This window comes from Pleurodeles waltl, chromosome 8 (genome assembly GCF_031143425.1).
Source record: "Pleurodeles waltl isolate 20211129_DDA chromosome 8, aPleWal1.hap1.20221129, whole genome shotgun sequence".
In the NCBI taxonomy this organism is placed as follows: domain Eukaryota; kingdom Metazoa; phylum Chordata; class Amphibia; order Caudata; family Salamandridae; genus Pleurodeles; species Pleurodeles waltl.
Window position 1 is genome coordinate 57,266,888 of NC_090447.1, and position 288,358 is coordinate 57,555,245.

At 45.3% G+C, this 288,358-nt stretch overlaps 3 protein-coding genes and 2 long non-coding RNA genes across 5 annotated transcripts; 4 read left to right on the forward strand and 1 right to left on the reverse strand.

Annotated features, from left to right (window-relative positions):
- The first annotated feature begins 9,604 nt into the window (after positions 1-9,604).
- Positions 9,605-10,549, forward strand: LOC138249407 (olfactory receptor 52N4-like). The gene has a single exon (XM_069203368.1). It carries the CDS (start codon positions 9,605-9,607, stop codon positions 10,547-10,549), a length of 945 nt encoding a protein of 314 aa, XP_069059469.1.
- Positions 10,550-25,860: 15,311 nt separating this feature from the next.
- LOC138249038 (uncharacterized) lies at positions 25,861-69,257 on the reverse strand. Its single transcript, XR_011194687.1, has 3 exons — positions 69,062-69,257; positions 34,161-34,543; positions 25,861-26,026 (listed from the first exon to the last, which is right to left on the reverse strand). It is a non-coding gene; the product is annotated as an uncharacterized lncRNA (long non-coding RNA).
- An 81-nt stretch (positions 69,258-69,338) lies between these two features.
- LOC138249039 (uncharacterized) lies at positions 69,339-149,103 on the forward strand. Its single transcript, XR_011194688.1, has 4 exons — positions 69,339-69,446; positions 73,837-73,893; positions 84,507-84,574; positions 147,345-149,103. It is a non-coding gene; the product is annotated as an uncharacterized lncRNA (long non-coding RNA).
- Positions 149,104-150,326: 1,223 nt separating this feature from the next.
- Positions 150,327-152,895, forward strand: LOC138249408 (olfactory receptor 52E4-like). Its single transcript, XM_069203369.1, has 2 exons — positions 150,327-151,285; positions 152,724-152,895. The coding sequence occupies exons 1-2, from the start codon at positions 150,327-150,329 to the stop codon at positions 152,893-152,895; spliced, it is 1,131 nt and encodes a 376-aa protein (XP_069059470.1).
- A 123,569-nt stretch (positions 152,896-276,464) lies between these two features.
- On the forward strand, positions 276,465-277,448 carry LOC138249409 (olfactory receptor 52E4-like). The gene has a single exon (XM_069203371.1). It carries the CDS (start codon positions 276,465-276,467, stop codon positions 277,446-277,448), a length of 984 nt encoding a protein of 327 aa, XP_069059472.1.
- The last annotated feature ends 10,910 nt before the right edge of the window (positions 277,449-288,358 follow it).

Below are 288,358 nucleotides of genomic sequence, written 5' to 3' on the forward strand. Positions count from 1 at the left end.
CAAGAAGCCGTCCACTCACCACATCCTTGCCAGGATGAAGCACACTGGGCACAAGCCTCCCTCCAGAACCAGTGGAGGAAGGCATCCACTCAGCCCCTCCTTGCCAGGATGAAGCACACTGGGGACAAGGCCTCTTCCAGAACCAGTGGAAGAAGGCATCCACTCAGCCTCTCCTTGGCAGGATGAAGCACACTGGGCACAAGGCCCCCTCCAGAACCATTGTAAGAACGCATCCACTTGAGGGACTGTGGCCAGGCACTCCCCAGGACCAAGCAGTGGGCAAACCCCCCGCTAAAGAGACTGCGGCCTTGCACTCCCCAGGACCAAGCAGTGGGCAAACCACTTGGTGAGAGACTGTGGCCTTGCACTCCCCAGGACCAAGCAATGGGCAAACCACCACTTGAGAGACTGAGGCCTTGTACACCCCAGGACCAAGTAGTGGGCCACCCACCCACTTGAGAGGCTGTGGCTTTGCACTCCCCAGAACCAAGCTGTGGGCAAACCACCCACTTGAGAGTCTGTGGCCTTGTACTCACCAGGACCAAGCGGTGGGAAAACCACCCACTTGAGAGACTGTGGCTTTGCACGCCCCAGGACCATGCAGTGGAGCAAACCACCCACTAAAGAGACTGTGGCCTTGCTCTCCCCAGGACCAAGCAGTGGGCAAACCACCCACTTGAGAGACTTTGGCCTTGCACTCCCCAGGACCAAGCAGTGTGCATGGAGCCCCCTCCAGGAGCAGTGGCGTTGTACCATCTTCTGGCTGTGGTGCCCCCCCCCCCATACCCCTTCCCCCTGAGGTGCCTGTGTGTTTTCGACCTGATGCAACTGCAGTGTACTCTCCGTATTGAGGCAGGAGTCAAGTGTGGGCTTGGCCTATGTGTTTTGGCCCAGTGTGCCACGGACAATTTTTGAGTGGGCATTGCCCCGCCTTTTGTATATATTGTATGTATTGTACATATAGTTTTTTCTTTATGAACCTGTTTCTAAGTATTACTAATATTACACTCATTTGACTCCATTCCTTTTGTCCATACGTTATTCCTGAGGGTTACGGGTGTATATGTAATGTTGTTGCATGTGTTTTTGTGTATAGTGTTGTGGGTGAGCGTGGGGGTGTTGCGTTTTGTGTGTGTGTGTGTGTCACTCTGTTTTTCCTCCCCCCTCCCTTGTGTGCTAGGTGCAGTACTCACCGTGGTCATCGTCGCCGGCGTTCATGCACCTGGTGTATGAGAATATACACCAGCATGGGGAACTCCTGCAGCTCAGGCTCCATGGCGTCCTGGTTCTTCCTTGAGTGTCAAGAGGTGAGTCGTTTCCGTTCAGAGTACTGTTTCCGCCGTGCTTTTGATGGCATTGGTACCGCCCCGGAAAAGCTGGCGGATGGGCATGTTGTAATGGAGTGGGTGGTACATTGTCTTCCGTCTGGCTGTTGGCGGTTACCGCCACAGTGTTTGTTGCAACCACCGTGGCGGTCGGAGTGTTAAAGTGGCTGTATGTGTTGGCAATTTCCGCCATGGTCATGGTTTAATTTTTTTTTACCACCGGCCTGTTGGCGGTGTTACCGCCGCTATAACACCATCCGTCAGGGTTGTGATGAGGGCCATAAAGTGTGAAATATTGTAATGTTTTTGTAGACGTAGGTTTTTGTACTAGAAGAGTACGCTTTCAGTACAAAGCCTATGCTATACAACACACAAACCCATTTAAACAAAGGGTGCAAATATATGTTCAGGGAGGACCTGGCTTGGCAGTTCGGGCTGGACTGTTCCCATGGGGAACAGGGTCAAGACTGTGAGTGGGGGATGAATGTTTGATTTGTTCTCATTCCATCCATCATCTGTTGTTTTTGCACAGGTAAAATATATGATGGGCCTGGTTGAGAATAGGTGCATTGACATGAATTGCTCCTTTGTGAATCACTAACTCAGCCTTGGAATTGGCTTCTGGGTGCAAACTACCATTTGTGGTTCCTGCTCTCACCCACTTAATGAATAGTCCCTTTGTCATAGTTACCAAGTTTTAAGATTGCTTATGTATAAGATTTCCATGGTTTCATGGCACTTATGAGTGACATTAAGGCCCTCATTACAACCCTGGCGGTCAGTGTTAAAGCGGCGGTAAAACCGCCAACAGGCCGGCGGTAAAAAAATGGAATCACGACCATGGTGGAAACTGCCAACATGGACAGCCAATTTAACACTCCGACCGCCACAGCGGTACAAACAAACAGCATGGCGGTCACCGCCAACAGACAGGCGGAAGACAATGTACCGCCTACACTATTATGAGAGGCCAATCCGCCACCTTTTCCGGGGCGGATTCAATGCAACAAAAACACAGCGGAAACAAGACATGGAAGAGGAAACACTCACCTCTACACAACCCACAAGGAACAAGGACGCCTTGGAGCCAGAACTCCAAATCCTCCCTGCAATAGTTTTCCTGCTCCTCTACCAGGAGCACGAACGACGGCGGCGACGACCACGGTGAGTACTGCACCTACAACACACGGGAGGGGGAGAGAAAAGAGAGTGACACACACATGCAACACGCAATACCCCCACCCTCACCCACAACAACACACACACCAATACATGCTGCAACAATAGATTTACACCCCGCAAACCCTCTTGAGGGACGCAATGACAAAAGGGAACGATTGTAATCAATAAAAATCAATTGGTCAAAGCTTTAAATACTCTATAAACAATTATGTACACCAACTATACGAGTCTGGATAGTGCACCATTCAAAGTCCATGGACCACTGGGCCCAAAATGCATGGGCGAGGCCCACACTCAATACCAGACTGCAAACAGAGAGAACACTGCTGGGATATCAGATCAAAATGAAACAGGCACCTCAGGGGGAAGGGAAGGGGGGGCTCCTCAGCCGGATGAGTGCACGACGCCAGCTCCACGAGGGGGCTCCATGCCCATTGATGCATCCTGGGGAGTACAAAGCCACAGTCTCTCAAGTCCTTTCAGTGGGTGGGTTGCCCACTGCTCTATCTTGGGGAGTGCAAAGCCACAGTCTCTCAAGTCTCTCCAGTGGGTGGTTTGCCCACTGCTGCATCTTAGAGGGTGCAAAGCCAAAGTCTCTCAAGTCTATTCAGTGGGTGGGTTACCCACTGCTTTATCCTGGGGAGAGCAAAGCCAAAGTCTCTCAAGTCTGTTCAGTGGGTGGTTTGCCCAGTGCTTTATCCTGGGGAGTGCAAAGCCACAGTCTCTCAAGTCTTTTCAGTGGGTGGGTTTCCCATTGCTTTATCCTGGGGAGTGCAAAGCCACAGTCTCTCAAGTCTATTCAGTGGGTGGCTTGCCCACTGCTTTACCCTGGGGAGTGCAAAGCCACAGTCTCTCAAGTCTATTCAGTGGGTGGTTTGCCCACTGCTGTATCCTGGGGAGTGCAAAGCCACAGTCTCTCAAGTCTTTTCAGTGGGTGGGTTTCCCACTGCTTTATCCTGGGGAGTGCAATGCCACAGTCTCTCAAGTGGATGCCTTTCTCCACTGGTTCTGGAGGGGGCTTTGTGCCCAGAGTGCCTCATCCTGCCAAGGACTGAGGTAGTGGATGTGATATTCCACTGGTTCGGGAGAGGGCTTTGTGCCCAGAGTGCTTCATCCTGCCCAGGACTGAGGTAGTCGATGCGACTCTCCACTAAAGGTGGCGCAACATGCAAGCTGGCCAGGCTCCAGGAACTGACCATCAGCCTCGTATGACTGACCACTAGGGATGGCAGCCAGGTTTGCTGTGATGCCACTGGCTCAGGATGTCGCGGGGCTGGTGGTGGTGCTGGTGGTGGTGTCAGTAGCGGTGGTGCTGGCGACAGTGACAGTAGCGGCGGTGCTTGCGGCAGACTCTGTGGCATCAGTGCTGGCGATGGGCTCTGTGGCATCAGTGCTGGGGGCGGGCTCTGTGGAAACGGTGCTGGCGATGAGCTCTATGGTATCAGTGCTGGTGGCGGGCTCGGTGGAAACGGTGCTGGCAGCGGTCGTTGTGGCGGCGGTGCTGGTGGCGGGCTCACTCACTGCGGTGCTGGTGGCGGGATCACTGACTGCGGTGCTGGTGGCGGGCTCACTGACTGTGGTGCTGGTGAAGGGCTCAGTGTCTGTGGTGCTGGCGGCGGTGCTGGTGGCAGGCTCACTGACTGCGGTGCTGGTGGCGGGCTCACTGACTGCAGTGCTGGCGGCGGTGCGGGTGGCGGCGGTGCAGGTGTCGGTGCCCGTGGTGGTCTTGTCAGCCATGCAGGTTGGCATTGACATGGACCTGCCTGTTTTTTTGGCCCTTCCCCACCTTGGATGGTGGCGCAGCTGTCTTCAATCTTTCCACTTTTGATTTGCCTGAGGCCTTGGTGGCAGGTGTTTTCGCCTTCTCCCTCTGGGATGTGGGCAACTTTTTCTGTTTTGGAGGTGGGGGAAATGTCTTTGCCCTCGCTCCTTGGGGCACTAGCAGCCCTGTTGCTTGGCGCACTCTAGAATCCCACTATTGCTGGCACCACTGTGCCCGGTGATGTGGTGGCTGAGGTGCTGGGTTTGGACCTGGAAAGGCGGGCCCTACGGGACGGACGGTCGAGGAGGTGTAGGGAAGAGGTCAACATTTGATAGGAAAAGCTTTTTAGAAACACTGGGATGGGTAGATGGAGGGGGTTTGGGAGTGGAGTAAGAGGTAGTGGATGTAGGAGGTGTACGTTTGCTGACTTTGGGTGAAGGTGCATGCGCTGGAGGCTGTTGTGAAGTGGATGGCTGTTGGATGGGTGTGTGACTGCGTTTGTGTACTTTGGGAGGAGGGCTCACTGACACACTCGGGCAGGACACAGGGGATGTGTAAATGGTAGTGGGGGTGCTGAGTACACGTGAGCGGTGTGTGGTGATGGGCGTGCTGGTGATGGAGGTAGTTGCTGAAGATGTAGTGCATGCAGGTGTGAGTGGAGACGAGACAGGGAGGGAGGAGGGAGACGTGGAGGAGGTGGACACAGTGGAGGCAATGGTTGTTGGTATGTCTGCATGGGTATCGTGCTTGTGTGAGTGCCTGTGGGATGTGTGGTGCTTATGTTTGCCTGAGCCACCCTTGTGTGTTGAGGTGTGTGCATGCTGGTCTGATGGTGTGCTTGGGATAGGCTGAGGTACAGGGGATTGGATCTGGGTGGAGGAGGTTGGAGGGGGGAGGCTGGACACAGGGAAAATGGTTGCCATTAGTGCTGAGGCCAGAGACTGAAATGCTCGCTGTTGGTCTGCCTGCCCAGAATGAATGCCCTCCAGGTATGCATTTGTTTGTTGCAAATGCCTCTCCACACCCTGGATAGCATTCAGAATGGTAGACTGCCCAACAGTGAGGAATCTCAGGAGGTCAATAGCCTCCTCACTGAGGGCAGCAGGGCTGACTGGGGCAGGGGCTGAGGTGCCTGGGGCGAAGGTGCCCACCCTCCTGGGTGAGCGGCCATGGGACACATACTGAGGGGCTGCTTGGAGGCCGGTGCTGGTAGGGGGGTGGTGGCTGTACCTGTAGATGAGGTGGGCACAGAGGGGCCCACCACCGCAAGGGAGCTCCCATCAGAGGAGGAGTTGGTGTCGCTGGTCTCTGCTCCTGTCCCCGCCGTGGAGCTCCTCTCACCCTCCGTCCCACTGGTGACTTTAGACTCTGTTGTCTCGCCCTCCAGGGCCATGTGGGATGCAGCTCCCTCCTGCTCCGGTGGCACTGCTCCTCCGCCTGATGATGCTAATGCACATAAGAACAGTGAGACCACAAAAAGGGGGTGGGGGAGAAGAAAGAAATGTTCAGTGCATGCAGTACCGCTACCGTTGGCAGACACTACAGACACAGCAGCCCTCTGCACTACGCCATGCACTTAGAGTTCCCTAATTAATCACAGGGACATGGGGTACAAGGCCCATGCCCGATTGCTTCACACATGGAAGTCACAGCAGCGTGACTAGGTGTAGATGGCTCTTCCACTGGTGGGGTTGGGGTGCCACCTAGCCTGCCTCACAAAGGCCCTCAAGCGCCCATCCAACTCCGTATACGCCACTGCCAGGATCGGGAACATCAGAGGGGTCATGGTGCAACGGGCACCCCTCCCACGTTGGGAGGCCATCCCCAGTTGGGCCTCCGCCGTCTTCTTGCTCCAGCGGCGAATGTCCTCCCATCTTTTACGGCAGTGGGTGCTCCGTCTGTGATAGACCCCCAGGGTCCGGACGTCCTTGGCAATGGCATGCCAAATATCCTTCTTCTGGTGGGCGCTGACCTACATGAATTGTACAGGGGAAAAAGAGAAGTTTTTACCAACTGCACCGTCACAGTCATTGGCCTGCATCCCTATTCTTGCCATGTGCCACATGCACCCACCGTCGTTTCATGCACGCATCATTCTCCCCCCCCCCCTATCTTTCATCCACCAAACTCCACACAGGCATTGCCCATACAGCATGCTCCCAGTGTGCTTACCTGTTTGTCTGGAGGACCGTAGAGTAGCGTGTACTGGGGGAGGACCCCATCCACGAGTTTCTCCAACTCCTCCGTGGTGAAGGCAGGGGGTCTTTCCCCAGACGCACAAGCCATTGTCTCTTCCAGACTGAGGTCACAGCAGCACTTGCAGTGTAGGTCCTCTCCTGGCGAAGATCAGGAATCGAGTGATTGAACAGATAGAAATTGGCGGTCATGTCCGCAGCGGTGAGTACCGCCACCGCCGGCGTACATCGTCATTGGCTCCTGGGACCCATAGGGTCCAATGTTAACCAATGCAGGATTGTGCTGCGGTCTTCGACCGCCTACCGCGATGGTGTACAACGCCAGCGCAGTTACCTCACATCCCATTGTCCCACTTTACAGGTCAGGCAGCCGCCATTTCAGGGGCCCACATGGCGTCATTTTTAACTGCGTCACACATACCTAGGCCTTGGCTCAACACTCGGGCAAAATTCGGGTTATGAATGGTTTTCTGAGTAAGCTGTGTTTACGTACCACTGAGTTGGTTGACTCTGTGCTCGCTGTTGTCCTTCATAGGCACCGTCCGCTGGGACATGTGAGGAGATGGCGGCATCCTCCGGTGTACAGACCGCTGGTGGACCTGTCGACAATGTAGGAAAGACATGTAATCATCACCTACAGGCTTGATCGTGCCACAATCCTGGAACTGTGTGCCCAGTTGGATTTCTTGGGTGCTGTCCCACTGCGTTGACCCTGTCCACTATTCTTCGTCATAGCTCCATCTTCCTTGCAATTGAGGTGTGCTGCACCTGTGATCTGAATAGCTGTGGCTCTACCCCGACGATTTCCTCCATCATGACCCTGAGCTCCTCCTCCGAGAACCTGGGGTGTCTTTGCCGTGCCATGGGGTGGTGTAAGTGATGTGTGGGGTGGTGTGTGGGGTGATAAGTGTGCTGATATGTAGTGGTGTGTAGTGTGAGGTGCGTGGAAGTTATGTGAGTGATGGTGTTGTGTGCCTGTGGATGCTTGTATTGTTGATGGTGGTATCTCTCTCTGGCCTTAGTTCGTGATTTGTGGTTGTAGGGGTTTGTGGGTGATGTGGGTGTGTGTTTTATATTGTATTGGGTGTGTAGGAGTGGTGTGTGTATGTGTATCAGGTGTGTGTATTTCGAATTTTCCAATGTGGTAGTGTTTTGTAAGAGTGTGTGTATTTTGAGCGCGGCGGTGTGTACCGCCACTGAAATACCGCAGTTGAAAGACCGCCGCGTGGATTCGTGTGTCGTGATAGTGTGGGCGTATTTCTGTTGGCGTGGCAGTGGAGGTTTTATTATTGCCAGTTTATCACTGACCTTTGGTGTGGCGGACTTGTCTGGGTGTCTGGATTTTGCCGGATTCCGTGCTGTGGGTCATAATAGCTGTGGTGGGTTTCCGCGGCGGTGTGTTGGCGGTCTTCTGCACGGCGGTAAGTGGCTTTTACCGCCAATGTTGTAATGAGGGCCTATATGTTTTAGTTAATATTTTAAGCTTTTTTTATTAAAGTGATTAAGATCCTCGCAGTGTTAGAAATGTGTGAATAAAGCATTTTAGTGCGCAGATGCGCACACAGGCACTAAAATGCTATAGTCTAACATCTATTGCCTGGTACTTAGCAGGGGTGCCTTGGCACGCCAACATTTTTGTAGTTTAAAAATAAGTCACATACATTCAGCTCACAATTAGCTAGGTACAATGCTCCTCTACTTTTTTCTGGATTAGGAGCATATTACTTAGGTGAAAATCACTGGTTTATAATAAAGTAGTTGGTTTTGGGACCATGGGCCTAAGGTACAATGGGTTTCATCATTATAAAACCCTCTGACTCAGTAACTCGGTTTGCCAGTATAGAAAAGCTTTTTTTAAATGTATTGAATCCACATAACTATTTGGACAATTATTTCTGAATCATTAATTAGGTTTACAAAATCATTAGAAATCACAGTTTGAAAGTGGCTTGTTTAGGGTGCCCTTCCAAGTACCATATCTTTATGGTATATATTAATGTAATGTGATTGAAACCCAGTCACAAAACATCAATATTTTACCACCAAGTCAAAGTGGGGGTTAAGCCATTGGCAAACTAGAATGGGCCCCCATGGGACTCACTTCCCTTTGTTAATGTTGACTAAAGCATTTTGGAGCAGGCGGTGAGCCATAGGATGACTGCCTACTCATTATGAATAGTTTGTGTGACTACATTTTTATGGGGGAGCGCAACGCACTCCGTTCATAAAGTAATCTCTCTTTGGTCTTTAAACCACTCCCAGGTCACGTCAGACTCTTTCATTGGTTCCTGGGCTTGCTCTTTAAAATCTGCTTGCTTTCATTTGTGAAAGGCATGCATACGTCATGTCTTTTCCGGTGTTTAGCCCACCTACACAGCACCGGTAAACTACTAGAAACATAAGAGACTCGATGTTTTGAGCCTGGTTTCTGGACTACGGTATCTGTAAATTTTACCCGCAGCGCGATCGCGCTGGGGTTTACATATCGCGCTTCATTTTTTCGTTTTCATTTTCAGCGCGATTGTGCCTCATTTTACATAGCGCGATCGCGCTGTGTTGTTTTTCTTTTCATTTGTGTGGCAAGAAAAGTTAGGTTAGGAGTTCACAACACAAATAGCTCCAACTTAAGCAAATGCGAGCCCTGTTGCATTGAAAATTCTTGTTTTTAATGCATTCTGTTTCCTTTAAGAAAAAGGGGCTGCATTAAAAAAAACATTTTTTTAAAGCAGTCTCAGACATTGTGGTCTGCTGACCCTAGCAAGCCACCATCTCTGTGATTGTGTTTACTTTTACTAAATCTATTTTTTAGAACATTCCAAATAAGACATTGCAAATTGTGAATCATTATTAATCACACTTGTTGTATTTGAAACCCCAGGTTCTGATTTTTGATCCTACCCATCTCATCATCTTCATAGGTATTTAATGAGATTAACTTTATTGGGCTTGAATTTGCAAAGAAAATGTTAATTCTATGTGGAATACCTTGATTGTGTACATTTGTGTATGAACCCCGATTTCCTGAATATGTGGACAATGTAATATGAACTGGATGTTAAATCTTGGCTAATTATATATATTTTTTCCTAACAGGGAAGGAAATTCTTTGTGCAACTAGAGTGACCTTCTGAGACCCAGTAATGACAACCAATGACAGCAAGGCACAGTATTCAACATTCATCCTGACAGGAATTCCGGGACTAGAAACACAACAGATATGGATATCTATCCCTTTTTTCAGTATATATATTCTAGCACTCCTGGGGAATTCAATCCTTCTGTATATCCTACAAGCATACACAGAATTTCACGAACCCATGTATTATTTTCTTTCTATGCTGACAGTCACTGACATAGTTTTAACAACTTCTATTGTACCTAAAACGCTCTGGATCTTCTGGTTCAATGCTGGTGAAATTCACCTGGACTCCTGTCTGACCCAGATGTTTTTCTTGCATTCTTTCTCAGTGGTAGAGTCGGGAATCTTGGTAGCCATGGCTTTTGATCGCTATGTTGCAATCTGTAACCCCTTAAGATATTTCATGATCCTAACAGGCCCCGTCATCGCCAAAGCAGGACTCTTTATTCTTTTCAAAGCCACACTGGCCTTTCTTCCTCATTTGGTGATCATGAAGCAATTGCCATACTGTCAGGCAAACTTAATTCATCACACATACTGCGAGTTCATGGCTGTAGTAAAGCAGGCCTGCAGGGACACCTCAGTACTTAGAGCATACAGTTTGAGTGTTGCATTGTTAACTGGTGGATTAGATTTTATATGTGTTATTTTTTCTTATGCACTGATCCTGAAGGCTGTTTCCAGCCACTCAAACACAAAAGGTGGTCTTAAAGCATTAGGTACATGTGCTTCTCATTTTTTTATTATGCTGATATTTTACACAACATCCATCTTCTCCTTCTTGACACACAGGTTTGGGCATGCAGTTGCTCCAGAGATTCATATTATTATGGCAAATATGTATCCTCTTGTTCCTCCTTTTATAAACCCAATTGTTTATGGGCTTCGAACCAAACAGATCAGGGATAAGCTACTTCAGATGCTCTCCTGCAAGGCAGTGAGGTAAAATGAAAATATTTCAGGATTCTGAGTGCCACTGAAACCAAATTCACTTGTCATCAACAAGGCAAATAAACCCCATACTAGAAGAAGCTCTTGCCCCAAAGTTGTTGAATATCATGCCAATCAGAAAATGACTGAATGCCAAACTTTTCAAAGTGTTTTTGCAGCGGATGACTCCAGCTGTGCTGCATATTCCCCATCTTTTTACCCATGGTACCTCTCAGTCTACCTAGTTACATCTGCCCACCCATTTATCATCCTCTGAAGCAAATAGCATTGGTTGAATATGGGCACCCTGCTAAACTCCCCTACACACTGACAGAATATGTGTTGTATTGTCTAACATAAAAAAGTATATTTTCTGCTGTCATTTTTAACCACTTAGCTGCTGAGGCTGCTAAATTCAAATGGTGTGCTCTTTTTTTCTATTTGGGGTACTTTATGCTTACACCTTCATACATTTATTTCAACATAAGGTATTCACGCCAAGTTTGTGTCCTTTTTTCCCAACATCCTACCTTAGGTTATTTACGTTCCCATAGAAGGAATAGAGAAAATAGGCACAATATTGTTGAATTTGTTATTTAAAAAAATAAAACATAAAAAAGGGGCTATGCAGTAAGGGGTATGTGTTTTTTTTTATTTAAAAAAATTGCATCAGCAGAAGATACAATCACCAGTAGCAATCAGAGCTGCATCAAAAACATTTATTTACCACAGTTTAGCAGTTTTCAAAGAGGTTTACCATTTTTGCTAATTGTTGTTGCTTCAACCTACTTCCAGTTTGTGGAAGCTATTCATTTGAGAAAGGTAGGCAAAATTCTGAATTTAGCAAGGGGTAATTTGTGTAGATCCCTCTGGGATTTCCCCCAAAAACTAATGCTGTAAATAAACAATAATGAAAATGATTACAAAAAAACAGCTATTTGAGACAACATTTCCATTTGTTCATTCTTGTGAAAAAGTCCGATTTACAAAAGCATTATTCTGTTTTGTATGATAGACCCTTATAGTTGTCAATATATACTAGATTTTCAGGTTCTCCTAAACATGTTATACCCAGAGCCCACAATGTAGGTGTGCCTTACAATTATTTTTCATTGTAAAACATACATGGTGAAATAAATAGTATAAAAAATGAGTATGAGCGACACCATGTACTTCTGAAATGTACATAGGATACTGAGTGTAGGAACAGAGGTTATTAGTACACCCCCGAATTTGTAGGTGATCATACTAACCAGGATGTGATTCAGTGAGCATTTTGCAAAACGTTTCTTCTCTTGCATACTGGCTTACATTTGGAAGCCACAAGTGCAGAAAAATGCAATTGGCAATAATGAATATTCTCTTATCCTTTGCTCCATTAAAATGAGTGCCCACTTGTTTGGGTGATCCTAGAGCCTAGGACAGAAAAGGGCCTAAACTGCAACTCTAGCTTTTTGCAGTGGGTAGCTGTGGACGTTGGGTCTGGGCTCAGCTGCTGTCAAGAGAAGTCTATCAAACTCAGACATTTCTAAAAACTGCACACTCAGGAGAGTCCAGGATGACATGACTTGGCATGGCCCTCAAAAGGTCTTTTAGACCATAGCTCCTTGCAAACCTCAAAGTTTGGCTAAAACACACAAATTTTCCTCACATTTCTGTGATGGGTGATTTCAGAATCTGCATGGATCCACACACTTCCCACCATTCTGCATTCCCACGTCTCCTAATAAAAATGCTACCACACCTATGTAGGTGAGCCAAGAGCTTCTTACAGGAAAGGGTTGCAAAATGTAACATGGTTAAATCAGATTTTTTCCATGCAAATATAACCCTTTTTATGGTCTGGGTTGTCAGCGCAGCTTTTGCCAGACAATTATGTGAGAATCACCAGGAATGAGGATTTTGCTCTGCTACTTTACAAGTCATGTTTCCACTATTTGATTGGGTAGATGTTGGCTTTCTTGTAAAGAGTACTTCTATTGCACTCATATTGGCTTTTGAAGGGTTTCCTCTCATCTAGCATGGCCTTTACATCAAAACGTGATGACTTGCAGCACGCAAGCATAGGCCTATCATATAACAACAGAGCATTGCAAGCTGAGATTTGCAGACCCAACTCCAGGGTTCAGACCCCAGGACATGGCTAAGCAGACTACAATCTTGGTGATGATCCTGTATATCGTCATCGTGCACCAGGAAGGGCAACAATTGTTTGTGCAGTGAAATGACACCTTGTTCAAAGGTTTTTGTGAACATTCCCCCAGTTTATCTGTGTGCCCTTGGTCTTTTATGTACTTTTCATCGCTCCTCTTTCTTCCATCTATTTCATTTGTCACATTTGAAAGAGCCTTTCTCCCTTCCTGTACCTTTTCCTCCATTTGGCCTCTACTTCTTCTCCTCTTGCCTTTTTTCGTTTTCACTTTCTTCATTCAGGTTCCCATCTCTTCCTGTCTTCTGCATGTCTGCCTCTCTGTCTTTTAGCACCTATCCCCTCTGTATTTTTTTCCCTCATTACCATGGTGCACCCCTCCTCTCCCCAAGGAGCTGGCATCTCTGTCATCTACTTACCTTTCCTGGGATGAACTAAAGTGCTTAGCCTCAGGTCATGGAAAATGTTGGAGCCACAATGCCAAGATAGCGGTTGCACCCTGCTAAATTATATTAGATTACACAAAGCTAGAGTAAGAACATGAGCCGCTTTGAGTCAAAGGCCAGAATTTAAGAAAAGTGGTGCTGCATCCAACACCACTTTTCTTTCGCCCTCCTGCACCCCCTTAACGCCACCATGTGTGCACCATATTTATTTTACAGCACACAATATCTGTATTAGGAAAAATAGATTCAATATTTTGTATGTTAATGTGGTGCTTTGCTCCACTAGCGTAAAAAATGTTGACGCTAGTGGTGCAAATTGCAAGGAGGCCCATTGATTACAATGTGTGTATCCTTTTCACACCTGCTTTTAGCAGGCCTTAAAAATGACATAAAAATGGAGAAGTGAAATCTTGTAGATTTCAAAGCGTCATTTTTGTAGGCCTCCATGCGCCGGAATGCCCCTTTTGCATACATAATACATGGCACATGCATAATGTGGCACAAAGGGTTAGAAAGTGGTGTGATGCATGCATTGCACCACTTTGTAAATATGGTGTAGGAGTAAGGCCACCTTAGCACCGCCTTAGCGTAAAAAGAAATAATGCAAAGGCAACACAAAAGTGGTGCAAAGGGCTCCTAAATCTGCCACAAAGTGTTTGTTCTCACACGCAGAACCATCAGTGAACCTGATTGATAAGCCCAATGAACAACTCCACAGGTAATTCAGCTTTATACATGCAAGATAGCTCAGTGAGCTAAACACTAACATAAGTGTGACCTATGCATTTAGGCCCAAGTTTATCAGAGTTTGGCGCAGGCCCTGCATCAAATGGAGAGGGCAGGAATGTGCTGTATCTATAGCAGACTGCTCATTCAAGTCCTTTCTCCCTGCACTGGTGCCATTTTGGCAGCCTAGCACCAATGTAGGTACCCTTGCACCATGCTGTAAGGGTTTCTGCATTGAATCCAGGCTTATTTTTGTGTAGGAAGGTATCCCTTCCTGCACAAAAACAATCCTGGATGCAGGATGCAGCACACATGGAAAGATGGAAAACAAAGAGAAATAGTGGTTTTGGTGCATCCCCATGTTTACAAGGTCTTGTAAATCTGAGGATGTGTCAAAATCCATTGGTGTTGCTTGGGAACACCCACTGTGGCGCCCATGTAACGCCTAACTAGTAAGAGTAAGGCAAAGCTGCGCAAATTGCCTTACTCCATATTTATGAAGCTATTCAAAGCCACAAAAAGCAGTTTTACATAGCCTCATAAATATGAGTTAGTGGTTTGTACTGCCATTCTGGCATGAAGAGTGATGCAATGACAGTGCAAAGACCTCATAAATATGCGCCTAAGAGTATCAATCATTCCAAGTTTGATAAATTGAGTAGCATTAAAATGGGGTATTATATACAATGCTCAGCAAACACCTTAGTGTGCCTGCCAAACTAAATGTACCCCTGTGCCATTTTAGTTGGGAATGGCTTGAATTCTGTTGGTAGAGCGTCAACTGACTCAGTTCATAAAAAACCATGACGGGGCACCCATCTGGCATTACGCTGCCAGGCAGAGGCAGATTTTATTCAGATAGTGCCTGGAATGAAAGAAGATTAGCACCCTTATATTCGGTAATGAATAAAATGTTAAGGGCAGGGAGCAAAAGAGTCTACTAGGTTCCTTTTAACAGGAAGTGTCTTACGGGTGCAAGGCATTTGCTCCCCGTTTATACACCCAAGTGCACTTTGGTGTTACACAAGGGTCCATAGATGCTTGTGCAGGGCCTTCTTTAATATTGCTAGCACTGGCATGTATGTAGCACCAGAGGTATTTTCAGAGAGTTGCTCCATTGTTTCCATAAAGTGTCCGCCCATGCAGCTGAGAGAATCACTGTGACTCAATGCCCACAAGTATTACTGCAAAAAGAACAAGGTGATAGATGCAATGCCTGAATTAATCACAGTCACTGGCAATCACTCAGGCCACATCCAAACCCGTTGTTTTTTTTGCCCACCATGCCAACCCAGTTTGGAGCTAGCCATATGCAAATCAGTCTTGACCCTGCTCCCTGGGACCAGTCCATCACTCACTGCCAGGCCAGGTCCTCCCTGGACCTCAAACAAGCACACTCGGGCAAGTTTCAGGGGATCAGCCCTCATCAGCCAGGCTGAATCCAGTTGCACAGTGAGCCTGGGACCCACTTCTGGGCATACCCGACACAGTTAGAGAGGCAAATGCAAAAACAACAAAGTGATGGATGGAATGCTTGAATTAATCTTAGCCATTGACAATTACTTGGGCCACATCCCAATCCATTGTTTTTTGCCAACTATGCCACCCTAGTTTGGACCCAGCCATATGTAAATCTGTCTTGACCCCGCTCCCCATTGGATCAGTCCACCCTGAGCTGCAAGGTCAAGTCCTCCCTCGACTGGAAACCAGCATGCTGAAACCAGTTTTGAGGTATCACCCCTCATCAGTCTAGCTAGCTAAATTCAGTGGCACAGTGAGCATGGGACCCACATCTAGGCATACTCTTCCCACTTAGGTTAACAAAAGCAAAAAGAACAGATGATGGATGGAATGATGAACAAATCAAACATTCACCCTCAGTCACAAATCTATGTTTAATCCATTATTTTTGTGTTCACCATACCATCCCAGTTCAGGTCTCACCTAAAGGGTCTCCTACACCATGAACAACCTAGTATGCTGGTCCAGCCTGACCCCTCCTATACACCAAATGCAGTTCACAAAGTCTAATGAGCATTTCCTCTCTCATATAAAGGCCTCATTAAATTTCTTTCTCCTTTTCACTCACTTCAATGTCTAGTCTCTTTAGTTCAGCTTCAGGAAGGTCAACAATATGTCCACTGTCTCAGAAAACAATCTTATCTCTGTCTGTTAGAAGGGGTGCAAAACTCCAGGCCCTTGGGGTCCATAATAAATTCCCCAGACTTTCATTACCCTGGCTCACCCAACTATACCATGCTTATACCAAATAGGCAGCATACATACAGATATTCAGCATACACCTGGATCTAGGGAAGTGGAAAAAAGCAGACATTTACCCAAGTGGACCAGCAAGCCTCAACATCAATGGCACAGAAAAAAGGTTGGAACTATGGATTCACAAAACACAGTCTTCTGCCACCTTTACTGTATGTGCTAAACCCAAGATAGGGACAGTAGTCCACTATCCTTCAATGAGGACACACTTGGGGCATTCCTCTTGGTACTGCACAGGTATGGAACCTCTCTCATGTCCAATGTGAGGCCAGGCCTCTGTTCACAAGCTAGATTAGTGTTAGACTAAGGCCAAAATATAAACTAGGACAACACATGCTTGCAGCTTGTCTCTTGGGGCAGTGGAACATGATTCTATACCATGCATAGGATATTCCTGTTCCAGCATCTAAAAATGTCTTGCACAAAAATTACTAAACCCCCACACTCCCCCACCCTAATGACAATTTTCAGGAGAAACTAGTCAGCAGCTCCTTTCGAACAAATACCCCCATAGAATCTCTAATGATAGCTCTTTCTCCATCCTCCTTATTTCAGTGGCTGTATCTCTGCCCTCTAGCCACAGTAATGCAGGCAATACACTTCAATTGTCTCTGAAAACTTTCCTCCTGTATTTTGTGGCATGCCAAGCCACTCACATACAGAGCCCTACAATACACATGCATATGATGCACACACAGGATGACAGTACAGGGTTCTGGGCATAAGCGTAACACAGAAATCTGTAAGGCACACTTTGTGACAGAGATAAAAAGGTCTGATCATACTATCATTCTCCACAAACATAGCATCCTGCCACCACCGATTTATGTGCACAGCATAAGGGCAGTATTGCTTTGTCCATTATGTGGGCACACTTGGTGAGCCCCTCCAAATCACAGGACAGCAAAAAGCTTAATTGATTTTCACATAGTTAGGAACAGGCATGGGCCTTTGGGCACATGCTTAGAATACAGGGCATATTTATACTCTGTTTGTGCCGTTTGTGCGTAATTTTTGTGACGCAAAAACAGTGCAACCTTAAGTCCATATTTATATTTTGACTCTCTACCCGTCTAGCATCAGGATATAGGAATTAACATAATTCTTTAGATACGTGAACCCACCTTGTGTCAATGAGATGCAAGATAGGTGTTCCCATCCGCAAAATGACTCTGAGCCCATAGCGCCATATTTATCCCCCCAGGTGGGAGGCGGGTCTAAATAATGGTGCTAAATAATGGCGGTCAGCCCAGGCGTTAGGGGACCTATGGACACATTTCCATAGACAAACACAAGGGCCCGCCCCAAGCCCCTGTAACACCTACCCACACCAGAGGGACCCCATCCCAGGTAAGTAGGGTAAGTAGTAGTAAGTATTTTTAGAAATGTTTTTCTAAATGCCATTGGTGGCCCTCAGATGAGGCCCCCTGCATGGCACTCGGTGCTAAAGCCACACCCAGGGGACACTGGTCCCCTGTGCTGGCCACTGGGATGGTGGGCATGACTCCTGTCTTGAGTCATGTGTTATGGATGGTTGTGCGTCAGGAAATGACACTAGGATGGTTTATGTCAGTTTTTGCCTCTAACCAGCCTAGCATGATTTTTTGAGGCGAAACCCCATTCACCCCTACTGCCACGCCCACCAGGCTAACCTCACTTATTCTAACGGTAGCCCAGGATTAGCACCCGCTTGTGGTATTCCATAAATTTGCCGCCCGCTGGCACTTTGGAATATAACACAAGCTGAGGTAGACCTTTTGATGCCAAACTGTGTCAGTGCAGTGTTTCACCAAAGACTATAAATATGGGCCCAAATTTGATGCACCACATATACATGCAGACAGGCACTCACGGCAGGGGAGCCCTCCTGTGTATGATATGGGGGACATTCACATCTCAACAAAGGCTTTCCCTCATAGAGAATAACAATGTGCTAAGCAGGATCTCTTGAAACATAGGAAATGCACAATATAAATAGCAGCAGTGCAATTTTAATTCCTTAAATTACATTTTCAAGTAACTGTTTCTTACTTTTTCCAACATGAATCTGGTCATACTCATAGGATGTGGTTACTGGATAAACAGTGGGTTAGTTTTCACTCATTCTTCCTATAAGCAATTGCCATCTTAGAGGCATGTGCAACATGTGAGAATATTCATTTTCTTTTGAACACCAGACATGAACTTTTGATGAAGCATGCAGAGAGTGCATTTCAAGTCAACTAACTAAAAACTCTTCAGGACAAGCTTAAAAATAGGTAAATGTGAATTTAGCAAACTTAAGTTAATTTAAAATATACATCTACACATTTCAAATAGGAGTAGAAAAACAGACTTGTTACAAGCTATGACTTCTTATATGTTAAGTCTGGCTTATAAATTCAGTTTTCTTCAAATCTTATTCTCACTAGTGATTTAAATTTTAAATAGAATGGGCTTTTGCTCCACCCAAATGAGTATTTCTCCTTCACCCCTGTGTTGTTAGCTGTTCAGTGTATCCTTCTTCCTATGCATCAGGGACGTTTTTCCATCTCCACCATACCTTCAATCTTCACACATTAAATTATTTACTTCATAGCTGCAATTTATATAGAAAACATTCAATGTATTGTTTTTATTCACTGTAGCAGATTATTTATTCAACATTTCAGTTAGGACTGCTAGCCAAACCTTTTGGATTTGCCAGCATTTGTTTTGCAATGTGTGAAGCTGTGAATTTTAGGGCCTAGTCCAGGTGGCACCCACAGAGGCCTACTAAACCCGGACATTTTGAACTACTAGACGTCCTGGGTAGTCCAGGGTGGTTGACGTGTGTGGATCTCACAAGGGTTGAGACATTGCCTAACCACTGACAGTTTCTTCTAATTTCCGTAAGATAACATTCTAGAGTTTCTGAGAATCCACAGATTTTCTGTCACCTAATGTTCCCACATGTCTTCTGATTAAAACAAAACCCCACTTGAGTGGGAGGGCCAGGAACCCACAATAGGAAAGGATTCAAAATCCGAGCATGGCCAGATCGAATGTTTCCATTGAAAAACAACAGTTTTTAGGCAATGTATACATTTGTGGATTTTGGAGCTTAGCTCAGATGGCACACAAGAAAACCTATCAAACCAAGTTATTTTTGAAACGTAGACACTCTGTGAAGTCTAGGGTGATGTGACATGTGGATTTCCTAAGATTTCTTTATCCAGAATACCTTGAAAACCTCAAACCCTGGCTAAAGCATACATTTTACTCACATTCTGTGAGGGAACTTTCCAGACCCTATGGGGATTTTCTGACCTAGCTCAGGTAGTACCCAATGACATCTACCAAACCTCGACATTTATAACAAGTATACACCCAGGCTAGTCCAGGGTGGATGATGTGTGTGGCTCTCACAAGGATTTTTTTTTTTTACTCAGAAGCCCTTGCAAACCTCACACTTTGCCTAACCACTTTCCTCAGTTTTCTGCAAAGGGAAGTTTGTGAGGATCCATAAACATCCTACTACACTGTGTTCCCACATGTTTTGTGATAAAAACGTTATCCCCTTGTATGGTTGGGCCAATTGCTCTTGGCACGAAAGGGCCCAAAATGTAGTATGGATAGTTTTGTCCAGTCAAAACCAACCTTTTTTGTAATGTGGACAATTTGAGATATTGACACACAATGAAACCTACCAAACTTATACATTTCCGACATTTCTGAAAGCTAGACACCCAAAGTGTCTGGGGTGCCAGGTGGACTTCTCCAATCTAAACAACAGTAGGGGAAGTATTTGACTTGTGGAAGGGTTAGATATGCTAATCCTACTTCCACACATGCAAAATCTAGGAAAGTGTTGTACCTTGAAGGAGCTTACATTTATTATTCCCACTGCAATCTTAACAACAGTTGGTAATGTGTTTAACTTTGGAGGCACTTTGACTACTCCGGTCTTAACCACAGTATGGAAAGTGTTGAACTTTGGAGAGGTCACATTTGCTATTTGAAATCCAATGTAACAAAAACACGAAAGGTTTTAGACTTAAGGAGGATTACATATACCATTGAAAATCCAAATCATTTTTTTTTTTATAAAGATTTTTATTTTATTTTGAAGAACAAAAAGGAAATACACAACAAACATACATTACAGCAATACCTGTGAAACACCGATTTCAATACCATGGCGCTTTCACCACGATGTAACATCTGCCACCTTTGTCTCAATCGTCCTATGGGGCCCGGAGACCTGTTAAGTTTTATGTTTTTAAGGTTTGAAGGATTCTGGGAATTGTGGTCCTGTCTTATAACAGTAGAGTAGCTGACCGATCCCCTCTAACACCACTCCGAGGGAGGTCAGTATGTTTTCCCCTTTTGTGGCCAGTAATCCAAATCATTTTTAAACAAGGATTTAAAATACCTAACAACACAGGACTATTTAGAAATACTCAAAATTAATACTATACGACTTACATAAATGAAATTGTGTAAATAAGAAAAATAAATATTTTAACAAATAAAAATACATTTAAAATAAATGCTCTTCCTTCCCTGCTCTCCCTGAAACTGATAATAAATTATTAATAATACAATAAAAAAACGTAAAATATGAATTAAATGGAACAAAGAAAATTAAAATGAATAATGAAAATACAACACATTTTACAAAAAACATTAAATACAGTTATTATGCAATTTACTCACAATTAGTTAAAAAACAAGTATTATGCATAGCAAATAATCAGTTAAAAATTACATAATCAATTACCAATTAACCTAGTGGCGGCCACCGCCAGTTGAGATCTAGTTTTTATATAAAACATTTTTTATACTTGCCTATATCTTTGGTACCACTTGATGAATTTTTACGAAACTTTTCAAAAATATTGCCAGGCTTCTTCTTAGGACTCAGCTGAAGCAGAGTCCCAGAACAAAAGTAAAAAATAAAGAAAAGGGCACAGGGTAAGAACACCCTGACCCCTTAGCTCTGGTGCTGGGTTCCCAAATGGATTCCCCCAGGGCTAAAAAGCATACTTTTTTATTTTACCACTGGAGTCACAGTGGATCCATCGATCTGCCATAAAAAAAATTAAAAAACACAAAGCGCAGGATTCAGTGCTTCATTTTTTCAAGCCCCCCGGTAGGCCAAGTCCTGAGCCATTTCTTTTTTGCAGTGTGGTGGGGGTGTCCTGGCCTCTTAAGCCCCAGGGATCACCACCTCCCTGGGGCTAAATACACTGGCATGAGGAAGGCCCGTTGGCCTCCCTCACAGCCCTAGGGACCACCATCTCCCTGGGGAAAATAATCTACTATGAGCAAGGGGGCTATGTGGTCCCGTGCATCCTAGGGATCACCACCTCTGGGGCAAAAATGGATTGTAATGTGGGGAAGGCCTGATGGCCTCCCCAACAGCCCCGGGCACCACCAGCTCTCTGGCGCCTCATTTTATTGATTTGCGGAGATGTGCGGAATCCTCGCAGACCTGTGGATTAATATCTCCTGGGGTCTTAATTAGTATTTAGTGCGCGGGCCACATGGCCCCCCTGCTACTATGGGAATCACCACCTCCCCGGGACATATGTAAAACAATAGTGAAGGGGCTGCGGTTCAGACACCCAGGCCCCAGGGATCACCACCTTCCCGGGGCTATGATTGATTATTGATTGTTATGATCAGAGGCTCCTCTTGAGGAGCCTCTGATGGCCGTGGGGACCACTACCCCCAGGCCCGGCTCCTGCTATGTCTCGGGTGGCCACCCCAAGGACATAACTGTTTGCTGTGGCTTGGATGCAGGTTTGCAGCTGCAGCCAAGCCACAGCAAACATACTCACTGCCAAAAACTGAAGCTTTCATTGCAGGGGACAGAGATCAAATGGATCAGTAAGAATGGTGCTGCTGTTAAAGCAACTCTGTGCTTGCTGAAGCAATGGTACTGCAGAGGGAACCCTTAAGGCTTCCCTCGCTGTGTCAGATAGCCCATAAAAGGATTTTAAACAATAAAATATGAGCTAAGTAAATAAATATGGAGGAACTGCAAGGAGCCTCTGAGGGCTCCCTCACAGTACCAGATAAACCATAAAGGGCTGAAAACAAATGTAAAAAAATAAATCTATAGCTCAGTGTGAAGGTTGCAGACCTTCACACTGAGCCCTCAGGGTTCGAGTCCAACTGGACTAGCTTCCCACTTTTTTAATTTATTTTTTTAAAGTACAATTTATTTTAATTTTTAAAAATGACAAATACATTTTTATTTTTAAACTGTACAGAAATATCTCAGTCTAAGTATATCATTCATCAGAGCCTAAAAAACTCTCTTATCTCTCTCTCTCTCACTTTCTTTCCCCTTTTCTTACTGTGTCTCTCACAATCAATTTCTCCCACTTACAAACGCACAGAGATCCTTTTGCACCCACTCACAGACCCACTCAGACACTGACGCACCCCCTCACAGACCCACTCTGAAACTTGTGCATACACACACAGCCCAATGTCAGACCCTCATTCACCCACTCACAGACCCACTCAGACAGTTGCGCACCCACTCACAGACCCATTCAGACTCTCACACACCCACTCACAGATCCACTGGCAGCCTCATACACCCTGTCACAGACCCACTGACAGCCTCATACACCTTCTCACAGACCCACACAGACACTGACACTCCCACTAAACAATGTTGTACCCACTCTCATACCCAGACAGACACTCTCACACCTATTCTAATACAGAGAGAGGCTACAGCCAACTTCTGCAATGCACAGCCAAAGGGCTGTGGACAGCATGGAGTTGGGTGGTTAGGGGGGTTGGCCGCAGGAGCTGGCTGCAGGCCAGGTCTTGCGGGCAACCTCTGCTGCACATGGGCAAGGACCATGCACAGTGGACGGTTGGGTGCCTATAGGGGGTTGGCCCTGTGTCCAACTGCTGCTGAGCCCAGCCGAAGGCTGTGCGCGGCTGTAGTTGGATTAATATATAGTAATATCATTTACAATACGTTAAAAAAATAGAAATTAATTGAAAAAAATAAAGGTTACCAGGACGTTATTGTTAGGAAATAGAATGAAAAAAACAGAAATTCAGTAAAAAAAATAAATTTTACAGGGACGTTGTAGTTAGTCTCAAATTTTAAACCTACTAAACCATAGAAATTCACCAGTTATAATTAGAGTTATCTCAAGTAACTATAACACAGCCCTGAGGTAACTATAACTCCCACCCTTGCCATGCACTGCTAATTACCCCACCCATGACATATTTGATAACATCCTTGATAATATCAATGCATTATTTGCAGTACAATTGTCTAGGAAAAGACTGTGCATGTTGGGGGCGCAAGTTATAGTTACCCTAGAGCATGAGTTATAGTTACTTGAGATAGCTCTAACTATAACTGGTGAATTTCCATGGTTTGGTATGTTTAAAATGTGAGCCTAACTATAATGTTCCTATAACCCTTGTTTTTAAGTGAATATATATATATATAAATATATATATATATATATATATATATATATATATATAAATATATATATATATTTATTTGGGATTTAACTAAAAAAAGTATTAAAAATGACAAACCACACCAAAATAATTAAAGTAACAATTCATCAAGTAATCCACTTTGCTGATATAATCCCAAATTAAATTATAAATTGTTTATTGAATATAAAAACTGTTAATTACTCATTAACAACTATAAAATCTACTTAAAAAATGAAAAACAGTTATATCAATAGTAATGACTCCTAATATTAATATAACTAGCAAATATTTAATGGATTATAACAAGATATTCAATATCTAATGAATGTGGTGATTTCAAAAATCTGATTAATATTTTGCTTCTTCTGGTTGTCATAAAAGATTGCATCCATTATTACCACAGGGGTTATGGAAAATTAGATCTATGTGTACCTTGTTAAATTGTTTTAGGTATGAAAAGCTTTTAGCAAATGATATATTTATTGGATGATGTCATCAGTGATGTTGTCAGTTATCGTAATTCAACAAGTCATGAGTGATGCAGGGCATTGCAGGGGTATAAGTTTTTATAAGCTCAGTAAACTACAATGGATAACTTTCTGTGTTTCTTGGTTTATTACGACATCTAGCTATAACTTTAACTTTTGTTTTATAGTTAAGACCATGTTTTCATAGGAAAAACATTTATGAGTTTCATTTTAAATTTGTGCCATATAATGAATCTTCATGAAATTTTCCAAACAAAGAACCTCATTACGAGTTTAATGGTCAGACCATCAGACTACCATATTGGTGGCCCCCAAAAGACTGCTATTTCACACAAACAAGTCACACAGCCAAAAGCCAGCCAAAAAACAGACTCCACAAGGACTCATTAGGGTGGGAAATAGGTGGTCCAACCACCAGCACCGCCAGCCCGGTAAATAACCACCAAACCTACTACAAGTCAAAAGTAGCAATGGCAGTTCAGCCATGGCGGTCTTCCAATGGTAGACCGAGCCACAGCGGTTCACAGTCACCACAGTAATACACAACACCACATTGGATGGATTTGAAAACAACATAACTGACACACCTATAAAGCACACTATAAAACACACCCCTTCACACACCACAATGCTTTGCATTTTCACAGCAAAACCATTCGAAATTCCCAAAACTTAAAATTCACTGGAATAAGAACCCCTCCAATTTACACCAACCACACACCCCATCCCCTCAACAAACCCCATCACATCCATCTGCACCTCCCTACTCCATTCAATCCCCATCACCTGTTCATTTTCCCAGCATCCACCCAACTATATTTAAAATCATCATGTCACAAAAGAAAAAAAACCATTTCACGGAAGATGCATTAAGAGTCATGGTGGATTCAATGATTAGAGTTGAGCCACATTTATTTGGAGTCCAGCAAACTACTATTGCGCGAAAAATGGAAATGTGGCAAAGGATCGTTGACAAAGTGAAGTATGTAGGCACCACCCCACACACAATGAACAACATCAGGAAGAGATGGAGCAACCTCAGGGGGTAGGTCTGTTTCATGGCATCCAGGTACCAGCTCTGGAAGGCTGGTGGTGGTTCCACCCCTCCTCCCTTACAACTCACATCATGGGAGGAGAAGGTCTTGGCTATCATGCATCCTGAGGGCTTGACAGGAATACCTGGGGGAGTGGAGTCAAGTAAGTTACAACACAAAAATATTACAGCTGAATGTATTGGCATGCATGCTCACTGCTCACCTTTGGACACCTTCACTGGCACTTCAATCACCAGCCCACTCTCCACCTGTCCAAAAAACAATGTCTGCCATCTGAAATGTCAACTAGACTCACCAGGGGGGCCTCATCTGTGTATACTGGGTATAGGCCAGGTGTTGACAGCACTACAATTCCTTGCAGGCACTGTCCTACAGTTCACAAAACCAGAACTGTGTATCATATACAAAGTTACTGTGTATGGCAAAGCCCCAAACTAGTGTACTCACCTAGAAAGGAGCTTAATTGTACAGTGTGCATGTGCAGCACAAGGACGGACAGAACTGGTAAGGCCAAGAGGTCCTAGTAGTGTTACCCCATTCAACCAACAGAGTGCCCTCTGCTATAATGAGCCTACTACCTCTACTCAGCTATTGAACTGTCTTCCCCTAGAAAGGATCACAACTGTAAGGTTTGTGGGTGTAGGGCAGTATTTTATTGCACATATGCTGTTAAAACGTCTGGACTGCCATAGCCAAGAAGATCTAAACCACAGTGCACTTCAGATCTCCCCCCCACTCACTGTCCAGGTTCCTTTGACCGAGGACCCATACACCCCAAATCTATGACCAATATTGCCTGGATCAATCCATTTCTACTTCATATGTCAGGTCAGCTACAGCTACCTGCCAGTGTCACATATCTGAAATTCCAACATCAGGATGGCATGATGAAGAGACCTGGGTGAAAAATGACAAAACAGGAAGTAAAGGCATGGAAATCTATCCATTTGACTCACACTACATCACAAAGTGCTGTAGTTCAAGTTTATTTAAATGCATACTTAATTAAAACCAATACATCATGAATGCTCACACCATTTTTTTTAATTATAACATATAGAGTCAATATAACTGAACGAGAGTTCTTCAATTTGCATTTCATACTACATATTATTATTATTTGTCATTACTAACAAAAAACCTCTTTGATATGAGTGAAAACAATGTTGTAATCCTATCCACATAGGTATTTCAGTTTGGTGCATCACGTTCCCACTCCTCTCATCTTGTATTACAACTCCTAGGCCCGTATTTATACTTTTATAGTGCTGCATTTGCATAATTTTTTTATGCAAAAGCGGCGTATTTTGTAAGTTTGCGCTGCTTTTGGTTAAAAAAAATGCCGAGATGTGGCGCTAAAAAAAGTATAAATACGGGCCTAAGTGTGTTATAAGGTACCTTAAAAAATACTAAAAGTTTTTAATATCATTCTACCTTAAAAAATGTAAATATTACATTATAAAATATTTATAGTTACGTTGGTACTCATAAAGCAAAAATACTTCCATGGATTCTGAACAGGAGAAACTTAAAGACTGCATGATCTTCATCTTATAGGCCAGCAAGCATACATTATTTTTATAATGATTGATGGATATATGATAATTTTTTAACTATCAAACCCATAAACTTTATAAATCTGGCGTTCAGGGTATAGTCAGAAGGTTTAAAACAAGCTATCATCACTTCTCTACAGTACCGTATTCCCCTCTGATTAAAAGCTGTTTAAAGTAGAGTTTTACGCTCATTCAGCAGACCATTACAGAAACAGATCAGATGGGTAATGTCTTCCACTCCACACCCGCAGACCCTACACTAACTAGAAGTTTGCTGCAGTATGTTCCCATGGGGGTAGGTGAGCCCCTCAAGGAATAAGTCCAAAACTGTGTTTGATAAAAAGATCCTTATTAGCTTTTGACCACCCAGCCATCAGATATGGCTGGCATTTCAAAATGTTGTACTCATTAATAACCATCCATGAGTGCGACATAGTTGCTAACAGGCTCTTATCCATAAGTACTGATCTTTTCCTCGCTATTTGGATTAGGATTTTTTTAAAGGAGCAATTGGAAAGATTTGAACCCCATTGTTCATGTACCTCCAAGCCTTCTAGAGCCTGATCTACATACTGTCTAGATTTGGTTGCTGGATTCGAGCAGCCCTCCTTCCAGAGTGCCTGGCAGAGATGATTTTCCTTTGTTAATTGCAGGTGTTTAGCTGCATTCCCTAGCTATATTTTGGTTTAAGTACCCAAACTCTAGCCTAATTTAAGCTTGCAAAGCATATCCTAGTAGTTGGAATAGAGATCTAAATAATTTTCCAACTATTCCATTTAGAGTAGCGGCATCTTATCCTCGCAGAGCTTCACTACCGTACCCTATAGTCGAATTTGGTTTTGCCACAATAATTTGTAAGAGGGGGTGATAGCTAGGGCCATTTAGCGACTTTTTCAGAGTGCCAAAAGCAAGCAGTAGAACATTTCCTTTCCTCTGTAAATCCTGTAAATCCTGCTTCTGAGGGAGAAAGGAACCCCGTTTATTAAAGAGTACACTCAGGTATCTATAATGGTTTACTTGCTTTAATATTCCCCCTTGTGTGTACCATTTATCAACTCTAAAGGTTTTCATACTGACTTCCATTACTTTGTCTTTTTTCCAATTGATTTCCATTCTGTTCTGCTCAGCACATTCAATTAAATTTGCAATAAGCCAACGTAGACCTACTTTCGTTTGGCTAAAGACTACTCCATCATCAGTGTATAGCAGATTGGAAATTGACATGTCCCCAACCTTAGGGGAATGGGCGTTTACCTTATTGAGATTAAGGGTTAAATCTGACACGAAGAGATTAAAAAGATACAGGGCCAGTAAGCATCCTTGACGTTCAAGAATAGTTACCGATACGGAGGACGCCGCGGGGGGATTTCGACCGCGGTCGTTGCTTTTTTCTGGATTATTGATGCTTACGTATACGATAGGAAACGGCTCTAGAATACTTCATATACGTCCTAATTTTGGATATTATATATACTTTACTCAGCCCTGATGAAGTCCGTGAGATTACTGTTCTCATAGGACGAAACACGTGTTGGCTGTATGTGCTACATGGATACTGACTTCAATGCTGTGTTTGCTATATGAACACTGACGTCAAAGGACAACTTTGTGGTTGCTATGATGAACTTTTCTGTTTCAAGAATAAATTGAGCTTGAAACTCTCCATGGTGTTAATGCCAATTTACATTGCATATTGATACATTACTCACTTCTAATTATATATTAATGGGTGCCCTGACAGCTGTTTTATTGTCCCAGTAAGCATCCTTGTTTCAGTCCTCGTTTTGTTTCAATTTTCCTTGAAAGGAAGGACCCACCCCGTATCCTAACTCTAACCCATGTACTGTATATAACTGCTGAATAGCCTTTAATAATTTCTCTGGTATACCCTAGGCAGCTAGCTTTTTCCATCGAAGACTTGGCTGTACCAAATCAAACACAGATTTGAAGTCTACAAAACACAGATACAAAGGTTGATTTTTTTGTTTGCATTTTTCAATGACAATGGAAAGAGTTAAGATGTTTGTAGCCATCCTGGGACCCTTTGCAAAACCATTTGGATTTGGGGGAATGATATTGTTCTCAGTTGCCCAGGTGCAAAGATGCTCCAATAATAGACCAGCATAGTATTTTGCCTCTTTGCCCGTTAGCGTAGTCAGTTGATAATTTTCAGGATGAAATTCGCTGCCTCCTTTAAATATGAATTATGGCACCACACCAAGAGTTTGGATTTCTTCCTACATTGATACAACGGTTATATGTCAAAACTAATTTTTCTCCCTAAAAGTCCGGGTTCATTGTAAATCGTGCATTTGGGCCAGGGGCCCCCGCACTTCAACTGATCTTTATTAAGTTGACAACCTCCAACATCGAGAAGGCTAAATATGCGGATTCATTTTTGGCAATTGGGGGAATTGGTGTTCCTTCTGAGCATTGTTTGCTTGTCCTCACGTCTTCATTTTTCCATCATATTCACCGAAGTGGTAAGCTAAGTATTCAGTCCATAAAGACTCCAAAATATTTGATCTGGTTAAGGTCATTGGAGCATTATTCAATTCATTGGCCACTTTCCAGAAATCCTGTGCATTTGATTTTTTACTCAGGAATAGTGCCTTAGCCCAAAAGTCATGAGTATTCTGCATTTTATGGTTCCATATTTGTTTTCAATAGGAATTGTTGATGTTTTTTAGATCATCCTTAATATTAAAGTCCGTTGAGTTTTTCTTATATGGCCTTAAGAGTCTGTTCCGTTGCCTTCTTAATTTGGTCATATGTGCTGAAATTTGAACTCGCTTTTTTATTTTTACCCCCCCCCTGGTTTTGGTGGGTTTTTTGTCATGTGTCTGTAAGAAGACCAACTGCAAATTTGTGCAGTAAAGTTGACCATATGATTATTGGGTCACAAAATATATCATTTTGTCATTGTTCAAATATCGTAGTTGAAAGGTTACCAATCAACTCCATTGATTTTTCATTCCATCGAAGTTTCTTATAGTTTGAGGTAGTAACATCCCTTGGTGCAGTAGGAGCAGGATTAAATATTGGAAATCCACAGCCCATCTCAAGACATTGTTGACCATGGTCACTCTTATCTGTCTTCATAATGTGATACTTAGTGATTAGAGGAAGTAGGGACAAGGAGACCACGGTGTAGTCAAGTGTTGCTTGAGTTCCAGTGACATAACACATGACCGCCGGCAGAGTGTCTTGTGGAAACCTCCCTTTAGGAGTCTGAGTCCTAGGTCCTCAAGGTCTTTTACTAAGCAGAGTTCCTTGGTGTCAGGTTTAGCTACCTCTAAAGACCCCAAGGACTGTTGCGCCACTGCCCACAGCTGGTCTTGCAGCATAATGTGGGCATCCCTTTCAAAGGTAGTTAAAAGTTTCATATTGAAGTCCCCCACTGCTAAAAACTCCGGGGATCTTAGCTCCTGATAGTCGGTTAAAATGATATCTATCAATTTAGAGGATGTGTGTTTTCTGGAGCATAAATCAGGATGGATATAAACAGCTCGTAAGCTCCATGTTCTATCCATCTGATTTTACTATCAAAAAGTCTTAATTTTCCTCATATACCCTTGTGCATGCTATAATTAATTCAGCTGAAATAAAGATTGCTAAGCCCCCCTCAGGTCACCAAAACATTTTTCCCTAATGGCTGGGGAAAAATAGTCCATAAATCTGTCAATTGTAAATGGATTGGTAGCCCAGGTCTCCTGTAAGAAAATAATTTGAAATTTATTTGATAGACTAGCAAGATCTTTTTGTTGGATGTTTGTTCTAACCCTGTTTAAATTCTAGGAGCATACTTGGAGAGGTTTGTTGAACGGAGTTACCAAACCAGACTGTGTCGGGCTAATCGGAAGTCACTGAAAATTATCTTTGTGGAGTGCTGCCGACAGCCACCCTAGATCTTGATCCTGTAAAGGGTGAGAGTAGGATACTTTGTGCCCTGTATATTGGTCAGCGGCATTGATTCCCAATTGCAGATCGAATGACTGAAAAAGGTTGATTTAAGCCCTTCGATTTGTTTAATTTGGGCTTATTATTGTGGGCCTCTAATGGGTCAGGATACACTATTTGTTGGGGTATACTAAATCTAATTCCACATCTTGAGAAATAGCGTTTTTTTTTTATGACTCTTAACCACTTGTGGTGACTTCCAGGTAACCAGAGTTGATTTGTTAGTTTTTCCTTTGTTGTTCTTTACCCCTGGCTGGAATTCTGTGGAGATAATATAAGTAGATTCTATATCTTTTAGGGCGGAATAACTTGTTGGAGTTTTAATATATGTCCTCGATTTAAGATATCAAAAGGGCCACTAGACTGGTATTGTGGTTCCAGAATCAATTGCTGACAATCTGAGGGAGGACTGTTTTTTTAACTTGCCCTGTTCTCCCACAAGAGCTATTCCTTTGTGTTCTATTTTCTGGAACCCTGGCAAAGGTTTTCTATCTGGCCGTCCTGGATTTGATACATATAGTCTTGCATTTGGTCTACTTAAGGGCTCTTTCTCAGTGAGTGATCTGGAAATTTCCTTTGCCCCTGGTCTCACCATTTTCAATTGTCTAATGGCAGACCCATTTCCTTTTCTTGGAGCTGAGTCATTTGAGCCCCTTGTTGTTTGGCACATTTGAAATGTATTGCTGTAATACATATGCCTTCTTCTTCAAATGGCCTCCTACGAGTCTCTTGAGTAATACTCACTTCGGTTTTGGGTTCCCTTTGGTATAATCTCATATTTTGAGGTACCTGCTATGCTGGATCTGTTCCCTTTAGGCTTATCAGATCCTGCCTATCCTTATTTATTTTATGCTCTACTATAAAATTAGAGGCCCCCTCTTTTGTGTATTGAATAATGGGAACAATTTGTTGACCGTTGGACTGTTCTTTTTGTTGATACTCAAGTCATGAGACAATTGCATCCCGTTACTTATATCTTGAGGGAGGGAGGAGCTCATCTTTATAGGCATAGGGCCCATTATAACATCCATTTTTTTATTCCTTGATTTCCGTTGCTTTTTCTTTTGTCTTTTGGTGGCCAGCTTTTCAGAGTGTAACGGATGCATCGCAGATTTGGGAGGGAGGAAGTTTTCAGGTATTTGGGTTTCAGATTGACAGCTTTCCTCCTCCTCCTCAGAGGATTTCACTTGACATGTCTTTTCCCTGGGTATTCCCCCCTGACCGCATCTCAGTTCTTCAAAGAAATCTATGTTTTTATTGGTTATTACCTCAGGACAGCGAGTCGCTGCACTGCCCATATTTACGTTTTGACCCGCCACCTCCCGCCGCTTGTGAAATTTTTGATCTACAGATTTTATCTTATTTAGATTCACTTTAAGATCTGCTATTATTAAATTTGAGGCCTGTGGGAGTGTGGCCAGCTTGTTAATTATTGGCTCACAGGTACAGTCTGTTTTTGTCAGCTCTGCAGAATTCTGTGCTTGCTTAATCAAGATGTTTAGATTTGCCAACTTCTGATCCATCCCTGAGACTCATTTTGGCATGACCTTTAGCAGGTCCACCTGGACATCCATGTTTGACGACTGATATGACAGGGCATCAAGAGTTAGTTTTGAGGTCTTAAAGAAGATATCCCATACTGCATTTTGATACAATTTATTTGGAGTAATTTGTGTAGTTGGTGAATTCTCCTTCATAGACTCCATACCTTCAAGTTAATTTCTTTGTGTTTTTGATATAACAGAGGCATTTGGGGATCTAACATCAAGGGCAGAGACAACTAATTGAGTATCTGAGGTAGAAGCCTGCTTTTCATGTGGAATTTCTCCCATATCTTTAGTGGGAGGACCTTTAAAGATGTGTAAAGTGGAGCTCAATTCTAATTGTGTACGAAATGGAGAACTAGGGTTACGGTTTAATGAGCCTATTTTTTTATTGTTGTTCGAAGTATGAACAATTTCTGAAGTGTGGTTCTCCTTCCGCATTTGACAGGCCTCCTGTGGCCCCTAAGTGGATAGTCTTGGCATGGAATCCATACCTCTTTTGATAATTACATTTACCTGAAGAGGAGGTTTAAAACCTAATTGTGGATTGTTGGTTGGAGTTTTCAAGGCTGGACAAGTGGAGGCGACTGGGTACGGCGATGATGACCTGAGGGTCAGTAGTTCTAAGTCACTGATCGAACTCCAGATATTTTCTTTATAGTTAGCCTCCATTGACTTTGTAGTATTATCAAAAGCAGATTTTTCAGCCACCCCCTACTCCTTGAGCCCACTTATATCACTTGGTTTGGATAGAAGATTACTTTCGCTTTTTGGGGAGATAGGACGGGGTAGATCCACAGAGCCATTAGGTATTGCATCCAGAGGGTCCTTAAGAAAGTCAACTTTATGGGGGATGTTCACCAATTTCTCAAATCTTTGTAAGAAGGGAGATATTGGGGAGATTAAGGACTGATACCCTGACTTTGTTTTAGCTTTCTATTTTACTGTTGAAAGCAGAGAGAAGGGTTGATAGATCTTATTATTCCTCTTTGTTTGCAGCTGAAAGGCCCTTTCTTTCCCAGATCGCATCTTCAACGGCCTTATGGTTTTTCTTCACACTTGTTTTATAGATGCGCCGCCACACCTCAGGGATTGAGGGGCACGAGCATGCCAATTCTCCTCAATCTGCTACTGGATCATCCTCAATCTGCTCCTGGTTCCTCCTCAGACCACTAGAGAGTTTGGTCGGCACCAAGGGGTTCCCAGTGAGGATGGCTTTTGAGCCCCAGGTTTAGTCAATTTTATCGCACTGCCACACCTCAGATAATGAGGGGCACAAGCATGCAAAGTCCTCCTCTCCACCTACAGTCCAGCAGAGCCCGCGGGCTTAGTACTCAGTATAGCGAGCAGGTCACAGTAGCTCTCCCACAAGCCGCACCCAGACCCGGCCGCTTCTGTGGTGGCCTGGACTCTCCCTTGGCAGCAGTCACCCGCGACTGCCTCACTCACCAATACTGTACCAATACTGCTGATACTGCCAAGACTGCCCTGTTTTGCTGTATTTCACTGTGCTGTGCCTTATTTCCTAATTATGCCTCTTGGCCACTGGCCTTCTTCTGGACCCCTGGACTAATGGCCTGCCTCTTGCCTTCTGTGTCCCACCCCCCCTCTACACCCCACAGACCACCTGCCTACCTCCTTCCTCCTATCCTTATCAACCTCAGGGTCAGGCGTCATTCGTTAGCACTTCCTGATCGTATTCACCAATCTCCAGACAAGGTTTGTAAGGATGTGCTAACTGGGTACCATCTAGAGGTACTGTAGATCCCCTCACATTGCAATAATACTGACACAAGCAAGGCAGATTGTAAAGGTAGATACATGTCCTAGTCTGGCTTAGGCAGCAAAGTTTGGCTGTATAGTGCATAGCATGAGATGTCCTGTCGTTAGTGGGAAATTAAACTACTCAACACACCTGACCCCTACATTTCCCCATACAGTCATAGAAATCACATCACATGACATACTTACACTCAAGTGAAGTAGTGATTGATGAGATCTGCTTGTAAGTCTTCACCTTCCCCTTCATCACTGTCATCCTCACTTGGCATTTCAGGGGCACACCCAGTGGCACTGCTAGCTCCCCCTCATCTGGTATATACGGGATGTTCCTCCTCGGGGCAATGCTGTGGAGCATACAGCAGGCCACAATGATCTTACAAACATTTTCGGGTGAGTAGAGGAGGGTTCCACGTGTTTTGTTCAGGCACCCAAATCTGGCTTTCATGAGCCAAAATGCCCACTCTACGACACACCATGTTCTTCCATGGGCATGGTTGAAGCAGACTTCCCTTGGCGTAGTTGGGTTATCACTGGTGTCAGCAACCATGGACAGTTTGAGTATGCAGAGTCCCCTGTAAGAAAATGCAACATATGTGCAACTATGAGTCCCTCTCATCATTTTCATTGCAACAGACATTGTTTTATCAAAATTACATGACATATGTGGCTCACCAACCAGCCTGGCCCTCTCTGGCTACAGTTTTGATATCAACTGTGGAACTGCGCTATTTCCCATGATGAAGGCATCATGAACTGAACCCAGATAATGGCCACAAACCTCTGAAATGTAGAGGTCCACCAAACAAACAGTCTGAACATTGATGGAATGGAAATTCTTCCTGATCTGACAGACTTGTTCATTGCTATGTGGTGGAATTAAGGATACATCTGTACCATCAATGGCTCCCTCCACATGTGGGATGTGTGTCAAACCATAGAAGTCAGCCTTCACATGAACAAAATCCTCACTATGAGAAAATCAGATGCAGCTGTCCAGGTGTTTCAACATTGCTGAGAGTACGTCCTTCAATACTAGGCTGAACATGGGTTGGGTCATTCCAGCAGATAGTTCCACTGTGGGACCCTGCAGCCAGGAAGTGCAACATTGCCATGACTTGTGTGATGGGTTGTATGCTATTTGGATGACTAATGGCAGGCACAGGATCTGGCCCCAACTGATGACAGAGATCCATAATTGTTTGCCTATTCAGGTGGTAGATCTGGATGATGTGTCTTTCTTCCATGGACTGAAGGTCTGCCAGTGGACGGTACACAGGAGGATGCCTGATCCTTACCCTTCCTGGGTACCTTTGAGGGTAAAAAAATGAGTATAGGCATCATTCATTGTGTCCCTTGCAACATACATATATGCATGTCATTCATAAACTGAGACAAGGCATGTCAGAGGTTGAGGACACGATCCACAGTACACATCACCACTGTCAATCATACAGAAGTAACATGTTTCCTGTTAGAAGTGGGGTCTTTGGTTGGCAGTCAGGTTACTTCCTGTCCAAGAAAAGACCCTCACTCTATTCAGGGAAAAGGAGAATCACACTAGCTGGTAGCTTGGAATGAGCAGGCAGGCTTAACTCAAAGATGACTTGTTAAGTATTTGTACAACCACACACAGTAATACAGTGAACCACTACAAAATGACACAACACAGGTTTAGAAAAATAGTTAATATGTTATCTAAATAAACAAGACCAAATACAATAAAAATCCACAATATACAGTGAAAAATATGAATTTAGCATTTAAAAGGAAAAAAATAGTTCCTTTAGGCACAAATGCTGCCAGTTGGTAATATGAGGCATCATGACGGAGTCATTTCCTGCCAATGGCACTGTTTACGGAGTCGTTCGACCCCCAGGTACAGTACCTCATGAAACTAGTAGAAAACAGGCCGGTGCACAGAGTCGGGGAAAGCGGCTTCTCTGGGTCAGCTGTGGCATCGTTACAGTGCCACAGGGCAGAAGGACAGTGGCGTTGCTCAGCTGAGTCGAGTGCTCACTACAAGGCGGTGGAGGTCAAGCGGCATCAAATGCAAAGTCGTCCCTCGGTTCCTGCAGATTCAAAGTCCAGCAGAGTCACAATGCTGTGGTGTGACCTCACGGGGTCGTAATGACGACGCTCGGCTGCAGGAGCTGCAATGTCTTTGGATTGTCACCGACGTTAGACTTATGACACTCTGGGGTCAGCGAAGTCGGGCGGGTTCAACGGCTGCAGTGACATGAGGCCTACAGGGTCGTCGGACTTCTACAAGGTCTACGGCCTTGGGGCAGGCAGCGCCGTGACCCCAGTGTAGCGGCGTCAGCTCACAGGGCCATCGGATTCGCACTCAGTGAGGTCCAGGACCTCTGGGAAAGCAGCATCGCAGCTCCAGTAGTTTGGGGTGCTCTTCTTATACCCCTTTGTGCCTTTGAAGTAAGCCTACTTCAAAGTAAGGTTTCAGGTGTCTGTGAGATCCTTTCTTGTCGAGCCCAGGCCCCAGCCACACACCAGGAGGTTGGAGACTGCATTGTGAGAGGGCAGGCACAGCCCAGTTGGTGGGACTGACCACTCCTCCCTTGCCTTCCCGCATTGATGGTTCATCAGAATATGTGGGCTACACCCCAACCCCCTTTGTGTCACCGTCTTAAGAGAGGTGCAAGCAGCGCAACTGTCAAACTGACCAAGACAGGGAATCCACAAAACACACAGGTGCATAATTATACTCTGTTTGTGCCAGATGTGCGTCAAAAATGTTGACGCACATTCGGTGCAAACCGTGCACCATATTTAAACTTTGACGCCTGAGCCAGCGGACGTCAAAATTCCTCCGTGTGAGTCATTTTTGGGATGCGGGAAACTGCGTTAATGACATGCAAGGTAGGCGTTCCTGCCCAAAAAAATGACTTTAAGGCCTGTGCGCCTTATTTACACTCCTGCATCATTTTGACGCACAGGAGAGGGCAGCCCTTAAAAAATGGCGCAGGATCTGATGTGCCCCTTTTTTTAACGCCTGGGTCAGGGCAGGCGTTAAGGGACCTGTGGGCTTACGTCCATGGTCTCTGACCATGGAAGGAGTTGAGAGGTGCCCTTCCCTGCCCCCAGGAACACCCCAAGCCACCCTCGCACACCCCTGGAGGACACCCATGGATGGGGGGACCCATCCCAGGTAAGTACAGGTAATTTGAGGTAAGTATTTTTTAAAAATGTTTTAAAGTGGCATGGGGGGGTAATTTGGGCCCCCCTACATGCCACTGTGCCCAATGACCATGCCCAGGGGACAGAAGTCCCTTGGACATGGCCATTGGGCAAGGCATCATGACTCCTGTCTTTGCTAAGACAGGAGTCATTTCAATGGGGGTTGTGCATCAAAAAATGGCGCAAGTCCGGTTTGAGGCATGATTTTTGCCTCAAACCTGACTTGCACCATTTTTTGACACACAACCCCCATTTTCCCCTACGCCGGCGCTGCCTGGTTTGAGTCATTTGTTTTTACTCTGACCAGTCCGCAGCACCGGCTAACGTCATTCCTTAAATAAGGCGCCCGCATGGTGCGTAGGAATGGCGTTAGCCGGCAGTAAAATTTTTGACACAAACCAGCATTGGTGCTGGTTTGCGTCAAAAAGTATAAATATGGGCCACAGAGTCAAAGAATGGTTCAAGCAACAAAATGCCTACCTTCTAAAAGTGGCATTTTCAAACACACAATTTTAAAAACAACTTCACTAAAAGATGTATTTTTAAATTGTGAGCTCAGAGACCCTAAAGTCCATGTCTATCTGCTCCCAAAGGGAATCTGCGCTTAAATCATATTTAAAGGCAGCCCCATTTTAACCTACGAGAGAGATAGGCCTTGCAACAGTGAAAACCACATTTGGCAGTATTTCACTGTCAGGACATGTAAAACAGCCCCACCTTTAACATTCATTGCATCCTGCCCATGGGGCTACCTAGGGCCTACCTTAGGGGTGCCTTACATGGATTAAAAGGGAAGGTTTAGCAGTAGTAAAGTGCCCAGAGTAACACACATAGCAAAAACTGAGTCCAGCGCACATCAACAACCTGGGAATCAGAGGCAAAAAGTTAGAGGAGACCACACCAAGGATGCCAAGTCTAACATTTCCCCTTTGTATTCCCACAACTGTGTACTCATTGTCTACCTGGACAGCAACTATTAGTGCATGAGGCTTGCCACTTGGACTGTGAGTTGATGTTACATGACATAATTTGTGCGAGGGGGGCTGTGTCCCAGAGCAAGTAGCCATATGTGCATAGCATATGCCCAAAATTGTGTAAACGTCTAAGGACCTACATACCAGGACAAGACCAGCACTCACCACTAGCATTAACAACATTTTTGTACTGACACATTTTGTTTGGCTGTTAACTACGTGTTGTGCCCCTAAAATAGCTGCTGCCTGACCTACTCCACTGGATATTATGAACCGCCCTCGACCGCAGGCAGATGTTGTCATGGCGGTAAGCGGATACTACCACGGAGAACAATACCGCTGCCATCGGCTAACATTGCTGCCAGTGGCGGTCTTATGTTAATGGCTGTGTCCACCAGTGGTGACAGCCATGGATGTGGTGGGCGTGACCGCCATTTTTGGCAACATCCCTCACTTGACTCCTGACACTGCTGCCAGCAAGACCTCCATGACCTGAGTTGTTGTGCACCACTTCTGGGAGCAATCATGCCACGTCCAGCAGGTAATAGGGCCCTAGCTTTCTCTCCGGAGGAGTGTGAGAAGCTAGTGGAGGAGGACCCACCCCTGTTTGATAAGCTATATGGTGCACCAGAGGAGCAGGTACAGTCATGTACACTATTTTTCCCTGTACTTCACCATATTTCTACTCCTCACTGGCTAGATTGAGGCCAGGGTGACCAGTATGTAAGGCCAGAGCTATGGGGGTGCCTTTGGTGTGGCGTCAATGGGAAATTAATTGTGCATGTTACTTGAATCAATGTCAGATGTTGAGGCATTTGACTTGTGTGTGTGTGTGTGTGTTTGTATTTTGAGGGTACCAAGTTATTCCTTATGTGGGATGCACTAAACTCGGTAACGAGACTCCTCAGCCATGCCCATACAACACATGACACATGGATCTCGACTATGTGATAGCATATGTACATCCATGACAGCATGGGCAGCATGAATGTGTAAGGTGTTTACAAACTGAGCCATGTGTATGTTGACACCGAGCTCCAGACCACATTTCGCAGTGCCAATCTGCCGTTTTGGAGGCATATGCGGACTTACTCTGCCCTTCCGGTTGCCACATAAACATCACATGGTAAATGGCTGTTGGCTCTGATATTCTATCAAGCATGGAATTGAAGGGAATCAATCTTCATTCAAGTTCTCTCTGCTCAGCCTAGGCTTGAGTTGAGTCATTTTGATTATGCAACTGTGACACTGTGTCCACTACCTCTCACAGGACATCTTGTCATGTGGACCACTCTAGTGTCTATGCTAAGATGCAGCTTCCTGAGGTTCTTTTACTGAGGAGTATGTAGGTGGTATTTGATAGAGAGTCAATGCTCTGTGATCAATGTGCACTAGGCATCACTGTCAATGTGTGTCTCTCACCCCTGACAGGTTAATTTCTCCCAGCGCCCTGTTGTCATTATCATACAGGTCAAATTTGTCCTGTACAGGCTTATAGCACACATATCAGTCTCCTAGTGCAGACAGTGTGATGAATCCTGTGAACCCATGATGTCTGGCCCAATTGTTGTTTTCAATGGCTGACAATGGACAAAACATGCCTTTGTTTGTTGGATGCCATCACGGTAGGATGGACACATATTTCCAAAAACATGTTTGGTGTCAGAGGTAGATGATACATTACCCCACTCCCTGAGGTAGAATTAGTATGCATCTGTGAGTCAACATGTCTACACATGGACAGGTTAGAAACCTCCTGTACCCACCATGTCAGTCCTTCATTGTTACCCATGTGTGGTGTTGGGTCTTGTGTCCAGGCACTACGCTGGAGTAAATGTCGGTGGATAACCATCCTCACAGAGTGTGAGTGAATTGAAACCTTTGTGCCTATAGAATCCACCTCTCAGAAGCCACAGAGTTGTCATGTGCCCATTGTGGTTCTGAGCTCACTCCAATTGCTTGGGCATGTCCCACAAGATGTCAGTTGCCCTTCTTGGTCAGTCTGAGGCCCGAGCAGGGTGGTGGGTTGGTCTACTGATTAGGAAGTGTTTGTTGTCATGTCCTCCTACTGAGTGACTGGTATCTGCCACACCTGGCCAGTCTGGGCAATACATGATATGCTTAGCTTAGTGGACAGACATATACATGACTGCCTTTTTGGATGGGACATTTTTGACATGATTTCCTGTCTTGTCTTTTGCATCTCTGCAGGTGAGCATCCATCAGACGAAGGGTATTAGGAGAATCATTGCCAAGAAGGTACAGATCCTGGGAGTCCACAGCTGGAGGTTCACCCACTGTCACAAGAGATGGGAGGACCTAAGATGCTGGGCTCAGGAAAACTGCAGAGACCCAACTGGGGATGTCTTCCTAATGTGGGCGGGGACCCCATCGGACCATGCTGACCCCTTAATGGCCTGCATTCTGACAGTGGCCTAACCGGAGCTGGATGGGCTTCCAATGACAGCACAGCATTCACAAGGGGGTACACAGCAAATTCCTACCTGTTCCATTGCCAGATGAATATGTGGGGCACTGACTGCTCCTCCTGACAATGAGGGCTGAGGCATGTGTCACACAGTTGATGGGAGATTGTTTGTGTTGCAATGTGATGTTATTAAACTGGACACCTTCCCTTCTGAACATAAAACCTAGTAGAAACCTGTTGACAATCCCCAAGCCTCTTCTTCTGCAGAGACCACAAATGGCTGCGTGCAGTGAACAATCATTTAGTATTTGTAGTTGGGATGGGTGTGATTTCTGACCCACAGATCACTTCCCCTGAATATCACAGACAATAGATGAGTGGGTGAGTGATCACTATCCTTTTCTATGTGTCTGGGCATATGTGTATGCAGACATCTGCCACCCAGAAGCAGGTGATCTTTAGTGTAACTTTGATGCTGGTGCTTCACTGCAGTCTGTGATAAGTTTGTCCCCAGCATAGATGTGACATGGCTTACATGGTTAAAGACCTGCAGATGTAGAAAACTACTTTCTCTTGGTAACTGGGAATGTCTATTGTGAAGAATTTGTTCCCTTGACTGTAGCCAAAATACCATTGTGCCTACATATTAGCATGTGTCCTTTTCACTTTGGGATGTATTCCTTTCTGCAATGTCATGCATGTTCCACCCTTGCTGATGGGATAATGTATGTAGTCGCATTTATATGTGCATGGAATAGTGTTATTGGATAGGTATATTACAAAGGTGGTCCATTTCATGTTGTGCCATAGACAGGAATGTGCCACCTTTGGTTATCGTCAAACTGATACCTTCTTGCATCACAGTATGTCATTTGGCAAGTAGGACTGCAGTGACACTGAGGGAAATGGCAGGTTGTCCAAGATTGTGGAACAACTTGATGTGATGTGGAATCATAGTGATTAGTGCACTTCACCTGTGTAGTTATTGGGGATTGTGCCCTGACTGTAGGCATATATCATGGAGTGACGCGCAGTGATGTTGGCATGAGCTGATGATGTGCTGGAACGTGGTCTGTGTCTGACTGGGACGCGCGGGTTCTGTCTTCCTCTGCTGGAGACACAGAGTGGAGGGTTTCTCCCTTTGTGGAGCACCTGTGGGCTCCGCCCGCTGGGCCACGCCCCGTCCACCCTCGAGGTAGGTGGGGGAGTTCCCGCCTTTTACCAGGATGATGGATGGACGACTAAGTATTTTTTACCCATGATTCTAATTATGTATTGTATGTGCAGATGTGTGTGTATAGTCATGTGTGTGTGTGTATAAATATATATATATATATGTGTATGTATGTGTATATGTTGTATCTGTGCCTGGCATGTTTCTATGAATTTCTGCTCTCTTTTTATCACACTTATCTACTCATCACTCTTATGTCATGTCTCTATCAAACTATCCTCCATTCTCACTCGGACTCATCCCAAATCCCTTCGACCACTTTCATCTCCTAAATATCTCTGCCTAAGCTCATCCCTCCACCCCCACATCTAACTCACCAAACCTCACTCTACCTCTGTGACCTCCCACACAACCCTACTAAATTCTCCTGCATTCATCTCACCCTGCTAATATGCTCTCCCTAACCCTTCCACATCCTCTTTCCCCTCCGCCCCCCTTTTATTCATCTCAAGCCTTTGGATTGAGTAAATGAAGGATAAACTCCCAATTAACACTTCTGGATTTCTTTCCTCCTCCACCCCTCCATTACTCCAGTCAATCTAACTAACAAACTCTCATATCCGCAACTCAAATTAACTCATAATAATACTAAAACTGTACTCCTTATTAAATTATACTTATCCATCACTAATTCTTGTTTGGGTACCGGAGTAGCGTGCTACTCATCGAAAAGCGCTTCAACGCCTCGTCAGGGGTAGTAAGCGCTATATAAATACGATTACAATTACAATTACAATTACATGTGTTTGGGTTCAGGCATTCATTGACAGACAGATGGCAGGCTTGCATTTCTGAGATGTGGGTTGTGATATGTCTTCACATTGGACAACAGCTTGGGGTCATTCTATTATTCATTGCAGGTTCTGTGACTCTCCAACATGCAAGGAACAAATGTTTACTACAGATACACTCAGATGATGTCATTGTGATTGGTGTCAGACAGTAGTGGTGGCTATCTTGTGGCTTGCTGATTCACTGTTGTGTGTTTTCTAGAGACATATTTGACCTGGCATCAATGTTGGTCCTTTTAATGCCACATCTGAGGCCTGGGGTGACCTTGCTACTATATACTTTACTCAGTTGGGACAGGTGTAACTTATTGAGCTGTACATTGTTAAAATGTGTCTATGGTGTCACCTACTCCAGGATAATGCAGATACAAATTTGATTTAGCTATTTCATTGCATCATCTATAATTGTTGGTACATCATGTAAGTGCAAGATAGATGTGTGCATTTGCTTGTGTCTGAAATATGGCAGATAAGTTTACAGTCGGATAACATTGTTGGCTACAATTTGACTGGGGTCTGCTGTATGTGGCACATCTTGGGGGATGGGGAGGTCACCTAGTTGTAGTTATGTTTTTGTGGTTGCTAGACTTTATCCATTCAGTTGTAGTTGTCTGAGATCCTTATTTTCTGGTTGGTAGCTTTGGTAAGTTCATATGGCATGCATGCATATGTAATGGTATATGAATGTGACACTTAGTTGAAGGTTTTGCTGGGGGCTAGTTGACATGATGGTATTGTCTGTCACTCAGAGTTGTGGTTGAAGGGTAGTCATGTACTTATTATGACCTTATTTCTCTTTGAACAACTGACATAGCGGGACCCAGTGGCCTGGAGGGTGAGGGGTGTGCTACGGGGAGACCGGGACCAGGTTATCATTTTCAGATTTCTCCTCTAGAGGTAACAGACTCATCGTGGAGTCCCCCTGTACCATACTTGTCTGCCACTTTCCCGTTCTATCACCACCCTTCCTGTTGCTCCACAGCCAGTTGGCCATACCCGCTCACCCAAGAGAGTGGGCATCTCCTTTGCTGCAGGCACCTACCTCTGCCCCAGCCCCTGCTACCCCTGCTGACCTAAGTGAGGAGGCTGTTGACCTCCTGAGGATGATCTCTGTGGGTCCATCAGCCATTGTGAATGTCATCCAGGGACTGGTGACACAATTCCAACAGACAAACACTTTCCTGGAGGGCATTCACAGTGCAATGGCTGGCCTACAGAGATATTTTCCAGCCCTGGCCTCCACACTTTGAGCAGCTAGTCACCCCCACCTTCTGTCCCCCACCACCTCCCTTTTCCCAGTCCAAACCCCACTTCCTAGACCAAACCAAACCACACAAACAGACCCTCAAGCATCAACCTAAACAGACAAAGGTAGTGCACACAAACACAAACACCACAAGACACACTGGCACGCACACAGACAACATCCACCCATAGACATACCAACAGTCACAACTTCCCTGACACCCCCACTACTCCTAGCATCACACACACCACACGATATCAAGCATATCTACAGGCACCACATCAACAGTCACTGTTACAGCCACCAGACCCATCCTACCCGCAGATACCTGCCAGCAGACCCTCAGATATCCACCCTAATCACCACACCCACAGACAGCACAACTACAGACACACCTACAACCAGCTCATCCACCATACCTGCACTCACCATCCCAACAGTCAGCCACCAACCCACCACGGCATCACCCAGTACCATAACCCCCCTAACCCAAGACACATAAACACCCTCACTCACCGACTCAACAGTCACCCACCACACACAAGCATTCTTCCCACAAGCATGCACCCAAGGCATCAACACCTACATATCATACAACTACTTCCTCAGCCTCCAAATCCCGTTCCTCTTCTGATGACCACCCATGTGTGTCCAAAAAGCTTTTGTCCAAGACCATCCCTTCTATTTCTAAGGCCTCCCCTACCCCCTGTAAGCACCCATATCCCTGCTCCTGTCCCTGCCAAGAAGAAGCCCATCCCTCCCAAGAAGAAGCCCCACTAAGTCGAAACCCAAACCCCCCTTCAAATTCTGATCACCCCCACCCATCCCAACCCCCGGAAAATCTTTGTGGCATCTGCCTGCCTCCAAGATGCCCCTTTCAGTGGAGATTAAATGGCATTCAGGAGTCTATTAGGGGCACAACACTGTGACATTTAAGCAAATCTTATGGACCCGCCTATGGCCTTGGACTTTCTTAAGTTTTACACTTAATAAACCCAAACAGTTGTTTTTTGGGGTACACCTTTGTCCTGCACTTCCTTTTCTAGCTTTATGCAGTTTCTGAGTGACTTTAGTAGCGTGCCTGCAGTTGCGTGTGTTTGAGTCTGCTTGCTGCTCCATGTGGTATTATTTGCAGTATGTGAGTTTGTTTGCTGGTGTACCCCAAGAGGAGGTTATGTGTTGTGTGTGTAGGTATGTGTATATGTATAATTGCAATGTTGGTATTGTGACTTTCTGTAGTGTTTGTTGTGGTATGTATTTCTTATTGTGTTGAGCAATGTGGGCACGTATGGTGTTGTACTTGTCCACATTATATGGCTTCTGTACTGATGTCATGTATATAATTTTGTGCGTCCCTTGCAGCTGGTTCCTTTAGAGGTCTGTCCTATGTAGTAGGGGTTGTGGCACTTTGTTTACTTGCTTTTCCCCATTGTTTAGATGTGCATGACAAATGTTTTTACTATTGTTTGTCCATGTTGCCCATGTAGGGCCATTTCCCATTTTCCAGACATGTTGATTGAGGGCCCTGTTGGGAGTGTGCTATGTCCCAGTGTATTCTCCTTTCCTGAGTGTCCCAGTTGGCCCCATTCAAAATATGTAGGTATAGTTGTGAAGTTGTTCAAGGTGTATTCGTCTCTCTGTATTTTGTGTATGACATTATGCTTCCATTGTGGTGTGATGTGTGTGCTGTGTGTGTCCAGGGTTGTTTACTGGTGGTGTTGCTTGTGTTCTGTGCCACAGAGATTGAGATATGTGAGTGTGTGAGTTGTATTTGTGAGTTGTGCTGTTGGTGTATTGTTCTTGCTGTGTGTGACAATGCTGTGTAGCCTTCAGTGTCCCTCTGCCTGAGCTGTCTGGCTGCATTTATTTGTGTGGTGTTGTCATGCAGTTGTGTGTACTAACCAAAGTGTGCATATTGTGACTGTGTATGTATCCATGTTTGTGTGTGTCACTGAGTGTGTACTGCATAAAACGTAGCTGCTGCCCATGCCCCCTCATGATGTGTTTGCAGGCACTACTAGCTGTTTTTAAGGGTTAATGATACAGATAGGTGTGTGTGTACTTATGGTTGGTGTCATCCACGTTGACGTTGATTTTGTTGTCGCTGGATGAGCAGGAGATGTGACATGATATTTGGGAAGGGCTCCATGGAGGCACCGGGCGTGTGAGGCTGCCTGAAGTTGAGTGTCTCCTTTTATACTGTCAATTTCCACCAGCTTGTCCCTGGTGGTTGGACTGCTACGGTCACATTGGCGGTGTGCAACCTCGTAATGGGTCTCGTAGAAACACAGGCTCTACCAGCCTGTTTGTGCTTGCTTGTGATGGTGGCGGTCTGTGCTGCCTGGCAGTGGTGATGGACCACTGATGGTCTTCTGTGGGCAGGACCACCAAACTCATAATACGGCGGTCTGCTCTTCCATACCGTTGGTGGTTGGACCCCCACCATAAACATGGCAGTCACAGGAACACCAAACTCGTAATCAGCCCAAATGTCTCATTCATCTCAACTTCTTCCTGGAAAGTTTTAGGGTATTCCATCAAGAAGGATCCGAGGACAAATGTGACCCCAAAAATAGTTTCTCAATTGATTATTCCATAGGAAAATTGAACAGAAACTCCGCAAATACTGCTGATCGGATTTCCCCCTAATTTGGCAGAAAGCTAGATCTTGGTTCAGAAACTGCATCTTTTTGTATTCTGGTGTAAATCCATTCGGTAGTTTATACTTAAGATCATGTTTCCATAGGAAATACAGTTTTTGGTTGGTCTATATATTTTTGCAGTTTGACAGATCTTCATGAAACTTCCCTAAAAACACTGCTTCACCTCAGGTTCTCCTTGGAAAGTTTCAGAGTGATCGGAAAAACAGAGGCGAGACCCATTGTCCCCATTCTTGATTCTATAGGAACTTTAAACACAGCTACAGCCCAAACCACTGAAGAGATTTGTACCAAATTCTGCAAAAAGGTAGATACTCATTGATAAAGAGAGCTTTTTGTGATTTGGTGTCAAACTGTTATGTTGGTTTTGAGCAATAATGCTACAAAATTGTATCTCTCACACTGAAGATGCTCCCTGTATCTGACAGCTTCTATGCTGAGGTCTGATTAGCTGCCACCACATCAACAATGATGTGTTAACACCCATTTTAGAACTGGGGACTCAGAACTGAGTCCTAAAACATGTGGCTGAAAAGACATAAAAGAACAATGTAGGGATACACTGACCCCATAGGCCTGGTGGTGGGGTTAAAAATGTATTTTAAATCCCTTGGTTGTGCCAGGGCCTGGGGGTTGATTTGTGTTTATAGGGAACAGCTACTCCTCAAACCTCTGCGAGGCAAGCAGCCTCCAACACATGCCTGGTGACCCAATGCCTTGGGTCTGAAATCATATTAAGGGTGGGGGTATGTGGTTCACTCCCCTTTCCTCAAATAGGCCCAGGGGACCTCATCCCCAGGGCCAAATATTCAATGAAGGGGAGGTGGTGTGCAGACTCTCTCTCCGAGCCTCCTTAGGCCCTGGGACCTAATCCCCTGAGGCTGCATTTTCTTTTAGAGGAGATGGGGCCACTTGCTTCCCTCTGCATGACTATATCGGCCATGGGGTACACTATTTCACAGTGTCCAAGGGAGCCCACCCCCTGGACAGTGTGATTTCCAGCCTGAGAGTGAGGCATACCCTATTTGCACTGTTCCTAGTAGGTAGCTCCAGCTTGCTCTGTCTTAGTGGGAGCAGTTTAAACAGCTTCTCTAATCAGGCAGGAGCAAAGAAAAGGTGGAAGCTTCTGCCAGCACCTTCTAAGTTTCTGGCAGGGGAGTATACTGGGGCTGCTGGGGCTCTAGTGCTCCCCCTGCAGCCCCCATCAAAGGCACTGATTGAAAATTTTAGAGAATTCCTGGCTCCTGTCACAATAGTCGCTCGGGAGCAGACAGGGCTGTGGGGGAGCGTGGGCTCCCCTTATGGCCCCCAGTAACCTAGTCAGTATAGGTGCTCCATTTGGTCACCTCCTAAAAATTGATTGGGGCGCCAGGCCTGCTCCCTCTGCTGCCAAACAAAAACATGGGTGGGCAAATAATACCCAGAAAAAAAGAAAAAGAAAAACGTGAGCAATGAATGAGTGCCAGAGTCACTCATTCTATTTTTCACAGCTCCAGCAAAGTGTCCCATAATGCCCTAGGGCACTTTTTCAATATATATTATGGTTCCCCTAAAAGAGGTAAAGGCATCAACAAACGTTTTTTAATGTTTAGGGGGGCTATAGGAAAAGTAGCAGCCCACCAGGATTATTGAAACCAAAAAGTCAATAAATATATTTATATATTACACACACTCACAGCAGTGTGATATTGGGAAACAGCCTTAACAACGCATCTCGAACCATGCTGTGCATTTACAATGCGGCCCTAACCACAAATGCGGCTTTACAATGTACTCCTTAACCACACAAGTCATTACAGTGACTTTTCTTAGGAAAGGGTTACTGGACTGATGTTGAACTTTAAATCCAACACTTTCCCTACTGTGGCGCAGACTGGAGTTGGAATAGTAAATTATACTATTCCAAAGTGCAGCTCTTTCCCCAAGGCAAGTCGTTGTACTGGCTTGCATGGTAAAGGAATGTAATTGTAGAAACACATTTGTGGTTCAGGACGCGTTGTTAAGGCTGGATTGGTAAATGCCTACATTATACCGACATATCCGTATTTAGCTTGGAGTTTCCATTCAAAGAGCAGTTTTTATCTTGCTAATAATTTTGGCACCGTTTGATAAATCTTCACAAAACTTTCCTAGGCTGGGGATCTGTGGCGTGAGAGCCAAAGAAAGTGACTGATTAGAAGGTTAATTTCCTGTATTACTTTTCACAAAGAAATTTTGTTGCAGCTGCAGAAAAAAAGCTGAATGGAATTACACTACATTTGGCAGGACTCTACCCAGGTCATGTGCTTTTGGTAAATGCCTGCGTAATACCAATATATCCGTATTTAGCTTAGAGTTTCAATACAAAGAGCAGTTTTTTTCTTGCTAATAACTTTGGCACTATTTGATGAATCTTCTCCAAACGTTCCTAGGCTGGGGATCTGTGGCGTGAGAGCCAAAGAAAGGAAGGGCCTAGAAGGTTAATTTCCTGTATTACTTTCCATAAAAAGATTCTGTAGCAGCTGCAGAAAAAAAAGCTGAATGGAATTACATTGGGGCCCTCATAATGAAGTTAGCGTATTAGTATTCACCGCCACCGCCGGCATGGTGGCCCAGAACGCCACATAATGAAGACAAGGAGGGCTGCCTATGGTGGCCCTCCTCCACCGCCAGACTGCTTCTGACAGGCAGCCTGACGTTGGACGGCATCATTATCCGACAGGGCAGCGCTGCTGCCCCTCGGATAATGATCCCATTTCCTCCAGCCTTTCCCTGGCGGGTTCCCCCCCAGGAAAAGGCTGGCGGAAGGGCTGCTCCGGGGCCCACCTGGGGGCCCCTGCACTGCCCATGCACTTGGCAGGGGCAGAGCAGAGGCCCCTGTGCAGTTCCCTATCGTGCAGGTCACTGCCCAATTTACGGGCAGTGATTTGCGCTACGGGTGCAGCTGCACCCGCCACACAGAGGCATTGACGGCGGCTTCATGTGGAGCCACCGGCTCAGCAGAATGTTTATTATATGGCCGGCGGGGCTCCAGGGGGGCTGGCAGTATATGGAAAGAACATGAACATAATGAGGTCCTAAATTTGGCAGGACTTTACCCAGGTCGTGTGCTTTTCATTATTTGTATAAATGTGGTCAGTCATTTTGGAAATTAAGCAGGGTGCAGTGGGTGAATTCAGGGCCTTCTGCTAAACATCCACTGTGTATGACTGAAGACTGTACACCAATAGGGCACAGAATAGACCTCTAACCTTGCACTGCGGCAAACCCTCACTGTACCTGCTCAAAAGGCCAAAGGCTGTTCGTCACAGGAAGCTGGCTGCCCATGGATGGTTGGGTGCTAGCCCAGTTCTCAGGCCAAGCTTTTCACCCAACCTTTCACCACTGTGAATGGTTAAAATAGTTGAGGCTACACCCTGTAGCCATTCTCCATCACAGTTGAAGGTTATCATCAGTGTGGGTGGTTGGCCACTCAAGGGAAATAGGTGTAGGATTTGCCCAAAGACCAGACCCTATGGTCTTCACCACCACTATGTGTGATCAAAGACTGTGCACAGCAGAGAGGAGGGGGTTGGCTGCCCAAGAGGATGTACACAGGGCCCGGTGAGAGGACAGGCTCAGTGTCTCATCCCCACTGCACAAGTGTTAATATTGAAAACATTAATGTTGATGTATGCCATCATACATTCATACATAGCAAACAAATCACATCACTGTTGTTGAGTTCCCCGTCAAGAACTCTCTGTCAACCCTGCTCCCGAAATATGTGGTCAGACAGGCCGTGTGACCCAGGACTGAGGCTGAGTGATTGACAAGTCACAATTGGGGCAGCATGTAGCTGGTAGGCACATGCGCGAACAGGAAACACATTCAGTCCACAAATAGGTGCAGCAAATACCACAATAGTTTTAAAAGATTGGGCCCTATAAAACTCATATTGCCGGGGGAGGGGGATACGCACATTACCAAAAACATTAAAAGTCAGATGCCACGTATAGTTAGGAACACTTAGCTAATCAGAATCCAGCACGCTCTATAGCATGCAGTGATCATGCGTGCCTCATGCTGGACATCTGCACACGTGACCACGCCTACATTGTGTCCAGGTCCACCTGTATTTGTTTTACGATTCCAAAGACAACCACTTGCATTACCAAACAAGAGAAGAATGTCTTAATTTCTTTATGGTGTGCAGAGTGTCGCGTGGGCTCTCATTATCCTAAATGAGACTACTGGATTTCTAGGCAGCAGGATCGATAACGGTGTGGGAGTCTGACCCACGTGTAAGGAACTCTGTCACCCTAAATCTGGTTTTTGCTCCGGCTAACTAGCAGTGCCTCATTTCTCCCACGGGGAAGAGATGATTGGGCAGCCGAGCGCATGACATCTTTGGAACTTCTCAGGGAAGTCGTGGTCACTCAGATCCAAACCAACTCTCTCATTTACAATATGATCTCATATACAAATGACAAAGACAGTATAAGTTTTATATAATGATTTAATAAAACAACTGTATTTTAGATAATAAGGCATGAGCCGCAATAACCAGAACCATACAACACAGTAGGATTGAAATAGTTACCAGGAGAGTAAAACATAAGAACAAAGCGATCATCGTGTATAATAGTTTATACTCTCCCTCTGCTTGTTCTATTTCGAGCACAGCATGTTAAGCTTCTAGCTTGCCTGTCTGTATCACTGGGGAGACATCAGCCATCATACCTGAGCAAAGGCCTGTGATCTTGGTTCAGCATCTGCAACAAGGCAGTCAGGACTAGTTGTGGTTCCCTGGTCGGAATCTCCCTCTTGCGTGTATTGGGACAAGGAAGTGATTTTATAACTAACATGTCACAGTGATCACAAAAAGTCCCTACGCAGGAATGCCAAGTCTAAACTCCTACCAAGTCTATCAGCAATGTACCAGACTGTATCCTTGACTGAAGCACAGAGTGAATGTGTTATGGAGAACTCCAGTGCTGAAGTAGGCAAAACAGTGTGATATGAATAAAAAACAAAACCGTAGAACTGGCTATTTGAAAAATAACAGTACGAAGCCTAATAAAAAGCATTTAGAGCAAAGTGCACAGAGGCTCTAAGCTGCCAGCAAATGAATAAAATACATCCAGGGCAAAGTGCACAAAGGCCTAAAGCTAACGCGCAAAGGATACGTAAAACCAACCACACTACACCCTCCCCTTGTCGGTAGCAAGTGGTTCCAAAAATATAAAAACATGCCCCAGATATAAACAATACCTAAAATTATATACATATTTCGACAAGGTCAGAAGACAACAAAGTCATAAATTTGGAAAACATGTGACAATAAAGCCAAATTCAATATAATTTCAATTTTGCAGGAGAGGAAAAATATCCAATTGTTAAACAGAAGCAATAGAGAGTAGGAGCTCCTCCACTTCGATATATGTCAATATCGGAAGATTCACGCCACAAAGTACCATGGAGCAGGTGTGTTCCAATGCCCCAAAAACATTAAGGGCGGCACCCCGTGCAGGGCCTATGAATGAGACAAAACCATCTTCCCCCAGGAAGGGAATCTCATAAACTGCCTCACGAAGCAAACGCAACCGTAGTGCACAAGTCTGGGAATGAGCCCTAATCAGGAACATCAACAGATCAGGATCGACCACTGGAGGGCGCCGCAGTGTGAGACAGAGAGCCAGTGCATGTTCAAACGAGCACCAAAGGCACCGAAACACGGGTTGCACACAATCCAAAACCGGTCTGAATGACAGAGACCAGTCACACTCCAAATGGCCCAGGAGTGTTGCTCCAAAATGCTGCATCATGCGTTCACGACACAGCTGCGCTGACGGGAGCAGCAATATAGGATCTCGTTGTGGCGGGACAGCCATTGCGAAAAAATAGCAACAACAGCAAGACTCTAGCCAATAAAGCCAAAGTAATCGGGAAACCCCCAAAAATGCTTCCGAAAATAGAGTGTATAGCCGAAGGTATCAAACCGAATATGGAAGAGAAGGTGTGAGCAAAACCAACACCAACGGCTTTGAAAAAATGTGCAATACCAGCAGTGCTGGATGCATTAAATATACGTCCCACAAGTTCACCGAAGTGACTTGGAAAGTTAGTATTCAAAAGGGACTGTATCTCCGCTGATGACCTTGCCACCTGAAGTGCGTAGGTCTCGTTAGCAGATGTAAGGGCCACATGCTTTTGAAACAATAAAGCTTTTAGCCGACTCAACTTGTCGAAATTAACCTTGGAAGTAGCAATATGAGGCCAGATGTCCGCTACCTCCCTAATTTGAGTGGGGGGAAACAACACATTCCCGCAGCACGTAACGGCCTTGTTGACAACGACAACGTAAACTATTCCGGCACGCATGCCACAGCAGCGTTCGCTGTTAAGAACAATGTAACTACCGTTAGAAAGCACCTGGAAAGTGTTTTTAATAACCGGGACTGGAACACCCTTCAGATAACAAGCTAAGTTAGCAATCGAAGTGTTACACGCTCCGTGCAAGGACAGCTGTTTACAAACCATAGAATGGCTGACAGAAGTTTCGCATTCACTACCGCTAAGAAAAACTTCCCTCAAACCAATTAACACATATGTATTGAAAGGGAAGCTCCCACACCTCGTGTATGTAACTGTCTCCCAATAGTTCATATCTACCCACCGGAATGTGCTTCAAACAAGAAGTAAATTGCAGAGTGGAGATAGGCAGATTAATAACCCCATGAATCAACCACTCAGCTGACGGAATCTCAGCCACTGTGAAAGGCAGTTTCTCCAATTTCTCAATATTCAACATAACATACGTCGCTTCCTTTTTAGCCATCAGCTGTTGTTGACGAGTCAAATTAAAGGAGACAAAGATCTCTCTGGCACGAACGTGCTGCCATGGAACGCGACCTGCCTTCAAGGTCTGAAGAGTCCAACCCAGCTGCATGACGGACCGCGTCTGACTCTGCCCATGATATAAAGAAGACATGTCTGATTTAATAATGTCAATAGCAGAGGAAACAATGCTGTCAATCGTGTAAACACGGTCAGAAAGGGTATGCATGCCATTATCAACAACAGACAAAGTCTGCATCAGGTTGTCCTGATCAATCTGCCTCAACCGGGCGGCAGCCTCCTGTTGTGAAAGTTTCCAAATCTCATTATAAACTTTGTATAAAAACCTTTTCTTCCATGGTACCTTGGGACCTGACAAAAAATCTTGTAAATCAGTATCATTAGACAGTAACGTGAGATGTGACTTAACTGCATCCAGCGTGGATGACTTCAACCATTGCTGACAAAGCTTCCCCACGCTGTATGTAGTGATAATATCAGCATGTTCTGGTGAAATGTAACAAGGGTCTGCCCTACTAGTCCTGAACCCCCCTGAAGAGGTGACAAAACGTTGATGACACTTATTAGTGTCTACAGGCCATAATAACCACCCGCCCGGATGTAACGATGAAGTGTTAAGCGTACCATTCTGGACCCAATGTGTAAATTCACTAAAAGTAGCATTCACATAGTGCTGCCAGTTGTTTAATTTGGAAGGGACAGGTATACTAGGCAAATTCAACTCTCTAATTGTCGCCAAGCCCAAACAGCTAGTCTGTTGTACTGTGTCATTGAGGAAAATCATCTGCACAGGGATAATACATGCTCTAAATAATGTGTCCCTGCCTTGCATCTGCCAATTTTTCGTACCCCAAACACTTTTCAAGTCAACAGTCTTAAACCAGTATTCATATCCCTCGACCGAAAGTTTAGATACAAACAAATTTGAATACAGTAATTTAGTATCGGTCAATAACATTTGCTTATTAGAATACAGAGTAACTTTAAAATAGTAAGACCTAGCATTTCGTTGATTATGCCCAGAAAAATATGCAAATTTATCATAATACGTTTTCGAACTCCCTTGTAGGGGAGTCGAGCAATGTTCCCATTGCACATAATTAAATATGGACCTAGGGCTATTAGCTTTATGAATAAAGTGGTGTCCATAATAGTTGTAGCAAAACATGTCACCATGATTATCTCTAAATTGGTAAGCATCTTTATCGTCATAGACAGTATAATATTGCAAATCTGTCAGCATAGCATCTACTGTCTTCACATCCCAATCATCAGAAACAATGCCTGGTATAACAATATCATTCATTGATAACTTGAGGACATACGGTATTTGAATCAATTCAGTGGGACCATATATATCAAACAGTACTTTATCCCACACAATCCCATCCGGAATCGGTATTGCAGAAATGTTTACATTGGACAAGTCTCTTCGAACCATATGAGACGAAAAATGTGGTTTTAACACAGTCTCCACGTGCTCAATGTCAGATCGATCAGGAAGAAAATGACCATGTATTACCAGAAAAAAAGTAACCACAAATCCCAACCATAAAAAAAGAGTCATTACAGCCATAAAAAGCCACAAATAGTTCCAAGGAAAAACAAAATATGTGCGTTTAAGCCAACACAGCAGCTTACGTGGACTTCGGACAGAAGACATCGAGGACGAGGAGTTGGACACTGCATCATCAGTGTCGTTGAAGCAGCCAGAGGCAGTTCTTGCAAAAGGTGCAACTGTGAACAAAGAAGCAGATGGAGGCTCTCGCCTAGGCACGCTATAAACCACATGTTCAGAAACATCAGTAGAACGTACAGCAACTTGATCAAAAGATTCCATATTAATCGTCATCTGTGGAACAATCGCAAGATCATCATCCACCCTCCCCAAGCTCGGAGAGGAAACAGCGTCGGTGTAAATCACCTGCAGCGGGACTTCTTCCCCAGTAGTGAGAGGGATTCCAGAACTACTGGGTGTCCCTCTTGGTCTGCTGTGCAGAATCGGCCACATGTTGTAACTTGAAATTATCAATGGAAACAAAGCGATTTCCTTTGGCCCCTTGCAGCGGCGGTAAAATCACTGTTCTCGTGCCGCTTACCCCTAACACAGGGACAGGTGCTCGATAAGAAGGACCAAATTCTTTCTTTACTGCGACCTTTTCACGCACAATCCTGGGTATCCAACCAGTAGGTGTTACTGGCTCATCCTTAATTCCTGAGGAGGCAGCACTTGCAGAAGAGTTATCTTCATGGAATTGTTGTAAATCCTGCAAAACAGTGACACAATCATTTATGTCAAAGGGCGTATCTGCCGCCTCCACACCAGGACCATCTAGATCAGGAACATACATTTGTGTTCCAAACAGGCACTCATATGAAGTACGACCCCCCAGTGACCGTCTAGGCAAGTTATTAAGTGCTCTCTGTACTCCATATAGGTGGGCTAGCCAACTACGACCCGTACCTATAACCCTGGCCGTTAAGGATTGCTTTAAATCACGATTTAAACGCTCCATGACAGAATTTCCCTCGGGATGAAATGGAGACAAGAATTGGAGTTGGACCCCCAACGAAGCCATGGTGTCCCTGAATGCCTTAGAGGCAAAAGCAGGGCCCTGGTCCGAATGAAAAGCCGCAACTGCAAATGTATCGACAAAGATGCGCAAATCTTTAATAACAGTCCGAGCATCAGCCGAGCGTTGTGGCCAGACCCACACAAATCTGGTGCACGAATCTACAGCAACCAAAATATATTTGTATGCACTATCTGGTGTCAGCGGACCACAATGATCCAAGTACACACAAAGTAAAGGTTTATTTGAAATCAGAAGGGGCGTCTGCTGCGGGTGTCTAGCCGACGAAGCTTTAATCTGCTGACAAACGTCACAACAAAGGACATATTGCTTTGTCTCATTATAGAGACTAGGCCACCAGTAACGAGCCTGTAAAAGTGAAATCGTGGCAGCCATACCAGCATGTGCAGACGCCTCCCCCTCATGTGCTGCAGAAATTAATCGAGGTCTCTTAATTTTATAGGGTAGTTGACGTACACCAGTGCCTGGAATATTAACAACAGCATTCAGCGCACTACTCAAGCAGTAACTATATTTAGAAGGAAATCCTTTAGGAAATGGCGTGCCATCAGCCGTAACTTTTATAGCAGCCGAAATCTCTGTGTCTGGTTTGGAACTCGAACGAGTCACTGCGGCCACAGTGGCGACAGCCACTGCTGATTTCGCGGCTTCATCAGCCATAGTATTCCCAGGAACGTGTATTCCAACGCGCTGGTGTCCAAGTGTATGTACAACATGGACCTTAGGAAGCGTCTCCTTCAGATCCGCAACCTTACCCCACAACAATTTGTGTTTAATGGTGTTGCCTTTAGAATCTCTGAACCCATTCATCTTCCAATAGTGTAGATATTCATTGAAAGACTGTACACAGTAGTAGGTGTCACAGACCAGCAAGGTTAAAATTGCCGGATCCGCGTGCTCCAACGCTAACAATAGAGCTTTGAGCTCAGCCAGCTGTGCCGTGCAATCTCCCAAGGTTTTAGTATAAGTATGTCGGGGGCAGAACACTTCTCCCTCCATCGTGCCGCTCACCACCGCACATGCAGCAGAATACTGCTGTTTAGTCCCAACTGCTGGTTGCGCAGAGCCATTGGTATACATGACCACCTGATATTGGTCAATAGGCAATGTGCCAGCAGGGACTGGGTACTCTATTTCATATTGAAGAAATTCTTGAGTCTGCAGTTTAGGGTCAAATATGTAATCTACATCAGCGGCTGTCAAAGACGCAGCCCATTGAATCCATCGCTGGCGTAAAGCTTTCGAATTAGGAACACTCGCTTTTGTAACAGCCTCTAAGGCCGGAATCGGGAAAAACAACAACGATGTGTTGTCCCTGGGCAAGCGGTCTTTCTTTAATCACAGCCATCTGTACTGCAGTGAGTATTTTTTCAGTCTGTGCAAATCGTTGTTCTGCAGCAGAATACAAGTGGGACTCGTACGCAATCGGGACTGTCTCACCCTCATTAAAGGTGACATATGTAAACCCAACAGCCCCAGGTATCACCCTGATGACCAAATGTGTCTTATTGTCCTGTGTGTGTAAGTGTTTAACTGCTAAGAGATCAGTCTGTAAATCTCGTAGGATATGTGTATGCTCAATCGTCCAAAATCTACTCAAAAAATTCGGACGACTCAACTCGTATAAGGGTTTTATACACGTAGCATATTCAGGAATGTAAGTTCTGCCAAAATTCAGAAACCCCAACAATGACTGGAGCTTCCGAACCGTATTAGGAGGCTGCAATAAAGCACATTTCTCCAAAAAATGTGGCGCTAAGCTCTTGCCCTCACTGGACAACTCATATCCCAGGAAAATGACGCTGAGGAAGGCAATCTTCGATTTCTTAAAATTAAACTTATAGCCAATATCAGCAAACCCCACAACAATGCGCGATACACGCCTTAGATGTTGCAGAATCTCAACGTCTGTCAGATATATGTCATCAACATATGATAACGCTTCAGGGTCCAACTCGGGCAGCATTTCAGTCACACGAGCCGAAAACAGTCCTGGGCTATTCTTATACCCCTGAGGGAAACGACAATTTTTTTTCTGAGAGGCAAACGCACTGAAACTGGTATAGTCCCGACTTTCGGGCGCTATATTTTGGCAGAAAAATCCATTTGAGATATCTAACGTTGTTTTGTATTTCTTACGTACTATATTATTCATAAGCGCTGCGCTATGTGAATTCTGTATTGCATATGTGCGTGTATGACCATTCAAATGTCTGTAATCCACCACTATCCTATATGAATGGTCCGGTTTAGCAACCGGAAATAAGGGATTATTCATCGGCGAGACACAGGGCTCAATTACACCCTGGTACTCCAATTGTGTAAGAATTTTCCTAACCGATGCCCTTGCCTCAAATTTGATAGGATACTGCGGCTGTGGCTGAGGTTCGCCCTTTATCGGAATTACATGATAAGTTGATTGTCTATCCCACCCCACGTTATTTCTATATAGGGCGGGAGCCTGTGCTAGAGCCCATATTTTACTATACGACTCCGCTAGTTCTCTCGGAACAAGTGGTGAGAAGGAAGGTATAATAAACTCCTCCCCAACCGGACAGTCGCGAACAAAGTCAGGTGGCCAATCATGTTCGGCCAGCAGAACATCATATGATTTTACCACTTGGTCCCAAAAGATGGCATGTACAATGCGGTCAATGTCCCCTTCTAATCGCAGAGTCACTTTATATACTCTATCAGGATCAGAGACTCGCATATCCGCCGTTTCGACTTGTATGAAGTCATCAGTTGCTTTCACCTCCAGATGCTCTAGAAGACTCCGGCGAACTATTGTGACCTCTGCCGTGCTGTCTAACAGTGCCAACGCCCATGTCTTGTTCGTCAAGAGAACTCTCTTCTTGAGCGGCATGTCTAACTGAGACTGCTGCCACTTTCTTCTGTTAAAATTGCTGTTTTTGTTGCAGCGGTTTCTCTTCTTGTTTAATAGAAACCTCCGTTGAGCATTGTGAATCCTGTCTTGGTTTCACGTACTCCGTTCTCCGCTCTGACCGCCCACCTCTCTCACTTCTCTTCTCTGAGAAGTCCTGAAAGGAACGAGATTGGCGTGTATCAGTATATTGATATCTATCAGGCGTCTTCAAATTATCCCTATTCCTGAGATTATACCTATTCTGCGGGGTCTCCGGTTGCGAAGACTGTCCCCCATCTTTTTTAGGTGTTTGCTGTTTCTTTTCCCAGCGCTTTTTAGTACCCTCAGGTTGCTGTTGTTTAGCATTGTCTTTATTATTTTTACCCTGTAACTGGGGTTTTTGCGGTCTAGCACCTAGACTATCGCGACCAATACTGGAATATGTCTCTGCTATTATTTTCGGAAGTTCCCACTCCTGATTAATCTGCGGAACATCCCGAAGATGCATTTGCACTGCTAGTGCTACTGCCTCACCCTTGAGATTACTCAAAATAATAGAAGAAACTGCGGCAAAATTGCCCATTAACTGCATGCCCAAATCTAAGGCAGGGGCAGCCCCATATTCATCCTGAATTTGTTTAAGCACTTCCGGTAGATTAGCTAATGTCAGTGTACCATGTGCCGTAGTGTAGAGCGTGGCAAACACCGTGCCCCAGGTATTAAAAAGGTCAACCGGAGGAACCATGCCATACGGCAAACACATCGTCAATATTCTATGTTTATCCTGAGGTCCCGTATGGGGAAACACTGCTTCCAGCGTATTAATTTTTTGCGCCAGCCAAAAAGGAGTTTCCTCTCATTTAGCCGGTACCTTGCCCATAACTGAGTGTACAGTGGCCGGATTGATACCCGGAACCACCGCCTGTGGGTGCGCCGGAGCAGCACGCGCTGCGTTTGTATTTAGTGTCTGCATGACAAACTGAACTAATCGTCTATATGTAGCCGTTAAGTCTGTATATAAACAACAAACTTCAACCACTGTCAATTGAGCAGCCGCAGGATGAGGTGGATATGTAGCCAATAAAGGCCAGGTAGGACCCTCATTACTCAGTGGACCTAACCTAACTTGTGCTACTGTGTGTGGGAGGGCGCCATCAAGCCAATTATGGTGTTCTTGATAAGATAAAGGTATCTCTAAGTATGCGTAAGCCCTGTATTGTCCAGGAACATTCGCAACAGTGTATTTGTGAAAAGTGTTTGTTCCCCCATCAACTGCTGGAAATACGACCCAAGAATAAAAAAGTTCTGTTCTATAGGCTGCATGGGCGTCCACCACAAAAGTGACCGGACCCCCTGGACCGTCAGTCCATTCGCCATCTAGAGAAAAACAGCATCTGGGTAGAGAAGGCACACCAATAATGGGGTTTTTCCTTTCAAAGTTCAAGCTTGAACAACCAACCACTAAGTAATAGGATGTACCTATCCCGTGGTGGCGGAAACCCTCAGCCCCACGGACGTCTCCGCTTACGGAACCGAGGAGTCAAAATATATATGAGACCGAGAGAGTCAGTCGGACCTAAATATTAGAGCCAGACCAATCGTTATCCTAAATGAGACTACTGGATTTCTAGGCAGCAGGATCGATAACGGTGTGGGGGACTGAGTCTGACCCACGTGTAAGGAACTCTGTCACCCTAAATCCGTTTTTTTGCTCCGGCTAAGTAGCAGTGCCTCATTTCTCCCACAGGGAAGAGATGATTGGGCAGCCGAGCGCATGACATCTTTGGAACTTCTCAGGGAAGTCGTGGTCACTCAGATCCAAACCAACTCTCTCATTTACAATATGATCTCATATACAAATGACAAAGACAGTATAAGTTTTATATAATGATTTAATAAAACAACTGTATTTTAGATAATAAGGCATGAGCCGCAATAACCAGAACCATACAACACAGTAGGATTGAAATAGTTACCGGGAGAGTAAAACATAAGAACAAAGCGATCATCGTGTATAATAGTTTCTACTCTCCCTCTGCTTGTTCTATTTCGAGCACAGCATGTTAAGCTTCTAGCTTGCCTGTCTGTATCACTGGGGAGACATCAGCCCTCATACCAGGCATTGGTTCAGCATCTGCAACGAGGCAGTCAGCGTCTAGTTGTGGTTCCCTGGTCGGAATCTCCCTCTTGCGTGTATTGGGACAAGGAAATGATTTTATAACTAACATGTCAGCGTGATCACAAAATGTCCCTACGCAGGAATGCCAAGTCTAAACTCCTACCACGTCTATCGGCAATGTACCAGACTGTATCCTTGACTGAAGCACAGAGTGAATGTGTTATGGAGAACTCCAGTGCTGAAGTAGGCAAAACAGTGTGATATGAATAAAAAACAAAACCGTAGAACTGGCTATTTGAAAAATAACAGTATAAAGCCTAATAAAAAGCATTTAGAGCAAAGTGCACAGAGGCTCTAAGCTGCCAGCAAATTAATAAAATACATCCAGGGCAAAGTGCACAAAGGCCTAAAGCCTAAAGCTAACGCGCAAAGGATACGTAAAACCAACCACACTACAAGAGAACTGTATAACAAGGGATTTCAAATCGATTTACTTTTTTGAGAGACACTTCTCAGACCCCAGCTCTGTAACTGCTCTCCTGGCCATAAAAATGAAATAAATTAACTTTTCCTGCCTTGCCAGGTGCCTCTTGCCTTCTGTTTTTCAAGGTAAATTTTGTATTTGAGCAACGCATGGCTGAAGGAAATGTACAGCAGTGGGCTGGCCACCAGAAATGGGGGTTTGTGTCAATGGCCTGGCTAGAAGTCAGAGTTTGGGGCTAAAACCCTGCACTGCATATTAAAAGTCCATTCACAGGGGGGTTAGCCCCTGATTTGGAAGGTGCACAGCCACTGGATGTCAAGCCCTGTTGCCCACCTCAACCACTTCAGAAGCTCATGTACATTGGGCAGTTAGTCACTCAAAGGCGACGGGTGCTGGGCCTGGGCAGAGCTAGACCATGTGGTCAACCACCACCATCAGGAGTTGTCTGTTCACAGAAATGGAAGCAGGGCATGGTAAGCGGACAGGCTCTGTGGCTAACCTCCACAGCACATCAATGATGGACTAGGGATACCCACAAAACAAAAGGTTTGCTGGCTCCCACCAGCACTCACAATGGGTGATGGCTGTGGAGCCAACAGCGACGTGGGGGCTAGGGCCCTCCCTTGGCTGCCCTAGTGTTAGCTTAAATGGTTAAGTGCTCCAGGAAGGATCAAGGCACCCAACAAAAAAGGGGATGGTTGGCTCCCATTCAAAGGCTTGCAAAGGTGTGTGAGTGGGGAGCTGGCATGACCATGAGGGCCATGGGCATCCCACATTATTCCAATGTTTAACATAGTTGTTGAGTGCCCTGCATACGAACAGGTTACCCAAACAAAAAAAATGAATGACATGAATTCAAAATGAGTGAAGTAGACTCTCACTTCATATTCACAGCTCTCGACAGAGAGCATTCCATAATACCTTGCAAAGATTTTCATTTATTATGTGTTCTTCCTACCATTGTGCTTGGTCCTTTACTACATTCTATGTCTTGAACAGTGTTTAGGAAAGACTCCAACACATTTTTATAGTTGTTTATAGTTGTTTCAAATAAAATGTTTAAAAATATATATTTTTGTAACTATTAGTAAGCTTTGCTATGAGTGTACTAATATTGAATGCTTTGGTTGATGGATTGTGGTGACTTTTTTTGTCTGTTTTATACGTGGTGATGGGCTTACACCCTGATAAAGCCAATAGACCTATATTTTATATTTTGCCATTCTGATGCTTTAACAAAACCAACAGATCTGACTTACAAAAAATGACACCCTTATATTTTACATTGAACTAATTCTGAGGAGTTTACTCAAAAAACAAAGTTTACAGTGATGTTATAGTTAGGTATTGTAATAATAATACATGTAAAAAATGTGCAAATCCACTGAAAAATCAAAAGGTTAAAGTGAGTTTATAGTTAGGTGAAAATGTCAATAACATCTTAACAGTTTAAATAAAAAACACTGAAAATTACCAGTTATAGTTTATTGAAGTAAGTATAACTCTTGCCCTTGCCATGCACTGTTGAAAACATCACATAGTACATGACTCATGATATGTTCACAGACATCTTTGGTAACATTGCTGATGACATCTGAAAGTTCATCATTGATGACAACACAGTGCATGGCAAGGGCACAAGTCACAGTTACGTCAGTTAACCATAGCTGGTGAATTTGAGTGTCTTTTTTATCTTAAAATGTTCTATTTTTGTGAACATTTTCACTTAACTAAAACTATTAGAATTTTCCTGTGTTTCCTCTTATGTGCTATCTGTTTGCATTTTGAACCACATTGTAAAATTGTTATAAGAATACTTGAACCATGCAGCAAATAGTAGCTGTTTCTGCCACAAGTATAGAAGAAATGTGTGAAATATTGTTGGCATATAAAGAAACATGTGACAATATGGTTGGCATATAAAGGAATATGTGGCATATGGATTGCATATAAAGAAATATGTGGCATATGGTTGAGAGATAATGAAGCATATGGTTCATCATTGGCATATATACAGCAAATTAGGTGGCTAATATTTGGCACTCAGAAATTGGTGCTATTTCATTTTCTAGTAAGGTTGCTACTGACTGCTTCTGGTCTTTTTCTTTTTACATAGGGAGAGCTAGAGTTACCATTTCAAGTATTTGATGTTTCATTACTTTGTCTTATTTGGTATGAAACTAAACTGCAGCTGTTGCAGCTCAGCCATTTTTTAACCCATATGTCTTCACTTCACTGTCTTTGCTTTCTAATAGGTAAATACCAATACAATTGTTCCCATATGAACATTCCTCTTTTAAGACAAAACACACAGGTAAAACAGACAATAGTAAATGCTCTAAGTTGCTAAGTAACTAAATGAATCATTTACCAGCATGTGTTGTGATTTTTGATCCATTTGAATCATTTATGCATATCTCTATAGCTACATTTTTGTGCCAACTATGTAAGAAGGCATTGATAATGCTGTATCACCTGATAATAAATGTTGCACACATCGAGTAGACATGTAAGCCTAATGTCCAAAGGATATTTTTCCTTTAAACAAACTAGACCACCAGTGGTAGGATAGTTCTATAGTTGTGCTCAAGAATGAGTGAGCAAATGAGTTGGTGCTTCCTCACAAAGCACTACTCCAGGGTATCACTTTAATCATAGCTGTATGTGTGTGCACCAGCTCTTTTAGGTGTGTTGTGTTTGGACAAAATATCTTTTAAAAAATAACAGGAGGCAGAAATATCAGAAGATAAATATTGTGATATACAACTATTCTGATGCTAAAATATCGTTGACAAGAATGTCTTTTCTGAGGTAAGCAATATTGTTTTAATTATTATCAATGTTGTTGATGTCTTTTTCAATAATATTGTGTTTAAAAATATAGGGGGTCATTTTGACCTCGGTGGTCTTTTGCCAAGACCGCCGAGGGACCGCCGTGCGGAAGACCGCCAGTGGTTGCGGTTTGCCGCTCGGCGTATTATGACTGTTGGCAGCTCTCTGTCCTTTTTCGGACGGAGAGCCGCCAACAGCCATACTGGCGGGAGGCGGGGAAGTGGAGGTTGCTCCATCTCCACCACCACGTCAACAGAACACCGCCCACAGAATCACGTCCTGTGATTCGGCGTGGCGGTGTTATGTTGACGGTGTGGTGTCGGCGGAGCAGCAACCATGGATCCCGTCCCCTCCTGGAGGATCGATGGACCAGGTAAGTCGATCGTCCGTTAGGGGAGGGGGGTGGGAGGGTGTTGTGTGGGTGCATGGGGGTGTGTGTGTGTATGTAGTGGGGGTGTGTGAGTGCGTGTATGCTTGCGGTGGTGTTGTGAGGTTGGGAATGAGTGCATGTATGACTGTAGGTATGTCAATATGGTTGGGTGCGTGTATGTTTGAATGTGGGGGTGCGTGTATGACTGTGTGTGTGCATGTTGGCATGTATGTCGGTGTGTGTGCGTGTATGTGTGTTGGTGGTGCCTGCGTGCGTGTCATGTGTGTATGAGTGATGTGATGTTGGGGGTCGGGGTGGGGATGGGGGCCCTGCCACCTTTGGGGGGTGGCAGGGGTGGTGGGGGGTGTAGGGGAGGGGGTCGGGTGGGGGTGGGGGGTGGTGGAGACCCCTATTACTGCCAGGGAAGGAATTCCCTGGCACTGATAGTGCTTACCGCCATGGATTTCATGGCGGTTCCAAACCGCATGAAATCCATGGCGGTCAGCCGGGTCAAAATACTGCCGGCGGTATAGTGACGACCGCCGGGCTGGAGACCTCGGTCTCCAGCCCAGCGGTCGTCTCCGCCCTGGCGGGCGGAACTGAGAAGCGGCGGATGACCATGGCGTTAACCGCCATGGTCATAATCGCAAAAAAAAGACCGCCAGCCTGTTGGCGGTCTTACTGCCGCTTCTCCGCCTTCCGCCAGGGTCGTAATGACCCCCATAGTTTTTTAATTATGTCATTGTGGTTTAGTTGTTATATTAATTTTACGTTTTATTATTATTAACCAAAATGTTACTTTTTTTAGAAATATACATTGCAGTTTTAAGTGGTTTAGAATTGTTTGTTTTATTTTTTTAAAGGAATTTATAGTGTTGTAGTAGATTGTTGGGTTTATAGGTGGATAGGCTGAGAAGGTAATTAGGTAATAATAATACGTATGACCTATTTAATAAATATTATTTAATCACATGATTGATATCGATAAAGTAAATTATGTAAAGTTGATTTATTTCTTTTATATGTTAATTAGGGGCTGGTGGGTTTGAAGGGGTATAAGGTGGGAAGTCAATTAAGTAATAATTAGCAAATATTTTTAATTGCTCATTCATTACTTTACTGACTTTACTTTTAATTTGTGGAATACTTAGTTATTTTAATTATTTTCAGTTATGGGCTGCTAGGATTGTAGGGATCAAGAGTGCAAATTATTTAAGAATCAATTATTGATTTATTAATAATTGTTAATTACTTTAAAATATTTAAAATATACAATACTGATTTATTATACTGATATGTTAGTTGCAAGATGTGAGCTTTATAGGGGTATATGGTGGGAAGTTATTCCATTAATATTTATTTAATTATTACTTATTAATTGTAAAAGTAATATTACATTGTTTTTTAAATATTTAAATTGTGGAATAATTATTTATCAGATATTAGTTGTGGGCTGACAGGTCTTCTTGGGTCTAGGTTGGGAAGTAAATTAAGTCATAATTAATTAATGAATAATTATACATTGTTAATTATTTAATTGAATTTAAATATGTAAGTTATGGAATGGGTATTTTCTAAGTCATATTTAAGCTGCAAATTGCAAGGTTTGTAAGGGAATAAGTTGGGAAGTTAGTAAATAATTATTATTTATTCGTTGTTAATTATTTTTTTGAGTAGTAAATAGGTAAACTGATTATTTATGTTATTTTAATTACATATATAATTTTATGTTCATTAATTATTTTGATATTGAGAGTTTAATTTTATTTCCACATACATTGTGTTACTTACAAATATAATTTGTTTGAAGTATTTTACCTACTCCTGTATAGATTGCATTGTATTAAATTGATATAGTAAAATTAAACTATTTGTAGTTCAACACTTTCCCTACTGTTGTGCTGTTTGGATTGGGAATTGGGAATAGTAAATTTCACCCCTTCCGAAATCAAATGCTTTCCCTATTGTTGCACAGACTGAAGTGGGAAAAGTAAATTTTAACCTTCCAAAGGCCAATACTTTCCCTACTGTTGTAATGACTGGAATAGTGAATTCCAGTCTTCAGAAATTCCTTGTTTTTCCTACTGTTGCACAGACTGTTGTGGCAATAGTAAATATTGCTCCCTCAAAATCCAATGCTTTCCCGTAGTGTGCCCTGTTTGGAGTGAGAATAGTAACATTAAGGCCTCTGACATTCTGCACTTTTCCAACTGTTGTATTGTTTTGAGTGGGAATAGTAAATTGTACCACTCCAATGTCCAACACTTTCACTACTATTGCAGAGCATGAGGTGGTAACAGTAAAGGTTACCCCTCCAAGTTCAACACTTTCCCTACCTTTGCGTCAAGTAGAGTAGGATTAGTATATTTAATATTCTTAGAATCCAATCATTTTCATAATGTTGGTTAGACAGATTATATATATATATATATATATATATATATATATATATATATATATATCATTCACTGAAATAACTCACGATTACAATAATGTTATAGTTAGTTTCTGAATTTACTCAGACAAAATCATACAAATTCAGCAGTTATGGTTTGAGTTATTTCAAGTAACTAGTACTCACACCCTAAGGTAGGCAGCGCCAAAATCTAACGCCAACCCAGGGGAGGCGTTACCAAAGTGCAATGAGGAGGAAAACTTTTCTTACTCCTCGTTTTTGCTTGTTCTATACGTGCTGCATTTTGCAGCATCCAGAGAAAGAATAAAATGCCAGAATTGATTGTTTATGTGCGGAAGGTGTCCCTTTCTGCACAAAAACAAGCATTTGAAAATTGAGCTTTGGACATTCTGGGTGTGCTGCATTCTGCAGTGCACACAGAAATGCCAAAGCGCCAGTAGTGATTATTTTTTGTGCAGGAAGGGACACCTTCCCACACATAAACAATCAAACCCCTCAACACAGACATCCTTGTACAATGGTGCAAGGGTGCCTGCATTGACGCTGGCAGCTAAATTTATCACCAGCACAGGGGACAACACAGAGGTACACCACATTCAATTAAATACGGTGCATCCCTGAGTTGTGAAAATAACGTAGCGCGGCACTGGCAATTTTGATGTAGTGTCACCCTCCATTATTTTCCCATAAATATGGGGCCATAGTGAAATAGGTTATTAGCTCTAATGTGGAGTACACACAAATAGTTGGCATGAAATCACTTATTACATCCGAGAGCAGTACCCAACTTTTTCCTCAGGAGCTGTGTGTGCTGCTTCATTCACGTAAACACTACTTGAGAGTACTAAAGGAGGAGAGCTAGCAAAAGTCAGCTTTGTGTGTAATTATGAGTAACTTCTATCAGAGCTTCCTTTTTATTAACATTTTTGCCACAGATTCATTACCCCATTGTGAATTTGCTGCAAATGTTTTTTTTTATTAAGTGCTTTTTAGCTGGGGGGTCCATCCGGAACCCCATCACCAGAGCTAGGGGGTCAGGATGTCTGTACCTTGGCCCCTTTTCTTTTTTTAAACTTTTTTTTGTGGGACTCGGCTTCAGCCAAGTCCCAACATGGCTGCCAACACTTCCCTGTTGAAATGTTGGCAGCCAATCAGATCTCAGCACCAGATCAGGAGGTGTCACAAATCCTTTGCATCCCTATTTATATACATTTTGATTTTCTTTAATTTCTCAAAAATTACTAAACGCATTTACACCAAATAAAAGAAAGGACTCTTTCTGGACCAAGAGCTACCTTTCTGCAAAATTTGGTTTAATTCCTTCCAGTGGAGTGGGCGCTATCACTGTTCAAAATCCCTGTAACAGGGTCACAGTAATGGAGGCTCACAATGATATTCTAATGTTTGTGGTTTATTGAAATCCTAGAGGATATTACAGTCCTGAAATTCTATTCCTTGCACTCTATTTGGTATTTTCTTCTTCTTTGCATTCCCACTCGCTCTCTGTATTCTTCTTTTCCCAGATGGTGACTCAGGAGGCACATGGAAAGAAAGAAGAATACGTTGGTTGGTAGGAACATAGTACAACTACTGTTTTCCTCTTTCTCTCCCTTCTTTCCTTTTTGCCTGGCTCTTGTCTCTTTAATTACTTTTTTTTTCTTCACTGATTTTCCTTTGCCTTTTCTGTTTTCTTTCTTCCTTTCAAATTTTCTTACTTTCTATCTTGTTATCTTCTTCTGTCTTTTGCTAGGGTTCTCTTTTCTTTTATTTCCTCTATTGTGCCCTCTCTTCTCTTTGATTACTGGCTTGGTTGTCTCTCTCTCTCTTTTTTTCCTTATTGTATTTCTGCTCCCACACAAGTAACCTACTTGTTATTTTTATTATGTCCACCTGTAGTAGCCCTGGTACAATTAGTCTCGTAAGAAAAACAAAAAAAAACCCTGTTCGTAAACTGAATCACCAACTAAAATAACCCAGAAATATTCCCTTACTCAGCTAACCCTCCACTTCCCACCGATCCCGCTTTTAAGACTCCCCTTCCCCCCTTTTTGCTGTCAGATCGTACCTGACTAGGCCAGTCTGTGCGCTTCGCCGCTCCTGTTCGTCCCACAGCATCGGGAAAATCTTTTCACTGTTGCCTCCTCTGGTGTCCTGGCTGCTTCGTCGTCTTCTCTCTTCGGCTCCGTTGCGGTCGTCGGCACATCGCTGTCAGCGTCATCGGGAGAATCCGTTCATCCCCCGGCCACGGTCACCTTGGGTTTAAAAACCCCTCCTCCTGCTGAATGTGCTTCGTCATTGGTTAGCTGGAAGTTCTTTTCCGGATCACCTGTTCCCGATCCGGAAATGCCCCCAGGGTATTGTTGGGCCGTATCTCCAATGATCGGCCCAGCACATTCACTCCCCCTGGACAGTGGCTGTTGGAGCCACGTGCTGGAAGGATATATAGAAAGGTAATCTGCATTGGATAGGAGGGAGCCTGGCGAATGCTGCACCTGGAAGGAGAAAGATTGGAGGGATAAAAACCAACGAAGTACCCGTGCTTTGGTGTCCTTATGGCGTACCAACCAGGTTAAGGGAGCATGATCAGTGAGCAATGTGAAGGGACGGCCCGTTAAGTAATATTGTAATGATTCAATAGCCCATTTGATCGCAAGACATTCCTTCTCAAGGGTGGGATAATGTTTCTCATGTGGTAGAAGTTTCCTACTAAGGTATACTATAGGATGATAAAGTATGTGCTCATCTGTCTGCGATAGAACAGCTCCTATCCCTTGTTTGGTCCTGAAAGGGTTTCTGAAAGTCAGGGCAACGCAGTACAGACTCAGTTGTCAGGAGATGTTTTAATTGTTCAAATCTTGTTTTTTCACACTCAGTGAGATGAGTGATCTGATTGGGTTTGTTCTTTTCCAGTAGGGCAGTGAGGGGGGCTGCAATTTCCTAAAAATTAGGGATAAATCGCCTGTAATATCCGACCATCCCTAAGAAGGCCCTGACATATTTTTTCCGTCAAGACAGAGGAATTTGCGTGATGGCGTGTATTTGTTCTCGCTGGGGTTTCACTATTCCATGACCTGTCACATACCCTGGTTAATTGATATTATCATGACCTATCTTACATTGTTCAGGGGTCACCACAAGGCTTGCATCTCTAAGGGCATGTAAAACACTGGTTAAAAGTGAGGTATGGTCATCCCAGGTCATACTATAGATAATGATGTCATCTAAGTAGGCAGCACCATAGTTCTTAAAGGGACGGAGCACCATATCTATCAGTCGTTGAAAGGTAGCAGGTGCACCATGCAAACCAAATGAAAGGACCGTAAATTGTTAGAGTCCTGAGGGGGTGGAAAACACTAATTTTCTCTTTGTCCTCCTCTTTCAGAGGAATCTGCCAGTAACCTTTAGTTAAGTCTAGTGTGTTCATATATTTGGCTTTCCCTAACCGCTCAAGTAGATCCTCAATTCCAGGCATAGGATAGGTGTAAAAATGGGAGAGGGCGTTAACTTGTCTAAAGTCAATGCAAAACCTAATAGTCCTGTCTGGTTTTGGAACTACAACTATGGCTGAGCACCAAGGACTAGAGGAGGGCTCAATAATCCCTGCCTGTAACATGTATCTCACCTCCTGTTCTACCATTTTCCGTCTGGCTTCTGGTATCCAGTATGGTCTTTGTCGGGCTACCCTGTCTCCTATTGTTCGGATATAATGTTGTATTAAGTGAGTTCTTCCTGGGGTTTTTGAAAAACCATCAAGGTTATCACTCACTATATCAGATAATTGGGAACGATGGTTGGGGGAGAGAAAATCACCGAGCTGGGGCATACATATCTCGTTGTTTTCCTGTGTCTCTGTGGGATATGGAGGTATGACGTCTACCGTCCCAGTAGAAATGTACATAATACAGAGAGAATCATCTGTATCATGCCACAATTTTAAAAGGTTGATGTGATATATTTGCTCTCTACCGAACCCGAGGGTATTTCAATTTTGTATGTTACTGGAGTAACTTGTTCATGGATGGTCAAGGGGACTTGCCAATGGGCCAGTAGTTTGTTCTCTGTTGTGGGCAACAGCACTAATGCTTTTTGACCTACGGCTAAGGTTCGGGGTCTAGTAGGTGTATCATAATAGTTTTTTTGTTTTTCCTGGTCTTCTTTTAAACACTTGTGAGCTTCTTCCCACACAATGTGTAAGTTTTCTTTTAAGTCCTTAGTGAAGGTTAAAACATCTTTGATTTCTTCTTCCCTCTCTTCCCATTGCTCTGCTAGCATATCTAATAATGTTCGGGGTTGCTGACCTAAGAGAAGCTCAAAGGGGCTGTGTCCTGTGGATGACTGTACATGGGTTTGGAGGGCATATGGAACTAGGGGTAGTTTTTTTCCCAGTTCTTCTCTGATTCATTAATGATTTTACGCAGGAGGTTCTTGATAGCTTTATTATAGCTCTCAACAAGGCCATCAGTTTGGTTATGGTAGACTGATGTCCAGATCTGTTGTACTCCCAGTACCTGACATACTTCCGACATCAATCAGGACATAAAAGAAGTCCCTTGGTCTGTAAGAATCTCCTTGGGGAACCCCACTCTAGAAAAATAACTCTATTATAGTTTGTGCTATAGACGTTGTGGTCATACTGGCTAAGGGAATAGCTTCAGGATACAGGGGGGCATAATCTACTAAAACTAGAAGGTATTGATGTCCCTTTACTGATGGGATTAAGGGGCCTACCAAATCCATACCAACTCTTGTGAATGGGATTTCTATTATAGGAAGAGGATGGACTGGAACTTTGCGATTGGAGGAGGGGTTTATCATTTGGCATTTGAGACAGGCCTGACAATGCTTCCTAATATTGTTGTATACCCCTGGCCAATAGAACCTTTTGGTTAGACTCTTCTGTTTTCTCCCGACCGAGATGTCCTTCACCATTATCACCATGATCTAAGTGGAGCACTTGTTCCCGATAGGCCTGAGGAATCACCAACTGGGGTACCCGGTTAGTGGAGCTGGAACAGACTCTATACAATAAATCATTAGTGAGTTGGAAAGTCAGACCTACCAAATGGGTTTCAGAGGATAAGGCTATCTGTCAAGCATTCTTCAGGGTTAGGTCTTCTCTTTGTGACTGTCGGAATTCTCTGGCAATGGACATTATGGCCTTCAGAAGTTCCGGCGAAGGTTCTCTGGTTTTAGTAGGGTCATTCTGATACATTTGCTTGTGTTCTCGTTTTTGAGACTTCATGAGTTTCCTTTTTGGGTTGGTTTCCTCTATGCTGGAGGATACAAAGGGAACTTCCCTCCACCTGGTCTCGGTAAGGTTATTATCATTTAACATGTCTAGTAGTTTGGGAAATGCTTCATAGTCAGTCCAGTCCCTACAATAAGATCTTCCCCTAAATTAGGAATCACACCTACTGAGATGCACTCCTCTTTTCCCCTCCAATTGATCTCTATAGTGGCGACTGGGTAGGTTTTCCGATCTCCATGTACACAAGTGATTAACACTTGGGTATCCAGGTCCCATTGATCTGGTTGCATATATGCTTGATTCACTACACTTTGACTACAACCAGAATCAATGAGTATGAGCCTCTTTTCTTTCTTCACCAACATAGTGGTGGTATATCTTGCCATGGTTTTTCCTAACCATAAAACCAGTCCTTTTGCCATTCCTATCTCCATTGGTTCCTCCTACTCCTTTTTGAGAGGGCAATGTCTCGCTATGTTCCCCCAGTCGGCACAATGAAAGCATTTAGGCCCCATTGTGAAGTCTTTGGATGGGCAACGAGAGATACTGGGTTTTTCCATGCTTGGACCTGGTACAGGTCTGGTAAGAAGTGGTTTTGGGTTAGGGCATATGGACATAGTTTTATCATGGGAGCTTCTAAGCTCTGGGGCTCGGTGGAATGCGCATGCTAGGTCTATAGCAGTGGTATTATTGAGGCTTGGATGTTGCCGGATCCAGTTTCTCATGGACAGGGGTAGAGCGTCTAGATACTGCTCTAGTACCACAGTGTCAAACATGTCTTCTTTGGAGGTCACCGTGGGATTTAACCATTTTCCCACAGCATGATGTACTCAATAATAGAGAGTGCAGGGATTCTTCTGGGGAGCTCGCTTGGTTAGTCGGAACCTAACCCGATAGCTCTCTTGATGCAGACCGACCAATTCAAGAATGGCTTTCTTGTTCTCGGTATAGGGCATTACACCCCCGGGATTTACCGCCTGATAAGCAGCCTGCAGATTACCAGTTAATAAAGGCGCAATGTATTGGCCCCATTTATCTGTTGGCCAATTGGCAGAACTAGCAACCCACTCTAAATTTGTAAAGAAAGAGTCCTGGTCTTCATTTTCCTGGTATTTTTACAGGACACTACTGGGGACATTGGGGTGTACCCTACTGTTTGCTATGTTCTCTGTCAATTTCCCAAGAGCCGCCTCATGAACCAGCTGATTATTGGCGATGATCGTCGCCTGACTCTTTAACGCAATCTGTAGCGCTTCCCGCTCTTCCTTGGCGTCTTTTAGTTGCTCCTCCCAAACTAGCTGTAGATGTCTTTGTCCTTCCTCTAGTTGGGCAATCATGTCTGCTTATGTAGGATTTTCCTCCATTACCTATCCCTGTTCGATACCGGGATTGCCTAAATCCCACTTCTGACACCACTGCCACAGGGTCACAGTAATGGAAGCTCACAATGATATTCTTATGTTTGTGGTTTATTGAATTCTTAGAGGATATTACAGTCCTGTAATTCTATTCCTTGCTCTCTATTAGTTATTTTCTTCTTCTTTGCATTCCCACGTGGTCTTCACTCTCTCCCTGTATTCTTCTTTTCCCAGATGGTGACTCAAGAGGTGCATGGAAAGAAAGAAGAATACAAGAACATTGGTTGGTGGGTACGTAGTACAACTACTGTTTTCCTCTTTCTCTCCCTCTTGCTAGGGTTCTCTTTTCTTTTTTTTCCTCTATTGTGCCCTCTCTTCTCTTTGATTACTGGCTTGGTTGTCTCTCTCTCTCTTTTTTTTTTCCTTTTTGTATTTCTGTTCCCACACAAGTAATCTACTTGTTATTATTATTATGTCCACCTGTAGTAGCCCTGGTACAATGAGTCTCATAACAAAAACAACAAAAAAAACCTGTCCGTTAACTGAATCACCATCTAAAATAACCCAGAAATATTCCCTTACTCAGCTAACCCTCCACTTCCTACCGATCCTGCACTTAAGACTCCCCTTCCCCCCTTTTTGCTGTCGGATCGTGGCTGATTAGTCCACGATCTTCCCAGAGCGAGGCCAGTCTGTGCGCTTCGCCGCCTCCTGTTCGTCCCACCGGCGTCGGGAAAATCTTCTTGCTGTTGCCTCCTCTGGTGTGCTGGTTCCGGCGTCGTCTTCTCTCTTCGGCTCTGTTGGGGTCGTCGGCGCGTCGCTGTCAGCGGCATCGGAGGAATCCGTCCATCCCCCGGGCGTGGTCGCATTGGGTTTAAAAACCCCTCCGCCTGTTGAATGTGCTTCGTCATTGTTTGGCGGGAAGTTCTCTTCTGGATCACCTGTTCCCGATCCGGAAATGCCCCCGGGGTATTGGTGGACCGTATCTCCAATAATCAGCCCGGCGCAATCACTATATAAAAATCAATGGTAAAAATGTGTTTTTAAACCCCCCCTTCATCTCTTCCCCTACTTGAAGGATCACCCCAAAACTTTTTACATCGACGCTGAAGTTTCTTGGAAAATGTTGTGAATATTCATCCAATGGTGCTAAAGTTATTAGCAAAACAAAATATAGAAGCTAGGTACTAATTATAACTAACGAGTGGTGACTGTCATGCTGTTTTTCATTACGTCTAACCACTAACCATTTTCCATTCTATTACTGGCACTTGTGGGGGACTGCGAGTCCCAGGCTCCTTAGCATCAGTGGGCGGCAACATTCATCTTGGGAGCAGGACTGAGTGAATGCACTATATAGCGCTGCCCTGATTCCTGCCCTGCGGGACACAAGCAGGATGCGCCCTGGGGAAAACCTGGGTCAAGGGCAGGCCCCTCCTGCACCCGTCAGCACCTAGAAGAGGCAGGGCCACCTCTTCCTTAATTTTGTCTCATGGAGACAGTGATGGGTAAGAGAACGTCAACAAGTTCTTTGGATGTTGATTTAGATCTCGCAAGGAATCCACGTAATCATTCATCTATGATTTTGTATCTTACCTCAGCTGTGGGAGCTCTTACTGAAGAAATTCAAAATGCTGAACAAAGCCTAGGATGCAATAGCAATACCTTTGTAAAGATTCCAAGTCTGTTAGACTCTTTTAGCGACATTATACCTGAGGATGCGGGTCATAAATCACTCACAATTGAGGTGGGTAGTAACCCAGTGATGACTGTCACTGAGGGGGCTGGATGGACTCCAGCACACACCTCTGTAGAGGCTGAGCTGAGTGGTGGACGTCCGAAAGTAAACAGATTAAGGTGGTAAGGAAGAAAGGGATGAAGGCCATGAAGTTGAAGAGTGCTACGATTGCTCCCTTTTTGATCTCCTCAATGCCTAACATGGATATTGGTTCAGGAACAGTTTTGGCATTCAACACTCTTCCCTTAGTGGTCTTAAAAGCTATTGAGTTGTTGTCAAAATCTACCTTGGAGCATATGCTGAACTCTATCTGTAACAACATTGTAAAAATATTTTCAAGGGCAATCAAAGGTGTATGTGCAAAGCTGGGTATAATTGAATCCTTGTTGACAACAGGGGGGATGAGCAAAGGCAATATTTTTTATGCTAATCCTGAAAAGTATATAGAGGCATATTAAAAATAATAGTGTGCCTCCTTTTAACACATGCTCTGTGCAGGCATTACAAATGCGGCTAAAAACGGTGCAGTAGAATCTCAGAGATTCCACTGCGCCATTTTTGTAGGCCCCCTAATGGGTGAACACCATCCTTGCATTTATTATGCCTGGTGCAGGGATAATGTGGCGCAAGGGTTTACAAAGTGGGGCAATGCACAGCATTTGTGCCACACTATAGCCACATTAGTGTAAAAAAAATTAGGTTAATGTGGCAATAGATGGCGCTAGGCCCTTCTTACATTTGGGCCTTCACTTTTTGTTTTTAATTTTGTACAGATCCATGGCTCCTCCATGAATTTGTGGCAAAATGTAAAAATGTGTCCCTAGATGAGGTCTCCCTGTGGGACCCCACCACCAGGCCTATGGGTTTAAAAAAAATTGTTTATTGGTTTTGCCATAGCAACGTAGAAACGTATTACATCAAACACATTTTAGATGTGTCAGCTGCACAGCTAGCCAACAATTGTATATTCAGCAGTTCATAGTGCACTGACATAAGACCAGGTACACGTCAGCTGTATACAACTCAAAGCCAATATCAGCAATAAGGGAATCATTCTTGGGAGGGGAGGGGAAGAGAGCGGCCACATTTGTTCAGGTTAAGTAAAAGCAGTGCAGTGTTTATCTATGTATTCTCACACACACAGCCACGGCTGCTGCACTCATGCCAATTAAAAAGATCATTGTAGATGTGCCCTCTCTGTTGCAGGCCTCTCCATCACCTGCATCTGTAACAAATTTGACAGGGCTGCCCAGCTGTCTAAGCTGTCAAGGGGTCACGATGTGGCAGGCTTCATATCCCAATATAGGTTGAGTTGTTCCTGGCAATATGTAGCATCCCTTGGCCAGTTGGACTTGCGGGGATGGACCCATCCCATTGCTATCCTGTATTTCGCCAATAGGAGCAGCATGTCCACCAGTCTCCCGACGCCGCTTGGGACTTTCTTAACATAACGCAAGAGGGTGATCATTGGGGTATACGGGATTGTGTGTCCCACTACTGCATCTATTACATCAAACACATCTTGCAAGTAACATTGCACCTCTGGGTATCTCCTAGAAGAATGTAAAAAATCTGCCTTTTCAGCGCGGCATCCCTGACAGCACAAATCCACTGAAGCCCCATGTGGTGTGACCACGCCAGAGTATAGTAAGCCCTATGGAACAATTTGAAATCAATCAGGCGCAAGCGATAATTGGGGGAGAGAGCATGAATATGTGCACAGCAATATTGCCAGTTAACATCTAATATTGCCATGCCTAAATCACAGTCCTATAATGGGTGGGCACTGGAGGAGGAGACCGGTGCTGTTGCCTGAGTAGCAGTGCATAGTCTTGTAATCAATTGGCGTGGCATCCGGGAAGTGTGAAGTATCTCGAGAGACTGAAGGACTGGCAGCACAGCAGGGAAGTCCCCATTCTGAGCACTAAGAACAGCATGTAATTGGAGGTCGGTAAGTCTGTATAATGGAGTGTTGAAAGGCTCCTGCAGTGTCCTTCGGGATACAGTCAGCTTCATCCTCTGAAGCCTTGTGTGTGTACATGCATAACATTACATGGGTAGCATTTATTGATCTAGCAGAGGCATAGAAGGTGCGTAAATCATGCTCATATTTGCCCTTCAATGGAGTTCCTCCATGCCCCCACAGTGAACAGCACAGCGTCTACTTTAGAGCAAGGACGTCTTGGGGGAGTATATAGAGCCCTCACCGGCTAGCAAGGCCAAACCATATTGTGTTGCGTTGCGGTGTGAGATAGGTATTGTATTGGATGTACCCAGAAATGCAAAAATTGTGCCTGGGTGCTGCTGTAGTATAGATCAATATCAGGCACTGCAAGTCCGCCCTGTTCAAAGGGCATTGTGAGAAGTTCCCATGCTACTTGTGGCTGTCCCCTCCACTCGGGCCAAGGAAATCAGAAGCAAGCTCAGCCTCTTCCTGAAGCAGCAGGTGAGTGGCAACAGAAGGTTAATAAACAAGTAGAGGAACTTGGGGAGCACCACCATCTTAGTTATAGCAATCCAGCAAGTCAGAGATAGTGGCAAAGACTGCCAACAGTCTACCCTCTCCCCAAACCAGGAGATTATTCTTCCATAGTTCACCGTCCATAGCTCGTCCATAGCCAGATCCGCATGTAGAAGACAGGTTACTCTGCCCAGCACAGAGGGAAGTCAGAGATGTGTGGCATCTGTCAATGGGAACACTATGGATTTAGTCCCATTGATTTTTATACTATAGAGCTCTCCGAATCATATGGACTCGCATATGAAGGGGTCTAAATTAGTCTGCAGGTCCTGAAGATACAGCGTGACATAATCTGCATACATCGATACCAAGATAGGTCACGGTTGGAAACAAGCCCGTGATGATGAGGGTATTGCCTAAGGCCTGTTGCCAATGGCTCCATTGCTACCGTGAACAGAAGCGGCGATAGAGGTCAATCATGCAGGGTGCCCCTACAAACAGGGAAGGCATAGGTAATGGAGCCCTTAATTCATAATCTGGCCAAGGACCAGGGGCCAGATGTAGCAAAGGGTTTTACCCATTTTGTGTCTATGGGAAAATTGGTTCGTACATATGGCCCCAGGTTTATAACAGGTAAATCAGTCGGATGTATTTGGGGTTGAGGACTAAATGGGTCAGGAGCGCAAAGAGGAAAGACCATTCTAAGGAATCAAATGCTTGAATTGCATCTAAGAATAACACTGCCATATGGCTTTCTGTGTCGACCGATTGTGCCACAGCAAAGTATGTCTGTAGTCTGTATGACGCTGATCTATCAGGGACAAGCCTCGACTAGTCTGGTAGGACTATAGTGAACAGCATAGGTAGCATTCTTGAGGCAATCAGTTTTGCCAGAATTTTGTTGTCTCCATTTATTAGCAACAGAGGACGATAGGAGTAATATTTTGGAGTGTTCTTACCAGGTTTAAGCACAGTTACTATCAGCGCTTCATGTAATGAAGGTGGCAGAATGCCACTCTCAATTGATTTGGAAAACATCGCAAAGAGATGTGATGCCAGTAGGTCTGCATATTACTTGTGGAATGCCGCTGTTAAGCCATTCAGGCCTGGAGTTTTATCACCCTGTAATCCCTGGATTGTTTAGACAATATCTTCCTTCGAAAGGGGGAAATCCAAGAATTGTTTGAGGTCATCTTCTAGCTACAGAAGACTGAATGTATGGAAATAATCTGTATATGCATCCTCGCCAAGTGAGTGAGCGGAGGAGTTCAGAGTGGTATGGAAAGTCTTCATTGCTTGTTTCAATGCAGCTGTGCCATGCCACCAGTAGGGGAGATGTTTCGTCCTCTAACCCCACTATGTATTCACGTTCTCATGGTCTTCACAAGTGGTTGGTGTTCTTTTCCAGCCCTGTCTCCCTCTCCATATTGCCTAGCCAGTGTGGCTCTCCCTAGGTAGCATACTAAAACTGATCAAGTTTAGCCTGGGCCTCTGCCAGATACACGGTGTCTCCTGTGGCACAGCAGTTTCTTCCAATATCCCCCACTAGGTGCTTCAGCTGAATTAAGACTTGGCATAATGTGCATAGGATTTCGTGCTGTTTGACCAGGCACACCCCCATGATAACCACCTTAAATGCCTCCCAAAGAGTGGCTAGGGACTGCACCGATCCTTTATTATGGGTGAAGTAATCAACTATAGCCTCCCACACCTCGTCTCTAAAAGCCTGATCTCGCAAGGCTCCCACTGGCAGTCACCATGTGAATGCTCAATGCATCCCGCCAGGGACTCGCATCTCCAAGAGTACAGGGGAGTGATCAAAAAGTGTGGGTAGGCAATGTATCAGAGCATGTGTCCAAGTGTCCGCATCTTTAGTAGCAACCCACATGTCTATGCAAGACCAGCTGTTATGTGTGATGTTAATGCAGGTACCCTCCCTGATGTCCTTATGCTTCATGCGCCATAGGTCTACTAACCATATGTGGGGGACGGGCATCACTTCTGCTATCTATTGTGGGGTCCAGCACGACATTGATGTCTTCCCCATATGAGGGTGCCAGGTCCCAACATACCAACTAGACACCAGACCTCTGTAAAAAAAACTCTGGGCTGTCCACGTTTGAGATGTAAATTGACAGTAGCTGGAAGGGGCAATCAAAAAGTACACCAGAAATCATAACATATCGACCAACTGGGCTGCATCCTACTTCTCTAGTACACCAAGGGAATCCCCTGTGGGTTAATATGGCAACACTACGTGCATAGCAGGAGTAATGTGCTCCATGTGATTCCCCAATCCACCCTGCTCGTAGGCCCGACATGGTATAAGCTGTGAGGTAAGTTTTTTGCAACATGCATATGTCAACTGCATGGCATCGCAAATAGGCAAACACCTGGCGTACCTTATGTGCATTATTTAACCCATGGATATTCCAGGACAGGAATTTCAAAGCATTGGTTGTTGTATGAGGTAACATAGTATCATCCACGGAGGGTATCTGAATAGAGCTGCAGCGTTGTGTGTGAGCAGAACTCTAGAGTTCCAGGGAACATCAGGTGGGGAATGAAGGCTAGAGCCACAATAACATCAAACATCAACTACAAATACAACAAACCACCCACCTCCCACTCTGACCCCCTAATCGGGTCAGACTAGTACAACCTGTGTACAAAACATCTCAAAACATCTCTTGCTGAAGGGGAGTATTCAAATAGCCAAGGACTCACCCCAGGGAGGCAGAGGAGAGACCCTTGCATCTCAATCCCAGCAAGGGGACGAGTGGTTAGGGAACCAAGATTGTGTGTCCAATGAGCTGGCCAGGACAGTCCACCAGAAAGCATTCCAGGATCACCTGCCGGAAGTCTTGATAGGTTAGTGCCTCTACTGCAGAGCAGTCATGGCTATCGGCCTTCCAAAATGTCCGGGATTCAGCAGCCTGTTTTGGGAGTGTTTTCTCAAATTTTGCAGCTGCCTTGGGTTCCGTAAACAAGTGTAGCCTTCTGCGATGCTCGATTCTCAATTTCACCAGGTATATCATGGAATACATGGCATCCATTTGAAGTAAGGACCTTTTCACTGGCAGAAAGTCTCTACGCGCAGCTTGGACAACGGGGTGAAATCAGGAAAGATGGAAAATGCATTATTTTGGTTAAAATTGGATGCAGCTCTTGGGCCAAATGGAGGACAGTGTCATGGTCCCTATAATTGAGTAGTTTGGCGATAATGGCCCAAGCTGGTGCTCCGGGGGTGGCATCAGTCCCAGCGAATGACCAGAACTGAAGAAAGGGCCCTAGGGAATAGTGAACGTAACATGACCTCCACATAGTCCTCCATGTGAACCATGGTGGTAGACTCGGGCACTCCCATGATGCAGAGGTTGTTCCTCCAAGAGAAGGTCTCAAAGTCCTCATTTTTTATATGGATTACTTTGAGTACTTTTTCCATTTGTAGGAGTCACTCATCAGATGAATTCGGTCCATCGTCCAGGTCCGAGGTACAGCACTCCAAGTGCTTAAGTCCGGAGCCGTGGTCATCCACCCTGTCTTTGAGACGATTCATCCTGTCCATGGGTTGGTCAAGTTTAGAATCAATGACAGCAAGGCTATGCTTTACATCTAGGAACATGGCTTTGATCAATGCCATTTGAGCCGTGTCTTCATTACGCAGCTCTGCAAGGTTTTCATCATTGTTCATCCTACTTGAGGCCCCAGATTTTTTTTGAGTGTCAAATGACAGCTTCATCTGTTTTTGCTCAGCCTTCCCCATGTTGAACTCACAGGTGAAGGCTGACAGGGAACCAGTGTACCGATCAGAAGGCACAGCAGGGGGCAACCGGGTGCTGGGTTATTCTATTGTAATATCTCCTGGGTCAGTGTGACTCATTTGTGTTATTACTATATAGATGTGTTCATATGATGATGCAGTGTCGCCCAAATCTCCCATAGAGCAGGGGCGCCATGAAGGACCCCCAGTATGGCCAGCCAGGACCATCCACACCCCAGCAAGCCCGCTGGGGGCACCAGTGGCCCACCAATACTTCTGCTGTGAAAGCGCAGGCTGTGCAGGAGTAATCTCCCCATGACACAATGATGCTGAAATGCAACACTCCCCCCAGGATCCAGCTAGGCTGGTTGTGCTGCATCACTTACAGGGAAGGTGGAGTTCATGGCAGTCCAGGCCTCCACCAAAGCTGTGCTCTCGCCTCCCGTTACACCCAGCTCAGGAGGGGTAAGAACCTCAGTTCACCTAGAGAGGGCGGCACTAAACTGCTGTTTATTGGGTCCTGGGGCCTTTGCTTGCGCTGCCCCCCGCAGATCCTCCAAGCAGTGCAGCTTGTCCCTCTCCATCAGCTCACCTCCTCACCGTTACTCCATTGCACATCCATCACAAGCCTGGGCCTCAGGCCATGGCTCCCAGCAGCTTCAGATGTCCCTTTTTTCCACCAGCCATAGGCAGACACATTTTCCTCACATCAGCACCTGCGGGTCCACCAGGTTTTAACCTAGATCACCTTGTTCCACGAGGATTACACAGGTGTTAGAAGGCAGGGTATGCTCCGCCTGCTCTCCCGCAGGCCACGCCGAGGCCCCCATGAGCCCTGACTGGCAGATCACAGCAGGCACTCTCCACTTCGAACTGCCTCCTTTCGTCCCGGGCTGCATACTAGGTGTCGGTCCGCCCAGGACAAAAAGAGGCATCAGGAATAACAGGGAAATAAATAATTAAGTTCCCCAACTGGCAGAGCCTCATGCAAGTGTGGCCGTCTTGTCGGCGGGCCAAGCCACACCCCTCAGGCCTATGGGGTTAGGGTATTCCTACACTGTCCCCTTGTGTTTTCATCAGATCTGTGGGTCGTTCCTAGATATACATATACTATTTTTAATGACATAAAAAACTACTGAACAGATTTACACCAAGTTATGAAAAGCGATCTTTCTTGGCTATGGTCTAGCTTTCTGCAACATTTGGTGTAATTCCATTCAGCGGTGTTGGCTGCAGTTGGCATCAAAATCATTATGTCAAATTGCATGGGGAAATATATTTTGGACCACCTATTTCGCTGCCCTCCCTTGATGAATCATCCTGAAACTTTCCAGACAGCAGCTGTTTTGACTGGCATACTTGTGTTGAAAGTTTTGTGAACATTTATCAAACAGCGCCAAACATGCATTTTCCTATAGAAACTAGGTACTGTAACTATACTGGTGACAGCCAGTAAGTAGTGTATATATACACACAGCAGTTTATAATCATCATGGTGCACATGCTTGATTGGTGCCTCCTCTTGGGGTAACGATGCCCGGTTAGAAATCCACAAAGAATCGCAGGAGGCACTCTTCAAAAAGGGTACTTCAAAGTTTTATTCACAATCCAAAGGCAATAGTGAATGTCAGGACAATGCATTTTGACTGACCGTCTTGTTCACATGCTCCTTCTGCCATTTTATGTTATCCTTATATGTTGTTCTGCTACTATTTCACTGCAGCAAGGCCAGCATTCTGGTACTAGTTGTCCCTGTTTTTCGAAACATGCTCTGCTTAATGCACCTTGCATACACTACTTGCACATACATATGCCTGGATATGGGATGTTGTGGCATAACATTGAATTAATTAGGTTACAAAGTTTCAAGCCCTATATTAGGTATGCTTCATGTCATGTCTGCTACAAGAATTTAATGCTCAAAAATGTATTTTTCGAAGAAAACTCATAACCATTAAATAATATTCTGATTCTATTACACAAGAGCAGGCAAGGTATTATGGTAACTGTGGTCCTCATTACTGGGAACAGTCATCTTCCCCACATTAGTTCTGAGTATTATGTCATTCATTATGTCGAAATACTTATTCCAAGCAAATATGTGTTTATCTTTACAACCCAGTAACATTATTCTCATGGTATGCTCTCTCATTAGACATACATTCTCTAAACTAATTATTGTAAACATTGGGTGCCATGTCACATCTCAATATATTGAGTTCAAAATATTCCAACCCTCTAGTGGGTATACTTCAAATAGTACCTGCTAAAGAATTGAGCAAAGGTAAATATTTCAAAAACAAAACCCAGAAATAAATCAAATTGGCAAAAAAACACCTCATGTCAGATACACTTCACATGTTCTCAAACTCTTAAATGTATTTTGGTATATTTCAGTGGCTTTTCATGTGTTATCTTTGTCATACCCTGTGTTACTGTGCAACCTTTACCAGACAAACCTATACTGAGAGGCATATTTACAAGAAAGTGGCTTGTCAGTCTCGATGTACCTTTTTCTTGCATCGCCCCTGCCCCACCTAAGAACACCATAGTTGTGCCCTATTTACAGTGTGGCGCACCATGGTGGTTGTGAGGACAAAAGCGTCAAACATTGTCAATGCTATTGTGGCACTTTGCTACACTAGTGTCAAAAATGTTGACTCTTGTGCAGCAAAGCACAGGGGGGTCCATTGATTAAAAAGGGTGCGTCATTTTAAAAAATGACTGAAAAAATGGTACAGTGAAATGTTGTACTTTTGTTGTAATACAAGTGTCCTATCTTCTCCTCATATGGGCTTTTAATGTATGTTGATATCCCAATATTTCAGCAATGTCCCATCAACATGATGTGTTGTTTTATAATGTCTTGCAATGGGGTAATTGTCATCATTATTCTTGATTGCCCTTTCATGTTTCAAATTAGTTTTTTCTGTATTTGGCAGGTTGTACTCCCAATATACAGTTGATCAAATGAACATTTCAAAACATACACGCAAAAGTGTTTTTTCGCGTAAGTCTTTTTTTTATCTCATATATTTTGCTATTGCTAGAATATTCCTTTAATGAGGCACATATTTGCAGGTCTTGCATTTTGCACATTTTCAAAATCCATTACTACCTTCTGATTCTAACCACGTTTCCTCTTTTCTTTCATCCTGTTGTGGAAAAAAGTGGCTGATGGACAACATTATGGACAGTGAAGATGCTCTCTTGAATGTCAAATTTGTAAATTGATCTTTTGTTGTTATCAAATCCTCGACGTTAGATACCAATGTTTGTTACTTACAGTGACGTGCTCTACAAGTCAAATCAGGAAGAGAATTCAAACTTTGCCTTTCATCCTTATGTGATAATTGGTGTACATGTTTCCATGATCACCATCTGGATCGATTGATACACCCTTCCTCTTAATATTGAAGGACTCTTCAGGGAGAGGATTGTGAAGATCGGTCATCTGTTGATGATCATGGAGAAGGATTCGAATCAATCTGTCAGGATGCTGGGTGCAAATGTTCTCACTGTGATTCCAAACCACCAACTGAATATTTCAATGATGACTCTTCCTGCTCCACAGATAGGCTTACAGACAATTCACTTTTTCCTGTTCCTGTGTCATAGCCACCATGCATTCATGATCTTTCTGTAGCAATTAATGTGGCCTTTCCTCAACATATGTGTCCTTCACTTACTATTTGCCCCCCAGAATGTCTCACTACTTTTATGGACATATATTAACTATATGTTTGTGTTGTAGGGAATGAAATGTTGTGGGTGTGTGCTATTGCTCTGGAGGGTGTACTGCAGGAAAGTCTGTCAGGTAAACACTTGTACTGACCCTCAATTAGGATAATCTAAGAAACTGAAAATATACCATAAGTGTGCAGAAATATACATTGGAACAATGCATGCTGGAACCACACATGCCCAACGACCTCGTTGTTACCACTAATGCCTTTACCACGAATGCCCTAACAACGATTTTCCATTGTAAAGGCATGCGTAGAACAGCATGCATGGTTCCAGCATGTGACCCTACTGACCCCCCACCCGGCCCCTAAAACTACCCGACTCCCCACCCCACTAAAACCTAAAACTACCCCAAGCCCCACCCCTGAAAACTAAAACTACCCCAACCCCCACCCAGCCCCTAAAATTACCCCTACCCCCAGCCCACCCCTAACACTACCATGGCCCCCCAGCTAGCACATTGAAACCTAAACTACCCAACTCCCCACCCATGCCCCTAAAACTACCACGAACCAACCCCGCCCTTAAAACCTAAAACTACTGCGACCCTCACCCTGCCCCTAAAACCTAAGCTACCCCAACCCCGCCCCTAAAACTACCCCTACCCCCAACCACACCTAAAACCTAAAACTACCCCGACCCCCAACCCGCCTCTTAAACCTAAAACTACCCTGACCTCCTACCCGCCCCTAAAAACAAAAATGATCCTGACCCCCCACTGCTCCCCTAAAACTACCATGACCCCCTACCCCACCCCTAAAGCCATCCCAAAGCCCACCCCTAAAAACTAAAATTACCCTGACCCCCTACCCCTGCCGTGAAAACTACCCTGCCCCCCCACCACCCCTAAAACCTAAAACTACCCCAAACCCCACCTCAACCCCTAAAACCTAATCTATGCCAATTCCCCACCCCTGCCCCTAAAACTACCGCAAGCCCCCACCCCTGCCCCTAAAACCACCCCGAACCCCCACCTCTCCCCTAAAGAGTAATATCACCCCGACCCCCACCCCTTAAACTATTGCGACCCCCACCCCTAAAACCTACAACTACTCCGACCCGCACCAAAATCTCCTGTGACCCCCACCCCGCCCCTAAAACCTAAAACTACCCCGACCCCCTACCCCTGTCCCTAAAACTTAAACTAACCCAACTCCCCACCCCTAAAACTACCCCAACCCCCACCTCTGCCATAAAAACCTAAAATTACCCCAACCCCCCCTAAAAACTAAAATTACCCCATCCCCCCACCCTCTCCCTTGAAAAACTAAAGCTACCCTGACCCCCCACCCTTAAAAACTAAAACTACTCCACCCGGCCCCTAAAACTACCGCCAACCCTACCCCAGCCCCACTTACTTGACCTCTTCCTCTCCGATCCTGAGTCTGCCTTAACCATGCATGTTTGTTGTTCAGGACATGCATGGTTGAGGCCGAGAAAAACAGGGTCATTGTTCACGGAATCATTGTTCCACTTTCATGGACAACGCACCTCGTTGTTCAGCTGATTTTTTCATAGACTTCACAAGAATCAGAGGAGAGGCTCCATAATTAAAGTTGAAACGTATTGGCTACATTCCTTTAGTTCCTATGTCTGCTGGAGATGATGTCCAAGACACTAGGTAGTAACACCCCCCCTTAAGTAACTACTTTGGAGTATGTTCATTTTGGGGTGCAGATTGTTATTTGAAGAGTCTGCCCTTGCCCACTCAAAGGAAACTCCTCATTGTAATTTGATAGCAAGCACATTACTGCATTAAGCTTATATTGCGGTTCATAAACTTCACCACTAGTTTTCTGAGATCAGGAAAATATTTCTCATGTGAAAATTACTTATCTATAATGAAAGTAGATTAGATAGTTCTGGTATGATTCACACTTTCATGTATTAGTACATAGATAAACATCAACAGCAGAATATAAATGGGACACAATATTAAGGACAAAATGCAGTATTTAAAATTGAAAATACAATGGTTCATTAAGTCAACACCTTCTATACATACATAACTTCACATATTTTAACAACTTTATATATATATATATATATACTTATATATATATATATTTTTTATATATATATATATATATATATATATATATATATATATATATATATATATATATATATACATATCTTGAAGGTTCAAAGATATAAAGGTAGGATCAGTGAACTTATACTTTTCTATATGCACTTCCCTTCTGATATTTTGTCTAGCGATATTTTGTTCTCAATATTACTGAATTACAATATTCAGGGGATCAATATTCAGTTGTACAATTATAGAGATGGATGACATAACTTATAAAATGTGGGACTTATTTACAACACTTTGAGAAATTATTTGATGTTACGAATGTTACATCAACTTTGATTTACTTTATGCCACAAAGTTTAAGTTTCATGGGGTCAATATGTTTTGTTATTCTTTATTCTTCTTTGCAATAGGGATGACATGTATTCACTTTCCTGAAAAGGCCCCGGAAACCAGTGATGACTACCAGTGAAAGTTACATTTAGGGCCTCCTTTACATGGCCCTAGCTGCACACTGCACCACCAGAGCATATTTTTTTGATGCTCTGGTAGCGCAGTGTGCCAACCAGTATTTACCTTGCATGGCTTTTCATGGCCTTGTAAATAGGATCCGCTTTCACGCATAACTCTGCGTGAAATGGGTGTCGTATGGGTGTTGCTGTTGGTGTTCCCATAAAACACCTATAAAACCTGACAGAATCTGATCCATTCAAAGATTTAGAAGGCTGGGAATCCATCAGATTCCTATGCCACCTCAGGGGTAGTGTTAAAGTGGCTCAACAGGAAGAAATAACATTATTTCTCATTCTGTTTCCTCTTTCAATAGGTGCCTTATTCTGCAGCACACACAGAAAGAGGAAAACAACATTAATAATTGTTTATGTGTAGGAAGGTATCCCTTCCTGCACATGAACAATAATCCCTGCAACGCAGGCACCCTTGCACGATTGTGCAGCGGTCCTTGCGTTGGTGCTAGGCAACAGTTTGTGTGCCAGTGCTGAGGAAAGTACAAGGATGCATTGTATTTCAATGAATACAACACATCCCTGTACTTTTACAATGTCGCAGCATGACACAGCAGGCTGGCTTGCAGTGCCATGCTGTGTCATTTCCTCGTAAATGAGGCCCTTAGTTTTCTACATTCATCTTGATACGTATTTCTAGGTTGTAAATCCAACGCATATAGATCTCTCTCCTCTTCTACACCATTTTTGTGAAATTATATCCTTCTATATATCTTACAAGCATTGTCACATTTTCATCAAGCAATGTATTTTTCTATGCTGACAATCATTGCCATAGTTTTAACAACTTCTATTGTACCTAAAATGATTGCTACTTTTTGGTTTAATGCTGGTAAAGGTCACCTGAACTTGTGCTGACTCAGATGTTTTTCTTACATCCCTTCTCAGTCGTAGAGCTGAGGGATCTTAGAGCTCATGGATTTTGATTTCCATCTGCACCTCCTTGTGATATTTCATGTCCTTAACATGTCCCACCATCCCCATAACAGGACTCTATTCTTATCAGAGCCACATCACTCTTTGTGCTTCATGCAGTGGTCGTGAAGCCATTGCTATGCTCTCAGACCAACATGATTCATTACACAGTTTGCGAGTTCATGGCTATAGTAAATCAGGACTGCACCGACACCCCAGTACCTAGAGCACACATTTTTAGCATTGAATTGGTTGCAGCTGGATTAGATTTTCTATGTGTTGTCGTTTCATATGAATCGATCCTGAGAGTTGTTTCTAGCCACTCAACCAAGAAGGTTTGTTTCAAAGTGCTTAGCAAAGGTTCTTCTCATTATTATATCATCTTGATATTTTATTAAACAGCTGGAGTCCCCATCATGACACAAAGGTTTGGCCAAGCAGGTACCCAAGAAATTCAAAATATTGTGGCCAATATGTATCCTCTCGTTCCTCCTTTTATAAACCCAATCATTTATGGGCTAAGACACAAATGATCAGGGGAAAGGTACTCTAGATGCTCTCCTGCAAGATATCTAACTAATGAAAATATTCCAGGATCATGAGATCCAGTTAAGCCACAGTCCTTCTCATCATCAAGAAAAAGAAGTCCTAAATCAGTGAATGATTTGATGCTCTTTGCCACCTTAAAACCAGAAAGAAAATGCCCATCTGTTTCATTATTCATTACAGCTGATGACAACATACTCTGATGAACATCTCCATTACCTTCTTAGCCATTTGTGTGCCAGTGCTCAAAGGCTACCACACTCCATCAGGCACAATATACAAATCAAGCAAAAAATGCGGCTGCTCAAAAGCTTTCATCCAGGGCTGGACAAAATTATGAGAACTGGTTCCCACATTAGCCCAGTGGGAAATATTTCATATGGTACAATCTCAGTGAAGACTGATGTAGCCTTTGTAAAACACTGGAAACAATGTAGTGATTCCTGAAATTAAACTCTTCACAGTATTCTTGTTCCCAGCCACAAAACTTTTCAAAGAATATTAAAGCCATTGGAGGCACACATGTTGGGTCCCACCTTCAACTTAAAAAAATGGTAAAACGTATTGTTGACCAAGTCTTCTATGAGCAATTTAAATGAAGATTTCTTACAATGGTCAGTAACCAGAGGTGAGATTTGATTAAAATTAAAATTACAGTTGACCAACATGTTTTCATTTTGACAAGGTTTTGAGCAGTTATAGTCCTGCTCGACAATATTGCCAGACCTCCCTCCACCACCATTCTCAGTCTCCTATCAACAGAACAGTTGAAAGAAGTGAATGAGTTGGATTACACCCCTCCACTTATCCTTTGATGAGGTGTTTGCTATAACCTTAATTTCTGGAGCTTTTAAGATTTCAACCACTTCTGTTTTTTTTTTTTGATAAGTTCAGCTTAAAATATATTAAAAGGCAAATAGACATATTAAAATGATGACTTAACTAGATGAACTTCCTGTGTTAATGGACTATGTGTTATATGTAAAGGAACTTGACCGGAAGCAGAATCTCTGTTTCCAATAGAGAAGATGGAATTGTGTTGCAGATACCTACCGTGACTCTTCAATGGAATTAATTTTGTATCCTTCCCAGAGGTCTCCTCTTGCCCATCTGGTTTTCCTGTTCACTGATAGGGAGAAGTAATAACTGTCTCCAAAGCCTGATCAATATTTACAAATTCATTGAATATACACAAGTTATCAATTTTCTATTTTGATTTCAAGTTCACAGGAGAGTGGGGAGTTGTAGGAAGTAGAGTCTCCATAGTAGCATGTTTAGTGATGTACAGAAGGTCCTAAACAGTGCTTATTCCCTCATTAAGAAATCCCGTTGCACTTGTGAGAATGTTTACAATAGAGGATGGCACTGAAGCCTTACCATTTATAAAGCCAGCATCTTGTCTTTTCCCCATAATCAGTTAAAATGGTTGGTGAACCAAGAGTGGTCTAGCCTACCGTCCTTTGGGCTCTAACAGGTACAAGCAGTCTCAGTTTTGGCCTGGTTTTGGCCTGGGCAAAGCCCAAGTGTGTCCCATACTCTTAGTATAGTTCATGTGCTTTATAGCACTCAGGTGAGTGGGCTTTTCCTCTTTCCACCGTCGCACACTGGAGCTTATAGTTTGGTGACTCAAACACAATCCAAATTTGTCCCATGCTTTGGAAACAGCTGTCACACAATATAGCTCACAGGTGCATGGGCTTCTTCCCCTCCCCCCCACAGTAGGCTTGAGCTCAAGGTTTGGTGTCTAAAACAGAATCCAAATTCATCCCATGTTTAGGCCTTTGATTTTTAGAAGAAGGCATGTTCTGGAATATTGTTTGAGCATAAGGAGAGACATTGATGTACAGTTGTCTTTTTCAAATTTGTCAATTTTTACAACCTGAAAGTTTGCAGTATTAGTTTTGGATTAGTATGGTTAAACACACAACTTAGACTTACAAACCAGATAACCTCACTGAAAAAACACTGATAGTGATGTTTAAGTTACAAACTAAAACCACTGAAAGTTGCATCCACATCACATACTGGTCATGCCCTCACACATATATATATTCACTGATGATATTTTAAATGACACAATTGATTAATTAATTGATGGCACCACTAATGACCTTATCCATAACAATGCTTCACTCATTAGTTTTGACTTCAATATCGATGTAATTGATGATTTTGTTTTTTAGCATCATTTTTAACATAAATATTATGTTTTTGTAATCGTAGTTTCATTAAAAGTAGCAGACTGCGTTTAAAAAGTAAAATGTGTGCAAATTCACATTACAGGCACTTCCAAAGTGATAATCTACCTTATTTCTACATATACGTAACTCCTAAGGTCTCAGCTAGGTGTCCCAGGGATGGGGTAGATGTAACTATAAGCAGGGACATTATAAATGGTGTTCTATATGCCCTGGTAAGGGAAAAAGAAATATCTAGTTCATTTTCCTCCTTTGGAGATACTTAGCTCCATAGGCTAACATGGGAATATTTCATAAGTATAACTATTGATAGGAAGGGGTTAAATGTGTCATGAATAGACTCAAAAGATAGATAATGATAAATCCAAGAACTTGCCACTGTTGCATTTATCATACCTAATACAGAAAAGAAGTTAAAGAACTTTCTTCTCTGTAATTCAAAATCCAGCCTGCTAGTTGCCTCTCCTGATTGGCCAGCCTTAACAGGATTAGCCAGGCTGCTTTGATGAGGTGATAAGTGGCCTGCACTGAGCAGAGGTTATCTGATGGGGAGAGTCCTGCAGCTGCTGAGGCCAGGCCTGTAAATGGGCTGGGTAAATCAAACCAGGCTTCCAAGGAAGCAGGATGAAAAGGAATGCCAGCCAGGCCTACCCTTTCACTCTGGACCCCACAGATAGATAGCAGGCCCAGGAAATTAATTTGCAGGTGGTCTGGAGGGGGGTAGGGTGTTAATGTAAAAGATCCACACCAGTAGGTTAGTTTATCCAGGTCTTGCTCCTCTGGAGAGAACTCGTCCACCTTGAGTGTTCAAGTACAGTGCTTTGTGAGACCAGAAAATGCCACACTTTAGAGGAAGTTGTCAAGTTTTTGGGTAGCACTGTGCATCTCATTGAACAGGGGTGCCCAACTGCCTATCCCCTAAGATGATTGAATAAAAACTTTGAGCTGCTTGCAGTTCAGATCTGCTGCCTGAAACCACCAAGAGATGCAGGATTGCCCTGCTGGAACCCTGGTCTGCAACCGACAAGACTGTACTCTGAAGTACTGCTCCTGTTGTACAATGGAAGGACTTTGCCTTGCTTCAAATAAGGAGTGGATCCTCTGAAAACAACATGTTGACAGAGCTTGCCTGCACAAACTGTCACAAAAGTACTCTTTAAGGATTTGGCCGGTACATTGTGGGACATGAAGTCCCAAACTTTCAAGGACCATCTCAGGGCTCCTAGACCCTTGGATTTGTGTTTTGGACACTCTGGCACCCAAGGGAGAACTTCTGGAAGAAGATCCAGGAGTTTGGAGAAGATTGGAGAACTTTTGTGAAAAAGCTCCATAAGGTGACCAACCCGTTGATGAGAGTCAACCTGCCACAGAACTGCTACCCAGTCTGAATTTCAAATTTGTCCCACTAAAAGCTCCAGAGCTCCAGACTTCCAGGATTTGATAGGGATGTGCTGAAAATAAAGCCAACGATGTGGCATTGGATCTTGGCGTGACGACAAGGGAAAAAGCATGAATGTGCAATTTTGACTGAGGCCTCCCAGTCAGTGTATCTGAGCAGGGCTCCATCATGGTCAGCCTCAAACTTGTCCCAGGCGTGACCAGATGTTCCCGGTTGGTGCTATTGATTTCTAAGCACTAGAAAGCAAATGTTTTTGTTTTAATCTCCCCTATATTGGATGTTTGTCATTTTGGTGTCATTGTAAAGATAAAAATAATTCCTACTTTTATGCATTGCTGTCAGATTTTTATTTTGTGCCCTGTCTTACTTATTTACTGTATTGGTGTATTTAAATGCTTTACAACCTTGTCTCCTAAGTTAAGCCTACCTGCTCGTTGCCAAGCTACAAGTGGTTGAGCCTGGGGCTGATGTTTTGAGACCTGGACTGAACCTTACATTGGATTGGGGGCCTTTTATCTAGTGGTAGGTATGTTCCTACCCCTACTAATAACCAGCCTCCAACAAGTAATGCAGTGGTATTTAAAGTGATGAATTATGAGATGATTCAATTAGTGTGCTAAATACATCCTTTAAGATGACAAAATTTTGAGTAAAAACAAACAGGTGTTCAAGCCTAAATGTCTGGTGATGTGTGGTGATTAATTATTGGAGGTAAATGTTATACATTGGGCAATATGCAAACAATTTAGATTTATTTGGCATCAGATATACTGTATTTGCAGAGATTGACTTACCTGTTTTTCATTTTTATTTGTCAACGGAAGAAACCAAAGCAAATATATATATATATGTATATATATATATATATATATATATATATATGTGTGAGAAAACAGGGCTGATTGCAGAGGCCCCATAACTTTTTGCCACCATTTTCCACTTTTTGCTGGTGTTTTCCTGACTTTAAAGGTGCCCTGGGTACTGCTAACCAGTCCCAGGGCCTGTGCTCTGTGTAAAATGGATATGCAAATTAGGCTAATTATAATTGGCTAACTTAACCTACCTATAAGTCCCTAGTATATGGTAGGGCATGTAGGTTTAGGGACCACAGCATAGGTGGTGCACACCTAGGTGCATTGCTGAGGTGCCCAGTGTCATTTTAAAAGCAAGCCTGCCTTGGTGGCTGCTTTTAAATTAAAGTTATATGCAAATTCGACTTTGGAATTAAAGGTACTTCCAAAGTCTTAAACTACCTTATTTTTACATATAAGTCACCCCTAAGGTGTGCCCTATGTGCCCCTAGGGCTGGGTGCCATGTAACTATAAGCAGGGACTTTATAAAAATAGATTTATAAGCCCTGGTGAGGTAAAAACAGCCAAATTCGTTTTTCCCTCATTGAAGTAAATGGCCTTCATAGGCTAGAATGGGCAGACTTTATTTTAAATTTTAAAGTCTCCTTAAATGTTACATACCAAGAATTTGGTATCAAATTGATTGTTGTAATAAATCCCACAACTTCCAGTTGTTGGATTTAATATAACTTGTTCAGGTAAAAAGTTTAGACTTTACCTAAAAAGTTGCCAATTTCAGCTCTGCATTGTTTTTGCTGCTGTGCTCTGATTGGCCAGCCTGCAGCAGCTTCTGCCAGGCTGCCTTGATGAGGTGTGAAGTGGCCAGACTTCACACAAAGGAATGTGCTTGGGGGAGAGAATCTCCCCTCAGCAGATGGTGAGGCAGGAAGGGGGAGGGCTGCCAAACTGGTCTTCAAAGGCAGAGAAGGACATTTGCAGCACCCAGCAAGCAACACCCCCACATCCTGCAACCCCAGACAGCTAGGTGCCCCCTTGATTAGATTAGGAGAGGGCAGGAGAGGGGTGTGTTTATGATTTTTAGCCACACCAGTGGGTGGGCTCAGCCAGATGTAACCTCCAAAAATCAGATTCATCCATGTTGGATTTTTAGAGACTGTTGCCTTCTGGGATGGATTTTTGCCACACTTCCCAGGAAGTGGTCATCACAGGGGGACGACCCTGTCCCTGATTGGAGAACCAGGGCCCCCCTGCTTTTCACCCAGGAGCAAGGATAAAACTGGCAGACCTGCACCCACACCTCAGATCCCCTCCAGAATTCAACAAGAAAGGAACTAAAGAAGAAGAAGGACTGCCCTGCTGGACCCCTGGCCTGCACCTGGACCCTGCACTCAGAAGGACTGCACCAGCTGCACACTTGGGCTTCACCACAAGAAGGACTTTGCCTGGCTTCAACTGGTTCAAGGAGGGACTCCCTGTTTGCTACAGGTGAAAAATTGCTAAACCAGAGTCCCCTGCACCAACTCCTGAAGAAAGCGACCAGCTGACCACTGTCCAGTGGCCAAAAAGGAGTTTGCGCCAGGTGCATTCTGGGAGTTGAAGTCCGCACCCCCCAAGGACCATCACAGAACTTCTGGACCCTTGGGGTGAGCTGTGGACCCCAAAAGAACCTTAAAAGAACATCTGGGTGAAGCCCCAGAAGTTTGGAAAAGATTTGAGAATTTTTGGAAAAAAGCTCCAGAGAGGGACCGACCCGCCGCGGAAATTCTAGCCGGCTTGCCTCAACCGCGACCCGGCCTGACTTCGTGGTTCGTCCCGGTAAAGAAAAACATCCAAAAAAGAGACTAAGTCCGAACGTAAAAAGTTGACCGGGACCTCCCAGCCATCGTATCCGAGAAGGGCTCCATGGACGTCGGATCAAGATCCAGGTTTACCCCGGTCGAAGGATTTTCATCTCGAAAAAACGACTAAGTCCGAAGGTAAAAATCTCCACCGAGGAAACCCACATCGCGTATCCGGACAAGGGCTCCAGGAGGTCGGATTCAACTGGCAGGTTCGTCCCGGTAAAGAAAAACTTCAAAATAAAGACTAAGTCAGGAGGTAACTTTTTAACCGAGGCCTCCCGCGACCTGTAGCCGAGCAGGGCTCCATCGCGGTCGGCCTGAAAGTTTGACTTTGCCCCGGTCGAGGTGCAACCAGATGACCCGATTGGCGCTTTTTGTTTCTAAGCTCTAGAAAAGTAATAATTCTTTAAAAATTCATATCTCCGGTTCCCCTGAACCGATTTTAATCGTTTTTGTGTCATTTTAAAGATAAAAATATAAACTATTTTTATAAATTGGTTTTGGATTTTTAAACTGTTTCCTGTGTTTTATTTAATTACTGTTTTGTGATATTTGAATGCTTTACACTTTGTCTCCTAAGTTAAGCCTTGACGCTCGTTGCCAAGCTACCAAGGGTTGAGCTGGGATTAATTTACTGAGACCTAACTGTACCTATGTGGAGGTTAGTGGCTTGTTGCTAGGTGTAGGTACCTACCTGCCCTACCAATAACCCATTTTCCAACATAATTGGAAGCAGCGACGGGATCCTGTACTTGTGTTCAAAATCACGTTACAGTTTTAGGTAAAACAAATTAAAAATCCTTTAAATTGTCCTAGTGCAAAAATTGTTTTTAATTTTTAATTTGGATTAATTTCAATTATTGAATTTTTGTAATTTTTCTAAATTCTTGTTTCCAATTTTTGCAAAAAGTTTTTGTTGACACAAAACTAGGGAACCATGGAGCTTGATCTGGCTAGCCTACCCACACTGACAGTAGTCCAGCTTAGGGGGTTGTGTATTGAAAGAAGGTTGCCTGCAACCACTGATCTCAGGAAGCAAATCCTGATCACATCCCTGACAGCATGGGCTGAGGCCCAAGAGGTAGAGTCAGAAGAAGCTCCAGAGGAGGGAGAAAGAAGGGAGGATGCAAGCTCTAACCACTCAGGGGAGGGAAGGCATCTGAGCCCAAGTGAGGATGAGGAAGAACGGTCCTCAGTAAATACAGTCACTAGGGGCAGATCCAAAGCTAGTGGTGGGAAGGGGGTCCTTTCAGGAGGAGAGAACCCATCCATCAGAGAAAGAGAGCTGGAGGCCCAGCTAGCATACATAGCTTTGGAAGCAGAGAAGCTGGCCCTAGAAAAGCAAAAATGGGCATACAAAGAAAAAAGAGATGGAAGCAGCGATAAAGAAGCTGAGGTGTCCATGGGTGGGGGAGTTTGCCCCAGATTACCCAAGGGGGTAGTTCCTGCTTATGTAGAGGGGGATGACATAGATAAGTGGCTAGGGGCCTTTGAGAGGGCACTCCAAATGAGAAGGGTTAGGCCTCAATACTGGGGTTCCCGTTTGTGGGAGTTGGTCCCCAACTCAGGGAGGGATAGGCTTCTGACCTTAAGGGGGGAGGATGCAGATTCATACCCTAGTATGAAGAGGTGCTTAGCCAAGAAGTTTGGTCTGACCCCAGAGCAATATAGAATGAAGTTCAGGGACACCCAGAAGGTCAGTACCCAGTCTTGGGTTGACTTTGTGGACATTTCACTAAAGGCACTAGAGGGCTGGATTATTGGTAACAAAGTAGATACTTATGAGGGGTTATACAATCTGATCATGAGAGAGCACATCTTGACCAATTGTACCCAAGAAAGGTTACGCCAGCATCTAGTGGACTCTAAGCAGACCAACCCTAGAGAGCTAGGGGAGGCAGCTGATGAGTGGTTGAGAACCAGGGTGGTTGTCAAGTCCCAGGGGGGAGACTCCAAGAAGGGGGGGACAGGTCCCCAAAAACCTAAGGAGGGAGGTGGTAAGCCCACCACAGAGACTCCCTCTGTACCCCAGAACCCTAAGAAGGAGGAGAGTAAATCCCACTCCCACTCTGACAAGCAGAGACAGGGAGACCCAGGGTTAAAAAAACTCTTGGACAGTAGGGCTTGCTTTGACTGTCAGCAGACAGGTCACTTCAGAGGAGATGCAGCCTGTCCAAGGAAGGTGGTTAGCACTGGGCTGTCCAGTGTAGCCATAGAGGAGGATTCCTCAGATGATGAAGTCCTCCTAGCATTGAGCTGGGAGACAGGACCAGATGGTAAGCTGGTGATCCCTGAGGGTGGAGTAGGCACTTCCACCACATTCAAGTGAATGGGATCCCTACCACTGGCCTGAGAGACACCTGTGCCAGTCACACTATAGTGAGTGACCGGTTAGTGACCCCAGACATGTATGTCCCAGGAAAGACAAAGAAAGTCAGGATAGCCACAGGGGAGGTCACCTCCAAACCTGTAGCCATAGTGCCCCTAGAGAGGGAGGGTATCCTTGACTGGATTAGGGTGGTAGTCAGTGCTGACCTTCCCCTAGATTGTATCCTGGGCAATGACCTCCCAGAGGTGAGTCTGGTCACAGATGGGGTGGTCGCCCAGGGCGCCCCCCCAACCCAAAGTCCTGGGGAGTCAGTCCCTACAGTTAGGAGACAGGGGTCCCCAAGAAAAGGAAAGAAGAAAAGGAAGGGTAGGCCACTCTTAAAGAGAGTTCCAGGGAGCCAAGGGCCTTCTGCCCCAGTAAGGGGGGAGCCCAGAGTTGGCACTGGTGAGGCCTCACCTGACCCCAAGGAAGTCCTGAGTAGTCAGGCAGCTGTCCAGATGCAAGGTGTTGCCCCTGCACTGACAGAAGGGAGAGTGGAAGGAGGGTGTCTGCCACAGGAGGTGGTAGCCCCCCACTCTAGACAGCAAGAGGGGTGCCAGGACCCCAAAGTTGCCCCTAAAGCAGCTCAGCCACCTGTCAGTGGAGAGCTTAGGGTGTGGTTCTGGGTACTGACAGCTGTCAGTAGCCTCTGCTGGGTGCTAGCCTTCCTGGCAGCAATGTACTTGGCCTGGGAGGCAGACCCCAGGGCCAATAGCAAAGGAGGCCCCCTGACCCTATTGGTCATGGTGGGGTTGCTCAAGTGTTGGGGACCTCTTTGGGTAAGCTAGGTGTTGCCCTAGCAAAGTTTGGAGTAGGGGAGGTGGGCACCTCACTTCCCAAGTTGGCAGAGAGAAAGGAGGAAGACCCCCCTAGAGGGAAGTTTCAGTTTGAGTTGGGTCCTTTTACTGTTGGGATGGCTTCACTACCCAGAGGGAGTGACCCTGACAGGAGGATGTAAGGCAGAGTAGGCCCTGCAAAGGGACAGCCAGTTTTCTTCACTGTCTTCCTCGCCTAACAAGCCAGGAAGACTCTCCCAGGGTTGGGCTGAGTCTCCTGGGCGTGTGGGCTGGGGGGGGGGTTGTGTGAGAAAACAGGGCTGATTGCAGAGGCCCCATAACTTTTTGCCCCCATTTTCCACTTTTTGCTGGTGTTTTCCTGACTTTAAAGGTGCCCTGGGTACTGCTAACCAGTCCCAGGGCCTGTGCTCTGTGTAAAATGGATATGCAAATTAGGCTAATTATAATTGGCTAACTTAACCTACCTATAAGTCCCTAGTATATGGTAGGGCATGTAGGTTTAGGGACCACAGCATAGGTGGTGCACACCTAGGTGCATTGCTGAGGTGCCCAGTGTCATTTTAAAAGCAAGCCTGCCTTGCTGGCTGCTTTTAAATTAAAGTTATATGCAAATTCGACTTTGGAATTAAAGGTACTTCCAAAGTCTTAAACTACCTTATTTTTACATATAAGTCACCCCTAAGGTGTGCCCTATGTGCCCCTAGGGCTGGGTGCCATGTAACTATAAGCAGGGACTTTATAAAAATAGATTTATAAGCCCTGGTGAGGTAAAAACAGCCAAATTCGTTTTTCCCTCATTGAAGTAAATGGCCTTCATAGGCTAGAATGGGCAGACTTTATTTTAAATTTTAAAGTCTCCTTAAATGTTACATACCAAGAATTTGGTATCAAATTGATTGTTGTAATAAATCCCACAACTTCCAGTTGTTGGATTTAATATAACTTGTCCAGGTAAAAAGTTTAGACTTTACCTAAAAAGTTGCCAATTTCAGCTCTGCATTGTTTTTGCTGCTGTGCTCTGATTGGCCAGCCTGCAGCAGCTTCTGCCAGGCTGCCTTGATGAGGTGTGAAGTGGCCAGACTTCACACAAAGGAATGTGCTTGGGGGAGAGAATCTCCCCTCAGCAGATGGTGAGGCAGGAAGGGGGAGGGCTGCCAAAGTGGTCTTCAAAGGCAGAGAAGGACATTTGCAGCACCCAGCAACACCCCCACATCCTGCAACCCCAGACAGCTAGGTGCCCCCTTGATTAGATTAGGAGAGGGCAGGAGAGGGGTGTGTTTATGATTTTTAGCCACACCAGTGGGTGGGCTCAGCCAGATGTAACCTCCAAAAATCAGATTCATCCATGTTGGATTTTTAGAGACTGTTGCCTTCTGGGATGGATTTTTGCCACACTTCCCAGGAAGTGGTCATCACAGGGGGACGACCCTGTCCCTGATTGGAGAACCAGGGCCCCCCTGCTTTTCACCCAGGAGCAAGGATAAAACTGGCAGACCTGCACCCACACCTCAGATCCCCTCCAGAATTCAACAAGAAAGGAACTAAAGAAGAAGAAGGACTGCCCTGCTGGACCCCTGGCCTGCACCTGGACCCTGCACTCAGAAGGACTGCACCAGCTGCACACTTGGGCTTCACCACAAGAAGGACTTTGCCTGGCTTCAACTGGTTCAAGGAGGGACTCCCTGTTTGCTACAGGTGAAAAATTGCTAAACCAGAGTCCCCTGCACCAACTCCTGAAGAAAGCGACCAGCTGACCACTGTCCAGTGGCCAAAAAGGAGTTTGCGCCAGGTGCATTCTGGGAGTTGAAGTCCGCACCCCCCAAGGACCATCACAGAACTTCTGGACCCTTGGGGTGAGCTGTGGACCCCAAAAGAACCTTAAAAGAACATCTGGGTGAAGCCCCAGAAGTTTGGAAAAGATTTGAGAATTTTTGGAAAAAAGCTCCAGAGAGGGACCGACCCGCCGCGGAAATTCTAGCCAGCTTGCCTCAACCGCGACCCGGCCTGACTTCGTGGTTCGTCCCGGTAAAGAAAAAAATCCAAAAAAGAGACTAAGGTGGTCATTCTGACCCTGGCGGTCTTTGACCGCCAGGGCGGAGGACCGCGGGAGCACCGCCGACAGGCCGGCGGTGCTCCAATGGGGATTCCGACCGCGGCGGTAAAGCCGCGGTCGGACCGGCACCACTGGCGGGGTCCCGCCAGTGTACCGCGGCCCCATTGAATCCTCCGCGGCGGCGCAGCTTGCTGCACCGCCGCGGGGATTCCGACCCCCCCTACCGCCATCCAGATCCCGGCGGTCGGACCGCCGAGATCCAGATGGCGGTAGGGGGGGTCGCGGGGCCCCTGGGGGCCCCTGCAGTGCCCATGCCACTGGCATGGGCATTGCAGGGGCCCCCGTAAGAGGGCCCCTACATGTATTTCACTGTCTGCTGCGCAGACAGTGAAATACGCGACGGGTGCAACTGCACCCGTCGCACAGCTTCCACTCCGCCGGCTCGATTCCGAGCCGGCTTCATCGTGGAAGCCTCTTTCCCGCTGGGCTGGCTGGCGGTCTGAAGGCGACCGCCCGCCTGCCCAGCGGGAAAGTCAGAATTACCGCCGCGGTCTTTCGACCGCGGAACGGTAACCTGACGGCGGGACTTTGGCGGGCGGCCTCCGCCGCCCGCCAAGGTCAGAATGAGGGCCTAAGTCCGAACGTAAAAAGTTGACCGGGACCTCCCAGCCATCGTATCCGAGAAGGGCTCCATGGACGTCGGATCAAGATCCAGGTTTACCCCGATCGAAGGATTTTCATCTCGAAAAAACGACTAAGTCCGAAGGTAAAAATCTCCACCGAGGAAACCCACATCGCGTATCCGGACAAGGGCTCCAGGAGGTCGGATTCAACTGGCAGGTTCGTCCCGGTAAAGAAAAACTTCAAAATAAAGACTAAGTCAGAAGGTAACTTTTTAACCGAGGCCTCCCGCGACCTGTAGCCGAGCAGGGCTCTATCGCGGTCGGCCTGAAAGTTTGACTTTGCCCCGGTCGAGGTGCAACCAGATGACCCGATTGGCGCTTTTTGTTTCTAAGCGCTAGAAAAGTAATAATTCTTTAAAAATTCATATCTCCGGTTCCCCTGAACCGATTTTAATTGTTTTTGTGTCATTTTAAAGATAAAAATATAAACTATTTTTATAAATTGGTTTTGGATTTTTAAACTGTTTCCTGTATTTTATTTAATTACTGTTTTGTGATATTTGAATGCTTTACACTTTGTCTCCTAAGTTAAGCCTTGACGCTCGTTGCCAAGCTACCAAGGGTTGAGCTGGGATTAATTTACTGAGACCTAACTGTACCTATGTGGAGGTTAGTGGCTTGTTGCTAGGTGTAGGTACCTACCTGCCCTACCAATAACCCATTTTCCAACAATATATATATATATATAAATATATATGAACTTTTAAGGAACACAGTGGGCACCACAAAGGTAACCAGTAATGTTACACACAGCAACGCAACACACAACCAACCATATAAAACATCAGACCCATATGCAAGTGGCACACAATCTGACACAACCACATCACCCACTACAGCTCCCTCCACCTCAAACAGCAAATCCAAATGCAAACACACATACACGTACTGACTCACACACACATACATGTACTGACTCACATACACTCAACTAGTAGCACAGCATCAAAAGTACAGGTCCCTTTGCAATGTGCACACACGGACATAGTTGACAAGGCTGTTTGTGATGTTATTGTGGTGCCAGCATTCATTTAACAATGAATACTGACACCATAATGATAGTTGTGTGATATATGTCTTGAACCAGCGTCTCCCTATCCATGTCTGACGCAATTGTCTTCCCGGCATATGCATGTCACAGTAATTTCTTTAAAATACTGTGACGTATATGACTGCAGTGGTCCCAAGCTCATGTGCAGTGACCACACAACATATACAGGCAATGAGGGTTCCCTATCTGCGAGCCTGGCAATGGGGGTTTATGTTTTCTCTGTGGTTCAGTGGCAGCAGCAACAGGAGGGCTGGTCCAGTCATGTTCAGTCAAAAACAGAAGTGGAATATGGAAAAAGGGTACATTTTTGCCTAATTTCCCCTCCAACCTGCCAACTCAGGTGTGGAAGTCAGACCGCGTCAGTTGGTTTTGCAATATAGCACATTAAAATCTGCTCAGCGGTAAGAGTGTCTGGAGTCCCGCTGCCAGCCACTATTTCCAATGGTGCTATTGACATGGCTGGAGATTACTGGCGGAGTCTGTGGGACTATGGCAGTCACCTATAGGACCGCCAACATCTAAATAGGGTGGGTGGACCTCCAAGCCAGTGTGTGGGTTTTCTGACAGAAAACCAACAAGGGACTCTTACCAACCAGATCTGAGTCAGGACTTTAGTCTCTTTTTTGGAAGTCGAAAACCTCTAGTGGAACAAAGCTGAACGGAGTTACCAATGGGGGATTTTTAAAGCTGTATACCCCTTCCAGGAGGAACCACTGAACAGGATTTGCTACTGAAGAGAAGAACATAGTTGGAGCTGCCCAATGTCAGGCTGAGGGGCGATGCATCTTGAGTGGATTGATTAACAGGCAGAGTCTCCTCTCAGTTCTTAAAGCAAGTTTTGGATTTGGGCTATAGGGGCACCTTTAGCACCACTTCCATGGGTCTAGGACTGAAGGGGCAGCAGTTGGAGAGTTGGGGCTCATTCAGGCATGGTGGGCCTAGGTGCAGGTCCAAGGTGATTGACGCCTTTTCTATATCTGAGGCCCTGCCAACTAGCCCTTGGAGTCACTACAGGAACAGGGCTCAAGCAGCAGGGAAGGCCTACGATTGGCTTAGACAGCAAAAGCCTTAATACAAGCCTGCAAAGGATGGACACCCTACAGGTTTTGGAAGAGGTGTTTCTCTCAGAAGAGTGGAGGTATGCCACAGCTAGACACTTCTTTCTGTACCCCCCTACTGGCACCAAATGACACCACGGTTGTGCTGCAATTAACATACGGTACACCATGATGGTAGTTAGAACAATAGCGCCATGTCCTTTCTTGACTGTCTCAATGCATGTGACCATAACCTCAGGTTCACTTTCACCATGAGCAGCACAGAAATTGTATTTCTCGATGTTGAAGTTGAACAGTGACCCATACAAAACCAACTGACAGGAACAACCTATTTACGTTTCATAGCTTACTTCCGAGAGCCCTACCTTAATGTTAATTCTTGCACTGAATCCAAAGATTACAGGGTTCAGGATGAAACCCTAAAAAACTCGACGAATACAGGTAAGTACCTTTTGCATTTTTCTGACAATGCCTTAACTGGGCATATATGGCCCAGTCTCCAGCTATTGAATGGTACATAAACAAAGTATTTTTACATGTTTCATGCCTATGTGTAACTTTTGGTCAAAATTTACACACCTGCATCGACACAAATGTAAAAATATACCTTGCATTGCTGACCGCGTCCCCTGCCAGTCCACCGCCATCAGGAACACCACCTCTGGGCCTGTGGTAACATTGTAATACGGTGGGTGGGAGACCGTCAACTTGGCGGTCTATTTTGGACTGCTGCCTTGGCGGTCTAACAGCCTGACTGCCAAACTTGTAATCGGGCCCTAAGTGTCAGGCAGTATCGAATAAAATCATTCAGAAGTGTAAAAAAAAAGCAAGGAACTATAACAGGGAGGCCTTCTTTGAAGATCTACAACAGGACTCTGGGATCATGGGTGTAACTACTGATAACCCAGTGAAAAAATGGATCACAACAAATTGGCACATACTTTATACAGGAGATAATGATTAGGATAGAACTCTATTCTTCCATCATCACAGCCCCAACATCAGGGATATACTAGTGCGCACAAAGGAGGGCTGGCATCCATCCATGGCCCCTACACAGACAAATACCTTGTGGGAACTTTCACAAGTGCAGGGACATTATCCCTGTGTAAAATTCAGTATATGTAATCTCACAAAAGGCACTAGGATGCTTGATCAAGGTTTACCAAAGAGATAGCAAAAGAGGAAACATACCAACTGTGACTCCAACAGATTCATCTATATGATTACTTGCCCCTAAGATATGGAGCACATAGGGATGACAGTGTGTAATATCTGGATTTGGATCATGCAGCACTGGAGTAATGTACAGTGTGCTCGAATTACAAGCAAAATGAGCCTCCCCCATAACACATCAGGACATACAGCCATGGATTCGAAGTAGACAGTTGTAGAACAGTTAGAACCAAGGGACACGCAATGCAGAGAAAAAACTGAAATAGTAAAAAAGGTGGATTTTCCACCTTTCAACCAGTAGGACAGGACTGAATGATGAAATGTTATGGGGCAGACTAAGTGGGTAGTTCTAGAGTGTAAAAGTACAAGAATACATAATGGTGGTCATTACAACCCTGACGGTGTTAAAGCGGCGGTAAGACCGCCAACAGGCCGGCGGTAAAAAAATTGCAATTACGACCGTGGCGGAAACCGCCAACAAAGACAGCCACTTTAACACTCAGACCGCCAAGGCGGTACAAACAAACAGCGCGGCGGTCACAGCCAACAGACAGGCGGGAGACAATGTACCGCCCACACTATTATGACAGGCCAATCCGCCACCTTTTCCGGGGTGGATTCACAGCGGATAAAAACACGTCGGAAACAGGAATTTACGCTCACCTCTACACACCCCACGAGGAACGAGGACACATTGGAACCGGAACTCCAAATTCTACCTGCGATAGTCTTCCTGCTCCTCTACCAGGAGCACGAACGCCGGCGGCGAAGACCACGTGAGTACTGCACCTATGACACAGGGGAGGGGGGAGGGAAAAAGAGTGACAGACACACGCAAGACCCCCACCCTCACCCACTACAACACACACACTAATACATGTTGATACATTACAGTTACACCCCCCAAACCCCTTGGAAGAATGCAAAGACAAAAGGAAATGATTGTAACGATTGTAATCCATTAAAATCCAGTACTCCAAAATATATATACACTATAAACAAATATATACACCAATAAAAGTCCAGGTATTGCACCATTTATAGTCCGTGGACCACTGGGCCCAAAATGCATGGGCGAGGCCCACACTCGATGCCCGATCAAAACAGAGAGAACACTGCAGGGGCATCAGATAGAAATTCCACAGGCACCTCAGGGGGAAGGGAAGGGGGGGCACCTCAGCCGGATGAGTGCACGACACCAGATCCACGAGGGGGCTCCATGCCCACTGTTCAATCCTGGGAGTGCAAAGCCACAGTCTCTCTAGTCTCTACAGTGGGTGGGTTGCCCACTGTTCAATCCTGGGGAGTGCAAAGCCACAGTCTCTCAAGTCTCTACAGTGGGTGGCTTGCCCACTGTTCAATCCTGGGGAGTGCAAAGCCACAGTCTCTCAAGTCTCTACAGTGGGTGGGTTGCCCACTGTTCAATCCTGGGGAGTGCAAAGCCACAGTATCTCAAGTCTCTACAGTGGGTGGCTTGCCCACTGTTCAAACCTGGGGAATGCAAAGCCACAGTCTCTCAAGTCTCTACAGTGGGTGGCTTGCCCACTGTTCAATCCTGGGGAGTGCAAAGCCACAGTCTCTCAAGTCTCTACAGTGGGTGGGTTGCCCACTGTAACATCCTGGGGAGTGCAAAGCCACAGTCTCTCAAGTGGATAACAGTCTCCACTGGTTCTGGAGGGGGACTGGTGCCCAGAGTGCTTCATCCTGTGAATGACAGAGGTAGTGGATGGATCTCTCCACTGGTTCTGGAGGGGGACTGGTGCCCAGAGTGCTTCACTCACCCCGTGACGGACCCAGTTGCGTCAGTGCCCCTGCCGCTCATGGGCTAGCGGTGCTTGAGTTGGCGGTGCCCTGTTCAGCTGTGCTTGAGTTGGCGGTGCCCGGTCCGGCGGTGCTTGAGTTGGCGGTGCCCTGTTCAGCAGTGCTTGAGTTGGCGGTGCCCTGTTCAGCGGTGCTTGAGTTGGCGGTGCCCTGTTCAGCGGTGCTTGAGTTGGCGGTGCCCGGCTCAGCGGTGCTTGAGTTGGCGGTACCCTGTTTAGCGGTGCTTGAGTTGGCAGTGCCCTGTTCAGCGGTGCTTGAGTTGGCGGTGCCCGGCCCAGCGGTGCTTGAGTTGGCGGTGCCCTGTTCAGCGGTGCTTGAGTTGGCGGTGCCCTGTTCAGCGGTGCTTGTGCTGGCGGTCCTTCATGGCCCAGCGGGGCTTGTGCTGGCGGTCCTTCATGGCCCAGCGGGGCTTGTGCTGGCGGTCCTTCATGGCCCAGCGGGGCTTGTGCTGGCGGTCCTTCATGGCCCAGCGGGGCTTGTGCTGGCGGTCCTTCATGGATCAGCGGGGCTGGGGCTGGCGGGGCCCACCTGGGCAGCTCGGCTGGGGCTGGTGGGGCCCTCCTGGGCAGCTGTTCTGGGGCTGGTGGGCCCTCCTGGGCAGCTGGGCTGGGACTGGCGGGGCCCTCCTGGACAGCAGGGATGATGGCAGTCTTCTCCGCCGTGCAGCTCTTCCCAGACTTGCCGGGTTTCTTGTGGCCCTTCCCCACCTTGGGAGGTGTCACAGCTGACTCCACACTCCCACTGGGACCCCTGGGAGCGGCTTTGGTGGCTGGAGTCTTCCCCCTCTCCCACCGGGCACTGGCCAACTTCTGATCCATCACAGGTGGGGGACTGGCTGTGCTGTGGCTCCGTGCCACACTGGCTGTCCTGGTGGCAGGTGCACTCCACATACCCGTGACTACAGGCACCACTGGTCCCAGAGATGTTGTGGCTGAGATGCTAGTTTAGGACCTATGAGATGGACGGGGTGGGGGAGGTGTGGGAAAAAGGTCAAGGCTGGACATGAAATATTTTTTGGACACACTGGGACGGGTAGCTGGAGGGGGTTTGGGAGTGGAGGAAGAGGTGGTGGTAGTAGGAGGTGAATGTTTGGTGACTTTGGGTGCAGGTGCATGCGCTGGAGGCTGTCGTGATGTGGATGGCTGTTGGGTGGGTGTGTGGCTGCGTTTGTGTATCTTGGGAGGGGGAGTCACAGACACACTGGGAGAGGACACAGGGGACGTGTGAATGGTAGTGGGGGTGTTGAGTGCACGTGAGCGGGGTGTGCTGGTGGGTGTGCTGGTGAGGGACGTAGTGGCTGTAGAGGTAGTGCATGCAGGTGTGAGTGTAGACGAGACTGGGATGGAGGAGGGAGACGAGGAGGAGGGGGACACAGTGGAGGCAGTGGATGTTGGTGTGTCTGCATGTGTGTGTTGCTTGCGTGAGTGCCTGTGGGATGTATGGTGCTTATGTTTGCCTGAGCTTCCCTTGTGTGTTGACGTGTGTGCATGCTGGTCTGTAGGTGTGCTTGGGATAGGCAGAGGTACAGGGGATTGTGTCTGGGTGGAGGAAGTTGGAGTGGGGAGGCTAGAGACGGGGACAATGGCTGCCATCAGTGCTGAGGCCATAGTTTGAAAAGCTCGGTGAAGGGTCGTCTGACCAGAATGAATGCCCTCCAGGAATGCATTTGTTTGTTGCAACTGCCTTTCTACACCCTGGATGGCATTCAATCTGGTAGACTGCCCAACAGTGAGGGACCTGAGGAGGTCAATGGCCTCCTCACTGAGAGCAGCAGGGGTGATTGGGCAGGGCCTGAGGTGCCTGGGGTGAAGGTGATGCCCACCCTCCTGGGTGAGCGGGCATGGGGTGAAGGCAGAGGGGCTGCTGGGAGGGCGGTGCTGGTAGGGGGGGTGGCGGCTGTACCTGTATATGCGGGGGTACAGATGTTGCTGTCACCACAAGGGAGCTCCCATCAGAGGACGTGTCGGTGTCGCTGGTGTCAGCTCCTGTCCCCGCCGTGAAGCTCCCCTCGCCCTCCGTCCCACTGGTGAATTCTGAGTCTGTAGTCTCGCCCTCCAGGGCCATGTGGGATGCAGCTCCCTCATGCTCCGGTGCCACTGCTCCTCCGCCTGATGCACACAAGAACAGGAAGACCACAAAAAGGGGGGGACGACAGAAGAAAGACATGTTGAGTGCATGGATTACCGCTCCGTTGGCGGACAAGACAGACACAGAAGCCCCCTGCACTACGCCGCGCTCTTGGGCTCCAATGTTCAATTCCTGGGAAATGGCCTACAAGGCTATGGACGACATCTGCACACATAGATGACACAGGGGCATGAATAGCTGTACTTGGCACTCTACAGAGGTGGGCTGGGGTGCCACATGGCCTGCCTTACGGAGGGGCCTTGCCTACGGAACTCGCCCTGGCCTAGGGAAACCCACAGCCCTCCTCCCCCACCCAGACAACTCCACTGCGCGCAAAGTCAGCAGAATGAGAGTGTACTCACCCCCTTGTGTCTGCTGTGATGCCCTCAAGCGCCCATCCAACTCCGGGTAGGCCACCGCCAGGATCCTGAACATCAGAGGGGTCATGGTGCGACAGGCACCCCTCCCACATTGGGAGGCCATCCCCAGCTGAGCCTCCGCCATCTTCTTGCTCCAGCGGCGAATGTCCTCCCATCTTTTCCGGCAGTGGGTGCTCTGTCTGTGGTAGACCCCCAGAGTCTGGACGTCCTTGGCGATGGCACGCCAAATATCTTTCTTCTGGTGGGCGCTGACCTATATGAATTGTACAGGGGAAGAAGAGAAGTCATTACCCACTGCACCGTCAAAGTGATTGGCCCCCATCCCTACCTTTGGCATGTGGCACATGCATTCACCGTCTTTCATGCACGCAGCACTCTGCCCCCTTCCTTCTTACATCCAGCCCTCTCCACACGGGCATAGCGCATACAACATGCTCCCTGTGTACTTACCTGTTTGTCTGGAGGACCGTAGAGTAGCGTGTACTGGGGGAGGACCCCATCCACGAGCTTCTCCAACTCCTCCGATGTGAAGGCAGGGGCCCTTTCCCCAGACACTCGAGCCATTGTCTCTTCCAGACCGAGGTCACAGCAGCACTTGCAGTGTAGGTCCTCTCCTGTCGAAGATCAGGTATCGAGTGACTGAACAGATAGAAAATGGCGGTCACGTCCGCGGCGGTCACGTCCGCGGCGGTGCGTATCGTCATTGGCTCCTGGGACCCATAGGGTCCAATGTTAACCAATGCAGCATTGCGCCGCAGTCTTTGACCGCCTACCGCAATGGTGTACAACGCCAGCGCAGTTAACCTCACATCCCATTGTCCCACTTTACAGGTCAGGCAGCCGCCATTTCAGGGGCCCACATGGCTTCATTTCCAACTGCGTCACACATACCTAGGCCTAGTCTCAACACACATACAGGCCACGTTTTGTGTAGGATTGGTGTTCTGTGTAAACTGTGGGTACGTACCTCTGAGTTGTTTGACTCTGTGCTTGCTGTTGTCCCATATAGGCACCGTCCGCTGGGACATGTGAGGAGATGGCGCCATCCTCCGGTGTACCGACCATTGGTGGACCTGTCGACAATGGAGGAGCAACATTTGATAATCACCTACAGGCTTGACCGTGCAACAATCCAGGAACTGTGTACCCAGTTGGAGCCAGACCTGATGTCAGCAATCCGCCATCCCACAGGAATCTTCCGTCAAGTGCAGGTGCTGTCAGTGCTCCATTTCCTTGCAAGTGGCTCTTTTCAAACAACTTTGGCCATGGCATCAGGGATGTCCCAGCCTATGTTTTCCAACGTATTTTCCAGAGTGTTGTCTGCCCTTCTGAAACACATGCAGAGCTACATCGTTTTCCCTCAGGTGGAGGTTTTGCCTACAGTGAAAGGTGATTTCTATGCCCAGGGACATATCCCCAACATCATAGGTGCCATTGAGGGGACCCATGTGGCTTTGGTCCCCCCCCACAGGAGTGAACAGGTGTACAGAAACCGGAAGAGTTATCATTCTATGAATGTACAGATGGTATGTTTGGCAGATCAGTACATCTCCCATGTGAATGCCATGTTCCCTGGCTCAGTGCATGACGCTTACATCCTGCAGAATAGCAGCATCCCTTATGTGATGGGTCAACTCCAGAGGCACCTTGTGTGGCTTTTAGGTGAGCACCTGGAAGCAAGTCAGTGGGAATGGTTGTCTGGGTCTGGGGTTATCCCTCCAGGTTAGTGTGTGTCTAACAGTTGCCCCTCACCATTTGCATGTGACTCTGGTTACCCCAACCTGTCATGGCTACTGACCCCAGTGAGGAATCCCAGGACCATGGCAGAGGAACGCTACAGTGAGGCCCATGGGCAAACTAGGAGGGTGATCGAGTGGACCTTTGGATTCCTGAAGGCCAGGTTCAGGTGCCTCCATATGACAGGTGGATCCTTATTCTACTCTACCAAAGAAGGTGTGCCAGATCATCGTGGCCTGCTGTATGCTTCACAACTTGGCTTTGCGATGCCAGATGCCTTTTCTGCAGGAGGATGGTCCAGATGGCGGTGTTGTGGCAGCTGTGGAGCCTGTGGACAGTGATGAGGAGGAAGCAGAGGAAGAAGACATGCACAACAGGGACTCAGTGATCCAGCAATATTTCCAGTGAAACACAGGTAAGAATACAATCCTGCCTACTACATGTACTTTTACACTACTACCTCTCTCCTGTCTGTCGTTTTCACCCAGTGTATGGTCACTGAGTTGTCACTTTTCCTTACGGTTTCACAGATGTGGGTCCCACTGTGTGACATCTGCTTAGATTCCTCATGGACTAGAGCTGTGTGACATAGGTATGTTGACATTACTATTTAAAAAACATTTTGTCACTGTAATTGCTAATACACTATTTCAAAATCACAGACAGACTCCAGATCATTTTGTGCTTTAGGTGTGTTTATTTAAATGCAAAATATTGGAGGGGGTAGTGAAATGGTGAGGGGTGATGGCGGAGGAGTGTCCATGGCAGAGTCCAGTCTATTAGTCTCACAGGTGCATTGCCCATATGGGCATAGGAAGTGGAGCTGGGGCAGTTTAATTATGGACAGGGTGACAAAGTGGGACAGTAGGATGACAATCAGGGTGGTCTCATTTCTTGGCGGGGTCTTGGCATCGTTCTCTGTCTTGTTCCTGGATCTCAGGGACCGTTTGCGGGGTGGTTCTCCCTCTGCAGGGGGTGGGGTGCTGGTGTGGTGGTCCTGTGGCGGGGCGTCCTGTCCACTAGCGCCGGCAGAGGTGGTGGGCAGTTCATCGTCCATGCTAGTGTCAGGGGCCCCTTGTAGTGCCACAGTGTCCCTCCTGGTGTTGAGTACTTCCTTCAGCACCCCTACGATGGTGCCCAGGGTGGAGCTGATGCTTCTGAGTTCCTCCCTGAAGCCCATATACTGTTCCTCCTGCATGCACTGGGTTTCCTGAAACTTGGCCAGTACCGTTGCCATCGTCTCCTGGGAGTGGTGGTGTGCTCCCATGATGGAGGAGAGGGCCTTGTGGAGAGTGGGTTCCCTTGGCCTGTCCGCCCCCTGTTGCACGGCAGCCCTCCCAGTTCCCCTGTGTTCCAGTGCCTCCGTCCCCTGGACTGTGTGCCCACTGCCACTGCCCCCAGGTCCCTGTTGTTGTTGGGGTGGTGGGTTATCCTGGGTTCCCTGTAGTGGTGGACACACAACTGATTGACGTTTCCTGGGGACGGAGGTATGGGCCCACTGGGTGGGTGTTGTGCTGGTGTTTCCAGAGGGGGGAAGGTTTGTGGAGGCCTGTGCCTGTGCCATGGCAACCGACTGTCCAGAGGTCCCAGATGGTCCGGGCTCGTCATCTAGATCCAGTTGGACAGAGGTGCTGTCATCACTGTGGGCCTCTTCTGTTGGTGGTGTGGACATGTGTGGACCGTCCTGTCCGGTGACGTTGGGTAGGTGTCCTGCAGGGGTATAAAAGGATGTTTGTTAAATCTGTGTGTGTAATGGTGTGCAATGGGTGGGTGAGCGTGTACCCCAGTGCTAGCATTCCTGTATGGGAGCTTGTGTGATGGTGGTTTAGGGGGGGTGTATGGGTATGTGCAGTGGGCATGCTTTAGTGATGGGTGTCCATGCTTTGTTGTTGCATGCAGGGCTTGGTGTTAGGATGTGTGGTTTGTGATGTTGGGACATTTGTGAGGAGTTAGAGTGATGGGGTGAGGGTGAGGGTGGGGGTAAGTGCTGGCATGCAGGTAGGGTGGGGGATGTAATAGCTAAGATTTGACTTACCAGAGTCCATTCCTCCACCTACTCCTGCGAGGCCCTCAGGATGCAGAATCGCCAAGACCTGCTCCTCCCATGTTGTTAGTTGTGGGGGAGGAGGTGGGGGTCCACCGCCAATCCGCTGAACCGCCATGTGGTGTCTTGAGACCACGGAACGCACCTTCCCCCGTAGATCGTTCCACCTTTTCCTGATGTCCTCCTGATTTCTTGGGTGTTGTCCCACTGCGTTGACCCTGTCCACTATTCTTCGCCATAGCTCCATCTTCCTTGCAATTGAGGTGTGCTGCACCTGTGATCCGAATAGCTGTGGCTCTACCCGGACGATTTCCTCCACCATGACCCTGAGCTCCTCCTCTGAGAACCTGGGGTGTCTTTGCCGTGCCATAGGGTGGTGTAGGTGATGTGTGGGGTGGAGTGTGTGGTGATAAGTGTGGTGATATGTACTGGTGTGTTGTGTGAGGTGTGTGGAAGTTGTGTGGGTGATGGTGTTGTGTGCCTGTGGATGCTGTTGTTCTTGCTTGTGGTGTCTCTCTCTGGCCTTCTTTCTGAATTTTTTGTCGTGGGGGTTTGTGGGTAATGTGGGTGTGTGTTTTATATTGTAATGGGTGTGTGGGAGTGGTGTGTGTATGTGTCTCAGGTGTGTGTATTTTGAATTGTCCAATGTGGGGATGTTTTGTAAGAGTGTGTGTATTTTGAGCTCGGCGGTGTGTACCGCCAATGGAATACCGCGGATGAAAGACCGCTGCGTGGATTCGTGTGTCGTGATAGTGTGGCTGTATTTCTGTTGGCTTGACGGTGGAGGATTTGTTTTCGCCAGTTTATCACTGACCTTTGGTGTGGCGGACTTGTGTGGGTGTCTGAATTTTGGCGGATTCAGAGATGTGGGTCATAATAGCTGTGGCGGAATTCCGCGGCGGTGTGTTGGCGGTCTTCTGCACGGTGGTGAGCGGCTTTTACCGCCAATGTTGTAATGACCGCCAATGTCTCTTATCATCCGCAGGAAGTGAGATGCAGGCCACACCATCTTGTTAATCAGGGTTGCATGTCATTTGATACCATTGGTGTCACCAACCTGGAAAACGAGTCTCATGCTACCAGTAAGCCTTGTGTGAAAACGTGTTTAAAAAATAGCCCAAATGATAACACAACAATGCCGAGAGATCTGACCGAAGGGCCAATCAAATGCAACTAGGAAGTGGGAAGAGAAATTACTGCTGATGAATAATTTTCTTTAAAAAATACCCCAAATGTTTACACAATTATGTTGAGAGATCTGACTGAGAAGACAACTACCTGTGACCAGGAAGTGGAAAGAGATATTCCTATGGGTCTATAAGACAGGTGGCTGCATTTGTACGGTTGCAAACCATGGTGAGGAGTGAGAATGAAGTAAGTGGTGAGTGGAATATGGCCTTCCCTTGGTACAGTATTGTTAGTAAGACTAATGTAGATTTGAGATTAGTAGATAGCACTGACAGAGTTTACAGACTCTTTTGATGGAGTCAACAACTCTATCTCCTAGAAGGCACCGTCATGCATTACAGAAAACAGTAGCGATAAACTGATATAAACCACATTTTTCTTCCTCTTGTTTCATTTCCACTGACATAAAATTAGAGTCTGACTGTTAAAACATTTGCCCTACCTCATTGATATAAAAGGAGTAAAGAGCCAAATATATCACTAAGCACATGTGCTTGGAGACAGTGCCTCGGGTGGAGAACAATCTTACTAATAATATGGATACAATGAGACACAGTGGAGATGAAGAACTGTCTAGGAGAGTGACAGGGCTCATTAGGAGCCCATAGCTATATTCACCTATAGCATGTGCAGTGTTACCTTATACACAGGTGTTTGGTGTGGGTTTGGTGTAGGTTTAAGTAAGAGACAAGTAGTCTATGTAAATGTATAATAAATAAAATAGTATAAAATGGTGTGTGATTTTTCTCATCTCTCCACATGTACCCACTGATGATTTAGCTTGTCTGGATGTAATCTTAAATCTATGCATGCCAAGAATGTGTGCATGATATGCAAGTAGGGACAAATCCCCACTTTTTTACCTAATATGGATGAGACAATACATAGGGATCTCAAAATATGGTACAGACGAAAGCCTCAGTATCTTCTAGTGAGGCTAAAACATGACCTTGATGAAGGATACTTTGGTAATTTTACCCCACATAATGCTTACATTTGTTTTTAACACTGCCAAGGCAATATTCTGATAATAAAGTTTGTTGCAGGTACTCTAAGACGAAGCATGCCTTCAGGTTTTCCCGAAGGGTGAGAGTTTTAGAGGGAAATTACTCATGTGCTGGTACCACCCAGGAGTACTCGACTCCTAGGGACCCCTTGTTTTGATTCAAATGCAGTTCTAGGCATGCTTCAGGCAGCAGAGCAGTTGTTCCAGGTGTACTAAAGCAGGCATCCGAAGTACACAGAAGGCCACAGCAGCAGGCAGTCCGCTGAAAGTGATTCCGCTGGTCCAGAAAGTAAACTGAATAGTGGGTCTAAAGAGTTCTTTTTATACCTGGTGCCTTCTTCCAAGTAGGAGAACTTTCTATGGAACTCCCTTTGCAGTTCTTAGAGGTTCCTGCCTTCCCTGCCTTGGCTCCAGCTTGTCTGCCTAAACAGTGAGGTAGTTTGAAGTCCTTTGTGTGAAAGCCTACTGACTTGTAAGTTAGACTGTGCCCAGCTATGTCCCCTTTCCTGCCAGTGATGGTCCACCCAGGCACTCCTAATCTCTCTATTGAGTGCCTGTCTGGAGGTATAAATAAAGTCCAACTGCTATGCCAAGTACACCCAGTTGTATGGCCCAGAAACAGGCTGCAGGCACAGACAGCTAGGTCAGGAAACTGCCAACTTTCTAAAAGTGCCCTTTGAAAATGTATAAAGTAAAATCCCACTTTATCATTGAAGATGATTTTAAATAACATTTTCATAGACACCAAGCATAAAATCTATACCTGTGCCTAATCAAAAGTTAGCATTTATTAAATCTAATAAGGTAACCCAATGTTATTCTATGGAAGAGGTAAGCTTCATAGTAGTGAGAAAAATAATTTAGGAATTTTTCACTACCAAGACATGTAAAACTTAAATGTACATGTACAGCATTTTTTGTTACAATGCATCCTGCCCTATGGGCTACGTAAGGCCTACCACAGGGGAGTCTTATATATAATAAATGGGGAATTTAAGGCTTGGCAACGGGGTAATTCTGCCAAATTGAATTGGCAGTTTGAAACTGCATTCAGGCTGTAAAGGCAGACCTGGGCAATGTTTTAAGGAGCTACCTAAGTGGATGGCCCAATAAGTGATGCAGGCCCACTAGCAGCATTTAACTTTCAGTCCCCGGGTATATGGTATACTGCTGCATTAGAGACATATAAATGCAATAAATATGTCAATCAGATGTAAATCAAAGTTCCTATGTTATAGGGAGTGAGCACAAGTATTTTACAGAGTTCTAAGGGCAGCACAAAAGAATTAAAAAACATAGGAGAGTGAAGTCAAAACATTTGGAAAATACCACCCTAAGGCTGACAGGTTTAACAATTTCATTCACTATTTTGCCCACTCCAGGAAGCAAGGTAGCAAACTCACAAACCTCAAGCAACGTAGCACAAAACCAGTAATTCTATTCACCTTTCAATGTTCACACTTGGGTGAACCTTGTAAACATCGTCCTAGGAATCTAGTTTCCTAGTATAGTCATAACTTACTTCTGAGTGAAGCCCATGAACAGTTTAGTAACTAGGGTGTACTTTCCTATTTGGTGTCCAAATATCTTTTAGAAGATGTCAAAAAGATTTTGTTAGGGGCTGAATAAAATGACACTGCCTCCATGTAAACCTCTTCAATAAAGATGAATGTACCATGCAAAAACACTGGGGAGTTCATACTAAATAATAAAGTAGCAACAGACAAAGTCCTTCATTACTGCTCCGGTGGTCTTTTTCCAAGACTGCTGAAGCCGCGGCAGCCAGCATACCGCCAGTGCTGGTGGTATGCTGGCTGCCCTATTTGGAGGTTTCTGATGGGCCTGCGGGCAAAAACAGCGCTTCCACCCACAGGCCCAGCGGAAAACTCACCACAACATTGACGATGGCTCGTAATCGAGCTGGCGGCAATGTTGTGGTGCATCAGGTGCATAATTCGGCCAGAGAAAGGCAAGACGAGGCTGTCCATGGGGGCCTCTGCACTGACCCCGATGCCACCTTTCCATCAGCCTTTGCATGGCAATGAGACAGCTATGCAAAGGCTGGCGGAAAAGGACTTGTAATTCCCAGTCAAGGCTGCCAGGCTTCCGACAGGACGCAACCTGGCGGTGCCGGCAGTTAGACCATGGCACATCTGCCACAATCATAATAGGGCGGTCAGACCACCCTGTCTGTGGTGGTCCGACCGCCATTGCGAATGTGGAGGTTGTGGGACCATCACACTCATAACGAGCGCCTATTTCTTTATCCACCATGTAAAGAGCTAATACGAGGACTGGCATCGTCACTAAGTACATCAAACCTTACGTCTATTGAGAAATGAGATGGAAAGGATGGTTGAAGGTGGAGGGAGATCACACTGGGTGATACCTTACAGGCAGTGTACCTTTGCCTGTTCAGTTTTCAGAAATAAGGGACACACCTGAATCCATTACCTATGGATTTATTCACATATCCTCTACCTCTGTTGCACTTCCATTGTCCTGTTGTATCTTGATAGCATTCCCTTTCCTTTCCTTCTATGGGCTTCTGATCCATAAACTCTTGTCAATGACAGATAATCTCTTCTCATCAACACATCACTTCAGCCTCACAGGAAACATACATCAAAACTAATTGCTCTCTCCATCTTAGCGACTACATGACCTACATGAACATTTGTAGAATGTCAGCAGCTAAGAGTCAACAATATTCATAGCAGTTTGAGACCAGGTAGCTTTCCTCATTTACCCACCCTCATGCAAAAGGTATTACACCAGGATATTGACTACAGAATATTGTGGGACAAAAATATTGTTGCAAAAATATTGTGAACTTAAATATTGTGAAGGTAAGTGTACATAGGTAAGCATAGGATTACTATACTTAACTTCATAGGTATGTACCTTGAAGATACATACATCTTCAAGGTACATAGATGTGAAGTTAAGAATGGTAAATTTACACTTATATATATGCACTTACCTTCTCGGTATTTTGGTCACAATATTCTGTCATACAATTCATGAAAAGACAGACAAATGGCTCAATGAGATTTGACCTCACCCCACACCTACACTTGTGGATATCCTGGGAACTCTGTAGTATCGCACTGACTCCGCAGACACCCACTGCAGCAAATGAGCTCTGAACAAAATGTGTTAAAATATTTCTTGCAAATTGTGAAACTTAGGCTTGAGAGCAATTGGAAATACACGGAAGAAGCTACCTTAACTCTCTTTGAAGATGTCTATAAAAATAAAGGTAAATATACAGGTGCCATCCCTGATAATCTCATTCAGCAAAAGTTGTAAACTCCTACAAAAGCACAGCTACAGGAGTGGACTGTGAGGGAACACAGATACAAAGACTGAAGGATTTTGTGAGCAGAAACCAGTGTCTTCTGACATCATCCACCAGTGATATCACCAGGTGGAAGGGCTTGAAATGTGTTACCTCATTCATCCTAAATTCTGTTTGTAACTAAACAGTAAATTTATCGTCTGCCATATAGTTGGGCATTGTGAGGCTCAACACAACAACATCCATGCAAACAGAATAGAATATCCTAAAAGAGATCACATTAACGTAGAACACTAAATATGTAACTAGGCCCAAATGTGTTATTACCTAGCTACAAGTCACTTCTGGCAAATTTTCCAGTAACTGCATGCCACATTCATTTACATATGCATTGATGTGTCTGTGCACAACAACTGAAAAACCTTGTAAACACTTTACTGTTGTCCTTGAAAACCAAATTACTGACAAATATATATATATAGGTTTTCTATACCTAACTATACTGTACAGATATATACCTTGACAATATAGAGATCTTCAAGGTACATAGAAGTGGAGTTAATAATAAATCTATACTTACATGTGTGCACTTCCCTCCTTGATATTGATACAACTGAGAAGCCCAACGTGGTGTGACAATAATTCACACTCTAAGCTCCAGATAACTTTCTACTGAGCATCTTCATTGCCGCAAAACTGCACAAACGCAGTTTTGCAGCAAAAAGTATAGCGCCGACTTGGGCCATTCCACAGTGCCAGCTGGACGCCGTATTTATGGAATGGCGCAAGCCGGCACTAAACTTGTGCTAGCGTCTTAGAAGAAGACGCTAGCTGGGTGGGAGTGGCTGTAGGGAAGACGGAGGTTGTGCATCAGGAAAGGGTGCTAGCCTGGTTTCAGGCAAAATAATGCCTCTAACCAGACTGGTGCCATTTCCTGGCACACAACAACTAAAAACATGACTCCTGTGTAATGAAAGACAGGAGTCGTGCTCACCACCCCACCCCTGGGCATGGCCAATGCACCCTGTGCCATGCAGGGGGGACCAAGTTGGGCCCCCAATGGCACTTTAATTTAAAATAAAAAAAAATACTTACCAATACTTACCCTACTTACCTGGGATGGGGTCCCCATCCTTCAGTGTGCCTCTGGTGTGGGTGGGGGGGTTCCTCTCACATATGGAAATGGGTCCACAGGTCCCCTAAAACTAGGTCTGACCCAGGTGTTAAATAATGGTGCAAAGCAGGCTTTGCACCATTATTTAGCCTCTCCTCTGACCTGTGCAACATTTTAGCACTAGGGATAAATATAGGCTATGAGGAGAACACCATTTTTTAGATGGGAAGTCCTACCTTGCATCTCATTTACGCAAGGTAGGTTCGTGCATCTAAAAAATGGTGCAAACTCCAATATTTTGACATTAGACGGGTCTAACATGAAAATATAAATATGAAGTTAATTTTGAGCTGAATTTGCGTTAACAAAATGATGAAAATTTGGCGCAAATGGAGTATACCCCTTTGTGAAAGGCCACAAAAAGTTTATCACACTTCTTCTGTTGTTTGCGTCCTAAAATGACTTCTCCTTGAAGCAACTGCCTAATTTAAGATTCCATGCATCAACCACAAAGTCCTTCACAATGCCACAACATCCTAAATGGTTCGAAAACTGATAATATCTGGCGCTCAATGGCGATCGAGAAAATTTGAAGCAATCCTGCTGGAACCATCAGCCCTGAGGAAAGAATAGTCTATGAAACAGGCATTCTCTGACAGTGCAGCTAGGATTTGAAATGCCCTCCTCCAACCCTTCTCACAACCTTGATTTTGCCAAGCTTAAAAAGGATGTCTAAATCCTCCTGTTTGATAGGCACTTTGGATGTATCCAAGATCACTTAGCTACAGCCCCTTTTGAGTTATCCAATCTGTGATGTGTTGATTGTGACCCATATTCTTGTTCCTCTCCATTTGTAAAGAGCTCTGATGCCCCTGGGCATTTCTCATTCTATATAAAATTTCACAAATAAATAAAAGAAGCAGCGCCTCCTGCTCCTGCCTGTCTCTGACTAGGTAGTTTAATACCTTCTCAGGAATGTGTGCAACATGCCGGTGGTTGGCCACAGTACAGCAGTAAATCTGAGGTTTCCTTATGAGTTCTTTAACTCAAGGCCGGTTCTAGGATTTGTGGGGCCCAGGGCAGAATAGAAACTTGCGAGGCCCCGCCAACTCTTCCTGTTTTCAGAACTGCAGATGTGGAAGGGGGTGCAGTGAATGGTATTTATATAATGAATCTGTCAACATGATGGGGTAAGGTAGTTTTGAGGTACCACCCTTTTTACAGTGAGTTCACTATCTTGGTAACTCACCAAAAACACCAGCTACACCAAAGACGGCATGATTTCTTCAAAACCGGGTGCACCTAACGCATCTGTGCCTTTGTGGAGGCGCAAGGCAGAACCATATTTAACCCAATGGCAACATCACTGAAATAACGCACTGGTACAAAAAAATAAGGTAGATACTTTTACTTATTTTGCAACACACAACAGTGTTATGTTAGGACATTGTAAAGTGCTCGGACAAAAAGACTTCGAGGTGCTGTAAACAGGACACTGGGACATAACAAAACCTCCAAAGTAAATATATTGAAACCAGAGCACAGAGAAATAAACCAGGCCTCTAATCTTCTTAGCTGTTAGCTTTTGACACACGACCTCCGAATACCAGTATGAACTATTTGTACATCGTATTACCCCTTCAAAATAAAATATATTATTTTCAGACCTATTTCTCCAACCCAAAATTTACTATAAGTGAATAACATTACATTTGGAGTTATTGCCCTGTGTGACTAGAGATTCTGTCCATGGAGTGTCTTTTCACAGCCCTGCATCCCAGCGGCTTCTGAAATCCCCTGGGCGGTACCCAGGGCAGATAAAAATGCATCAACAGGCGAGACTGCTGCACAGATCGTTCCAGCAAGGAAGAAGAAAGCCTGGAGTTGCAGGAATTTTTCATCGGTATGTAATGAACTTAAAGCATCCTTTGCATGGGTTCCAGGCTCCTACAATGTGTCTTGTGTCAATTACAACAGGTCCCTTTCAAGATCTGCCAATACCCCCAGTGTACTGAAGTAATGTTACTGGTGACTCCATGTCTTCAGGGATGCAATACTCCAGTGTCAAGCTTTCTTTTTTAGGGTGGAGCCTGCTAGTGTATGCGCTAGCACATGCGTCTCACATGCGAGACACCGTTGTGGTCAGTAAAGGGCTTGGACCCCGCCTTTCGCTCACATTTGCTGGTTTGCGTGGCACTCTTCTTTAAAGCCTCGTAATTCATCAGGGCATATCTGGCATCATTATCATTCCTCTGTGTGGAGCAAGAATCACTAACTGATTCAACCTAAAGAGTGCCTGTCCGCTGCTACCAACGTGATCGAGGTACTATTTGCTGTTTTTAACATCCAGTGCCGTGCAAACAGAAGGCTTGTGAGTGGCAAAAAGGTGCCCAGCAGGCCAAACAAAATTTCAAAGTTTTATTTTGTAAAGCTAACGTTTTTTTTTTTTTTTTGTTAATTCGCCTTTTCTCAGTTTTCACTCTTTTTTTTGTTTTTTTTTGCCCATGGACGTTGTTGTCAAAAGATGACAATTAACTTGTTTGAAATATGCGAGATCCATTGCACTGCAAATGCTTGTTTTAAATCCTTGCTTTCAAGAACGGCAGCACAATTGCATAAATTTAAAGGTATTGAGACTACAACTCCCAGAATGCATTCAGGTAATAAGGAAACCCCCATAGCAAGTTAACCCCCCAACAGTTCAGCCACAGGCCAATAAATATATGTGAGATGGGGAGTTTTAACAGCCCCTCAAAAAATTCTGCGAGAGACCTCATCATTTTTTAGGTCCTCGTCTGTTTTTGGAGATGGATTTATTTGTGTGATTTCCCCAGCCCGTAGCGTGGAAGAAGTTACATTTTAACCTAAATGTAGAATATAAGCCAATTTTCCATTTTATGAAAACCAGCCTCACAGAGTTTCACTCCCCTTGGCTAACTGTACTCTATTGCAAACTAAATATTTCCTGCGAAAATTGAAAATAAAAAGTTTGTGCTGGATTCTGAAAGTGAGAAAATGACACATATTGCAGTGAGATTTTAAATCTTTGGACACATTCAGCAGAGGCTGAGTAAGAGAGTTCATAGTAGCTTCTTGATTCAAGTCTGAGCATAGAGGCTGGGTTTTATCATTTGCAGACAGAAGATGGAGAGAGCACATAGCTTAATACACAGATGCCACATGTATGCCGGAGTGTCAGGGTGCCACTGGTTCTATAAATAAGTTCAATTGGCCTATATTGCTTATAATCATTTCTTGAAATGGAGAGAGAAAAGTGCAGTTACTCACTATCCAAGAGTACTTGTTTGTAAATGAGACCTGCCTGTACTCACCATTAAAATTAGTGCCCCGCTGCTGAGAAGTGCAGGCACTCCCCCCTTAACATTAAAAAGTGCAGGTACTCAGCACCTGACAGAACCTGCCTATTTAAAGCCCCACCATCCACTGCACGGCTGAGTTTACCAGCACCCGGTCATTTTCATACCCGAGTCAACTACAATTCCCTGCACGCCCTGCGGCGGATCCATGAATGGCAGCTCCTTGAATAATCTAGGGAAGCTCATGGAGCCGGGCCAGTCAACTGTCAGCGAGCCATGGATTACTGATAATCAGAAATTATCTGAAATGCGCGGTCCGGGAGACGGGGCAAATTCCCAAATTGGGAATCTGTGGCCTTAGTAGTTCATGAATATTTAGTCATCACTGTAAAATACTTTTAATGTAATTCCTGTTTCATACTTCACTCTTGTAAGTGGTCCACAGTGGGATGTAGACACAGAGATAGGTTGTTCTGAAAGTTGGTCAATTTGACACAACATACCAGAGCATTTGTTTAATGACAGCCTTTCTGGTAGGGGCAGTTCATCTCCAATGTGCAGTCATTGCTCTTAGGAACCACTGCATTTCATTTATTCATAAGTACCTTATTTGTATTAAAAGAGAGGATAATTTAGGCACTGTTCATGTCTGAACGCAATTTATTGAGAGGCAATCAGTGCTTCAAAATGTGTGCATAGAGAATTAATTGAGAGGCAATCAGTTCTTCAAAATGTGTGCATAGAGAATTCATTGAGAGGCAATCAGTGCTTCAAAAGGTGTGCATAGAGAATTCATTCAGAGGCAATCAATGCTTCAAAAGGTGTGCATAGAAAATTCATTGAGAGGCAATCACTGCTTCAAAAAGTGTGCGTAGAGAATTCATTGAGAGGCAATCACTGCTTCAAAAGGTGTGCATAGAGAATACATTGAGAGGCAATCACTACTTCAAAAGGTGTGCATAGAAAATTCACTGAGAGGCAATCACTGATTCAAAAGGTGTGCATAGAGAATTCATTGAGAGGAAATCACTGCTTCAAAAGGTGTGCATAGAGACTTCATTGAAAGGCAATCACTACTTCAAAAGGTGTGCATAGAGAATTCAGTTAGAGGCAATCAATGCTCCAAAAGGTGTGCATGGAGAATGAACAGTAACAAGTACAGAGAGGAACCCTGGTGCCTCTGAAAGGGTCAGAAATAGAGGGGATAGTAACAGGTGTAGTTATCTCTAGTTTAATTATTTGTAATTACCGCATAATTACCCATAACTACACATAATTGTGTGAGAAGTGTAATCCAGCATTTAGCCCTGTTTTTTTAATAAAACATTTACTTTGCATCTAGAAAATATGCCTGATGATGCATTTTGCGCTAAGGTAATATCCCTAAATGCTACAGGATATGAACAATAGCAGTCACCAGTCAATCACTCTTGCTTAGTTCATTGTACCAGTGCTGCTACGGCAGGATTTGTGGCTCAAATTACTCTTAACTAGTAAAACAGGTGTAATTGCCTTATTTTGTTACGTTTACATTACAAGAGTGATGAGTAATTACTGAAACTACTCCAACTACTCAAGCGTAATTACAATTTCAACCAGGCCTAGTCTATAAAAGACTGAGGCTCGAGGAGCAGCAAGTGAACTGTTCAGACTAGGGTGAGCAGAAATGAGCCCTCCGACCCAAGACTGGCACCCCTAACTATCCAGCCAAAAGTATTATAAAAGCAGTTGTTAGGCTCTGCTTCACTCAGTCTCCATGTGCAGGCTTTCAAGTATTGACATAAAGAGTAATACCATGCCACTGTTAGACAAGTAATCAAGACAGAAATAGCCAGCTACCATAAGAATCAATCAATCAATCCAATCAATCAATCATTTGTAAACCACGCTACTCACGCGCTAGGGTCTCAAGGTGCTGAGGGGGTGGAAGGACTGCTACTGCTCGAATAACCAGCTCTTGAGGCGTTTCCTGAAGGTCAGAAGGCCCTGGGTCTGTTGTAGGTGGGCGGGGAGGGTTCGCGAGGTCTTGGCGACAAGGTGGGAAAAGGATCTGCCGCCAGCTGTAGTCCGATGGATGCGAGGGATGGCAGCGAGGGCTAGGCTGGCGGAGCTGAGTTGGCGGGTGAGAGTGTGGAAGGTGAGTCGCTCATTGAGGTAGGCAGGGCCCGTGTTGTGAAGAGCTTTGTGGGAGTGGATGAGGAGTTGGAAGGTGATCCTCTTGGTGACGTAGAACCAGTGTAGGTCACTGAAGTGTGCTGAGATGTGGTTGCGGCATGGGATGTTTAGGATGATGCGTGCGGAGGTGTTCTGTATACGCTGCAGTTTCCGCTGGAGCTTGGCCATGGTTCCTGCGTAGAGCGTGTTGTCGTAGACCAGTCTGCTGCTGACGAGGGCGTGAGTGACTGACCTTCTGGTTTCGGTGTGGATCCATCTGAATATCTTGCAGAACATGCGGAGGGTGTTGAAACAGGAAAATGAGATGGCGTTGACTTGCTGGGTCATAGTGAGCGATGAGTCCAGGATGAAGCCCAGATTGCGTGCGTGGGTGGTGGGTGTTGGTGCGGTTTCCAGGGTGGTTGGCTACCAAGAGTCGTCCCATGCAGAGCGGTGTGAGCCGAGGATGAGGATCTCTGTTTTGTCTGAGTTAAGTTTGAGGCGGTGTACAAATTGAAAAGGTTCAGTGACATGCCATTTAAAAAGAAATCATAGGGTTTAAAATGGGTCTGAAATAGACAAAGTACAATTGGTAAAGTTTCTTTAGTTGTGGAGTAAAGACATTATGATACATTTTCCAGGACATTCGCCTGACTGCATGAATGAATTATTAAGGCTTCCATTACACTATAGTGTTAGTGCTGCTTCCATTACACTATAGTGTTAGTGCTGAAAGTGTTACAAACTATATTTGCCCAATTTTAGCCCTAGCCACAGTACAGGTTGTGTGCAATCCTTGGGGCCAGGTATCATGAACAGTTGATGTCTCAGGTTCGAGATCCACATCTGGATTTGTTTGCCTTTGAAGTGTGTTAGGGTCATGCACTTAATGGAGAGATCGTCAATTCATCTAGTTCAGCGGTCTCTATCCTTTTCTCTATAAATAGCTAATTATATTCAATAAGAATCTTCCCGAGCTACCTACATCATTAATATTATAATAATGACCACATCAGACAAAATGACACTGGTGGTCACGCTATTGAAAACTATTAGCAGCGAACACCCCAATGCATCAGGTACGGTTACCAGCAGTAATGTAAAAAAGGCTTAATCGAGTTGCGCCAGCTCTACATGGGTAATACATAACAGCCATAATGTCATGCCCCTGGCATCATGGTAATGATTTCCCCTCAATTTAATAAGGTGGGTTGCACAATGTAGAGGTACTTACAGGCAGCTGGAGAGCTACCAGTAACTCACACGCTACTCCTTGTAGAAGCCTGATCTAGTCTCAGTTTTGATTAAAAGATAATAGCCCAGAGGGTTAACATTCCTGCTGCAAAGCACAACGTATGACTTGCAGTTCACAGATCAGTATTTTAAGTAGATAGCTCAGTGTGTTATTGCTTTTGTCACAGTGAGATCTTTTTGTTGCTCGGAGTTCATAAATAACAGTTCTTCCAATATAGGAGATTGACCTATGAACTGCCATTGAAGGGCTGCATGTAAAGTGAAAGGTATACGTTAAAAACCGTATTCTTTTACCCTAAATCATTGATTATTCTAAGGTGGCTAAAAGGGTTCCTTTGGGTAGTAATAGAATTTTATTATTATGTCACTCCAATCTTAATATTAGATTTAATGGGGCAGATCCTCTAACACTTTGCTCCAGGGTTGCATCTCAAAAGCGATGTAAACCATGTGTAAAGTGGTGATTTGGGGCTTACTTTTCAGCACAAATGTTGAAATGTGTTGAGCAGTAGCCCTAAACTAAAACAAAGCAGCTTTATGGTAACGATGGATACCATGAGTGGTATATGAATGCTCTCACCTACAGATTTTTCACTAATCCCTATCTACTAATTTAGTAGAAACAATTGCCATAAAAAAATTGTAAAGCTGGAGAAAAGATGTATTTACCCAAACCTTTCAATCTTTGCATGTGTGCTTCACCATTTAGCACACATACAAAGTGGTAAAGTGCTAACATTTGTCAAAGAAATAATTTTGTGCTGAAAGCGTATGCATCCAGTCCAAAGCCTAAGCCTGACATCACACAAACAACCTAGTTCTAAGTAGCAATTGTGTGTGCATTGGTGCAAGACAGCTTAAGGTACGGCATCACTACAGGAGAGAGCAACAGCATCATATTTTTGTAGATATGGTACTGTTTTCATCTTCCTTTTTCACACAATGCCGAACAGCAACCTTGGCTACTGCACATCGTTAAAAACATAGGGCCAAATTTACAAAAAAGTGGGACAGTGCAGTGCTGCGTCAAAATTTGCAGTGCCGCACTGCATCACTTTAGAAATGCAGGAATGCGCAGTACTTACAAAAATACAACACACCCTTGTGTTTCCCCCTACGCTGGTGCTAAATTTAGCTGCCTGCGCCAACGCTGGCACCCTTGCACCATAGTGCAAGGGTGTTTGCACTGAGGGGGTGGATTGTTTATGTACAGGATGGTGTCCCTTCCTGCTCATAAATAATCATATATGGCCTTTTGCTCTTTCTGAGTGTGCTGCAGAATGCTGCACATATGGCAACAGCATAAAATGAGAAGGAATAAAAGTATTGCTGTTTTGCATTGCCTCTCACATCCTTGTGTCAGACAACACCGATGCAAAGTGTTAGTTGAGTCAGTGCATCTTTTCACAGTATAGTCCTAGGGTTGCCCTAGCACTTACCATCAGCAAAAAGATCACAAATTAGGAAGCATCAAACAACAGTGTGAGAAACATTGTCCCAAAATTGATTAACATACAAACCCTCTGCAGACTTTATTTGATCAAGGGAGGTTCCTTAATGGTTTTTGTACTGGACCCTAAATGAGCCTCTGCACATTTGTACAGTATATGATGATTATTTTTTCACCTTTGTGATGTACTCCCATTTATTATAGGACATTTGGAACTCTTAATTTGGAACTTTCTGAACTGCAATTGTCATAAATGAATAGTTTTCAGAAAGCCACTGTATTAAAGTGGATTATTATTTTATTGAGCAGTCGCTCATCTCAAGGTAATAACACAAATTTATTAGACCGAACCCCAAAGTCACTAAATTAACCAGAACTTAAGCCTTTTTTGGCTATGACACAGAGAGTAGACTTAACTTAGAGCAATGTGTAATGTATGCAGTAGCAACAGAGTAATGAAGTCAAAACACCAAACAATAAACATCCCAAACAAATTTAAAGAATAGTGTAAAATCTAATAGGCAAAATGACACAAAATGTTTTAAAAATCAGATAAGGTAAACTGAAGATATTAATTTTTAATGTCTCACGTGAAAATAGTGCCAATAAGCTCTAAGCGTTATTGGTAGTCTACGGAAGCAGTAGGCTAGGATCTATGCACAATTTCAAGATGACCGCCATAGAGCACAGGCTGGACACATCAAGATGGTTTGTCAGAATCCAAGATTTTGCCTCCTAACTTAGGCCCAGATTTACTAAGCTCTTGTGTTGCCATTGTGTCACACAAGCATACACAAGGCAATGCAAAGGGGGTCAATATGAGTTTAGCAGACGGTTTCACCGTCTATTGAACTTCCAACAGGGAGGTTGCCGCCACACAGGCTACCTCCCGGCCAGCCCCATTAAGAGTTTCCCGCTAGGTCAGGGGGCGAACACCTCAGTTTCCTCCCGCTTGCCTAGTGGGAAACTACCTACAGCATTGCCTCAGGCTCCTAATCGAGCTGACAGCAATGCTACAGCAAGCTGGGTGCACTAGCACACTCGCAATGTTCACTGTCCGCAAAGCAGACAGTCAACATTGCGAGGGTGCTGGCCAGGGAGGCCCCCTGCAAGCGCCCTCCACCAGTCTTTTTATGGCAGTGGTACCGGCATGAAATCGCTGGTGGAGAAGGGGGTCGTAATCCCAGGGGCAGTGCTACCCTGGTGGATTAGTACTGCTACCCCTTCAGACTCCAAGGATCTCCAATCCTGGTGGGGATGCCAGCCTAACTGCCAGAGTTGTAATGTACCGCTCGGATCACCGCCGTAATGAGGTCCAAAGACTTAGATGATATTGACAAAGCCATTCAAAGCCACCTTGTGTGACGCTGCTTGACTTGGTAAATACAGAGTAACGCAAATAACTGACTTGAGTTACACTGCATTGGGAGATGTTCGATGGGTGGAGTGGAGTGTGGACATTCCCTTTATTCATTCATACACTTTTATGAATTCCCAGATTTACTAATAAATCCTCATTATTTCCTTTCTACATGTGCTGCATTCTGCCACAGACATAGAAGAATAATGCTTCAGAAGATTGCTTTTGTGCAGGATGTCATGCCTTCCTGAGGAAAATCAATCCTGCCTGTAATGCAGGCAGACTTGCACCATGACACAAGATGCTTGTGCTGTGCAGCACCCAGTGCACCAGCATAGAGAGAGAGAGAACAAGAATGCCCTATATCTTAGTAAATACAGCACATTCCTGCTCTCTGCATTGGGCGTAGCACAGCAAGTTGTCTTTCTGCGTTGTGTTGTGTCACTTGTACTTACACCGACGGGTGCACAGTAGCACAGCTCCACAGGACTTACCATGGTCCCATACTTTCTCTTTCTTTGATGACTCTCTCTATTATACGCGGATGATACATTTTCTTGGTTACAATCTTTTTGAATTACCGGTACATCAAACTTCCTTGCTCACTTAACTTGGATACAGTTGTTCCACATCAAATATCTAGTCGTACATGGGTCTATTTAGTCTACAGTCTAGCCTTGAAAAAGTCACTGTGTGATGAAACATGTGTTGGCTGTGTATGACTACATATATATTCCAAAGGCTATCACTATATCTTGCCTATGATTGATCCAACTATACAAAGCATTTGTTGATCCAAATAAATACCTTACTGGAACACAAAGAAGTTTACTGTACTATTCACTAATGGACTTCTGACATCAGACTTCATACTCGTGTGTGTAAATATTTCTGCTTTTCTGTACATTGCGTATTTCTTATACATAAATGTCTTGCCTTTGGGTAGTAGGACAATTGACCATCGAGCACCACTCTGAGTTTACTTACTCACATACCAGATTTGACACAACAAGGAGGTGCATTTTTTTGCCATTGCTACCTTTCACACATGTGAATATAGTATATTTTAAAAGTTCTTTATATGCTTTTACAAGGCAATCCCTTATATTGAAACCTGTATTAAACACAAAGAGCTGTTTAATGATTCGGAACTGGGTGCAAGGGCTTCACAAAACCCTAATTGATATCTACCAAGCCACACAAGTTATCTTTTTTTCATTTGTGACAACCTCAGTCAAGTTTAAAGAATAAACACATAACTACTAGGAGAACACTGTTTTTGGTTTGTAGTGTATTACCCTTTTTCTCTGGAATACTGGGTGTCCATATATATTATAAGTTTAACACAGCTCACACATTGCTGTTGAGTTGGTGTAAGTGAGATGATTTAAAATGTTTAATAATAGTGGTATGGCCACTAAGGAAGCAATCAAGCTTATTACCCCTGCTTTTGCAGTTATTTTAGGCAGAGGGGCAAAACAAAGTTGCCTGACTGACGCTGGACCATAGAAATCTTTTTCCAAGGAGCAGCCCACACTCCTCTTACCAAAAGAGGAGCTCCCTATATGACACACTTCACTGTTGAAATGCTATTTTCAGGATTGTCCTACAAGTGTTGCCTGTTTTTTTCACACAAGTTATTTTAAAGTATCAAAACAGAAAGAGCCAAACAACACTTACTGACAAGGGTCCAGCTGGGTGGTTTTGGACAAGACTGAATTATTGGGGGTGGGAGCTCTCTGTAGAAAAATGGGATTTCCAGTGCTGTCCTAAAACACATACTAGGAAATACCAGAAGTCTGGAAAGAAAGGGGACACAGAGGCTGAGGACTGGTTTTAATCAGTGTTAGAAATGGGATCTTTGGTTGACAGTCAGGTTACCCCCTGTTCAAGCAAGGACCCTCACTCTAGTCAGGGTAAAAGAGAATCACCCTCAGCTAACCCCTGCTTACCCCCTTGGTAGCTTGGCAGAGCAGTAGGCTTAACTTCAGAGTGCTAGGTGTAAAGTATTTGTACCAACACACACAGTAACTTAATGAAAACACTACAAAATGACACAACACCAGTTTAGAAAAATAGGAAATATTTATCTAAACAAAACAAGACCAAAACGACAAAAATACAACATACACAAGTCAAATTATGAATTTTTAAAGATTAAACTCAAAAATAGCGCTTAGAAACAAAAATGCTTCGATGAGGTGTTAACAGGGCATCGTGACGGAGTCGTTCCCAACAAGCCGACACCAGCGGTGCCGGACACGGAATCGCGTAGACCCCCAAGTACAGTACCTTTGGTGAAGAGTGAAAACAAGCCGATCGCGGCGTCTGTGCGAAACGTTGAATCCGCGCACTTCGAACGGCGTCGGTCACGACGTGCTGCGGTGACTTCTACGGAGTCGCGGACTTCAGCGAGGCTGCAGCGGCATCGGGCCTGCGAAGAGCGCCGCGTTCCAGCGAAGGTCACGGCATCAGGTGCAGGCGGTGTCACCGGATTCAGCAGCGGCATCAGTCCGAAGTCGTCCGAAGTCGATTTCCTTGGATTTCCACCAGCTTTCCTTTCAAGGGCCCAGGGACTGGATAGGGCACCACTTGTCAGAGCAGGAGTCTCTCCAGAGACTCCAGGTGCTGGCAGAGATAAGTCTTTGCTGTCCCTGAGACTTCAAACAACAGGAGGCAAGCTCTAAATCAAGCCCTTGGAGATTTCTGCACAAGATGGAAGGCACACAAAGTCCAGTCTTTGCCCTCTTACTCTGGCAGAAGCAGCACTGCAGGAAAGCTCCACAAAGCACAGTCACAGGCAGGGCAGCACTTCTTCCTCAGCTATTCAGCTCTTCTCCAGGCAGAGGTCCCTCTTGGTTCCAGAAGTGTTTCTCAAGTCTGTGGTTTTGGGTGCCCTTCTTATACCCAATTTTGTCATTTGAAGTAGACCTACTTCAAAGTAAAGTCTCTTTGGAATGTGAAATCCTGCCTTGCCCAGACCAGGCTCCAGACACTCACCAGGGGGTTGGAGACTGCATTGTGTGAGGGCAGGCACAGCCCTTTCAGGTGTGAATGACCACTCCTCCCCTCCCTCCTAGCACAGATGGCTCATCAGGATATGCAGGCTACACCCCAGCTCCCTTTGTGTCACTGTCTAGTGTGAGGTGCAACCAGCCCAACTGTCAAACTGACCCAGACAGGGAATACACAAACAGGCAGAGTCACAGAAATGGTATAAGCAAGAAAATGCTCACTTTCTAAAAGTGGCATTTTCAAACACCCAATCTTAAAATCAACTTTACTGAAATATGTATTTTCAAATTGTGAGCTCAGAGACCCCAAACTCCACATGTCCATCCACTCCCAAAGGAAATCTACACTTTAATCAGATTTAAAGGTAGCCCCCATGTTAACCTATGAGAGGGACATGCCTTGCAACAGTGAAAAACGAATTTAGCAATATTTCACTGTCAGGACATATAAATCACATTACTATATGTCCTACCTTAACCATACACTGCACCCCGTCCTTGGGGCTACCTAGGGCCTACCTTAGGGGTGTCTGACATGTAAGAAAAGGGAAGGTTTAGGCCTGGCAAGTGGGTACACTTGCCAAGTCGAATTTACAGTTAAAACTGCACACACAGACACTGCAGTGGCAGGTCTGAGACATGATTACAGAGCTACTTATGTGGGTGGCACAACCAGTGCTGCATGCCCACTAGTAGCATTTGATTTACAGGTCCTGGGCACCTCTAGTGCACTGTACTAGGGACTTACTAATAAATCAAATATGCCAATCATGGATAAACCAATCACATACACATTTTGTAAAGGAGCACTTGCACTTTAGCACTGGTTAGCAGTGGTAAAGTGCCCAGAGTAACAAAAACAGTAAAATCAGAGTCCAGCTCACATCACCAACCTGGGGAACAGATGCAAAACGTTAAGGGAGACCATGCCAAGGATGAAAAGTCTAACAATCAGGAAACTGAAAGTCTGTAAAAGAAAACTATAAGATGGCACGAGTTGGACAACAAAGGGGAACGAGGGAGGCAACAGACAAACTTTCATAAATGATAGTGAGTATGTTCCTTGGATAGTAATCTCTGTCTGAGGTGAAAGGATCCTAAATGAAAGCAAGGAGAAGATTAATCCCACAGTGTTCAGGGAGAAATCCAGCAGCTCCTATAGATAAGGAATGCCGAATGGTTCTCTATGCCAAAGGCACGGGCCTTGGAGTCTAACTAGCGTGCTTAGAAGCTAAGACAATCAAATTTACAATATAACCACAAGACAGGACAACAGGGAACAGAAAAAGATACAGCAAATCAAAATCTGGGCTCAAAAGAAAAAAAAAGATTAGAATCAAGGGCAGGAGCAGTACTGGATTACAGGTCATGTTCAGGACTGAAATACTAAGACTTAAGTCAAAGAGATCACAGACACATGAATTGGGCAAAAAAAAAGGACTACAGTAAAGAACAGGTTCAGTACTGGAATACATAGAACGTTAGTCAAGGAGGATACATGTAGCAGGAGAGGAACAATGACAATCATACAAACAAGGAGAAGGGAACGCAGGAGATTAAAACTGAACCAAAAGGAAAACAAAGTATCATAAAAGAAAGTACATGACAGAGCACTCATTCAGCAAGTAAGTTTAAAGCTGCTGCACTCAGCACTCACAGGGCTGAAACAGCTGAAGGCTCAAAGGAGGAGCATACGTGTAGGGACAAAGCGCCAAGAGGAAGGAATCAGGGAACTAACAATGAAGGGAAGGCTCAACTAAGACTTGGAACAGAAAAGACCAGGGGAACCAGGAGACACAAGACAACAAATAGGAAGACTTGCAATGTAGTGAGTTGAGAACCACCAACAGAATGGGATGTTGCAAGGGTCTGAAGACAGAGGAAACTACAAGGTCCATAATGCAACAGAAACGTGGTACAGAAACCTGGACTAAATTGTGAAATTAAAATAAGTAAGGAAAGTGTTGAAGTGTATGTTTTCCTATACAGAAGAGGTTTGCAAAGGGCCCTCAGAATTGGCATCTAGTGGCTGGATGACAGAATCCTGCCACATACAGAGACTGGGACGCAAAACAAAAAAAGAATGCTGTCTTAAAGAATAGCAGCTTAAAGGGAACAAGGTGTCAACCTGTATTATTCTTTATTGCCTGTACTGCAACAAAGAAGATGAGGGAGATGCCCTCCTAAGCGACGGGTCCCAGGCTTAGCTCAGTGTCAGGTTCAGATAAATACCATTTTCAAAAGTAAACCCACATGCTGTAGAGGGAAGGTTGAAAGCAGCCAACTGCACACCTCCTACAGCCCTGCCCCTCTCATGATGACCATTAAATTGTCGCCATACACTACATCAGGCTCCTTATCAGCATGCCCAGCCCCCACCATTGCAAAGAAAGAAGTTTCTTTAACCCTACCCGGGTCATTGTGGAAGCACCCAAAAAGCAGCCTTATCAATGATGTTGTAAGTCTGCGCAACCATCACCCTCTACCGATGTCACTGATAAAGATTTGCCTACAGATTGAGCACAACCTTGACCAGTTGCCACATGAACAACAGGACATCTGCCAAGTTCACCCCAGTTGCTCCATTAAAAATAAGAGAGACTTGTCACACTTTGTCTCCGAGCAGCAAGTGGAAGCATCTTTCCAGCTGCTCTGTCTGTTTTTGTCTACTCTCCTTGCCTCTCCCTTCAGGGTGGTAGGGCACCAGACCACTGCCATTCCTGCCTCAGGGGTTCCAGGTCTTCCAGGTCTTGGCTTATGAAGTTCACAAATTCAATTACAACTGAAAGTTGTGTAATTCCTGAATTTCATGTTATCCAAAATTCATGAGCTTTCTCAATATTCATATTAGGCAATACTGAAGCATCACTGCACTCAGGAGACTTATTCACTCAGAAAAGTTAATTTCACAAACTTGTCATGGATCGTAAGGAGAATCTTTAGAAAATATGGGATTTTGCACACTCCTGAGCCTCAACCCATGTATTTGTTTCTATTAGGATAATGGAGAGGTCTCACCTTATCAGTATATTTTCCAACATTTTGCTTTGGTCTGATGTGAGTTTCCTTGTACTTCTCTTAAGCCTTTCACTGCTAGCCCCCCTCTCTCAGTGCTAAGCCTTTTTTGGCTATTTGGGATAGTTTGTGCTTATGTCTCCATAATGTATTCCCACATAAGCTATCCACACCAAATTTGCTTCCTTTTTTCTAACATTTTCAGGATCCTAAAGGTGCCCAGGATGTCTGTATTTCCAGGGAAGTGACCGAGAATTTACCCAACAGATAAAAAAAACATTTTGGGGGGGGGGAAAGGGGGAAAAAGTGATGCAAAAGAAATTGTCTGTTTCTTCCTGCAAATAGCATTGTTAGACCTGGCATCCTTGGTGTGGTCTCCCCTGTCTTTTTTGCATCTGCTTCCCATGTTTTGACTGTGTGCTGGACTCTGTTTTGCTGTTTTTTGGTACTCTGGGCTCTTTACAACTGCTGACCAGCGCTAAAGTGCAAGTGCTCCAGTGTAAAATGTATGTGTAATTGACTTTCCATGATTGGCATATTTGATTTACTAGTAAATCCCTAGTAAAGTGCACTAGAGGTACCCAGAGCCTGTAAATCAAATGCTACTAGTGGACCTGCTGCACTGGTTGTGCCATCCACATCAGTAGACAGGAAAGCATGGCTCAGGTCTGCCACTGTTTTAACATGTCAGTTTGACCACGCAAGTGTATCCACTTACCAGGCCTAAACCATCCCTTTTTATACATGTAAGGCACCCCTAAGGTAGACCCTAGGTAGTCCTATGGGCAGGGTGCAGTGTGTATTAAAGGTGGGACATATATTGATGTGTTTTACATGTCCTAACAGTGGACTACTGCTAAGTTTGTTTTTCACTGTTGCAAAGCTTAGCTCTCTCATAGTTTAACATGGGGGACTGCCTTTAAATAATTTAAAGTGTAGATTTCCTTTGGAAGCAAATAGAAATATGGAGTTTGGTGTCGCTGAACTCACTATTAAAAAATAAATTTTTTAGCAAAATTGTTTTTTAGATTGTTAGTTTCAAAATGCCACTTTTAGAAAGTGTCCATTTTCTTTCTTTAATCATTCTGTGACTCTGCCTGTTTGTGGATTCCCTGTCTGGGTCAGTTTGACAGTTGGATTATTAGTGAATCCCCTCTATACAGTGAGACAAAGGGTTCTGGGGTGTAGCCTAAATATCATGATGAGCCATCTGTGCTAGAGTGGAGGGAGGAGTGGTCACTTACACCTGAATGGGCTGTGCCTACCCTCTCACAATGTAGTCTCCAATGTCTTAGTGTGCATCTGGGGAGTGGCCTGGGCAAGGCAGGATCGTGTGAACAACAGAGACTTTACTTTGAAGTTTGCCTACTTCGAAGGTTGAAAGGGGTATACAAAGTGGACCTCAAACCCCCTACTTTGAATCTCTTCAAGATCACTTTTGGATTCAAGAGGAACCTCTGCCAAGGAGAAGAGCTGGAGAGCTGAGGAGAAGTCCTGCCTCTGCCTGTGATTGTTCTTTGTTGGGCTATCCTGCAGTTGCTGCCTCTGCCTGTGAGAGGGGACAAAGACTGAATTTTGTTGTGCATTCCTGCTTGAGAAGAATCTCCAAGGGATTTAACTGAGTTTGCCTCCTGTTTTAAAGTCTCAGGGCTATCAAAGGCTTCCTCTGCCAGCACCTGGACTCCCTGCAGAGACTCCTGCTCTGCCAAGTGGTGCCCTATCCAGTCCCAGGGCCCTTGAAATGTGAAGTTGGCAGAACAAGAGCTGAAACTCCACACACAGAACGCCGTGAGGGGAAATGTTCACTGCACCATCTGCAACGCAGCTAATAAACGATGCACCACCGGCTTGGCAGCAGAAATCAATGCTCTATCTGCATCGCAGCTGGAAGATCGACACATCACGGCTGGAGAAATGACACGCAACACCCCCTTACGGCTGTAGATAATGACTCGAACCCCATGCAGCGTGGTTTTCTTACCTCGTGCAACCGTATTTTTCACGCATTGTCCCTGGGCATCAAAGTCATCCTGACCATGTGCAGATCTAAGGTGCCCCGTCTGGAAATTAACTAATCACTTGTTTTGAAGGGAGAAGAACGACGCCTCGCCGACCCGACCGGAGAAGAAACTACGCACAGCCTCTTTTATGAGGGAGGAATCAACGCATTGCTGACTTTTCCAACGCACGCTCGCATGTGCTGCTTTATTTTTGACACAAAACAGGTACTTTGTGTGCAGTCAACGTTTCCATTGTTTTCTATGGAGTAAGACTCTTATTCTTTTGAAAATTCATATCTTGACTTGTGTATGTTGGATTTTTGCCATTTTGGTCTTGTTTGATTTAGATAAATATTACATATTTTACTAAACTGTTGTGGTGTCCATTTTCTAGTGTTTTCACTGTAATACTGTATGTGTTGTTACAAATGTTTTGCACAAAGCTTCTGGGTTAACCCTACCTGCTCATGCCAAGCTAACAAGTGGGTGAGTGGGGGTTCACCAGGTGTGTTTATCCTTTGCCCGGACTGAAGTGAGGGTCCTTGCTTGGACAGGGGGGTGACCTGACTGGCAACCAAATACCCCATCAACTGAGGATTTGCAGTGCTAATCTTACCATCTTCCCAGCTTTCATTAACCGGCAGACTTGATTCATAAGACCACATTTTTACCACAGTTTTGGTATTTTACTGGTAGAAAGCCCATTTTGCCTACTTTTTGTGCTTTCATCCTCCTTCTAGATCCTTGTGGAAACGAGTGTGAAACCCATGGTTGATCCCATAAAGCTATACATTTCTAAAAACTAGGCAAGATTCTGAACTCTTCAAGGGGTCATTTGTGCAGTTCCTTCAAGGTTTCATTAAAGAAACAAAGAGGCCTATTTATGAAAGGCTTGCACCACTACAGCATCACTTTTTGTGACGCTCCAACAGCGCAAACCTCTCAACCATATCTGTGAGGCTAAGCAAAGCCATGTTGCATGGTTTTGAGTGGCCTCATAGATATGGAGTTAGGCAACGGAGCATGAGTGGCTGCATTGCCTTACTCTGTGCCAGAGAGGCATTCCATGGTTGTTGCGGAGGGTTTTCCCATGAAACACCCATGAATTGTGACGCTGCCCCAGATTTACTTAAACACGAAAATATGGGGAAGTGCTTAAGCATTAAGCCTTCAGAGGTGAGGCATAACAAGAAGAAATATGTTTATTTCTCCTCATTTTGTTTCCTCTTTCAACAATTTGTAGCATACTTTGAAAGAGGAAACACCTCTGAGAATTGTTTTTGTGCACAATACAATGTTCCATGCAATGTAGGCACCCTTGCACCATAGTGCAAAGAAGCCTGTGTTGGTGCCAGGCTGCCAAAATGGCACCAGTATGGGAGAAAGGACTGGAATGCACCATACTGCATAAATACAGTGCATTCCTGCCCTTTCACTTTGACGTAAAGCAGCACAGCAATATAACTTGCAGAGCTGCCCTACGCCAAATCCCAGTAAATAAGGGCCTAAGTATTGAAATAAAAAAATATTGTAAAGAATAGTAGGAAAAATTTCTATTTGTGCAAACATTTTCATCATTACATCTTGTAGACCCTTCTGGTTGTGGGGATATATAGGGTTTGTGGATTTTCCAAGAACTCGATGTACCCAGAGCTAAAAACTGACCTGCACTTTGAAATAGTTTTTCATTGTTACCAGCTATTGACCAATTCATATGGTAAAATATAAAGAGTGAAAAACAGGTATCAAGGAACTTTATGCATTTTCAAAATTGGCACAAGATATGGAGTTTATAAACAGTGGTTATTTGTGAATCTCTGAATTTGTGGGTAACCATAATAGCATGTGAATTGAAGGGCATTTCTCGTAATGTTTCTTTCTTGCACACTGGCTTAGATTTTGAAAGCACAAATACTGTCAAATACCATTAGTAATAGCACTTGTTCTTGTCCGTTAAGAAAATGGTATCTCACTTGTTTGTTTAGGGATAGTAGCCACACCCCAAAAGGAGCCAAAACCCAACATGGACGCATCACATTTTTCCATTGAAAACTGACCCATTTTTGCAATGTGTCTGGATGTATATTGGGGCCCCAGCTCAGCAAACACCTAGGGAAACCTAGCAAACCTGCACATTTTTTAAAACAAGATACCTGGATGAATCCAGGGTGGGGTGACTTGCATGCCCCCTCTCCCAGTGTTTCTTACGAGGAAGCCCTTGCACACCTCAAACGTTGACTAAAAGACACTCATTTTCTTTATATTTCTGTAATGGAAAAATCTGAAATCTCCAAGGAGCAACTCATTTCCTACCACCTACCATTTCCCCAATTCTCCTGATAAAATGGGTTCCTCACTTGTGTGGGTAGGGCTAGTGTCAATGACAGGAAAGGTGCCAAATTGCAACATGGACACATCACATTTTCCACTGAAAACTGGTGTTTTTTTTTTGCAATGTGGCTAGCTGTAGATTATGGGCCATAGCACAGCCAATACATAGGAAAACTTAGGAAACCTGCACTTTTTTGAAAATTTGATACATAAGGAACCCAGGGTGTGGGGACTGCGTGGTTCTCTCCAGGTTTTCCTACCCAGATGCCCTTCCAAACCTCAACCTTTGACTAAACGAATACAGTTTCATCACATTTCTGTGATGGAAAGTTCTAAAATCTACAGACGGCAACTAATTTCCAGCCACGTTCTATTACCCCAAGTCTACAGATAAAAATGGTACCTCACTCGTGTAAGTATGACTAGTGTTCACGACGGGAAGGACCCCAAAGCAGAACATGAAATATCAAATTTTTCCACTGAAAAATGACTTTTCTTTTGCAATGTGCTTAGGTGTGTACTGTGGTACCTAGCTCAGCTGGCACTGAGGGAAACCAGCAAACCTGCACGTTTTTAAAAACTGAACACCTGGGTAAACCAAGGGTAGGGTAACGTGTGTGGCTCTTGTCTTGTCATAACTTTGTGGGCGGTCTTTTTCTGGCATGGCGGTGTCAGCAGTTGGACTGCCTAAGCGCTGCTGACCGCCATAGTGAATGCCGTCGGATATCTGACCCCCAGCAGTGCAGATATCCGGTGGTAGTCATAATACAGAGGTTAGAAGGCTGCCAGAAGTCTTCCGGGGCCGCGGCTGTAGTGGTCTTAGGAAAAGACCGCTGCAGTCATAATGAGGGCCTATGACTTGCTACCCAGGTTTGCATGGACAATTGGTTTGCACCTGTATGTTCAGGATGATCTTTCAATGTATCCACATATTCCACCACTCGAGTTCTAGGTCACTTGCCTGCTCCACCTCAACAAGAATGCCTATTACAGACTGCTGAAAAAGAACAAAACCAATCTTTGAATCTGGAGAACAGTCCTTAAGTACAACAAATACAATGAAGGTTGCCAAATGAAACAAATGGACAGCCACTTTATTATATCAAATATATGACATATGTCAGCACTGTAAGCCTCCAACCTCTGAAGTACTTTCATCATAAATGGTTGTCAGCATGTGGACATCTCTCCTGTCTAAAAATTTCAAATCTAGAAATTCATCACTAATGTAATGTTCCCGCTGATGTTTTTGCTTAAAAGCTCCTTCGGGCAAATTTTATAGTTAAGGTGGATTGTGCCATATGCAACAGCTTTCACTTTGAACAATTGCACACCAGTGTTGAAGTTATAGACGTAAAAATTGTGACCTTTGATAAAAGTTCCCACCCACTTTTCTCACTGACTCCAAAGATGGACAGACAACCGGGGGTGTTGTGTCAATAGAGGAATCCCTACAAGTGTACCCCCTTAAATTACAGACATATCCAGCACTACTCTCAGACAGCATAAACATCTTAATTCTATAATGTCTCCTCTTGCTAGGAAAATACTGCCTAAAAATCAAACATCCCCTGAACAGGGCCAAATACTTATCAACATCTACTTCTTTCTCTGGAACATAGATCTCTAAAAAGAGATCTACAAAATGATCAAGGATAGGCCAAATCTTGAAGAGACATCACACTTAGGTTGATTCTGTGTCAGTACTAAAGCATTACCAACAAAATGCAGCACTTGAAATAAAAGCAAATACTGATCATGACTCATGGTTGCAGGAAATATAGCGGCTGCCATTAAGGGACTTGTAGAACATTATGAAAACAGAGATGGCTTCTTTGTCAATCCCAGATTTTGGTGAGTCATCAGACTAGCTCTAGATTGGGGATCAAGCCTAGCACTGTTGTTCCTCAAATACTGTTCAGCATACAAATTAGTCTGGTCAACAATCAAAAAATACATTGTCCATAAATAACTGAAAGAAACTTGTAGTATTAATTCTATACCCTACAACACCACTACAGGCAGGCAACACAGGCTGCACCATGTTTGGGGCAACTCAGGGGCATATTTATACTCTGTTTGCACCAAATTAGTGTCATTTTTTTTTACTCTAATTCGGTGCAAAACTAACTCCATATTTATACTTTGGTGCTAGACCCCTCTAGCACCAAATTTATGGAGTTAAAGTCATTTTTTGAAAGTGGAGTCCTACTTTGCCTTAATGAGATGCAAGGTAGGCGTTCCCGTGCAAAAAATTACTCTATGGCCTTAACACCATATTTAGGGGCATATTTATACTCTGCGGCAAATTTATACTCTGTTTGCACCGAATTAGTGTCATTTTTTTTTACTCTAATTCGGTGCAAAACTAACTCCATATTTATACTTTGGTGCTAGACCCATCTAGCACCAAGGCCCTGATTTAAACTTTTTTTGCACCGCATTAACGTCATTTTATGACACAAAAGTGGCGCAAACTTACAAAATATTGGCCCTTATTTATACTTTTTGCTGCAAAACTGCACTAGCTCAGTTTTGCACCAAAAAGTTGAGCACCGGCTTGCACCATTTCTGTGCACCAGCCGGGCACCATATTTATGGAATGGTGCAAGCCGGTGCAAAGGGTAGGCTAGAGTTTAAAAAAATTACTTTAGTCGGGTGGGGCTGGCAGTATAGAAGAAGAGGGTTTAGCACCAAAAAATGGCTTTAGGCAGGTTAGAGTAAAAAGAAATGACTCTAACCAGATTAGCGTCATTTTTTGGTGCTAAACCTACCATGCCACATGACTCCTGCCTTAGGAAAGGCAGGAGTCATGCCCACCACCCCAGTGGCCAGCACAGAGGACAGGGGTCCCCTGGGCATGGCCATTGCACCCGGTGCCATATATGGGGGCCCATTTCAGGGCCCCCTATGGCACTTTCAAAAATAAAATGCACTTACCTGTACTTACCTGGGATGGGGTCCCCCATCCTCGCAGTCCCTCTAGTGTGGGTGGGGGTGCCCCTAGGGCCTAGGGAGGGCACCTCTGGGCTTATTCCATGATGTTCCACCATGGAAATAGGGCCACAGGTCCCCTAAGACCTGCCCTGACCCAGGTCTTAAAAAATGGGGCAAAGCAAGCTTTGCCCCATTTGTTTACCCTTCCTCCCTCCCTTGCACCATTTTTACATGGGAGTATAAATATGGTGTTAAGGCCATAGAGTCATTTTTTTGCACGGGAACGCCTACCTTGCATCTCATTAAGGCAAGGTAGGTTTCCACTTCCAAAAAATGACTTTAACTCCATAAATTTGGTGCTAGACGGGTCTAGCACCAAAGTATAAATATGGAGTTAGTTTTGCACTGAATTAGAGTTAAAAAAAAATGACGCTAATTCATTGCAAACAGAGTATAAATACGCCCCTTAGCGTAAAAAAATGATGCTAATCTGGTCAGAATCATTTATTTTGACTCAAAACTGCCTAACGTAATTTTTTTTTAAGCTAGCCTACCCTTTGCACTGGCTTGCACCATTCCATAAATATGGTGCCCAGCTGGTGCTAAAAAATGGTGCAAGCCGGTGCAAAACTTTTTGGGGCAAAACTGCCTTAGTGCAGTTTTGCACCAAAAAGTATAAATAAGGCCCTCAGAGTTCAGCACTTCCAATGGGAAGCCTTTCAGCCTCAGGTTACATTCCAGATTCCTTTTGCTGCACTAGCTGCCTATCAGTGTGCTCTACTAAATGAGGCACTTCCTCTGCACTGAGAGTGGCTTCATCATCAGATGATTCCTCTTGGACAGAAAAATCACCTCCAGAATCTTTGACTTCCTCCTCTGCCTCAGGTGCAGAGTCAGTCTCAGAACCATGGTTAGAGGAAGATTTGAAAAACAACCTGGTGAGTTGTTATCCTGCGGTTAGCCATAATCCTTACTAATAGAAGTAACACAACAAATAAGTCAATAATAACCAACATTTTGTAAAATAAGTAATAAACAAACTGTAGCTTTATCAAACAGAAAGTAAAACGACTGCCATATAGTATTCTGAAAGGAAAAGTCAATCAATTCAAAGCACACAAAGACCTATATACTCAAAAACAATACCAGAGACAGCAAGACTGAGGATTAACTGCACCTACACAGCAAGCACCAAAGACATCCCACTGGCAAGGGAAAAAACACATTACACATATCACAAGTTAGTATAGAACATTCACAAATAAATACATTATATTGAGCGAAATCACACAAAAATCAAAAGATTCAAACATTAGTACAGCAGTCTAAACAATTATACAAACAGGCTACGGATACACAACAGATGAAAAGATTACAAAATGAGTTGCTTACCAACCACAACACCACAAACTACAGATCCGTCCAAAGCTACACCCGTAAATAGGATTCCCCACCAAGACAAGGAAACAATTGGCTCTACAATAAAAAAAGAAAATTATAACACAAAACAAACTATCAGTCAAAAGACACTGCTATATCTCCAAAAGGAGGTGTGACAAAGGCAATAAAAGACTCTACCAGATGGAAGCAAACCTTACACGAGAAGCAGATTACCCTAACACATACATAATCTTATTCCCAGGTGTCTCAAGTGGTACTATCCACCCTGAGGCCCAATCCACAAAACAAATGAAAACCCCCAAAACACTGTGCCCCAAGTGTATGCTCCCATGTATAATCTCTGGTGTATAGTGGTATAGTGGGCTTCCATCAACCCCCAGAGGGCATATTGGCCTAAAAATGCCCTATCTGCCTTTTGGGGTGGGGGGGGCAGAATAAAACAAAATGTGGTCCACGAGTGTCATATATATATAACTCACCCTAGCTGCCCCCTTTTTAACTGTTCTCCCTCTGTGTACTGCTTTCTGACTTCCAACTCTCATTGCTGTCCAATTGTTACCAAACTCCATTACTGATGGTTATATTAACTGATATTATTAATAGTACAAGAGATAACAATCTCATGGGATGCTAATACATACATCGGTTATATTGTGTTGTGAAATTCCTTTCTGCTACTGTCTAATGGTTCCTAAGTCCCACTATTGTTGGTTATGTGCATTGCTATTTTCAACCAAACAAGTGATATCAACCTGTAACCTGATGTGATGTTAATTCATACCCTAGGTATACCTTTGTATTGTCTTGACCGATGTGAATGTTTAAATCCTATTTTACTCAATTTGTTTTTTGTAGAATATGTCCAATACTTATATGGATTATTGCTTCTTATTTCCATGTGAGGTACTGTATGTTAAATATCATTCCTAAGCATGAGGTGGAGGGCTTACTGTCCTGTACTCTCCCTCACTGCTTGAGAGATGTTGTATTTTTCTTTTTCCTATTTTTTACCTGCATTTCTACACATTGACTCTGCGTGCAAGTGTTATGAGTTCATGTTTGTTTTTAATTGCTTTTGACGCAGCACTCTGTTATAATAGTTAATTTAAAAATTACACCTTTATTACCACTGTCTGCACAGTACACAGTACTAATCTTGCTTGCACAGGATGAGAGTCACTATATGGTTGCATTGGCAATCATTCACTTTGGGTGCTCTCTCCTCATTTGGACTTTGTGGCATTACAACAACTTACCTTACTTGTCCTTACAGCCTTGAGAAAGCCCCAGGCTTTCAACCACCAAAGGGGCAAAACACGTGTCAACTTGCTGTCTCTCTAGATCCTTAAAATAATAAACAATATATTTGGATCACAATCACGATTCTGACTTTTGATTGGATGAGCTACATCTCATACTTTATATATCCAAAAACCAACTCTGAATTTGAATTTAGGTGGGCTCACCAACTTATCTATGATATTACGAATTAACTTGGTAGACAAGTGGTCCAAACCTCACACGGTGACCCACCACCTCATGGAACATGGATATTAACTGATAGAAGAGGAGTGTTAGACCTTTGAAGCAATTCATCGAACATGCTCCTCATTGTGAGTCTCTGCAGGTAGAGTGTCAAAAAGGCCTGCCGGTGCTTGAAGATAGAGTGACCAGATTTTGAGATCCAACAACCGGACAAGCCAGAAATAAAACTGGGACTAAAGCCTTTTGACGTACTTCTATATCTAGCTTGACCTGGTTTTTGTGCACCCTTGCAAAAAAATAAATAAATATATATATATATATATATATATATATATATATATATATATATATATATAGGAATTGACAGTATTGCTATCACCACCACACATTAATAAGGAGCAGGCATATAGTGGCTTAGTCAATGTCATTGTGTCTCTAATTTTGTGGTGTCAACAGGGCCAATATCGTAGATGCGGTTTAGTCTAGTAACCGCACAGTAAGTAAACTCACAAGTGAAATAAAAAAGGTCCTGGGTTAAATCCTAGGTATAGCCTACAGACAAGCGTGTTATCCAGACTCAGTGTTCTACGTCTGCTCCAACTTGAAAAGAGAGGAAAGGGTTGCAGTCCTACTTTTATTTTCTTGAGCTCAAAGAGAGGAATGGATATTAGGCTATTAAAGCGGTGGCTATGATGTAGTGGTGGTAGCCCGCATATAACAGAGATTTAAGTCATTACACAGCAGTGCATAGCTGTGAGTGAAGGATTTTGTAATAGAGGGATTTTTGTGCTCATATGAGGGACCTAGTAAACCCAAAAAGGTGATTACAAGAAGGAGTGTAGTCCTACTCTTATTCCCTTGGGCTCAAGGAGAGTAATGAGTAGTTAGCTGTTAGAACTACTGCCAAGATTAAATGGTACTGGTCAGCATATAATAACAGAAGTTAGGGTCATTGCACATTAGTGCTGAATTGCAACACCTGGTTAACCTAAAAAAGGTTAACAGGTATCACACACTGTGGGAGACGAGGAGTGATTTTGGAAATCCAAAAAGAGATGTTGTATAATCTAAAAGGACATAAAATTATGGACACAATGATTAAGGAAAAGAGATATCAATACGTAGGGGTCCCCCACTAGCCATCCTACAGAAGATTGGGGGGTACCAATAAGCAGAGAGGGGGTTAAAGATCCAAGCTGGATAGTAGTTACTAAGCAGAGGACCTAGGGTAAGGTTTAATACATATATTGTGAACCAGGTCTCGCATGATAGTTATGCCATAATCACAGGCATCATCATCATGAGTAGTGTAGTAATTAGATAACATCTCAGAGAAATAAACCACTGGTTGGCCTACAGGAGACTTAGGTATTTCAATATGCAAACAGGGGAGATAGTGGTCTAAATAAGTCAAAGATGAACAGTAGTTGTAGAGTGGAGGACGCAGAGTAAAGTGTGTTACACATAATATTTATGCCATAGTATTAGGCACAGGAGGTGTGATTATTGGATAGGGCCAAAGATGAAGTGGATGACTGACAAAGTGTTAGCTTTGGCCCAAAAAAGGCCCATGAAAGATAGGAAGAGGGCAATATGTGTGGAATGTATATATGGAGAGAGAGAACCAGGTAGAACCAGGAGGAGCCAATAAGATGGAATCTAGTTAAGTGAGAAGGAACCCAAATCGGAGAGAAAGGCAGTCTACGCTTATAAAGATATAACCATTGGGACATATAAAATTGAGCATGGAGAGCTATATTAAAATATAATAGGGTGAGAAAGACCACAGACATCTCAAAGGAATGAGGAGCATGACACTACAGGTTGCATTTTTCTCACAGCATAAATGTTCAGCAAAGTAAACTCCCTGTTCTCAGGCATGCTGGATCTGGTGGACTTACAAGTGGCAAATTATACCGACATGGGCAGAGCTCTTCACTTGCACAAAAATTGTGCTGAAATTTGTGTCTTGATTGGTGAAAAAATGAAGAAGAAGATTTTTGGATACATGATTGAAAATATTGTCAAGTTCAATGTTCTTGTGGAGGATTGTACCACTGTAAATAATGAGTTTGATATGGTGGTGTGCAGCAGCCCAACATCTTGTGAGGAATACAAACCTTTGACACTTTTCTTCCAGTTACTCTAATTGCAGGAAATGTTGGATGAAGTGGTCACAGCACAGTTGCATTGCTGCCCCGATGAACACTTCCTAATGGATTTTATCACTAGAAACTGGATTTCATTCACTTTTGATAGTGCTTCTTCAACCATAAACTAAATATGAGCAAATGTTATCCACCTCCTGTTATATGACACTGCTGCAACCACAGGCTTGAGTTTTCTGTCTCCAAAGCATTGGAAGAGGTGAGAAGAACTCACAGCTTCAAGACATTTATTGACATGATTTACATCTGTGTTTTCCAAACTGTGATCCGGGGACTAAGAGTCTGTGACTGCTCAGAAAATTAAATAATATTGACAAATTAATAACATTTATTAAAATAAAGTGGCTAAATGTGCAATAATTTTTTTTTAAAAGTACTGTAAATGTCAAGAAATTTAAAATTTGAGGTTAAAATTTAATTAGTATCCTCAGATTTATTTATGTGAGCAGTGAAGGTGCATCAAACAGAATTCAGTATGGAAAATGTGTAGCTTCAATTGAATTTAGAAAGGTTTGTGGGAAGCTGCCAATCAAGGGGATTAAACATTGATGGGGACTAATATCTGTTCTGAAGAAATGCAGAGGACCCTTTATTATGTATTGTTATGATTCTTCATTGTTATTGATTACTATCTTATGCTCCATTTAAGTTAACAGTCATGCCTATGTACTAATTAAAAGGCAACTCTGTTTAAGAGATTCTGATTAGTTAAGCTGCTGCTGCACAAAGACAATTTGGGTGTCATTACGAGTGTGGCGGTCTTCCGACGGCCACACTCGCGGTGGCAGTCAGGACCACTGTGGATGCAGCTGACCGACCCCAACATTACAACCCTGGCAGTCCGACTGGTGGTGGAGGAGATCGTAACCGACCAGGGCAGCGATGCATACAGTGCTGCCCCGCAGATTACGGCCTTGTTCTCCACCAGCCTTTTCATGGCTGTGTAGGCTGGTGAAGAACAGGTGCAGGGGATCACAGGGGGGCCCCTGCACTGCCATACACTTGGCATGGTCAGTGCAGGGGCACACCTGCACAGCACCCTTGAAGTGTTCACTGTCTGCTACTTTGCAGACAGTGAGTATTGCGAGGATGCTGGTGCACCCTGCTGGCTACAGCATTGCCATCGGCTCAATTACGAACCGGAGACAATGCTGTAGCCTGTTTCCCACTGGGCCGGTGAGTGGAAAATCAGGTTTCCACCCGCCGATCTAGCAGGAAACTCATAGTGACTATGGCATGGAGATCGATATGTAAGGGGCGACCACCCTGTCGGAGGTTTGGTAGACGGGCTTTCCGATCCGCCAAACTCATAATGAGGCCCCTTATTATGAGAAGTTGATTACGCATGTGTTTTTCTTCACATTCTCCCCTCTCTTGTTCCTTTTTATGACATTTGTAATCTATTGTATTAATATATGTAATGTATCTAATGTATTGTTCATTAAGCATCCAATACAAAATAATTTTAAAAATGAATATAGAAAAGCTCCAACCTTCTTAATAAAATTGAAATGTTTATTTTTATATTTATATGTGATTTCAAATTTAAAAAAAATGTGTTATGATTTTTTTATGTTTCGTAGGTTTTTTTCTGTTTTTTTTGTGTATTAGTTTGCGGTTCAAATCATCACCAATGTTTAGGCTGTGGTCGCTGGATTCCAGCAATAGCTCAGTGTGGTGTCTCCTGGTTATAGATCATGATTCAGTGAGGGTCCCCAGGTTCAAGAAATGATAAACTGGTGGTCCGCAGAAGTCAAAGGGTTAAAAAACACAGGTTTTAAAAGCACAAATGAATAAAATATGTTAAAATAATGTTTCACTCTACTCCCCCACATGCCCAATAATATGCCAATGTACAAACAATTTCAATAAACTGAAAAGCAACACAGTAAAAAAAAAAAAATGAAAAAAATATTAAACAACTAGCAATAGTTTATTATTAAAGTGATGTCATTTCCAAATAGATTTGAAAAACAGGATAATAAGCTATGAAAATCACAAAGGGCCAGATGTATGAAGCATTTTTCTAGTCGCAAAGGGGCCAATTCGCAGAATTGGCCCCTTTGCAACTAGAAAAAATGCTTTTTGGGATGTCCAAACTGCGATTCAATAACTCGTTATCGAATCGCAGTTTGGGTTTTGCAATGTGGTATTAGGAAGGGGCTTGTCAAGGGCGTCCCTTCCTAATATCAAATCTAAATGGTATGTATGATTGGTTTGTAACCGTGAATGCAGTTGCAAAACAATCGCAGTTAGCACCAATTTCAAATCGGTGCTAACCCATTTGTGAATGCATGGGAAAAAAAAATTTCAGAGCAGGCAGTGGTCCCACGGACCACTGCTTGCTCTAAAAAAATGAAAAGAAAACTTTTCATTTTTTTTTCGAAATGCATTCTGTTTTCCTTTAAGGAAAACAGGCTGCATTTAAAAAAAAAATACTGCTTTATTTAAAAGCAGTCACAGACATGGTGGTCTGCTGACACCAGCAGGCCACCATCCCTGTGAGTGCTGCCATTCCCAATGGGGTCGCAAATTGCGACCTACCTCATGAATATTCAGGAGGTAGGGCATTTGCAACCCCATTGCGAATCACAGACAGTGTCATTGACACTGTTGTACATCCGTGTTTGCGAGTCGCAAATTATGAGTCACTAAGACTTGCAATGTGCGAGTCGCAAAACTGGATCTTCATACATGTGGCCCAAAATACTTACCTGAAATATTTTGACCCACGATGTTCTTGCTCTCACAATATTTTTTCACACAATTTAAGTTAGATAGTATTTTTAGCCACTATTATCAAGATGCATGCTATTAACTCCTAAGAGTATGCCTTAGAAAGTGTATACTGGATGAGAGAATCACAAGAGAAATACAAACTTATCAATCTGTAAGCTCTTTAACTTGATGAATGTCCACTTGTTTTTATTCCTTAGTTTCTTTGTAGGGAGCAAATGCTGATGGGAAAAAGCCAAGATGTTCCACAGATATCATCCTTTAACACCACTAACGTTCATCCCTCCTCATTTATCCTCACTGGCATTCCAGGACTCGAACCTGTCCAGCGTTGGATCTCCATTCCCTTCTGCTCTATGTATATTTTGGCGCTCTTCGGAAACTGCACTATTCTCTGCATCATAAAGGTCGAACGCAGCCTTCACGAGCCTATGTTTTTATTTCTGTCCATGCTTTCAATCACTGACCTGATTCTTTCTACCTCTGCACTACCTAAAATGCTGAGTATCTTCTGGTTCAATTCTGGAGACATCAGCTTTACTTCCTGCCTGGTCCAGATGTTCTTTATCCACTCCTTCACAGCTATGGAATCTGGTTTCTTCTTGGCCATGGCATTTGATCGTTATGTGGCCATCTGCAATCCTCTCAGGCACTCAGTGATCCTCACCAATCCAACAATAGGCAAAATTGGTATTGTGGTAGTGTTCAGGGGGATAATTTTTTTCTCCCCACATGCATTCCTCCTGAAAAGCTTGCCCTACTGTCATACCAATGTAGTTCCCCATACTTATTGTGAATTCATGGCCATCACAAAGTTAGCTTGTGCAGACACATACACAAGCAAAGCATACAGTCTCTCAGTGGCTTCACTGATAGGAGCTTTTGATTTACTGTCAACTGTCCTGTCATACATATTTATCCTACGGTCAGTGCAGAGCCTGCCTTCAAAAGAAGCAAGCCGAAAGGCATTTAGCACCTGTGGTTCACACATCTGTGTCATTTTAGTATTTTACACAACTGCATTTTTCACATTTTTCACACACCGGTTTGGTCACAATGTATCTCCAGAGATTCACATCACAATCGCCAATATCTACCTGTTGGTGCCACCAACATTGAATCCTATTATTTATGGGGTCAGAACAAAGAAGATTCGTCAGCGGGTAGTGAAGATTTTGTATGAAAAAAACAAAACTGTAGATGATTGACATACAATCCATCAATAAAGAATACATATAACAGACACTTTGGCAACAAAGATGATTGTGTAAATATTGTAATTTCTCATTTATTAGCATTAATTTATATAAAAGTTAAACATGTGTTCTGCACATACATTTGAATTCATTTCTCATCTACAACCATAATAGCCTCACCTTTGAGAACTGGTGATTAATGCACTTTATGAAGAGGCACAAAGAATGGCCCTACATTAAAACATGTCAGTGTTAAATGCTTTGTAACATGAAAAAAGTGTTTGTGTTGAGTCGATAAATATCAGTCCACTTATGGACATATCAAGTAGATGGCTTGATATTACCATAAATAAGATGCAGAAGGCAAATACGATAACAGATTAGAAGTCAAGAATCATAGGCACACCATCCAACATGCCTGTAAAAGCTTGCTAGTATGTTCACCTACACATAGGGTGTGATTACAACTTTGGCGGGCGGCAGAGGCCGCCCGCCAAAGTTCCCCCAACAGAATACCGCTACGCGGTCAGAAGACCGCCGCGGTTATTTTGAGTTTCCCGCTGGGCTGGCGGGCGACCGCCAGAAGGCCGCCCACCAGAAGGCCGCCCACCAGCCCAGCGGGAAACCCCTTCCCACGAGGAAGCCGGCTCCGAATGGGTGCATGGCAGACACTGAAAATCTTTTAGGGGCCCTCTTACGGGGGCCCCTGCAGTGCCCATGCCATTGGCATGGGCACTGCAGGGGCCCCCAGGGGCCCCACGACACCCCTCACCGCCATCCTGTTCCTGGCGGTCAAAACCGCCAGGAACAGGATGGCGGTGAGGGGGTCGGAATCCCCATGGCGGCGCAGCAAGCTGAGCCGCCATGGAGGATTCCTCAGGGCAGCGGAAAACCGGCGGGAAACCGCCGGTTTTCCGTTTCTGACCGCGGCCATACCGCCGCGGTCAGAATGCCCTTGGGAGCACCGCCAGCCTGTTGGCGGTGCTCCCGCGGTCGTTGACCCCCATAATCTGATGTTTGAGAAACATATTTTTGGGATATGTAGTGTATAGTCCTGTTCATTTGTCATTGCATATCTGCAATATGCAATACAATCAAGACATCAATCAATCGTTGTTTAGCGTTTGCTATAGTGAAAAGGAATTCGCTTTTAGATGTGAAGTGATTTACTTTTTTTGGTGTGGACACATTATCAAACAGTCCAGCCAAAGAATATCTATACATTGAGCAGAAGGACCAGTTGACCCTCTGGCCCACTCCATATGAGCTCCTCAGTTTGTTAAGGTGCCTTTGTGTTTCTCTGAATACAAGATTAACAACACTAGTGAGTGATCAATTAAATTGAGTTTTGGCTTCGAGGAAGAGTGACATTCAAACATTCATGTCACAGCTTCAAGAACTCATTTGTTATTTCTTTAGTAGGTACTCAAAGTTGTGCAGCATTTCAAAACTATGCTGCAATAGATTAAGAACTGGACATGTCATCATGCTACTGATTCCAGATAGTAGACTGAAGAATGATAAAATATTGAACATTAAAAAAGAACATCCACCTTTACTACTTTTAAATTTCAATGTTCGTGAAGTCTAGGTACTTCAAATTGCAGATATAGGAGGAATAGGTTTTACAAATGTATAGCTGGTAACATGCACAGTATGATTTGAACCCTCATTTAGAGGTGGTAGTATCGGGGTACAAGCCAACAATCAGCAGTGCATTCTTATGCCAATCTATTGGTTACAACTATATTTAGAGATGTGGGAAGAGCTGCAATGTCTGACTTCCTGCATCTAGATCACACACTCCCACTATGGGGTGTGGTACCAGAACACTGGCATTATAATGTCTGACATAAATATGGAGTCCTAAACAATACCTAGAACAACTTTACCCCATTAGAATTAATAATACACCTAATGAGTTGTATTTATGTAAATTATATTTCTATTATAATATTTATCTCAGACAATATTCCTGTACACCATATTCAGAGGTGAAGCCAACAAAGACCATGTTACACAGGACATGCTGAGATGTTTTATCGCATGGGCAAGTTGAGCAGCTGACCATGGCCTCAAGGCTTCAAAGGGCCCCCTGACAAAGTTAATTTTCTCTCTTGCTGACCTCTGTGTAGTTCTCAACCTTAATATTGAACTTCTAATTCAATATTGTTAGGCAACATAGAGATTTCATTAGCAAAACATTTGTAATAAAATTCAAAGTTGCTCCACTTAGGGGCCAAAAATATTTCTTGCCGGGCCTTTCCCCAAATCCTTAAGATGACACTGAGAACAGGCAGTTCGATAACCTTGCATGGACAGTTCTGTGTATGCTTGAGCTCCTGGTAGTGTTCTTTCTTCCTGATATTGCAGGGCAAGGCATGGTGGTCCTGAGCAGGAAACACAAATAAACAATGCCCAGCAGATCCTGGGAGAAAACTCTCAGCACTTCAGGGGCATTATTTTTGAAATTTTTCAAAAAACTAATCTTCACTTTGGAAAAAATGCGGGCTAGCGAGAAATGTTAGCAGCATTCAATTGGCATTTATTCTGAAACTGATTTTGTCGGCTATCCAGAAGCACATTTTTGGGGAAAAGTTCTTCATCGAACTAGAAGGGTGCCTGAGGTATACCAGGAGGATAAGGGCCAGATGTAGGAAGCCTTTTGTGCGTCGCAAACTGCGACAAACGCAGTTTGCGACGCGCTAAAGGCCTAACGCGATGCACAACCTCAAATTGCGAGTTGGTAGCGACTCGCAATTTGAGGCTGCAACTCGTAAATAGCTAGGGGTGTTCCCTTCCTATTTGCGACCGCATCGCCATGCTGAGTTGCTTTGTGACCGCGAATGCGGTCGCAAACCAACTCGCAGTTACCATCCACTTGAAGTGGATGGTAACTCATTCGCAAAAGGGGAAGGGGTCCCCAGGGGACCCCTTCCCCTTTGTGAATGCCAAAAATTATATTTTTTCAGAGCAGGCAGTGGTCCTATGGACTACTGCCTACTCTGAAAAAACCGAAACCAAATGGTTTCGGAAGTTTTTCTTTTTGCAGCTCGTTTTCCTTTAAGGAAAACAGGCTGCAAAAAGAAAAAAAAAACTGCTTTATTAAGAAAGCAGTCACAGACATGGTGGTCTGCTGTCTCCAGCAGGCCACCATCCCTGTAAGTGCATGGACTCGCTATGGGGTCACAAACTGCGACCCACCTCATTAATATTCATGAGGTGGGTCTTTGCGACCCCATAGCGAGTCGCAAAAGGTGTCTGAGACACCTTTCTGCATTTTGTTTTGCGAGTCGCTATGACCCGCAAATTGCAAGTCGCAATTTTATACCTACCTACATCTGGCCCTAAGTGTGGAAACTTCCACCATCACATCTGTATGTCTAAAGATACGCTTACATTTTTTGCTGTATTGTGTGAAATGTACAGTATAAGCATGTTTTAAATTTAACTAGTGCTTCCCATATTTAGTATAACAATTATCTAAGGTCCTTCATGGCGTTACCCCTAAGTACCAAAACAACTCGATTTAGAGAGAAAGGGATGCAATTCCAGGGATATCCCAATAGAACTCAAATCACTGAAAGCTAAATTAGAGTTTAAGACTTTCTAAACTTCAAACTTGTGTTATCATGGAATAACTATAAATACTTACTGAACTATGAATAATATGCACAAGTCATCATTTACCAAAACATATATCTATTTTAAGATCTAGCAATGACCTGAATGTTACAAATATCAATATTCATGTTGATAGTGGCCTGACATCGAACCTTATGCTAAATGAAACATGGACAGAATCCATGCTCCATTACTTCTCTCTCTCTCTCTCTCTATATATATATATATATATATAAGAATAGTGATTGCTTTGGAGGCCCTGGTATAAGAGAACATAGTACCAAGAAAGATGTTCAATGATGTGTGGGACTCTTATTTTGCTCTTGCTAATGTTAACCGTAAACAAATATTTACCATCACAAGAATTGATAATACACTTGTGGTTGTCTGAGCAAGACACATAGGATTGGTTTAGTGTTTCAGTCATCAATATGAAGCAAAGCAGACAGTGAACATTGCGATGGTGCTGGGCAGAGGGCCCCTGCCAAATGCATGGCAGTGCACGGGAACCCCCTGAGACCCTCAGCACCGGCTGTTCGCCAGACTTTTCATGGTGAACAACAGGTGTTACCACCGATGAAAAGGCTGGCGTAGGATAAGGTTGTAATTTGCAGGGCAGCGGTGCTTGCAGCGCTGCCCTGGCGGATTACGCTCTCTGCCAGGCCGCCAAGATCCATGATCCTGATGGATCTGGTGGTTCCCTGTCAGTCTAATGACCAGGGTTGTAATTTAGCGGTCGGACTGCCGCATCCTTGTCAGTCCTGAACGCCACTGTGAATGTTGCAGTCTTAAGACCGCCACACTCATAATGACCCCCTGTAGCTAGTCAACGCAAAACTCCCCCCATAATAGCATCAGTGGCATCACTTCCACCACGTGAATCATCATCATCATGACTTCCCAAAGACGTTGGAGCTCCCTTCACACAGTCAAGCACTGGGTCTAGGTACCTTCAGATTTGGAAACTGGTCTTCAACCGAAAAGGAAGGATTTTTACCTGAAGGGGCTCAGCTAAGAAACCAATTGCTCTTAGAGTCCAGGGATATGCTGCACCTTTCAGTCTGCAAGGAGGTTCTTGATTCTTTGTGCTGTACACAGGCTCTGGTGCTTCATTTATCTGTTTTGCTCCACATCTCTGCGTGGCCAGGTTGCTGATCTTGGATGCAGCTTGACAGCATATCTTTTCTTTGGCATAACGCACAATACAAATGCATTCAATGAAATACATGGAAACTCTCTGGGGAAATCAGCCAGGCCTATTCACTGTTTCAGTTCAGAACAAAACAAGACCTGGTCTATCTTTGTTAATCCAGCCACCATGTATGCTGCTTGCATGATGTTTACTATATCTTGCTAACGCTTACTCCACTCGGTCACTGTAAACATGACAATCCCACCACAGCACTAGGTGGGCAAAATCCTAACCCCTGGAAGCACATTCTGCCCTGCATGACCTGGTGACACCGAGTGGCCACAGCCAAAATAACAAAATCATACATTTTTAATTACTCTTTATTTTAAGATTACAAAAGGAAAATGGTGTATGAGAATGGAACCAATTATTGTAAGGAATCAGAAACTCTTTAACTGTAAAATGGCTAAAGTAAGCGAAATGGGCCAATCTTCACACCTATTAGACTGCAAAAACATGAGACTTCCAAGTGCCAAACGGGGCATTGGGTAGGTCGATACTAAAGTTCAACTTAATCCACTTAACCACTCAATGTGTTTTTTTTCCACCGAAGTTGTGGGGACTCCCGAGAGTTCCGCTGTAAGTGATGAATGGTCCTGTTAGCGCATCTGACCTTAATAAGTGAACTTACAAATGGACGTGAATAGGTCAATGAACCTTTTGACTCTAAATTAAGATGTTCTTACCATAGCTCCAGTACATAATCAATACACAATAATCAATAATCATTAGCAATCAATAACATCAATAATCAATGGAGTCAGTAATTGTCACGCACTATGATCATGTTTGAACAAACAAATCATTGCATCGCTCCCAATATGTGCTTGACTGTGATAGTACCTTGCTATTTGAGATAACAGGCTATTTGGCAAAACCAAATGACTTGCAAAACCAACTGACCCAGCACTCTTCATCTTGTCTCTGCACACATTTAATTTTGCTCCATGAAAATTTTTCCTCTCTGTCAATATTATTCTGCAACGTTTTCAGTTCTTCCAAAGTGTCAATTGTTTTCAATACATAGCTTGTACAGTTTTCATCTTCTTCAGGTAACAGTTCCCTATTGTCTTTGAACGATGTACAGTTAAATGTGCAAAACCTAGCAAGTTGATCCGCATATCAATTTCCCATTGACACAAAGTCCTGCGACTTCAGATGTTCACTGCATTTCACCACGGCAATCTTTTCAGGCATTTGAATAGCATGTAACAATTCTTTAATTCTCTCACCATTTCTCACTGGTGAACCAGAAAAGGTTAGGAAACCTCTCTTTGACCACAACTGGCCAAAATCATGGACTATTCCAAATCCATACTGGCTATCCATATAGATTGTAACTTTCAATAAAGCAGAAACATGGCATGCTCTAGTAAGGGCTACCAGTTCCGCTACTTGGGCAGAATACATTCATCGAAGCCAAGAAGCTTCCAAGGTACCTGCAATTGTGCACACAGCATAGCCTGCTCTCAGTGTCTCTGTATTGTCTCTCAGACAAGAACCATCAACAAAGATAATTTTGTAATTTTCTCCCAATCAGGTATTTCTATTGTCAGGTCTCGGTTTTGTGCACGTCAGTTACTTCAAGACAATCATGCACAATATATTCCTCTTTTTCAATGTCATCATTTTCACTCAGAAGTAAGGTTGCCAAGTTCAGCACTGTACATCTTTTCAATGATACAATTTCAATAGAGTGAGGGACCATTACAGTCACGGGATGTTTCATCACAATGCCCTCACACTGTGTGGGGTTCTGATCAACTGCTGCAACTGTGAGCAAACAACCCGGTAAGGCTGCAGCAACTGGGTCCAAAGTAGCTTCAAAATATGCTACTGGGAAGTTTACACCTCCAGGGACCTGTGTCAAGACAGACAAAGAACATGCATCATGCTCATGACAAAACAATGTGAAAGGTTTTGTGTAGTCTGGCATACCTAACGCTGGAGCCCTGCAAAGACTATGGGATCAGTGACTTCCTTATGAGTCAGCTTCTGCAATGGTCTTGAAATGAATGAGAAATTTGGAACCATTGGCGACAATAACCTACCATCCCCAAAAACATCCTGACATCTCTCTGTGTAGTTGGGGGATTTATCTGCAATATGGTTGTAATCCTTTCCCTGGGAATCTTTCTTGAACCCTTCTCAATCTGGTGACCCAAATATTTCACTACTTTTTGACAGTACTGCCATTTAAGCTGAGACACTTTATGACCATTCTTTCCCAAATGGTTCAACAGGGCAATCGTATCATACTTGCACTCGTCCCTTGTTTTGGAGGCAATCAGCAAGTCATCAATGTTCTGCACAAAGGTTGATTGGAAAGGCATTTTCAACGACTCCAAATAATTTTTCAGTATCTGATTAAATATGCAAGGTGACTCTGAAAACCCTTGAGGAATATACTAGATCCAGGAATTTGAAACAAAAGAGAAATTGACTATCCTCCTGAAGAGGTACAGAAAAGAATGCTTGTGACAAATCGATGACGGTAAACCTCTTGGCATCACACGGAATGTGAAACATTATTACAGCTGAATTTGACACCACGGGACAACATTTGACCACAATCTTATTAATTTTTCTCAAATCCTGAACAAGCCGAACCTTCCCACAGGGCTTCTTCAAACCCATTATTGGTGAGTTACATGGACTGCTCAATACTTATTTCAGAACCCCTTGCTTTACAAAGTCTGCAATTATCTGGGTTACTTTCATCAGGACAACCTGCGGCATATGGTACTGTGGAAGTTCAGGGAAAACTGCATTCAGCTTCACAGTAACTTTGACTGGCTCATCTCCCTTTATCAAACCTACTTCTTTTCCTGTGAGATTCGACAGTTTCTCTTTAACCATTCTCTGCAAATCAGGATGAAGCTCTTTCACTGTGAACATCAGAAAAAATTCAATCAAAGGCAATCAAAGGGTACTTCTCATTTGTAGTTTCATATTCTATTCCCGGGGCTTGGTCCTCTTCGTCATCACTATTCGTCTGAATCTCAATTCCATCATTTAAACAAGTAATCAAATACCTAATTTTACACAGCAAGTCTCTTCCCAGTAGGGATACTGGACTTGAATCGCAGACTACAAATTTATGCAATCCCTGAAGGTTGCCAATCTCAACTTGAACTGGATCTGTAATGGGTTTGTCAAATACTGGTTTGTTACTCCCACAACCTGAACTGTTCTACCTGAAAGGGGCAAGTTTGGATCTTCTGCACTTCTCACCGAAGAGCATGTAGCTCCCGTGCCAACCAAGAATGAAACCCTGTGAGCCATAACCTTTCCCTCCACATAGGGTCCTCTTTGATCTACTTCTAGGGAAGTCGCAAGCACACACGGCTCCTCATATGAACTGTTGCTCGTCCACTCATCATTTATTGGTGCACTGTGTTACTACTTTTGTTATGCCTCTGACCAGTTGAGAAAGCATCATCTGTTGCTGCTCCATCGGGGCATGAGGTATTTGAATTTGCTGTCTAGGTACCATGGGAACCTGCTGTTGCATCGGCTGCAACTGTGACACTTGTGCACAGGGCATTTGCACCTGCTGCATGGGCTGAAGATTTCGCATTTGATTAACATTATTCTGTAAATTTGAATTAGAACCTCTCACTCTCAGTCCTCTCACATTCTGGTAAGAATTGATGTCATTATTCTGCTGAACGACACCCTCATGCATCATCATTGAACACTCCTGTTTCCAATGTCCAACAGCTCTGCAAATGTGACATGGCAATAGCTTCTTAATTCTCTGCATTTCATTCTGAACCACTACAGTATTCAAATCTGGACCACGATTCATATTGCCTCCACGGCCACTACCTCTCATCTGGGGCTGGAACATCATGTTCGCCTGCTGCTGCTGTCGTACCTGCTGTGAAAAATTCCATTCTATTCCTGTTTGAGCTGCTTTAATCTGCATCACCTTCGTCGTATCTTTCAACTTTTTCTGCTTCAACTCAATCTCATCACTACAGTATTTTGCATACTGCATTACCTCTTCAATCGGGTTTGCTTGCCAGCAAATCAAATTACTCTTAATCATCTGGCTAATCTCAGGTCTCAGTCCTTCCACAAATCTGAACACAAAATGAAGCATGTCTTTCAACTCAATTGTCTCTGTACCACTGTAATGCTTGAATGCCTGCAACAATCTCTAATAATATGTATGTCTCAACTCCTCTGCTTCCTGGGCTGTTCTTTCAATCCTCTACCAATCAATATTCTTGGGCAAAATTCTCATTTTCAAAAACTCAATCACCGTATAGTAATATTTCATTACCTCAGGAGAAGGTGCACCTGTATTCTTGTCTCTCTCTGGTTCACTTGTTGGCCAATCTACAATCCTTTTACATTTGATCCACAGATCAGCTGGAACTCCTAACACTAGTAATGTGTTTAAGTCTTCCCACAAACACTTCACAAGTTTCACAAATCTGTCTGACTGCTGTTACCACTCAAATGGCTTCTTCTATCTCTTGGATAATCATTTGTGAATGACAGATGGTCACTTCTGCTCCATGGGACGTGAACAAAATTACCCCCTGGAATCTCTCTTATTGGTAAAATGTTTAATGGATCTTTATCCTGCCACACATTTTCAGTCAGCTTTAAAGAATCCCTTTCTCTCTTGCTCTTTTCTTTACCTATCTACCTCCCCATTTGTCTAATGCTCCCCAGGTCTGAGCACTTTGAAGCACTTCTTCAAGGTGTACCTTCATTCCGGCAGATCTCATGTGTTCAAAATCTTTTGCCTCAAAATAGAACCTGTAACTACTTTTCAAATGCTTTGTTTTCTCTATTTCTATGCCGTACTTTTCTGCCAAGTTTACCAGTCTCAAATGCACATTGCTCACTTCTCTTATAATCTTTGGGCACAAATATCTAAATTCTGCCTCTGTGTAGGATTCTAACCTATTCACCCCCATTGTTTTCTAAATGAGCTCACTTGCTTCCATGCCTAGCCTAGTATAATTCAAATGCTCCTCTCCTTAGGGGGCACTCTGTGGGGTATTCAGCTTGTCTGACCATTCAGTCAACTGCTGAGCTGTCAGTCCTTGTAATAAAATGTTAAATGCCTGCTGTGCAACTGCATTTGGAGTTTGCGGTGTCAATAATTTTAGACCCTGACTAGCGTTTGGATCTGTCACAGTATCTGGAAGTACTACAAATCGACTAAGGTCTAGCAATGATCTTGTCCCATCAAAAGTCTGTCCCACAGGAGAAACTACTCGAGTATTTTCATTATGCCCTCCCCTCATTCGGTTCTGGGACATTGATCCCTGTTCACCTACAGTAGGTCTGTTCTGTGCAAATAATTGAACCGCTGGACCAACAGTAATAGGTAGCGATATAGCATCTAGGGCTGTTCTGGCACTTACATGCTGTGGGAGAGTACCTCCCATATTCTGATTCATCATCGGAGTCATATCTGACTGTGTCCCTGTCACTGGAGTAAATCTTGGCATTAACTGCGGCTGCACTTGGGGCAATAAAATCGGAGTTGGGTCAGTCTGAACCAGTATCGGTCTCGGAAGGAACTGTTCTGTTGGCACCACTAAGTTCGAAGTCATTTCCATAATGGGCACATCAGGATAAATTCTCTGAACCTGTGGTGGTTGCATCTGGGACTGCACTACAGGAGTGGTACGCACATTAAGACCACTTTGCACTGTATTCTGTGTCAGGCTAGCATTAACCTGCACCGGACTCACTGTCTCATTAACTTGTGTCGGGGCTGTCGGATCAACACTGGTACTTGGACCACTCTCATGTACTGTATATGGTGGTGGTCAATCTCTCAATAACTGTGTAATAAACTCATCATAGTCCGAGTCCTCCTCTTTGTTTGAAGACTTTCTAGCCTCCTTACTCTTGGATGGACTTTTATTAGTTTTCCTAGTAGCTTTCTTTCCTTCCTTCTCATACTCCTGCGTAATTGCCGGAAACAAATTAGGCCCTCATTACGACCCTAGTGGTTAGTGATAAAGTGGCAGTAATACCGCTAACAAGCTAGCGCTAGGTGGCGCCAAATTATGACTCCCATATACAGCCAATGCACAACACCAACCGCCACGGCAGAAACAACAGTCACTGTGGGAGACAAAGTCCCACCCACCATATTAAGACACTGCAAACCACCACCGTTTCCGGGGCAGTACCAACACCAACAAAAGCCTGGTGGAAACAGAGCTCAGAAGTGAAAGGAATCACCATTGGAGACACAGGGAGGAACCACGCCGCCATGGAACCAGAACTGCAAGTCTTCTATGCCATGCTCCACCTGGAACACCAACGCCGATGAAGACGACGAGTGTGAGCACAGCCACCTAGCACACAAGGGAGGGTGGGAGGAAATTGAGAGTTACACACACACACGCACAACACACACCCGACACACACACCATACACACAACCAGCTGCACATGTAAACCAATGGCACACAGCAGAAGTCATAATAAAACACGGACCATAATGCTTGAGTAACAACAATGTATTAGCATAGCAAAATCCACCACACAAACCAAATATATACAAATGTCCATAAAGGGCCAATTTTCAGTCTAAAGTTATGAGGGCACACAATGCCACAGGGCACAGACCAAGGCCCAACCTGTTTCCTGACACAGTCGGAGAGAACACTGCCGGGGCATCATTTTGCAAGTGGGAAGATACCTCAGGGGTTGAAGGGGGGCACCTCAGCCAAATACCGGAACGTCCTCAATTATTCTGGAGGGGCAACATGCCCATTGATCTATCCTGGGGAGCGGAAGGCCACAGTCTCTGGAGTGGGTGCTTGCCCACTGGTTCTGGAGGGGCAACATGCCCATTGCTTTGTCCTGGGGAGTACAAAGGCACAGTCTCTAAAGTGGGTGACTTTCCCACTGGTTCTGGAGGGGCAACATGCCCATTGCTTTGTCTTGGGGAGTGTAAAGCCACAGTCTCTCAAGTCTCTACAGTGGTTGGTTTGCCCACTGTTACATCATGGGGAGTGCAAAACCACAGTCTCTCAAGTCTCTACAGTGGGTGGGTTGCCCACTGTTCCATCCTGGGGAGTGCAAAGCCGCAGTCTCTCAAGCCTCTCCAGTGGGTGGTTTGCCCACTGTTACATCCTGGGGAGTGCAAAGCCACAGTCTCTCAAGTGGATAACAGTCTCCACTGGTTCTGGAGGGGGACTGGTGCCCAGAGTGCTTCATCCTGTGCAGGACAGAGGTAGTGGATGCGTGTCTCCACTGGTTCTGGAGGGGGACTGGTGCCCAGAGTGCTTCATCCTGTGCAGGACAGAGGTAGTGGATGCATGTGTCCACTGGTTCTGGAGGGGGACTGGTGCCCAGAGTGCTTCATCCTGTGCAGGACAGAGGTAGTGGATGCATGTCTCCACTGGTTCTGGAGGGGGACTGGTGCCCAGAGTGCTTCATCCTGTGCAGGACAGAGGTAGTGGATGCATGTCTCCACTGGTTGTGGAGGGGGACTGGTGCCCAGAGTGCTTCATCCTGTGCAGGACAGAGGTAGTGGATGCATATCTCCTCTGGTTCTGGAGGGGGACTGGTGCCCAGAGTGCTTCATCCTGTGGAGGACAGAGGTAGTGGATGGATCTCTCCACTGGTTCTGGAGGGGGACTGGTGCCCAGAGTGCTTCATCCTGCCAAGGACTGAGGTAGTGGATGCATGTCTCCACTGGTTCTGGAGGGGGACTGGTGCCCAGAGTGCATCACTCACCCCGTGACGGTCCCTGTTGCTTCAGTGCCCCTGCTGCTCATGTGCTAGGGGTGCTTGACTTGGCGGTGCTTGCCCTTTTCAGCGGTCCTTGCCCTGTTCAGCGGTGCTTGACTTGGCGGTCCTTGCCCTGTTCAGCGGTGCTTGCCCTGTTCAGCGGTGCTTGACTTGGCGGTCCTTGCCCTGTTCAGCGGTCCTTGCCCTGTTCAGCGGTGCTTGACTTGGTGGTCCTTCATTGCCCAGCTGGGCTGGGGCTGGTGGTTCTTCATTGGGCAGCTGGGCTGTGGCTGGCGGGGTCCTCCTGGGCAGCTGGGCTGTGGCAGGTGGGGCCCTCCTCGGCAGCTGGACTGTGGCTGGCGGGGCACTCCTGGGCAGCTGGGCTGTTCCTGGCGGGGCCCTCCTGGGCAGCTGAGCTGAGGCTGGCGGGGCCCTCCTGGGCAACTGGGCTGTGGCTGGTGGGGCCCTCCTGGGCAGCTGGGCTGTGGCTGGCGGGGCCCTCCTTGGCAGCTGGGCTGAGGCTGGCGGGGCCCTCCTGGGCAGCAACGATAGGGCTGGCGGTGGCTTCCTGGCCAGCGGGGATGATTGCGGTCCTCTCTGCCGTGCTGCTCCTCCCAGACTTGCCGGCTTTCTTCTGCTCCTTCCCCACCTTGGGAGGAGTCACAGCTGAGTCCACACTCCCGCCGGGACCCCTGTGAGTGGCTTGGGTGGCTGGAGTCTTCCCCCTCTCCTGCCGGGCACTAGCCAACTTCTGGTGCTTCACAGGGGGGGACTGGCTGTGCTCTGACTCCGTGCCACACTGGCTGCTGGGAGGGCAGTACTGGCAGGGGGGGTGGCGGCTGTACCTTTAGTAGTGGGGGGCACAGATGTTGCCGCCACCACAAGGGAGCTCCCATTGGAGGACGAGTCTGTGTCGCTGGTTTCAGCTCCTGTCCCCGCCGTGGTGCTCCCCTCACCCTCCGTCCCACTGGTGTATTCAGAGTCCGTAGTGTGGCCCTCCATGGCCATGGTGGATGCAGCTCCCTCTTGCTCCGGTGCCACTGCTCCTCCGCCTAATGATGCTAATGCACACAAGAACAGGGAGACCGCAAAAAAGGGGGGGGGGACAGAAGAAAAACATGTTGAGTGCATGGCTTACAGCTACCGTTGGCGGACAAGACAGACACAGGAGCCCCCTGCACTACGTCACGCCGTTGGGCTCTACAGTGCAATTCCTGGGAAATGGCCTACAAGGCTATGGACGACATCTGCACACATAGATGACACAGGTGCATGAATAGCTGTACTTGGCACTCTACAGAGGTGGGGTGGTGGGCCACAGAGCCATGCCTTATGAAGGGGCCTAGCCTAAGGAACTCGTCCTGGCCTAGGGAAACCCACCGCCCTCCGCCCCCACCCAGACCCCTCCACTGCGCGCTAAGTCAGCTGAATGAGAGTGTACTCACCCACTTGTGTCTGCTGTGATGCCCTCAAGCGCCGATGCAACTCCGGGTAGGCCACCTCCAGGATCCGGAACATCAGGGGGGTCATGGTTCGACGGGCACCCCTCCCAAGTTGGGAGGCCATCCCCAGCTGAGCCTCCACCATCTTCTTGCTCCAGCGGCGAATGTCCTCCCATCTTTTCCGGCAGTGGGTGCTCCGTCTGTGGTGGACCCCCAGGGTCCAGACGTCCTTGGCGATGGCACGCCAAATATCCTTCTTCTGGTGGGCGCTGATCTACATGAAATGTACAGGGGAAGAAGAGAAGTCATTACCCACTGCGCCGTCAAAGTGAATGGCCCGCATCCCTACCCTTGGTATGTGGCACATGCACCCACTGTCTTTCATGCACTCAGAACTCTGCCCCCTCTTCCTTCTTACAACCAGTCCTCTCCACACAGGCATAGCCCATACAACATGCTCCCTGTGTACTTACCTGTTGGTCTGGAGGACCGTAGAGTAGCATGTACTGGGGGAGGACCCCATCGACAAGCTTTTCCAACTCCTCTGATGTGAAGGCAGGGGCCCTTTCCCCAGACGCACGAGCCATTGTCTCTTCGAGACCGAGGTCACAGCAGCACTTGCAGTGTACGTCCTCTCCTGTCGAAGATCAGGTATCGAGTGATTCAACAGATAGAAAATGGTGGTCATGTCCGCGGCGGTGCCTACCATCACCGCCGGCGTACATTCTCATTGGCTCCTGGGACCCATAGGGTCCAATGTTAACCAATGCAGCATTGCGCTGTGGTCTTCGACCGCCTACTGCGACGGTGTACAATGCCAGCACAGTTACCTCATATCCCATTGTCCCACTTTACAGGTCAGACAGCCGCCATTTCTGGGGCCCACATGGATCTATTTTTAACTGCATCACACATACCTAGGCCTTGCCTCAACACTCATACAGGGCAAATTTCGGATTAGGATTTGTGTTCTGTGTAAGCCGTGTGTACATACCTCAGAGTTGTTTGACTCTGTGCTCGCTGTTGTCCTTCATAGGCACCGTCCGCTGGGACATGTGAGGAGATGGCGGAATCCTCCGGTGTACCGACCGCTGGTGGACCTGACGACAATGGAGGAAATAAATTTGATAATCACCTACAGGTTTGACCGTGCCACAATCTAGGAACTGTGTACCCAGTTGGAGCCAGACCTGATGTCAGCAATCTGCCATCCCACAGGAATCCCCGCTCAAATGCAGGTGCTATCAGTGCTCCTTTTTCTTGCAACGGGGTCATTTCAAACAACTGTGGCCATGGCATCAGGGATGCCCCAGCCTATGTTTTCCAACGTATTGTCCAGAGTGTTTTGGCTGCCCTTCTGAAACACATGCGGAGCTACATCGTTTTCCCTCAGGTGGAGGATTTGCCTACAGTGAAAGGTGACTATGCCCTTGGACATATCCCAAACATCATAGGTGCTATTGATGGGACACATGTGGCATTGGTACCCCCCGCAGGAGTAAACAGGTGTACAGGAACCGGAAGAGTTATCATTCGATGAATGTACAGATGGTATGTTTGGCCGACCAGTACATCTCCCATGTGAATGCCATGTTCCCTGGCTCAGTGCATGACACTAACATCATGCGGAATAGCAGCATCCCTTATGTGATGGGTCAACTCCAGAGGCACCGTGTGTGGTTATTAGGTGACTCTGGTTACCCCAACCTGTCATGGCTACTGACCCCAGTGAGGAATCCCAGGACAAGGGCAGAGGAACGCTACAATGATGCCCATGGGCGAACTAGGAGGGTGATCGAGCGGACCTTCGGCCTCCTGAAGGCAAGGTTACGGTGCCTCCATATGACAGGTGGACCCCTATTCTACTCACCAAAGAAGGTGTGCCAGATCATCGTGGCCTGCTGTATGCTTCACAACTTGGCTTTGCGACGACAGGTGCCTTTTCTGCAGGAGGATGGTCCAGATGGCGGTGTTGTGGCAGCTGTGGAGCCTGTGGACAGTGATGAGGAGGAAGCAGAGGAAGAAGACATGGACAACAGGGACTCAGTCATCCAGCAATATTTCCAATGAAACACAGGTGAGATTACATTCCTGCCTACTACATGTACTTTTACACTTCTACCTCTATCCTGTCTGTCGACTTCACCCAGTGTATGGTCACTGAGTTGTCACTTTCCCTTATGGTTTCACAGGTGTGTGTCCCAACGTGTGACATCTGCTTAGATTCCTCATGGACTAAAGCTGTGTGACATAGGTATGTTGACATTAGTATTTCAAGAACATTTGGTCACTGTAATTGCAAATACACTATTTTGAAATCACAGACAGACTCCAGATCTTTTGGTGCTTTACGTGTTTTTATTTAAATACGAAATATTGGAGGGGGAAGTTAAATGGTGAGGGGTGATGACGGAGGAGTGTCCATGGCAGAGTCCAGTCTATTAGTCTCACAGGTGCATTGCCCATATGGACATAGGAAGTGGAGCTGGGGCAGTTTCAATATGGACAGGGTGACAAAGTGGGACAGTGGGATGACAATCAGGGTGGTCTTATTTCTTGGCGGGGTCTTGCCATCGTACTCTGTCTTGTTCCTGGATCTCATGGACCATTTGCGGGGTGGTTCTCCGTCTGCAGGGGGTGGGGTGCTGGTGTGGTGGTCCTGTGGCGGTGCCTCCTGACCACTAGCGCCGGCAGAGGTGGTGGGCAGTTCATCGTCCATGCTAGTGTCAGGGGCCCCTTGTAGTGCCACAGTGTCCCTCCTGGTGTTGAGTATTTCCTTCAGCACCCCTACGATGGTGCCCAGGGTGGAAATGATGGTTCTGAGTTCCTCCCTGAACCCCAAATACTGTTCCTCCTGCATGCGCTGGGTCTCCTGAAACTTGGCCAGGACCGTTGCCATCATCTCCTTGGAGTGGTGGTATGCTCCCATGATGGAGGTGAGGGCCTCGCGGAGACTGGGTTCCCTTGGCCTGTCCATCCCCTGTCGCACAGCAGCCCTCCCAGTTCCCCTGTGTTCCTGGGCCTCCGTCCCCTGGACCATGTGCCCACTGCCACTGCCCCCAGGTCCCTGTTGTTGTTGGGGTGGTGGGTTATCCTGGGTTCCCTGTAGTGGTGGACACACAGCTGATTGACGTGTCCTGGGGACAGAGGTATGGGCCCGCTGGGTGGGTGCTGTGCTGGTGTTACCAGAGGGGGGAAGGTCTGTGGTGTCCTGTGCCTGTGTGAGGGGAACCGACTGTCAGGAGGCCCACGATGGTCCGGGCTGGTCATCTAGATCCAGGTGGACAGAGGTGCTGTCATCACTGTGGGCCTCTTCTGTGGGTGGAGTAGAGATGTCTGGACCCTCCTGTCTGGTGAAGTTGGGTAGTGGTCCTGCAGGGGTGGAAAAGCATGATTATTGCATCTGTGTGTGTCATGGTATGCAATGGGTGGGTGACCGTGTATCCCAGTGCTGGCATTCCTGTGTGGTCTTGTGTGATGATGGTTTAGGGGGGTGTATGGGTATGTGAAGTGGGCATGCTTTAGTGATGGATGTCCATGCATTGGTGTTGCATGCTCGGTGTTGGGATGTGTGGTTTGTGATATTGGTTCATTTGTGAGGAGTTGGAGTGATAGGGGTGGGGGCGAGGGTGGGGGTATGTGATAGCATGCAGGTAGGGTGGGGGATATGGTAGTTAAAGGTTTGACTTACCGGAGTCACGATTTCTTGGGTGTTGTTCCACTGCGTTGACCCTGTCAACTATTCTTCGCCATAGCTCCATCTTCCTTGCAATTGAGGTGTGCTGCACCTGTGCTCCAAATAGCTGTGGCTCTACCCGGACGATTTCCTCCACCATGACCCTGAGCTCCTCCTCCGAGAACCTGGGGTATCTTTGCTGTGTCACGGGATGGTGTAGGTGATGTTTGAGGTGGTGTGTGGGGTGATAAGTGTGGTGATATGTAGTGGTGTGTGGTGTTTTGTGCGTGGAAGTTGTGTGGGTGATGGTGTATGTGCCTGTGGATGCCAGTATGTGGATGGTGGTGTCTCTCTCTGGCCTTCTCTCTGTAATACTGGTCGTAGGGGTTTGTGGGTGATGTGGGTATGTGTTTTATATTGTATTGGGTGTGTGAGAGTGGTGTGTGTATGTGTATCAGGTGTGTGTATTTCGAATTGTCCAATGTGGCCGTGTTTTGTAAATGTGTCTGTATTTTGAGCGCAGCGGTGTGTACCGCCAATGGTATACTGCGGTTGAAAGACCGCCGCGTGGATTCGTGTGTTGTGATAGTGTGGGCGTTTTTCTGTTGGCGTAACGGTGGAGGTTTTGTTTTCGCCAGTTTGTCACTGACCTTTGGTGTGGCGGACTTGTGTGGGTGTCTGAATTTTGTTGGATTCTGAGATGTGGGTCATAATAGCTGTGGCGGAATTCCGCAGCCGCAGCGGTGTGTTGGCGGTCTTCTGCACGGCGGTAAGCGGCTTTTACCGCCAATGTTGTAATGACCGCCATAGTTTTTTAATTATGTCATTGTGGTTTAGTTGTTATATTAATTTTATGTTTTATTATTATTAACCAAAATGTTACTTTTTTTAGAAATATAAATTGCAGTTTTAAGTGGTTTAGAATTGTTTGTTTTATTGTTTTAACAGAATTTATAGTGTTGTAGTAGATTGTTGGGTTTATAAGTGGATAGGCTGAGAAGGTAATTAGGTAATAATAAAACGTATGACCTATTTAATAAATATTATTTAATGATATGATTGATATCAATAAAGTAAATTATGTAAAGTTGATTTATTTCTTTTATATGTTAATTAGGGGCTGGTGGGTTTGAAGGGGTTTAAGGTGGGAAGTCAATTAAGTAATAATTAGCAAATATTTTTAATTGCTAATTCATTACTTTACTGACTTTACTTATTAATTTATGGAATACTTCGTTATTTTAATTATTTTCAGTTATGGGCTGCTAGGATTGTAGGGCTCAAGAGTGCAAATTATTTAAGAATCAATTATTGATTTATTAATAATTGTTAATTACTTTAAAATATTTAAAATATACAATACTGATTTATTATACTGATATGTTATTTGCAAGATGTGAGCTTTATAGGGGTATATGGTGGGAAGTTATTCCATTAATATTTATTTAATTATTACTTGTTATTTGTAAAAGTAATATTTCATTGTTTTTTAAATATTTAAATTGTGGAATATTTATTTATTAGATGTTAGTTGTGGGCTGGCAGGTCTTCTTGGGTCTAGGCTGGGAAGTAAATTAAGTCATAATTAATTAATGAATAATTATGTATTGTTAATTATTTATTTGAATTTAAATATGTAAGTTATGGAATGGGTATTTTCTAAGTCATATTTGAGCTGCAAGTTGCAAGGTTTGTAAGGGAATAAGTTGTGAAGTCAGTAAATAATAATTATTTATTCATTGATAATTATTTTTTTGAGTAGTAAATAGGTAAACTAATTATTTATGTTATTTTAATCACATATATAATTTTATGTTCATTAATTATTTTGATATTGAGAGTTTACTTTTATTTCCACATATATGGTGTTACTTATAAATATAATTTTTTTGAAGTATTTTACCTACTCCTGTATAGATTGCATTGTATTAAATTGATATAGTAAAATTAACCTATTTGTAGTTCAACACTTTCCCTACTGTTGTGCTGTTTGGATTGGGAATTGGGGATAGTAAATTTCACCTCTTCCGAAATCAAATGCTTTCCCTATTGTTGCACAGACTGAAGTGGGAAAAGTAAATTGTAACCTTCCAAAGGCCAATACTTTCCCTACTGTTGTAATAATTAGAATAGTGAATTCCAGTCTTCAGAAATTCCTTGTTTTTCCTACTGTTGCACAGACTGTTGTGGCAATAGTAAATATTGCTCCCTCAAAATCCAATGCTTTCCCGTAGTGTGCCCTGTTTGGAGTGAGAATATTAACATTAATGCCTCTGACATTCTGCACTTTTCCAACTGTTGTATTGTTTTGAGTGGGAATAGTAAATTGTACCACTCCAATGTCCAACACTTTCACTACTATTGCAGAGCATGAGGTGGTAACAGTAAAGGTTACCCCTCCAAGTCCAACACTTTTCCTACCTTTGCGTCAAGTAGAGTGGATTAGTATATTTAATATTCTTAGAATCCAATCATTTTCATAATGTTGGTTAGACAGATTTTATTTATATATATATATATATCATTCACTGAAATAACTAAAGATTACAATAATGTTTTAGTTAGTTTCTGAATTTACTCATACAAAATCATAGAAATTCAGCAGTTATGGTTCGAGGTATTTCAAGTAACTAGTACTCACACCCTAAGGTAGGCAGCGCCAAAATCTAACGCCAACCCAGGGGAGGCGTTACCAAAGTGCAATTAGGAGGAAAACCTTTCTTACTCCTCGTTTTTGCCTGTTCTATACGTGCTGCATTTTGCAGTATCCAGAGAAAGAATAAAATGCCAGAATTGATTGTTTATCTGCGGAAGGTGACCTTTTCTGCACAAAAACAAGCAGTTGAAAATTGAGCTTTGGCACTTCTGTGTGTGCTGCATTCTGCAGTGCACACAGAAGTGCCAAAGTGCCATTAGTGATTGTTTTTTGTGCAGGAAGGGACACCTTCCCACACATAAACAATCAAACCCTCAACACAGACATCCTTGTACAATGGTGCAAGGGTGCCTGCATTGACGCTGGCAGCTAAATTTATCACCAGCACAGGGGACAACACAGGGGTTTATCACATTCAATTAAATACAGTGCATCCCTGAGTTGTGAAAATAACGTAGCGCAGCACTGGCAATTTTGATGCAGTGTCACCCTCCATTATTTTCCCATAAATATGGGGCCATAGTGAAATAGGTTATTAACTCTAACATGGAGTACACACAAATAGTTGGCATGAAATCAATTAATACAACCGAGAGCAGTACCCAACTTTTTCCTCAGGAGCTGTGTGTGGTGCTTCATTCACGTAAAAACTACTTCAGAGCACTAAAGGAGGAGAGCTAGCAAAAGTCAGCTTTGTGTGTAATTATGAGTAACTTCTATCAGAGCTTCCTTTTTATTAACATTTTTGCCACAGATTCATCACCCCATTGTGAATTTGATGCAAATGTTTTTTTTTATAAAGTGCTTTTTAGCTGGGGTGTCCATTCGGAACCCCATCACCAGAGCTAGGGGGTCAGGATGTCCGTTCCTTGGCGCCTTTTCTTTTTTTAAACTTTTTTTTGTGGGACTCGGCTTCAGCCAAGTCCCAACATGGCTGCCAACACTTCCCTGTTGAAATGTTGGCAGCCAATCAGATCTCAGAACGAGATCAGGAGGTGTCACAAATCCTTTGTATCCCTATTTATATACATTTAGATTTTCTTTAATTTCTCAAAAATTACTAAACACATTTACACCAAATAAAAGAAAGGAGTCTTTCTGGACCAAGAGCTACCTTTCTGCAAAATTTGGTTTAATTCCTTCCAGTGGAGTGGGCGCTATCACTGTTCAAAATCCCTGTAACAGGGTCACAGTAATGGAGGCTCACAATGATATTCTAATGTTTGTGGTTTATTGAAATCTTAGAGGATATTACAGTCCTGAAATTCTATTCCTTGCTCTCTATTTGGTATTTTCTTCTTTGCATTCCCACTCTCTCTCTGTATTCTTCTTTTCCCAGAATGTGACTCAGGAGGCACATGGAAAGAAAGAAGAATATGTTGGTTGGCAGGTACGTAGTACAACTACTGTTTTCCTTTTTCGCTCCCTTCTTTCCTTTTTGCCTGGCTCTTGTCTCTTTTATTACTTTTTTTCTTCATTGATTTTCCTTTGCCTTTCTGTTTTCTTTCTTCCTTTTGAATTTTCTTACTTTCTATCTTGTTATCTTCTTCTGTCTTTTGCTAGAGTTCTCTTTTCTTTTTTTTCCTCTATTGTGCCCTCTCTTCTCCTTGATTACTGGCTTGGTTGTCTCTCTCTCTTTTTTTCCTTATTGTATTTCTGCTCCCACACAAGTAACCTACTTGTTATTATTATTATGTCCACCTGTAGTAGCCCTGGTACAATGAGTCTCGTAACAAAAAAAAAAAAAAAACTATTTGTAAACTGAATCACCAACTAAAATAACCCAGAAATATTCCCTTACTCAGCTAACCCTCCACTTCCCACCGATCACACTTTTAAGACTCCCCTTCCCCCCTTTTTGCTGTCAGATCGTACCTGACTAAGCCAGTCTGTGTGCTTCGCCGCTCCTGTTCGTCCCACCGGCATCGGAAAAATATTCTCACTGTTGCCTCCTCTGGTGTCCTGGTTGCGTCGTCGTCTTCTCTCTTCGGCTCCGTTGCGGTCGTCGGCATGTCGGGAGACATCGGGAGAATCCATCCATCCCCCGGTCGCGGTCGCCTTGGGTTTAAAAACCCCTCCTCCTGCTGAATGTGCTTCGTCATTGGTTGGCGGGAAGTTCTTTTCCGGATCACCTGTTCCCGATCCGGAAATGCCCCTAGGGTATTGTTGGGCTGTATCTCCAATGATCGGCCCGGCACATTCACTCTCCCTGGACAGTGGCTGTTGGAGCCACGTGCTGGAAGGATATATAGAAAGGTAATCTGCATTGGATAGGAGGGAGCCTGGCGGATGCTGCACGTGGAAGGAGAACGATTGGAGGGATAAAAACCAAAGAAGTACCCGTGCGTGGGTGTCCTTATGGTGTGCCAACCAGGTTAAGGGAGCATGATCAGTGAGCAATGTGAAGGGACGGCCCGTTAAGTAATATTGTAATAATTCAAGAGCCCATTTGATCGCAATACATTCCTTCTCAAGGGTGGGATAATGTTTCTCATGGGGTAGAAGTTTCCTACTCAGGTATACTATACGATGATAAAGTCTGTGCTCATCTCTCTTCGATGGAACGGCTCCTATCCCTTGTTTGGTTCTGAAAGGGTTTCTGAAAGTCAGGGCGACGCAGTACAGGCTCAGTTGTCAGGAGATGTTTTAATTGTTCGAATCTTGTTTTTTCACACTCAGTGAGATGAGTGATCTGATTGGGTTTGTTGTTTTCCAGTAGGGCAGTGAGGGGGCTGCAATTTCCTAAAAATTAGAAGGCCCTGACATCTTTTTTCCATCAAGAAAGAGGAATTTGCGTGATGACGTGTATTTTTTCTCGCTGGGGTTTCACTATTCCATGACCTAACACATACCCTAGTTAATTGATATTATCATGACCTATCTTACATTGTTCAGGGGTCACCACAAGGCCTGCATCTCTAAGGGTAGGTAAAACACTGGTTAAAAGTGAGGTATGGTCATCCCAGGTCATACTATAGATAATGATGTCATCTAAGTAGGCAGCACCATAGTCCTTAAAGGGACGGAGCACCATATCTATCAGTCGCTGAAAGGTAGCAGGTGCACCATGCAAACCAAATGAAAGGACCGTAAATTGTTAGAGTCCCGAGGGGGTGGAAAACACTAATTTTCTCTTTGTCCTCCTCTTTTAGAGGAATCTGCCAGTAACCTTTAGTTAAGTCTAGTGTGTTCATATATTTGGCTTTCCCTAACCGCTCAAGTAGATCATCAATTCCAGGCATAGGATAGGTGTCAAAATGGTAAAGGGCGTTAACTTGTCTAAAGTCAATGCAAAACCTAATAGTCCTTTCTGGTTTTGGAACTACAACTATGGCTGAGCACCAAGAACTAGAGGAGGGCTCAATAATCCCTGCCTGTAACATGTATCTCACCTCCTGTTCTACCATTTTCCGTCTGGCTTCTGGTATCCGGTATGGTCTTTGTCGGGCTACTCTGTCTCCTATTGTTCGGATATAATGTTGTATTAAGTGAGTTCTTCCTGGGGTTTTTGAAAAACCATCAAGGTTATCACTCACTATATCAGATAATTGGGAACGCTGGTTGGGGAGAGAAAACCACCGAGCTGGGGCATACATATCTCGTTATTTTCCCGTGTCTCTGTGGGATATGGAGGTATGTCGTCTACCGTCCCAGTAGAAATGTACATATTAGGGAGAGAATCATCTGTATCATGCCACAATTTTAAAAGGTTGATGTGATATATTTGCTCTCTACCGAACCCAAGGGTTTTTTAATTTTGTATGTTACTGGAGTAACTTGTTCAAGGATGGTCAAGGGGACTCGCCAATGGGCCAGTAGTTTGTTCTCTGTTGTGGGCAACAGCACTAATTCTTTTTGACCTACGGCTAAGGTTCGGGTTCTACTAGGTGTATCATAATAGTTTTTTTGTTTTTCCTGGGCTTCTTTTAAACACTTGTGAGCTTCTTCTCACACAATGGGTAAGTTTTCTTTTAAGCCCTTAGTCAAGGTTAAAACATCTTTGATTTCTTCCTCTCTCTCTTCCCATTGCTCTGCTAGCATATCTAATAATGTTCGGGGTTGCTGACCAAAGAGAAGCTCTAAGGGGCTGTGTCCCGTGGATGACTGTACATGAGTTTGGAGGGCATATGGAAATTCATGCATTGCCCCACTTTGTAAAAATGGCACGGCATTTGTGCCACACTATAGCCACATTAGTGTCATAAAATTACGTTAATGTGGCAATAGATGGTGCTAGGCCCTTCTTACATTTGGGCCTTCATTTTTTTGTTTTAAATGTTGTACAGATCCATGGTTCCCCAGTGAAATGTAAAAAAAAAAAAATGTGTCCCTAGATGAGGTCTCCCTGTGGGACACCACCCCCAGGCCTATGGGTTTAAAAAAAATGCGTTTATTGGTTTTGCCATAGCAACGTAGAAACGAATTACATCAAACACATTTTAGATGCGTCAGCTGCACAGCTAGCTAACAATGGTATATTCAGCAGTTCATAGTGCACCGACATAAGAACAAAAAGCTTTTTGTGGTGTCTTGTTATCCATACCAGGTACACGTCAGTTGTATACAACTCAAAGCCAATATCAGCAATAAGGGAGTCATTCTTGGGAGGGGAGGGGAAGAGAGGGGCCACATTTGTTCAGGTTAAGTAAAAGCAGTGCAGTGTTTCTCTATGTATTCTCACACATGCAGCCACAGCTGCTGCACTCATGCCAATTAAAAAGATCATTGTGGATGTGTAGTGTGGTTAATTTTACGTATATTTTGCGCATTAGCTTCAGGCTTTAGGCCTTTGTGCACTTTGCCCTGAATGTATTTTATTCATTTGCTGACAGCTTAGAGCCTCTATGCACTTTGCTCTAAATGCTTTTTATTACGCTTCGTACTGTTATTTTACAAAATAGCCAGTTCTACGGTGTTGTTTTTTATTCATATCACACTGTTTTGCCTACTTCAGCACTGGAGTTCTTCATAACATATTCACTCTGTACTTCAGTCAAGGATACAGTCTGGTACATTGCCGATAGACGTGGTAGAAGTTTAGGGGGTTATTCTAACTTTGGAGGAGGTGTTAATCCGTCCCAAAAGTGACGGAAAAGTGACGGATTTACCACCAGCCGTATTACGAGTCCATTATATCCTATGGAACTCGTAATACGGCTGGTGGTATATCCGTCACTTTACCGTCACTTTTGGGACGGATTAACACTCCTCCAAAGTTAGAATAACCCCCTTAGGGCCTGATTCTAACTTTGGAGGACGGTGTTAAACCGTCCCAAAAGTGGCGGATATACCACCTACCGTATTACGAGTTCCATAGGATATAATGGACTCGTAATACGGTAGGTGGTATATCCGCCACTTTTGGGACGGTTTAACACCGTCCTCCAAAGTTAGAATCAGGCCCTTAGGCCCTCATTCTGACCTTGGCGGTCTTTTCGCAAGACCGCTGAGTTACCGCCGCGGTGAAGACCGCCGACCGCGGCGGTGTGCCGCTGTGCGCATTCTGACCGCTGGGAGCGTTCCGCCGTAAAACCGCCAGCAGCCACACTGGCGGTCGGCGGGAAAGTGGAGACTGGTCAACCTCCACCGCCACGCCAGCAGAACACCGCCCACAGAATTACGACCCACATTTCTGTGTGGCGGTCTTCTGTTGGCGGTCTTCTGTTGGCGGTCACGTCCCTATGGCTCCCGTCGCCTCCCGGAGGACCAACGCACAAGGTAAGTTGATCGTCCGTGAGGGGAGGGGGTGGGGGGGGTGTTGTGTGATGTGGGCGTGCATGGGGGTGTGCGTGTGAGTGTGTAGAGGGGGTGTGTGAGTGCGTGTATGCGGGCGGGGGTGGTGCTGTGTCTATGGGTAATGTGTGCTGTTCGGCAGGTGCGCATGTCGGCATGTATGTGTGCGGGTATGTGTCCCCGTTGTGTATGTGTGTGTAGGGGGTGTGTATATGTGCATGTTGGGGGTGTGTGCATGTCGGGGTACATGTATGTGCATGTCGGGGTGGGGGTGGGGAGGGGGTTCGTACCACCTCTGGGGGGTGGCAGGGGGGTGGAGGGTGTGGGGGGAGGACTCGGGTGGGTAGTGGGGGGTGGGGGAGACCCCTATCAGTGCCAGGGAAGGAATTCCCTGGCCCCGATAGTGCTTACCGCCATGGTTCGCACGGCGGTTCCCGCCCGCAAGAAACCGCGGCGGTAGGCAGGGTCATAATACCCTTGCCGGTCTTGGGACGACCGCCGGGCTGGAGTGCGCAAACTCCAGCCCCGCGGTCATGACCGCCGTGGCGGTCGGAGTGGAGAAGTAGTATGCCATTTTTAATACCGCCGGTCTGTTCGCGGTCCGACCGCCGTCTCTCCGCTGACCGCCAGGGTCAGAATGAGGGCCTTAGTCTTTAGGGTTCGTAGAAAGCATACATTCTTACGTAGGGACGTTTCTTAGAACACCGGCGTGTTAATTATAAAAACACTTCCAAGTCCTAGTACAAGGAAGAGGGAGATTACGACCAGGGAACCACAACTAGACGCCGACTGCCTCGTTGCAGATGCTGAACCAGATCACAGGCCTTTGCTCAGGTATGAGGGCTTATGTCTCCCGGGTGATTCGGAAAGGCAAGCTAGAAGCTTAGCATGCTGTGCTCTAAATAGAACAAGCAGAGGGAGAGTAGAAACTGTTAGGCAATATGATAGCTTTGTTCTTATGTTTTACTCTCCTGGTGACTATTTCAATCCTACTATGTTGTATTGTTCTGGTTATTGTGGCTCACGCCTTATTATCTAAAATACAGTCATTTTATTAAATCATTATATAAAACTTATACTGTCTTTGTCATTTGTATATGAGACCATATTGTAAATGAGAGAGTTGGTTTGGATCTGAGTGACCACGACTTCCCTGAGAAGTTCCAAAGATGTCATGCGTTCGGCTGCCCAATCATCTCTTCCCCGTGGGAGAAATGAGGCACTGCTAGTTAGCCGGAGCAAAAACCGGATTTAGGGTGACAGAGTTCTTTACACTTGGGTCAGACTCAGTCCCCCACACTGTTATCGATCCTGCTGCCTAGAAATCCAGAAATCTCATTTAGGATAATGAGAGCCCACGCGACATGGCGCCGCCAACGATTGGTCTGGCTCTAATGTTTAGGTCCGACTGACTCTCTCGGTCTCATATATATTTTGACTCCTCGGTTCCGTATGCAGAGACGTCCGTGGGGATGAGGGTTTCTGCCACCAGGGGATAGGTATGTCCTATTGCTTAGTGGTTGGTTGTTCAAGCTTGAACTTTGAAAGGAAAAACCCCGATATTGGTGTGCCATCTCTGACCTAGAGCTATTTTTTACAAATGGCTAATCCAGTTGTAGTGAATATAGCGCTTAATATGCGACATCCGCTCACAGGTCACCTGATAGCACATGGACTTACAGTCCAGGGGGGTCCGGTCACTTTTGTGGTGGACGCCCATGCAGCCTATAGAACAGAACTTTTTTATTCTTGGGTCGTATTTCCAGCAGCTGATGGGGGTACAAATACTTTTCACAAATATACTGTTGCGAATGTCCCTGGACAATACAGGGCTTATGCATACTTAGAGATGCCTTTATCTTATCAAGAACACCATAATTGGCTTGATGGCGCCCTCCCACACACAGTAGCACAAGTAAGGTTAGGTCCGTTGAGTAATGATGGTCCGACCTGGCCTTTATTGGCTACTTACACACCATATCCTGCGGTTGCAAATTTGGCAGTGGCTGAAGTTCGTCGTTTATATATAGACTTAACTACAACATACAGGAGACTGGTTCAGTTTGTGATGCAGACATTAAATACTAATGCAGTAGTTCCGGGAATAAATCCGGCCACTGTACACTCAGTTATGGGCAACGTACCGGCTAAACGTGAGGAGACTCCATTTTGGCTGGCGCAAAAGATTAATACGCTGGAAGCAGTATTTTCCCATACGGGACCTTAGGATAAACATAGAATTTTGACCTGTCTGTTGCAGGCCTCTCCATCACCTGCATCTGTAAAAAATTTGACAGGGCTGCCCAGCTGTCTAAGCTGTCTAGGGGTCACGACATGGCAGGCTTCATATCCCAATATAGGTTGAGTTGTTCCTGCCCATATGTAGCATCCCTTGGCCAGTTGGACTTGCGGGGATGGACCCATCTCATTGCTATCCTGTATTTTGCCAATAGGAGCAGCATGTCCACCAGTTTCCCCACGCCGCTTGGGACTTTCTTAACATAACGCAGGATGGTGATCATTGTGGTATGCGGGATTGTGTGTCCCACTACTGCATCTATTACATCAAACACATCTTGCAAGTAACGTTGCACCTCTGGGTATCCCCAAGAAGAATGTAAAAAATCTGCCTCTTCAGCGCGGCATCGCTGACAGCACAAATCCACTGAAGCCCCATGTGGTGTGACCGCGCCAGAGTATAGTAAGCCCCATGGAACAATTTGAAATCAATCAGGCGCAAGCGATAATTGGGGGAGAGAGCATGAATATGTGCACAGCAATGTTGCCAGCTAACATCTAATATTGCCAAGCCTAAATCACAGTCCTATAATGGGTGGGCACTGGGGGAGGAGACCGGTGCTGTTCCCTGCGTAGCAGTGCATAGTCTTGTAATCAATTGCCATGGCATCCGGGAAGTGTGAAGTATCTCGAGAGACTGAAGGACTGGCAGCACGGCAGGGAAGTCCCCATTCTGAGGACGAAGAGCAGCATGCAATTGGAGGTCAGTAAGTCTGTATAATGGAGTGTTAAAAGGCTCCTGCAGTGTCCTTCGGGATACAGTCAGCTTCATCCTCTGAAGCCTTGTGTGTGTACATGCATAACATTACATGGGTAGCATTGATTGATCTAGCAGAGGCATAGAAGGTGCGTAAATCATGGTCATATTTGCCCTTCAATGGAGTTCCTCCATGCCCCCACAGTGTACAGCACAGTGGCCCTCATTCTGACCTTGGCGGTCTTTTCGCAAGACCGCCGAGTTACCGCCGCGGTGAAGACCGCCGACCGCGGCGGTATGCCGCTGTGCGCATACTGACCGCTGGGAGCGTTCCGCCGGGAAACCGCCAGCAGCCACACTGGCGGTCGGCGGGAAAGTGGAGACTGGTCAACCTCCACCGCCACGCCAGCAGAACACCGCCCACAGAATTACGACCCACATTTCTGTGTGGCGGTCTTCTGTTGGCGGTCTTCTGTTGGCGGTCACCTCCCCATGGCTCCCGTCGCCTCCCGGAGGACCAACGCACAAGGTAAGTTGATCGTCCGTGAGGGGAGGGGGTGGGGGGGTGTTGTGTGATGTGGGCGTGCATGGGGGTGTGCGTGTGAGTGTGTAGAGGGGGTGTGTGAGTGCGTGTATGCGGGCGGGGGGTGCTGCTGTGTCTATGGGTAATGTGTGCTGTTCGGCAGGTGCGCGTGTCTGCATGTATGTGTGCGGGTATGTGTCCCCGTTGTGTATGTGTGTGTAGGGGGGGTGTATATGTGCATGTTGGGGGTGTGTGCATGTCGGGGTGCATGTATGTGCATGTCGGGGTGGGGGTGGGGAGGGGGTTCGTACCACCTCTGGGGGGTGGCAGGGGGGTGGAGGGTGTGGGGGGAGGACTTGGGTGGGTAGTGGGGGGTGGAGGAGACCCCTATCAGTGCCAGGGAAGGAATTCCCTGGCCCCGATAGTGCTTACCGCCATGGTTCGCACGGCGGTTCCCGCCCGCAAGAAACCGCGGCGGTAGGCAGGGTCATAATACCCTTGGCGGTCTTGGGACGACCGCCGGGCCGGAGTGCGCAAACTCCAGCCCGGCGGTCATGACCGCCGTGGCGGTCGGAGTGGAGAAGTGGCGGTCGGTCGCGGCGGGGACCGCCGCGGTCAGAATGCCATTTTTAATACCGCCGGTCTGTTCGCGGTCCGACCGCCGTCTCTCCGCCGACCGCCAGGGTCAGAATGAGGGCCAGTGTCTACTCTAGAGCATGGACGTCTTGTGGGAGTATATAGAGCTCTCACCGGCTAGCAAGGCCAAACCATATTGTGTTGCGTTGCGGTGTGAGATAGGTATTGTATTGGGTGTACCCAGAAGTGCAAAAATTGTGCCTGGGTGCTGCTGTAGTATAGATCAATATCAGGCACTGCAAGTCCGCCATGTTCAAAGGGCAGTGTGAGAAGTTCCCATGCTACTCGTGGCTGTCCCCTCCACTTGGGCCAAGGAAATCAGAAGCAAGCTCAGCCTCTTCCTGAAGCAGCAGGTGAGTGGCAACAGAAGGTTAATAAACAAGTAGAGGAACTTGGGGAGCACCACCATCTCAGCTATAGCAATCCAGCCTGTCAGAGTTAGTGGCAAGGACTGCCAACAGTCTACCTTCTCCCCAAACCAGGAGATTACTCTTCCATAGTTCACCGTCCATAGCTCGTCCATACCCGTACTTAGCCAGATCCGCAAATAGCAGACAGGTTACTCTGCCCAGCACAGATGGAAGTCAGAGATGTGTGGTGAGGTCGCATCTGTCAATGGGAACACTATGGATTTAGCCCCATTGATTTTTATATTGGAGAGCTCTCCGAATCGTATGGACTCGCATATGAAGGGGTCTAAATTAGTCTGCAGGTCCTGAAGATACAGTGTGACATAATCCACATACATCGATACCAAGATAGGTCACGGTTGGAAACAAGCCAGTGATGATGAGAGTATTGCCTAAGGCCTGTTGCCAATGGCTCCATTGCTACCATGAACAGAAGCGGCGATAGAGGTCAACCATGCAGGGTGCCCCTACAAACAGGGAAGGCATAGGTAATGGAGCCCTTAATGCATAATCTGGCCAAGGACCAGGTGTATAACAGTTAAATCAGTCGGATGTATTTGGGGTTGAGGACTAAATGGGTCAGGAGCGCAAAGAGGAAAGACCATTCTAAGGAATCAAATGGTTTAATTGCATCTAAGAGTACCACTGCCATATGGCTTTCTGTGTTCACCGATTGTGCCACAGCAAAGTATGTCCGTAGTCTGTATGACGCTGATCTATCAGGGACAAGCCTCGACTAGTCTGGTAGGACTATAGTGAACAGCATAGGTAGCATTCTTGAGGCAATCAGTTTTGTCAGAATTGTGTTGTCTATATTTATTAGCAACAGAGGATGATAGGAGTAACATTTTGCAGTGTTCTTACCAGGTTTAAGCACAGTTACTATCAGCGCTTCATGTAATGAAGGTGGCAGAATGCTACTCTCAATTGATTTGGAATACATCGCAAAGAGATGTGATGCCAGTAGGTCTGCATATTCCTTGTGGAATGCCACTGTTAAGCCATTCAGGCCTGGAGTTTTATCACCCCCCTGTAATCCCTGGATTGTTTAGACAATATCTTCTTTCGAAAGGGGGAAATCTAAGAATTGTTTGAGGTCATCTTCTAGCTACAGAGGACCGAATGTATGGAAATAATCTGTATATGCATCCTTGCCAAGTGAGTGAGCGGAGGAGTACAGAGTGGTATGGAAAGTCTTCATTGTTTGTTTCAATGCAGCTGTGCCATGCCACCAGTAGGGGAGATGTTTCGTCCTCTAACCCCACTATGTATTCACGTTCTCATGGTCTTCACAAGAGGTTGGTGTGTTTTTCCAGCCCTGTCTCCCTCTCCATATTGCCTAGCCAGCGTGGCTCTCCCTAGGTAGCATACTTCACATTTCACCGCATCATTAAACTGATCAAGTTTAGCCTGGGCCTCCGCCAGATACACAGTGTCTACTGCGGCACAGCAGTTTCTTCCAATATCCCCCACTAGTCTTGGCATAATGTGCATAGGATTTCGTACTGTTTGACCAGGCACACCCCCATGATAACCACCTTAAATGCTTCCCAAAGAGTGGCTGGGGACTGCACCGATCCTTTATTATGGGTGAAGTAATCAACTAAAGCCTCCTGCACCTCGTCTCTAAAATCCTGATCTCGCAAGGCTCCCTCTGGCAGTCACCATGTGAATGCTCACTGCATCCCGCCAGGGACTCGCATCTCCAAGAGAACAGGGGAGTGATCAAAAAGTGTGCGTAGGCAATGTATCAGAGCATGTGTCCAAGTGTCCGCATCTTTAGTAGCAACCCACATGTCTATGCAAGACCAGCTGTTATGTGTGGTGTTAAGGCAGGTACCCTCCCTGATGTCCTTATGCTTCATGCGCCATAGGTCTACTAACCATATGTGGGGGACGCGCATCACTGCTGCTATCTATTGTGGGGTCCAGCGCGACATTGATGTCTTCCTCATATGAGGGTGCCAGGTCCCAACATACCAACTAGACGCCAGACCTCTGTAAAAAAAATCTGGGCTGTCCATGTTTGAGATGTAAATTGACAGTAGCTGGAAGGGGCAATCAAAAAGTACATCAGAAATCATAACATATCCACCAACTGCGCTGCATCCTAGTTCTCTAGTACACCAAGGGAATCCCCTGTGGGTTAATATGGCAACACTCCGTGCATAGCAGGAGTAATGTGCTCCATGTGATTCCCCAATCCACCCTGCTCGTAGGCCCGAAATGGTGTAAGCTGTGAGGTATGTTTTTTGCAACATGCATATGTCAACTGCATGTCATTGCAAATAGGCAAACACCTGGCGTACCTTATGTGAATTATTTAACCCACAGATACTCCAGGACAGGCATTTCAAAGCATTGGTTGTGGTATGAGGTAACATAGTGTCACCCACAGAGGGTATCTGAATAGAGCTGCAGCGTTGTGTGTGAGCAGAACTCTAGAGTTCCAGGGAACATCAGGTGGGGAATGGAGGCTAGAGCCACAATAACATCACACATCAACCACACATACAACAAACCACCCTCCTCCCACGCTGACCCCCTAATCGGGTCAGACTAGTACAACCTGTGTACAAAACATCTCAAAACATCTCTTGCTGAAGGGGAGTATTCAAATAGCCAAGGACTCACCCCAGGGAGGCAGAGGAGAGACCCTTGCATCTCAATCCCAGCAAGGGGACGAGTGGTCAGGGAACCAAGGTTGTGTGTCCAATGGGCTGGCCAGGACAGTCCACCAGAAAGCATTCCAGGATCACCTGCCGGAATTCTTGATAGGTTAGTGCCTCTACTGCAGATCAGTCATGGCCATCGGCCTTTCAAAACGTCTGGGATTCAGCAGCCTGTTTTGGGAGTGTTTTCTCAAATTTTGCAGCTGCCTTGGGTTCCGTAAACAAGTGTAGCCTTCTGCCATGCTTGATTCTCAATTTCACCAGGTATATCAGGGAATACATGGTATCCATTTGAAGTGAGGACCTTTTCACTGGCAGAAAGTCTCTACGCGCAGCTTGGACAACGGGGGTGAAATCAGGAAAGATGGAAAATGCATTATTTTGGTAAAAATTGGATGCAGCTCTTGGGCCAAAGGGAGGACAGTGTCATGGTCCCTATAACTGAATAGTTTGGCAATGATGGCCCAAGCTGGTGCTCCGGAGGTGGCATCAGTCCCAGCGAATGACCAGAACTGAAGGTATGGCCTTAGGGAATAGTGAACGTAACATGACCTCCACATAGTCCTCCATGTGAACCATGGTGGTAGACTCAGGCACTCCCATGATGCAGAGGTTGTTCCTCCGAGAGCAGGCCTCAAAGTCCTCATTTTTAATATGGATTACTTTGAGTACATTTTCCATTTGTAGGAGTCACTCATCAGATGTATTGGGTCCATCGGCCAGGTCCGAGGTACAGCACTCCAAGTGCTTGAGTCTGGAGTCATGGTCATCCACCCTGTCTTTGAGATGATCCATCCTGTCCATGGGTTGGTAAAGTTTAGAGTCAGTGCCAGCAAGGCTATGCTTTACATCTAGGAACATGGCTTTGATCAATGCCATTTGAGCCGTGTCTTCAGGACGCAGCTCTGCAAGGTTTTCATCATCGTTCATCCTGCTTGAGGCCCCAGATTTTTTTTGAGTGTCAAATGACAGCTTCATCTGTTTTTGCTCAGCCTTCCCCATGTTGAACTCACAGGTGAAGGCTGACAGGAAACAAGTGTACCGATCAGAAGGCACAGCAGGGGGCAACCGGGTGCTGGGTTATTCTCTTGTAATATCTCCTGGGTCAGTGTGACTCATTTGTGTTATTACTGTATAGATGTGTTCATATGATGATGCAGTGTAGCCCAAATCTCCCGCAGATTTCCTAGACCAGGGGCGCCATGAAGGACCCCCTGTATGGCCAGCCAGGACCATCCATACCCCAGCAAGCCCGCTGGGGGCACCAGTGGCCCACCACTACTTCTGCTGTGAAAGCGCAGGCTGTGCAGGAGTAATCTCCCCATGACACAATGATGCTGAAATGCAACACTCCCCCCAGGATCCAGCTAGGCTGGTTGTGCTGCATCACTTACAGGGAAGGTGGAGTTCATGGCAGTCCAGGCCTCCACCAAAGTTGTGCTCTCGCCTCCCATTACACCCAGCTCAGGAGGGGTAAGCACCTCAGTTCACCTAGAGAGGGCGGCACTAAACTGCTGTTTATTTGGTCCTGGGGCCTTAGCTTGCGCTGCCCCCGCAGAGCCTCCAAGCAGGGCAGCGTGTCCCTCTCCATCAGCTCACCTCTTCACCGTTACTCCACTGCACATCCATCCCAAGCCTGGGCCTCAGGCCATGGCTCCCAGCAGCTTCAGCTGTCCCTTTTTTCCACCAGCCATAGGCAGACACATATTCCGCACATCAGCACCTGCGGGTCCACCAAGGTTTAACCTAGATCACCTTGTTCCACGAGGATTACACAGGTGTTAGGAGGCAGGGTATGCTCCTCCTGCTCTCCCGCAGGCCACGCCGAGGCCCCCATGAGCCCTGACTGGCTGATCACAGCAGGCACGCTCCACTTCGAAATGCCTCCTTTCGTCCCGGGCCGCATACTAGGTGTCGGGCCGCCCAGGGCAAAAAGAGGCATCAGGAATAACAGGGAAATAAATTTCCCCAACTGGCATAGCCTCATGCAAGTGTGGCCGTCTTGTTGGCGGGCCAAGACACACCCCTCAGGCCTATGGGGTTAGGGTATTCCTACACTGTCCCCTTGTGTTTTCATCAGATCTGTGGGTCCTTCCTAGATATACATATACTATTTTTAATGACATAAAAAACTACTGAACAGGTTTACACCAAACTATGAAAAGCACTCTTTCTTGACCAAGGTCTAGCTTTCTGCAAAATTTGGTGTAATTCCATTCAGCGGTGTGGGCTGCAGTTGGCATCAAAATCATTATATCAAATTACATGGGGAAATATATTTTGGACCACCTATTTCCCTGCCCTCCCTTGATGAATCATCCTGAAACTTTCCAGACAGCAGCTGTTTTGATTGGCATACTTGTTTTGAAAGTTTTGTGAACATTTATCATACAGCGCCAAAGTTAACATGCATTTTCCTATAGAAACTAGGCATTGTAACTATACTGGTGACCGCCAGTAAGTAGTGTATATATACACACAGCAGTTTATAATCATCATGGTGCACAGGCTTGATTGGTGCCTCCCCTGGGGGTAACGATCCCTGGTTAGAAATCCACAAAGAATCGCAGGAGGCACTCTTCAAAAAGGATACTTCAAAGTTTTATTCGCAATCCAAAGGCAATAGTGAATGTCAGAACAATGCATTTTGACTGACCGTCTTGTTCACATGCTCCTTCTGCCATTTTATGTTATCCTTATGTGTTGTTCTGCTACTATTTCACTGCAGCAAGCACAGCATTCTGGTACTAGTTGTCCCTGTTTTTCGAAACATGCTCTGCTTAATGCACCTTGCATACTTGCACATACATATGCCTGGATATGGGATGTTGTGGTATAACATTGAATTAATTAGGTTACAAAGTTTCAAGCCCTATATTAGGTATGCTTCATGTCATGTCTGCTTCAACAATTTAATGATCAAAAATGTATTTTTCGAAGAAAACTCATCACCATTAAATAATATTCTGATTCTATTACACAAGAGCAGGCAAGGCATTATGGTAACTGTGGTCCTCATTACTGGGAACAGTCATCTTCCCCACATTAGTTCTGAATATTATGTCATTCATTATGTCGAAATACTTATTCCAAGCAAATATGTGTTTATCTTTACAGTCCAGTAACATTATTCTCATGGTATGCTCTCTCATTAGACATACATTCTCTAAACTAATTATTGTAAACATTGGGTGCCATGTCACATCTCAATATATTGAGTTCAAAATATTCCAGCCCTCTAGTGGGTATACTTCAAATAGTACCTGCTAAAGAATTGAGCAAAGGTAAATATTTCAAAAACAAAACCCAGAAATAAATCAAATTGGCAAAAAAACACCTCATGTCAGATACACTTCACATGTTCTCAAACTCTTAAATGTATTTTGGCATATTTCAGTGGCTTTTCATGTGTTAGCTTTGTCATACCCAGTGTTACTGTGCAACCATTACCAGACAAACCTATACTGAGAGGCATACTTACAAGAAAGTGGAGCGTCAGTCTCGATATACCACTTTTCTTGCATCGCCCCTGCCCCACCTAAGAACACCATAGTTGTGCCCTATTTACAGTGTGGCGCTCCATGGTGGTTGTTAGGACAATAGCGTCAAAAATTGTCAATGCTATTGTGGCACTTTGCTACACTAGTGTCAAAAATTTTGACTCTCGTGCAGCAAAGCACAGGGGGGTCCATTGATTAAAAAGGGTGCGTCATTTAAAAAAATTACAGAAAAATGGTACAGTGAAATGTTGTACTTTTGTCGTAATACAAGTGTCCCATCTTCTCCTCATATGGGCTTTTAATGTATGTTGATATCCCAATATTTCAGCAATGTCCAATCAACATGATGTGTTGTTTTATAATGTCTTGCAATGGGGCAATTGTCATCATTCCTGTTCCTGTGTCATAGCCACCATGCATTCATGATCTTTCTGTAGCAATTAATGTGGCCTTTCCTCAACGTATGTGTCCTTCACTTACTATTTGCCCCCCAGAATGTCTCACTACTTTTATGGACATATATTAACTATATGTTTGTGTTGTAGGGAGTGAAATGTTGTGGGTGTGTGCTATAGCTCTGGAGGGTGCACTGCAGGAAAGTCTGTCAGGTAAACACTTGTACTGACCCTCAATTAGGATAATCTAAGAAACTGAAAATATACCATAAGTGTGCAGAAATATGCATTGGAACAATGCATGCTGGAACCACACATGCCCAACAACCTCGTTGTTACCACTAATGCCTTTACCACGAATGCCTTAACAACGATTTTCCGTTGTAAAGGCATGCGTAGAACAGCATGCATGGTTCCAGCATGTGCCCCCACTGACCCCCCACCCGGCCCCTAAAACTACCCGACTCCCCACCCCACTAAAACCTAAAACTACCCCAAACCCCACCCCTAAAAACTAAAACTACCCCAACCCCCCACCCAGCCCCTAAAATTACCCCTACCCCCAGCCCACCCCTAACACTACCATGACCCCCCACCCAGCACATTAAAACCTAAACTACCCCAACTCCCCACCCATGCCCCTAAAACTACCACGAACCAACCTGCCCTTAAAACCTAAAACTACTGCGACCCTCACCCTGCCCCTAAAACCTAAACTACCCCAACCCCGCCCCTAAAACTACCCCTACCCTCAATTAGGATAATCTAAGAAACTGAAAATATACCATAAGTGTGCAGAAATATACATTGGAACAATGCATGCTGGAACCACACATGCCCAACAACCTCGTTGTTACCACTAATGCCTTTACCAAGAATGCCTTAAAAACGATTTTCTGTTGTAAAGGCATGCGTAGAACAGCATGCATGGTTCCAGCACGTGACCCCACTGACCCCCCACCCGGCCCCTAAAACTACCCGACTCCCCACCCCACTAAAACCTAAAACTACCCCAACCCCCACCCCTAAAAACTATAACTACCCCAACCCCCCACCCAGCCCCTAAAATTACCCCTACCCCGAGCCCACCCCTAACACTACCATGACCCCCCACCCAGCACATTAAAACCTAAACTACCCCAACTCCCCACCCATGCCCCTAAAACTACCACAAACCAACCTACCCTTAAAACCTAAAACTACTGCGACCCTCACCCTGCCCCTAAAACCTAAACTACCCCAACCCTGCCCCTAAAACTACCCCTACCCCCACCCACCCCTAAAACTACCCCGACCCCCCACCCGCCTCTAAAACCTAAAACGACCCTGACCTCCTACCCCGCCCCTAAAAACAAAAATTATCCTGACACCCCACCACTCCCCTAAAACTACCATGACCACCTACCCCACCCCTAAAGCCATCCCAAAGCCCACCCCATAAAACTAAAATTACCCTGATCCCCTACCCTTGCCGTGAAAACTACCCTGCCCCCCACCGCCCCTAAAACCTAAAACTACCCCAACCCCCACCTCAACCCCTAAAACCTAATCTATGCCAATTCCCCACCCCTGCCCCTAAAGCTACCGCAAGCCCCCACCCCTGTCCCTAAAACCACCCCGAACCCCCACCTCTCCACTAAAGAGTAATATCACCCCGACCCCCCACCCCTTAAACTATTGCGACCCCACCCCTAAAACCTACAACTACCCCGACCCACACCTAAATCTCCTGTGACCCCCACCCCACCCCTAAAACCTAAAACTACCCCAACCCCCTAACCCTGTCCCTAAAACTTAAACTAACCCAACCCCCACCTTTGCCATAAAAACCTAAAATTACCCCAACACCCCCTAAAAAATAAAATGACTCCATCCCCCCACCCTCTCCCCTAAACAACTAAAGCTACCCTGACCCCCCACCCTTAAAAACTAAAACTACTCCACCCAGCACCTAAAACTACCGCCAACCCTACCCCAGCCCCACTTACCTAACCACTTCCTCTCCGATCTTGAGTCTGATTTCCTCTGCCTTAACCATGCTTGTTTGTTGTTCAGGACATGCATGGTTGAGGCCGAGAAAAACAGGGTCATTGTTCACGAAATCATTGTTCCACTTTCATGGACAACGCACCTCATTGTTCAGCTGATTTTTTCGTAGACTTCACAAGAATCAGAGTAGAGGCTCCATAATTAAAGTTGAAACGTGTTGGCTACATTCCTTTAGTTCCTATGTCTGCTGGAGATGATGTCCAAGACACTAGGTAGTAACACCCCCCCTTAAGTAACTACTTTGGAGTGTGCTCATTTTGGGGTGCAGATTGTTATTTGAAGAGCCTGCCCTTGCCCACTCAAAGGAAACTCCTCATTGTAATTTAATAGCAAGCACATTACTGCATTAAGCTTGTATTGCGGTTCATAAACTTCACCACTAGTTTTCTGAGATCAGGAAAATATTTCTCATGTGAAAATTACTTATCTATGATGAAAGTAGATTAGATAGTTCTGGAATGATTCACACTTTCATGTATTAGTACATAGATAGACATCAACAGCAGAATATAAATGGGACACACAATTGAGGACAAAATGCAGTATTTAAAATTGAAAATACAATGGTTCATTAAGTCAACACCTTCTATACATGCACAACTTCACATATTTTAACAACTATATATATATATATATATATATATATATCTTGAAGGTTCAAAGATATAAAGGTAGGATCAGTGAACTTATACTTTTCTATATGCACTTCCCTTCTGATATTTTGTCTAGCGATATTTTGTTCTCAATATTACTGAAATTCAATATTCAGGGGATCAATATTCAGTTGTACAATTATAGAGATGGATGACATAACTCATAAAATGTGGGACTTATTTACAACACTTTGAGAAATAATTTGATGTTACGAATTTTACACCAACTTTGATTTACTTTATGCCCACAAAGTGTAAGTTTCATGGGGTCAATATGTTTTGTTATTCTTTATGCTTCTTTGCAATAGGGATGACATGTATTCACTTTCCTGAAAAGGCCCCGGAAACCATTGATGACTACCAGTGAAAGTTACATTTAGGGCCTCCTTTACATGGCCCTAGCTGCACACTGCACCACCAGAGCATATTTTTTTGATGCTCTGGTGGCGCAGTGTGCCAACCAGTATTTACCTTGCATGGCTTTTCATGGCCTTGTAAATAAGATCCGCTTTCACGCATAACTCTGCGCGAAATGGGTGTCGTATGGGTGTTGCTGTTGGTGTTCCCACAAAACACCTATAAAACCTGACAGAATCTGATGCATTCAAAGATTTAGAAGGCTGGGAATCCATCAGATTCCTATGCCACCTCAGGGGTAGTGTTAAAGTGGCTCAACAGAAATAAATAACATTATTTCTCATTCTGTTTCCTCTTTCAACAGGTGCCATATTCTGCAGCACACACAGAAAGAGGAAAACAACATTAACAATTGTTTATGTGTAGGAAGGTATCCTTTCCTGCACATGAACAATAATCCCTGCAACGCAGGCACCCTTGCATGATTGTGCAGAGATCCTTGCATTGGTGCTAGGCAGCAGTTTTGTGCCAGTGCTGAGGAAAGTACAGGGATGCATTGTATTTCTGTGAATACAACACATCCCTGTACTTTTACAATGTCGCAGCATGACACAGCAGGCTGGCTTGCAGTGCCATGCTGTGTTATTTCCTCGTAAATGATGCCCTTAGTTTTGTACATTCATCTTGATAGGTATTTCTAGGTTGTAAATCCAACACATATAGATCTCTCTCCTCTTCTACACCATTTTTGTGAAATTATATCCTTCTGTATATCTTACAAGCATTGTCACATTTTCATCAAGCAATGTATTTTTATATGCTGACAATCATTGGCATAGTTTTAACAACTTCTATTGTACCTAAAATGTTTGCTCCTTTTTGGTTTAATGCTGGTAAAGGTCACCTGAACTTGTGCTGACTCAGATGTTTTTCTTACATCCCTTCTCAGTCGTAGAGCTGAGGGATCTTAGCGCTCATGGATTTGGATTTCCATCTGCACCTCCTTGTGATATTTCATGTCCTTAACATGTCCCACCATCCCCATAACAGGGCTCTATTCTAATCAGAGCCACATCACTCTTTGTGCTTCATGCAGTGGTCGTGAAGCTATTGCTATGCTCTCAGACCAACATGATTCATTACACATTTTGCGAGTTCATGGCTATAGTAAATCAGGACTGCACCGACACCCCATTACCTAGAGCACACATTTTTTGCGTTGAATTAGTTGCAGCTGGATTAGATTTTCTATGTGTTGTTGTTTCATATGCATCGATCCTGAGAGTTGTTTCTAGCCACTCAACCAAGAAGGCTTGTCTCAAAGTGCTTAGCAAAGGTTCTTCTCATTATTATATCATCTTGATATTTTATTTAACAGCTGGAGTCCCCATCATGACACAAAGGTTTGGCCAAGCAGGTACCCAAGAAATTAAAAATATTGTGGCCAATATGTATCCTCTTGTTCCTCCTTTTATAAACCCAATCATTTATGGGCCAAGACACAAATGATCAGGGGAAAGGTAGATGCTCTCCTGAAAGATATCTAGCTAATTAAAATATTCCAGGATCATGAGATCCAGTTAAGCCACAGTCCTTCTCATCATCAAGAAAAAGAAGTCCTAAATCATTGAATGAATTGATGCTCTTTGCCACCTTAAAACCAGAAAGAAAATGCCCATCTGTTTCATTATTCATTACAGCTGATGACAACATACTCTGATGAACATCTCCATTACCTTCTTAGCCATTTATGTGCCAGTGCTCAAAGGCTACCACACTCCATCAGGTACAATATACAAATCAAGCTAAAAATGCGGCTGCTCAAAAGCTTTCATCCAGGGCTGGACGAAATTATGAGAACTGGTTCCCACATTAGCCCAGTGGGAAATATTTCATATGGTACAATCTCATGAAGACTGATGTAGCCTTTGTAATACACTGGAAACAATGTAGTGATTCCTGAAATTAAACTCTTCACAGTATTCTTGTTCCCAGCCACAAAACTTTTCAAAGAATATTAAAGCCATTGGAGGCACACATGTTGGGTCCCACCTTCAACTTAAAAAAATGGTAAAACATATTGTTGACCCAGTCTTCTTTGAGCAATTTAAATGAAGATTTCTTACAATGGTTAGTAACCAGAGGTGAGATTTCATTAAAATTAAAATTACAGTTGACCAACATGTTTTCATTTTGACAAGGTTTGAGCAGTTATAGTCCCCCTCGACAATATTGCCAGACCTCCCTCCACCACCATTCTCAGTCTCCTATCAACAGAACAGTTGAAAGAAGTGAATGAGTTGGATTACACCCTTCCACTTATCCTTTGATGAGGTGTTTGCTATAACCTTAATTTCTGGAGCTTTTAAGATTTCAACCACTTCTGTTTTTTTTTTTTAGATAAGTTCAGCTTAAAATATATTAAAAGGCAAATAGACATATTCAAATGATGACTTAACTAAATGAACTTCCTGTGTTAATGGACTATGGCCCTCATTCTGACCCTGGCGGTCGGCGGAGAGACGGCGGTCGGACCGCGAACAGACCGGCGGTATTAAAAATGGCATTCTGACCGCGGCGGTCCCCGCCGCGACCGACCGCTACTTCTCCACTCCGACCGCCACGGCGGTCATGACCGCGGGGCTGGAGTTTGCGCACTCCGGCCCGGCGGTCGTCCCAAGACCGACAAGGGTATTATGACCCTGCCTACCGCCGCGGTTTCTTGCGGGCGGGAACCGCCGTGCGAACCATGGCGGTAAGCACTATCGGGGCCAGGGAATTCCTTCCCTGGCACTGATAGGGGTCTCCCCACCCCCCACTACCCACCCGAGTCCTCACCCCACACCCTCCACCCCCCTGCCACCCCCCAGAGGTGGTACGAACCCCCTCCCCACCCCCACCCCGACATGCACATACATGTACCCCGACATGCACACACCCCCAACATGCACATATACACACCCCCTACACACACATACACAACGGGGACACATACCCGCACACATACATGCCGACATGCGCACCTGCCGAACAGCACACATTACCCATAGACACAGCACCACCCCCGCCCGCATACACGCACTCACACACCCCCTCTACACACTCACACGCACACCCCCATGCACGCCCACATCACACAACACCCCCCCACCCCCTCCCCTCACGGACGATCAACTTACCTTGTGCGTTGGTCCTCCGGGAGGCGACAGGAGCCATAGGGACGTGACCGCCAACAGAAGACCGCCAACAGAAGACCGCCACACAGAAATGTGGGTCGTAATTCTGTGGGCGGTGTTCTGCTGGCGTGGCGGTGGAGGTTGACCAGTCTCCACTTTCCCGCCGACCGCCAGTGTGGCTGCTGGCGGTTTTCCGGCGGAACGCTCCCAGCGGTCAGAATGCGCACAGCGGCACACCGTCGCGGTCGGCGGTCTTCACCGCGGCGGTAACTCGGCGGTCTTGCGAAAAGACCGCCAAGGTCAGAATGAGGGCCTATGTGTTATATGAAGAAGAAACCACGGCACTTCTCAGATTTATGATGAAAGTCCTTTATTCCTTAGTTCTGTATCAGGGAAGTAAATGCCCTGATCCAATAGAATACATCCGGCAACTGAATTGGAAGCCAATAACGATTTCCATAGTTGAGAGAAAACAGCCGACACGTGTTTCGTCACCCTTGACTTTTTCAAGGCTTACACAATGTAGAAGTGAAGTTAATATTGAAAAACTTTCAACATTTTCGAAGATGTGTGATCAATAAAAAACGAGGTTAAGGCATGGGTCATGCGGAAAACAAGAGACCATAGTAAGTCTCATACCGGCCTCCCGGCTAGTGTGTTCACAATCGGCGTCGCATCCCCTTTGATGGTCTCTGGTTTTCCGCATGACCCATGCCTTAACCTCGTTTTTTATTTTCTCTCAACTATGGAAATTGTTATTGGCTTCCAATTCAGTTGCCGAATGTATTCTATTGGATCAGGGCATTTACTTCCCTGATACAGAACTAAGGAATAAAGGACTTTCATCATAAATCTGAGAAGTGCTGTGGTTTCTTCTTCCTGTACATGGACTGTGACATTTCGTAGGAAACTATCCTCACACCCTGTGGCTGGGTGTTTTACCACTGGAGCACTCTTCTTTTCCAAAAAAAAGACTTGCTGCGTTACGTACTTTGATCATTCAGGATAGCTCATGGTTGGAAGTGCGCACCACGTATACACAGCCACATTTGTTGATGTTCTTGTTGTTTATAGACTATGGGGGTGATTCTGACCCCGGCGGTTCAGTACCGCCGGGGCCAGGGTCGGCGGGAGCACCGCCAACAGGCTGGCGGTGCCCCGCAGGGCATTCTGACCGCGGCGGTTTGGCCGCGGTCAGAAAGGGAAAACCGGCGGTCTCCCGCCGGTTTTCCGCTGCTCTGGGAATCCCCCATGGCGGCGCAGCTTGCTGCGCCGCCATGGGGGATTCTGACACCCCCTACCACCATCCTGTTCCTGGCGGTTCGCCCGCCAGGAACAGGATGGCGGTAGGGGGTGCCGCGGGGCCCCTGGGGGCCCCTGCCGTGCCCATGCCAATGGCATGGGCACGGCAGGGGCCCCCGTAAGAGGGCCCCACTGGGTATTTCAGTGTCTGCCTAGCAGACACTGAAATATGCGACGGGTGCAAACTGCACCCGTCGCACATGCCCACTCCGCCGGCTCCATTTGGAGCCGGCTTCCTCGTGGGGATGGGTTTCCCGCTGGGCTGGCTGGCGGCCTTCTGGCGGTCGCCCGCCAGCCCAGCGGGAAAGCCAGAATGGCCTCCGCGGTCTTTCGACCGCGGAGCGGCCATATGGCGGTTCCCTCCAGGCGGACGGCGCCCGCCGCCCGCCGGGGTCAAAATGACCCCCTATGTGTTATATGTAAAGGAACTTGACCGGAAGCAGAATCTCTGTGAAGATGGAATTGTGTTGCAGATACCTACCGTGACTCTTCAATTGAATTAATTTTGTATCCTTCCCAGAGGTCTCCTTTTGCCCATCTGGTTTTCCTGTTCACTGATGGGGAGAAGTAATAACTGTCTCCAAAGCCTGATCAATATTTACAAATTCATTGAATATACACAAGTTATCAATTTTCTATTTTGATTTCAAGTTCACAGGAGAGTGGGGAGTTGTAGGAAGTAGAGTCTCCATAGTAGCATGTTTAGTGATGCACAGAAGGCCCTAAACAGTGCTTATTCCCTCATTAAGAAACCCCATTGCACTTGTGAGAATGTTTACAATAGAGGATGGCACTGAAGCCTTACCATTTATAAAGCCAGCGTCTTGTCTTTTCCCCATAATCAGTTAAAATGGTTGGTGAACCAAGAGTGGTCTAGCCTACCGTCCTTTGGGCTCTAACAGGTACAAGCAGTCTCAGACTTGGCCTGGTTTTGGCCTGGGCAAAGCCCAAGTGTGTCCCATACTCTTAGTATAGTTCATGTGCTTTATAGCACTCAGGTGAGTGGGCTTTTCCTCTTTCCACCGTCGCACACTGGAGCTTATAGTTTGGTGACTCAAACACAATCCAAATTTGTCCCATGCTTTGGAAACAGCTGTCACACAATATAGCTCACAAGTGCATGGGCTTCTTCCCCTCCCCCCACAGTAGGCTTGGGCTCAAAGTTTGGTGTCTAAAACAGAATCCAAATGCATCCCATGTTTAGGCCTTTGATTTTTAGAAGAAGGCATGTTCTGGAATATTGTTTGAGCATAAGGAGATACATTGATGTGCAGTTGTCTTTTTCAAATGTGTCAATTTTTACAACCTGAAAGTTTGCAGTATTAGTTTTGGATTAGTATGGTTAAACACACAACTTAGATTTACAAACCAGATAACCTCACTGAAAAAACACTGACAGTGATGTTTAAGTTACAAACTAAAACCACTGAAATTTGCATCCACATCACATACTGGTCATGCCCTCACGCATATATTCACTGATGATATTTTAAATGACACAATTGATTAATTCATTGATGGCACCACTAATGACCTTATCCATAACAATGCTTCACTCATTAGTTTTGACTTCAATATCGATGTAATTGATGATTTTGTTTTTAGCATCATTTTTAACATAAATATTATGTTTTTGTAATCGTAGTTTCATTAAAAGAAGCAAACTGCGTTTAAAAAGTAAAATGTGTGCAAATTCACATTACAGGCACTTCCAAAGTGATAATCTACCTTATTTCTACATATACGTAACTCCTAAGGTCTCCGCTAGGTGTCCCAGGGATGGGGTAGATGTAACTATAAGCAGGGACATTATAAATTGTGTTCTATATGCCCTGGTAAGGGAAAAAAAATATCTATTTCATTTTCCTCCATTGGAGATACTTAGCTCCATAGGCTAACATGGGAATATTTCATAAGCATAACTATTTATAGGAATGGGTTAAATGTGTCATGAATAGACACAAAAGATAGATTATGATAAATCCAACAACTTGCCACTGTTGCATTTATCATACCTAATACAGAAAAGAAGTTAAATAACTTTCTTCTCTGTAAGTCAAAATCCAGCCTGCTAGTTGCCTCTCCTGATTGGCCAGCCTTAACAGGATTAGCCAGGCTGCTTTGATGAGGTGATAAGTGGCCTGCACTGAGCAGAGGTTATCTGATGGGGAGAGTTCTGCAGCTGCTGAGGCCAGGCCTGTAAATGGGCTGGGTAAATCAATCCAGGCTTCCAAGGAAGCAGGATGAAAAGGAATGCCAGCCAGGCCTACCCTTTCACTCTGTACCCCACAGACAGATAGCAGGCCCAGGAAATGAATTTGCAGGTGGTCTGGAGGGGGGTCGGGTGTTAATGTAAAAGATCCACACCAGTAGGTTAGTTTATCCAGGTCTTGCTCCTCTGGAGAGAACTTGTCCACCTTGAGTGTTAAAGTACAGTGCTTTGTGAGACCAGAAAATGCCTAACTTTAGAGGAAGTTGTCATGTTTTTGGGTGGCACTGTGCATCTCATTGGACAGGGATGCCCAACTGCTTATCCCCTAAGATGATTGAATAAAAACTTTGAGCTGCTTGCAGCTCAGATCTGCTGCCTGAAACCACCAAGAGATGCAGGATTGCCCTGCATGAACCCTGGTCTGCAACCAACAAGACTGTACTCTGAAGTACTGCTCCTGTTGTACAATGGAAGGACTTTGCCTTGCTTCAAATAAGGAGTGGATCCTCTGAAAACAAAATGTTGACAGAGCTTGCCTGCACAAACTGTCACAAAAGTACTCTTTAAGGATTTGGCCGGTGCATTGTGGGACATGAAGTTCCAAACTTTCAAAGACCATCTCAGGGCTCCTAGACCCTTGTATTTGTGTTTTGGACACTTTGGCACCCAAGGGAGAACTTCTGGAAGAAGATCCAGAAGTTTGGAGAAGATTGGAGAACTTTTGTGACAAAGCTCCATAAGGTGACCAACCCGTTGATGAGAGTCAACCTGCTGCAGAACTGCTACCCAGTCTGAATTTCAAATTTGTCCCACTAAAAGCCCTAGAGCTCCAGACTTCCAGGATTTGATGGGGATGTGCTGAAAATAGAGCCGATGATGTGGCATTGGATCTTGGCATGACGTGGTGCCTCACACGACGACAAGAGAAAAAGCATGAATATGCAATTTTGACTGAGGCCTCCCAGTCAGTGTATCTGAGCAGGGCTCCATCATGGTCAGTCTCAAAGTTGTCCCAGGCGTGACCAGATGTCCCCGGTTGGTGCTATTGATTTCTAAGCACTAGAAAGCAAATGTTTTGTTTTAATCTCCCCTATGTTGGATGTTTGTCATTTTGGTGTCATTGTAAAGATAAAAATAATTCCTACTTTTATGTATTGCTGTCGGATTTTTATTTTGTGCTCTGTCTTAATTATTTACTGTATTGGTGTATTTAAATGCTTTACAACCCTGTCTCCTAAGTTAAGCCTACCTGCTCGTTGCCAAGCTACAAGTGGTTGAGCCAGGGGCTGATGTTTTGAGACCTGGACTGAACCTTACATTGGATTGGGGGCCTTTTATCTAGTGGTAGGTATGTTCCTACCCCTACTAATAACCAGCCTCCAAAAAGTAATGCAGTGGTATTTAAAGTGATGAATTATGGAATGATTCAATTAGTGTGATAAATACATCCTTTAAGATGACAAAATTTAGAGTAAAAACAAACAGGTGTTCAAGCCTAAATGTGTGGTGATGTGTGGTGATTAATTATTGGAGGTAAATGTTATACATTGGGCAATATGCAAACAATGTAGATTTATTTGGCATCAGATATATTTGCAGAGATTGACTCACCTGTTTTTCATTTTTATTTGTCAACGGAAGAAAGCAAAGCAAATATATATATATATATATACACATAAATGTGTATATATATATATATATATATATACACACACATATATATATACATATATATATATATATATATAAATATATATATATATATATGTATATATATATATATATATATATATATACATATATATATATATATATATATTTGAACTTATCCTTCATTTTAAGGAACACAGTGGGCACCACAAAGGTTACCAGTAATGCAGTTTGTGCCAAGATTTAAAATACACCAATGTGAGAACCTGGGTTGTTAGTTGTGTAGGGTGCTAACTCTGCTCAAGCAACAGCCACAGTCCTTGTCAGGGTGAGTCACAAAAGTCACTTAATTAACCTGTGCTTTACCCTCTGGTAGCTTAGCACCAATGCAGTAAGGCTTAACTTAGAGGCAATGTGTAAAACATTTATGCAGCACACAAATAGCAATAAAGTGAAAGCATAAAATAAGAAAAATCCCACAAAAACTTAGAAAACTAGAGTACATTTGAATACCTTATTTGGCAACAAAACAACAAAAATCCAATTAGTAGAACCAGAGGTATGAATTTTTAAAGTTTGAGGTAAAAACTTTTGCCTAAAAGCTCAAAGCACCAACCACAGACATCTAGTCATGTAAGACTAGGTCAAAGTTAAAAATTATTGCTGACCGTGATGGAGCACGAGCTGGATACATAATATTGATTGAGCCTGGTCAGAACTTACCTTCATACATAAAATAAATTTCATTAATAAGTTGCTTGAGAATCAAATCAAATCAGGTTTATAGAGCGCAATTACTCACCCATAATGGTCTGAAGGCAGAGGGGTTTTATCCTCTAAGTTTTAGTTGAAGAGCCAGGTTTTAAGATCCTTCTTGAATTGAGAAGGTAAAGTTTAGCTGGGCAAGGCTGCAGGTAGTGTGTGGGGACGGGGTTCATCTTCGGGGAAACTCTGGATGACGACTCAGTGAAAATTCCTACATTCAGGCTTATGGCCTGATTTAGATCTTGGGGATATTCACGCCAACCCACCGCCATGAAGGACCTGAGTACTCTGTCAAGCAGACGGCATTCCGACCACGGCTGAGCCACCGACTGCCACAAAAGAGTGCTATTCCTAGCCGTCATGCTTGTGGGCTCTCACTGATCTCATTTAGATGACTGCGGATTGCTGACAGCGGGAGGACATTGCAGGTCCCAATGGACATCGTACAATGGCAGTGGCTGTGGAATAGACGAAAGTCTCATACACACACACAGAAATTATACCTTAGCCATATGTGCCCTCCTGCACAACACACTATGCAACACACCACATACACACTACAGGTCACAAAAATGACCACCACAAAGCTCACCTGAAATGTTACACACAGCAATGCAACACACAACCATCCATACACAACATCAGAACCATATGCAAGTGGCACGCAATCTGACACAACCACATCACCCACTACAGCTCCCTCCACCTCAAACAGCAAATCCAAATGCACACACACACATACACGTACTGACTCACACACACATACATGTACTGACTCACACACAATCAACTGGTAGCACAGCATCAAAAGTACAGGTCCCCTTGCAATGTGCACACATGGACATAGTTGACAAAGCTGGTTGTGATGTTATTGTGGTGCCAGCATTAATTTAACAATGAATACTGACACCATAATGATAGTTGTGTGATATGTGTCTTGTACCAGTGTGTCCCTATCCATGTCTGACGCAATTGTCTTCCCGGCATTTGCATGTCACAGTAATTTTTAAAAAATACTGTGACGTATATGACTGCAGTGGTCCCAAGCTCATGTGCAGTGACCACACAACATAAACAGGCAATGAGGGTTCCCTATCTGCAAGCCTGGCAATGGGGTTTATGTTTTCTCTGTGGTTCAGTGGCAGCAGCAACAGGGGGCTGGTCCAGTCATGTTCAGTCAAAAACAGAAGTGGAATAGGGAAAAGGGTACATTTTTGCCTAATTTCCCCTCCAACCTGCCAACTCAGGTGTGGAGGTCAGACCGCGTCAGTTGGTTTTGCAATATGGCACATTAAAATCTGTTCAGCGGTAAGAGTGTCTGGAGTCCCGCTGCCAGCCACTATTTCCAAGGGTGCCATTGACACGGCTGGAGATTACTGGCGGAGTCTGTGGGACTATGGCAGTCACCTAAAGGACCGCCAACATCTAAATAGGGTGGGTGGACCTCCAAGCCAGTGTGTGGGTTTTCTGACAGAAAACCAATAAGGGACAATTACCAACCAGATCTGAGTCAGGACTTTAGTCTCTTTTTTGGAAGTCGAAAACCTCTAGTGGAACAAAGCTGAACGGAGTTACCAATGGGGGATTTTTAAAGCTGGATACCCCTTCCAGGAGGAACCACTGAACAGGATTTGCTACTGAAGAGAAGAACATAGTGGGAGCTGCACAATGTCAGGCTGAGGGGCGATGCATCTTGAGTGGATTGATGAACAGGCAGAGTCTCCTCTCAGTTCTTAAAGCAATTTTTGGATTTGGGCTACCGGGGCACCTTTAGCACCACTTCCATGGGTCTAGGACTGAAGGGGCAGCATTTGGAGAGTTGGGGCTCATTCAGGCATGGTGGGCCCAGGTGCAGGTCCAATGTGGTTGACGCCTTTTCTATATCTGAGGCCCTGCCAACTAGCCCTTGGAGTCACTACAGAACAGGGCTGAAGCAGCAGGGAAGGCCTCCGATTGGCTTAGACAGCAAAAGCCTTAATATAAGCCTGCAACGGATGGACACCCTACAGGTTTTGGAAGAGGTGTTTCTCTCAGAAGAGTGGAGGTATGCCACAGCTAGACACTTCTTTCTGTACCCCCCTACTGGCACCAAATGACACCATGGTTGTGCCGCAATTGACATACGGTACACCATGATGGTAGTTAGAACAATAGCGCCATGTCCTTTCTTGACTGTCTCAATGCATGTGACCATAGCCTCAGGTTCACTTTCACCATGAGCAGCACAGAAATGGTATTTCTCGATGTTGAAGTTGAACAGTGACCCATACAAAACCAACTGACAGGAACAACCTATTTACATTTCATAGCTTACACCCGAGAGCCCTACCTTAATGTGAATTCTTGCACTGAATCCAAAGATTACAGGGTTCAGGATGAAACCCTAAGAAACTCGACAAATACAGGAGACCGTCAACTTGGTGGTCTATTTTGGACTGCTGCGTTGGCGGTCTAACAGCCTGACTGCCAAACTTGTAATCGGGCCCTAAGTGTCAGGCAGTATCCGAATAAACTCATTCAGAAGTGTAAAAAAAATGCAACAAACTATAACAGGGAGGCCTTCTTTGAAGATCTACAACAGGACTCTGGGATCATGGGTGTAACTACTGATAACCCAGTGAAAAAATTGATCACATCAAATTGGCACACACTGTATACGGGAGATTAGGATAGAACTCTATTCTTCCATCATCACAGCCCCAACATCAGGGATATACTAGTGCGCACAAAGGAGAGCTGGCATCCATCCATGGCCCCTACACAGACAAATACCTTGTGGGAACTTCCACAAGGACAGGGACATTATCCCTGTGTAAAGTTCAGTATATGTAATCTCACAAAAGGCACTAGGATGCTTGATCAAGGTTTACCAAAGAGATAGCAAAAGAGGAAACATACCAACTGTGACTCCAACAGATTCATCTATATGATTACTTGCCCCTAAGATATGGAGCACATAGGGATGACAATGTGTAATGTCTGGATTTGGATCATGCAGCACTGGAGTAATGTACAGTGTGCTAGAATTACAAGCAAAATGAGCCACCCCCATAACACATCAGGACATACAGCCATGTATTCGAAGTAGACAGTTGTAGAACAGTTAGAACCAAGGGACACGCAATGCAGAGAAAAAACTGAAATAGTACAAAGGTGGATTTTCCACCTTTCAACCAGTAGGACAGGACTGAATGATGAAATGTTATGGGGCAGATTAAGTGGGTAGCTCTAGAGTGTAAAAGTACAAGAATACATAATGGTGGTCATTACAACCCTGGCGGACGGTGTTAAAGCGGCGGTACGACCGCCAACAGGCCGGCGGTAAAAAATTGTAATTACGACAGTGGCGGAAACCGCCAACAAAGACAGCCACTTTAACACTCAGACCGCCACGGCGGTACAAACAAACAGCACGGCGGTCACCGCCAACAGACAAGCGGGAGACAATGGACCACCCACACTATTATGACAGGCCAATCCGCGACCTTTTCCGGGGCGGATTCACCACTGATAAAAACACGGCGGAAACAGGAATTTCGAAGGGAAAACGCTCACCTCTACACACCCCACGAGGAACGAGGACATCATGGAACCGGAACTCCAAATTCTACCCGCGATAGTCTTCTGCTCCTCTACCAGGAGCACGAATGCCTGCGGTGAAGACCACGTTGAGTACTGCACCTACGACACAGGGGAGGGGGGAGGGAAAAAAGAGTGAAACACACAGCCAAACACCCCCACCTCCACCCTCACCCACTACAACACACACACTAATACATGTTGATACATTACAGTTACACCCCCCAAGTCCCCCGGAAGAATGCAAAGACAAAAGGAAATGATTGCAACGATTGTAATCCATTAAAATCCAGTACTCCAAAATATATATACACTATAAAAAAATATATACACCAATAATACAAGTCCAGGTATTGCACCATTTATAGTCCGTGGACCACTGGGCCCAAATGCATGGGCAAGGCCCACACTCGATACCCGATCAAAACAGAGAGAACACTGCAGGGGAATCAGATAGAAATACAACAGGCACCTCAGGGGGAATGGAAGGGGGGGCACCTCAGCCGGATGAGTGCACGACGCCAGATCCACGAGGGGGCTCAATGCCCACTGTTCAATCCTGGGGAGTGCAAAGCCACAGTCTCTCAAGTCTCTACAGTGGGTGGGTTGCCCACTGTTCAATCCTGGGGAGTGCAAAGCCACAGTCTCTCAAGTCTCTACAGTGGGTGGGTTGCCCACTGTTCAATCCTGGGGAGTGCAAAGCCACAGTCTCTCAAGTCTCTACAGTGGGTGGGTTGCCCACTGTAACATCCTGGGGAGTGCAAAGCCACAGTCTCTCAAGTGGATAACAGTCTCCACTGGTTCTGGAGGGGGACTGGTGCCCAGAGTGCTTCATCCTGTGAAGGACAGAGGTAGTGGATGGATGTCTCCACTGGTTCTGGAGGGGGACAGGTGCCCAGAGTGCTTCATCCTGTGAATGACATAGGTGGTGGATGGATCTCTCCACTGGTTCTGGAGGGGGACTGGTGCCCAGAGTGCTTCATCCTGTGAAGGACAGAGGTAGTGGATGGATCTCTCGACTGGTTCTGGAGGGGGACTGGTGTCCAGAGTGCATCACTCACCCTTGACATACCCAGTTGCGTCAGTGCCCCTGCCGCTCATGGGCTAGCGGTGCTTGAGTTGGCGGTGCCCTGTTCAGCGGTGCTTGAGTTGGCGGTGCCTGGCCCAGCGGTGCTTGAGTTGGCGGTGCCCTGTTCAGCAGTGCTTGAGTTGGAGGTGCCCTGTTCAGCGGTGCTTGAGTTTGCGGTGCCCTGTTCAGCGGTGCTTGAGTTGGCGGTGCCCTGTTCAGCGGTGCTTGAGTTGGCTTTGCCCAGCCCAGCGGTGCTTGAGTTGGTGGTGCCCTGTTCAGCGGTGCTTGAGTTGGCGGTGCCCTGTTCAGCGGTGCTGGTGGTCCTTCATGGCCCAGCGGGCTTGTGCTGGCGGTCCTTCATGGCCCAGCGGGGCTTGTGCTGGCGGTCCTTTATGGATCAGCGGGGCTGGGGCTGGCGGGGCCCTCCTGGGCAGCTGGGCTGGGGCTGGTGGGGCCCTTCTGGGCAGCTGGGCTGGGGCTGGCGGGCCCTCCTGAGCAGCTGGGCTGGGGCTGGCAGGGCCTTCCTGGACAGGGGGGATGATGGCAGTCTTCGCTGTACAGTTCTTCCCAGACTTGCCGGGTTTCTTGTGGCCCTTCCCCACCTTGGGAGGTGTCACAGCTGACTCCCACCGGGACCCCTGGGAGTGGCTTTGGTGGCTGGAGTCTTCCCCCTCTCCCGCCGGTCACTGGCCAACTTCTGATGCTTCACAGGTGGGGGACTGGCTGTGCTGTGGCTCCGTGCCAAACTGGCTGTCTTGGTGGCCAGTGCACTCCACATACCCGTGACTACAGGCACCACTGGTCCCGGAGATGTTGTGGCTGAGGTGCTAGTTCGGGACCTATGTGATGGACGGGGTGGGGGAGGTGTGGGAAAAAGGTCAAGGCTGGACATTAAGGCCCGTATTTATACTTTTTTTGCGCCGCATTTGCGTCATTTTTTTATGCAAAAACAGCGGAAACTTGCAAAATACCATTGTATTTTGTAGGTTTGCGCCGTTTTGCGTCAAAAAGCGTCGCAAATGCGGCGCTAAAAAAAGTATAAATACGCGCCTATATATTTTTGGGACACACTGGGACGGGTAGCTGGAGGGGGTTTGGGAGTGGAGGAAGAGGTGGTGGTAGTAGGAGGTGTATGTTTGGTGACTTTGGGTGCAGGTGCATGCGCTGGAGGCTGTCATGATGTGGATGGCTGTTGGGTGGTTGTGTGGCTGCGTTTGTGTATCTTGGGAGGGGGCGTCACAGACACACTGGAAGAGGACACAGGGGACGTGTGAATGGTAGTGGGGGTGGTGAGTGCACGTGAGCGGGGTGTGCTGGTAGGTGTGGCTGTACAGGTAGTGCATGCAGGTGTGAGGGGAGATGACGAGGAGGGGGACACAGTGGAGGCAGTGGATGTTGGTGTGTCTGCATGTGTGTGTTGCTTGCGTGAGGGCCTGTGGGATGTGTGGTGCTTATGTTTGCCTGAGCTTCCCTTGTGTGTTGACGTGTGTGCATGCTGGTCTGTAGGTGTTCTTGGGATAGGCAGAGGTACAAGGGATTGTGTCTGGGTGGAGGAAGTTGGAGGGGGGAGGCTAGAGACGGGGACAATGGCTGCCATCAGTGCTGAGGCCAGAGTTTGAAAAGCTCGGTGAAGGGCCGCCTGACCAGAATGAATGCCCTCCAGGAATGCATTAGTTTGTTGCAACTGCCTTTCAACACCCTGGATGGCATTAAAAACGGTAGACTGCCCAACAGTGAGGGACCTGAGGAGGTCAATGGCCTCCTCACTGAGGGCAGCAGGGGTGACTGGGGCAGGGCCTGAGGTGCCTGGGGCGAAGGTGATGCCCACCCTCCTGGGTGAGCGGGCACTGGGCAAAGGCAGAGGGGCTGCTGGGAGGGCGGTGCTGTACCTGTAGATGCGGGGGCACAGATGTTGCCCTCACTACAAGGGAGCTCCCATCAGAGGACGTGTCCGTGTCGCTGGTGTCAGCACCTGTCCCTGCCGTGAAGCTCCCCTCGCCCTCCATCCCACTGGTGAATTCCGAGTCTGTAGTCTCGCCCTCCAGGGCCATGTGGGATGCAGCTCCCTCGTGCTCCGGTGCCACTGCTCTTCCGCCTTATGATGCTAATGCACACAAGAACAGGGAGACCACAAAAAGGGAGGGGACGACAGAAGAAAGACATGTTGAGTGCATGGATTACCGCTACCGTTGGCGGACAAGACAGACACAGAAGCACCCTGCACTACGCTGCGCTCTTGGGCTCCAATGTTCACTTCCTGGGAAATGGCACACAAGGCTATGGACGACATCTGCACACATAGATGACACAGGGGCATGAATTTGAATTTGGCACAGAGGTGGGCTGGGATCCACATGGCCTGCCTTACGGAGGGGCCTTGCCTACGGAACTCGCCCTGGCCTAGGGAAAACCACAGCCCTCCTCCCCCACCCAGACAACTCCACTGAACGCAAAGTCAGCAGAATGAGAGTGTACTCACCCCCTTGTGTCTGCTGTGATGCCCTCAAGCGCCCATCCAACTCCGGGTAGGCCACTGCCAGGATCCTGAACATTAGGGGGGTCATGGTGTGACGGCACTCCTCCCACATTGGGAGGCCAACCCCAGCTGAGCCTCTGCCGTCTTCTTGCTCCAGCGGCGAATGTCCTCCCATCTTTTCCGGCAGTGGGTGCTCCGTCTGTGGTAGACCCCCAGGGTCCGGACGTCCTTGGCGATGGCATGCCAAATATTTTTCTTCTGGGGGGCGCTGACCTACATGAATTGTACAGGGGAAGAAGAGAAGTCATTACCAACTGCACCGTCAAAGTGATTGGCCCCCATCCCTACCCTTGGCATGTGGCACATGCATTCACTGTCTTTCATGCACGCAGGACTCTGCCCCCTTCCTAATTACATCCATCCCTCTCCACACAGGCAAAGCCCATACAACATGCTCCCTGTGTACTTACCTGTTTGTCTGGAGGACCGTAGAGTAGCGTGTACTGGGGAGGACCCCATCCACGAGCTTCTCCAACTCCTCCGATGTGAAGGCAGGGGCCCTTTCCCCAGACACTCGAGCCATTGTATCTTCCAGACCGAGGTCACAGCAGCACTTGCAGTGTAGGTCCACTCCTGTCGAAGATCAGGTATCGAGTGATTGAACACATAGAAAATGGCGGTCACGTCCGCGGCGGTGCATACCGTCACCGCCGGCGTACATCGTCATTGGCTCCTGGGACCCATAGGGCCCAATGTTAACCAATGCAGCATTGCGCCGCGGTCTTCGACCGCCTACCGCAACGGTGTACAACGCCTCACATCCCATTGTCCCACTTTACAGGTCAGGCAGCCGCCATTTCAGGGGCCCACATGGCTTCATTTCCAACTGCGTCACACATACCTATGCCTAGTCTCAACACACATACAGGCCACCTTTTGTGTATGATTGGTGTTCTGTGTAAACTGTGGGTACGTACCTCTGAGTTGTTTGACCCTGTGCTTGCTGTTGTCCTTCATAGGCACCGTCCGCTGGGACATGTGAGGAAATGGCGGCATCCTCCAGTGTACTGGCCATTGGTGGACCTGTCGACAATGGAGGAGCGACATTTGATAATCACCTACAGGCTTGACCGTGCCACAATCCAGGAACTGTGTACCCAGTTGGAGCCAGACCTGATGTCAGCAATCCGCCATCCCACAGGAATCCCCCCTCAAGTGCAGGTGCTGTCAATGCTCCATTTCCTTGCAAGTGGGTCTTTTCAAACAACTGTGGCCATGGCATCAGAGATGTCCCAGCCTATGTTTTCCAACGTATTGTCCAGAGAGTTGTCTTCCCTTCTGAAACACATGCGGAGCTACATCGTTTTCCCTCAGGTGGAGGATTTGCCTACAGTGAAAGATGATTTCTATGCCCAGGGACATATCCCCAACATCATAGGTGCCATTGATGGGACCCATGTGGCTTTTGTCCCCCCCCACAGGAGTGAACAGGTGTACAGAAACCGGAAGAGTTATCATTCTATGAATGTACAGATGGTATGTTTGGCAGACCAGTACATCTCCCATGTGAATGCCATGTTCCCTGGCTCAGTGCATGACGCCCACATCCTGCGCAATAGCAGCATCCCTTATGTGATGGGTCAACTCCAGAGGCACTGTGTGTGGCTATTAGGTGAGCACCTGGAAGCAAGTCAATGGGATTGGTTGTCTGGGTCTGTTAGTGTGTGTCTAACAGTTGCCCCTCACCATTTGCAGGTGACTCTGATTACCCCAACCTGTCATGGCTCCTGACCCCAGTGAGGAATCCCAGGACCAGGGTAGAGGAACGCTACAATGAGGCCCGTGGGCAAACTAGGAGGGTGATCGAGCGGACCTTTGGCCTCCTGAAGGCCAGGTTCAGGTGCCTGCATATGACAGGTGGATTCCTATAATACTCACCAAAGAAGGTGTGCCAGATCATCGTGGCTTGCTGTATGCTTCACAACTTGGCTTTTCGACGCCAGGTGCCTTTTCTGCAGGAGGATGGTCCAGATGGCGGTGTTGTGGCAGCTGTGGAGCCTGTGGACAGTGATGAGGCGGAAGCAGAGGAAGAAGACATGCACAACAGGGACTCAGTGATCCAGCAATATTTCCAGTGAAACACAGGTAAGAATACAATCCTGACTACTACGTGTACTTTTACACTAATACCTCTCTCCTCTCTGTCGTTTTCACCCAGTGTATGGTCACTGAGTTGTCACTTTTCCTTACGGTTTCACAGATGTGGGTCCCACTGTGTGACATCTGCTTAGATTCCTCATGGACTAGAGCTGTGTGACATAGGTATGTTGACATTACTATTTAAAATACATTTTGTCACTGTAATTGCTAATACACTATTTCAAAATCACAGACAGACTCCAGATCATTTTGTGCTTTAGGTGTGTTTATTTAAATGCAAAATATTGGAGGGGGTAGTGAAATGGTGAGGGGTGCTGGCGGAGGAGTGTCCATGGCAGAGTTCAGTCTATTAGTCTCACAGGTGCATTGCCCATATGGGCATAGGAAGTGGAGCTGGGACAGTTTAATTATGGACAGGGTGACAAAGTGGGACAGTAGGATGACAATCAGGGTGGTCTCATTTCTTGGCGGGGGTCTTGGCATCGTTCTCTGTCTTGTTCCTGGATCTCAGGGACCGTTTGTGGGGTGGTTCTTCCTCTGCAGGGGGTGGGGTGCTGGTGTGGTGGTCCTGTGGCGGGCGTCCTGTCCACTAGCGCCGGCGGAGGTGGTGGGCAGTTCATCGTCCATGCTAGTGTCAGGGTCCCCTTGTAGTGCCACAGTGTCCCTCCTGGTGTTGAGTACTTCCTTCAGCATCCCTACGATGGTGCCCAGGGTGGAGCTGATGGTTCTGAGTTCCTCCCTGAAGCCCATATACTGTTCCTCCTGCAAGCGCTGGGTCTCCTGAAACTTGGCCAGTACCGTTGCCATCGTCTCCTGGGAGTGGTGGTATGCTCCCATGATGGAGGAGAGGGCCTAGTGGATAGTGGGTTCCCTTGGCCTGTCCGCCCCCCGTCGCACGGCAGCCCTCCCAGTTCCCCTGTGTTCCAGTGCCTCCGTCCCCAGGTCCCTGTTGTTTTTGGGGTGGTGGGTTATTCTGGGTTCCCTGTAGTGGTGGACACACAGCTGATTGACGTGTCCTGGGGACGGAGGTATGGGCCCGCTCGGTGTGTGCTGTGCTGGTGTTTCCACCCACACTATTATGACAGGCCAATCCGCGACCTTTTCCGGGGCGGATTCACCACTGATAAAAACACGGCGGAAACAGGAATTTCGAAGGGAAAACGCTCACCTCTACACACCCCACGAGGAACGAGGACATCATGGAACCGGAACTCCAAATTCTACCCGCGATAGTCTTCTGCTCCTCTACCAGGAGCACGAATGCCTGCGGTGAAGACCACGTTGAGTACTGCACCTACGACACAGGGGAGGGGGGAGGGAAAAAAGAGTGAAACACACAGCCAAACACCCCCACCTCCACCCTCACCCACTACAACACACACACTAATACATGTTGATACATTACAGTTACACCCCCCAAGTCCCCCGGAAGAATGCAAAGACAAAAGGAAATGATTGCAACGATTGTAATCCATTAAAATCCAGTACTCCAAAATATATATACACTATAAAAAAATATATACACCAATAATACAAGTCCAGGTATTGCACCATTTATAGTCCGTGGACCACTGGGCCCAAATGCATGGGCAAGGCCCACACTCGATACCCGATCAAAACAGAGAGAACACTGCAGGGGAATCAGATAGAAATACAACAGGCACCTCAGGGGGAATGGAAGGGGGGGCACCTCAGCCGGATGAGTGCACGACGCCAGATCCACGAGGGGGCTCAATGCCCACTGTTCAATCCTGGGGAGTGCAAAGCCACAGTCTCTCAAGTCTCTACAGTGGGTGGGTTGCCCACTGTTCAATCCTGGGGAGTGCAAAGCCACAGTCTCTCAAGTCTCTACAGTGGGTGGGTTGCCCACTGTTCAATCCTGGGGAGTGCAAAGCCACAGTCTCTCAAGTCTCTACAGTGGGTGGGTTGCCCACTGTAACATCCTGGGGAGTGCAAAGCCACAGTCTCTCAAGTGGATAACAGTCTCCACTGGTTCTGGAGGGGGACTGGTGCCCAGAGTGCTTCATCCTGTGAAGGACAGAGGTAGTGGATGGATGTCTCCACTGGTTCTGGAGGGGGACAGGTGCCCAGAGTGCTTCATCCTGTGAATGACATAGGTGGTGGATGGATCTCTCCACTGGTTCTGGAGGGGGACTGGTGCCCAGAGTGCTTCATCCTGTGAAGGACAGAGGTAGTGGATGGATCTCTCGACTGGTTCTGGAGGGGGACTGGTGTCCAGAGTGCATCACTCACCCTTGACATACCCAGTTGCGTCAGTGCCCCTGCCGCTCATGGGCTAGCGGTGCTTGAGTTGGCGGTGCCCTGTTCAGCGGTGCTTGAGTTGGCGGTGCCTGGCCCAGCGGTGCTTGAGTTGGCGGTGCCCTGTTCAGCAGTGCTTGAGTTGGAGGTGCCCTGTTCAGCGGTGCTTGAGTTTGCGGTGCCCTGTTCAGCGGTGCTTGAGTTGGCGGTGCCCTGTTCAGCGGTGCTTGAGTTGGCTTTGCCCAGCCCAGCGGTGCTTGAGTTGGTGGTGCCCTGTTCAGCGGTGCTTGAGTTGGCGGTGCCCTGTTCAGCGGTGCTGGTGGTCCTTCATGGCCCAGCGGGCTTGTGCTGGCGGTCCTTCATGGCCCAGCGGGGCTTGTGCTGGCGGTCCTTTATGGATCAGCGGGGCTGGGGCTGGCGGGGCCCTCCTGGGCAGCTGGGCTGGGGCTGGTGGGGCCCTTCTGGGCAGCTGGGCTGGGGCTGGCGGGCCCTCCTGAGCAGCTGGGCTGGGGCTGGCAGGGCCTTCCTGGACAGGGGGGATGATGGCAGTCTTCGCTGTACAGTTCTTCCCAGACTTGCCGGGTTTCTTGTGGCCCTTCCCCACCTTGGGAGGTGTCACAGCTGACTCCCACCGGGACCCCTGGGAGTGGCTTTGGTGGCTGGAGTCTTCCCCCTCTCCCGCCGGTCACTGGCCAACTTCTGATGCTTCACAGGTGGGGGACTGGCTGTGCTGTGGCTCCGTGCCAAACTGGCTGTCTTGGTGGCCAGTGCACTCCACATACCCGTGACTACAGGCACCACTGGTCCCGGAGATGTTGTGGCTGAGGTGCTAGTTCGGGACCTATGTGATGGACGGGGTGGGGGAGGTGTGGGAAAAAGGTCAAGGCTGGACATTAAGGCCCGTATTTATACTTTTTTTGCGCCGCATTTGCGTCATTTTTTTATGCAAAAACAGCGGAAACTTGCAAAATACCATTGTATTTTGTAGGTTTGCGCCGTTTTGCGTCAAAAAGCGGCGCAAATGCGGCGCTAAAAAAAGTATAAATACGCGCCTATATATTTTTGGGACACACTGGGACGGGTAGCTGGAGGGGGTTTGGGAGTGGAGGAAGAGGTGGTGGTAGTAGGAGGTGTATGTTTGGTGACTTTGGGTGCAGGTGCATGCGCTGGAGGCTGTCATGATGTGGATGGCTGTTGGGTGGTTGTGTGGCTGCGTTTGTGTATCTTGGGAGGGGGCGTCACAGACACACTGGAAGAGGACACAGGGGACGTGTGAATGGTAGTGGGGGTGGTGAGTGCACGTGAGCGGGGTGTGCTGGTAGGTGTGGCTGTAGAGGTAGTGCATGCAGGTGTGAGGGGAGATGACGAGGAGGGGGACACAGTGGAGGCAGTGGATGTTGGTGTGTCTGCATGTGTGTGTTGCTTGCGTGAGGGCCTGTGGGATGTGTGGTGCTTATGTTTGCCTGAGCTTCCCTTGTGTGTTGACGTGTGTGCATGCTGGTCTGTAGGTGTTCTTGGGATAGGCAGAGGTACAAGGGATTGTGTCTGGGTGGAGGAAGTTGGAGGGGGGAGGCTAGAGACGGGGACAATGGCTGCCATCAGTGCTGAGGCCAGAGTTTGAAAAGCTCGGTGAAGGGCCGCCTGACCAGAATGAATGCCCTCCAGGAATGCATTAGTTTGTTGCAACTGCCTTTCAACACCCTGGATGGCATTAAAAACGGTAGACTGCCCAACAGTGAGGGACCTGAGGAGGTCAATGGCCTCCTCACTGAGGGCAGCAGGGGTGACTGGGGCAGGGCCTGAGGTGCCTGGGGCGAAGGTGATGCCCACCCTCCTGGGTGAGCGGGCACTGGGCAAAGGCAGAGGGGCTGCTGGGAGGGCGGTGCTGTACCTGTAGATGCGGGGGCACAGATGTTGCCCTCACTACAAGGGAGCTCCCATCAGAGGACGTGTCCGTGTCGCTGGTGTCAGCACCTGTCCCTGCCGTGAAGCTCCCCTCGCCCTCCATCCCACTGGTGAATTCCGAGTCTGTAGTCTCGCCCTCCAGGGCCATGTGGGATGCAGCTCCCTCGTGCTCCGGTGCCACTGCTCTTCCGCCTTATGATGCTAATGCACACAAGAACAGGGAGACCACAAAAAGGGAGGGGACGACAGAAGAAAGACATGTTGAGTGCATGGATTACCGCTACCGTTGGCGGACAAGACAGACACAGAAGCACCCTGCACTACGCTGCGCTCTTGGGCTCCAATGTTCACTTCCTGGGAAATGGCACACAAGGCTATGGACGACATCTGCACACATAGATGACACAGGGGCATGAATAGCTGTATTTGGCACAGAGGTGGGCTGGGATCCACATGGCCTGCCTTACGGAGGGGCCTTGCCTACGGAACTCGCCCTGGCCTAGGGAAAACCACAGCCCTCCTCCCCCACCCAGACAACTCCACTGAACGCAAAGTCAGCAGAATGAGAGTGTACTCACCCCCTTGTGTCTGCTGTGATGCCCTCAAGCGCCCATCCAACTCCGGGTAGGCCACTGCCAGGATCCTGAACATTAGGGGGGTCATGGTGTGACGGCACTCCTCCCACATTGGGAGGCCAACCCCAGCTGAGCCTCTGCCGTCTTCTTGCTCCAGCGGCGAATGTCCTCCCATCTTTTCCGGCAGTGGGTGCTCCGTCTGTGGTAGACCCCCAGGGTCCGGACGTCCTTGGCGATGGCATGCCAAATATTTTTCTTCTGGGGGGCGCTGACCTACATGAATTGTACAGGGGAAGAAGAGAAGTCATTACCAACTGCACCGTCAAAGTGATTGGCCCCCATCCCTACCCTTGGCATGTGGCACATGCATTCACCGTCTTTCATGCACGCAGGACTCTGCCCCCTTCCTAATTACATCCATCCCTCTCCACACAGGCAAAGCCCATACAACATGCTCCCTGTGTACTTACCTGTTTGTCTGGAGGACCGTAGAGTAGCGTGTACTGGGGAGGACCCCATCCACGAGCTTCTCCAACTCCTCCGATGTGAAGGCAGGGGCCCTTTCCCCAGACACTCGAGCCATTGTATCTTCCAGACCGAGGTCACAGCAGCACTTGCAGTGTAGGTCCACTCCTGTCGAAGATCAGGTATCGAGTGATTGAACACATAGAAAATGGCGGTCACGTCCGCGGCGGTGCATACCGTCACCGCCGGCGTACATCGTCATTGGCTCCTGGGACCCATAGGGCCCAATGTTAACCAATGCAGCATTGCGCCGCGGTCTTCGACCGCCTACCGCAACGGTGTACAACGCCTCACATCCCATTGTCCCACTTTACAGGTCAGGCAGCCGCCATTTCAGGGGCCCACATGGCTTCATTTCCAACTGCGTCACACATACCTATGCCTAGTCTCAACACACATACAGGCCACCTTTTGTGTATGATTGGTGTTCTGTGTAAACTGTGGGTACGTACCTCTGAGTTGTTTGACCCTGTGCTTGCTGTTGTCCTTCATAGGCACCGTCCGCTGGGACATGTGAGGAAATGGCGGCATCCTCCAGTGTACTGGCCATTGGTGGACCTGTCGACAATGGAGGAGCGACATTTGATAATCACCTACAGGCTTGACCGTGCCACAATCCAGGAACTGTGTACCCAGTTGGAGCCAGACCTGATGTCAGCAATCCGCCATCCCACAGGAATCCCCCCTCAAGTGCAGGTGCTGTCAATGCTCCATTTCCTTGCAAGTGGGTCTTTTCAAACAACTGTGGCCATGGCATCAGAGATGTCCCAGCCTATGTTTTCCAACGTATTGTCCAGAGAGTTGTCTTCCCTTCTGAAACACATGCGGAGCTACATCGTTTTCCCTCAGGTGGAGGATTTGCCTACAGTGAAAGATGATTTCTATGCCCAGGGACATATCCCCAACATCATAGGTGCCATTGATGGGACCCATGTGGCTTTTGTCCCCCCCCACAGGAGTGAACAGGTGTACAGAAACCGGAAGAGTTATCATTCTATGAATGTACAGATGGTATGTTTGGCAGACCAGTACATCTCCCATGTGAATGCCATGTTCCCTGGCTCAGTGCATGACGCCCACATCCTGCGCAATAGCAGCATCCCTTATGTGATGGGTCAACTCCAGAGGCACTGTGTGTGGCTATTAGGTGAGCACCTGGAAGCAAGTCAATGGGATTGGTTGTCTGGGTCTGTTAGTGTGTGTCTAACAGTTGCCCCTCACCATTTGCAGGTGACTCTGATTACCCCAACCTGTCATGGCTCCTGACCCCAGTGAGGAATCCCAGGACCAGGGTAGAGGAACGCTACAATGAGGCCCGTGGGCAAACTAGGAGGGTGATCGAGCGGACCTTTGGCCTCCTGAAGGCCAGGTTCAGGTGCCTGCATATGACAGGTGGATTCCTATAATACTCACCAAAGAAGGTGTGCCAGATCATCGTGGCTTGCTGTATGCTTCACAACTTGGCTTTTCGACGCCAGGTGCCTTTTCTGCAGGAGGATGGTCCAGATGGCGGTGTTGTGGCAGCTGTGGAGCCTGTGGACAGTGATGAGGCGGAAGCAGAGGAAGAAGACATGCACAACAGGGACTCAGTGATCCAGCAATATTTCCAGTGAAACACAGGTAAGAATACAATCCTGACTACTAAGTGTACTTTTACACTAATACCTCTCTCCTCTCTGTCGTTTTCACCCAGTGTATGGTCACTGAGTTGTCACTTTTCCTTACGGTTTCACAGATGTGGGTCCCACTGTGTGACATCTGCTTAGATTCCTCATGGACTAGAGCTGTGTGACATAGGTATGTTGACATTACTATTTAAAATACATTTTGTCACTGTAATTGCTAATACACTATTTCAAAATCACAGACAGACTCCAGATCATTTTGTGCTTTAGGTGTGTTTATTTAAATGCAAAATATTGGAGGGGGTAGTGAAATGGTGAGGGGTGCTGGCGGAGGAGTGTCCATGGCAGAGTTCAGTCTATTAGTCTCACAGGTGCATTGCCCATATGGGCATAGGAAGTGGAGCTGGGACAGTTTAATTATGGACAGGGTGACAAAGTGGGACAGTAGGATGACAATCAGGGTGGTCTCATTTCTTGGCGGGGGTCTTGGCATCGTTCTCTGTCTTGTTCCTGGATCTCAGGGACCGTTTGTGGGGTGGTTCTTCCTCTGCAGGGGGTGGGGTGCTGGTGTGGTGGTCCTGTGGCGGGCGTCCTGTCCACTAGCGCCGGCGGAGGTGGTGGGCAGTTCATCGTCCATGCTAGTGTCAGGGTCCCCTTGTAGTGCCACAGTGTCCCTCCTGGTGTTGAGTACTTCCTTCAGCATCCCTACGATGGTGCCCAGGGTGGAGCTGATGGTTCTGAGTTCCTCCCTGAAGCCCATATACTGTTCCTCCTGCAAGCGCTGGGTCTCCTGAAACTTGGCCAGTACCGTTGCCATCGTCTCCTGGGAGTGGTGGTATGCTCCCATGATGGAGGAGAGGGCCTAGTGGATAGTGGGTTCCCTTGGCCTGTCCGCCCCCCGTCGCACGGCAGCCCTCCCAGTTCCCCTGTGTTCCAGTGCCTCCGTCCCCAGGTCCCTGTTGTTTTTGGGGTGGTGGGTTATTCTGGGTTCCCTGTAGTGGTGGACACACAGCTGATTGACGTGTCCTGGGGACGGAGGTATGGGCCCGCTCGGTGTGTGCTGTGCTGGTGTTTCCAGAGGGGGGAAGGTCTGTGGTGGGCTGTGCCTGTGTGAGGGGAACCGATTGTCCAAAGGTCCCCGATGGTCCGGACTGGTCATCTAGATCCAGTTGGACAGAGGTGCTGTCATCACTGTGGGCCTCTTCTGTTGGTGGTGTGGACATGTGTGGACCCTCCTGTCCGGTGACGTTGGGTAGGGGTCCTGCAGGGGTATAAAAGGATGTTTGTTAAATCTGTGTGTGTAATGGTGTTCAATGGGAGGGTGAGCCTGTACCCCAGTGCTAGCATTCCTGTGTGGGAGCTTGTGTGATGGTGGTTTAGGGGGGTGTATGGGTATGTGCAGTGGGCATGCTTTAGTGACGGGTGTCCATGCTTTGTTGTGGCATGCAGGGCTTGGTGTTAGGATGTGTGGTTTGTTATGTTGAGACATTTGTGAGGAGTTAGAGTGATGGGGTGAGGGTGAGGGTGGGGGTATGTGCTGGCATGCAGGTAGGGTGGGGGATGTAATAGTTAAGATTTGACTTACCAGAGTCCATTTCTCCACCTACTCCTGCGAGGCCCTCAGGATGCAGAATCACCAAGACCTGCTCCTCCCATGTTGTTAGTTGTGGGGGAGGAGGTGGGGGTCCGCCGCCAGTCCGCTGAACCGCCAGGTGGTGTCTTGAGACCACGGAAGGCACCTTCCCCCGTAGGTCGTTCCACCTTTTCCTGATGTCCTCCTGATTTCTTGGGTGTTGTCCCACTGCGTTGACCCTGTCCACTATTCTTCGCCATAGCTCTATCTTCCTTGCAATTGAGGTGTGCTGCACCTGTGATCCGAATAGCTGTCGCTCTACCCAGACGATTTCCTCCACTATGACCCTGAGCTCCTCCTCCGAGAACCTGGGGTGTCTTTGCCATGCTATGGGGTGGTGTAGGTGATGTGATGTGTGGGGTGGAGTGTGTGGTGATAAGTGTGGTGATATGTAGTGGTGTGTTGTGTGTGGTGCGTGGAAGTTGTGTGGGTGATGGTGTTGTGTGCCTGTGTATGCTGTTGTTCTTGCTTGTAGTGTCTCTCTCTGGCCTTCTTTCTGAATTTTTTGTCGTGGGGGCTTGTGGGTGATGTGTGTGTGTGTTTTATATTGTAATGGGTGTGTGGGAGTGGTGTGTGTATATGTCTCAGGTGTGTATATTTTGAATTGTCCAATGTGGGGATGTTTTGTAAGAGTGTGTGTATTTTGAGCGCGGCGGTGTGTACTGCCAATGGAATACCGCGGATGAAAGACTGCCGCGTGGATTCGTGTGACGTGATAGTGTGGGCGTATTTCTGTTGGCGTGACGGTGGAGGACTTGTTTTCACCAGTTTATCTCTGACCTTTGGTGTGGCGGACTTGTGTGGGTGTCTGAATTTTGGTGGATTCAAAGATGTGGGCCATAATAGCTGTGGCGGAATTCCGTGGCCGCTGCGGTGTGTAGGCGGTCTTCTGCAAGCGGCTTTTATCGCCAATGTTGTAATGACCGCCAATGTCTCTTATCATCCGCAGGAAGTGAGATGCAGGCCACACCATCTTGTTCATCAGGGTTGCATGTCATTTGATGCCATTGGTGTCACCAACCTGGAAAACCAGTCTCATGCTACCAGTAAGCCTTGTGTGATAAATTGTTTAAAAAGTAGCCCAAATGATAACACAACAATGCCGAGAGATCTGACCGAAGGGCCAATCAAATGCAACTAGGAAGTGGGAAGAGAAATTCCTGCTGATGAATAATTTACTTTAAAAAATACCCCAAATGTTTACACAATTATGTTGAGAGATGTGACTGAGAAGACAATCACATGTGACCAGGAAATGGAAAGAGATATAAGACAGGTGGCTGCATTTGTACGGTTGCAAACCACGGTGAGGAGTGAGAATGAAGTAAGTGGTGAGTGGAATACGGCCTTCCCTTGGTACAGTATTGTTAGTAAGACTAATGTAGATTTGAGATTAGTAGATAGCACTGACAGAGTTTACAGACACTTTTGATGGAGTCAACAACTCTATCTCCTAGTAGGCACCGTCATGCATTACAGAAAACAGTAGCGATAAACTGATATAAACCACATTTTGCTTACACTTTTTCATTTCCACTGACATAAAATTAGAGTCTGACTGTTAAAACATTTGCCCTACCTCATTGATATAAAAGGAGTAAAGAGCCAAATATATCACAAAGCACATTTGCTTGGAGACAGTGCCTGGGGTGGAGAACAATCTTACTAATAATATGGATACAATGAGACACAGTGGAGATGAAGAACTGTCTAGGAGAGTGGCAGGGCTCATTAGGAGCCCATAGCTATATCCACCTATAGCATGTGCAGTGTTACCTTATACACAGGTGTTTGGTGTGGGTTTGGTGTAGGTTTAAATAAGAGACATGTAGTCTATGTAAATGTATAATAAGTAAAATAGTATAAAATGGTGTGTGATTTTTCTTATCTCTCCACATGTACCCACTGATGATTTAGCCTGTCTAGATGTAATCTTAAATCTATGCATGGTAAGAATGTGTGCATGATATGTAAGTAGGGACAAATCCCCACTTTTTTACCTAATATGGATGAGACAATACATAGGGATCTCAAAATATGGTACAGACGAAAGCCTCAGTATCTTCTAGTAAGGCTAAAACATGACCTCGATGTAGGATACTTTGGTAATTTTACCCCACATAATGCTTACATTTGTTTTTAACACTGCCAAGGCAATATTCTGATAATAAAGTTTGTTGCAGGCACTCTAAAACGAAGCATGCCTTCAGGTTTTCCCAAAGGGTGAGAGCTTTAGAGGGAAATTACTCATGTGCTGGTACCATCCAAGAGTACTCGACTCGTAGGGGACCCCTTGTTTTGATTCAAATGTAGTTCAAGGCAGGCTTCAGGCAGCAGAGCAGTTCTTCCAGGTGTACTAACGCATTCATCCAAAGTACACATAAGGCCACAGCAGCAGGCAGTCCTCTGAAAGTGATTCCGCTGGTCCAGAAAGTAAACTGAATAGTGGGTCTAAAGAGTTCTTTTTATACCTAGTGCCTTCTTCCAAGTAGGAGAACTTTCTATAAAACTCTCTTTGCAGTTCTTGGAGGTTCCTGCCTTCCCTGCCTTGGCTCCAGCTTGCCTGCCTAAACAGTGAGGTAGTTTGAAGTCCTTTGTGTGAAGGCCTACTGACTTGTAAGTTGGACTGTGCTCAGCTATGTCCCCTTTCCTGCCAGTGATGGTCCATCCAGGCACTCTTGGGGGCATATTTATACTCCGTTTGCGCCGAATGTGCGTCGTTTTTTTCGACGCAAATTCGGCGCAAAACTAACGCCATATTTATACTTTGGCGTTAGACGCGTCTAGCGCCAAAGTATGGGCAAATAGCGTCATTTTTTTGCGTGAACGCCTTCCTTGCGTTAATGAGATGCAAGGAAGGCGTTCCCGTCTAAAAAAATGACGGCGACGCAAATGCGTCGTATTTATACTCCCGGGCAAAAATCACGCCCGGGAGTGGTCGGGTCAAAAAACCCCGCATTTGCGCCACTTTTTAACGCCTGGGTCAGGGTAGGCGTTAAGGGGCCTGTGGGCTCAAAATGAGCCCACAGGTGCCCTCCCCTGCCCCCAGGGACCCCCCCTGCCACCCTTGCCCACCCCAGGAGGACACCCAAGGATGGAGGGACCCATCCCAGGGACATTCAGGTAAGTTCAGGTAAGTATAAAAAAAAATTCTTTTTCTTTTTTTGGGTGGCATAGGGGGGCCTTATTTGTGCCCCCCTACATGCCACTATGCCCAATGACCATGCCCAGGGGACATAAGTCCCCTGGGCATGGCCATTGGGCAAGGGGGCATGACTCCTGTCTTTACTAAGACAGGAGTCATGTAAATGGCGTCTGGGCGTCGTTAAAAATGGCGCAAATCGGGTGGAGGCGATTTTTTTCGTCAACCTGACTTGCACCATTTTTAAGACGCCCTAGCGCCACTTTTCCCAACGCCGGCGCTGCCTGGTGTACGTGGTTTTTTTCCACGCACACCAGGCAGCGCCGGTCTGCTTGCGCCGGCTAACGCCATTCAATAAATACGGCGCCCGCATGGTGCTTCAGAATGACGTTAGCCGGCGCAAATTTTTTTTACGCTAAACTGCGTTAGCGCAGTTTAGCGTCAAAAAGTATAAATACGGGCCTTAATCTCTCTATTGTGTGCCTGTCCGGAGGTATAAATAAAGTCCAACTGCTATGCCAAGTACACCCAGTTGTATGGCCCAGAAACAGGCTGCAGGCACAGACAGCAAGGGCAGGAAACTGCCAACTTTCTAAAAGTGACTTTTGAAAACGTATAAAGTAAAATCCTACTTTATCATTGAAGATGATTTTAAATAACATTTTCATAGACACCAAGCATAAAATCTATACCTGTGCCTAATCAAAAGTTAGCATTTATTAAATCTAATAAGGTAACCCAATGTTATTCTATGGAAGAGGTAAGCTTCATAGTAGTGAGAAAAAATATTTAGGAATTTTTCACTACCAAGACATGTAAAACGTAAATGTACATGTACAGCATTTTTTGTCACAATGCATCCTGTCCTATGGGATATGTAAGGCCTACCACAGGGGAGTCTTGTGAATAATAAATGGGGAATTTAAGGCTTGGCAATGGGGTAATTCTGCCAAATTGAATTGGCAGTTTGAAAATGCATTCAGGCTGTAAAGGCAGACCTGGGCAATGTTTTAAGGAGCTACCTAAGTGGATGGCCCAATAAGTGATGCAGGCCCACTAGCAGCATTTAACTTTCAGGCCCCGGGTATATGGTATACTGCTGCATTAGAGACATATAAATACAATAAATATGTCGATCAGATGTAAATCAATTTCACCATGTTGTAGCGAGTGAGCACAAGTATTTTACAGAGTTCTAAGGGCAGCACAAAAGAATTAAAAAACATTGGAGAGTGAAGACAAAACATTTGGAAAATACCACCCTAAGGCTGACAGGTCTAACAATTTCATTCACTATTTTGCCCACTCCAGGAAGCAAGGTAGCAAACTCACAAACCTCAAGCAACTTAGCACAAAACCAGTAATTCTATTCACTTTTCATTGTTCACACTTGGGTGAACCTTGTAAACATCTTCCTAGGAATCTAGTTTCCTAGTATAGTCATAAATTACTTCTGAGTGAAGCCCAAGAACAGTTTAGTAACTAGGGTGTACTTTCCTATTTGGTGTCCAAATATCTTTCAGAAGATGTCAAAAAGATTTTGTTAGGGGCTGAATAAATTGACACTGCCTCCATGTAAACCTCTTCAATAAAGATGAATGTACCATGCAAAAACACTGGGGAGTTCATACTAAATAATAAAGTAGCAACAGACAAAGTCCTTCATTACTGCTCCGGTGGTCTTTTTCCAAGACCGCTGAAGCCGCGGCAGCCAGCATACCGCCAGTGCTGGTGGTATGCTGGCTGCCCTTTTTGGAATTTTCTGATGGGCCAGCGGGCGAAAACAGCGCTTCCACCCACAGGCCCAGCGGAAAACTCACCACAACATTGACGATGGCTCGTAATCGAGCTGGCAGCAATGTTGTGGTGCGTCGGGTGCGTAATGCGGGCAGTGAAAGGAAAGACGAGGCTGTCCATGGGGGCCTCTGTGTGAGAAAGTAGCCTCTTTCTAGCCTTGCTACCCCCACTTTTGGCCTGTTTGTGAGTGTATGTCAGGGTGTTTTCACTCTCTCACTGGGATCCTGCTAGCCAGGGCCCAGTGCTCATAGTGAAAACCCTATGGTTTCAGTATGTTTGTTATGTGTCACTGTGACCCTGCTAGTCAGGACCCCAGTGCTCATAAGTTTGTGACCTATATGTATGTGTTCCCTGTGTGATGCCTAACTGTCTCACTGAGGCTCTGCTAACCAGAACCTCAGTAGTTATGCTCTCTCTTTACAAATTGTCACTAACAGGCTAGTGACCAATTTCACCAATTCACATTGGCATACTGGAACACCCTTATAAATTCCCTAGTATATGGTACTGAGGTACACAGGGTATTGGGGTCCCAGGAGATCCCTATGGGCTGCAGCATTTCTTTTGCCACACATAGGGAGCTCTGACAATTCTTACACAGGCCTGCCACTGCAGCCTGAGTGAAATAATGCCCACATTATTTCACAGCCATTTACCACTGCACTTAAGTAACTTACAAGTCACCTATATGTCTAACCTTTACCTGGTAAAGGTTGGGTGCTAAGTTACTTAGTGTGTGGGCACCCTGGCACTAGCCAGGGTGCCCCCATAGTGTTCAGGGCAAATTCCCCAGACTTTGTGAGTGCGGGGACACCATTACCTGCGTGCACTATACATAGGTCACTACCTATGTATAGCGTCACAATGATAACTCCGAAAATGGTCATGTGCATGTCTAAGATCATGGAATTGTCACCCCAATGCTATTCTGGCATTGGGGAGACAATTCCATGATTCCCCGAGTCTCTAGCACAGACCCGGGTACTGCCAAACTACCTTTCCCGGGGTTTCACTGCAGCTGCTGCTGCTGCCAACCCCTCAGACAGGTTTCTGCCCTCCTGGGGTCCAGCCACGCTTGGCCCAGGAAGGCAGAACAAAGGACTTCCTCAGAGAGAGGGTGTTACACCCTCTCCCTTTGGAAAAAGGTGTCAGGGCTGGGGAGGAGTAGCCTCCCCCAGCCTCTGGAAATGCTTTGATGGGCACAGATGGTGCCCATCTCTGCATAAGCCAGTCTACACCGGTTCAGGGATCCCCCAGCCCTGCTCTGGCACGAAACTGGACAAAGGAAAGGGGAGTGACCACTCCCCTGACCTGCACCTCCCCTGGGAGGTGCCCAGAGCTCCTCCAGTGTGCTCCAGACTCTGCCATCTTGGAAACAGAGGTGCTGCTGGCACACTGGACTGCTCTGAGTGGCCAGTGCCATCAAGTGATGTCAGAGCTCCTTCTGATAGGTTCTTACCTGTGTTGCTAGCCTATCCTCCTTCCTAAGTAGCCAAACCTCCTTTTCTGGCTATTTAGGGTCCCTGCTTTGGGGAATTCTTCAGATAACAAATGCAAGAGCTCACCAGAGTTCCTCTGCATCTCTCTCTTCACCTTCTGCCAAGGAATCGACCGCTGACTGCCCTGGATGCCTGCAAAACTGCAACAAAGTAGCAAAGACGACTACTGCAACCTTGTATCGCTGATCCGGCCGCCTTCTCGACTGTTTTCCTGGTGGTGCATGCTGTGGGGGTAGTCTGCCTCCTCTCTGCACTAGAAGCTCTGAAGAAATCTCCTGTGGGTCGACGGAATCTTCCCCCTGCAACTGCAGGCACCAAAAGACTGCATCACTGGTCCTCTGGGTCCCCTCTCAGCACGACGAGCGTGCTCCCTGGAACTCAGCAACTCTGTCCAAGTGACTCCCACAGTCCAGTGACTCTTCAGTCCAAGTTTGGTGGAGGTAAGTCCTTGCCTCCCCACGCTAGACTGCATTGCTGGGTACCGCGTGATTTACAGCTGCTCCGGCTCCTGTGCACTCTTCCACGATTTCCATTGTGCACAGCCAAGCCTGGGTCCCTGACACTCTAACCTGCAGTGCACGACCTCCTGAGTTGTCCTCCGGCGTCGTGGGACCTTGTTGTGTGACTTCGGGTGAGCTCTGGTTCACTCTTCTTTGTAGTGCCTGTTCCAGCACTTCTGCGGGTGTTGCTTGCTTCTGAGTGGGCTCTTTGTCTTGCTGGATGCCCCCTCTGTCACCTCACACAATTGGCGACATCCTGGTCCCTCCTGGGCCACAGCAGCATCCAAAAACCCTAACCGCGACCCTTGCAGCTAGCAAGGCTTGTTTGCGGTCTTTCTGCGTGGGAACACCTCTGAAAGCTTCTGCTCGACGCGGGACATCCATCCTCCAAAGGGGAAGTTCCTAGTCCTCTTTGTTCTTGCAGAAACCACAGCTTCTACCATCTGGTGGCAGCTTCTTTGCAACCTCAGCTTGCATTTCTTGGGCATCTGCCCACTCCCGACTTGAGTGTGACTCTTGGACTTGGTCCCCTTGTTCCACAGGTACTCTCGTCTGGAAATCCATTGTTGTTGCATTGCTGGTGTTTGTCTTCCTTGCAGAATTCCCCTATCACGACTTCTGTGCTCTCTGGGGAACTTAGGTGCACTTTACACCTACTTTTCAGGGTCTTGGGGTGGGCTATTTTTCTAACCCTCACTGTTTTCTTACAGTCCCAGCGACCCTCTACAAGTTCCATAGGTTTGGGGTCCATTCGTGGTTCGCATTCCACTTCTACAGTATATGGTTTGTGTTGCCCCTATACCTATGTGCTCTCATTGCAATCTATTGTGACTGTACATTGCTTGCATTGCTTTCTATTGCTATTACTGCATATTTTTGGTATTGTGTACATATATCTTCTGTATATTTGCTATCCTCATACTGAGGGTACTCACTGAGATACTTTTGGCATATTGTCATAAAAATAAAGTACCTTTATTTTTAGTATATCTGTGTATTGTGTTCTCTTATGATATTGTGCATATGACACTAGTGGTATAGTGGGAGCTTTGCATGTCTCCTAGTTCAGCCTAAGCTGCTCTGCTAAGCTACCCTTTTCTATCAGCCAAAGATGCTAGACACCTCTTCTACACAAATAAGGGATACCTGGACCTGGTGCAGAGTGTAAGTACCCCTTGGTACCCACTATAAACCACGCCAGCCTCCTACATTGGTTGTGCAGCGGTGGGATAAGTACTTGCAACTACTTACCACCTTGTCATTTTGTACTTTTCATAAGAGAAAAATATACAAAACAAGTTCAGTGTATGTACACCTAACCAAAAAGTTTTGCTTTTCTTCTCTTACTCTATTACTAAGTGCTGAAAAGTACCTCTAAAACTTTCAAAAAGTTTCTTAAAAGTTGAAAACGTTTTTTTCTGTTCCTTAAAAAGTTCTGAAACTTTTTCTTTCTTTTTCTGTCCCTTAAACTCTTTTCTATCATGTCTGGTACAGGTCAAACTCTGGATCTGGCCAGCACAGCTTATGACCACCTTAACTGGAAAGGTGTGAGGAGTCTCTGCATTGATAGACGTTTAGGGGTAGGGAAGAATCCCTCTCGAGAATTGTTAGTTATTATGCTCATAGAAAAAGATAAGGCCTTAGCTGGCACATCAGGTGACAGATTAGCTGATGGTTCACACTCTGATTATGGGGTAGCCCCAGCAAAAGTGTTAGATGGGAACCTTCCCAACCTGCCCCTTAGCAGGCTACCTAGCATGGCTGGTACTAATGTGAGCTCTCATCACAGTAGGTATGTCACTCCTATAGGCCAGGTTGTTAGAGTGCCATCTGTTAGGGACAGGTCTCCCTCTGTTCATTCACACCATACTTCTGTGTCTAAGCATGCCCAACCCACCCACCCTGATGACAGAGTGTTAGAAAGGGAGCTCAATAGATTGAGACTGGAAGAGTCCAGGCTGAAGCTTAAAAAGCAACAGCTGGCTCTAGACAGGGAATCTTTATACTTAGAAAGAGAAAGATAGAGGTTGGGGTTTGGACCCCATGGTGGCAGCAGCAGTATTACAGATAGTAATCCTGTAAAAGAGCATGATTCTAGGAATCTGCACAAGATAGTTCCCCAAATAAGGAGGGGGATGACATTAACAAGTGGTTTGCTGCACTTGAGAGGGCCTGTGTTGTACAGGGGGTCCCTCAAAGGCAGTGGGCTGCTATCCTATGGCTATCTTTCAGTGGAACGGGTAGGGATAGGCTCCTTACTGTGAAGGAAAGTGATGCCAATAATTTTACAGTTTTAAAGAATGCACTCCTAGATGGTTATGGCTTAACCACTGAACAGTACAGGATCAAGTTCAGAAAAAAACAAAAAGGAGTCTTCATAAGACTGGGTAGACTTTGTTGACCATTCAGTGAAGGCCTTGGAGGGGTGGTTACATGGCAGTGAAGTTTTTGACTATGAAAGCCTGTATAACTTGATCCTGAGAGAGCATATTCTTAATAACTGTGTGTCTGATTTGTTACACGAATATCTAGTGGACTCAGATCTGACCTCTCCCCAAGAATTGGGAAAGAAGGCAGACAAATGGGTCAGAACAAGAGTGAACAGAAAAGTTCAAACAGGTGGTGACAAGGAAGGCAAGAAGAAAGATGGTGAGAAATCTCAGGATAAGCATGGGGACAAGGGTAAAACCAAAGATCCTTCTTCAAATCCTAAACACTCTTCAGGGGATGGGGATAAAACAAATTCTTCCTCTTTTTCACAACCTGCACACATTAAAAATCCTTGGTGCTTTGTGTGTAAAAACAGAGGCCATAGGCCAGGGGATAAGTCCTGTCCAGGTAAACCCCCTGAGCCTACCACCCCTGATACATCAAGCTCTAGTGCCCCTAGCAGTAGTGGTAATAGTGGTGGGTCTGCTGGCAAAAGTCAAACTAAGGATATAGTTGGGTTCACTTATGGGTCCATCATAGAAACTGGAGTAGTCAGTCCCAAGCCAGTTTCTGTCACACCTAGTGGCATTGGTTTCACACTGGCTGCTTGTCCCCTTACAATGGAAAAGTACAAGCAGACAGTTTCAATAACTGGTGTTGAGGCCCAGGCCTACAGGGACACAGGTGCCAGTATCACTTTGGTGACTGAAAACCTAGTGGCTCCTGAGCAACACATCATTGGACAACAGTATAAGATTATTGATGTCCATAACTCCACTAAGTTTCTTCCCTTAGCTATAGTTCAGCTTAGTTGAGGTGGAATTACTGGCCCTAAGCAGGTGGCAGTATCACCTACCTTACCTGTAGATTGTCTCTTAGGTAATGACCTAGAGGCCTCAGGTTGGGCTGATGTAGAGTTTTATACCCATGCAGCCATGCTGGGTATTCCTGAGGAATTGTTCCCTCTCATTTCTACTGAAATGAAAAAGCAAAGGAGAGAAGACCTGAAAACTCAGGATCCCTCTCCAACAACAGGTAAAACCGGTATCACAGTATCCCCTAACCACCCTGCCATTCAGGATACCGAACCTGTGGTGGGAGAAACCTCTCCTGGGGTGGCACCTGTTCCAAGGGAACCATCAGCTGGCATAGCTGTACTCCCTGAGGAGGAAGTACCTCTCTGTGGGATAACTCATCTTGGTGACAAAAAGAGCACCATTTTAGTTAACATGGAGCATCCCTCCAACCCTCCCAGAGAAACTTTAGTGCAAAAACCCTGCACTGCCTCACAACACTTAGGACAGCATCCCTGCCCTAGTGTGGAGCTCATAGGACAGCATCCCTGCCCTGCTCCAACTCAAGAGAAACAGCATCCCTGTTCTCTCTTCCAGCCATATGGACAAAGTTTTTGCCCAGCTAAGGCTTTTCTGAGACAGCATCCCTGTCTGGCATTCTCATCACTAGAAATAGGTCCAGTGGACAATTCCCACTGCTCTAAACTAAAACTTAATGATAGAAACTCTGAAAATATATCTTCACATTGTGTCTTAGCTAAAAAACCTCAAACAGGGTGGTTTACATTCCCACAGGGAAGTAACCATATAGTGGATGATAAAGGGAGTAACCAGTCTATTGCAGAGCTACTCTCTACTTATCACTACTTAGACAATAAAGTCTCAACTGGCCAAGGTTAGCCTTATTGTCCTTCGTTTGGGGGGGGGGGGGGTTGTGTGAGAAAGTAGTCTCTTTCTAGCCTTGTTACCCCCACTTTTGGCCTGTTTGTGAGTGTATGTCAGGGTGTTTTCACTGTCTCACTGGGATCCTGCTAGCCAGGGCCCAGTGCTCATAGTGAAAACCCTATGGTTTCAGTATGTTTTTTATGTGTCACTGGGACCCTGCTAGTCAGGACCCCAGTGCTCATAAGTTTGTGACCTATATGTATGTGTTCCCTGTGTGATGCCTAACTATCTCACTGAGGCTCTGCTAACCAGAACCTCAGTGGTTATGCTCTCTCTTTACAAATTGTCACTAACGGGCTAGTGACCAATTTCACCAATTCACATTGGCATACTGGAACACACTTATAAATTCCCTAGTATATGGTATTGGGTTACCCAGGGTATTGGGGTTCCAGGAGATCCCTATGGGCTGCAGCATTTCTTTTGCCACACATAGGGAGCTCTGACAATTCTTACACAGGCCTGCCACTGCAGCCTGAGTGAAATAATGCCCACATTATTTCACAGCCATTTACCACTGCACTTAAGTAACTTATAAGTCACCTATATGTCTAACCTTTACCTGGTAAAGGTTGGGTGCTAAGTTACTTAGTGTGTGGGCACCCTGGCACTAGCCAGGGTGCCCCCACAGCGTTCAGGGCAAATTCCCCAGACTTTGTGAGTGCGGGGACACCATTACACGTGTGCACTATACATAGGTCACTACCTATGTATAGCGTCACAATGGTAACTCCGAACATGGCCATGTAACATATCTAAGATCATGGAATTGTCACCCCAATGCCATTCTGGCATTGGGGAGACATTTCCATGATCCCCTGAGTCTCTAGCACAGACCCGGGTACTGCCAAACTACCTTTCCTGGGGTTTCACTGCAGCTGCTGCTGCTGCCAACCCCTCAGACAGGTTTCTGCCCTCCTGGGGTCCAGCCAGGCTTGGCCCAGGAAGGCAGAACAAAGGACTTCCTCAGAGAGAGGGTGTTACACCCTCTCCCTTTGGAAAAAGGTGTCAGGGCTGGGGAGGAGTAGCCTCCCCCAGCCTCTGGAAATGCTTTGATGGGCACAGATGGAGCCCATCTCTGCATAAGCCAGTCTACACCGGTTCAGGGATCCCCCAGCCCTGCTCTGGTGCGAAACTGGACAAAGGAAAGGGGAGTGACCATTCCCCTGACCTGCACCTCCCCTGGGAGGTGCCCAGAGCTCCTCCAGTGTGCTCCAGACCTCTGCCATCTTGGAAACAGAGGTGCTGCTGGCACACTGGACTGCTCTGAGTGGCCAGTGCCAGCAGGTGACGTCAGAGACTCCTTCTGATAGGCTCTTACCTGTGTTGCTAGCCTATCCTCCTTCCTAAGTAGCCAAACCTCCTTTTCTGGCTATTTAGGGTCTCTGCTTTGGGGAATTCTTCAGATAACAAATGCAAGAGCTCATCAGAGTTCCTCTGCATCTCTCTCTTCACCTTCTGCCAAGGAATCGACCGCTGACTGCCCTGGATGCCTGCAAAACTGCAACAAAGTAGCAAAGACGACTACTGCAACCTTGTATCGCTGATCCGGCCGCCTTCTCGACTGTTTTCCTGGTGGTGCATGCTGTGGGGGTAGTGTGCCTCCTCTCTGCACTAGAAGCTCTGAAGAAATCTCCTGTGGGTCGACGGAATCTTCCACCTGCAACTGCAGGCACCAAAAGACTGCATCACCGGTCCTCTGGGTCCCCTCTCAGCACGACGAGCGTGCTCCCTGGAACTCAGCAACTCTGTCCAAGTGACTCCCACAGTCCAGTGACTCTTCAGTCCAAGTTTGGTGGAGGTAAGTCCTTGCCTCCCCACGCTAGACTGCATTGCTGGGTACCGCATGATTTGCAGCTGCTCCGGCTCCTGTGCACTCTTCCGGGATTTCCTTTGTGCACAGCCAAGCCTGGGTCCCCGACACTCTAACCTGCAGTGCACGACCTCCTGAGTTGTCCTCCAGCGTCGTGGGACCTTCTAGTGTGACTTCGGGTGAGCTCTGGTTCACTCTTCTTTGTAGTGCCTGTTCCGGCACTTCTGCGGGTGCTGCTTGCTTCTGAGTGGGCTCTTTGTCTCGCTTGACGCCCCCTCTGTCTCCTCACACAATTGGCGACATCCTGGTCCCTCCTGGGCCACAGCAGCATCCAAAAACCCTAACCGCGACCCTTGCAGCTAGCAAAGCTTGTTTGCGGGCTTTCTGCGTGGGAACACCTCTGCAAGCTTCTTCACGACGTGGGACATCCATCCTCATCCTCCAAAGGGGAAGTTCCTAGTACTCTTCGTTCTTGCAGAAACCAAAGCTTCTACCATCCGGTGTTAGCTTCTTTGCAACCTCAGCTGGCATTTCTTGGGCATCTGCCCACTCCCGACTTGAGTGTGACTCTTGGACTTGGTCCCCTTGTTCCACAGGTACTCTCGTCTGGAAATCCATCGTTGTTGCATTGCTGGTCTTCCTTGCAGAATTCCCCTATCACGACTTCTGTGCTCTCTGGGGAACTTAGGTGCACTTTACACCTACTTTTCAGGGTCTTGGGGTGGGCTATTTTTCTAACCCTCACTATTTTCTTACAGTCCCAGCGACCCTCTACAAGCTCACATAGGTTTGGGGTCCATTCGTGGTTCGCATTCCACTTCTACAGTATATGGTTTGTGTTGCCCCTATACCTATGTGCTCACATTGCAATCTGTTGTGACTGTACATTGCTTGCATTGCTTTCTATTGCTATTACTGCATATTTTTGGTATTGTGTACATATATCTTGTGTATATTTGCCATCCTCATACTGAGGGTACTCACTGAGATACATTTGACATATTGTCATAAAAATAAAGTACCTTTATTTTTTGTATATCTGTGTATTGTGTTTTCTTATGATATTCTGCATATGACACTAGTGGTATAGTGGGAGCTTTGCATGTCTCCTAGTTCAGCCTAAGCTGCTCTGCTAAGCTACCCTTTTCTATCAGCCAAAGCTGCTAGACACCTCTTCTACACTAATAAGGGATACCTGGACCTGGTGCAGAGTGTAAGTACCCCTTGGTACCCACTACAAACCAGGCAGCCTCCTACACTCTGTACTGACCCCGATGCCACCTTTCCGCCAGCCTTTGCATGGCAATGAAGCAGCTATGCAAAGGCTGGCGGAAAGGGACTTGTAATTCCCAGTCAAGGCTGCCAGGCTTCCGACAGGACGCAACCTAGCGGTGCCGGCAGTTAGACCATGGCACATCTGCCACAGTCATAATAGGGCAGTCGGACCACACAGTCTGTGGCGGTCCGACCGCCATTGCAAATGTGGAGGTCGTGGGACCATCAGACTCATAACGAGCGCCTATTTCTTTATCCACCATTTAAAGAGCTTATACGAGGACTGGCATCGTCACTAAGTACATCAAACTTTACGTCTATTGAGAAATTAGATGGAAAGGATGGTTGAAGGTGGAGGGAGATCACACTGGGTGCTACTTTACAGGCAGTGTACCTTTGTCTGTTCAGTTTTCAGAAATAAGGGACACACCTGAATCCATTACCTATGGATTTATTCACATCTCCTCTACCTCTGTTGCACTTCCATTGTCCTGTTGTATCTTGATAGTATTCCCTTTCCTTTCCTTCTATGAGCTTCTGATCCATAAACTCTTATCAATGACAGATAGGGGCATATTTATACTCCGTTTGCGCCGAATTAGCGTCGTTTTTTTCGATGCAAATTCGGCGCAAAACTAACGCCATATTTATACTTTGGCGTTAGACGCGTCTAGCGCCAAAGTATGAGGAATGAGCGTCATTTTTTTGCGTGAACGCCTTCCTTGCGTTAATGAGATGCAAGGTAGGCGTTCCCGTCTAAAAAAATGACTGCGACGCAAATGCGTCGTATTTATACTCCCGGGCAAAAATCACGCCCAGGAGTGGGCGGGGCAAAAAACCCTGCATTTGCGCCTCTTTTTAACGCCTGGGTCAGGGCAGGCGTTAAGGGACCTGTGGGCTCAAAATGAGCCCAGAGGTGCCCTCCCATGCCCCCAGGGACCCCCCCTGACACCCTTGCCCACCCCAGGAGGACACCCAAGGATGGAGGGACCCATCCCAGGGACATTCAGGTAAGTATACATTTTTATTTTTTTTATATTTTTTTTGGCATAGGGGCCTGATTTGTGCCCCCCCACATGCCTCAATGCCCAATGACCATGCCCAGGGGACATTTCCCCTGGGCATGGCCATTGGGCAAGGGGGCATGACTCCTGTCTTTACTAAGACAGGAGTCATGTAAATGGCGTCTGGGCGTCGTTAAAAATGGCGCAAATCAGGTGGAGGCGATTTTTTAGAGTCAACCTGACTTGCACCATTTTTAAGACGCCCTAACGCCATTTTCCCCAACGCCGGCGCTGCCTGGTGTACGTGGTTTTTTTCCACGCACACCAGGCAGCGCCGGTCTGCTAGCGCCGGCTAACGCCATTCAATAAATACGGCGCCCGCATGGCGCTTCAGAATGGCGTTAGCCGGCGCTAAACTTTTTGACGCTAAACTGCGTTAGCGCAGTTTAGCGTCAAAAAGTATAAATACGGGCCATAATCTCTTCTCATCAACGCATCACTTCAGCCTCACAGGAAACATACATCAAAACTAATTGCATTTTAGCAACTACATGACCTACATGAACATTTGTAGAATGTCAGCAGCTAAGAGTTAACAATATTCATAGCAGTTTGAGACCATGTAGCTTTCCTCATTTACCCACCCTCATGCAAAAGGTATTACACCAGGATATTGACTACAGAATATTGTGGGACAAAAATATTGTTGCAAAAATATTGTGGACTTAAATATTGTGAAGGTAAGTGTACATAGGTAAGCATAGGATTACTATACTTAACTCCATAGGTATGTACCTTGAAGATACATACATCTTCAAGGTACATAGATGTGAAGTTAAGAATGGTAAATTTACACTTATATATATGCACTTACCTTCTTGGTATTTTGGTCACAATATTCTGTCATACAATTCATGAAAAGACAGACAAATGGCTCAATGAGATTTGACCTCACTCCACACCTACACTTGTGGATATCTTGGGAACTCTGTAGTTTCGCACTGACTCCGCAGACGCCCACTGCAGCAAATGGGCTCTGAACAAAATGTGTTAAAATATTTCTTGCAAATTGTGAAACTTGCGAGGCCCCTCCAACTGTTCCTGTTTTCAGAACAGCAGATGTGGAAGGGGGTGCAGTGAATGGTATTTATATAATGGATCTATCAACATAATGGGGTAAGGTAGTTTTGAGGTACCACCCTTTTTACAGTGAATTCACTATGTTGGTAACTCACCAAAAACACCAGCTACACCAAAGACGGCATGATTTATTCAAAACCGCGTGCACCTAACGCATCTGTGCCTTTGTGGAGGCGCAAGGCGGAACCATATTTAACCCAATGGCAACATCACTGAAATAACGCACTGGTGAAAAAAACAAGGTAGATACTTTTACTTATTTTGCAACACACAACAGTGTTATGTTAGGACATTGTAAAGTGTTCGGACAAAAAGACTTCGAGGTGCTGTAAACAGGACACTGGGACATAACAAAACCTCCAAAGCAAATATATTGAAACTAGAGCAGAGAGAAATAAACCAGGCCTCTAATCTTCTTAGCTGTTAGCTTTTGACACACGACTTCCGAATACCAGTATGAACTATTTGTACATCGTATTACCTCTTCAAAATAAAATATATTATTTTCAGACCTATTTCTCCCACCCAAAATTTACTATAAGTGAATAACATTAAATTTGGAGTTATTGCCCTGTGTGACTAGAGATTCTGTCCATGGAGTGTCTTTTCAAAGCCCTGCATCCCAGCGGATTCTGAAATCCCCTGGGCGGTACCCAGGGCGGATAAAAATGCATCAACAGGCGAGACTGCTGCACAGATCGTTCCAGCAAGGAAGCAGAAAGCCTGGAGTTGCAGGAATCCTTCATCGGTATGTAATGAACTTAAAGCATCCTTTGCATGGGTTCCAGGCTGCTACAATGTGTCCTATGTCACTTACAACAGGTCCCTTTCAAGATCTGCCAATACCTCCAGTGTAGTGAAGTAATGTTACTGGTGACTCCATGTCTTCAGGGATGCAATACTCCAGTGTCAAGCTTTCTTTTTTAGGGTGGAGCCTGCTAGTGTATGCGCTAGCACATGCGTCTCACATGCGAGACACCGTTGTGGTCAGTAAAGAGCTTGGACCCCGCCTTTCGCTCACATTTGCTAGTTTGCATGGCACTCTTCTTTACAGCCTCGTAATTCATCAGGGCATGTCTGGCATCATTTCCATTCCTCTCTGTGGGGCAGGGATCTAGCTAGCACTAACTGATGCAACTTCGATAGTGCCTGTCCGCTGCTCGTGACGTGATCGAGGTACTATTTGCTGTTTTTATCTTCCAGTGCTGTGCAAACAAAAGGCTTGTGACTGGCAAAAAGATGCCCAGCAGGCCAAACAAAATTGCAAAGTTTTATTTTGTAAAGCTAACTTTATTTTTTTTTGTTAACTCGTCTTTCCTCAGTTTCCACTCTTTGTTTTGCCCATGGGCGCTGTTGTCACAAGATGACAAGTAACTTGTTTGAAATATGCAAGACCCATTGCATTGCAAATGCTTGTTTTAAATCATTGCTTTCAAGAATGGTAGCACAATTGCATCAATTAAAAGGTATTGGGACTACAACTCCCAGAATGCATTCAGCTAATAAGGAAACCCTCATAGCCAGTTCACCACCCCCCACAGTTCAGCCTCAGGTCAATAAATACACATGAGATAGGGAGTCTTAACAGCCCCTCACAAAATTCTGCGAAAGACCTCATCATTTTCGAGGTTCTCGTCAATGTCTGTTTTTGATGATGGATTTTTTTGTCTGATTTGCCCAGCCCCTAACGTGGAAGAAGTTACATTTTAACCTAAATGTAGAATATAAGCCAATTTTCCGTTTTATGAACACCAGCCTCACCGAGTTACATTCACCCTCGCTAACTGTACTCTATTGCAAACTGAATATTTCTTGCGAAAATGGAAAATCAAAAGTTTCTGCTGGGTTCTGAAAGTGAGAAAATGACACATATTGCAGTGAGATTTTAAATCTTTGGACACATTCAGCAGAGGCTGAGTAAGAGAGTTCATAGTAGCTTCTTGATTCAAGTCTGAGCATAGAGGCTGGGTTTTATCATTTGCAGACAGAAGATGGAGAGAGCACATAGCTTAATACACAGATGCCACATGTATGCCGGAGTGTCAGGGTGCCACTGGTTCTATAAATAAGTTCAATTGGCCTATATTGCTCATAATCATTTCTTGAAATGGAGAGAGAAAAGTGCAGTTACTCACTATCCAAGAGTACTTGTTTGTAAATGAGACCTGCCTGTACTCACCATTAAAATTAGTGCCCCGCTGCTGAGAAGTGCAGGCACTCCCCCCTTAACATTAAAAAGTGCAGGTACTCAGCACCTGACAGAACCTGCCTATTTAAAGCCCCACCATCCACTGCACGGCTGAGTTTACCAGCACCCGGTAATTTTCATACCCGAGTCAACTACAATTCCCTGCACGCCCTGCGGCGGATCCATGAATGGCAGCTCCTTGAATAATCTAGGGAAGCTCATGGAGCCGGGCCAGTCAACTGTCAGCGAGCCATGGATTACTGATAATCAGAAATTATCTGAAATGCGCGGTCCGGGAGACGGGGCAAATTCCCAAATTGGGAATCTGTGGCCATGAGCCGGGTCAGTGCTGCTGCTGGAGGGAAGCTCCCAGGGTGACTGGAAGCATCATGTCTGGGCTCAAGCAGGTCAAGCCACATCACCTGCACTCCGAGGAACCAGAATGGGTACAGGAGCAGCAACTGGGGTTGCTGATGCATTCCGGAGACATGGGGTTACTCTGTACAGCTCATCATGGCCGAAGGGTTTCCAGGATGATGACCTCACTATAGTTGCTGCACCAGCGTTGCCAGCTTGGAAAGGTTTGCTGCTTGGAAGTTAAACCTGCTGCATGCCTAGGTCAAAGGTCACATTCTGTTAGGTATTGTGTGTTGTGTAGGGAACCTTCACTTACCTTGTATTTATATAATAGGCACACACATGTGTGCCTGGTGTGCAATGAGCATATGCAGAAGTTCACCCACACTGACCATGCTACTGACTGCTCCCACAGAAGATGTGTTGCCAACTGAATCCCAGCTGGAGAAAGAGTTGTGTCTTAGTCATTACCTGCCCTTCTCATTACAGGCATTTCCCATAAGTAGAAGGTGGAGATAGGTGCACAAACGGTGAAGTGAAAATCAACCATGTGTGTGTTTCTGAAAGGAAGGGGTGCAGGCAAGGTTTGCTGGGAGACACTGGGTTCTCCATCTGGCCCTATGCTGAGATAGGAATTTCAGTGGCAGCGGCACTGGCCCAACACACAAGGCCATATAACAATGGTTCTTCTGATTTCTGCCACAGCCCTGTCTGCGCACTTTGATGATAGAAAGAGACCCCCAACGCACACAGTTCACACTAGGGGTGAGCGGAACTCTACCAAATCGCGCTGAGTTTTTATGTAACTCCGCAGAATTTTGCAGAATAAAACTCCACGAGTTCCGCCCACCCTTACTTATAAATCTGTCATGGATCCAACACTACTGGCCCTGTGCTCAGGACACATGGTTTAATGTATTATCAGTTGATGAGTTCAAGACTTGACTTGATGGCGGCAGCAGCCACTGACACTCTGTGGGAGATATTGGAAGAAGGAAACCCTCTGCCTCAACGTGCACTCAGTCGATTAAAAGGAAGGCCATGTTTGCCTGCAAGAAAACTGACTCTGACAAAGACTTCTTGCTCTGGGACAAATGAGAGTATTCCCTGCAATAAACTTGAAAAAAGGCCATATATACTGAACATTTTTGTAGTGATAAAATGCCTGATTTGCAGATTTGGGCCGGTTGTAACAGCAAAAATGATTTTTCATTTCTACAAAAAGCCAAATTTTGATTAGGGAACTCGCTACCAAATCGGAGTGTTCATTTGGTATTCGATTTTTGGAAGGGACACGTTTACGGTGGCCTGTCCAAATACCAAAATGGTATGGTATGTATTAATGTTTTGAAACCAAATTCAGGTAGCAAAACAGTAATACTTTACCACCAGTTTAAAAGTGGTGGTTACCCCTTCGCAAATGGGACGGGTGGGGTCGCCGCAAATCTCAAGCGGAAGGAGGGGACAGGGAAAGGGAGGGGGACTGCTTGGAAGTCTGTGCAGTTTCTCTAACTCAGCTGTGCAACAGAGCTGGATAGGAGAAACCTAAGTGCGCATGTCAGTTTGGCCAGCCTGAGATGGCTGGCCAAACTGATATGCGCACTTAAGTGCACTCCACTCCACTCCACTCTTCCTCCTCCACTCTACAAATGCTCAGCCCCACCACTCCCTGCACCTGCTGGCCGAGTCAGCAGCTGAAAAATAAAGCAGTTACAAAACATAATTTTATTTTTCAGCTGCTGGCTCTTAGCTAGCGGGGTGATGCTCCTTTGCTATTACGAAAGAGCCGCACCTCCTCCCCTTTGGGAATGTTGAAAAAAAATGAAGAGCAAAGGACCGCTGCCTGCTCCTGTTTAATTTTCTGTTTTTTAAACATATATAATTTTCCTTTAAGGAAAATAGGCAACAAAGATTGCTTGATATAAAAGAAATCACTGACATGGCGGTCTGCTGACCCCTCCAGGCCACCATCTCTGTGATGGCTGTGATTCCTAATGAGCTGTAATTTGGGATCTACCACATTAATGTTCATAAGGTCTGTTGGTTTGCAATCCACCAGGAATAGCTATTTCATGGTTGTATGGTTTCTTACTCTAGGAATTGTGTTTTTCTAATTGTGAGTTGTAAGAATCGCAATTATGAAATCACAATCTTTGAGTTTTGTACATCTGATCCTTGGTTCTGGTACATAATACCACTTATGAATGGAATCACCCGGCAATCAGTGCATTTATCATTATGGGCTTAGTAGTTCATGAATATTTAGTCATCACTGTAAAATACTTTTAATGTAATTCCTGTTTCATACTTCACTCTTGTAAGTGCTCTACAGTTGGATATAGACACAGAGATAGGTTGTTCTGAAAGCGGGTCAATTTTACACAACATATCCGAGCGTTTGTTTAATGACAGCCTTTCTGGTAGGGGCAGTTCATCTCCAATGTGCCGCCATTGCTCTTAGGAACCACTGCATTTCATTTATTCATAAGTACCTTATTTATATTAACAGAGAGGATAATTTAGACACTGTTCATGTCTGAACGCAATTTATTGAGAGGCAATCAGTGCTTCAAAATGTGTGCATAGAGAATTCATTGAGAGGCAATCAGTTCTTCAAAATGTGTGCATAGAGAATTCATTGAGAGGCAATCAGTTCTTCAAAAGGTGTGCATAGAGAATTCATTGAGAGGCAATCAATGCTCCAAAAGGTGTGCATGGAGAATGAACATTAACAAGTAGCGAGAGGAACCCTGGTGCCTCCGAAGGGGTCAAAAATAGAGGGGATAGTAACTGGTGTAGTTATCTCTAGTTAAATTATTTGTAATTACAGCATAATTACCCATGAATACACATACTTGTGTGAGAAGTGTAATCTCGCATTTAGCACTGTTTTTGTAATAAAACATTTACTTTGCATCTAAAAAATGGGCATGATGATGCATTTTGTGCTAAGGTAATATCCCTAAATGCTACAGGATATGAACAATAGCAGTCACCAGTCAATCACTCTTGCTTAGCTCATTGTACCTGTGCTGCTACGGCAGGGTTTTCGTCCCAAATTACTCTTAATTAGTAAAACAGGTGTAATTGACCTTATTTTGTTACTTTTACATTACAAGAGTGATGTGTAATTGCAGAAACTACTCCAGCTACTCAAGCGCAATTACAGTTTCACCCAGGCCTAGTCAATAACAGACTGAGGCTCTAGGAGCAGCAAGTGAACTGTTCAGACTAGGGTGAGCCAAAATGAGCCCTCCGGCCCAAGACTGGCACCCCTAACTATCCAGCCAAAAGTATTATAAAAGCAGCTGTTAGGCTCTGCTTCACTCAGTCTCCATGTGCAGGCTTTCAAGTATTGACATAAAGAGTAATACCATGCCACTGTTAGACAAGTAATCAAGACAGAAATAGCCAGCTACCATAAGAATCAATCAATCAATCCAGTGCCTACCTGTAGATTTTGGCCTCTAGATCAGCCGGCACCTAGGGAAACATACCAAACCTGTGCATTTCTGAAAACTAGAGACCTAGGGGAATCCAAGATGGGGTGACTTGTGGGGCTCGGACCAGGTTCTGTTACCGAGAATCCTTTGCAAACCTCAAAATTTGGCTAAAAAAACACATGTTCTTCACATTTCTGTGGCAGAAAGTTCTGGAATCTGAGAGGAGCCACAAATTTCCTTCCAACCAGCGTTCCCCAAAGTCTCCCGATAGAAATGATACCTCACTTGTGTGGGTAGGCCTAGCGCCCGCGACAGGAAACGCCCCAAAGCGCAACGTGGACACATCCAATTTTTTGAAAGAAAACAGAGGTGATTTTTGCGAAGTGCCTACCTGTAGATTTTGGCCTCTAGCTCAGCCGGCACCTAGGGAAACCTACCAAACCTGTGCATTTCTGAAAACTAGAGACCTAGGGAAATCCAAGATGGGGTGACTTGTGGTGCTCGGACCAGTTCTGTTACCCAGAATCCTTTGCAAACCTCAAAATTTGGCTAAAAAAACACATGTTCCTCGCATTTCTGTGGCAGAAAGTTCTGGAATCTGAGAGGAGCCACAAATTTCCTTCCACCCAGCGTTCCCCCAAGTCTCCCGATAAAAATGATACCTCACTTGTGTGGGTAGGCCTGGCGCCCGCGACAGGAAACGCCCCAAAGCGCAACGTGGACACATCCAATTTTTTTTTTAAAAAACAGAGGTGTTTTTTTGCGAAGTGGCTACCTGTAGATTTTGGCCTCTAGCTCAGCCGGCACCTAGGGAAACCTACCAAACCTGTGCATTTCTGAAAACTAGAGACCTAGGGGAATCCAAGATGGGGTGACTTGTGGGGCTCGGACCAGGTTCTGTTACCGAGAATCCTTTGCAAACCTCAAAACTTGGCTAAAAAAACACATGTTCTTCACATTTCTGTGGCAGAAAGTTCTGGAATCTGAGAGGAGCCACAAATTTCCTTCTACCCAGCGTTCCCCAAAGTCTCCCGATAGAAATAATACCTCACTTGTGTGGGTAGGCCTAGTGCCCGCGACAGGAAACGCCCCAAAGCGCAACGTGGACACATCCAATTTTTTGAAAGAAAACAGAGGAGATTTTTGCGAAGTGCCTACCTGTAGATTTTGGCCTCCAGCTCAGCCGGCACCTAGGGAAACCTACCAAACCTGTGCATTTCAGAAAACTAGAGACATAGGGGAATCCAAGATGGGGTGACCTGTGGGGCTCGGACCAGGTTCTGTTACCCAGAATCCTTTGCAAACCTCAAAATTTGGCTAAAAAAACACATGTTCCTCATATTTCTGTGGCAGAAAGTTCTGGAATCTTTGAGGAGCCATAAATTTCCTTCCACCCAGCGTTCCACCAAGTCTCCCGATAAAAATGATACCTCACTTGTGTGGGTAGGCCTGGCGCCCGCGACAGGAAACGCCCCAAAGCGCAACGTGGACACATCCAATTTTTTTTTAAAAAAACAGAGGTGTTTTTTTGCGAAGTGCCTACCTGTAGATTTTGGCCTCTAGCTCAGCCGGCACCTAGGGAAACCTACCAAACCTGTGCATTTCTGAAAACTAGAGACCTAGGGGAATCCAAGATGGGGTGACTTGTGGGGCTCGGACCAGGTTCTGTTACCGAGAATCCTTTGCAAACCTCAAAATTTGGCTAAAAAAACACATGTTCTTCACATTTCTGTGGCAGAAAGTTCTGGAATCTGAGAGGAGCCACAAATTTCCTTCCACCCAGCGTTCCCCAAAGTCTCCAGATAGAAATGATACCTCACTTGTGTGGGTAGGCCTAGCGCCCGCGACAGGAAACGCCCAAAAGCGCAACGTGGACACATCCAATTTTTTGAAAGAAAACAGAGGTGATTTTTGCGAAGTGCCTACCTGTAGATTTTGGCCTCTAGCTCAGCCGGCACTTAGGGAAACCTACCAAACCTGTGCATTTCTGAAAACTAGAGACATAGGGGAATCCAAGATGGGTTGACTTGTGGGGCTCGGACCAGGTTCTGTTACCCAGAATCCTTTGCAAACCTCAAAATTTGGCTAATAAAACACATGTTCCTCACATTTCTGTGGCAGAAAGTTCTGGAATCTGAGAGGAGCCACAAATTTCCTTCCACCCAGCGTTCCCCAAAGTCTCCCGATAAAAATGATACCTCACTTGTGTGGGTAGGCCTAGCGCCCGCGACAGGAAACGCCCCAAAGCGCAACGTGGACACATCCAATTTTTTGAAAGAAAACAGAGGTGATTTTTGCGAAGTGCCTACCTGTAGATTTTGGAGTCTAGCTCAGCCGGCACCTAGGGAAACCAACCAAACCTGTGCATTTCTGAAAACTAGAGACCTAGGGGAATCCAAGATAGGGTGACTTGTGGGGCTCGGACCAGGTTCTGTTACCCAGAATCCTTTGCAAACCTCAAAATTTGGCTAAAAAAACCCATATTCCTCACATTTCTGTGGCAGAAAGTTCTGGAATCTGAGAGGAGCCACAAATTTCCTTCCACCCAGCGTTCCCCCAAGTCTCCCAATAAAAATGATATCTCACTTGTGTGGGTAGGCCTAGCACCCGCGACAGGAAACGCCCCAAAGCGCAACGTGGACACATCCAATTTTTTGAAAGAAAACAGAGGTGTTTTTTGCGAAGTGCCTACCTGTAGATTTTGGCCTCTAGCTCAGCCAGCACCTAGGGAAACCTACGAAACCTGTGCATTTCTGAAAACTAGAGACCTAGGGGAATCTAAGATGGGTTGACTTGTGGGGCTAGGACCAGGTTCTGTTACCCAGAATCCTTTGCAAACCTCAAAATTTGGCTCAAAAAACCCATATTCCTCACATTTCTGTGGCAGAAAGTTCTGGAATCTGAGAGGTGCCACAAATTTCCTTCCACCCAGCGTTCCCCCAAGTCTCCCAATAAAAATGATACCTCACTTGTGTGGGTAGGCCTAGCACCCGCGACAGGAAACGTCCCAAAGCGCAACGTGGACACATCCAATTTTTTGAAAGAAAACAGAGGTGTTTTTTGCGAAGTGCCTACCTGCAGATTTTGGCCTCTAGCTCAGCCGGCACCTAGGGAAACCTACGAAACCTGTGCATTTCTGAAAACTAGACACCTAGGGGAATCCAAGATGGGTTGACTTGTGGGGCTCGGACCAGGTTCTGTTACCCAGAATCTATTGCAAACCTCAAAATGTGGCTAAAAAAACACATGTTCCACACATTTCTGTGGCAGAAAGTTCTGGAATCTGAGAGGAGCCACAAATTTCCTTCCACCCAGCGTTCCCCCAAGTCTCCCGATAAACATGATACCTCACTTGTGTGGGTAGGCCTAGCGCCCGCGACAGGAAACGTCCCAAAGCACAACGTGGACACATCCAATTTTTGAAAGAAAACAGAGGTGATTTTTGCGAAGTGCCTACCTGTAGATTTTGGAGTCTAGCTCAGCCGGCACCTAGGGAAACCTACCAAACCTGTGCATTTCTGAAAACTAGAGACCTAGGGGAATCCAAGATGGGGTGACTTGTGGGGCTCGGACCAGGTTCTGTTACCCAGAATCCTTTGCAAACCTCAAAATTTGGCTAAAAAAACACATGTTCCTCACATTTCTGTGGCAGAAAGTTCTGGAATCTGAGAGGAGCCACAAATTTTCTTCCACCCAGCTTTCCCCCAAGTCTCCCGATAAAAATTATACCTCACTTGTGTGGGTAGGCCTAGCGCCCGCGCCAGGAAACGCCCCAAAGCGCAACGTGGACACATCCAATTTTTTGAAAGAAAACAGAGGTGATTTTTGCGAAGTGCCTACCTGTAGGTTTTGGCCTCTAGCTCAGCCGGCACCTAGGGAAACCTACCAAACCTGTGCATTTCTGAAAACTAGAGACCTAGGGGAATCCAAGATGGGGTGACTTGTGGGGCTCGGACCAGGTTCTGTTACCCAGAATCCTTTGCAAACCTCAAAATTTGGCTAAAAAAACACATGTTCCTCACATTTCTGTGGCAGAAAGTTCTGGAATCTGAGAGGAGCCACAAATTTCCTTCCACCCAGCGTTCCCCCAAGTCTCCCGATAAAAATGATACCTCACTTGTGTGGGTAGGCCTAGCGCCCGCGACAGGAAACGCCCCAAAGCGCAACGTGGACACATCCAATTTTTTGAAAGAAAACAGAGGTGATTTTTGCGAAGTGCCTACCTGTAGATTTTGGCCTCTAGCTCAGCCGGCACCTAGGGAAACCCTTCCAAACCTGTGATTTCTGAAAACTAGAGACATAGGGGAATCCAAGATGGGTTGACTTGTGGGGCTCGGACCAGGTTCTGTTACCCAGAATCCTTTGCAAACCTCAAAATTTGGCTAAAAAAACCCATATTCCTCACATTTCTGTGGCAGAAAGTTCTGGAATCTGAGAGGAGCCACAAATTTCCTTCCACCCAGCGTTCCCCCAAGTCTCCCAATAAAAATGATATCTCACTTGTGTGGGTAGGCCTAGCACCCGCGACAGGAAACGCCCCAAAGCGCAACGTGGACACATCCAATTTTTTCAAAGAAAGAGCTGTTTTTTGCAAAGTGCCTACGTGTAGATTTTGGCCTCTAGCTCAGCCGGCACCTAGGGAAACCTACGAAACCTGTGCATTTCTGAAAACTAGAGACCTAGGGGAATCCAAGATGGGTTGACTTGTGGGGCTAGGACCAGGTTCTGTTACCCAGAATCCTTTGCAAACCTCAAAATTTGGCTAAAAAAACCCATATTCCTCACATTTCTGTGGCAGAAAGTTCTGGAATCTGAGAGGTGCCACAAATTTCCTTCCACCCAGCGTTCCCCCAAGTCTCCCAATAAAAATGATACCTCACTTGTGTGGGTAGGCCTAGCACCCGCGACAGGAAACGTCCCAAAGCGCAACGTGGACACATCCAATTTTTTGAAAGAAAACAGAGGTGTTTTTTGCGAAGTGCCTACCTGTAGATTTTGGCCTCTAGCTCAGCCGGCACCTAGGGAAACCTACGAAACCTGTGCATTTCTGAAAACTAGACACCTAGGGGAATCCAAGATGGGTTGACTTGTGGGGCTCGGACCAGGTTCTGTTACCCAGAATCTATTGCAAACCTCAAAATGTGGCTAAAAAAACACATGTTCCACACATTTCTGTGGCAGAAAGTTCTGGAATCTGAGAGGAGCCACAAATTTCCTTCCACCCAGCGTTCCCCCAAGTCTCCCGATAAACATGATACCTCACTTGTGTGGGTAGGCCTAGCGCCCGCGACAGGAAACACCCCAAAGCGCAACGTGGACACATCCAATTTTTTGAAAGAAAACAGAGGTGATTTTTGCGAAGTGCCTACCTGTAGATTTTGGAGTCTAGCTCAGCCGGCACCTAGGGAAACCTACCAAACCTGTGCATTTCTGAAAACTAGAGACCTAGGGGAATCCAAGATGGGGTGACTTGTGGGGCTCGGACCAGGTTCTGTTACCCAGAATCCTTTGCAAACCTCAAAATTTGGCTAAAAAAACACATCTTCCTCACATTTCTGTGGCAGAAAGTTCTGGAATCTGAGAGGAGCCACAAATTTCCTTCCACCCAGCGTTCCACCAAGTCTCCCGATAAAAATGATACCTCACTTGTGTGGGTAGGCCTGGCGCCCGCGACAGGAAACGCCCCAAAGCGCAACGTGGACACATCCAATTTTTTTTTAAAAAAACAGAGGTGTTTTTTTGCGAAGTGCCTACCTGTAGATTTTGGCCTCTAGCTCAGCCGGCACCTAGGGAAACCTACCAAACCTGTGCATTTCTGAAAACTAGAGACCTAGGGGAATCCAAGATGGGGTGACTTGTGGGGCTCGGACCAGGTTCTGTTACCGAGAATCCTTTGCAAACCTCAAAATTTGGCTAAAAAAACACATGTTCTTCACATTTCTGTGGCAGAAAGTTCTGGAATCTGAGAGGAGCCACAAATTTCCTTCCACCCAGCGTTCCCCAAAGTCTCCAGATAGAAATGATACCTCACTTGTGTGGGTAGGCCTAGCGCCCGCGACAGGAAACGCCCAAAAGCGCAACGTGGACACATCCAATTTTTTGAAAGAAAACAGAGGTGATTTTTGCGAAGTGCCTACCTGTAGATTTTGGCCTCTAGCTCAGCCGGCACTTAGGGAAACCTACCAAACCTGTGCATTTCTGAAAACTAGAGACATAGGGGAATCCAAGATGGGTTGACTTGTGGGGCTCGGACCAGGTTCTGTTACCCAGAATCCTTTGCAAACCTCAAAATTTGGCTAATAAAACACATGTTCCTCACATTTCTGTGGCAGAAAGTTCTGGAATCTGAGAGGAGCCACAAATTTCCTTCCACCCAGCGTTCCCCAAAGTCTCCCGATAAAAATGATACCTCACTTGTGTGGGTAGGCCTAGCGCCCGCGACAGGAAACGCCCCAAAGCGCAACGTGGACACATCCAATTTTTTGAAAGAAAACAGAGGTGATTTTTGCGAAGTGCCTACCTGTAGATTTTGGAGTCTAGCTCAGCCGGCACCTAGGGAAACCAACCAAACCTGTGCATTTCTGAAAACTAGAGACCTAGGGGAATCCAAGATAGGGTGACTTGTGGGGCTCGGACCAGGTTCTGTTACCCAGAATCCTTTGCAAACCTCAAAATTTGGCTAAAAAAACCCATATTCCTCACATTTCTGTGGCAGAAAGTTCTGGAATCTGAGAGGAGCCACAAATTTCCTTCCACCCAGCGTTCCCCCAAGTCTCCCAATAAAAATGATATCTCACTTGTGTGGGTAGGCCTAGCACCCGCGACAGGAAACGCCCCAAAGCGCAACGTGGACACATCCAATTTTTTGAAAGAAAACAGAGGTGTTTTTTGCGAAGTGCCTACCTGTAGATTTTGGCCTCTAGCTCAGCCAGCACCTAGGGAAACCTACGAAACCTGTGCATTTCTGAAAACTAGAGACCTAGGGGAATCTAAGATGGGTTGACTTGTGGGGCTAGGACCAGGTTCTGTTACCCAGAATCCTTTGCAAACCTCAAAATTTGGCTCAAAAAACCCATATTCCTCACATTTCTGTGGCAGAAAGTTCTGGAATCTGAGAGGTGCCACAAATTTCCTTCCACCCAGCGTTCCCCCAAGTCTCCCAATAAAAATGATACCTCACTTGTGTGGGTAGGCCTAGCACCCGCGACAGGAAACGTCCCAAAGCGCAACGTGGACACATCCAATTTTTTGAAAGAAAACAGAGGTGTTTTTTGCGAAGTGCCTACCTGCAGATTTTGGCCTCTAGCTCAGCCGGCACCTAGGGAAACCTACGAAACCTGTGCATTTCTGAAAACTAGACACCTAGGGGAATCCAAGATGGGTTGACTTGTGGGGCTCGGACCAGGTTCTGTTACCCAGAATCTATTGCAAACCTCAAAATGTGGCTAAAAAAACACATGTTCCACACATTTCTGTGGCAGAAAGTTCTGGAATCTGAGAGGAGCCACAAATTTCCTTCCACCCAGCGTTCCCCCAAGTCTCCCGATAAACATGATACCTCACTTGTGTGGGTAGGCCTAGCGCCCGCGACAGGAAACGTCCCAAAGCACAACGTGGACACATCCAATTTTTGAAAGAAAACAGAGGTGATTTTTGCGAAGTGCCTACCTGTAGATTTTGGAGTCTAGCTCAGCCGGCACCTAGGGAAACCTACCAAACCTGTGCATTTCTGAAAACTAGAGACCTAGGGGAATCCAAGATGGGGTGACTTGTGGGGCTCGGACCAGGTTCTGTTACCCAGAATCCTTTGCAAACCTCAAAATTTGGCTAAAAAAACACATGTTCCTCACATTTCTGTGGCAGAAAGTTCTGGAATCTGAGAGGAGCCACAAATTTTCTTCCACCCAGCTTTCCCCCAAGTCTCCCGATAAAAATTATACCTCACTTGTGTGGGTAGGCCTAGCGCCCGCGCCAGGAAACGCCCCAAAGCGCAACGTGGACACATCCAATTTTTTGAAAGAAAACAGAGGTGATTTTTGCGAAGTGCCTACCTGTAGGTTTTGGCCTCTAGCTCAGCCGGCACCTAGGGAAACCTACCAAACCTGTGCATTTCTGAAAACTAGAGACCTAGGGGAATCCAAGATGGGGTGACTTGTGGGGCTCGGACCAGGTTCTGTTACCCAGAATCCTTTGCAAACCTCAAAATTTGGCTAAAAAAACACATGTTCCTCACATTTCTGTGGCAGAAAGTTCTGGAATCTGAGAGGAGCCACAAATTTCCTTCCACCCAGCGTTCCCCCAAGTCTCCCGATAAAAATGATACCTCACTTGTGTGGGTAGGCCTAGCGCCCGCGACAGGAAACGCCCCAAAGCGCAACGTGGACACATCCAATTTTTTGAAAGAAAACAGAGGTGATTTTTGCGAAGTGCCTACCTGTAGATTTTGGCCTCTAGCTCAGCCGGCACCTAGGGAAACCCTTCCAAACCTGTGATTTCTGAAAACTAGAGACATAGGGGAATCCAAGATGGGTTGACTTGTGGGGCTCGGACCAGGTTCTGTTACCCAGAATCCTTTGCAAACCTCAAAATTTGGCTAAAAAAACCCATATTCCTCACATTTCTGTGGCAGAAAGTTCTGGAATCTGAGAGGAGCCACAAATTTCCTTCCACCCAGCGTTCCCCCAAGTCTCCCAATAAAAATGATATCTCACTTGTGTGGGTAGGCCTAGCACCCGCGACAGGAAACGCCCCAAAGCGCAACGTGGACACATCCAATTTTTTCAAAGAAAGAGCTGTTTTTTGCAAAGTGCCTACGTGTAGATTTTGGCCTCTAGCTCAGCCGGCACCTAGGGAAACCTACGAAACCTGTGCATTTCTGAAAACTAGAGACCTAGGGGAATCCAAGATGGGTTGACTTGTGGGGCTAGGACCAGGTTCTGTTACCCAGAATCCTTTGCAAACCTCAAAATTTGGCTAAAAAAACCCATATTCCTCACATTTCTGTGGCAGAAAGTTCTGGAATCTGAGAGGTGCCACAAATTTCCTTCCACCCAGCGTTCCCCCAAGTCTCCCAATAAAAATGATACCTCACTTGTGTGGGTAGGCCTAGCACCCGCGACAGGAAACGTCCCAAAGCGCAACGTGGACACATCCAATTTTTTGAAAGAAAACAGAGGTGTTTTTTGCGAAGTGCCTACCTGTAGATTTTGGCCTCTAGCTCAGCCGGCACCTAGGGAAACCTACGAAACCTGTGCATTTCTGAAAACTAGACACCTAGGGGAATCCAAGATGGGTTGACTTGTGGGGCTCGGACCAGGTTCTGTTACCCAGAATCTATTGCAAACCTCAAAATGTGGCTAAAAAAACACATGTTCCACACATTTCTGTGGCAGAAAGTTCTGGAATCTGAGAGGAGCCACAAATTTCCTTCCACCCAGCGTTCCCCCAAGTCTCCCGATAAACATGATACCTCACTTGTGTGGGTAGGCCTAGCGCCCGCGACAGGAAACACCCCAAAGCGCAACGTGGACACATCCAATTTTTTGAAAGAAAACAGAGGTGATTTTTGCGAAGTGCCTACCTGTAGATTTTGGAGTCTAGCTCAGCCGGCACCTAGGGAAACCTACCAAACCTGTGCATTTCTGAAAACTAGAGACCTAGGGGAATCCAAGATGGGGTGACTTGTGGGGCTCGGACCAGGTTCTGTTACCCAGAATCCTTTGCAAACCTCAAAATTTGGCTAAAAAAACACATCTTCCTCACATTTCTGTGGCAGAAAGTTCTGGAATCTGAGAGGAGCCACAAATTTCCTTCCACCCAGCGTTCCCCAAAGTCTCCCGATAAAAATGATACCTCATTTGTGTGGGTAGGCCTAGCGCCCGCGACAGGAAACGCCCCAAAGCGCAACGTGGACACATCCAATTTTTTGAAAGAAAACAGAGGTGATTTTTGCGAAGTGCCTACCTGTAGATTTTGGCCTCTAGCTCAGCCGGCACCTAGGGAAACCTAACAAACCTGTGCATTTCTGAAAACTAGAGACCTGGGGGAATCCAAGATAGGGTGACTTGTGGGGCTCGGACCAGGTTCTGTTACCCAGAATCTTTTGCAAACCTCAAAATTTGGCTAAAAAAACCCATATTCCTCACATTTCTGTGGCAGAAAGTTCTGGAATCTGAGAGGAGCCACAAATTTCCTTCCACCCAGCGGTCCCCCAAGTCCCCGAAAAAAATGATATCTCACTTGTGTGGGTAGGCCTAGCGCCCGCGACAGGAAACGCCCCAAAGCGCAACGTAGACACATCCAATTGTTTGAAAGAAAACAGAGGTGTTTTTTGCGAAGTGCCTACCTGTAGATTTTGGCCTCTAGCTCAGCCGGCACCTAGGGAAACCTACCAAACCTGTGCATTTCTGAAAACTATAGACCTAGGGGAATCCAAGATGGGGTGACTTGTGGGGCTCGGACCAGGTTCGGTTACCCAGAATCCTTTGCAAACCTCAAAATTTGGCTAAAAAAACACATGTTCCTCACATTTCTGTGGCAGAAAGTTCTGGAATCTGAGAGGAGCCACAAATTTCCTTCCACCCAGCGTTCCCCAAAGTCTCCCGATAAAAATGATACCTCACTTGTGTGGGTAGGCCTAGCGCCCGCGACAGGAAATGCCCCAAAGCGCAACGTGGACACATCCAATTTTTTGAAAGAAAACAGAGGTGATTTTTGCGAAGTGCCTACCTGTAGATTTTGGCCTCTAGCTCAGCCGGCACCTAGGGAAACCAACCAAACCTGTGCATTTCTGAAAACTAGAGACCTAGGGGAATCCAAGATAGGGTGACTTGTGGGGCTCGGACCAGGTTCTGTTACCCAGAATCCTTTGCAAACCTCAAAATTTGGCTAAAAAAACCCATATTCCTCACATTTCTGTGGCAGAAAGTTCTGGAATCTGAGAGGAGCCACAAATTTCCTTCCACCCAGCGTTCCCCCAAGTCTCCCAATAAAAATGATATCTCACTTGTGTGGGTAGGCCTAGCACCCGCGACAGGAAACGCCCCAAAGCGCAACGTGGACACATCCAATTTTTTGAAAGAAAACAGAGGTGTTTTTTGCGAAGTGCCTACCTGTAGATTTTGGCCTCTAGCTCAGCCGGCACCTAGGGAAACCTACGAAACCTGTGCATTTCTGAAAACTAGAGACCTAGGGGAATCCAAGATGGGTTGACTTGTGGGGCTAGGACCAGGTTCTGTTACCCAGAATCCTTTGCAAACCTCAAAATTTGGCTAAAAAAACCCATATTCCTCACATTTCTGTGGCAGAAAGTTCTGGAATCTGAGAGGTGCCACAAATTTCCTTCCACCCAGCGTTCCCCCAAGTCTCCCAATAAAAATGATACCTCACTTGTGTGGGTAGGCCTAGCACCCGCGACAGGAAACGTCCCAAAGCGCAACGTGGACACATCCAATTTTTTGAAAGAAAACAGAGGTGTTTTTTGCGAAGTGCCTACCTGTAGATTTTGGCCTCTAGCTCAGCCGGCACCTAGGGAAACCTACGAAACCTGTGCATTTCTGAAAACTAGACACCTAGGGGAATCCAAGATGGGTTGACTTGTGGGGCTCGGACCAGGTTCTGTTACCCAGAATCTATTGCAAACCTCAAAATGTGGCTAAAAAAACACATGTTCCACACATTTCTGTGGCAGAAAGTTCTGGAATCTGAGAGGAGCCACAAATTTCCTTCCACCCAGCGTTCCCCCAAGTCTCCCGATAAACATGATACCTCACTTGTGTGGGTAGGCCTAGCGCCCGCGACAGGAAACGCCCCAAAGCGCAACGTGGACACATCCAATTTTTTGAAAGAAAACAGAGGTGATTTTTGCGAAGTGCCTACCTGTAGATTTTGGAGTCTAGCTCAGCCGGCACCTAGGGAAACCTACCAAACCTGTGCATTTCTGAAAACTAGAGACCTAGGGGAATCCAAGATGGGGTGACTTGTGGGGCTCGGACCAGGTTCTGTTACCCAGAATCCTTTGCAAACCTCAAAATTTGGCTAAAAAAACACATGTTCCTCACATTTCTGTGGCAGAAAGTTCTGGAATCTGAGAGGAGCCACAAATTTTCTTCCACCCAGCTTTCCCCCAAGTCTCCCGATAAAAATGATACCTCACTTGTGTGGGTAGGCCTAGCGCCCGCGCCAGGAAACGCCCCAAAGCGCAACGTGGACACATCCAATTTTTTGAAAGAAAACAGAGGTGATTTTTGCGAAGTGCCTACCTGTATATTTTGGCCTCTAGCTCAGCCGGCACCTAGGGAAACCTACCAAACCTGTGCATTTCTGAAAACTAGAGACCTAGGGGAATCCAAGATGGGGTGACTTGTGGGGCTCGGACCAGGTTCTGTTACCCAGAATCCTTTGCAAACCTCAAAATTTGGCTAAAAAAACACATGTTCCTCACATTTCTGTGGCAGAAAGTTCTGGAATCTGAGAGGAGCCATAAATTTCCTTCCGCCCAGCGTTCCCCCAAGTCTCCCGATAAAAATGATACCTCACTTGTGTGGGTAGGACTAGCGCCCACGAAAGGAAATGGCCCAAAACACAACGTGGACACATCACATTTTTTCATAGAAAACAGTGCCTACCTGTGGATTTTGGCCTGTAGCTCAGCCGGCACCTGGGGAAACCTAGCAAACCAGCGCATTTTTGAAAACTAGAAACCCAGGGGAATCCAAGATGGGGTGACTTGTGGGGCTCGGACCAGGTTCTGTTACCCAGAATCCTTTGCAAACCTCAAAATTTGGCTAAAAAAACACATGTTCCTCACATTTCTGTGGCAGAAAGTTCTGGAATCTCAGAGGAGCCACAAATGTCCTTCCACCCAGCGTTCCCCCAAGTCTCGCGATAAAAATGATACCTCACTTGTGTGGGTAGGCCTAGCGCCCGCGACAGGAAATGCCCCAAAGCGCAACATGGACACATCCAATTTTTTGAAAGAAAACAGAGCTGTTTTTTGCGAAGTGCCTACCTGTAGATTTTGGCCTCTAGCTCAGCCGGCACCTAGGGAAACCAACCAAACCTGTGCATTTCTAAAAACTAGAGACCTAGGGGAATCCAAGATAGGGTGACTTGTGGGGCTCGGACCAGGTTCTGTTACCCAGAATCCTTTGCAAACATCAAAATTTGGCCAAAAAAACACTTTTTCCTCTCATTTCGGTGACAGAAAGTTCTGGAATCTGAGAGGAGCCACAAATTTCCTTCCACCCAGCGTTCCCCTAAGTCTCTCGATAAAAATGGTACCTCTCTTCTGTGGGTAGGCCTAGCGCCCACGAAAGGAAATGGCCCAAAACACAACATGGACACAACATATTTTTTCATAGAAAACAGAGGTTTTTTTTGCAAAGTGCCTACCTGTGGAGTTTGGCCTCTAACTCAGCCGGCCCCGGGGGGGGGGGGGCAGAAATGCCCTAAAATGAATTTGACCCCCCCACCCCCCCCCCAACCCCCCCTGCCCGGGAGCGACCATTGCCTACGGGGTCGCTCCCCCTGCGTTACTTGGCGCCAAAAAACAAATCCCCGGTGCCTAGTTGTTTCTGCCCCCTTGGGGGCAGATTGACCTAAAATCGACCAATCTGCCCCCAAGGGGGGGGCAGAAATGGTCTAAATACAATTTGCCCACCAGGGGAGCAACCCTTGCCTGATGGGTCGCTCCCCATCTCTAAAATAACAAACACAAAAAAAATAATTGCCCTGGCGCCTAGAGGTTTCTGCCCCCCCTGGGGGCAGATCGGCCTAATTATAGGCCGATCTGCCCCCAGGGGGGGCAGAAGTGGCCTAAAATAAATTTGCCCCAAAGGGAGCGACCCTTGGCTACGGGGTCGCTCCCCCTGCGTGACATTGGCGCCAAAAATCAAATCCCCGGTGCCTTGTGGTTCTTGCCCCCTAAGGGCAGATTGACCTAAAATCGACCAATCTGCCCCCAAGGGGGGCAGAAATGGTCTAAATACAATTTGCCCCCCAGGGGAGCAACCCTTGCCTGATGGGTCGCTCCCCATCTTTAAAAAAACAAACAAAAAAAAAAATTACCCTGGCGCCTAGAGGTTTCCGGCCCCCCCCTGGGGGCAGATCGGCCTAATAATAAATTTGCCCCCCCAACCCCCCCCCCTCCGGGAGCGACCCTTACCTACGGGGTCGCTCCCCCTGCGTGACATTGGCGCCAAAAAACAAATCCCCGGTGCCTAGTGGTTTCTGCCCCCTTGGGGGCAGATTGACCTAAAATCGACCAATCTGCCCCCAAGGGGGGCAGAAATGGTCTGAATACAATTTGCCCCCCAGGGGAGCGACCCTTGCCTGATGGGTCGCTCCCCATCTCTAAAAAAACAAACAAACAAAAAAAAACACAAAAAAAAGATTTGCCCTTGCGCCTAGAGGTTTCTGCCCCCCCTGGGGGCAGAAATGGCCTAAAATAAATTTGCTCCCCCATCCCCCACCCCCCCGGTGCGACCCTTGCCTAAGGGGTCGCTCCCCTTGCGTGAAATTCATGCAAAGAAAACACTCCCTGGTGTCTAGTGGTTTCTGCCCCCCTTGGGGGCAGATTGGCCTCATCAAAATAGGCCAATCTGCCCCCAAGGGGGGCAGAAATGGCCTAAATATAATTTTCCCCCAAGGGGAGCGACCCTTGCCTAAGGGGTCGCTCCCCACTTAAAAAATAAAAAAAAACATTAAAAAAAAAAATGTTCCCTGGTGCCTAGAGGTTTCTGCCGCGGGGGTGGGGGGGCAGAAAAGGCCTTCCCGAAAAAATGCCCCCCTGGGAGCGACCCTTGCCCGAGGGGTCGCTCCCTTATGCCAATTTCCACACAAAAAAAAATCCCTGGTGTCTAGTGGGGTTTCAGAAGCCGGATTGCAAGCAATCCGGCTTTTGAAACCCTGGGAGAGACTTCAAAGGGAAGGAAATACATTTCCTTCCCTTTGAAGCCCCTCCAGGCCTCCCCCACGTGATTGAAAGAGAAATGCTTCCAGCGCGATGGGGGAGGCCCCTGTGACTAATCAGCGCGCGCTCGAGCGCTGACGTCACGGGGGGGATCGGGTGGAAGGGGAAGATCTTCCCCTTCTATCGCCGCCTTGGGGGGAGGGGGGTGCACGGGGGGCGCGCTAGCGCTCCCCCAAGTTCCCCTGTGCCTTGGACGAGGTGACCTCGTCCAAGGCACAGGGGAACTGTAGCCTTGGATGAGGTCACCTCGTCCTGGGCACAGAACCGGTTAAAGACATAGGGCCAAATTTACAAAAAAGTGGGACAGTGCAGTGCTGCATCAAAATTTGCAGTGCCGCACTGCATCACTTTAGAAATGCAGGAATGCGCAGTACTTACAAAAATACAGCACACCCTTGTGTTTCCCCCTACGCCGGTGCTAAATTTAGCTGCCTGCGCCAACGCTGGCACCCTTGCACCATAGTGCAAGGGTGTCTGCACTGAGGGGGTGGATTGTTTATATACAGGATGGTGTCCCTTCCTGCACATAAATAATCATATATGGCCTTTTGCTCTTTCTGTGTGTGCTGCAGCACATATGGCAAAAGCACAAAACGAGAAGGAATAAAAGTATTGCTGTTTTGCATTGCCTCTCACATCTTTGTGTCAGACAACACTGATGCAAAGTGTCAGTTGAGTCTGTGCATCTTTTCACAGTATAGTCCTTGGTTTGCCCTAGCACTTACCATCAGCAAAAAGATCACAAATTAGGAAGCATCAAACAACAGTGTGAGAAACATTGTCCCAAAATTGATTAACATACAAACCCTCTGCAGACTTTATTTGATCCAGGTAAGTTCCTTAATGGTTTTTGTACTGGACCCTAAATGAGCCTCTGCACTTTTGTACAGTATATTTTTTCACCTTTGTGATGTACTCCCATTTATTCTAGGACATTTGGGACTCTTCATTTGGAACTTTCTGAATGCAAGTGTCAGAAATGAATAGTTTTCAGAAACCCACTGTATTAAAGTGGATTATTATTTTATTGAGCAGTCGCTCATCTCAAGGTAATAACACAAATTTATTAGACTGAACTCCGAAGTCACTAAATTAACCAGAGCTTACGCCTTTTTTCGCTATGACACAGAGAGTAGACTTAACTTAGAGCAATGTGTAATGTATGTAGTAGCAACAGAGTAATGAAGTCAAAACAGCAAACAAAAAACATCACAAACAAATTTAAAAAATAGTATAAAATCTAATAAGCAAAATGACACAAAATGTTTTAAAAATCAGATAAGGTAAACTGAAGATATTAATTTTTAATGTCTTACGTGAAAATAGTGCCAATAAGCTCTAAGCGTTATTGGTAGTCTACGGAAGCAGTAGGCTAGGATCTATGCACAATTTCAAGATGACCACCATAGAGCACAGGCTGGGCACATCAAGAGGGTTTGTCAGAATCCAAGATTTTGCCTCCTAACTTAGGCCCAGATTTACTAAGCTCTTGTGTTGCCATTGTGTCACACAAGCAGACAGAAGGCAACGCAAAGGGGGTCAATATGAGTTTGGCGGATGGTTTTACCGTCTATTGAACTTCCAACGGGGAGGTTGCCGCCACACAGGCTACCTCCCGGCCAGCCCCATTAAGAGTTTCCCGCTAGGTCAGGGAGCGAACACCTCAGTTTCCTCCCGCTGGCCTAGTGGGAAACTACCTACAGCATTGCCTCAGGCTCCTAATCGAGCTGACAGCAATGCTAGAGCAAGCAGGGTGCACTAGCACACTCGCAATGTTCACTGTCCGCAAAGCAGACAGTGAACATTGCGAGGGTGCTGGCCAGGGAGGCCCCCTGCACGCGCCCTCCACCAGCTTTTTTATGGCAGTGATACCAGCATGAAATTGCTGGTGGAGAAGGGGGTCGTAATCCCAAGGGCAGCTCTGCCCTGGTGGATTAGGACCGCTACCCCTTCAGACTCCCAGGATCTCCAATCCTGGTGGGGCTGCCAGCCCAACTGCCAGAGTTGTAATGTACCGCTCAGATCAACGCCATAATGAGGTCCAAAGACTTAGATGATATTGACAAAGCCATTCAAAGCCACCTTGTGTGACGCTGCTTGACTTGGTAAATACAGAGTAACGCAAATAACTGACTTGAGTTACACTGCATTGGGAGATGTTCGATGGGTGGAGTGGAGTGTGGACATTCCCTTTATCCATTCATACATTTTCATGAATTCCCAGATTTACTAATAAATCCTCATTATGTCTGTTCTACATGTGCTGCATTCTGCCACAGACATAGAAGAATAATGCTACAGAGGATTGCTTTTGTGCAGGATGTCATGCCTTCCTGAGAATGCTTGTGCTGTGCAGCACCCAGTGCACCAGCATAGAGAGAGAGAACAAGAATGCCCTATATCTTAGTAAATACAACAGATTCTTGCTCTCTCCATTGGGCGTAGCATAGCAAGTTGTCTTTCTGCGTTGTGTTGTGTCACTTGTACTTACACCGACGAGTGCACAGTAGCACAGCTCCACAGGACTTACCATGGTCCCATAGTTTCTTTTTCTTTGATGACTCTCTCTATTATACGCGGATGATACATTTTCTTGGTTACAATCTTTCTGAATTACCGATACATCAAACTTCCTTGCTCACTTAACTTGGATACAGTTGTTCCACATCATATATCTAATCGTACATGGATCTATTTAGTCTACAGTCTAGCCTTGAAAAAGTCACTGTGTGATGAAACATATGTTGGCTGTGCATGACTACATATATATTCCAAAGGCTATCACTATATCTTGCCTATGATTGATCCAACTATACAAACTATTTGTTGATCCAAATAAATACCTTACTGGAACACAAAGAAGTTTACTGTACTATTCACTAATGGACTTCTTACATCAGACTTCATATTCGTGTGTGTAAATATTTGTGCTTTGATTGCTGTGGTCTCAGCTGTTTTTCTGTACATTGCGTATTTCTTATACATACATTTCTTGCCTTTGGGTAGTAGGACAATTGGCCATCGAGCACCACTCTGCGTTTACTTACTCACATACCAGATTTGACACAACAAGGAGGTGCAGTGTTTTGCCATTGCTACCTTTCACACATGTGAATATAGTATATTTTAAAAGTTCTTTATAGGCTTTTACAAGGCAATCCCTTATATTGCAACCTGTATTAAACACAAAGGGCTGTTTAATGATTCGGAACTGGGTGCAAGGGCTTCACAAAACCCTAATTGATATCTACCAAGCCACACAAGTTATCTTTTTTTCATTTGTGACAACCTCAGTCAAGTTTAAAGAATAAACACGTAACTACTAGGAGAACACTGTTTTTGGTTTGTAGTGTATTACCCTTGTTCTCTGGAATACTGGGTGTCCATATATATTACAAGTTTATCACAGCTCACACATTGCTGTTGAGTTGGTGTAAGTGATATGATTTAAAATGTTTAATAATAGTGGTTTGGCCACTAAGGAAGCATTCAAGCTTATTACCCCTGCTGTTGCAGTTATTTTAGGCAGAGGGGCAAAACAAAGTTGTCTGACTGACGCTGGCCCATAGAAATCTTTTTCCAAGGAGCAGCCCACACTCCTCTTACCAAAAGAGGAGCTCCCTATATGACACACTACACTGTTGAAATGCTATTTTCAGGATTGTCCTACAAGTGTTGCCTGTTTTTTCACACAAGTTATTTTAAAGTATCAAAACAGAAAGAGCCAAACAACACATACTGACAAGGGTCCAGCTGGGTGGTTTTGGACAAGACTGAACTATTGGGGGTGGAAGCTCTCTGTAGAAAAATAGGATTTCCAGTGCTGTCCTAAAACATATACAAGGAAATACCGGAAGTCTGGAAAGAAAGGGGGCACAGAGGCTGAGGACTGTTTTTAATCAGGAAACTGAAAGTCTGTAAAAGAAAACTATAAGATGGCACGCGTTGGACAACAAAGGGGAACGAGGGTGGCAACAGACAAACTTTCATAAATGATAGTCAGTATGTTCCTTGGATAGTAATCTCTGTCTGAGGTGAAAGGATCCTAAATGAAAGCAAGGAGAAGATTAATCCCACAGAGTTCAGGGAGAAATCCAGCAGCTCCTATAGATAAGGAATGCCGAATGGTTCTCTATGCCAAAGGCACAGGCCTTGGAGTCTAACTGGCGCGCTTAGAAGCTGAGACAATCAAATTTACAATCAGGACAACAGGGAACAGAAAAAGATACAGCAAATAAAAATCTGGGCTCAAGAGGAAAAAAAGGATTAGAATCAAGGGCAGGAGCAGTACTGGATTACAGGTCATGTTCAGGACTGAAATACTAAGACTTAAGTCAAAGAGATCACAGACACATGAACTGGGCTAAAAAAAAAAGGACTACAGTAAAGAACAGGTTCAGTACTGGAATACGTAGAACGTTAGTCAAGGAGTATACATGTGGCAGGAGAGGAACAGTGACAATCATACAAACAAGGAGAAGGGAACGCAGGAGATAAAAACTGAACCAAAAGGAAAACAAAGTATCATAACAGAAAGGACATGACAGAGCACTCATTCAGCAAGCAAGTTTAAAGCTGCTGCATTCAGCACTCACAGGGCTGAAACAGCTGAAGGCTCAAAGGAGGAGCATACGCGTAGGGAGAAAGCCAAGAGGAAGGAATCAGGGAACTAACAATGAAGGTAAGGCTCAACTAATACTTGGAACAGGAAAGACCATGGGAACCAGGAGACACAAGACAACAAATAGGAAGACTTGCAATGTAGTGAATTGAGAACCACCAACAGAATGGGATGTTGCAAGGGTCTGAAGACAGAGGAAACTACAAGGTCCATAATGCAACAGAAACGTGGTACAAAAACCTGGACTAAATTGTGAAATGAAAATAAGTATGGAAAGTGTTGATGTGTATGTTGTCCTATACAGAAGACGTTTGCAAAGGGCCCTGAGGATTGGCATCTAGTGGCTGGATGACAGAATCCTGCCACATACAGAGACTGGGAAGCAAAACAAAAAAAGAATGCCGTCTTAAAGAATAGCAGCTTTAAGGGAACATAGGTGTCAACCTATATTCTTCTGTACTGCCTGTACTGCAACAAAAAAGTTGAGGGAGATGCCCTCCTAAGCAACGGGTCCCAGGCTTAGCTCAGTGTCAAGTTCAGATAAATACCATTTTCAAAAGTAAGCCCACATGCTGTAGAGGGAAGGTTGAAAGCAGCCAACTGCACACCTCCTACAGCCCTTCCCCTCTCATGATGACCATTAAATTGTCGCCACACACTACATCAGGCTCTTTGTCAGCATGCCCAGCCCGCACCATTACAAAGAAAGAAGTTTATTTACCCCTACTAGGATCATTGTGGAGGCACCCAAAAAGCAGCCTTACCAATGATGTTGTAAGTCTGGCACCCATCACCCTCTACCAATGTCACTGATAAAGATTTGCCTACAGATTGAGCACAACCTTGACCAGTTGCCACATGAACAACAGGACATCTGCCAAGTTCACCCGAGTTGCTCCATTAAAAATAAGAGAGACTTGTCACACTTTATCTCCGAGCAGCAAGTAGAAGCATCTTTCCAGCTGCTCTGTCTGTTTTTGTCTACTCTCCTTGCCTCTCCCTTCAGGGTGGTAGGGCACCAGACCCCTGTCATTCCTGCCTCAGGGGTTCCAGGTCTTCCAGGTCTTGCCTCATAAAGTTCACTTTAATATGTTTGGAACAAATTCAATTACAACTGAAAGTTGTGTACTTCCTGAATTTCATGTTATACAAAATTCATGAGCTTTCTCAATATTGATATTAGGCAATATTGAAGCATCACTACACTCAAGAGACTTATTCACTCAAAAAGAAAAGGTAATTTCACAAACTTGTCATGGATCGTAAGGACAATCTGTGGAAAATATGGGATTTTGCACACTCCTGACCCTAAACCCATGTATTTGTTTCTATTGGAATAATGGAGAGGTCTCACATTATCAGTATATTTTCCAACATTTTGCTTTGGTCTGATGTGAGTTTCCTTGTACTTCTCTTAAGCCTTTCACTGCTAGCCCCCCTCTCTCAGTGCTAAGCCCTTTTTTGGCTATTTGGGATAGTTTGTGCTTATGTCTCCATAATGTTTTCCCACATAAGGTATCCACACCAAATTTGCTTCCTTTTTTCTAACATTTTCAGGATCCTAAAGGTACCCAGGATGTCTGGATTTCCCAGGAAGTGACCGAGAATTTACCCAACATATAAAAAAAAAACATTTTGGGGGGGAAAAAAGGGAAAAAAAGTGATGCAAAAGAAAGTGTCTGTTTCTTCCTGCAAATGGCATTGTTAGACCTGGCATCCTTGGTGTGGTCTCCCCTGTCTATTTTGCATCTGCTTCCCATGTTTTGACTGTGTGCTGGACTCTGTTTTGCTGTTTTTTGGTACTCTGGGCTCTTAACTACTGCTGACCAGCGCTAAAGTGCAACAGCTCCCGTGTAAAATGTATGTGTAATTGGCTTACCATGATTGGGGTATTTGATTCACTAGTAAATCCCTAGTAAAGTGCACTAGAGGTACCCAGGGCCTGTAAATCAAATGCTACTAGTGGACCTGCTGCATTGGTTGTGCCATCTACATTAGTAGACCTGTAAACATGGCTCAGGCCTGCCACTGTTTTAACCTGTCAATTCGACCAGGCAAGTGTATCCACTTACCAGGCCTAAACCTTCCCTTTTTATACATGTAAGGCACCCCTAAGGTAGACCCTAGGTAGCCCTATGGGCAGGGTGCAGTGTATATTAAAGGTGGGACATGTATTGATGTGTTTTATATGTCCTAACAGTGAACTACTGCTAAGTTTGGTTTTCACTGTTGTAAAGCTTAGCTCTCTCATAGGTTAACATGGGGGGGGGCTGCCTTTAAATGATTTAAAGTGTAGATTTCCTTTGGAAGCAGATATAAATGTGGAGTGTGGTGTCTGTGAACTCACTATTTAAAAATAAAGTTTTTAGCAAAATTGTTTTTTAGATTGTTAGTTTCGAAATGCCACTTTTAGAAAGTGGGCATTTTCTTTCCTTAACCATTCTGTGACTCTGCCTGTTTGTGGATTCCCTGTCTGGGTCAGTTTGACAGTTGGACTATTAGTGAATCCCCTCTAGACAATGAGACAAAGGGTGCTGGGGTGTAGCCTACATATCATGATGAGCCATCTGTGCTAGAGTGGGGGGAGGAGTGGTCACATACACCTGAATGGGCTGTGCCTACCCTCTCACAATGTAGTCTCCAATGTCTTAGTGTGCATCTGGGGAGTGGCCTGGGCAAGGCAGGATCTTGTGAACAACAGAGACTTTCCTTTGAAGTTTACCTACTTCAAAGGTAGAAAGGGGTATACGAAGTGGACCCAAAACCCCCTATTTTAAATCTCTTCAAGATCACTTTTGGATTCAAGAGGAACCTCTGCCAAGGAGAAGATCTGGAGAGCTGAGGAGAAGTCCTGCCCCTGCCTGTGATTGTCCTTTGTTGGGCTATCCTGTAGTTGCTGCCTCTGCCTGTGAAAGGGGACAAAGACTGGATTTTGTTGTGCCTTCCTGCTTGAGAAGAATCTCCGAAGGATTTAACTGAGTTTGCCTCCTGTTTTGAAGTCTCAGGGCTATCAAAGACGTCCTCTGCCAGCACCTGGACTCTCTCCAGAGACTCCTGCCCTTCCAAGTGGAGCCCTATCCAGTCCCAGGGCCATTGAAAGGTGAGGTTGGCAGAACAAGAGCTGAAACTCCATGCACAGAACGCCGTAGGGGACATTTTCACTGCACCATCTGCAACACGGCTAATAAACGCACCACCGGCTTTGCAGCAGAAATCAATGCTCTACCTGCATCGCAGCTGGGAGATCGACACATCACGGCTGGAGAAATGCCACGCAACACCCCCTTGCGGCTTCAGATAATGATACAAACCCCACGCAGCGTGGTTTTCTTATCTCGTGCAACCGTATTTTACACGCATCGTCCCCAGACATCAAAGTCATCCTGACCATGTGCAGATCTAAGGTGCCCCGCCGGGAAATCAACGAATCACTCGTTTTGAAGGGAGAAGAACGAAGCCTCACCGACCCGACCGGAGAAGAAACTATGCACAGCCTCTCTTGTGAGGGAGGAATCGACGCATCGCTGACTTTTCCAACGCACGCTCGCCTGTGCTGCTTTATTTTTTACACAAACCAGGTACTTTGCGTGCAATCAACGTTTCCATTGTTTTCTATGGAGTAAGACTCTTATTCTTTTGAAAATTCATATCTTGACTTGTGTATGTTAGATTTTTGCCATTTTTGTCTTGTTTGATTTAGATACATATTACCTATTTTACTAAACTGTTGTGGTGTCCATTTTCTAGTGTTTTCACTGTAAAACTGTGTGTGTTGTTACAAATACTTTTCAAAAAGCTTCTGGGTTAACCCTACCTGCTCATGCCAAGCAAACAAGGGGGTGAGTGGGGGTTCACCAAGTGTGTTTCTCCTTTGTCCTGACTGAAGTGAGGGTCCTTGCTTGGACAGGGGGTGACCTGACTGCCAACCAAATACCCCATTTCTAACAGGCATCAACTGAGGATTTGCAGTGCTAAACTTACCATCTTCCCAGCTTTCATTAACCGGCAGACTTGATTCATAAGACCAAATTTTTACCACAGTTTTGGTATTTTACTGGTAGGTAGCCCATTTTTTCTACTTCTTGTGCTTTCATCCTCCTTCTAGATCATTGTGGAAACGAGTGTGAAACCCATCGTTGATCCCATAAAGCTTTACATTTCTAAACACTAGGCAAGAATCTGAACTCATCAAGGGGTCATTTGTGCAGTTCCTTCAAGGTTTCATTAAAGAAACTAAGGGGCCTATTTATGAGAGGCTTGCACCACTACAGCATCACTTTTTGTGACGCTCCAACAGCGCAAATCTCTCACATATATCTGTGAGGCTAAGCAAAGCCATGTTGCATGGATTTTAGTGGCCTCATAGATATGGAGTTAGGCAAAGGAGCATGAGTGGCTGCATTGCCTTACTTTGTGCCAGAGAGGCATTCCATGGTTGTTGCGGAGGGTTTTCCCATGCAACACCCATGAATTCTGACGCTGCCCCAGATTTACTTAAACACGAAAATATGGGGAAGTGCTTAAGCATTAAGCCTTCAGAGGTGCGGCATAACAAGAAGAAATGTGTTTATTTCTCCTCATTTTGTTTCCTCTTTCAACAATTTGTAGCACACTTTGAAAGACAAAACATCTCTGAGAATTGTTTTTGTGCACAATACAATGTTCCATGCAAGGCAGGCACCCTTGCACCATGGTGCAAATAAGCCTGTGTTGGTGCCAGGCTGCCAAAATGGCACCAGTATAGGGGAAAGGACTAGAATGCACCATACTGCATAAATACAGTGCATTCCTGCCCTTTCACTTTGACATAAAGCAGCACAGCAATGTAACTTGCAGAGCTGCCCTACACCAAAACCCAGTAAATAAGGGCCTAAGTGTTGAAATAAAACAAAAATGTAAAGAATAGTAGGAAAAATGTCTATTTGTGAAAAACAATTCATCATTACATATTGTAGACCCTTCTGGTAGTGGGGATATATAGGGTTTGTGGATTTTCCAAGAACTTGATGTACCCTGAGCTAAAAACTGACCTGCACATTGCAATAGTTTTTCATTGTTACCAGCTATTGACCGATCCATATGGTAAAAGATAAAGAGTGAAAAATAGGTATCAAGGAACCTTATGCATTTTCAAAATTGGCACAAGATATGGAGTTTAGAAACAGTGGTTATTTGTGAATCTCTGAATTTGTGGGTAACCATAATAGCATGTGAATTGAAGAGCATTTCTCATAATGTTTCTTTCTTAAACACTGGCTTAGATTTTGAAGGCACAAAATGGAGAAAAATCATTAGTAATACTTAAGAAAATGGTATCTCACTAGTTTGTTTAGGGCTAGTAGCCACAACCCAAAAAGAGCCAAAACCCAACATGGACACATCACATTTTCCCATTGAAAACTGACCCATTTCTGCAATGTGTCTGGATGTAGATTTGGGCCCTAGCTCAGCAAACACCTAGGGAAACCTAGCCAACCTGCACATTTTTAAAACAAGGTACCTGGATGAATCCAAGGTGGGGTGACTTGCATGCCCCCTCCCAGAGTGTTTCTTACCAGGAAGCCCTTGCACACCTCAAACTTTGACTAAAAGACACACATTTTCCTGTGATGGAAAATTCTGAAATCTGCAAAGAGCAACTCATTTCCTACCACCTACCATTTCCCCAATTCTCCTGATAAAATGGGTACCTCACTTGTGTGGGTAGGGCTAGTGTAAATGACAGGAAAGGTGCCAAGTTGCAACATGGACACATCACATTTTCCACTGAAAACTGGTGTTTTTTTTGCAATGTGAGTAGCTGTAGATTGTGAGCCATAGCGCAGCCAGTACCTAGGAAAACTTAGGAAACCTGAAAGTTTTTGCAAATTTGATACATAAGGAACCCAGGATGCGGGGACTGCGTGGTTCTCTTCAGGCTTTCCTACCAAGAAGCCCTTCCAAACCTCAGCCTTTGACTAAAAAAAGACAGTTTCATCACATTTCTGTGATGGAAAGTTCTGGAATCTACAGACGGCAACTAATTTCCAGCCACGTTCTATTACCCCAAGTCCACAGATAAAAATTGTACCTCACTCGTGTAAGTATGACTAGTGTCCACAGCGGGAGGACCCCAAAGCAGAACATAAAAATATCACATTTTTCCACTGAAAACTAACTTTTCTTTTGCAATGTGCTTAGGTGTTTACTGTGGTCCCTAGCTCAGTCGGTACTGAGGGAAACCTAGCAAACCTGCACGTTTTTGAAAACTGAACACCTGGGTAAACCAAGGGTAGGGTAACGTGTGAGGCTCATGTTGTAACTTTGTGGGCGGTCTTTTTCTGGCATGGCTGTGTCAGCAGTTGAACTGCCTAAGCGCCGCCGACTGCCATAGGGAATGCCGCCAGATATCTGACTCCCGGTGGTGCGGATATCCGGTGGTAGTCACAATACAGAGGTTAGAAGGCTGCCAGAAGTCTTCCGGGGCCGCGGCTGTGGTGGTCTTGGGAAAAGACCGCGTCAGTCATAATGAGGGCCTATGACTTGCTACCCAGTTTTGCATGGACAATTGGTTTGCACCTGTATGTTCAGGATGATCTTTCAATGTAGCCACATATTCCACCACTCGAGTTCTAGGTCACTTGCCTGCTCCACCTCAAAAAGAATGCCTATTACAGACTGCTGAAAAAGAACAAAAGCAATCTTTGAATCTGGAGAACAATCCTTAAGTACAACAAATGCAATGAAGGTTGCCAAATGAAACAAATGGACAGCCACTTTATTATATCAAATATATGACTTACGTCAGCACTGTAAGCCTCCAACCTCTGAAGTACTTTCATCTTAAATGGTTGTCAGCATGTGGACATCTCTCCTGTCTAAAAAGTTCAAATCTAGAAATTCATCACTAATGCAATGTCCCCTCTGATGTTTTTGCTTAAAAGCTCCTTCGAGCAAACTTTATAGTTAAGGTGGATTGTGCCATATGCAACAGCTTTCACTTTGAACAATTGTACACCAGTGTAGAAGTTATAGATGTATAAATTGTGACCTTTGTTAAAAGTTCCTACCCAATTTTCTCACTGACTCCAAAGATGGACAGACAACCGGGGGTGTTGTGTCAATAGAGGAATCCCTACAAGTGTATCCCCTGAAATTACAGACATATCCAGCACTACTCTCAGACAGCATAAACATCTTAATTCTATAATGTCTCCTCTTGCTAGGAATGTACTGCCTAAAAATCAAACATCCCCTGAACAGGGCCAAATACTTATCATCATCTACTTCTTTCTCTGGAACATAGATCTCTAAAAAGAGATCTACAAAATGATCAAGGATAGGACAAATCTTGAAGAGACATCACAATCAGGTTGATTCTGTGTCAATACTAAAGCATTATCAACAAAATGCAGCACCTGAAATAAAAGCAAATACTGATCATGACTCATGGTTGAAGGAAAATATAGCGGCTGCCATTAAGGGACTTGTAGAACATTATGAAAACAGCGATGACTTCTTTGTCAATCCCAGATTTGGGTGAGTCATCAGACTAGCTCTAGATTGGGGATCAAGTCTAGCACTGTTGTTCCTCAAATACTGTTCAGCATACAAATTAGTCTGGTCAACAATCTCATCAAAAAATACATCGTCCATAAACAACTGAAAGAAACGTGTAGTATTAATTCTATACCCTACAACACCAATACAGGCAGGCAACACAGGCTGCACCATGTTTGGGGCAACTCAGAGTTCAGCACTTCCAATGGGAAGCCTTTCAGCCTCAGGTTACATTCCAGATTCCTTTTGCTGCACTAGCTGCCTATCAGTGTGCTTCACTAAATGAGGCACTTCCTCTGCACTGAGAGTAGCTTCATCATCAGATGATTCCTCTTGGACAGAAAAATCACCCCCAGAATCTTCAACTTCCTCCTCTGCCTCAGGTGCAGAGTCAGTCTCAGAACCATGGTCAGAGGAACATTTGAAAAACAACCTGGTGAGTTGTTATCCTGTGGTTAGCCATAATCCTTACTAATAGAAGTAACACAACAAATAAGTCAATAATAACCCAAATTCTGTAAAATAAGTAATAAACAAACTGTAGCTTTATCAAACAGAATGTAAAACTACTGCCATATAGTAATCTGGAAGGAAAAGTCAATCAATTCAAAGCACACAAAGACCTATATACTCAAAAACAATACCAGAGACAGCAAGACTGAGGATTAACTGCACTTACACAGCAAGCACCAAAGACGTCCCACTGGCAAGGGAAAAAACACATTACACTTATCACAAGTTAGTATAGAACATTCACAAATCAATACATTATATTGAGAGAAATCACACAAAAATCAAAAGATTCAAACATTAGTACAGCAGTCTAAACAATTACACAAACAGGCCAAGAATACACAACAGATGAAAAGATTACAAAATGAGTTGCTTACCAACCACAACACCACAAACTACAGATCTGTCCAAAGCTACACCCGTAAATAGGATTCTCCACCAAGACAAGGAAACAATTGTCTCTACAATAAAAAAGAAGATTATAACACAAAACAAACTATCAGTCAAAAGACACTGCTATACCTCCGAAAGGAGATGTGACAAAGACAATAAAAGACACTACCAGATGGAAGCAAACCTTACACGAGAAGCAGATTACCCTACCACATACATAACCTTATTCCCAGGTGTCTCAAGTGTTACCATCCACCCTGAGGCCCAATCCACAAAAAAAAAATGAAAACACCAAAAATACTGTGCCCCCCAAGTGTATGCTCCCATGAATAATCTCTGGTGTATAGCAGTATAGTAGGCTTCCATCAACCCCTAGAGGGCATATTGGCCTAAAAATGCCCGATCTGCCTTTTGGGGTAGGGGGACAGAATAAAAAATTTGCTGGACAACGAGGGTCATATATATATATATATATATATATATATATATATATATATATATATATATATATATATATATAATTTTATATTTTATTTTTTTATTTTTTATTTTTTTTGCAAGGGTGCACAAAAGCCAGGACAAGCTAGATACAGAAGTACATCTAAAGGCTTTAGTCCCAGTTTTATTTCTGGCTTGCCCGGTTGTTGGTTCTCAAAATCTGGTGACTCTATCCTCAAGCACCGGCAGGCCTTTTTGACACACCTACCTGCACAGACTCACAATGAGGAGCATGTTCGATAAATTGCTTCAAAGGTCCAACACTCCTCTTCTATCAGTTAATATCCATGTTCCATGAGACAGTGGGTCACCATGTGAGCTTTGGACCACTTGTCTCCCAAGTTAATTCGTAATATCATAGATAAGTTGGTGAGCCCGCCTACATTCAAATTCAGAGTTGGTTTTTGGATATATAAAGTATGAGATGTAGCTCATCCAATCAAAAGTCAGGATCATGATTGTGATCCAAATATATTGTTTATTATTGTAAGGGTCTAGAGAGACAGCAAGTTGACATGTGTTTTGCCCCTTTGGTGGCTGAAAGCCTGGGGCTTTCTCAAGGCTGTAAGGACAAGTAAGGTAAGTTGTTGTAATGCTATAAAGTCCAAATGAGGAGAGAGCACCCAAAGTGAATGATTGCCAATGCAACCATAAAGTGATCCTCATCCTGTGCAAGCAAGATTAGTACTGAGTACTGTGCAGACAGTGGTAATAAAGGTGTAATGTTTGAATGAACTATTACAACAGAGTGCTGCTTAGCGGGCATACATACTTGTATCCATTTCCATGTGCTCACCATAAATTGCCAAACGGAAATGGTGCAAAAGAGAAGAAAAAAGAGAAGAAAAAAGAGTCAAAAGCAAGTAAAAACAAACATGAACTCATAACACTTGCACGGAGAGTCAATGTGTAGAAGTGCAGGTAGAAAATAAGGAAAAGAAAAATACAACATTAACGGTTAAGGAAAAACATACATGGACATCTATTTCAGGATAAATTAATATCATTTGTGTCTCTCAACCAGTGAGGGAGAGTAAAGGACTTTAAGCTCTCCACCTCATGCTTAGGAATGATATTTAACATACAGTACCTCACATGGAAATAAGAAGCAATAATCCATATAAATATTGTACATATTCTACAAAAAACAAATTGAGTAAAACAGGATTTAGACATTCACATCGGTCAAGACAATGCAAAGGTATGCCTAGGGTATGAGTTAACATCACATCAGGTTACGGGTTGATATCACAAGTTTGGTTGAAAATAGCAATTCACATAACCAACGATAGTGGGACTTAGGAACCATTAGACAGTAGCGGAAAGGAATTTCAAAACACAATATAATCGATGTATGTATTTGCATCCCACGAGATTGTTATCTCTTGTACTATTAATAATATCAGTTCATATAACCGTCAATGATGGAGTTTGGTAACAATTGGACAGCAATGAGAGTTGGAAGTCAGAAAGCAGTACACAGAGGGAGAACAGTTAAAAAGAGGGGGCAGCGAGGGTAAGTTTAGTCAAGTAAAATACTTGACAGTATTGCTATCACCACCACACATTAATAAGGAGCAGGCATATAGGGGGTCATTCTGACCCTGGCGGTAAATACCGCCAGGGCGGAGGTTGGCGGTAGCACCGCCAACAGGCTGGCGGTGCTCCGCCGGGCATTCTGACCACGGCGGTACAGCCGCGGCCAGAAGCGGAAAGCCGGCGGTGTACCGCCGACTTTCCGCTGCCCATGGGAATCCGCCATGGCGGCGCAGCTTGCTGCGCCGCCATGGGGATTCTGACACCCCATACCGCCATCCTGTTCCTGGCGGTTCGCCCGCCAGGAACAGGATGGCGGTATGGGGTGTCGTGGGGCCCCTGGGGGCCCCTGCAGTGCCCATGCCAGTGGCATGGGCACTGCAGGGGCCCCCGTAAGAGGGCCCCACAAAGAATTTCAGTGTCTGCTTTGCAGACACTGAAATTCGCGACGGGTGCAACTGCACCCGTCGCACCTTCCCACTCCGCCGGCTCCATTCTGAGCCGGCTTCCTCGTGGGAAGGGTGTTTCCCGCTGGGCTGGCGGGCGGACTTTCGGCGGTCGCCCGCCAGCCCAGTGGGAAACCCAGAATGACCGCCGCGGTCTTTTGACCGCAGTACGGTCTTCTGGCGGTTCCCGCCAAGCTTAGAATCAGGCCCATAGTGGTTTAGTCAATGTCATTGTGTCTCTAATTTTGTGGTGTCAACAGGGCCAATATCATAGATGCGGTTTAGTCTAATTACCGCACAGTAAGTAAACTCACCAGTGAAATAAAAAAGGTCCTGGGTTAAATCCTAGGTATAGCCTACAGACAAGCGTGTTATCCAGACTCAGGGGGTGATTCTAACTTTGGAGGAGGTGGTAATCTGTCCCAAAAGTGATGGTAAAGTGACGGATTTACCACCAGCCGTATTACGAGTCCATTATATCCTACGGAACTTGTAATACGGCTGGTGGTATAACCGTCACTTTTAGGACGGATTACCACCTCCTCCAAAGTTGGAATAACCCCCTCAGTGTTCTACGTCTGCTCCAAGTTGAAAGGAGAGGAAAGGGTTGCAGTCCTACTTTTATTTTCTTGAGCTCAAAGAGAGGAATGGATATTAGGCTATTAAAGCGGTGGCCATGATGAAGTGGTGGTAGCCGGCACATATCAGACATTTAAGTCATTGCACAGCAGTGCATAGCAGTGAGTGAGGGATTTTGTAAGAGAGGGATTTTTGTGCTCATATGAGGGACCTAGTTAACCCAAAAAAGGTGATTACAAGAAGGAGTGTAGTCCTACTTTTATTCCCTTGGGCTCAAGGAGAGTAATGAGTAGTTGGCTGTTAGAACTACACCCAAGATGAAATGGTACTGTATATATAATATATATAATAACAGAAGTTAGGGTCATTGCACATTAGTGCTGAATTGCGACACCTGGTGAACCTAAAAAAGGTTAACAGGTATTGCACACTGTGGGGGACGAGGAGCGATTTTGGAAATCCGAAAAGAGATGTTGTACAATCTAAAAGGGCATAAAATTATGGACACAATGATTAAGGAAAAGAGATATCACTACATAGGGGTCCGCCACTAGCCATCCTACAGAAGATTGGGAGGTACCAATATGCAGAGAGGGGGTTAAAGATCCAAGCTGGATAGTAGTTACTAAGCAGAGGACCTAGGGTAAGGTTTAATACATATATTGTGAACCAGGTCTCGCATGATATTTATGACATAATCATAGGCATCATCATCATGAGTAGTGTAGTAATTAGATAACATCTCACAGGAATAAACCACTGGTTGGCCTACAGGAGACTTAGGTATTTCAATATGCAAACAGGTGAGATAGTGGTCTAAATAAGTCAAAGATGAACAGTAGTTGTAGAGTGGAGGACACAGAATAATGTGTGTTACACATAATATTTATGCCATAGTATTAGGCATAGGCGGTGTGATTATTGGATAGGGCCAACGATGAAGTGGATGACTGACAAAGTGTTAGCTTTGGCCCAAAAAAGGCCCATGAAAGATATGAAGAGGGCAATATATGTGGAATGTATATATGGAGACAGAGAACCAATTAGAACCAGGAGGAGCCAATGGGTGAGGTAGATGAAGTTGAGGACAAGATGGAATCTAGTTAAGTGAGAAGGCACACAAATTGGAGAGAAAGGCAGTCTAGGCTTATAAAGATGTAACCATTGGGACATATAAAATTAAGCCTGGAGAGCTAGATTAAAAGGGGGAGAAAGACCATAGACATCTCAAAGGAATGAGAAGCATGACACTACATGTTGCATTTTTCTCACAGCATAAATGTTCAGCAAAGTAAACTCCCTGTTCTCAGGCATGCTGGATCTGGTGGACTTACAAGTGGCAAATTATGCCGACATGGGCAGAGCTCTTCACCTGCACAAAAATGGTGCTGAAATTTGGGTCTTGATTGGTGGAAGAAATGAAGAAGAAGATTTTTGGATACATGATTGAAAATATTGTCAAGTTCAATGTTCCTGTGGAGGATTGTTCCACTGTAAATAATGAGTCTGATATGGTGGTGTGCAGCAGCCCAACATCTTGTGAGGAATACAAACCTTTGACACTTTTCTTCCAGTTTCTCTAATTGCAGGAATTGTTGGATGAAGTGGTCGCAGCACAGTTGCATTGCTGCCCTGATGAACACTTCCTAATGGATTTCATCACTAGAAACTGGATTTCATTCACTTTTGTTAGTGCTTCTTCAACCACAAACTAAATATGAATAAATGTTATCCACCTCCTGTTATATGACACTGCTGCAACCACAGGCTTGAGTTTTCTGTCTCCAAAGCATTGGAAGAGGTGAGAAGAACTCACAGCTTCAAGACATTTATTGACATGATTTACAGCTGTGTTTCCCAAACTGTGATCCGGGGACAAAGAGTCTGTGACTGTTCAGAAAATTAAATAATATTGATAGATTAATAAAGTTTATTAAAATAAAGTGGCTAAATGTGCAATTGAAAATTTTAAAACGTACTGTAAATGTCAAGAAATTTAACATTTGAGGCTAAAAATTGAATTAGTATCCTCAGATTTATTTATGTGAGCAGTGAAGGTGCATCAAACAGAATGCAGTATGGAAAATGTGTAGCTTCAATTGAATTTAGAAAGGTTCCTGGGAAGCTGCCAATCAGGGGTATTAAACATTGATGGGGACTAGTATCTATTCTGGAGAAATGCAGAAGACCCTTTATTATGTATTGTTATGGTTCTTCATTGTTATTGATTACTATCTTATGCTCCATTTAAGTTAACAGTCATGCCTATGTACTAATTAAAAGACAACTCTGTTTAAGAGATTCTGATTAGTTAAGCTGCTGCTTCACAAAGACAATTTGGGGGTCATTACGAGTGTGGCGGTCTTCCGACTGCCACACTCGCGGTGGCAGTCAGGACCGCTGTGGATGAGGCTGTCTGACCTCAACATTACAACCCTGGTGGTCCGACTGGTGGTGGAGCAGATCGTAACCGACCAGGGCAGCAATGCATACAGTGCTGCTCTGCAGATTACGGCCTTGTTCCCCACCAGCCTTTTCATGGCTGTGTAGGCTGGTGAAGAACAGGTGCAGGGGATCAAAGGGGGGGCCCTGCACTGCCATGCACTTGGCATGGCCAGTGCAGGGGCCCACCAGCACAGCTCCCTTGAAATGTTCACTGTCTGCTACTTTGGAGAAAGTGAGCATTGCGAGAATGCTGGTGCACCCTGATGGCTACAGCATTGCCATTGGCTCAATTACGGACCGGAGACAATGCTCTAGCCTGTTTCCCACTAGGCCGGTGAGTGGAAAATCAGGTTTCTGCCTGCCGATCTAGCGGGAAACTCATAGTGACTATGGCATGGAGATCGTCATGTAAGTGGCGACCACCCTGTCGGGGGTTTGGTAGACGGCCTTTCCGATCCGCTAAACTCATAATGAGGCCCTTTATTATGAAAAGTTGATTACGCATGTGTTTTTCTTCACATTCTCCCCTCTCTTGTTCCTTTTTATGACATTTGTAATGTATTGTATTAATATATCTAATGTATGTAATGTATTGTTCATTAAGCATCCAATACAAAATAATTTTAAAAATACATTTAGGAAAGCTCCAACCTTCTTAATAAAATTGAAATGTTTATTTTTATAGTTATATGTGATTTCAAATTAAATAAAATGTGTTATGATTTGTGTATGTTTCATAGGTTTTTTTCTGTATTTTTTGTGTATTAGTTTGCGGTTCAAATCATCACCAATGTTTAGGCTGGGGTCGCTAGCTTCCAGCAATAGCTCAGTGTGGGGTTCCCCGGTTATAGATCATGATTCAGTGGGGGTCCCCAGGTTCCAGAAATGATAAACTGGAGGTCCGCAGAAGTCAAAGGGTTAAAAAACACTGGTTTTAAAAGCACAATTGAATAAAATATATTAAAATAATGTTTCACTCTATTCCGCCACAAACCCAATAATATGCCAATGTACAAACAATTTCAATAAACTGAAAAGCAACACATTAACAAAAAAATAATTTTAAAAATATCAAACAACTAGCAATAGTTTATTATTATAGTGACACCCAACTTCATAAAACATTAAAAAATTCAAATTGATGTAATTTCCAAATAGATTTGAAAAACAGGAGAATAAGCAATGAAAATTACAAAGGGCCAGATGTAGGAAGCATTTTTCTAGTCGCAAAGGGGCCGCAGAATTGGCCCCTTTGCAACTAGAAAAATGTTTTTTGGGATGTCCAAACTGCGATTCAGTAACGCGTTACCGAATCGCAGTTTGGGTTTTGCGATCGGGTATTAGGAAGGGGCGTGTCAAGGGCGTCCCTTCCTAATACCGAATCTAAATGGTATGTATGATTGTTTTGTGACCGTGAATGCAGTCGCAAAACAATCACAGTTAGCACCAATTTCTAATCGGTGCTAACCCATTTGTGAATGCATGGGAAAACATTTTTTCAGAGCAGGCAGTGGTCCCACGGACCACTGCTTGCTCTAAAAAAATGAAAAGAAAACTTTTCTTTTTTTTTTTTTTTCGAAATGCATTCTGTTTTTCTTTAAGGAAAACAGGCTGCATTTAAAAAAATACTGCTTTATTTAAAAGCAGTCACAGACATGGTCTGCTTACACCAGCAGGCCACCATCCCTGTGAGTGCCGCCATTCCCAATGGGGTCGCAAATTGCGACCTACCTCATGAATATTCAGGAGGTAGGGCACTTGCAACCCCATTGCGAATCACTGACAGTGTCATTGACACTGTTGTACATCCGGTTTTGCAAGTCACAAATTACGAGTCACTAAGACTCGCAATTTTCGAGTCGCAAAACTGGATCTTCGTACATGTAACCCAAAATACTTACCTGAAAGATTCTGCCCCACGATGTTCTTGCTCTCAGAATATTTTTTCACACAATTTAAGTTAGATAATATTTTTAGCCACTATTATCATGATGCATGCTGTTAACATCTAAGAGTATGCCTTAGAAAGTGTATACTGGATGAGAGAATCACAAGAGAAATACACACTTATCAATCTGTAAGCTCTTTAACTTGATGAATGTCAGCTTGTTTTAATTCCTTAGTTTCTTTGTAGGGAGCAAATGCTGATGGGAAAAAGCCAAGATGTTCCACAGATATCATCCTTGAACACCACTAACGCTCATCCCTCCTCATTTATCCTCACTGGCATTCCAGGACTCGAACCTGTCCAGTGTTGGATCTCCATTCCCTTCTGCTCTATGTATATTTTGGCGCTATTCGGAAACTGCACTATTCTCTGCATCATAAAGGTCGAACGCAGCCTTCACGAGCCTATGTTTTTCTTTCTGTCCATGCTTTCAATCACTGACCTGATTCTTTCTACCTCTGCACTACCTAAAATGCTGAGTATCTTCTGGTTCAATTCTGGAGACATCAGCTTTACTTCCTGCCTGGTCCAGATGTTCTTTATCCACTCCTTCACAGCTATGGAATCTGGTTTCTTCTTGGCCATGGCATTTGATCGTTATGTGGCCATCTGCAATCCTCTCAGGCACTCAGCGATCCTCACCAATCCAACAATAGGCAAAATTGGTATTGTGGTAGTGTTCAGAGGGATAATTTTTTTCTCCCCACATGCATTCCTCCTGAAAAGCTTGCCCTACTGTCATACCAATGTAGTTCCCCATACTTATTGTGAATTCATGGCCATCACAAAGTTAGCTTGTGCAGACACATACACAAGCAAAGCATACAGTCTCTCAGTGGCTTCACTGATAGGAGCTTTTGATTTACTGTCAACTGTCCTGTCATACATTTTTATCCTACGGTCAGTGCAGAGCCTGCCTTCGAAAGAAGCAAGCCGAAAGGCATTTAGCACCTGTGGTTCACACATCTGTGTCATTTTAGTATTTTACACAACTGCAGTTTTCACATTTTTGACACACCGGTTTGGTCACAATGTATCTCCAGAGATTCACATCACAGTCGCCAATATCTACCTCTTGGTGCCACCAACATTGAATCCTATTATTTATGGGGTCAGAACAAAGAAGATTCGTCAGCGGGTGGTGAAGATTTTGTATGAAAAAAACAAAACTGAAGATAATTGACATACAATCCATCAATAAAGAATACATATAACAAACACATTGGCAACAAAGATGATTGTGTAAATATTGTAATTTCTCGCATTAATTTATATAAAGGTTAAACACATGTTCTGCACATACATTTGAATTCATTTCTCATCTAGAACCATAATAGCCTCACCTTTGAGAACTGGTGATTAATCCACTTTATGAAGAGGCACACAGAATGGCCCTACATTAAAACATGTCCGTGTTAAATGCTTTGTAACATGAAAAAAGTGTTTGTGTTGAGTCAATAAATATCAGTCCACTTATGGACATATCAAGTAGATGGCTTGATATTACCATGAATAAGATGCAGAAGGCAAATACGATAACAGATTAGAAGTCAAGAATCATAGGCACACCATCCAACATGCCTGTAAAAGCTTGCTAGTATGTTCACCTACACATAATCTGATGTTTGAGAAACATATTTTTGGGATATGTAGTGTATAGTCTTGTTCATTTGTCATTGCATATCTGCAATATGCAATACAATCAAGGCATCAATCAATCGTTGTTTAGCGTTTGCTATAGTGAAAAGGAATTCGCTTTTAGATGTGAAGTGATTTACTTTTTTTGGTGTGGACACATTATCAAACAGTCCAGAACTGACTGATTCATGTTCTTCTCAACACTTCAATGACGTGAAATATATGTGCTCCTATCAGAACTCTGTTGACATAAACTAGCTTAGAATCCAAAATCAAAAAGAACAAAGTCTGCAAATTTCAATTGTGGAATTAAGTGACAAGTAAGGTAATAGAAATAAATGCTATTCCATGAGTCTTCTTAAGTTGGCCAAATTGATTGTAATGTTCACAGTGTATCTTTGGTTTCTTAGATCTTCCTAGATATTTTGACAGAAACGTGGCTCAAGTTCTATTTGCCAAACTTGTGATTACTGCACTCCATGTTAAGTGGGTTTCAGTCAGTATGGTCAGTTTCCAACTGCAGAGCCTGCAATGACTGTGGCCCTCATTATGAGTTTGGCGGAACTTGTAATACAGCAGGAGGGGATATCCATTACATTTGTGATGGAGTAATCCACTCAGCCAAACTCCTAATGAGGTTCTCTGACTACAGAAACCTTTGAATGACAGCCCATCGGCCATTCGTTAAAATATGACAGAGAGTCTACCCTGTTTAGGGTGGTGATTTTCATTGTGCTTTTTCCTGTTTGGGACCACAAGGGAAAGCAGGAAACCAAAGAATATCCATACATTGAGCAGTAGGACCAGCTGACCATCTGGCACACTCCGAATGAACTCCTCAGTTTGTTAAGGTGCCTTTGTGTTTCTCTGAATAAAAGATTAACAACACCAGTGAGTGATCAATTAAATTGAGTTTTGGCTTCAGGGAAGAGTGACATTCAAACATTCATGCCACAGCTTCAAGAACTCATTTGTTATTTATTTAGAAGGTACTCAAAGTTGTGCATCATTTCAAAACTATGCTACAATAGATTAAGAACTGGACATGTCATCATGCTACTGATTCCAGGTGGTAGACTGAAAAATGATGAAATATTGAACATTAAAAGGAACATCCACCCTTACTGCTTTTAAATGTCAATGTTTGTGAATTCTAGGTAGTTCAAATTGCAGATATAGGAGGAATAGGTTTTACAAATGTATAGCTGGTAACATGCACAGTATGATTTGAATCCTCATTTAGAGGTGGTAGTATTGGGGTACCAGCCAACAATCAGCAGTGCATTCTTATGCCAATCTATTGGTTACACAACTATATTTAGAGGTGTAGGAAGAGCTGCAATGTCTGACTTCCTGAATCTAGATCACACACTCCCACTATGGGGTGTGGTACCAGCACACTGGCATTATAATGTCTGACATAAATATGGAGTCCTAAACAATACCTAGGACAACTTCACTCCATTGGAATTAATAATACACCTAATGAGTTGTATTTATGTAAATGATATTTCTATTATAATATTTATCTCAGACAATATTCCTGTACACCATATTCTGAGGTGAAGCCAACAAAGACCATGTTACACAGGACATGCTGAGATGTTTTATCGCATGGGCAAGTTGAGCAGGTTACCATGGCCTCAAGGCTTCAAGGGGCCCCCTGACAAAGTGAACTTTCTCTCTTGCTGACCTCTGTGTATTTCTCAATCTTAATATTGAACTTATAATTCAATATTGTTAGACAACATAGAGATTTAATTAGCAAAACATTTGTAATAAAATTCAAAGTTGCTCCACTTAGGGGCCAAAAATATTTCTTGCCGGGCCTTTCCCCAAATCCTTAAGATGACACTGAGAACAGGCAGTTCGATAACCTTGCATGGGCAGTTCTGTGTATGCTTGAGCTCCTGGCAGTGTTCTTTCTTCCTGATACTGCAGGGCAAGACATGGTGGTCCTGAGCAGGAAACACAAATAAACAATGCCCAGCATATCCTGGGAGAAAACTCTCAGCACCTCAGGGGCATTATTTTTACATTTCTCAAAAAAACTAATCTTCACTTTGGAAAAAATGCAGGCTAGCGAGAAATGTTAGCAGCATTCAATTGGCATTTATTCTGAAACTGATTTTGTCGGCTATCCAGAAGCAAATTTTTGGGAAAAAGTTCTTCATCGAACTAGAAGGGTACCTGAGGTATACCAGGATGATAAGTGTGGAAACTTCCACCATCACGTCTGTATGTCTAAAGATACGCTTACATTTTTTGCTGTATATTGTGAAATGTAAAGTATAAGCATGTTTGCAATTTAACTAGTACTTCCCACATTTAGTATAACTATTATCTAAGGACCTTCATGCCGTTACCCCTAAGTACCTAATCAACTCAATTTAGAGAGAAAGGGATGCAACTCCAGGGATATCCCAATAGAACTCAAATCACTGAAAGCTAAATTAGAGTTTGAGACTTTCCAAACTTCAGACAAACTTGTGTTATTGTGGAATAACTATAAATACTTACTGAACTATGAATAATACGCACAAGTCATCATTTACCAAGAAATATATCTATTTTAAGATCTAGCAATGGCCTGAATGTTGCAAATATCAATATTCATGTTGATAGTGGCCTGACATTGAACCTTATGCCAAATGAAACATGGTCAGAATCCATGCTCCATTACTTCTCTCTCTCTCTCTCTCTCTCTCTCTCTATATATATATATATATATATATATATATATATGTATGTTACCTATATATGGTTATCCTTCTCATGAAAGGGAGTTGATAAAACGTCAATGGGAAAGAATAGTGATTGTTTTGGAGGCCCTGGTATAAGAGAAAAGAGTACCAAGAAAGATGTTCAATGATGCGTGGGATTCTTATTTTGCTCTTGCTAATGTTAACCGTAAACACATTTTTACCATCACTAGAATTGATAATACACTTGTGGGTGTCTGAGCAAGATACATAGGATTGGTTTAGTGTTTCAGTCATCAATATGAAGCAAAGCAGACAGTGAACATTGCGATGGCGCTGGGCAGGGGGCCCCTGCCAAATGCATGGCAGTGCACAGGACCCCCCTGAGACCCTCTGCACCGGCTGTACGCCAGACTTTTCATGGTGAACAACAGGTGTTACCACCGATGGAAAGGCTGGCGTAGGATAAGGTTGTTATCTGCAGGGCAGCGGTGCTTGCAGCACAGCCCTGGCGGATTACGCTCTCTGCCAGGCCGCCAAGATCCTTGATCCTGATGGATCTGGTGGTTCCCTGGCAGTCTAACCACCAGGGTTGTAATTTGGTGGTCGGACTGCCGCATCCTTGTCGGTCCTGAACGCCACTGCGAGTGTTGCAGTCTTAAGACCGCCACACTCCTAATGACCCCCTGTAGCTAGTCAACTCAAAACTCCCCAATACTAGCATCAGTGACATCACTTCCACCACGTGAATCATCATCATCATGACTTCCCAAAGACGTTGGAGCTCCCTTCACACAGTCAAGCACTGGGCCTAGGTACCTTCAGATTTGGAAACTGGTCTTCAACCGAAAAGGAAGGATTTTTACCTGAAGGGGCTCAGCTGAGAAACCAATTCCTCTTAGAGTCCAGGGATATGCTGCACATTTCAGTCTGCAAGGAAGTTCTTATTTCTTTGTGCTGTACACAGGCTCTGGTGCTTCATTTATCTGTGTTGCTCCACATCTCTGCATGACCAGGTTACTGATCATGTATGGAGCTTGGCAGCGTATCTTTTCTTTGGCATAACGCACAATACAAATGCATTCAGTGAAATACATGGAAACTCTCTGGGGAAATCAGCCAGGCCTATTCACTGTTTCAGTTCAGAACAAAACAAGACCTGGTCTGTCTTTGTTAATCCAGCCACCATGTATGCTGCTTGCGTGATGTTTCCTATATCTTGCTAACGCTTACTCCACTCGGTCACTGTAAACATGACAATCCCACCACAGCACTAGGTGGCCAAAATCCTAACCCCTGGAAGCACATTCTGCCCTGTATGACCTGGTGACACCGAGTGGCCACAACCAAAATAACAAAACCATACGTTTTTAATTACTCTTTATTTTAAGATGACAAAGGGAGAATGGTGTATAATAATGGAACCAATTATTGTAAGGAATCGGAAACTCTTTGACTGTAAAATGGCTGAAGTAAGCGACATGGGCCAATCTTCACACTTATTAGACTGCAAAGACATGAGTCTTCCAAGTGCCAAACAGGGCATTCTGTAGGTGGATAATAAAGTTCAACTTAATCCACTGAACCACTCAACGTGTTTTTTTTTCCACCGAAGTTGTGGGGACTCCCGAGAGTTCTGCCGTAAGTGATGAATGGTCCTGTTAGCGCGTCTGACCTTAATAAGTGAACTTACAAGGGGACGGGAATAGGCCGATTAACCTTTTGACTCTCAATTAAGATGTTCTTGCCATAGCTCCAGTACATAATCAATAATCAATACACAATAATCATTAGCAATCAATAACATCAATAATCAATGGAGTCAGTCATTGTCACGCACTATGATCATGTTTGAACAAACAAATCATTGCATCGCTCCCAATATGTGCTTGACCATGATAGCACCTTGCCATTTGAGACAACAGGCTATTTGGCAAAACCAACTGACTGGCAAAACCAACTGACCCAGCACTATTCATCTTGTCTTTGCACACATTTCATTTTGTTCCATGAACAATTTTCCTCTCTGTCAATATTATTCTGCAACGTTTTCAGTTCTTCCAAAGTGCCAATTGTTTTCAATACATAGCTTGTACAGTTTTCATCTTCTTCAGGTAACAATTCCCTATTGTCTTTGAACAATGTACAGTTCAATGAGCAAAACCTTGCGACTTGATCCGCATATCCGTTTCCCATTGACCTAAAGTCCCGCGACTTTAGATGTTCACTGCATTTCACCACAGCAATCTTTTCAGGCATTTGAATAGCATGTAACAATTCTTTAATTCTCTCACCATTTCTCACTGGTGAACCAGAAAAGGTCAGGAAACCTCTCTGTGACCACAACTGGCCAAAATCATGGACTATTCCAAATCCATACTGTCTATCCCTGTAGATTGTAAATTTCAACTAAGCAGAAACATGGCACGCTCTAGTAAGGGCTACCAGTTCCGCTACTTGGGCAGAATACATTCATCGAAGCCAAGAAGCTTCCAAGGTACCTGCAATTATGCACACAGCATATCCTGCTCTCAGTGTCTCTGTATTGTCTCTCAGACAAGAACCATCAACAAAGATCATTTGGTCATTTTCTTCAAATCGGGTATTTCTAATGTCTGGTCTCGGTTTTGTGCACAAGTCAGTTACTTCAAGACAATCATGCTCAATATATTCCTCTTTTTTAATGTCAGCATTTTCACTCAGAAGTAAGGTTGCCAAGTTCAGCACTGTACATCTTTTCAATGATACAATCTCAATAGAGTGAGGGACCATTACAGTCACAGTATGTTTCATCACAATGCCCTCACACTGTGTAGGGCTCTGATCAACTGCTGCAACTGCGAGCAAACAACCTGGTAAGGCTGCTGCAACTAGGTCCAAAGTAGCTGAAAAATATGCTACTGGGAGGTTTACACCTCCATGGACCTGTGTCAAGACAGACAAAGAACATGCATCATGCTCATGACAAAACAATGTGAAAGGTTTTGTGTAGCCTGGCATACCTAACGCTGGAGCCCTGCACAGACTCTCTCTCAATTCAGTGAACGCTTTCATTTCATCTTGGTCTAACACTATGGGATCAGTGACTTCCTTATGAGTCAGCTTCTGCAGTGGTCTTGAAATGAATGAGAAATTTGGAATCCATTGGCAACAATAACCTACCATCCCCAAAGACATCCTGACATCTCTCTGTGTAGTTGGGGGATTTATCTGCAATATGGTTGTAATCCTTTCCCTGGGAATCTTTCTTGAACCCTTCTCAATCTGGTGACCCAAATATTTCACTACTTTTTGACAGTACTGCAATTTAAGCTGAGACACTTTATGACCATTCTTTCCCAAATGGTTCAACAGGGCAATCGTATCATACTTGCACTCGTCCCTTGTTTTAGAGGCAATCAGCAAGTCATCAATGTTCTGCACAAAGGTTGATTGGAAAGGCATTTTCAACGACTCCAAATTGTTTTTCAGGATCTGATTAAATATGCAAGGTGACTCTGATATCCCTTGAGGAATATACTAGATCCAGGAATTTGAAACAAAAGAGAAATTGACTATCCTCCTGAAGAGGTACAGAAAAGAATGCTCATGACAAATCAATGACGGTAAACCACTTGGCATCACACGGAATCTGAAACATTATTACATCTGAATTTGACACCACAGGACAACATTTGACCACAATCTTATTAATTTTTATCAAATCCTGAAAAATCCGAACCTTCCCACAGGGCTTCTTCAAACCAATTATTGGTGAGTTACATGGACTGCTCAATACTTCTTTCAGAACCCCTTGCTTTACAAAGTCTGCAATTATCTGGGTTACTTTCATCAGGACATCCTGCAGCATATGGTACTGTGGAAGTTCAGGGAAATCTGCATTCAGCTTCACAGTAACTTTGACTGGCTCAACTCCCTTTATCAAACCTACTTCTTTTTCTGTGAGATCACACACTTTCTCTTTAACCATTCCCTGCAAATCAGGATGAAGCTCTTTCACTGTGAACATCAGAAAAAATTCAATCAAAGGCAATCAAAGAGTACTTCTCATTTGTAGTTTCATATTCTATTTCCGGGGTTTGGTCCTATTTGTCATCACTATTCGTCTGAATCTCAATTCCATCATTTAAACAAGCAATCAAATACTTCATTTTACACAGCAAGTCTCTTCCCAGTAGGGATACTGGACTTGAATCGCAGACTACAAATTCATGCAATCCCTGAAGGTTGCTAATCTCATCTTGAACTGGATCTGTAATTGGGTTTGTCAAATACTGGTTTGATACTCCCACAACCTGAACTGTTCTACCTGAAAGGGGCAAGTTTGGATCTTCTGCACTTCTCACCGAAGAGCATGTAGCTCCAGTGCCAACCAAGAATGAAACCCTGTGACCCATAAACTTTCCCTTGACATAGGGTCCTCTTTGATCTACTTCTAGGGAAGTCGCAAGCACACACGTCTCCTCATCTGAACTGTTGCTCGTCCACTCATTATATATTGGTGCACTGTGTTACTACTTTTGTTATGCCTCTGACCTGTTGTGAAAGCATCATCTGTTGCTGCTCCATCAGGGCATGAGGTATTTGAATTTGCTGTCTAGGTACCATGGGAACCTGCTGTTGCATCGGCTGCAACTGTGACACTTGTGCACAGGGCATTTGCTCCTGCTGCATGGGCTGAAAATTTCGCATTTGATTAACATTATTCTGAAAATTTGAATTAGAACCTCTCACTCTCAGGCCTCTCACATTCTGGAAAGATTTGATGTAATTATTCTGCTGAACGACAACCTCTTGCACCATCATTGGACACTCCCGTTTCCAAGGTTCAACAGCTCTGCAAATGTGACATAGCAATAGCTTCTTCATTCTCTGCACATCATTCTGAACCACTACAGTATTCAAGTCTGGACCACGAGTCATATTGCCTCCACGGCCACTACCTCTCATCTGGGGCTGAAACATCATGTTCGCCTGCTGCTGCTGTCATAACTGCTGTGAAAAATTCCATTGGACTCCTGTTTGAGCTGCTTTAATCTGCATCACCTTCGCCTTATCTTTCAACTTTTTCTGCTTCAACTCAATCTCATCACTACAGTATTTTGCATACTGCATTACCTCTTCAATCGGGTTTGCTTGCCAGCAAATCAAATTACTCTTAAGCATCTGGCTAATCTCAGGTCTCAGTCCTTCCACAAATCTGAACACAAAATGAAGCATGTCTTTCACCTCAATTGTCTCTGTACCACTGTAATGCTTGAATGCCTGCAACAATCTTTCATAATATGCATGTATCAACTCCTTTGCTTCCTGGGCTGTCCTTTCAATCCTCTACCAATCAATATTCTTGGGCAAAATTCTCATTTTCAAAAACTCAATCACCGTATAGTAATATTTCATTACCCCAGGAGAAGGTGCACCTGTATTCTTGTCTCTCTCTGGTTTACTTGTTGGCCAATCTACAATCCTTTTACTTTTGATCCACAGATCAGCTGGAACTACTATCTCTAGTAATGTGTTCAAGTCTTCCCACAAACACTTCACAAGGTTCACAAATCTGTCTGGCTGCTGTTACCACTCTACTGGATTCTTCTATCGCTTGGATAATCATTTGTGAATGACAGATGGTCACTTCTGCTCCGCAGGACATGAACAAAATTACCCCCTGGAATCTCTCTTATTGGTAAAATGTTTCACATTTTCAGTCCGCTTCAAAGAATCCCTTTTTCTCCTGCCTCTTTTCTTTACCCATCTGCCTCCCCATTTGTCTAATGCTCCCCAGGTCTGAGCACCTTGAAGCACTTCTTCAAGGTGTGCCTTAATTCCGCCAGATCTCATGTGTTCAAAATCTTTACCCTCAAAATCGAACCTGTAACTACTTTTCAAATGCTTTGATTTCTCTATTTCTATGCCGTACCTCTCTGCCAAGTTTACTAGTCTCTGATGCACATTGCTCACTTCTCTTCTAATCTTTGGGCACAAATATCTCAATTCTGCCTCTGTGTATGATTCGCACCTATTCACTCTCATCGTTCTCTCAATGAGCTCACCCGCATCCATGCCTAGTCTAGTATAATTCAAATGCTCCTCTCCTTTGGGGCACTCTGTGGGGTATTCAGCTTGTATAACCATTCAGTCAACTGCTGAGCTGTTAGTCCTTGTAATAAAATGTTAAATGCTTGGACCGGTGGCACCTGCTGTGCAACTGCATCCGGAGTTTGCGTTGTCAATAATTTTAGACCCTGACTAGCGTTCGGATCTGTCACAGTATCTGGAAGTGCTACAAATCAACTAAGGTCTAGCAATGAGCTTGATCCCGTCAAAAGTCTGTCCCACAGGAGAAACTACTCGAGTATTTTCATTATGTCCTCCCCTCATTAGGTTCTGGGACATTGCTCCCTGTTCACCTACATTAGGTCTGTTCTGTGCAAATAATTGTACTGCTGGACCAACAGTAATAGGTAGCGATATAGCATCTAGGGCTGTTCTGGCACTTACATTCTGTGGGAGAGTAACTCCCATATTCTGATTCATCATCGAAGTCATATCTAACTGTGTCCCTGTCACTGGAGTAAATCTTGGCATTAACTGCGGCTGCACTTGGGGCAATAAAATCGGAGTTGGCTCAGTCTGAACCAGTATCGGTCTCGGGAAGAACTGTTCTGTTGGCACCACTAAGTTCGAAGTCGTTTCCATAATGGGCACATCAGGATAAATTATCTGAACCTGTGGCAGTTGCATCTGGGACTGCACTACAGGAGTGGTAGGCACATTAAGACCACTTTGCACTGCATTCTGTGTCAGGCTAGCATTAACTTGCACCGGACTCACTGTCTCATTAACCTGTGTTGGGGCTGTTGGATCAACACTGGTACTTGGACCACTCTCATGTACTGTATTTGGTGGTGGTCTATCTCTCAATAACTGTGTAATAAACTCATCATAGTCTGAGTCCTCCTCTTTGTTTGAAGACTTTCTAGCCTCCTTACTCTTGGATGGACTTTTATTAGTTTTCCTAGTAGCTTTCTTTCCTTCCTTCTCATTCTCCTGCGTAATTACCGGAATCAACTTAGGCCCTCATTACGACCCTGGCGGTTAGTGATAAAGTGGCGGTAATAACGCTAACAGGCTAGCGCTAGGTGGCGCAAAATTATGACTCCCATATACAGCCAATGTACCACACCAAGCGCCACGGCAGAAACAACAGTCACTGTGGGAGACAAAGTATCGCCCACCATATTAAGACACTGCAAACCACTACCGTTTCCGGGGCGGTACCAACACCAACAAAAGCCTGGCGGAAACAGAGCTCAGAAGTAAAAGGAATCACCATTGGAGACAGAGGGAGGAACCACGCCACCACGGAACCCGAACTGTAAGTCTTCCCGATGATCTTCTACGTCATGCTCCACCTGGAACACCAACGCCGACGAAGACGACAACAGTGAGCACAGCCACCTAGCACACAAGGGAGGGTGGGAGGAAATCGAGAGTACCACACACATGCACAACACACACCCGACACACACACACCATATACACAACCAGCTGCACATGTAAACCAATGGCACATGGCACACGGCATAATAAAACACGGACCATAATGCTGGAGTAACAACAATGTATTAGCATAGCAAAATCCACCACACAAACCAAATATATACAAATGTCCATAAAGGGCCAATTCTCAGTCTAAAGTCATGAGGGCACACAATGCCACAGGGCGCAGACCAAGGCCCAACCTGTCTCATGA

Bases quoted from the DNA above. Each gene is read 5' to 3' on its own strand.
- LOC138249407 (XM_069203368.1), top strand. From the start codon at position 9,605: ATGACAACCAATGACAGCAAGGCACAGTATTCAACATTCATCCTGACA.
- LOC138249409 (XM_069203371.1), top strand. From the start codon at position 276,465: ATGGGAAAAAGCCAAGATGTTCCACAGATATCATCCTTGAACACCACT.
- LOC138249408 (XM_069203369.1), top strand. From the start codon at position 150,327: ATGCTGATGGGAAAAAGCCAAGATGTTCCACAGATATCATCCTTTAAC. The intron at 151,286-152,723 runs GTATGAAAAAAA...TTATTTCTTTAG, and splicing joins CAGCGGGTAGTGAAGATTTT to TAGGTACTCAAAGTTGTGCA.